At 41.1% G+C, this 243,079-nt stretch overlaps 2 long non-coding RNA genes and 1 pseudogene across 2 annotated transcripts; 1 reads left to right on the forward strand and 2 right to left on the reverse strand.

The window, feature by feature from the left end:
* Positions 1-21,452: 21,452 nt before the first annotated feature.
* LOC110342061 lies at positions 21,453-62,331 on the reverse strand. The gene is made up of 3 exons (XR_002384052.2): positions 62,264-62,331; positions 22,239-22,337; positions 21,453-21,952 (listed from the first exon to the last, which is right to left on the reverse strand). It is a non-coding gene; the product is annotated as an uncharacterized LOC110342061 (long non-coding RNA).
* Positions 61,730-143,155, forward strand: LOC121140712. Its single transcript, XR_005877633.1, has 3 exons — positions 61,730-61,864; positions 70,859-70,960; positions 143,062-143,155. It is a non-coding gene; the product is annotated as an uncharacterized LOC121140712 (long non-coding RNA).
* A 21,700-nt stretch (positions 143,156-164,855) lies between these two features.
* On the reverse strand, positions 164,856-166,251 carry LOC101824968 (annotated as a pseudogene).
* Positions 166,252-243,079: the final 76,828 nt, after the last annotated feature.

A 243,079-nucleotide genomic window follows, 5' to 3' on the forward strand; every position in this document is an offset into this window, starting at 1 on the left:
GGTCCCACCCCTCACTGACTGAAGCACTCAGGAGACAGAGTCCTGACCTCACCTGGGCAGCATAACAGCTGACCCTGTTCACAGAGGCGTGGGTGAGCTGGCCCCAGGTCCCACTCCTCTCATCTACCATGTGATGGCATGGATGAGGGAAAGATGCCCTCCTCCCCTCGCCCTTCCCTACCTGCAGCAGGTGGGGACCTAACTCAGCCCCACACCAGCTGCAGCACTCTAGAGAACAGGCTCTGTGCCTCACCTGGGAAGCACAGCGGGGCTCACCCTGTTGATGGGGACACAGCAGAGAGTGCTGAGAATGTAAGCATGAGAGATATGGCCCTACCTCTTGTCTGTCATATGGCGGCATGGGCACCGGACAGGTTACCCCCCACACACACACACACGTGCACCTCTGCACCCTGCTATGCCTGAGGCAGGCTGGAGAGCTGGTTCTGAGGTCATGAAAGCAGGAGAGCTGATCCTGTCCCTCACCAGCTGCATCACTCCAGAGAGTGCACTTTGCCTGGGCAGCACAATAGAACTGGCCCTGTCCCTTGCTCATAGTTGCAAGAGGTGAACGATCCAGGACAATGCAGGAGAGTTTACCCTGGTGATGAGGACAGGGGAAAGCTGGCAGCTGACCAACCCTATGACTAACCCAGGCCTGGACCAAGGTAATGAGTTGGCCCACCCCAACATCCACCCTGTCTGTGATCTGCTGGAACACATGAAGGGACCAGTCTTGCAGACCCAGAACTGCAAGATCTCCATGACAACAACAGGATATCCAAGAGGAGTCCCAGTGAGGGCCCAGCATTGATAGTGTAGAAGAAACCAGAGGCCTTGAACCAGACCAGTGACTGCAATGAAGACTTGCAAGTAAAGATACATGGATAAAAGGGTTTACTGCATGACTCATTGTGTCACAATATAGTTTCCAAGTTGAGATTGATTCTTCCTATTTTTTCTCTTAAATTTTATTTTATTTTGGGGGGTCAAAAGGGCAGAGCGTGGATACGAAGAGACAGGGAAATGAATGGGATTGATGAGATGCATGCTATGAAAGACACAAAGAATAAATAAAAAGAAAGTTTAAAAATACACCCTTGGACACATGGTCTGCCCCCAAGGAATCAGCTGGCCCTAGGAAAGACAGTGCCTTCAGTGTCAGTAAGAGATAAGAGATCGGTGAGTCAGAACGTAGGCATAACCAGCTCAAGGAATGCCTTTTACTTAGTCCTTTCTAGCCCATGACAGCACTGTATCAAATCTTGGTGCTAAGGATAAAAAAGTTACTTTGTATTGAAGAGTATAATGAAAGGAGGGAATAATGGAAAAAGGAAATTAAATATGTATATAATCATACATATTTTAATTACATTAATTTTTAATTTAGATGTATGTGGATACATATCCCATGACACATCTGAAGACTGGAGGATAAATTATTGGAGTTGGTTATTTCTGCTACATAGGGACCGGGCATTGTACTAAGGTCATCAGGCTTGGTGACAAGTGCTTTTACCCACAGAGCAATCTCACAGGCCTGGACTTTTACAAAAAGTAAAAGGGCAGATGAATAAAAGGAACCTAAAACACTGTAAATTCTCAGGATATATTTCATGAATAGTGAATGAACAAATAAAAGACTGGATATCAGTCTCTCTGCCATGTTTATCTCTCATTATACTATAACATTCATGTGTGCAAGCAAATCCCTGTGTTAGAGCTTACAGGGATAGTGACAAGTTAAGACTTAACTTTACTAATGTCATGAATGCCTTTGTGTACTGTCAGCCTTGGCTATCACTATCACTAATAGCAGATGGCCTGGTGTCTCATCCCCAAATCTAACCACAGAGCCGGTGAGACTGCCTAGGTAGTCCACTCAGAGGCTGGTTTGTGCAAGCCCAAGGAACTGAATGTTCAGTCTAAGGTATTTTGGATCACTCTAACTGAAGTCCTCATGGGAAACTTGGTTAAGGAAGGTATTATGGTTTCTGTATTCATCAGCATGTATGTTCAGGATATACTCATTAAAATCACACAATCAAACAAAAAATGAACAAAAAAAGTCCTAAATATTTCCAAAGCAGGTGAATGATCTAAGCAAGGATTTGCAGCTGTATTATCTCAGAACAAAACACTTTAAATAACTGGAAGTATTTGTTTATAAATTCTCATAAATAAGCTTGCCAAAGTAATTTGGGAGTGAAGGGTGCGAGATCAACAGAGTTATGTATCCTGCCAATGTCAATTAGAAATGATGAGGACAAAAAATACCAGGTCCCTGGGGGAATCAGGACCAGTTACAGTGATGTGATCTGTGTAGTTTTGCAGATTGCCACTGCAGAGTGCAGGAGATGATTAAACCGGAGCCTGAATTCAAAGATCTGAAACTCACTTTTCTCAGTCAGCAGAGGGGACATAAATAATTCTCATGATGGCAACCCACTATGTCGTAAATCTGCTACAGTATACTGTGGTTGAGGTCAGGAGAGACTGACCCCTGTAAACGGATGGATCGATTGCAAAACTGTCTTTGTTTCTCACATCCCTTCTCTGCCATATTCATAGATGGGTGTTGCATAGACAATGACTGTCCCCGGTTTGCTCTGGATGTGGTAGAAAGAAATGTGTACCAGCTCAAAGCACAGGACTCAAGAACCCTGCTTTAACCTTTTCTCAGGAACCTTTGCTGACTGTGTAAACAAGCCTGGCTGGTCTGGTGTGTGACACAGAGGAATGAGTCCAGCTACTCCAAAGACCTAGGCAACACCCAGTCAGTACACACCATGTTGGTCCTAGGAAACCTAACCTGCTAGAAGAGTAGAAATGCTGGCCACTGTTAGCTGATACAGGCTTGGATCAGCAATGCTTGCTGGATGACCCTGAGCAAAAGTTAATATTGCATGTCACTGGGCCACTTCCATTATCCGCACTTCCTTGATTCCTCCCTTTGCCCTCCCCCTCCATCTTTCTGCCAAGGATTGAACACAGTTCATTCTTTCTTCCTTACTCTTTCTTTCTTTCTCTCTCTCTGTTTCCCTCCCTTTCCTTCTTATTTGTTTATTCTGTGTTTACATTCCAAATCTCACTTTCCTCTCACTCCTCTCCTTCCAGCATACCCCCCCCCTCTGCTGCCCAAATCCACTTTTCTTCTGTTCCTTCTAGGAAAATAGCAGGCCTCCCATGGATATTCATCAGGCAGGGTATAGCAATATACATGCTAGCCAAGTGTTCTCTCAGTGAGGGCTTATGACTTTTATCATGCCACATTATTATAGCAAGAGATGACTGATTTGACATACACACAAGCTTTGTCTGGAAGCAAGAGATAGTAGTGAGCATGATTGCCTTTGCTTTCTTGTTAGTCACCAGGTTTTACTATCCCAGGTCCTAGAAATCTCAGTTCATCCTTCTCTTCCTTCCTCAGCCCATCCTTCACCCTTTGAAATCCTTGGTGCTGCCTGACATAATCACACCTTTCCTTTCACCATTGTTATTTGTCCCAATTTTGAATCCAATTGTGTTTAGAAAGGAGGTGTTGCTTAATATTCATGGTTGTCTACTTTATTCTAGGTACTTGTTAGTAAGGCTAATCACAAACTGTGTCAAAAATCACAAAAAATTGACAAAAATATCTACAGAGTCCATATGAGCCAGACTATGAGTTAATATCAGCTTTATATATTTTATTCTGTTCTTAGAAAAATTTCAATTGTTGAGTGGTATCATCGCAGGTCAAGAGAAGAGCATTTCCAGGTAGTAACTTGTCTGGCATCACATGCTAGGGGCATGGGAGACAGTCTTCATACATATTTGTTCTGTGATCTGTATGACCTGGTTCACACTGGATCATTGCTGTTTAATCTGTGCTCATGGCCTGGTTCACACTGGATCACTGCTGCTTGATCTGTGCTCAGTACAGCAGATCTGGTTGCATTCATGTATTTGTGGATATAGAACCTGGGCTTCTCTTCAAAGAGAAAGTATGTGCATTCGCTGTAGAGATAGACTGGAAAGGAGAAAAAAATGGCTTTATACCAGACACAGAAGGAGAAACAGCTGAATGGGGAAGCCTTTATAGATTATGCAGTTTAAGAAATGTAGGATAATTAAAGCAAAGAGGTAGCAAAACTCCCAAGACAGACATTCTCCATTTTATCAGCAGCTCCCACTTCCCTCTCAGACAAAACAGCTTTGTGTGAGCCTGAACGTCTGGAAAAGCCTATTGTTCTATTGCCACTAGAAGCAGCAGCCATTCCCCATCACGTTCAGATATAAGCTGGCCTCCCTGTGTTCTCTGCTCCTAGTTTTCATTGTCTCTAGTCATTAACCTGGGTATGACAGTCCTAAGAGAATGGGTATTCTTTTCTTAAAGCCAGAAGTAAGAGCCTAAGGAAAATCATTCTTATGGAGGGTCATAGAGGGGTAACATTATAGAGATGACCTTAAACTCTGGGATCCATCACTGATACAGATTTTCTCACATTTCATCAAACTCACCAACAAACTTCCCTGGCTCCAGTAGCCACAGTGTGACTGTTGATCATCTACCTCTTCCACTGCTATGTGCTTCATTTAGTCGGGGTCTGGTTTCTACAGGGTTTGGAGTATCCTTGAGTAACTCCAGAGAATGTTACCACAGTTGTTGGTAACATCCCACTTTCAAGATCCCACTGTCTCTTTGTCTGACACCAGACTACTGTCATGATTATGTGAACCCCACAGAGACAGTGCTATGCTTCTCTCTGCCACCTCTCCCTGTGTAGCATCTGGTCTCACATCACTTGCATATTGGAGGACAAGTCCTTCAGATCCATTACAACTTCTATAAATGCCAACAGAAGGGGCTCTTGCTAATAGCAAATGTAGCTTCAGAAGTGCCACAAAACCCCCATCACCTGCTAAGTGTGACCACATCAACTGATGAAGCAGACTCAAAAGGAGCATCCTACACTGAGTGCTGTGTAAGTGAGACTGAATTGGATAGCCCACTGAGATAGTAGGCTTTCTGACATTGTCACAGTACCTTCTATCCTCTGTCACTAAACACAACAAAGAGGCCACGGGAAAGTGTATTATGGTATCCAGTTGGTAATAAATCCAATTCCCAAGACATATCTTCAGAAGAAATCTTTTTACTACAAATCCCATCACATAAAATTGACGGAGATGCAGCTCAAAGTAGAAGCATAAGAAATGTGAAAAATCAACACACTGTGATTGCCCCAAGTTAATAACCCCTAGCCATAGTCCCAAAGAAACTGGTGCAGGTGAAATCCTTAGTAAATAATTTAAAAGTCTCCATGATATGCAAAAGAATACCGATAAACAGTTAAATGTTATGAGGAAGACAATGCAAGGCATGAATGACAGATTCACCAAGATACAGAGATTTTGAAAAAGAGCCAAATTTATTTTTTTATGTGTACTTGTATCTGTCTTTATTTTTTTTTAATTTTATTTTCCAGTTTAAATTTAGATAAGAAACGAGGTTGCTTCACAAGTCAGTTCCAGGTCCCTCTCCCATTCCCTCCCTTCCTCCAGTGCCCTCCCCCCAACCCCCCCCCATTATCCCCTCATTCCCCCAGGGAGGGTGAGGCCCTCCATGGGGGTGTGCATAGTCTGTCATTTCATATAGGGCAGGGCCTAGACCCTTCCCCAAGAGTTCAGGGTGAGAGTGCACCTCACATTGTTCTATGGGAGTCCAAAGTCCGTGTGTATACTTGGATGGGTACTGATCTGCTGCCCAAGGCTCAATAGATTCCCTAGGCCTAAAAGAGCCAAATTTAAATATTAGAATATAATGCTTAGAATGTGTGACCAAACTATTTAAAAGAAGGGCTTGGAAGATTGTTCCTTAGTTCAAAGATACTTGTCTTGCAAATAACCTGAGTTCTGTTTCCAGCACCCACATATTTTAGGCAGTTCAAAATTACCTATAATTTCAGCTCCAGGGCGGGGGGATACCTCTGTCCTCCTTAGGCACTTGCACTCACATGTGTCACCTCCATGTTTAGTGCCACATGAGGTGGTGTCTTCAGGTATCAGATAGGGAGAGGAACCACCATGGCAAAGAAATAAGAATGAAAACCTGGTACAAATTGACTTTGTCAACCTGAATCAGACTTCAGGGAGTCTACTGCCACATGGTTCATTGTCAGCATATTTATAACACAGTACAATTTGGGAAAAGGTTTCTAGTCTAATAAGTCCAACTCCACGTGCACAATAAAGTTTAAGATGTGCCTACGTAGAAGTTCTTTTATAAAGTATGTGTGGTCATTAGGGTTGGCTCTATAGTTAAAAGGTCTAGAATCTAGTGTGGTCTCTGGCTAAGACAGACAGAGGTTAGCAGACTATAAAATACTTAGGACATCTCCCCTAAGAATTGGTAACAGCCCAGGGAGCTAAATTTGGGTGAGGTCTGCCTCCACAGATTGCAAGAAAGTCACCAGGTTGTTAACAAATCCACTCCCAGCTTTCTGGACGGGAAGCAGGTATTTGATTACTTTTTTATTCCCCATCAAGGAGACATTCTTGTGTGATTAACATTCCTGGTTCTCTTAGTGCTTCTTTGTGAGTACAAGGACCTCTGTACCATCAACAAGAATGGAAATTAGTAAGGCTGCTATAGAAGAAATTTGGAGAGTTCCCAAAAACTAAAATAGATCCAAAAATTAAGTCATATGTGAAGACTTATGTTGACTGCAATACCATGCATGATAACTAGATATGGTACTAGCACAGATGCTAATCCACAGATTAGGAATGTAAGACACCAAGACCCAATGGTGTGTTGCATTCCCATAAACAAAACTGAAATCCTGTCATCTGTAGTGAAGAGGGTGGAACTAGAGGGCATTATATTAAATAAAATAAGACAGATGCAGAGAGGCTAGCCTGCAGACTTTCTCCTAGACAGGGAAGCTAATAAAAACTAACCTAAAAGTCAAAACAGTGACCACTGTAGGTTGGAAAGGGTAAGACTGAGGTATAGGTGGAAGAGGTAAGCTGGATGTGTTGTTGATACATCTTATATATAAAAATACCATATTTAATCTCACAAATATGTACATTTAGTTACATCTATATATTAGTAACCATTTTTGAAATTATACAACTCACTTTTTTGTTAATTCACGCTCATTTTACACAGACTATATGATTCTGAAGGACAGAGGTCATTGCCTTTTGTGTTCATTGGTAATATCTGGTCTGTAGTATGGATTCAGTGAGTTAGTGTTAAAGAAAGCAGATGGACTTTACTTGTTCAGGGCAAACCTTAGGCATAGAATTAAACTACTTTTGTCAAATACCTTGCTTACCACATCCCAGTCTTTGGGCTTTACTTTACTTCTATGAGTTCTTTTATTTTAGTTTCATCTGTGAAGTGGATAAGAAAGTCTGTTACATGGAAAAGATGCCCTGGAGTATTTAGTTTTGTATCTAGAATGCTTGCAATAACTGTTACTGTGGCTATATGAAAATCAACACTCAACTCCAGCTTTTATTTTCTTAGTGATTTCATGACTCCAGGATAAAATGATGTTGGGAAGGTCATTGAGATGGAAGACTGCCTCAATTCACTTAAACCCCAGGGTACCCTATGCTACTGAGATTCTTTCATATTCAAAAGATGAGACCACTCAGTCTTGATGAAGTTGAGTAAGTTGTCCAGGATCATATAAGGGACCAAGCTGGGACGGACATATACTTATATTATTCCACTGGCTTTGCTCTGTAGATCATAACATCTTGCAACCATCTCTTTATCCTAGTAATCAGCACTTAGACTGTAGGCAGTCCCTGGACACCTCAGTCCTTCTCTAGAACTGAATTTGTGCCTGCGCAACTTGGGTCTTCCCTGCTTTCTTGTCAGGTCATATTCAAACATCGCGTCATCTACTTAGCCTCTTTGACAGTCTAAAACTTTAACTCCATTCTCCTTTGTGTGTTAGGTCACTCCATGTTATCTTCCTCATACATAAAACTAGATAAGCTTGAGTGAAGAAACATCTCAACTGTCATTTTTTCACTTCCATAGTACATGTTCCAGAACACTATGCCCTGACTTCCAGAATCTCAATCATGCTAGCCTGAAAGGCCAACATTGAATTTCTCAAATGCATATTTACAAGAAACATGCAGATGGTGTGGAAGACCCTAAATCCTTCAAACCAGTGACCAAAGCCTGAGAATGTTTGATGTGGGGACACCAGACCTTGAGCAGAGACCCACTTCCCCTTCGGCCTGGGAGTAGGCAGCTGTAAGACAATGTTTGCTAAAAACATGTTTACTAAAAACAATACAATGCCCAGGGCAATAAGTTCCTGGAAAAGGCCTGCCCACGGAAACCGCCCTGACCTCAACCTTGTCCAAGGACTAACCACCTCTTCTGACATGCCCAGATCAGTTTTTGGTGTCAGGGCAGAACCAGCCAGGAGGGAGGAGAGAGCAGAAGCTTCTCTGGAGGGAGCCTTTCTTAGGAAGTTTTCTTGAACCTTTTTGGGGCCTGCTTAAAGTTTTCTTTACATCATTGAACGAGTCTCTGTGTTGTCAATCCCCGACACCCTCCGCACATTCTTGGACACAGGCTACGCAGCAGACATGACAGTTTGACCCAGTGATCAGGAAAATAAGGAGAGCCGCCATGTCAATATCCACAAGGAAACAAGGAAAAGCATTCTATTACTAACTCTGAGTAGTACTGTAATATTAGTTAGGAAAGTGACAAACTGATAAAGTGGTACAAAACCAGGAGAAAAAAAATCACTCATGTGAAATTTGATACATGTTGGGTAAATTAAAAGCATTTCAAAGTAGTTTTGGTATATGTAATTTATATCAAAACCTGGAAAAATGGTTACTGAATAAATGCTACCTCATTTCTGAAATTTATTTGAATTGAAATGAATCATTCATGTATAGACATAGAGGAAGTTAAAAAAATCAGAAAAGAAGATTTTTTTTCTGGCCCTTAAGTCATTTCCTATAATTTGATATATTTATAGACATGTATCTCAAATGCTAAAGATAGCACAAATAATGGAAGATGGATTGAAGGGTGACAAATGACTTGATTGGAAAGGAAAATTCATCTTGTTGCTTATTACCTGAAGTACAAATGTATGCAAGACTTTCCAGAAGGCAATTTTCATTTTATCCAGGATAAAGCAGAGCTTCAGCAACCATAGCCTGTCATCTTGAATGTCTCAAACAGCCACTCAAGTGGTTGGTGCAACCTTGCTTAGAATGTTTGTTCTACAATTGTCAGGCTGTCTTGAAGTTGCTAAAGTATTACACAATATAATCTCATTATATCAAGATTTATTGGTGAATGACATTTCATGGGAAATACTTGAGTTACTGAGTTTTAAAGACAACTGTGACTTCTTGTAAGATATACAGTCTTTAGTGGTTCAATCCCAATAAACATCTGCTTGCTTAGGACAGTTTTATCATTATGGATTAATTGTACATTATTTCTATATACTTCAGTTGAATATTTATCTTAACTGATGAGTCAGCAATGACAGAGCACAATCTGGCATTATTAGATGTGGCTCATTCCATTCCATGGTGGTTATTTTTATTAGCTCTCCTATTTTTGTTTCTCTCTGCACCATGGGAGGCAGAGTAGATCTCCATGGACTTTAACACTTAACAGCTTTTACCCATGGCGTCGATATGGGTGTCACTAGGTTTGAGTCCTCGAGAGAGTGTGAAAACTAAAGGACAATTACTTTGGAATCTATTTCTTTGGCTCATGACCAGCCAGGACATGGCCCAGTCGTTCTTTCCTTAGAAAGTCATATTTCTCTCCCATCCTAGTGACGGTGATGGTTAATCTTCATTGTCAACCTGACTGGGTTCATCTGTAAAGATGTTTACATTAAGATTTATCTAAGGAGGAGAAACCCAACCTAAAAGTTTATAGCTGGGGTCCCTGAATGAGTACAAAGGAGAAAGCAAGTGAGATACCACTGTTCACTCCTTGATGCTTCCCAATTGTGGGTATGATATTACCCTCTGACTTTTGTTTCTGTAGTTATGACTTCTTTGTCATGAGTGATGGTATCCACAAACTTTAAGGAAAAGTAAAATCTTCCCCCTTAAAATTGCTCTTTACATAGTTTTATCATTCTATAATGAGAAAAGTTACTTAATTGGTACTTACAATTTAGGCTGTTACTGAGAAGAAACAGACCATGTAGAATATAGGCCTTTGGAACTGGTTTGAAGGAAGAATGTAGAAGAGTATGGCTACCAAATATATAGAGTGCTACAAATAGAACTTAATGAACCATTTTGGTGGGAACTTAGATGACCAGAATGCCAAGATAATTGTGAGAGGTAGAGGTATGGTTCATGAGGCTTCAGGAACAAGGAAGGAACTGAACTAGAGCTCATTTGTGTTATTTTAATGCAGAGATTGTAGAGTCATTCTGCTTATGCTTTTAGTCGTTGAATGAAGCTAAGTTCAAATGTAAATGGACTAATTTCTTTAGTACAGGAAATTTCAAGACAGTGTCGAATTCAGACTATAACATGGTTATTGCTTATGGCTCTTCTTCAGGTCTGGGATGAGAGAAGAAAGATAAGAACACTGTGCGGTTAAGAAAAGGATTGTGAGTAAACTTAGAGGTACAAACAAGGAGGGTGCCAACAAAACAGCTGTGATTGTTAAAGAGATTGGCACATTTAGAGAGAAACCAAATGTTCTGTATTGGGACAACAAAAAAGATGACCAAGGGCAAGACCCCAACCTGGAAAGACATAATTTGAAAATGCAAATGCATTTGAAAGGAAAGAGCCTAAGCCAAGAATGCCACCAGATTTTCTTGGTGGTACACAAAGGGAAGAGTTTCCCCAGCTTCAGTCTTCATGACACATAGAAGTTGCTTCTACTGCCCTGGAAATGGGTACCATTCTTCATGTAAGAGTGGCTTTGTGAGCTTTAACAACTCAAGAGTAATGAGATCATGGAGGCCGGCACCAAGGTATCAAGAAGCCATCAAAGCCAAACAACAAGGGCAGCTTTAGATTCCCTGAAAGCAGGACCTGAAGGGAAAAACCTAGGTTTTAGTGGAGATCCTAGGGTGTTGAAGATGACAGGACCATCGGACATCTGTTGAAGAGAGCTGCAGGCACAGAGGAGAAGGTGGCTCAAGAGAGGATGTGTGTGCTAAAGGTGCCAAAACTGAAGGGGAGGGGCTGCTCAGGGCTGCTGACTATCAGGTGGTTACACCAACAGTCCCAGATACTGGAATAGAGCTGAAGGGTTTGGTGTTAGCCCTGCAGACTTTAGTCTTGCCTTTGTTTGCTATGACTCTAGTGTTCCCTTTTAAAATGGGGCTATTTACTCTATGCCACTGTACAGTAGATTATGGGGTTTGCAGTTAAGAGTTTGTCTTGGATCTCAAAAGAGAATAGGTTTTGAACTATGTTGGAACTCTTAAAGATTATGGGGATGTTTAGAGATGGGCTAAATGAATTTTGGGATATGAGATAAAAATTGTTCACTAGTGAGAAGGGTGAAATATTGGGACTTAATGTCTTTGGGGGTCAACTGACAAGGGGTCATTATTAACTTGATTGGTGTTAGAAATGCCAAGAAAGCAGGTTTCTGACTGTTTCTATTATGGTGTTTTCAGAAAGACTTCATTAAGGAGAGAAGAACATTCTGAAAGTGGGTGACATCATCCCATAGGTGGGGTCCTTGACTGAGTAACCAGGAGAAAGCAGATGTCCTCTATTCTGTCTACATTATTTTTATTTATTCATTTTATTGAGACAGGGTCTCTCCCTGGCTTGTGGTTATCTATTTGGGGTAGGCTGGTTGCCTGGTCGGTTAGCCCCATGGACCCATCTGTTTCTGCCTACCAGCAGCACTGGTTTAAAGACATTAATCTGTATAACTCAGGGTAGTCCCAGACTTGCTATCTTGTTACTTCAGCTTGTCTAGTAGCTTGGATTATCAACCTGACTAGATTCTACATCTTAAAGGTTGCACCATCTTATAATGTCACCACAGTGGGGATCAAGATTCCAGTACAGGGACCCTTGGGGGAACAACAAACTAAAGCAAGTAGGGATTTCTATAATGTTTTGACATTTAGAGACAAAGATCATGCTCATGACATTAACTCTGCTTGTTTAAGAAAAGTTTCAGGAGAATCCCATCTTTAGTGAATAGGAACATGATAGGAGGTACCCAAGGTTTCACAAGGCAGACTGGATATAGCATCTCACAGATGCCAATACAAGGACTCAGGGAATTCAAGATGTCATTCAATAGTTGTATTAAATGAGAAAAAGCAGTTACAATGGTTCAAAGATGTGTGGCTCAGAGTGATTACTATTTTATGCAAGTAATTAATATACACTTATCTGACCTGCAGTAATTTTTCTACTGTGACAAGTACAGGGTTGTTTCCCTGCCAAACAAATTAACAAGAAACAGGACGGAGGTGATAGAAGGAAAGCAGAATACAGAAGTTGGGTGCAGAGGGGACAAGTCCCTTAGTTAGATCCCTGGGAATAGCAGACATACAAACTCAGAAGGAACCTATTACTAGCTAATGGACTACAGTCAACTGCAGGATGCATGAAGGGATGAAAACTCTCCTTTTAATCAGGACTTTATCATAGCTCTAGTGAACTGACCACACACAGGTTTAGTCTCAACAGCAAAGCATATTTTGAAGGACAGAATAAAGCAATCTAATGCTTGAGTCCATGGAGAGTTTCAGAGAAAAGATAATTTCAGTTCCTTCTTTACAGTTCCCTTGAGAATCAGCCTAATCAGGCTAAAGGCTTCAGACATGCTGGTCACTGTGTCCGGCTGCGTCATGTAGGACTCTTAGAGCTGAACCATGCCTCTCTTAATAAAAATGATGAGCACTTAGCAGAAAATAAGAGGAGACTTTCCTTACTCTTGCAAGGCCGTCATCATCACTGGGAATGTTTGCAGAGCCTTTTAGAGAAATGCCAGGTAAACTCTGAACCTATCCATTAGCCACAATTGAAGCTTAGTGGGTCCATGGGGAAGGAGGTAGAGGGCACAGTCAATGCAGGGGTACTACTTCTAATGCGATTGATCTCTCTCTCTCTCTCTCTCTCTCTCTCTGTGTGTGTGTGTGTGTGTGTGTGTGTGTGTGTGCAGGGGTACTACTTCTAATGCGATTGATCTCTCTCTCTCTGTGTGTGTGTGTGTGTTTGTGTGTGCACAGGGGTACTACTTCTAATGCGATTGATCTCTCTCTCTGTGTGTGTGTGTGTGTGTGTGTGTGTGTGTGTGCAGGGGTACTACTTCTAATGCGATTGATCTCTCTCTCTCTCTCTGTGTGTGTGTGTGTGTGTGCAGGGGTACTACTTCTAATGCGATTGATCTCTCTCTCTCTCTCTGTGTGTGTGTGTGTGTGTGTGTGTGTGCAGGGGTACTACTTCTAATGCGATTGATCTCTCTCTCTCTCTCTCTCTCTCTCTGTGTGTGTGTGTGTGTGTGTGTGTGCAGGGGTACTACTTCTAATGCGATTGATCTCTCTCTCTCTGTGTATGTGTGTGTGTGTGCAGGGGTACTACTTCTAATGCGATTGATCTCTTTCTCTGTGTGTATGTGTGTGTGCACATGTGTGTGTGTATACACATACAATTTTTCTAAAGACACTTCTTTTTTCTTTGTGGCTCATAGGTCTCATTGTTGCTGGGGAAATGAGGGTTTCCCTGTATGATATCTGATGTCCCTGTTACACCAGGAGCATAGACAAACATGTTCATGTCTAGATTCTTCTATTTTCATCTTAGTTATTAATATTGGTTCTCATATCACACAGCACACATGAAATATAAATATGTATATGTATTTTCTAGAATAATACAAGTGAAAGAGGCTGTAGCAGAGCTCAAAATGTTTCAAAAATGGGCTGAGTGAGCCTGTACTGACAGAATAACAAAGGAGAATATTTGGAGGGTGCTGTTCCATCAGGGTTTGAGAGTGAAGGTGCTAAGGTCTGCTTTGAGGTGAAAGATCAAACTGGGTCTGGAGCAGGAAATGGAGGGTCAGGACCAGATAGGTAAACAGGTAGACCAGCAGACAGTTGAGTAGGCCATGTCAACAGTGGGTAACTATAACAAGCTGATGTTCTAGTGACAGGGAGTCCTCTGCTTGTTGGTCCTCAATGCACACTACAAGTATCAAATTATAGGTTGGTGTGAGGCCATGCCATCACCGTATTAGGTGTCCATCACTTCGTGGGGTCAAATAGAGAATTGTATTTATTCCTCAGGCTTGTGTGTCTTATAAGTTCATGAAGTTTGTTTCTATTGTATGGTTTTAATACACTTATATGGCTGTACAGTCTCTACTCAGTCTCATAAACTCTTTCTCTGAGGATTACACCATTTATTGGACAGGTGATGACTGACAGATGAAGCATTTTGTGTGTCTACCCAGGACCTGCAGTCATCTATCTTCCTCCTTCAAAGGGAGTCAAAAACTGTAACACAGAATCTCCCAAGGCAAGGAACAACCCAAAGAACCACGGTTACATAATATTGAGTAGCTTAGAACAGGGCACAACCTGTTCTCAACCTCTCATTACAAGAATTTAAAAACAAAACCAGAAGGAAACTCAAGGACAATTTTACTAGGGTTTGAGAAGGCAAAATGAAGAGGTCAGGTGAGCTGTAAATCTTGGCATCTGCTGGAGGAGGAAGAGAAGGTGAAGAGAAAGAGAGAAAGCAATGCCTTAAGTATTTGAAAGCAGCAAGTGGCCATGCCGCAGAAGAGGGGAAGAAGGAATGAACAGTCAAAACTATGAGCCACAAATAGGAGTTCAGAAGACAGGAATTCCATGCTCTTGCATCCCTGGGCAAAGAATGGCTCTGGGGACAGTCAGTTAGAATTAGAAATAGAGACAGCTTACTAAGAAAAGGAAAGCACTCACAAGAGTGGAGTGGCTGGTGAGCTGGGCTCTCTCAAATTCATGATCTCTATTTTTTGCTGTTAACACACACACACACACACACACACACACGAACATGCACACACACAGTTGATGGGAGATATCCTTCTGTATATATGTTTATACACATACATACATACATATATTGGTTGATGAATAAAAGACTGGGCAATGAGGCAATAAGATAGGCGGGACTATGGCAAGGAGAATTCTGGGAAAGGTAAGCAGAGGGAGCCTCCAAAAGAGTCACCATGTAGGCCACCAAAGGAGTAACAGATCCAGATACTTCTCTGGTAGGATAAGACCATATGGACATACATAGATTAATATAAATGGGTTAATAATTAAGACGGAGCTAGCCAATTAGAAGCCCAAGCCATCAGCCAACAGTTTCATAAATAACATAGCACCCATGTGTTCATTTGGTGCTAAAGGGGCTGCGGGACCTGGCAGAACAAAGAAAACCATCTGCAACACACAGGTTAGGATTAGGGTTAAAATTACATAGAGAATTAAAGAGGTGGTTCTCAACTGAGGGTTGGATGACTGTTTCACAGGGATCGCATATCAGATATCCTGCATATCATATTTATATTATGATTCATAACATAGCACAATTATAGTTATGAAGTAGCAATGAAAATAATTTTATGGTTGGGAGTTCACAAACATAAGGAATTGTATTGAAGAGTCACAGCGATAGGAAGGTTGAGAACCACTGCTTTAAAGGATACTTACATAATACCCGCCTCTCCTAAGTTTGTGTATAGACCCTTTTCTGATGGGGGTCTCCTCTGTATATATGTTTCTCTTTCTTATTGGTTGATGAATAAAACACTGATTGTCCATTAGCCAGACAGAGCTAGGAGATGAGGAGAGTTCTGGGGAGAGGACACAGAGAGAGGTCTCAGGTGAGATACCATGTAGCCACTGAAGGAGTAACATGCTGGAGCTTTCTCCAGTAAGATAAGACCACGTGGAAATAGATAGATTAATAGGTATAGGTTAATAATTAAGAGAGAGCTAGCCAGTGAGAAGCCTAAGTCATCTGCCAAACAGTTTTTAAATTAGTTTATATTTAAAATAAGTCTCTGTGTATTTATTTGGGGCAAAGCACCTGTGGGACCAGGCAGGACAGAAACTCCATCTACACTTTACTTACACAAACTCCATTCATTAGAAGAAGCCTAGGTGGGAAATACATATATATATATATATATATATATATATATATATATATATATATATATATGGGGATGATTGCACAATCCCTGTGTGTATATGCCCCATCTGTATGAATGGGCTTCTGAGAAATGATCACAGATTCAGCAGCATGTGTAGCAAGCCTGCTCCTGGGCAAAGGCTTAGGTTTGTTCAGGCCTCTGTGTTCTAAGCTTTGAACTGTGTCTGACATAAAGGAGACTCTCAACAATGACTATTAGATGAGCTATGGAAGAATTACTACATATAACTTTTCATGGATCCATGATCTCAAGAAAGATGTGTCCGAATATTCTATAAATAGAATTTTAATACAATACCTCATGCATCTTGTTGTTTTATATTATTAAAAAATTTTGTATTCTCAGTTTTTAAAAAATTTTGTGATATCATCCTTCATATTTCTTTCTTTTCTTTTCATGGATAACAAGATATCACCCTTAGTTGTTTTTTATGTATTCTCTCTTACTCTTCACCACTAAATAGTAACAGGAAGTACAGAAAATGGTCATAGTGGGAGGGAAGAGATGCTTCAGTGGTTAAAAGCACCTGCTGCTCTCACAGGCAGCCAGAGGTTGGTTCCCATGTGGAACGGCTCACAGCAGCCTGAACCTACAGTTCCAGGGGATCAGATGCCTCTTATGCCAGCTGTGAGCATTCACACACAAGCACACATGTGCATAAATAAAAACAAATATGAGACAGATATAGCACAACTCAGAGAACATAAGGTCAGGAGTGTTGGAACTAATTGTGTGAAGGCTTACCAAATGTCAGCTTATCCGATGATAACTAGAATATGGCATGTCCTCACCTGTACAGACCAAGGCTTTGAACAATCAAATTTCAAAGATTGTTTGCAAGTGCCTATTTCTGTACAGTAAAAACAAATAACATTATTTTATTATCATTATTAATTGTTATTCATTTGTTGTTTTACATAGCCCTGACTGGCCTCAAACTCATTATTTCCCTCCTCTGCCTCAGCTGTTGTACATACCTTCAATACCTGTCTTAAAAACTGCTTTAAAACTAGTTGTAAAAAGGATTTATAGGGACAGATGACACCCTCCCAGACTTTTGGGTCTGTGGGGGGCCACAGTCACCCAGGAGCCTGCCTGGTGCCAGGCAATCAGGTGCCATCATACCAAGTACTGCCTGAGATCTGTAGGCATTGGAGAGAGATGAAGCAATAGCTCCATGCCACCCCTTTTGGCTGGGATGGGCAGTGCTCAACCAAGAGACCTGGCACAGGGCAGTTTGCACCAATGTGGATAGAAACTACAGGGTGGGGAGGGAGAGGAGAGGGAGAGGTACAATGATTTGTGAGCTGGGGAGGGAGGCGGATCTGGAGAAGTGAGGGTGGTGAGGATCAGGCTGATGTGAGCGACTAGCTGGCCACCCAAGTACAGGGAGATGTCTGGGCCTGGGCTATGACCAAGGATCATGTCCTATCCCTGGGCCCTGGGACAACCGAGAGGGCCTGTGTTGATGTCTGTGGCTTCTGTCATTAGTGTGGACTATGTATGGGGTTGTGTAGGGGCCTGTGGTGGAGCCACATTGGTGCCTGAGGGTCATGCTACTTCAGGGGGCATACCAATCTGGGTGACCTGGGGTCATGGTGACAACCTGGGTCTGTGGTTCTGCCAAAACTAGGATCTGTGTTGATATTCCTGCCCATGTTGCCACCAAAGCCACATAGATGCCTGGAGTCTGGATTTCATCCTGTGGCTATGAGGGTGTCCGAGGGCCATGCTGGCACCAGCGAACAGCCTCATCTGAATAACCTGTGCTGTCACCAGGGGCCATGGCATCTTCTGGGGCATGGTTGCTGTAGGGGGCCATGTCTGGGTCTGTTGCTCTACTACAGCTAGGGTCTGAGTTGTTGTTCAGGGCTCCTGTTGTCATGGAGGGCCATGTGGAGAGCCAGAGTCAGTCAATTTGAACCATGTCAGTGTTGGAGAACCATGCCACATATGGAGTCATGCTGATCTGGATGGCTGGTGCTACTATTTTATAAGTAATATGTGTGTGTGTGTGTGTGTGTGTGTGTGTGTAAGTATGTGTGTATGAATGTATATACCAACCAAGCTATCTTATCTATACTGTGTATATGTGTTAGTTTAATTGGAGTTACCATACATGAGAGATAATTCTTCTCCAAGTAGCCATAGGTTACCAAATTGAAAGCCCAGTGCTATGTGTAAAATACCAGCCCTTGAATTTGGTCAGAGCTGTCTTGGATGCTTCCCCAAAAAAGTACATTTTTCTTGGTTGCCAACTAGAAGTTAATGGTGTCACCTATTGCTGAGGACACTATAAACTTTGGTCATAGAAAACAGGGAAATCAAACTGGTGTTGACCAGGAAGCTTCCTCCCTGCTGGCTAACTGTCATACTACTGGAAGGTGCACTGAATGTAGTAATGACTGCTGTGACAAGATATGCCTATGGATGTAAAAACTGGCACAGATGGATTGGGGGTAAGTTTTCTGATCAGATTTAAGGCCAGCACCACAGAAGGAAATGCATGCCTAGTTCTCTAAATCTGGCCAAGAACCCATAATTGAGAAGTTCATAGATCCCAACAGTGAACCCACTGCTAATTATTTTGCTAAGCGACATTTCAATTTGCATCTCTATAACCATAGATTAGTACAGCTCTCAGACCTTATCAGAGAAGTTTCTTTGTGCCCTGGATATTGGTAAAACATAGACAACTTTTCAAAATACAGAGATTTAATATTTTATGGCCATAAAAGAGCAAACACATAACATCCCCTTTACCTAAGGCTTAGAGGTCAAGACAAAAGGTTGTATTGGTTGGGGAGGACAGTAAAACAGCCTTTTGGACCTGACAAGAACACTATAGTCATGAATTCACTGCCTGAGTAAGACCTGAATGATATTAAACCAGTGAACATTCCAGTGTAGAGTGCAGAGGGTGGCCTGAGCCCCCAAACTGGCTAAGGCATTATTGACAGTTGATGGCCTCTAGGGAAGGTAGAGTCAGTTTTCTTTAGTGCTCTGATTCTCAGTAGGTCAACCATATTCCAGAGAAAGACCTATACCCATGAGTATATGGACAGTCACTACGTTATTTGAAAGAGAGAAAAAGGAAGAGGAAATTGGAAAGGGGTTGAGGATGGGGGAATGAATATGTATAGAAGTTAGGGGGAAGAGAGGCAAAAATATTTATACACATATATGAAATTCTTAAAGACTCAATACAAATATGATGCACATGTAATATATATATGCATATGCATAATGTATATATATATATATATGCATGTTAAGAGCCACAGAGATGGCTTTGCTGGTATTGAGCTGCCTGATAATCTTGAACACTGCAGCACCCATATATTGTCAAACAAACAAAAAAAGCCTAGAGTGGCAGCACACTGTGATGACAGAACAGGGAGGTGGAGACAAGAGGGTCCCTAGGGCATATATGACCAGACATTCCAGGTTCAGTGAGAGACCCTGCTCAGAAAATGTAGCACTAATCTCTGGTCTCTTCACAGAAAATTGCACAATGGGTGTACACACATAAAGGACATTAAACTGATTATGTTTTAATTTTTCTTAGTTGCAGTTGCTTCAATTAATTCAGAATCAGTGAAGACTAAACACCACTGGGAGTCTCAGAGTTGTGGAAAGAAATGCTTTTCTTGGAAGAGCCCAAAGTATATGCAAGGAAGAATAAAACACAATGGTGGTTACATTTTCACTTAACAAGGAAGAGAACTAAACAGGGCTATGGGTTCAAATGAGAAAGTTGCTCTTTCTTCTCTTAAGTGAACTGTCAACATGTAGGGCAAATATTTAGCATACACCTTTCTTATAATTTCTTCAAATTTCCATTGGTTACAGAGAACTAAGTTACATGATAATACTTTTTAAGTGACATTTGTTTTGGCAGTTTCTTGCTCTCCCCATTGACACATTGGTTTTTCAGTGAGATGAACAAAAATAGAAAAATAAAGAAATATATGTACTAAACTGGTGAAATTACTCAAGAGTAAATTGTTAACTACATTTGTAAGGAAAATGGCTCACACTTAGAGGGAGGAATTATGGTTAAGAGATGAGAACACTGTGCTTACTTTCTTCCCTAATTAACTAGCCTGAGCTAGAAACCAGATAAGCTGAGTTCCAAGCATTCAGGATGCATGAATATGATCCAGTTTGGTGGCTTGATCCTTCGTATGAAGCCAGACAGTAAAGAAAACAGCATCTCATTTCTTATAAACATCTTTTGTCCTTCTGCATGAGCTTTATCTAAAAGTATACTTGAGTATTATGTTGGGAAAAAAGGAGGAAATGTCTACAGAGTCCATGTTGCTAAGTAACTTTCAATGGCATTTTCAATTCTCTTTTGTCCAATCAGAAACACAGAAACCAAAAAAGCAATTAACTATCCGTTTGTTGAGGATAAAACTTATCTGTGATTTTTGTCTAGTTCTCTCCTTATTTTTGGCATCATTGCAATTTAGTAGTTTTATCCTTGATGTTGAACTAAGCATATGTGCTACGACTGCTGCCTCCCAGACCCTTGTATACTCTGTATTTTCTCTCCCATTTCCGGTCTACACAGTCTTGCACATACATAAACCCAAACAGCTCTGTATAGGACACACAAACTCCTCACTTCAAAGCAAAAGGAAGAAGGGAAGGAAGCTGTCTGAAGCAACAGATTAGTGAGGCCCTTGGAGACCTGGCTGAGTAGCTGTTAGAAAGGCTGACATATACAGCCAATTACTGACAAGTGGGAATGTAACTCAATATTGCTAAACCCTTTCATTTTGCAAAGGAATCATACATTCATGTGTTTTATGAATTAATCGAAAGGAACTGATACTGCCAACTAAACGGAGAAATAAGGAAGCATAGCAATTTCCACCACACCACACTCACATCTGTGGGCTGGTTTGATCATATCCTTATGAAGGTATGGCTTTGGTTTTCACATGGGTAAGACAGAATAAGATTTAGACTTCAAATTCTACTCTATTTATTGACCAGGAAGGACCTGCCAAGTCTGTGTGTAAAAGTGTGATTAACATCAAGACCGAAATTGATTTAAAACTGCCGCATCTAAGACAATGTAGAGAACACTTTGTCCCACCTCCTTATTTTAGAAAAAACAGATGCAGAAATTGAGATGACCTCACTAATTTTCTCAAGGTTCTGGAGAAAAATAATGTCCGAAATGGCTGGACAAACACACTCTGCATTCAGGGATCACACTGATCAGAGACACCGAATGCCCCTAGAATTTAATTCCGTGCTTATGCAAAGAGAACACTTTCCACCTGGTCACATCAGGAGGATTAGTACATGATAATAATTTTTGTCTAGGCCTGCACAAAGTCTATAGAGCCCAGGGGGTGCTTGGGAGTTATTGTTGGCCAGGGCGTGGGGTGAGGGCACAGGTCCCAGGGACCTATCATATATGTGAGATCTGGAATAGGACTGGGAATTGGATATGGGGAGCATGAATAAGGGTCAGCAGGACTCACTGGAGGAAAGATGAACATAGGATGTGATGCATAGGCAAGGCCTGGGGTTGGATGTGGTGAGGGTAACTGGAATGGAGGAGGAACAGAGGAAACGTGCACGCAGCCTATTTGGTCCACACCCTTCACATTGGCTACTTGTTTTAAGGTTTTGTTGTTGCTGCTGCTTGTCTTGTTTTGCTTCATGAAAGGATTCAAGAGCCTTCATAGGGAACTCCATTCATACATTGACCCCTGAGACCTGTGACATACAATGGAAGTGGAGGTCACATATCATCACCACATCATATCAGACAAGGCAACCTACACATTTATAAACGGTAGAGATCTTCACTTATCAGAGATGGTGGTAATCAGAGATTGGGGAGAGTAGGGTGCAGGGGAGAAAGAAACTGAGCAACTGCCAGAATAGTTACGGGAAGTGGAATTTAGACGGTTTTTCTATTGCAGAGTAGGTAACTTCTGCTTAACACAGCATGTGGTGTCTTCCAAAATCACTATACCTTTATACCATATGGAATTCTTACCACACAGAGGCATGTGAAAAAAATGGAATGTAGGTTATCCTGGCTTGCTGATTGTAGACTGAATTCATGCACCAAGTTTCCATAATGTTCTTCCCAAAGCTGTACAAGCAGAGGATGGAGAGATAGTGGATTAATGTTTGCTGTGCAAGCAGAGGATGGAGAGATAGTGGATTAATGTTTGCTGTGCAAGCATGAGGACTTGGGTTCAGTTCCTAGAGCTTATGTAAAGAATGGTTGGATGGTTATAGACCAACCAGAGATGCTGGCCAAAAACCAAAGTAGATTGCTTCTGAAGAATCACAACTGAGTCTGACCTCTGGCCTTCAAACTCATGCACACATACATGTGTGCATGCACACACATGCACTCTCACACTCTTGCACTCTGAGACACATATACACACATGCATACACATAGTCTCACACATGCACACTCACTAACACAACACACATACATGCATGTACACACACACACAAACTTGTACCAAGATTATGTCTCAATAAAATTGAATTGCCACCATATGGAGAGAAAAGCTGTAGGTGAAGGCAAATAGGCTGATTTAATAGAAACCTTAAATCAAAGGAAACAAAGATCATCCCTATCTAAATGAGAATATAATATTTCCTAGACCTGGATTATAATTGCTCCTTAAAAATGGAAGAAATTTAGTTCATTGGATCTCTCAAAGGGACCTGCAGAGAAGAGAATGCCCTGTATACACACAGGAGGCAAAAAAGGCTTGGCACTAAGGATTGTTTACATGATACTCTGCAGAAAATGTAGCTAATTCAAGAATGCCTTTATTGGGGATTGCTAAAGCCTATTTTCCCAGGAAAGTGTATGTTTTTTTATGGGGCATTGACCTAGAATTCAACTCAAGTTGTTTTTATCTCCCCATGAATGGTTGCTGGTCCCAGGTTTAAAGAGTTTGTCTACTTTCGTCTTGTCTGGTTGCTCTTCTGATTAATTTCTCTTTTTTGTGAAAAATTAAAATGTCATATGAATGAGAAGCATGTCAAATCCTTGTAAGTCAGGGATTTGTTTCAAACACTTTTTATAAACTATCAAACAGAATATATAAACCAAGTACATGACAGTACATGAATATGGTAATAACTTATGCCATCAATATTCTGGTTTTGATACAGTTGGGTTGCATTTCCTGCCTATAAAATATTCCTGGTGGCATAAGATTTTCACAACTACTTTTGCATTTTTGTTGTAATTCTCTCATAAAAAGAGAGCTGATTAAGACAGGGGAGGGAAATCTATGAGTCTTTTGAGGATTGCTTGATTCTAATTTCTAGCAAACGGGCAGAAAAAGGTAAGATAGTGACTAGTTGGAAACAAGGGTTTGATCCAGAACCATGGGCAATGCCAAGTACAAGTGCTTTAATTGACAATTCCCGTGTCTACGGACTTCACACTGACGATGGCAGACTCACAGAAAAACTGGTTTTCTTTTTTGTGTGTGTTTGATAATTTCTTGGTGGAGCAAACAGAATGTTCTGTTCATCTGAGAGAAATTCCATGGGACTATTCTGGTCCATTTTTCCTTCAAATGCAATTTTAAGCAAATGTGCCAACTCAGGAAGCAGCTAGGCCTGGGTCTGGGGTTTGCCAATTCTGAGACAAACCTGGTTACCTGAGAAGCATTGTAGCATTTTCTGAAAAAAAAAACTAGTGTAAACTTGGCCCTTGCCACGGACTAGGTGCTTCTCAACAATGCCCATGTATTATTACATATGTTACAAACACATCTGCTTGATTCTGTAAACCAGTCCCTTTAACCAAACTCTTCAGTTACTCACCTGCACATGCTAGTCTAAGAATGGAAGCAAGAATTGATTAGGAAAAATAAAAATCCCTGCATGGTTTCAATTTCATCCTTGCCTCATGGCCACAAGACAGCTTCAGAAGAGAAGGCTGGTGGTCAGAAATGGTCCCAACACTAAGATAATTTCTCAGTGCAAGATTAACTCTGGGGAGGACCTAGGGTTGTTGAAACTCCAACAGTTTCCACACTGTGTTCTCCCTTCTCCGTTTCCCATAACTACATCCCATCTGACTCTGATTCCAGGGCTCTTTATGCAGTTCTCAGCCACAGCTTACTGGTGACTGATACTGAGTAGCCACCAAAGCCTTGGGATTTTCCTGTGTGGTCTCCATTAAGTCTTACTAACTTCTTTCTTACGTAAACAGTATTAATTGTGGACAAGTGTATTGGTTTGTTTTTTTTTTATTAAGAACATCCATCTAAATACTTGTTTTTGTATTCATATCCTTGTGCTGATCTCAGCCTTGGCTGAAGAAGCTTTTGTTTGCAGTGGGTGACAGTTAACACAGAGACTCACAGTGGGTAAAGTGCTAAGGATAAGTGGCTACTGACTGCTCATCTTTAAGTGAGACATCACTCCACGACTCAAGAAACTTCATGGAAGAATGGACAGAAAACAATACAAGAGGCTCCGTGAGATGTCTGGATTTCACGATGAAGACCACATGGTAGAATGAGAGAATTAACTCCTGGAAGGAGTTTTCTTTACTCACACTTACAACATGGTATTCACACATGTGCACATATGTGTACATGAGCATATATGGGCATGCATGCAGGTGCACACACACATACACATACAAAATATATAGAAGTAGGAGAGGGAGAGAATATATAATCAAAGTATATTATATATTCAGTATGAAATTGTGAAAGAATATATCTGCTTTAAAAATGTAGTAAAAATATCAATTTAATTGTCTTTATCTTTGATCTATAGTAAATGTGTGTAGTCCTAAGAATAAGGATGTTTTAGGCACTTTCCAGATTCTGAACAGCAATTATTTATAGAGAATATTGATAACCATCTGCACTATTCAGTTTGACCAGGATTGCTACCCAGTCTGTAATTTTCTTGGTCTGAATCAAAGTTAGAAGCAGACCCAGTGCTCCTATTGCAGAGCCCTAAAGAGCCATGGAGTGTGTTCACAGCTTACTTGCCTGTGGTGGAGATGGGCCATTCACACAGTCCTGCCAAAGACACACAGAGGGACAGAGTAAATGTACTTATTGCAAGATGGAGAGGATGTGGTTCGAAGACTTACGATGAGAGCCTGGCTTTTGGGCTACTTTCATGGGATGGCTGTGACCTCTAGTTCCTGCTCCCTGTGATCCTATGACTTCAGAGTCTGTCTCCTCAGCTTTCATGCATATCTTCACAGAGTCCCTTTTGTGTGTTGATGGCTCGTGCTGGTTTGGGGCTTGCCAATAAGTGCATGGAAAGATGCAGCTTGCTTTTCTTCTCCATTGCTATCACCTTGGAGTGAGACCCAGTTGTCTGGATCTGTAGCCTCTGCCTGCATAACTTCTCTATATCTACCCTTCCTCACATGCCCAGTTCTAGCTAGGCCAGCCTGCTGGGGTCGGGGTACATCAGACCTAGGGCAGCGTCTGAAGGTTGTGTTACTTTTCCTGGGAAGAAGTAAACAAACAAACAAACAAACACAATCTATTCATCCTCGATAGGTACCTACAGAGCAAAGAGAGGGGGATTCTGTGGGGGTCCCTGAAGGTGTCACCGCTCGCCTGGAAATGATCTGCAATAAGGTGAGAATGAAAACTAATTTCAGCCTTATTCAACATGTATCAAACTACAGGAGTCTAATGTCAGGCAGTTTATTGCCGCCATATGTACACACAGACCAATTTAGAAAAAAGCTTCCTGGTACAATATATTCCCTGGTGCTTAAGGAGGCAAAATTGAAACTCAAAGTACATGTGATTTCTTTCACGAAGATGGGTTCTAGAGATAAGCTCCCCATATTAGATTAAGGACCTAGGGAGGATCTGGCCTGGTCTTGGTCATACAGATAGCATAGAGGTCCTTTGGACTGTTAACCGTCTCTGTTCCCAGTTATGGGAGCTTGAGTATTGCCTGGCCCTACAGATAATGCAGATAAGCAGGCTGTTAATCACCTCCAATTCCCAGCCATCTGGATGGAAAAGTAGATTATGCATCGTTTCCTTTAAGAGGAAAATCCTTCGTGCTTAGCATTCCTGGTTTCTTTGGTGGTCTGTAGACATAAAGACCTTTTCGTTCCCAACAGGATTCTGTGCAAGTTAAATTGGTGAACAAAATAGTTTGTTTTGGTTACTTACAAGAATGTGGGTGGCCAGGCGGTGGTGGTGCACGCCTTTAATCCCAGCACTCAGGAGGCAGAGGCAGGCGGATCTCTGTGAGTTTGAGGCCAGGCTGGACCGACAGCCTCCAAAACAATACAGAGAAACCCTGTCTCGTAAAAAAAAAAAAAAAAAAAAAAAAAAAACGTGGGTGACTTGAGCCACTGGAAAATCTCACTCCCATCATCACTGAATCATGAGTAGCTGACTCACTGGAGAGTTCTAACCCCTAATCACTCTTCTGCCATCTTGAAACTGTAGTATTTCACTGATGACCACATACAGCTGTAACAGGAACTGTAACTACTGTGTAGAAAGAAAGACAGACAAACAGAGAGAGAGAGAGAGAAAGAGAGAGAGAGAGAAAATTAGCCAGATAGTGGTGGTGGCCTATGCCTTAATCCCAGCACTTGGGAGGCAGAGGCAGGCAGATTTCTGTGAGTTCCAGACTAGCCTGCTCTACAGAATGAGTTCCAGAATGGTCAGGGTTGTACACAGAGAAACTCAGTCTTGAAAAACCAAGAGAGAGAGGGAGAGCCCTTCTTTCAGTTACCAAACTACTGAAACAACAGACACCCAGGCCTAGTAAAGAGAAAGGCTGAGGCCCTGCCCCTGACAGAAGAAGAACATGCCTTCCAGTTCTGACAACGTAAACAAACACGCATACTTCTGGCTTTAGTTTCATCTTTTATGGCCAAGCCATAACTGAGTCTGTTTTCCTTTACCAATGTACCTCTGAGTCCCTTTGAAGAGACAATAGGTTGATGAATCAGAGGGTGCCCTCCTAAGAGCCTCGGGGAGGAGGTCAGAAGGCAAGCCTGTGGCTAGCCACTCTTTGTAATTAGGATATAGGGTAGGTCTCAGTTTCCGGGACACTTTCTCTGGTCCTCTCATCCTTGGATGTTTGCTGCCTGTGAATGCATACTGGGAAGGGGGTAAAGGAGATGCATTTGGGGATTTTGACCTGACATTATGAATGAAGATTACTGGGCTACTTAACTTTTATGAACCTGAGAGTTCCTCCTAAACTTTTATGTCTTAGATCATAATATAAGAAATATGGCTGAAACGCCCGTCATTTTGAAGACTCAGGCGGGGCATTTGCTGAGTGGTTGTTTTGTTATGTGACAGGAGAGTTCACTTTTATTTTGGCAAAGTATTCAGTTTATTTATTTTTCTATGTAGACTGGGTTGGCATTCAGGGTTAGATATTTGTTTAATCTTCCCCTCCATATTTAAGGAGTAAAAGCTATTTGGATTTACCTGGAACAATTTTGCAGTTGCCAATTGATAGAAGATACAGTATCTCAGTGTTGTGGGGGCTCTAAATAAACACTTAGGAGCTGGGTATGCTAAGGAATAGACAGAAAGTTTCTTGAAAAACTTGTCAGCTTACATTGAATTTGAGTAAATTTTTGAGAGATTGCTATTGTAACTTGTGTGGGAATGAAAAATAGTAAATTTTGATATTTTGGTAACCCCCTACCTCCACAGGGAGAATTCTTGATGACAAGCCCTTTCAGGATCTGAGAGTTCACTCTGAATTAATGTAACTCTTTTTTGTGTGTTATTTTTAGTGCTAATACATTCTTATAATAACTGGCTTGCTAGAGCCTGACCATTTGAATGTTGGAACACTAGAGCTTTTTCTACAAAGCCAGGTAAAGACACATCAGCAACAAAAAGCATAGACAGCTCTCCCTGGTGAATAAATGTGCAAATTTTTCTTTAATTAAAAAAGCATAGCTAGTTAATTGCCTGCTAATAGAGAGAGTGGAGTCTCAAAATTGTGGTAATATTATATGATAATCATAGTTTTTTTCTTTTTTAAAATTAAGACTGCCCAGGAAATTCTGTATACAATCAGTGTGATTTACTGTTCTCATAATTAATTTTATGGTTTCCAGTTTCATGTCAGTTTTGCTGTTGTTTTCCTTTTTATTCTGACAATTTCATGCATGTCTGTGATTTACTGTGATCATATTGACTCACTAATTGTCCTCTTACTGTGCCCTATTCCTCCCTCCCCTCCCACTTTCATGTCCTTCCTGTGCATGCCCTGTGATGTAGTCACAGGTACTGTGCCTTCATGACTGCAATGGCATGTCCTGTCCATACCACAGTTCCTCAAAACATTGTTCTCCTTCTTCCAGCCCTTACAGCATTTTGATAGGTTAATGTGTCTCTACATTCACCATTGTCCATTGCAATGACTCAGACTGAAGTCAGCTAATCTATAGGTACAAACAAATACATAGAAGGCAGTTTGACTGTGTGTCCGTTTAACAGAAAAACACCAATAGGAGATTCTCTCTCCTAAGGCCTGTGATATCCACAGGTATTGACATTTGTACAAGTTCATAGTACTAGGTGTATAATCCATTCCACTAATCAGGCTGAAAATTCAATCAGAAAGCAGTTGTTAATCTCCCCAAACAGTCATGGTAGCAGTAGATACTTCTTACTTGGTTCATCAGTATTATAGTGTACAAGGCCCACACTGGGTAAGAGCATGGATGACTTCTCTTCCCTCACAATCTGTATAACACTTCCAAGAACTATAAATGCTCAGTATCATGGAGGAGGCTTTCAGATCCATTTCAGCTTAATTTCTCTGTGCTTTGTTATTGGATATAGGAAATGCACTTGCACATTAAAAGAATAGCCTGACAGCTGCACATCGTGGTTTATTTGTAGGACTTCTAACAATGGGAGTAGAGGCTGTCCCTAAATCTTTGGCTGGCTCTTGAGAACCTATTGTTCATACTGGATTGCCTTGATCAGACTAAATAAAAGGGGAGGTGGTTTGTCTTACTGAAACTTGATATGTCATGCTTTGTTGATACAGGTAGAAGGCCTACCCATTTCTGAACAGAAAGAGAGGAGGAGTGGATTGAAGGGGAAGCAGGGTGGGGGGAGTAGGAGTAGAGGAGGGAGGACACTATGGATGGGGTGTAGAATAAATAGATTAAATTAGAAAGAAAAATCATTGAATCGTCTACTGTAGTCACAAGCATTGTTATTGAACTTTGTAAAAATTCTAGACTTTAAAGTTCTGCTGTTTGCCATGCTGTTGATCTACTATGCACCAAACCAAGGACTTAAAATTCTGCTTCAAAAGTAAAAGCTGAATTCATATATATGTAGCTTTCTTTTAGGCTCCACATTCCACATGTATATAAAGCTCCAAATATGTACACTTAGTCCTCTAAACTGAATTGTTAGTGAGTGTAGCTTGTCCATGCTCAAGTTCGTATGTTCCTAATTAAGAGTAAAATGGTTAAGCATAGACAATTAGATTGTTTTGTTAATTGTTAAGCTTCTGCAAAATTATAACCAGGACATGGCTACAGAGTCTTTTGTCATCTGTAGTTTGATCGTTCTCTAAAGAATTTGCAGGCAAAATTATGAAAATTTACTCTAGCAAACACTACCATTTTAGTCAAATAAACTGATCAGGTTTGAAAAAATATTTTATTTTACTGTATTTTCATGCTAGGACATTACCCACAGGAACTAAACTTGAGAATAAACACTAGGTGAGCTCATCCTAAGAGCTATTGATTTGCATCAGTTGCTTGCAATGAATAAAAAGGGGTTTTGCTGGCATCAAATCCTTGACATCTGTCACTGACACTCCCCTAGGCCCCTCTGAGGGATCAGATCACACCGTCAGGGCAGATCTAATCCTGGCAATGGGTGATGATGAAAATCAAGCTCTCAGATAGTTAATTAGTGATGTCTTCAGAGACAAGAGAGAGTTGTCAGAATGAAGGAGGACTCTGAATATGAGGCTAACGGTATAGCAGGAAGACAAAAGTCTTCCAAAAGTAAAAGCTGAGGGGTGGCAGAGGAATGTTTCTTATGCATGGCTACCTGACATCAATTGAACATTTTCTAAGCCTCATTCTTAGCTGCTTTCTGTTTATAACATCTGTATCAGACACTGTATCTTCCAGTTGAGTAAAACATATCATCCAAAATCCCTTAAGACTGATGAATAAAAACAAGATGGTGAAATTGTAACTGCCCTAGTGAGAAAATGGATATTCTAAAGACAGTCTCTCTCTCTCTCTCTCTCTCTCTCTCTCTCTCTCTCTCTCTCTCTCTCTCTCTCTCTCTCTCTCTCTCTCTCTCTCTCAGAGTCTTGAAACAATGGTCACCAAAGAATTAAAATTCTCCAGAAATCCTATGCTATGAAAGGAAGCATCTGAAGCCTTGGTGCCACCCAGAGGAGGAAATTGTCTTCCAGGAAAGATCTAGAGACTTTTTATTGAGTCAAATTAACAAAAACACATTCTCTGCACCCCTTTTCCCTATCTCTTTTATCAACTGGTTACACAGCTTCAAGAGAAACAAAGAAAACCAGAAGTCATTTGTCACTGATTTGTTCAAACTCAATAAATCTATTTTCCTTTATCAGTCTACCTCCTAAGATTTTAAGATTTACTTTATTTGTGTGTGTGTGTGTGTGTGTTGCGTGCGTGTTTTGAGCAGAATTATATGTGCATGTGAGTTTGTGAACGTGGAGGCACTGGAGCTGTTGGAGCTTTCGGTCTCAGGCAGTTGTGAGCAGCCTAATGTGGGTGCTGGGAACTGAACTTGCATCCTCTGTAAGAGCAGCGAGCCACCTTAACCTCTGAGCCATCTTTCTAGTCTTCTCAATTTTAAGAACCAGCATGCTATGTAGTTGAGAGGACCTTGTAACATTTGGTGTGTGTGTGTGTATGTGTGTGTGTGTGTATGTGCATGTGTGCGTGTATGTGTGTGTTTCAACTCATAATTCTCCTGATTCAGATTCCTGAATATTGCATATACATTGGATGAAATTAATATCTGATAGTAAGCTAAACAAGAAATCCTAGATTTCACAGATTTCTAAGTATGACCTTTCTTCTTTCTAAGTTTGTAATTGCATGCAGGTCACCTCAGAATATGAAAAAAATAAAACAATCTTAAAAACTAATAGTCATGAATGTCTACACAAATACAATCACAATGAGTCATGTTTCCTGGCACCTAAATGATTTCATTAGGAAGCCAGGTGCAGTTGCTCCTCTCCCTGATGAGAGGAGGATAACAGACTATTTTTCAAATCTAATTTGCTTTGCATTCTCTATCTGAAAGTCAGGGTAAGCACAATAAAGACCTGAATCATGGTTTTCCCTATTTCTGTTTGAACAGCCAACTGGTGTGTAAACAATCTTTAATTGTTCTTGCAATTCCCCAATAGCATCAATGATCCTTGTGTCACCTGCAATATGATAAAAGGGACCTGTGAGTCACACGCCCTTACTGTGTATAGAGATGACTGCCTCTCCCCTTTTTACCATGGAGTCATGAAATGCATCAGCCCATTGGAAAAGCTTGGGACCTCTCTAGGGAATTTTTCTTGTAAATCTGGGGAATGAGCTTGTATTCTACACTGTGTACACAGGTATTTTATTATTAATATTGAAGCAATTCTCCCAAGAAAATGAGATTCTGTTGGAGCTGTTGGCTACAGTCTCCACTGTCCTGAGACTCTCTGCTTGAACTTTTATGAATTGATCTCTGAAGCCTATAGTGTGATGGAATCTTTCAAGAGTTTGGGGAAAGTTAGAGGTAGACGTAAGGTGAGATTCGTGACACCTATCACTATGATAAAATCACAGGCAGAACCAGAAAAAGGGAACAAAAGGACACGGTGTGGGGTGGGCTTAGGTCTCCCTTCTAAAGCAAAGCTCAGTTGCTGTGCCAAGCCTCTCCTACTATCAGTGAAGATACATACTGTTGAGTGGATCTATTTGGATTTCAGAATCAGCACATTCATTATTTGGGTGTGTTACTCTGGCTACATCTGCTTCTGGTTACCAAAGCTTACAGGAGCAGTGGCACTGGACCACTCCCTTCATGGAAAGGACAAAAGGAAACTCAGCCTCTCCCCTGTCGCTTTGGGCTTCTCATGCCCTTGAGTCACCAGGCTATGGAATAAATTACAGTGTTAAAAGGAGTAACTGATGCACAGGGGGGATTTGACCACTACTCCAGAGTGGAAGTAAGGAAGTTCAGAGTGGAGGAGATTCCTTACTATGGTTTTGAGTTTCACCCTGCTCCATGTTAAGGTCACTGGGACACTATAACAAACCAAGCCAGGCAAGATGATAAATGTCCCAGTCCCTTCAGGAATGAAGGTGGGGTATCACTCCTCTGGGTTAAATACCAAATGCTTAAGTTCTTGCTGCAGGCTAATGGGATACAGAATGGGTAGTAGAAGAAGGTTATTATAAATATTATCCAAAACCATGTGACCAGTTACAGAAACAAGATTTATAATTGTCATGAGTATTTGTGTCTGACTTTGTGAAGAACTTATTTGTGCATATACACATATATATGCAGCAGATAGCTGTGTTTTCTTTCTGCTACTATTTCTCTTCATGTGACATAACATTGATTGACTTTATATCATTACCTAAGTCCTGCTAAATCTGTAGCATCATTGTTAGCTTATGAGATTTCAATGAGTAAATGTTCCTCAAGGGACTTCGCCATTCCACTCTGGGAGAAGAATTATTGTACTCCTGTTTGTTACATGTGTAGCTATATAATGTTAGGTAGACTTCTGTTCTTGTTATTGTGTTTACTTGGAAATCAAGTCTGGTATAAAGAGATGTTGCTTGGCATCCAGTTAATAAGGGATGAACTTGTAGTTGTTGATCTTGATAGTCAACATTACTAGACTCAAAATCACCCAAGAATGTGTTTTTTAGAGTATTTCATCATCTTAATCATCATCACCATTTTGTGTGTGTGCATGTATATGTGTGTGTATGGGTGTGTGTGCATGGATGTATACATGTGTTTATGCAGGTGATTGAGTACCACAAAGCATGTGTGGAGGTCATTTTGTTCCTTCTACCATATGTTTCAGGGATTAAATTCAAGTCATCAGGCTTGTGCAGCTTACATGCTAAGCCCTCTAATAGGCTCTAAGTCATTTATGGATAATTTTTTTGCTAAGAAACTTATATGTGAACCTGAGTATATAGGTGAGTTCGAGGCAGCAGAAGCTTAAAGTGTCTGGTCACATCATATGCACAGGAGAGAGAAATAGGCATGTCTGACAGGCAGAGAGAATAAATAGGAGAAGAGAGTAGAGAGAGTACACTAGATATCAGTACCAAGCTATATAACCAACCGTGGAGTAAGAAGCAAAGATAGAAATGGTACAGAGAATAGTACAAGCCCAGAGGATAACGGTAGATGGGATACAAGAAAAGCTGGCTAGAAATAAGCCAAGTTAAGGATGGGCATTCATAAGTAAAATTAAGAATTCCTACATTTATTTGGGAGCTGGGTGGTGGGCCCCCAAGGAGCAAAGAGTTAAAAAAAAGTAACTATATGGCTCCTCTCTCTTGCATGAGCTGTTTTCAAGGAGATTGCCCCTAAAGTAATGTAGGAAAGGATACTGTGTACTTCAGCTTTCTATCCCATCTACTAACGATGGCAGCAGAAATAAGGTCCTCTCAGTGTCAGCTCAATCTGCAGATGTCCCAGAGCTGATTCTCATCATCCTAACTTGGCTCAGGTACCCAACTCCCAAACCAATACTTGTCTCCCTGGTGATGGGCTGTACTTGCTGGCTAGCCCTGTGTCGAGTACCAGGCAGAAGGGGCTAAATAGTGCCTGCTCTTATCAAACATTATTGCTTTCAGCTGGGAAGCAATAATTCACTGGAGAAATTTGTGGCGCTAAATTTTCAATAAAAAGGGAAATATTCTTTCTTTTTCTGAGAATCTCATTTCTTGCTCCTTATGATGCTCCCATTTCTCTGATACTTCAAATAGCTAATAAGTCAGAACACCTGGGAATAGCAGGTCATCACTTTCTTGCATCATAAAAGGACACTGTAAACATGTTAGACTAAGATGAACAAGATGTAGACTTTCAACATCAACCAGTCAAACACAGGTTTGAAGTTCTATTTTCTTTTCAAAGCAACAAAAAGAAAGCAGTTGAAAGGCCCATATTCGAAAGAACTATACATACTATGTCACTTAAGTCATCACTTTCATTTTTCTAAGGTTCATACTCTCTGAAAAAGTTCCATAGCCTCAAGGAACAAAGGGGGCTTCCTACATTGCACTCTAAATTTGGTTTCTATATATGAAGTAAGACTGATATCCCAGTCCAAAATCTCTGAGTCCTTCCTAGTGCATGCCAATAGTCCACAGTGCAATGTGCTTTATAGTAATTTAGAAAATAGTCTGGTCCTCTCCATCAAAATCACCTTCCAAATGTGGAGATCTTGTGTCCTTTTTAAAAAGTAACTCATTGAGTCAATACACATAACTCATATGCTGTAGGTGTGTGTCCTTCACTGGGGCATGGGAAATCTGCAAATATTCAACACCTCAAAGAGAAGTGACTCCCTCAAACTGCCACCAATTTTCAATAGCTCCTCAGCTAGGGGTGGGTACCCTGAGAACCACCACACATCATGGGATTTTTTATTTGTTTGATCTTCTGCAGATCTTGTATAGGTAGCCATAGCTGCTGTGAGATGATATGGGCCACAGCCATGTCATTTGCGGATGATAGCAATTTACAGCACCCCTTCCCATATTCTGGCTCGGACATTATTTTATTTGTTTAATTTATCTTATTTTATGTGCATGGGTGTCTTAACTGCATGCATTTCAATGTGTCATTTGCATGTCTGATGCCTGTGAAAGACAGACAAGGGCATCACATCCTTTCAAACTTGAGGGGTGGTGCATTCAGAATTAGAATATGGGTGCTAGGAATCAAATTTGTGTTTTCTGGAATAGCAGAAGTAGTTTTAACCACTGAGTTATCTCTAAAGACAATCTCTTGCATTCCTTCTGCCACTTTTCCCACCACATTCTCTAAGCCCTGTGGATGGAGGCTGATATAGATGTCACTTCTATCACTGAATATACACAATCACTTTCTCTCATTATTTTGAACAGTAAAAGTCTCTGCATTAACCACTAATTTACTGCATTTGGTTTCTCTGCCTGAGGCTAAAAACAACACCTATCTAGGGATAAACATAAATGTTTAGAAGGCAGTTTGACAATATAATCACTTATCAAAACAGTATCAGTAGTTTTCCCCTTGGGCCTATGACTACCCTCATCATGATTTTGACCTTTTTTTCAGTGTCAAGAATAAATCTCTCCTGTGGAGTGTAGCAAACTTTCTTTTAGGCCACCAACCAGCTCACAAACAATGACAAGGAGATTTCTTGTTAGTTATGAATGTTTGGCCCTAGCTCAAGCTTATCCATCTAGCTCTGATAAATTAACACAGCTGTTTCTCTTCATCTGTTTGCCTTTAACATAGTAAGATTATATACAATAAGAACAGTTATTCAGTAAGAATTACACATGGATGGAACAAGAAGAAACAATTCTGAGTGTGGTAACTCAGTCACAAAAATACTGACATGGCATGTACTCACTCATATATGGATTTTAAACATAGAGCAAAGGAGTACCACCCTACAATCCACACCACCAGAGAAGCTAGGAAACAAGGAAGACCTTAAGTGAGACAAACATGGTCCCCTGGAGAAGGGGAAAGGGACAAGATGTCCTGAAGTAATTGGGAGCATGGGGGCAGGGGAGAGGGAGTTAGGAGAAAGAGAAAGGGAGAAAAGGAGGGGAAAGGTGGACATGAGAGAACAGGAAGATCGAGTCAGGGGAAGAATAGAAGAGAGCAAGAAAAGAGATTCCATAATAGAGGGAGCTGTTATAGGTTTAAAGAGAAATCTGGCACTAGGGAAATGTCCAGAGATCCACAAGGATGAACCCAACTAAGAATCTAAGCAATAATGCCCTTCCACTATAATGAAATTGATGACTGCCTTATATGCCATCCTAGAGCCTTCATCCAGTGGCTGCTGAAAACAGAAGCAGACACCCAGAGCTAAACACTGAGCTGAACTCTGGAATTCTGTTGCACAGGAGGAATGATGAGTAAAGGGGTCAAGACCAGGCTGGAGAAACCCACAGAAACAGCTGACCTGAACAAGGGGGAGCTCTTAGACCCCAGATTGACAGCTAGGAAACCAGCATAGGACTGTTCCAGACCCCCTCAATCAGGATGTCAGTTTGGAGGTCTGGTCTATCTATGGGGCCTCTGGTAGTGGATCAGTTTTTATTCCTAGTACACGAATGGACTTTAGGAGACCACTCCACATAGAGGGATACTATCTCAGACTAGACACATGGGGGAGGTTCTAGACCCTGCTCCAAAGGATATGACAGACATTGAAGATCTCCAATGGAAGGCCCCACCCTCCCTGGGAAGCAGTAAGGGAATGGGATAGGGGGTTGGCAGGGGGCAGAGGAGGAGGGGAGGGAGAGGAAATTGGGATCAACAAGCTTGTTTCTAATTTAAATTTTAAAAAAGGAAAAAAGAATTATATTTACTATATCCAGTTTATTTGTATTTGACAAATTCAGGAAAAAATACTCCACTATTAAAACTATCTTGATGAGCCCAAATATTTTTCCTAATTTACTTTCTATCATAATTATAACTATAACTTTATAGTCTTCATTTCCATCAAAGACCTAAGAAAGATATAATATTATCTGAGTAAACAGAAAGTGCAGTGCAAGCCATTTCCACTTCCAAAACTATAGAAATGGCAGAGACATCTGGCCTCTTCGACAGTCACCCACATTTCTTTTGCAATGTTGGGGCGTTCATCTTAAGCCTACAGGCCTAGAATATCTAGCAGGCTTTTATATGAAGCAGAAAATTTTGAAGTTCTATCCCTCCTTGTGTTGGCAAAGTTCAGCAACTTTTTCTTTTGTTCCCTCCTTGTCAAGATTTTACAGCATAGTGTAAGCAGACAAGGCAAGAAAACTCCATATGGAGGAATACCCATCAACTTTTCTGAAGTAAATTGCTGCTGCCAGGAGCAGACTGCCATGAAAAACCCTGTGTTAACAAAATATTTTAATGTGTTTTATTTGTTATTTTTCAAGTTTCTGAGTGTAGCTTTGGCTGTCCTGGAACCAGCTCTGTATTCCAGGCTGACCTCAAACTTAGAGCTCCACCTGCCTCTGCTTCTAGAGATCTACCACTGCCTGTCTAACAAAACATTTTAAATGCCATATTTCTTAGGTCTCAGAAATGTTTGAGGATCATATATCTATCTAAAATATATTTGTTTAGCCTTGAAAACATACTTAATATGACTACTAACTGCCAACCTGCATGTCTTAATTATACATTACATTTTCAAATGAACTCCATAAGCACAATACCCCAATCAAGAATAGAAACACACATTGAGTATAACAAAATAACTTAATTTGCTCCAATATTCCACATAGGGCATGAGATAGCTGAAAAAAAGCCAGTGTATGAAAATTTGGGCCACCAACCAGCTTCCAAATTTTGACATAGACTTACTAGTTATGAATAATAGGCTTTATTTTATGCTTGTCCCACTAGATCTTATAACTTAACCTGTTTTTATTTATCTACATTTTGCCTCAAGTATTTTCACCTTTGTTTCCTGCTGATATCTTATCTTCACCACCTCTCATGTCTGTCTGTCTAGCAGCTGCCTGGCTTCTCGTTTTGGGTTCTCTTCTCCCTTGTTCTCTTCTTTCTCTTTTTTTCTTCCACCAACCCTACCTATCCATCTCCTACCTATCCATCTCCTGCCTTGCTACTGGACATTCAGCTTTTTATTAGACCAATCAGGTGTCTTAGTCAGGCAAGGTAAAACAAATACAATACTTCTTTACATAATCAAGCAAATGAGGCATGAACAAATGCAACTCATCTTTGCCTAGTTAAAATAATATTCCACAACAATGGAGTATTCCTCAAATCCAGTCAGAAGAGGGCATGGCTGCCCTATAACCAGTCTTGCCACTATCACACTGGTGGGCACATCTTGCCTGGAAGGGCTGTATTATTGCAGACAGGCTCTATTCTTATACAGAGAATATATATGAAATTATTCAAAAGAGAATGCTAAATTTCCCCAGAGATGAATGTGCAGCTGGTGCATCTCTCAGTGCAAACTTTGCATGCTATGTGTTTTCTTATGACAACATTGAAGCCACAGAGACTAGGACTCACTCAAACCAGAAATTTAACTTGCCCAAGGTCTGCATTGAGCTAGTTCTCAAATTCATGCTTTTATGTTCCACCAACTTACATCCCTCCATCCTTCATCTCTCTTCCCTTCTTTCATTTATTTCCTTACTTTCTTCCTTCTTTACTCTCTGTCTTATTCCTATTCTCCTTTTCTTTCTTTATGCATTGTTAACTTCACAAGAATCTTCAAAATGCCAGAGTTTTTTTCATTTCTGAGACAAAAAAACAATGTAAGGAAATCAATTCCATATGTAGGTGACCTGCTAATCTGGAAAAGAATTTTCTAGTTCAGTGGTTCTCAACCTTCTTTGTGCTGTGACTCTTTAGTACAGTCCTTTGTGTTGTAGTGACCCCCAGCCATAAAATTATTTGTGTTGCTACTTCATAACTGTAATTTTGTTACTGTAAATCACTGATATGCAGGATATCTGATATGTAATCCTGTGATAGTGTCATTCATCCCCTGAAAGGATTGTGACCTACAGTTGATAACCACATTAAGTTTACCCTGGAGCTCTGAGTGAGATCTTATTAGACTTCAGATCTTGAACCATCTCCTTAGTGTCCATTTTAAGTGATAGCAATTATAATTCTTTGGTTTCTTTGGAAGTTTTAACACAGTTTTATACTAGGGAATGTGATATTATTATAAGCTTTCATAGTGTAAGAAAAAGATAAATAGGACATGATGGAAACATTGAACAGTCCAAACAGAAAAGATCAATACCATTATTGCTTAAAAACATAGGACTGACTCATGGTCTCACAGTGTGGCCTCAACTTATTGAAATATTCGAATAGTCTTGACAAAAAGAGAAAGACAAGTAGTTGGGAAGGAGGTGACACAGGGTGGGCATTAAAATAATACGGAAATCAAAGCCATACTGCATCAGTAAGTCTGCCTCAGAGTAAGTTTACTTGGATGGAAATCTACCACTTCCAAATATACACTATAGGCACCTTGTCAGATTTAAAATGATACCAGTCTAGAAGACACTAATTTTTCATTAAATATGCTGTCTACATACTAAAGGTCTTGTGGCCATGAATGGGTTAGGACCCTGTGAGGCAGACACCAAGGATTCCACCCTTACTACAGAGCTTCTCAAGCTGTTGGTTTGGGCTATGTGCCTTTTTTACATCTTACACAGGTCTTGACCTTATTTTTTGTTGCTGTTGTTTGATTTTTGAAAAGGTGTCTGACGGCATAACCCTGGAATTATGTAAGTAGGCCAGGCTTCCCTTGAACTTATACAGATCTTCCTGTTTTTGTCTTCCTAGGGCTGGCATTAAAGGTGTATGCCACCACAAAGTCACATTGCTCTTAGAAGCATAGTCTCTCATGGTAAAGATCATGTGTAGATTGTTTAAAATCCATTTGTCCACTAGGGTCTCTCCATGATAAACAGGGGACTTTCATCTGCAAATTGAAGAACTCTTGGGGCAGTGATTTGCAAGAGTGTTACTTTGACTGGCAAACCACCCTCCACTAGAAATATTGGCACATTAGCTTCTTAATGGCTAATTAAGCTTCTACTGAGATCAATTGCATGTAAGAGGCAACAGAGAACAACTTAAAAATCTGAAAATAGTTTCACCTTTGCATTGGACTCTGCTCCTAAAGAAAGGAAAATCTAGAAAGATTTCTAGATAAGAAGAAATAAAATAAGCACCGTGAATAATAAAGGGGATCGTGGGGAGAGTGACAGCAACCACCTCTAGAAATAGCTTCCTCACCACGGATTCTGGAAACACCCTCAGGATTGCTTCTTTAGAACACATGTGTAGGCACCCCCGAGGCACACCAGCCGCTGTGTCAGTTAAACATTTCTTATGTAATTTGACACTATATCTTTTTCAGACATCTCAGACTCTCACTGGCAGCATTTGAACGGCCACAGAATCATCAGACTTACATTAAGGCCTTCCATTTTGCTTCTTCCTTCTCCCTTTGTTGGGATTTTGATGGGCAAGTCAGGATGCTCTAGTTTTCACTTTTCAAGCTTTCCATCAAACTCACAATCTGTGCTTTTCTGAGTAAATGTCTTTGAGTAGTGTTTTTTGTTTGTTTGTTTGTTTGTTTTGTTGTTGTTTTTTCGAGACAGGGTGAGCCTGTCCTGGAACTCACTCTGTAGACCAAGCTGGACTCGAACTCACAGAGATCCACCTGCCTCTGCCTCCCGAGTGCTGGGATTAAAGGTGTGCATCACCAACACCTGGCTGGGCAGTGTGTTTTGACCCTCTTTAACCCTTTATGGTTTGCTTTGGTCTCCTGAGAGCAGGTCAGATGTGCGCAAAACAGACAGTATTCACAGTGCAGGCTGGTAGGATAGGTGGGGGACAGCCACACATCTGTCTATTTCCCACAGTAACTCTGCATCTTAGCTGTTTTCTGTGTAGATAAGCATATTTTCCCTTTTGATCCTCATAACTCCAGGTTAAAACATATGCCTAAAGAGGCATTATACAGAAGCCCTCCACCCCTAGTATTCACAGGTGGGACATCAACAGTCAGGTGGTCAGTCCACAGGCTTTTATACAAGCAGGTTTCTTGGTTTTACTCAACAGACAGGAAAACTAGTATGAATCTAACTAAACCCTGTACTTTCACTTGCTTTGGATATCACACAGCTCAGCACTATATGACTAATTCCTCAGTAGCTTTACTGTTGGTGACTCTTCTGATATGTGGGTTATGACAATAGCAGTTGTCCAGATAATTCTTCAAGGGCTCAAGGCCATTTTTATAGAGGTCACTGACTCATCATGTGTGTGTGCCTGTACATGTGTATAAAGAACCCATCTTGAAAGACTCCAAGATGAGAATAAGTGAGGCATTCTCAGGTTTCAAAAGGACATCAGGACCTTAAGATCACATGTACACCAACTATGAGATTTCTAGTGTCCTATTGCAGACCACCAGAGTATTATATCACAGTCTCTAACCTTTGTTCTTTTCTAAGTGAGGTCTCCCTTAACTTAATTTCTCCCTGGCCTAAGAATGACCAACTTGAAACTTCCCTGACTTGAGAGGGTCCTTTCTGTGTACTGGCTCTCCATTTTCTTTGTTTTGCTAGTGTACTGGTTAGTTTTTTGTCAACTTGACACAAGCTGGGGCCATCTGGGAAGAATAACCTCAGTTGAGGAATCACTCCCATCAAATTGACCTATAGGCAAGGTCATGAGTAATTGTATTGAGGGCCTAATGCAATGTGGGCTGTACCTGGGCAATGACTCCAAGTTTTGTAAGAGAGAAGGCTGAGCAAACTGCAGAGAGAAAGCCAGTAAGGAGTATTCCCCCATGGCTGCTGCTTCAGTTTCTTCTTTCAGGTTCTTCTTGCCTTGACTTCTCTCCCTGACTTCATGATGAATTATAAGCTGCAAGCACAAATAAACGCTGTCCTCCTTCATGTAGTTTATCACAGCAATAGAAATCTATAAGGACAGCTGGATTAACAAATGGAATACTTTAAAACGTTTTTAATATTTTAGTGTGTGTGCGTGTGTGTGTGTGTGTGTGTGTGTGTGCGTGTATGTGTACATGTGTACTGCACTTGCATGCCATGGTGTATGCTGAGAGGTCAGGGGATGACTTTCAGGAGTTTCTTCTCTCTTTCCACCATGTAGGTTTCTGGAGCATTGAACTCAGATTGTAATATACAGCAGCAAGTACTTCTACCTACTGAGCCATCTCCAATCCCCCAGTACATCTTTTTGTGCTCTATTTTTTTCCCTCCAACAACATATCATTTGTTCACTAGACTCTTTTATGATTGGTGATTACAATGATATGGGTTCAATAACAAAACCAGCCCTGCACATTTTGTTTTAGGCTGAAGAAAATATAGTAGAGGTTCATCAGGTGGAACTTACGGATGGTTTGTAACTGTCCCAAGCACGGAGGCTTCAAGGCAGCCCCAGACACCATGAATTAGTTCATATCATTTCTAGTGCAGAGAAACCCAGGCTCAACTCCTGCTTTTCTGCTTCTCAGGATCCAAACTACTGGAGTCAAAAGGAAATCCTAGCTGTCTGGATTTAGACAATATAACTGCCACCTTCAGCCCAACTCAGCTGGCCAGAGAGAGACTCTCCTTTTTAAGGACTCATGAAGTTTTCTTCTTAAAGAAAAGCAAGTCTTAAAGGTTCATGCTTTTGTCTTCAATTTAGTGTTCTTGCCAACAGCATTCTTAACCATTTATTTTGCTCAGCCAATTCCTTGCAGACATTGAATTGAGGAAGTGTGCCCTCAATGCCAAGGGATTAAAGGCTGCTGGTTAATCCGCCTGATTGACAATTCACTTATTGATCTACAAAGTGAAATTAGTTTTCTCCAGAAAGCCACCAAAGATAAAATCACTTTCTAAAAAATTAGAAATACTAAAGTTACTAAATTTCTCAGTTTTAAAAAGTTTTTTCAACTTTTTTAAATAAAAAATGGAGAATGGCAAGGGAAAATTTATTCTACTGACTTCTCATAGTACGTGATAAAATAGAGTTTGGAAACCAGAGAGAGGGGGAAGAGAGAGAGAGAGAGAGAGAGAGAGAGAGAGAGAGAGAGAGAGAGAGAGAGAGAGGATTATACTCCTATAATATGACATAACAAGTCTCCCTAATACCACTCATGGTTTGTAGCTATCACAAGATGTGCCTCACATCTTCACGCAACATTTCTGTTCAGCAGATAGTGAGCTATGCTGAGCTAAATCCAACTGGAAGCTGGTCTACAAGAAAACACTTGCTTTTCTCCAAAGAAGAACCTGTCGGGGATCAAGCATATTATTCCATTTGCTTGCTGCATACAAGGCAAGATCTCATTAAAGTAAACATCTTAGCATCTATTCCCTCCAATTCCTCTCTGTCAGCTGGAGACTTCATTACTTACATGTAATTTGTGGGAATATCAGTGCCTACTTTTTAAAGTAACTGATTATCACTGTTTTAATAAGTAATTATGCTTAACATCAACACAGTCATGAAGTGTATATACTGTTTGATTTCCTATTTACTTACAGAATGAAATGGCAAAATGCTATGCATTGCTCATGAGTTTACCATAATTCATTGTCCTGTTTTGTTTTTTCATCCTGAAGGTTGAAATTGGCAGTAATTTAGCTGGGTCTCTCTCTCTCTCTCTCTCTCTCTCTCTCTCTCTCTCTCTCTCTCTCTCTCTCTCTCTCTGTGTGTGTGTGTGTGTGTGTGTGTGTGAGCGCACACGCACACACGCACATGCGTGCATGTGTGCATGTAGACCAGAGACAACTGTGGGCCTCATTCCTTAGGGGCTATTCACCTTGATTTAGACTTTGAAGAACGGTCTCTCCGTGGCCTGAACATTACCACATAGGCTAGTCTAGTTGCCCAGAGGACCCAAGGAGGCTCTCTCTGCCTCCTCAGTACTGAGATTTCATGCTGGAACTACCAGGCCTTGACTGTTTTTAAGTGTGGGTTTTGGGAATTGAACTCAGTTCCTCATCTGTGTAAAGCAAGCACTTTACTGACCGTGACATTTTCCCAGTCCCACATCCACTATTGAGTGAGTTCTGAAGAGACTGTCATAGGAAGATGGTAACAGCTACTGGCTGAGGAGTTGCCCACCTCTAATCCTCCCATCTCCTTGGCTGAGAATTGTGTGGCACGTGTCATGGCGGCATTTCCAGTAAAAGACCTCATTATACCACAGCCTATCAAAACTTCAGACCTGTGAGTCCTGCTGCTTCCTGACTTTTTAGTACATTCCAAAAGCTATGGATCATAAAACAAAATGTGTCTGTCTTGGAAGTAGGAGGATGTTTTTATTAAGAAATGATAAAATAAGTGTCATAATATAACTCAAACATCAAGTCATCAACAAAATAGCATATGCATTTGACATATCTATTAGGAATGAGATTGATAGAAACCATTAGACCTGCAGTTCTAAGGAAGAAATTCAAAGGATGAGGCTCTCAGTCACCTGTCCTCTTCTGGATCCAGGACAGATGGCTCTGGGGCTCCTTTGTTCATTCATAGCATCTTAAGGTCTTTCATGGCTTCCCCTGTTCTAAGCCTCTCCATTTCTCTTACTCTGTTTCTCTTGTTTTCTCTCTTCTTCTGCCACTTCTCCTCAGACATAGATTCATTTTCTAATTTCTATGAAACTAGAATCTAGCGCCAGTTAAATATCCTCTGGCTGCCTAGAGCTCTTTGGAAAAGAGATGTTACAGAAACAAAATGAATAAATAAAAGACTGCCACACACCCTCAGGCCCTTACATTGCTGATGAAGTTAGCCATTTTCTAGGATTTGAATAAGTACACTACTGAACACTTGAGTAGAGCAAACTTCATTAGAGGAGGAGAGCTCACTTTAGGGGTAGTCCACTACAGTAAGGTTATAACCACATCTCTTATATTTAACTATTATTTTGTTTTTGCTAAGATCTATGCATCCAATTTTGGGTCCAATGCTTTTCTCTGTAATGCATTCAAATGACTTTTATAAGAGTTTCTCTTCCTGTACCGCAGTGAAAATGTATCTTTGAGTTAGCATAATGCATGCATACTTAGGAAGCCTCTGTGCTTATATAATTATATTTGAGTTAATGGTGAAACTCTTTAGAGACATTTGAATGACTTAAAACAAATAGAATATTGTTGCATACTTCTGGGAAGTGGGAGAAGGAAACACAGTGTACTGCTGAGCACAGACCACGGTCTTATCATGGGGGAACAGTGCGGCACCTCAGCTTTCTGAATCCTTGTCACCAATTCCACTTCAACACATACCAAACACAGAAAGATAAGGAAGAAATCATATCCTCTGCAGTCACACACAGTGTATTTATTACCCAACAAAGGACAGTAACCTCTTGGGAAACTATTTCATGGTAGCTTCTCTCTACTAATGGGAGAGCCACAGGGGAAATAGCATAAATTGTACTTGGTGCAATGCTGAGACAGACAAAGTTATTTTCAGAGGAGAGAGCATCCTCACATCAGGCTCTTCCTACATGGATAATGGCATTGTGTGGCAACAGCTCACTGACATGGAGGTAACAGCATGAAAAACAGCATGAAAGGAAGTACAGGCACTTCCATTTGGACAGATTATTAGTATTTCTTGGAATGAGTCAGGCTCAATCTCCCATGCTATATGGACAATGAATTTCATTGGTTTCATTGTCATTCTGATGAGGTTTCCAGATATGTGTCTTTAAAAAAAATATATATATATATATATATAGGCCAATACAGCATTGAGAGGTTACTTCGAACAAGTAATATACCTTTGAATGGGCTTACCTTGATAGCTTTGCATTTATCTCTGAAAGTGATTACAAAGTATATAATCTATGTGCAGGCAATCTGAGCACAACTTCACATCAGACTGCAAACAAAAGTTCATCAAGCAATGGCCTATGACCTAACAGTGTTGAAATAGAAAATAGTCAGCTTAATTATCTCTTTATCAGGAGCTTGAACTAAGAAACAGAAAGGTGGGCAGTTAGTAGGAACATGACTATGTCTAATACAGGAGCCCTACCAGGTTAGACTATGATAAGTTATGCTTGGGAGGGAGAATTGCCAGCCTAAAACTACAAGGTGAGCAAATAGTTGAAGAAGGAATGTAGCTCTTCTTCCTTCCCTCCTTCCTTCCTTCCTCCCTCCCTCCCTTCCTTCCTTCCCTCTTTCCTTCTGTCCTTCCTTCCTCATTTCCCTTTCCATCTCAGGATGAAGATGATAATTATGATTATTGTATTGTTACTGTATGCCAAGTGACAGACTTACAGTGGTGTACAAGACAGGGTTGTGGATACTATGTTTAGTTATATCACTCAAATCCAAATGATTGACTTATATCAGGCCTTCTTCTAATATTGGTCTCCTGAGTTATGGAATAATAAATAAAGGCATTGCTCAAGTGTTATGATTTGAGGGTACTCCACACAAAATATCATGCAGAAATAATTTGAACATCAGTTAGAAAGCTCTGAGAAACTGTAAACCTACATCTTCCTCAAACCCAATCTGAGAAATCCCAGCTCACTTTTCATGAAAGATTGAAAGCTTGTGATTTTTCAGAATGGAGAATACTACCATCATGCTTCCCTGTGCCCTGACAGATCATAACTTGACCTATACTGTACCAAGGAGGCATACCATCCAGGTCCACACTCAAAAACATTAGAAAAAGAATCTACATTAGGTTTATATGCTAAGTTATCGTAAATATGCTTAAGTATCTGAAAGAGTGCGGCTTTAAAGTGGACTGCACTGCTCTGAAGTATTTGCTGAATTCACAGATGAATAATGAAGTCAGCAAGGTGAGCAAAGGCTATACCAGACAGCCTCTGGCAATCTGGTCATTGCAGTATGGCTCTATATTGTTTTAGGTTCTCATATCAAGAAACCTGTTATATTAACCACCATTCCATGAGGACTGAGTGAACCTGAAATTACAGGCTAGAAGGTAAAAGGGTATTGAATGAATTCATCATCTGTCGGCTTCAATTATCATTAAGTTAGCAATTGAACATTTATCTAGACAATGTGGTCAAGAAAGAGACCCTCTTCATGTTTTGTTTACCAGAACTACTACCACAATCACCCTCTGGTAAGCAAAAAGTGTCTTTCGTCAACTCTGGAGTACAGAAGTTCAGAGACAAGGTGTTACAGGATGTTCCCTCCAAAGGCTCCAGGCCTGCCTTTCCACTATTCCAGAAACATTTGTATCAGCATTACTAATCTCTAAGCTTGTTTTTCTCAGCCTTCTCTGTGTGATTCTCGCCTTAGAAGGGCAGTCACTTGACTTATGGTACACCTGAAGTATGGTGTAGTTTTTCTATTGAGAACAGTGACTGATTATGTCTAATGAGACATGATTTCCACATGAGTCCATAATCAAGGTTAGACCTTGAACCTCTCTGGGTGAAAAGCACAGTCTAATCCACTACAGGGAGATACACAGCGCCCAGACCCTGAATTGAAACTTGGGGTCAAAACCCTCTTCTACCACTTCCCAGATATGTGACTTTGAGTGATATACTAAAATATTTTTATTTAGAATTATCCAGAGGAGTAAATAAGACTATAATGAGACTACATATATATATATGTATATATATATGTAGTATGTGTGTGTGTACCTATATACTATATATGCCAATATATGTGGCATTTTGTCATGTGACTATTACACAGTCACTATCCAACAAAGGTCATACTCATTTTGATGTTTGTTCTCTTTAATAAAGTATCTTTTATTTGTTGTTATTTTACCCACCACCACCCAACAATAACCTAAGCATGATTAAAAACCTCAGAGAGTTATCAGAAGATGTAGTGAAGTGTATCCATATTTCTGGTCCAAACCAGAGCATAGCAGAAATGCAGTTTCACAGCCAGATCTTACAAGATAAAATCACTCACCAAAGGCACCAAGGTGATTTAAGGAACCAAGCTCTAGATAACTACTCACCACGTTTTGTTGTCTGTGTGGCCAGAGTCTAAGACCATCTAGCCTGAATGACATCTGAGATGTTTGAGCATCATAGTAGAAACAGCAGAAGTGGGTTAGGGATCACAACAGATGAGTTGAAAAGGCAGTTAGGAACCTCTCTTAATTCTGGCATCTGTATAAAGCACTCCCACAAAGTTCAGTCAGTGTTAACCTTTTTCACTTACATCTGACATTTGATATTTGTTCTTTAGGTGGCATGTCAGCCCTGATATTCCCCATCGTTGTGTTTACCTATGACATACCCTCCTCTTCTGTCTTAGTTAGGATTTCTATTGCTGTTGGGAGGCATCATGGCCATGGCAACTCTTACAAATAAAACATTTAGTTGAGGAGATTGCTTACAGGGATCATGGTGGCATGCAGGTATGAATGATTCCGGAGAGACAGCCAACTATCCTACATCTTGCCAGCAACAGGAATCGACTGACTATCAAACTAAGGTAAGCTTGAGAAAAAGACCTCAAAGCCCGCCCCCACAGTAACCAACAGAAGGTGTGACCCAGAGGGAAAGAGTGCTTTCCAGCCTCAAATCTGGATAAAGGTGTGTGTAGAGAGAAGCCTTTTCCTTGCCAGCTGCTTTGGTTTTTCCCCACCAGTCGCCTGGGCTCTGCCACGTTGTAGTCCCCAAAATTAATACAAGACGCTGTATTAATTATGAAGCTATTGTCTGTGCTTGTTTCTTACTGGCTATCTTTGACTTAAGTATTTAACCCATCTAAGTATTTCTCTTACCAGAGAAAGGAGTCCGGACATCTTACTTCTCTGGCGGGCTACATAGTGACTACCTGTGTTTCTCCTACCCAGAGTCCTCCTTGACTCCTAGTCCCACCTATCTTGCTTCCCTATTGGCCAACAGTGCTTTATTGACATATACACAGGACTTCCCCATCAGGTGTGTGTCATTCAGCTGCCTTAAACAAGACCACACCTACTAATAGTGCCACTCCTTTGAGTTTATGGGGCCCAAATACATTGAAACTACCACATTTTCCTTACTCTAAACTTATTTGTATGTCAGAATATCATTTTAAATCTTAGCGGGAATGCCAATTTTCCTGTAACCCCTGAAATCCATAAATGTTCATTCCCTAACATGGACCTGTCTCCTTCCTGATGCTGACACTAGCAGAGGCTTACTTTCAGGAAAAATCTGGACTGCTACCAGGTATGACTGTGGATCAGTACATGGAAATGGGGCAGGCATGAAGGCTTACATTTTTTCCTATGTAGGTTTATTAACACAGTATTAAAATTAGGTTTTGACCACATCAAAATTCAATAGATGAGAATAGAGTTCAGTAGACAAAGCTCTTGAAATCTAGGAAAAACCCTAGATGTTTCTAATTCTATCCAGTAATTACCGATTGCTAAACTGGGCTGTATGCATGGAGAAACAAAAATGAATAAGCTTGAGTGGAACTGAACATAGGAGGCAAGATCCAGAATCCTTTGTGTTGTGTGGTCATCTGTTCACTCAGAGAGGACTAGAAATGTGATGAGAAGTTGGAAGGAAGCATGGAAGAAACTGCTTCAGCAGGACTCAAGTGAGAAAACTTGGAAGTAACACACTATGGTACTGAGAATGGCCCAGAATGGGTTATCTTGGTTCATTCATCAAACAGGAATCTCAGCTGCTAAGTAGAGAATAAATGGCTTCAGAATTCTGGAAAGAGAATAGTGACCAGATGAGGATACAGTTTTGCAGATAGTTGGTTGGAAATGGGGAATATATGACAGGTCAGAGTCATGTAAGGATTACTGCCAGGTTTTTGCCTTGAGAAAACTGAGTTGTTAACTGAACACACACTAACCTCATTCATCTTGATCTAAATGGTGTCAATTTCAGATGTGTGAGACTGTGAGGTCTGGAGGTGATCTGGTTTTGCTGAATAGCTCTGCCAAAGATTTGTCCTATGTGAAACTTTCCAAGCTTTCTGATTATCAGGGGTGACTATAGCAAGGTTGCCTACAGAAACATTAGAGAGGGTTCTTCACAAGAACATGAGGATAATAAAGTTAGGGTCAAAATGTAGGCCTTACTCATACTACAGTGATTTTATCTTGTAAGATCTGGCTGTGAAACTGCATTTCAACTGTCAAGGTTGACCTCGAATTCATCTACAATGACTTGAATTTCTGAACTTACTATCTCCACCTCCAGAGTACAAGGATTACAGGCATTCACTACCATGCCCAGCTAAATTTTGCAAACTTTCTGTGATTCGGCATGGTTTGTGTTTGTGATTGATATCATACTTTTTGGTCTTTCCTTAAAAACGTATCCCATCTCTTTGGACTGCCCGGGGCCATCATGCCTTGTCTCTGGTTTCTTGGCTTTGTGCTTCATCTAAGCCCCTGTCCCTCAGTTACCCCCTGTCAAGGTATGCTTGTTCTATGCCAAGCTGTTGGTGCTGGTCTTCATCAGTTCCATTTGTACAGTGCTAGAAGAGGCTAATAGGAGAGAAGTGTTAACAATGTTGGGATCAAACACCTAATTCAGCAATGTAGAAAGCAAGGGCTTGTGATTCTGATGATCCAGAAATTTGAAACAACTTCTGGTTTTGGAAGGTAGACCTTTCAAGAATCAAGAAGACATTTTCTTAGGGTGAAGGAAGGACTGCCATTTCCCAGTTTCACCTCTCCCAGAAATGGATCAGCAATGCAGTTGTGAATCCCCTTGTGACCATTGTGTCCCTCAGAACTAGAGCTTAATGGGAAGCACTGTGCATTGTAGGGGTGAGTCCACAACACTGTTTATGTCCCTTTGGGGTGTGGACAGGGGTATGTGGGACAGGAGGGCTATAAAAGGAAAGCAAAAGCAAAAGCTCTCTGTCTTGGAAGCTAGCCTGTCTTCCTGTAAGTAACTTTCAATATTCAATAAATATCTTAGACCTCATTTTCAGATAGCATTATTTCCTCTTCAGTGCACAGCAGGCCCTTAACAAATACCTCAAGAATTAGTTTGAAGTAAATATTTATGAAAATCATAATACCTCTTTGCACAGCAAGTGAAGGAAGGACTGAGCTATTTGAACAAGAGAAGATGCATCATTGGCACTATGAGGGCAAACTTTATCCTCTTTTCTGTAATTATAATTTTCATAAAGCCTTAAACCAACATTATTTAATGTTATAGACTCAGATTCCCCATGATGGATTGTTCATCTGAATAATGTATACTAATTTGACTCTCAGGAAGAACAAATGGTAATTAAGCAAGGTTTCATCATTCTTTATCCCTTTGCAATCTGGTCAGTATGAGTGACAGTTGATTGTATTACTGTAGCTAAGGCTCTGCTTACTGGAATTTTGCCTGAGTTCTCACAATGGTTAACTTATTGTACCTTGTCTAAGACAACTAGACCATTTCCTGGAAGACAAGTGGGGGTTGGGACAAGATTGGAAACTGAAAGCGTTGGGTTCAAAATGCAAATGACTTTCTTATGATGCTACCAAGAGTGAGGAATGACAGGCAAGAGCCTTGCCTAATTAGGAGAATCTTTTATTGCTACAAAGACTATAGAGTTAAAATTAGACTGCTTGTCAGCCTATGGGGATTGGTTGAGTCATGTGGAATCTGAACACAATGGAATCGGGATCTTGCCTCCTATGTTTAGCTCCACTCAAACTCATTCTTTTTTATTTCTCCATGCACACAGCCAAGTTTAACAAGCAGCAATTACTCGGTAGAATTAGACACATCTAGGATTTTTCCTAGATTTCAAGAGCTTTGTCTACTGAACTCTATTCTCAGCTAATGAATTTTGGTATGGTCAAAGCATGATTTTGACACTGAATTATTGATAAGTCTAAGCAGGAAAAAATATGCCTTCATGCCTGTCCACCCCCTCTTTATATTGATCCACAATCACACTTGTATAAGTCCCAGACTTTTTCTGAAGTGCTAAGTTATTCATAAAACCTTTTGAGAGAATAAGAGATTATTCTGCAGCCAAATGTGGGTGGCCATGACCCAGTATCACAAATTCAGGTTTCCCTAATTCCATATTCTAATGTAGTAAAACTGTCAGGAAGTTTTTGAAGTAACATAATGAAGAAGATCATGAGTCAAACATATCTGAAATCCATGGGTAAGGACTTCAGGGAGATGTGTACCACAAAGCAGGGAAACCTCCGCTATAGCTTTGAGGTTAGTGGAAGCTAGTTCTCTACATATATTCTTATTTTTATCAAGGGATTTTACCTGATAGTCACAAGAATGTGAGGTCATTCACAGAAATATGCAATAAATGGATACTTATTGTATAATAGTAAGTGCCACACGAAACTTCACAAATCCTTGATGGGTGTTTCATACTTTCCCTCAGAAAAACAATCCCACATGTCATAATTAACACAACTATTGAAAGATTACTCAAAGTTAAACATTTATTTATTAAAATGAAGAAAATATTCTAGTCAGACATGAACATGGGTATAACTCCAGTACTCTGGAAACTGAGGCTGGAGTACTAACCTAGTCCATGTAGTTAAGACTGACACAGCAATTTAAAAAGATTTTTGTGATCTATAGTAAAAAGAAAAAGTCCCATTCCATGTGTCTTCTGCAATGTTCTCCAAAACTCAAGGAATGAGAGGGTATGAGGTGTGGGGAAGGCAGGATTTGATACAGCACTACAGTCACTGTCTTAATTTGTCTTCTATTGCTATGATAAAACACAACAAAAAGCAATTAGGAGAGAAAACAGTGTATTTGACTTATATATCCCAGATCATATCCACTGGAAAGCCAAGGCAGGAACCTGGAGTAAGAATTGAAGAAGAGGCCATGGGGCAATGCTATTTTATGGCCTCCTCAGTTTGCTTTCTTATACATCTCAGACCCACCTGCTCAGAGACTGAAACACTTAAAATAGGTTAGGGCTTCCCACACCTGCTATTAATCTAGAAAATGTCCCAGAGGCCAGTCTTATGGAGACATTTTCTCAATTTAGGTTCCTTCTTCTCAGATGACTCTAGCCCATGTCAAGTTACAAAAAACCTAACCTATATAGTCACCTATTCTCAACACTTTAACCAGTTGACTATTGCATACTCATAAAAAAACTGCTCTGAGCAAGGCTGAGAGCAGCCCATGTCTATGGGTAGAGGCATAAATATTTAGAAGGTGATTTGACAACATGCCTATTTATCAAAATAGCAATCACAGACTCTATCCCAGGGCTTATGACCTCCATAGTCACCGGCTTTTGACCTGGGTTGCGTACCAGGAAAGAAATCCAGTCTGGTGGAGTAGGTCTCAAAACCAGTCACAAGGTCTCCAGTTTAATCCCTAGAACCCACTTGTAAAATATATGAATGGTGTAGCACAGTTTGCTGTTATGTTCCCAGTACTGGGAAAGCAGAGGCATTCAGATCCTCTGAACTTGTAAATCAAAGAGCCCCATTTTCTTGGTGAGTCAGGGTCAAGGAGAGACCATGACTCAAAATATGATGATGGGGATAACACCTGAGGAAGGATGCTGAAAGCTGTCCTCAGCCTCCCCCATATGTGTACACTCATCCATAAGCCACTTAAAGACACACACTCTCTCTGCCCCCCCCACACACACCAGTGTGCATGTACATGCACACATGCATACACATTCACACACACACTCATAGCTGTTTTTATGTACTTTAGAAGGGCTATGTGTCACCCCCCACACTCTGCCCTCTGCTTGAGGTGAGTGTGGACTTTGCTCAGGGACCCACTCCCACCATCCCTCCCCTCTTTGGATCTTCCTGGGCTTGCTCACTGCATAGAGTGGACTTGCACCCTGCACTGGCAGGATGGACAACCCTGAGTTCGGCCACACCTCAGTCTTGGCCCCCCCCTTCTCTCTTTGCCCTCCCCCCTCCACTTGAGTCTTGGCTACCCTAAGCCCTCCGATTGAGTGAGGAGAACACCAGGAGAGTCTGGACCATCCAGAGTTGCAGACACTGAAGTCTTGGCCCACATACACCACCAGGAGACTAGAGGAGAGGGAGAAACCCCACTTGCACTCACTTGAAGAAGGGATAGGAAGATTACAGTATAAGAACACACTCAACAACAGAAAGACCAATATGACAACACCAGAGACTATAGACTCTACACCAGCAAGACCTAAACAATCTAACACAGATGAAGCAGAAAAGAAGGACCTGAAAAACAAGTTTATGAAGATATTAGAAACCCTCAAAGAGGAAACAAGAAATCACTTAAATAAATGGAAGAAAAAGCAAACAAAAAATACAGGAAATGGAGGAAAGGACAAACCAAAACAAACAAACAAACAAACAAATTCAAGAAATAAACATCCCTTAAAGAATGCAAAGAAAGCCTAGAAAAAACAACCAAACAAGTGAAGGAATCAATTCAAAGAGTTCAAGCCTTGAAAGCTGAAAAAGAAACAATAAAGAAAACACAAAATGAGGGAATGCTACAAATAGAAAAACTGGGTAACCAATCCAGAACTACAGATGTAAGTATAAGCAATAGAATACAAGAGATGGAAGAGAGAATCTCAGCTGTTGAAGACTCACTAGATGAAATACAGTCATCGACCAAAGAAAATCTCAAGTCCAACAAAACCCTAACACAAAATATCTAGGAAATATGGGAAATCTAAGAATAATAGGTATAGAAGAAGGTGAAGAAATACAGCCCAAGGGTACAGAAAACATATTCAACAAAATTGTAGAAACTTCTCCAACTTGAGAAGGATATACTTATGAAACTACAAGAAGCTTTCAGAACATCAAATAGATTGGACCACAAAAAGAAGTCCCCTTATCACATAATAATCAAAACACCAAACTTACAGAATAAAGAAAACATATTAAAGGTAGCAAAGGAAAAATGCCAAGTAACATATAACGCCAGACCTATCAGAATTAAAACCAACTTCTAAATGGAAACTCTGAAAGCCAGAAGGTCCTGGATAGATGCTCTAAAAATGCTAAAGGAACATTGATGCCAGCCCAGATTACTATACTCAGCAAAGTTTCAATCACTATAAATAGAGAAAACAAGATATTCCATGACAAAACCAGATTAAACAATACATATCCACTAATCCAGACCTACAGAAAGTACTTGAAGGATAACTCCAACCCAAGGAAGATAACTACACTCACAAAATATAGACAATAGATAATCCCACATTACCAAACACCAAAAGAAAAAAGGGGGAAATCCACACACAAACCCAAAACAAACAAGAATTAACAATCAATGGTCAGTAATATCCCTCAATGCCAATGGTATTAACTCGCCTATAAAAAGACACAGGATAACAGAATGAATAGGAAGACAGACTCCATCCTTCTGTTGCATACAAGAAACATGTCTCATTGTCAAAGACAGACTTTACCTCAGAGGAAATGGTTGAGAAAAGATTTTCCAATCAAATGGACTCAAGAAACAAGCTACTGTAGCAGTCCTAATATCTAACAAATTAGACTTCAAACTAAAATCAATCAAAAGAGATGAAGAAGGTCATTTCATACTCATCACAGGAAAAATCCATCAGGATGAAGTCTCTATTCTGAACATCTATGCCCCAAAGACAAAGGTACCCACATTAGTAAAAGAAACATTACTAAAGTTCATATCCTACATAAAACCTCACACACTTAGAGTGGGAGACTTCAACACAATACTCTCACCACTAGACAGGACCACCAGACAGAAACTTAACAAAGAAGCAAAAGAACTAACAGAAGTTATGACCCAATTGGGATTAAAAGACATCTATGGAACATTCCATCCAAACACAAAAGAATATACCTTTTTCTCATACCACATGGAACCTTCTCTAAAATCAACCGCATACTTGGCAACATAGCAAACCTCAACAGATACAAAAATTTGGAATAACCACCTGTGTCCTATCGGATCACCATGTTTTAAAGTTAGAATTCAACAACATAAATTGCAGAAACCCTTCAAACTCATGGAAATTGAACAATGAGCAATTGCACAATTCCTGGGTCAAGAAAGGAATTAAATAAATAAAATTAAAGACACTATAATTCACCGAGAATGAAGACACAACATACCCAAACTTCTGGGACACTTTGAAAGCAGTGCTCAGAGGAAAATTCATAGCACTAAGTGCCCACATGAAGAAACTGGAGAATAGTCACACTACAGAATTAACAGCACAACTGAAAGCTCCAGAACAAAAAGAAGCAAACTCACCAGGTTGGAGAAGATGCCAGGAAATAATCAAGCTGAGGGCAGAAATCAATGAAGTAGAAACCAAAAAAAAAAACACAATACAAATAATCAATGAAACAAAGAATCGATTCTTTGAGAAAATTAACACGAGAGAGAAACCTTAATCCAAACTAACCAAAAGGCAGAGAGAGAACATGTTAATTAACAAAATCAGAAATGAAAAGGGGAATATGACAATAGACATCCAGAGAAACATCAGGTCATACTTTGAAAACCTGTACTCCACAAAAATCGAAAATTTAAAGGAAATGGGCAATTTTCTGGATAGACATCACTTGCCAAAATTAAATCAAGAACAGATAAGCAATTTAAATAGAGCTATAACCCCTATGGAAATAGAAGCAGTCATCAGTCTCCCAACCAAAACAAACAAACAAACAAACAAAAAGCCCAGGGCCAGACGGTTTCAGTGCAGAATTCTATCAGAAATTCAAAGAAGAGCTAATACCAGTACTCTTCAAGCTGTTCCACACAATAGAAGCAGAAGGGTCATTGCCAAACTCTTTTTCCAAAGCTACAATAACCATAGTACCCAAGCCACCCAAAAACACACTAACAAAGAGAACTACAGACCAATCTCTGTCATGAACATTGATGTAAAAATACTCAACAAAATACTGGCAAATCAAATCCAAGAACACATCAGAAAAGTGATGTATCATCATCAAGTAGGCTTCATCCCAGGCATGCAGGGATGGTTCAACATATGAAAATCCATCAATATAATTCACAATATAAACAATATAAAAAGAAAAACCACATGATCATCTCATTAAATGCTGAAAAAGCATTTGACAAAATCCAATACCCCTTCACAATGAAGGTCTTGGAGAGATCAGGAATAACAGGAGCATACCTAAATATAATTATGCAATATACAGGGAACCAAGAGCCAATATCAAACTAAATGGAGAGAAACTCAACGTGATTCCTCTAAAATCAGGAACAAGACTAGGCTGTCCACTCTCTCCATATCTCTTCAATATTGTACTCAACGTTCTAGCTAGAGAAATAAGACAACAAAAGGAGATCAAGGGGATACAAATTGGAAAGGAAGAAGTTAAAGTTTCGTGACCTGAAAAACTCTACCAGGGAACTCCTACAGCTGATAAATACCTTCAGCAAAGTAGCAGGATACAAGTTTAACTCAAAATATCAGTAGCTGTACTATACACAGATGATAAATGGGCTGAAAAATAAATCAGAGAAACATCACCCTTTACAATAGCCACAAACTGCATAAAATATCTTGAGGTAATGCTAAGCAAACAAGTGAAAGACCTGTATATCAAGAACTTTGTGTTTTTAAAGAACGAAATTAAAGAAGACACCACAAAATGGAATTATCTCCCATGTTCTTGGATAGGTGGTATCAACACAGTAAAAATGGCAATCTTGTCAAAAGCAATCATCAGATTCAATGCAATCCCCATCAAAATCCCAACACAATTCTTCACAGACCTTGGAAGAACAATACTCAACTTTATATGGAAAAACAAGAAACCCAGGCTAGCCAAAACATCCCTGTACAATAAAGGAACTGCTGGAGGCATGGCCGTCCCTGACTTCAAACTCTATCATATAGGTATAGTCTTGAACACAGCTTGGTATTGACACAAAAATAGACAGGTAGACCAAAGTAATTGAATTGAAAACCCTGATATTAACCCACAGACCTACTCTGATTTTTGGCAAAGAAGCTAAAATTATACAATGGAAAAAAGAAAGCATCTTCAACAAATGGTGCTGGAATACCTGGATACTGACATGTAGAAGACTGCAGATAGATCCATGTCTATCACCATGCACAAAACTTAAGTCCAAATGGATCAAAGACCTCAACATCCAGCCACACTAAATCTCTTAGAAGAGAAAGCAGGAGGTACCCTTGAATGAACTGGTACAGGGGACTGCTTCCTGAACATTTCAGCAGTAGCACAGACACTGAGGTAGACAATTAATAAATGGGATCTCCTGTAACTGAGACACTTCTGTGAGGCAAAGGACACAGTGAATAAGCCCACAGAACAGGAAAAGATCTTCACCAATCCCACTTCTGACAGAGGGTTGATTTCCAAAATATACAATGAACTTAACAAATAAGCCACCAAAATACCCAACAACCCAATATAAAATGTAGTACAGTACTAAATAGAGAATTCTCAATAGAAGAATCTAAAATGGCTGAAAGACACTTAAGAAAGTGACCAACATCCTTAGCTATCAGGGAAATAAACTCAAAGCAACTTTGAAATTTCATCTTACACTGACCAAATGACTAAAATAAAAAACACCAGTGACAGTCTATGATGGAGAGGATGTGGAGAAAGAGGAGCAATCCTCCATTGCTGGTGGGAGTGCAATCTTGAATGACCACTTTGGTAATCAGTATGGTGCTTTCTGGGGAAAATGGGAATCAGTATACCTCAAGATCCAGCAATTCCACTCTTGGGCATATACCCAAAGAATGCACATTCATACAACAAAGACATCTGTTCCACTATGTTCATAGCAGCGTTGTTTGTAATAGCCAGAACCTGGAAGCAACCTAGATGCCCCTCTATGGAAGAATAGATGGAGAAAATGTGGTACATTTACACATTGGAGTATTATTCAACAGAAAAACAATGAAATCTTGAAATTCGCAGGCAAATGAATAGAACTGGAAGAAAACATCCTGAGTGAGAACACTCAATTACAGAAAGACAAATGCGGCATGTAGCCACTCATATTTAGATATTAGACATAGAGCAATGGACAACCAGCTTACAATCCACACCACCAGAGAAACTAGAGAACAAGGAGGAATCCGAGAGAAGAACATATGATCCCCTGAAGAAGAGGAGGGGGACAAGAACCCTTGAGCAAACTGGGAGCATGGGCGGGGGAGAGGAGGGATGGTGAGGGGTGGAGAAGGGGAAAGGGTGGAGAACAGGAAGGATCAGGAGGACTGAGATAGGGGAAGAATATAGGAGGGCAAGAAAGGAGATGTCTTGGTAGAGGGAGCCAATATAGGTTTGGAGTGAGGTCTGGTACTAGGGCAATGTTCAGGGATCCACAGGGATGACCCCAACTAAGAATCTAGGCAGTGAAGGAGAAGCTGCCTTTAATGCCCCTCCCCTATAATGAGATTGATGACTACCTTGGTTGCCATTCTGAGAGCCTTCATCCAGTAGCTGATTGAAGCAGAATCAGGCACCCACAGCTAAAAACTGAGCCATACTCCTGGAATTCAGTTGTGGAGAGGCAGGAAGGATGAGTAAAGGAGCCAAGACCGTGGTGGAGAAACCCACATAAACAGTTGACCTAACCTAGTGAGAGCATGGAGACCCTAGTCGTAAAGCTGGGGAACGAGCATTGGACCTAACCAAGCCCTCTGAATGGGGGTGCCAGCTGGGAGGCCTCGGCAGTCTATGAGTCCTCTAACAGTGGAGCCAGTGTTTATCTCTAGAAAACAAATGGACTTTGGGAGTCCATTCCCTATTGCGGCCCAGATACATGAAGAGGGCCTAGGCCCTCCCCCAAATGATGTGACACTTTGATGGCTGCCTGTGGAGGGCCTCACTATCTTTGGGGAGGAGGTGGGGGTGGGTTGTGAGGGTCAGTGGGAAGCATGGGAGCATGGGAGGGTGAGGAAATGGGAGGATTGATATGTAAAATAAGATTGCTTCTAAAATAAAAAATATATATAAAAAAGAAGGACTATGTGATGTAGATATGCTAACAAAAAGATGCTTCTTGAAGAATCTGATCACTGAATGAAACAGAAATAAATTTGTGATGAGGTATTTCTAAGTCTCAGGATCTTGGGAATCTTCTTTATAATGTAGTGCAAGAATGTAATATCATGGTTATCTGTTCATGAGCCAAGTTGGTGGGAATGAGCTTGAGTATTAAAGTCCCCGAAGTCACCTCACTGAAGTCTAATTATAATCTGCCAAAAGGGACTGAGGCTTGGTCACTACTGTCCAAAAGGCAAGAAGTATGTTTCAGATATCAGTGTAGCCTGAGTGGTTCTTTCAGTCTTAATCTGCATTAGTCATCCTCTCAATTAATGTCCTTCAATGAAGTACAAATAAAATTTTATAAATCTACCTCTTTACATGATTGAACCTGGCCTTGTGTGTGTGTGTGTGTGTGTGTGTGTGTGTGTGTGTGTGTGTGTGTATGGTCAGTGAGCCTGAGGGATCCTCCCATCTCTGCCTTCCCAGCCTTAGGATTAGCAGCACACAGCACCATACTATATTTTCTATGGATGCTGGGGGCACGAACTCAGGTCTTCAAGCTGGTAGAGAAAGCTCTTTTCTGAGGTACCCTATCCCAAGTCCTGTGCCCTGGATTTTTCTCTTTCAGTCAAACCATAAGCTCATTTTCTGCTCTCCTTTTCAGCCCTTACCTGTGCTAATGTCCCCGCCTTATACATTCTTGACCCCAACTTACCCAGTTAAATTTGAGGGAATCATAGGTTAGAAGACAGATCAGGCACCAGAGTGACCTCGAGTGATCTAAAGGGATAACACCAATTGGCAAGCTAAGCAATAGTGGAGAGACCACCTCGAATGCCCATTCCTGATAATGAACTTGATGTCTATAACCATCTGGGAGCCTTCATCCTGTGACTGATGGAAGCAGAGGCAAACACACAATTAATCACTGAACTGAACCCAAGGAACCCAGTGACAGAGAGAGAGGAGTGATGAGCAAATCGGCAAAGAATGGGCTGGCAAAACCAGCAGAGACAGCTGATCTGAACAGGGGAGAGCTCTTGGACCCCAGACTGACAGCAGGGAGGCCTTGGGACTGATCTGGACTCCCCAAATGTGAGTGTCAGCGAGAAGGCCTGGGCAACCTATGGGGCCCTGAGCTGTAGATCAGTGTCTATCCCTGGAATACAAACAGTCATCATGTGCCCATAGCATAAAGAGGGATGCTCTCTCAGCCTGGACTCTTAGGGAAGTGCCTGGACCCTACCCAGAGTGAAATGACAGACTCTAGATATCCCCTGTGTGGAAGGATTTGGCAATAGGGTGGGAGGGTGGGGGGGAAAGGGGAGTGCGGGAGGAGGGGAGGGAGAGGGAACTGGGATTGACATGTAAAACAAGCTATTTAAAATTAAAATAAAAATGATAAGAAAAAATTTGCTCTTGGTAAAGGCTTCTTGCCCTTTGATATGCTTAGGCCTTTGTTTATTTGTGCTCTCTGGACCTGGTAGATGCTCTCCATAGCTGTCAGCGCTGCACATCAGTCAGTGTCCCTACTGATTGGTGATTATTTTCTTCCAAGTTGGTCTGATAAAGGCTCTTGCTCTCTGTATTCAAGGAATATTTATCAAATACACAAGTGGGTGGAAATATCTTGTGCATTCTCTTTTTGGAAAAAAAAATGTTGAAGCTGAGTGTGCTTGCTGTTCTGTCCTCTGAATGTGCGTATTTCCTCCTAGCAATGGTAGAATTTCAGACAAGACAAATACACCCAGCCTCCCAAAGTCTTCCCAAACCGAAATATAGATGGAAGCAAAGGTGGTATTTTCTTCCTCAGAACGCAAGCAGCTGTGAGCTGAAACAAAGTAAGATGATGAGAGAGAAGGTAAGCATTATGATTAAATTATGGGGATTTCTAAGAATCTGTCAGTCAGACGGGTTGAGGAGGAATGGAACAAAAGGAAGGAGGACATAATAGAACCGTGTGTTCTGCCGAGAAAAGGGAGAGGGAAAGCGTCAGTGCGCCACTGCTGTGGGTGTTCTGGAGTCGGACCAAATATGTCACAGCTGTTTCATTTTAGAAGAGCGCCTTTCTGGATTTGCTCATTGCTTTTGCACTGATGGAAGCAGCGTCAGGAATTTGTAAGGCACAACAAATGCATGTGAGATTCGGAGCTTGATGCATATGGACCCCGGGTCACCATTTCCTTGTTCTTTGAATCTCAGACAAGTTACTTAAGTCTGTTGTAGTCTTCCATAAAATAGGAATAATGAAAACACTTACCTCATTGTATTATTGCAGAAAGCCAGTGAGATGATTCCGGAAAGGGTTGGCTCACTACCCAACCCAGCAATGGCTGGATGACTATCCGCTGGCATTATGGTTAGTAGTGATTGGTAGTTATCTCTCTAACCTGGGTGCTTTGCTCGCAGATAACTCAATCTATGTAGGTGCTAGAGCAGCTGCTAGGAATCTTGTGCGTTGATATATTATCCTAACGGTACTAATTCTCTGAGGGGGATTTAAAGACCATGCTTCCAGAGAATAAACCATTATCTGGACACTATCAGCCTTTTCTTTTCCTTCTTCCGTCTGTCTAAGCTGGTCTCCTCCTCCTAGTCTGTTGAGAAAGAGACTGAAAGAGGTGTATTGAAAGAGCATCATAGACTACTGACCGTGGTATACTGAGGCTTACCTGAACATTCCCAGGTATGTTTGCAAGGGAATATTCAGACAAAGGGTATTGACATTATCTAGCACACATAAGACTAAAAGCAATACTCAAGCAACAGGAGTCTACTGGAAGTGTTCCAACCAATATATATTCCAAGCCAACGCAAACCTATCAAATGTGATCTTCCAACAAGTAGGAGCAGCCCAAGTGAAGGGCAAGCCCCTCCTGGAATGGTGATAATTGTTGAGAGATCAAAGTTACTGGTATGAAACACAGCTGGCAACTCCATAAAGGGAATAGGTCCATAAAGGGAATGTGCTCTTTTGCCTAAAGCAGTGCAGCTAACTAGTCAGAGGTGCAACTGGCTGCTAACACACCTGGTATAGTAGAAGTTCGACAGCTGTCTCTCCTATGATGTATTTCCTCAACTCAACTAATAGATGTTTTCTATTTTTGTGTGTTTTTGGTGTGTGTGTGTGTGTTTGTGCGTGTGGGGTGGGGGGTGTGTTTGTGTTGTATACATTGCTTGGAATGGAACCCAGGGCCTCAGGCTTATCAGATAGAGTGGAACTAACCCCCAGCCCTTCTGCCTGGCCTTGTCAGTCTCCCATTACTGACAATCAATGGGCACTCCTTTAAGGTAAAGTCAACCATCATTTGCTCCTAGCACAGACACTAGAATATCCTGTAAATATATTATTTTGTCTTTAATTTAGGAAAGGTAAAGATCCACACAATATTTTGTTGCAATTGTGAGTCTAAAATGAGAAACAAAACAAAAAGGCGAAATACCACTTTTGCCTGGTTACTTGGATATCAGGCAATTATCACATGATTACTCAGACTGGTAATGAAATTAAGATAAAGTTTCATCAAAATAGCATATGTAATTTTGCAGTCGAAGCAGAACTGGTATAAATATGAGCAGATGTGTCTGCCTCTCTTTGATTTATAAATACAGAAACATTGTTCCCATTTGGGGAGAAAAATCATTCTTTACTCTGAATGTTAGAAGAGTGTAGCTCAGAATCCTGGAAGTTAACAGCGACGGTGGGATGTCACAGCCAGGGGGATTCTGTATTTCCTGTAACTTCCAGGCAGATGATCTTAATCTGGGGGACCCACTGTGTTTCTACAGCAGCTGTATGCACTGGAAGGTTGAGATAAGATGGTAAAATACATGTCAAGACGAACACACAAACTTGCTTAGGCAGGCATCATGCTGGTTTTTCTTTCCTAGGAAATAAAGGAAAGCATTCTGGCCGAAGGGCTGCATCAGTGGTAAGCGCAGTGCAAGTGTGGGTACCTAAGTGTGAAATCCCAGAAGCCATGCACAGCAGGCACAGCCGACATCTGTAATCACAGCCATCCAACAATGAGATGGAGGCAAAAAAGAAAACCCCAGGACGTATGCTGACCAGATAGCAAGGTGCACACAGCGCTGACAACAAGTTATTCTGTCTCAAACAAGCTGGAAAATGAGGACAGACACCTGTTGTCAAGTGCCTTCTACATGTGCAAGCATATACACACACATCACAAACACATACACACACACCACATACACACATACAGACCACACACACCATATACATACAGCACACACATACACACACATGCACCACATATACATGTACACACACCATACACAGTAAAAAAAAATTATTTAACTGAAGAAAACACCATTCTATGTTTTGAGTGTAACATCCTAGCTGGCTCCTGCCTCCAACTTTGTTGCACATAAACACAACTTTGTACAGGATGAATAACACATCCAGCACCATGTTCTGCCATTTCCTCGCCATAACAGTGTTTTCACTTAGGAGTGTTAACTGGCTTCTGCTATAAACCTCTTTCTTCACCAGAGTCTCAGGAGAAAGCCAGGCAAAGAAAGGCTGTAAGATCTTCCAGAGCAGTCAGGCAGAACCTGCCACTCTGAAAAGTGAACCTGGAGCATCCTGTCGTTGTCAAGAGCCCCTGGTGGCAATTCCCTTCTCTACTGCAGGATGTGGGTGTTATGATGGGGCTGGTTGATACAGATGGAAGCTCAGAGCAGAGGACCCACTACTGGAGGCTCACCTTCACCCACCCCCATCCCCACTGAGCCTCCTTCAGTTCCCTCTTGAACATGAATTTGGCAGGAGACCAGAGCAGTTGAGTCATCCTTGGGGAGTTTTTCTCACCACATCCACGAGTGGAAAAATACCCAGGACTCCAAGCAGTCCCAAACACCTCAGTGGAGGACTAGAGTGAGGGGGTGGCAGGGACTGCTTCCGTGTCTCCATACTTCAAATAAACGAGTGTCCTTTCCTTGGCTGTGAGTGAAGTTAAGGGGACATAAGTCATGGTAGTTTGACATTAGGCTGCAGCGAATTAGCATAGGAGCCTGGAATTCATCTTCATCTTGCTGAGGAACCATTCTTCATTACCCAGGTCACCCATCCCTGTGCCTGCTCTTTCTTACTTCTTTGCAATCAGAGTGATCCTTCAACACATACACAGACAATGCTACTCTGTCACAACCTTCCTTTCTCATTTAGCACAGGAGCCAGAGTCTTCACACAATCCTGCTGAGCCCTCACAGTGTACCTGTAGACCTTCCTAGCACCCCCCTCACAGTGTGCTCTTGGCATTCTGTGGTCTTTTTCTGTCCCCATCTCTGTCCCTTTCCCTCGACCGCATAGATGTCCTTGCTCTTCCTTAGCCAACATCACAGCTTGGTTTCTTACCCAGGGCCTTTGCACTAACTACTGCCTAAGCCTAGAACACTCCTTATCTCTTCAGTTTTTCATATCTTTGTTTAAATGTCACATTCTCACGAGAGTATTTCCTGGCCACCCTATGTTAAATTCAACTCAATGTCCACCAGTTCTCTTTCTGTAATTCCAGATCCATTGCAATCTGACTACCTATCCATCAGCGTATCATCTGTCTTTGCTTCCTAGTTCTAGAAACAATTAGACTCAAAAGAATTCAAATCAAATAAATATTCATTATACCACTCTGTGATTGATCTTCAAAGACATGGGGAATAGAGTGTCAGGGTTACGAGAGAAACAATTGCTATTCCATGTTCTAATGTATTGCCAGCATGCCTTTCTGGTGATATGTCTTTATCTGTGGATTCATGGATAGGGAGTTATAACATATTTATTTATGTTAGGAGTGCTCCTAAGTGAGAAACTGTATAGTGAGTCCAGGCAACAGCTATAAGTCAACTATGTTTGTTTTAGATATTTTAGCTGAATGACAGTAAGAATATAGGCAGGTATGTGAATATAGGCAAGATATTTAATATTACTTTGTGAAACCTTTCATACATAATGGAAAACCAAGGCTGGGACATTGAAAATCACTTACTGCAATACATTTGGCAAGTAGAGACCAACCAGAACTCAGACTAAAGCACACCAACACTAACACTGTGTTCCTCCTACTCTTCTGCCCAGTGTCCTGAAGGACAGAAACCTTTTCGAGCTGAAAATTAACATACAATACTCCTCTGGGTCCCTGTTTCCTTGACCATATAATCAATGTGTGTTCCATCCCAATTAAGGACATCTGTTCTTGAAGCGTTACTGAAACTCCTCCCTTTTATCTTATGAGATGTACTATGGAGGGAGACCTGCTAAAAGAAATGCACCATACCTTTTTTTCCTATTAAGTATAGTCTTCTGCAATATTGCTTTTAAATTCTTCATTTTCTTAATTAGTTTTGGATGCTATGCTGTCTTACTGTCAGAAGAGTAGTGGTGTACAATAGACAATAGAGAGGTTTCCTGGAACACTATGGCAAGCCAAGTCCTTTCATTGCTTCCTTTGGTGCAGTAATTAAGGACTTGGGCTCCAGCGAGTTATATCTTTTAATATTCTTTATGACTTGATGACTTTGGAGTTCTTGTGTGAAACTAAGAATCAAGAAAGCATATTTGCTACACTGGAAGGGGATTCTGGCACAGAATTTGTATAAGCAGTATGTGTATATCATTTTGTAACTATTGGGCCAATCTTTGACTAAAGGGTATGTAGATTATTTTATTCCTTCTCTAGTTACCATCTATAGCTATCACATTAACATTTCAAGAATAACTCTGAAGAGAGAATCCTGGGGTCCTTGGACAAACATTTCCCAAGGATGTGAAAAACAGGAGAGTTTCACCTTAATTAGCCTCCCTACTCTCCTCTGTACACAAGTATCCTTTAGTTAAACTTTTTCAGAAAATGAACTAGCTATAATTTATAACTATTCTTGGGTATTTGGTTTCATCTTCTTAATAAACATTATAAGTATTCAGACAAACCAATCTACACTTACACAAAGATAACAGTCATAGCGCAGACTCTGCCTTCTTGGGCCTCTAACAGTAACCCTCTTTGTGCCCCTGTGGCTGGTAAGTACATGGACTAACATACTGTTGTTAGTCTCTTCTGTCAAGGATCAAGATGCTTGACCACCCTCCAACCCTGAAACTGTGGATCTCTTCCTTATCACAGTGAAGAGGAAATCCTCAAAGTGAGCACATTCCATAACAAAATAACTGGGCTTATGAAGTATGATCTTTGAGGGCAAGGGAGAGTGGTAGAGCTTGCATCAAGTGTGAGACTCTCTGAAGGCCATGTACTCAGTTAGGAAACAAATACTGGGGCTTGGGATATCTGTTCTCCAGAACGTGCACACAAAGCTGTGTGTGTTTGCTTATTTCAATGAAAGCAGGATGAAATGCAGAGACAAGTAGTTCCCTGGGAGCTTGCTAACCAGCTATCTAGCCTGTGGGAGAAGTTTAAAACAAATGAGAGACTCCATCTCAAGTAAAATGTTGTAAGGTACCTGATAAGTAACACCCAAGGTTGTCCTCTGACCTCTGTGTGCATATGAGGCATACCTGCACACAAATACCTACATATACATAATTCCCTGTGGTTCTTAGTTTATAATTTTGAAATGGTATTTCGGAGCCAAATATACTCAGACTCTATGCCATTTAACAGACATTTTGATAACTTTAGTTACTTCAGGAATAAAAGAAGCAGAGCTCAGCGTTTCAGTCAATAGCTTTGGCAAACACAATAAACCTAGGAGTCAGGAATCAATTGTGCAAAGTTAATTGATTCTCATTTGACTGTAACACACCTCTGTTTAAATATATTTGTTCAAATTACACCTTCTGTAACTGTGCCAAATAAGTGAGTCACTGTTCTGAAAGTTACTTGGAAATCACAGGCAGTAAATTTTTTTAGGAAAATGGATGTAACTGGAGACAAATTAAGTGAGTAACACCAGTCTCAGAAAGACAAATATTATAAGTTTGCTCTTATTTGTTGTTTGTAGATTGTATATATTATAATCATAATATGTATTATTATCTATATTATGGTGTGCATGCTTAAAAATAAACATAATGTTCACTATTGGCAGTGCTCCTTGACAGTAAAGTCAAGTCAATTTTCTTTCCTATTCATTACAAACTTCTGGTCTTAATGTTTAGCTATACTAGTAATATAATGCTGGTCATCAGGTGTGGCATCTCTACCTAGTCTTGGTACTTGGGAAGTGGAATTAGGAGGATCAGGAGTTCAAGGGTAGCCTTGATTGAAGAGTAAGTTTTAGGTGAGCCTGGGTGAGCCTATCTTAAAACAAGAAGTCAAAATTAAATAAATACACTCCTGTTAATACATGGATCTTACCCAAATAGCATCTTAAGACACACACACACACACACACACACACACACACACACACACACATTATAAGAGTGTATATGTCTTTTACTACCACATCCTTAGTCAGTTCTATGTCTATGGGCCTCTGCTACCATGCTGATCTGTGCCGAAGAGATGAGCTGGAAGACAAGGCTGTCAAAAAGAAACAAAGGGAAGCAGAAGGACGCTGAGCTGCTATAAGCAAAGGCCACGGGAAAGTTCCTTTGGTTGTAGGTGGAACTAGGAAACCTGGGAAATCTCCTGGCCTCTTTTGGATGTCTAGACTGAAACACACATGTCTGAGATATAAAACTAACATCCACAAATGAGAGAAAGCTGATGTTTGTGTTTCTAGGTTTGGGTTGCCTCACTTAGAATGATTTTTTTATACTATTCATTGACTTCGAATTTTATGGTTTTGCTTTTCATGAGAGCTACATTATAGTGCGATTTGGACAAAGACTGAAGTCTTGACTGGTCCAGAAAGTGATGGCTAATTCTAGTTCATCAGTATTGAAAAACCTTTCAACTCTTATGCTTTCACAGGTAGCATGAATTGTGTACTGGCCACATTGAGAGGCAATGCTTTGTTGGTCTTATACTTCAAGTTAAAACCTAAAAACTTCTCCAGCTTTGAAAGCAACATAAATAGACTTTGAAATGACTGCCCTCATCTGTTAAGTCCCATGCCTGAAGAAGCTGATGTCCTCTCATCGTGTAATACTAAATTTGTACAATAAAGTATAAATCTGGAATAAAAGAGTGAAATTAGATTCCATTGTATAAGTATGCCATATTTTCATTATCTACTCATCAACTGATGGACACATAGGCTGTTTGTGTTACCTGGCTATTGTGAATAGAGAAGTTGAATGCATCTCTCAAACCTCAGCAGAGAAGCTTCTATTTGTGGTAACTAACACAGAGACCCACAATTGGCCAGCGTGCAGAGAAAGAGACTGCAGCAATGCACATTCCTAAATGAGAAATCACTGTCAGAACCCATCCTTCTCCTGCATTCTTTCTCCATTGCAGAAGGGGGAGTAGAAAGACTTTAAGTCAGAATCAGCCAATGAATCCAAGAAAACAGTGTCCTATAGACACAATAGGGAGCTATACAAATGAGTTCACAGAAGTTGCAATGACATGCAGAAGACCAGTGCAAGCTCAGTCCAGACCTAACTCCAACATAGAAAGGAGGTGACCATGAAGTACACCCATAGCTGAGGTGCTATCCACAATTGTTAGTACTGGGAAAGGGAAAATCAGTTTTCTCTAACCATATTGCTCCTGATAACTTGACATTACCACATATCTAAGAATATATAGGCAGTACAAATTAGAATTGATGGATAGAAAAGCAAAAACAAAACAAACAAACAAAAACAAAGTTGAATGGGTAGGAAAAGGATGTGGATCTTGGAGGGAGTTAGGGGAAGGGATTAGTAAAACCAAAATTAACTGTATGCAATTCTCAAATAATTAATTAAAAATTAAGAAGAAAGTCTGTTGAAAAGCAAGCTGTTCCTTGTGTCTGAGATGGTGGTGAATTTTTCCATTCCTATTTAAACATCTGTTATTTCCTATCATAGCATCTTTAGCCACCTATAGCTTGAATGAATGTTGTCTTAAAGCAAACTATAGCAAGCATCTATAAAGATATGTGTGTACATGTATGATACATGTGTGTGATATATATGTATACATGTATAGACATCCCAGTTTCTATAGGTCAAGAATATGGACATGATCTTGCCAGCCACCCTTGGCTGAGGGTAGCTGCAGACTAGAGTCCAGCCATGTCTCTGAGCTGCAGTCATCACAGAGCTGAACTGAAGCTGATAGAGCCACACTCAAGCTCATTCATAGGGTTAATGGGATGGTGGTGATGGTGGCTCATATATTTACAGTGTGTGAACATCCACCACTTACCAGGAGCTATCTCCTACTGCTCATAGGACAGCCAGCTTTTATGACAGAAATGTAATCCTAGAAAAGACATCCAATTTCTCTGCCACACTCTATCCTAAGAAGTTCATTTGGTTCAGCCTGCACTTGAAGGCAGAGTATTATACAGATGGGAACACGGGGTATGGTCGAGATTGGGTCACCAGGGGACACTTTACTACAGTATATATGTAGACATACCTTGTGTGCACTGCTCCATTGTAGCTGAACCAAACCCTTGCAACCCTGAGGGTTTTCTGCAACCAAAGCAGTGAGACAGGCTCACAGAGAGGACACACAGGCTTAAGAGCAGCTCAGTGAGTGGAGGTTGGGAGAAGGATCTGCAGCGCCTCCTAGTATCACTGGGAAATGTGCTGTGGCTGCCCACATGGCTGCCTGATTGTGGATGACAGCCATGTTGGCTGTCTCCATGGCTGTATCTCACTCTGGCTCTTCTTTGCTGCTTACTGAGTTCAGATCACTATATTCAATGCTAATCTTTGTCTCAGAACTGCCTATAAAAGGGCTAAAAGCTAAACACTTCTCATTTATTCCAGCAGCACCAGTAGCAACTTCACACCTGAAGGACTTGACAGGACTTAACACTGCACACCAACATGTTAAAGAGTCAGTTTCTGCCTTTCATTGGCTGCTTTAAGGTAAGGAAAGAATGGGGAGAAATAAGATTTTTGTTTACATTTATTTTTTGCTGGTTTATGAGTGTTTTTACCTGTGCACCATGTATGTTCACCAAATGCATGACTTGTGCCCTGAGAGGTCAGAAGAGGGTACTGGATCCCATGGAACTACAGGCACAAATAGTTTTGAGCTGACACATTTGTGCTAGAGACCAATCCTCTGCAAAAGCAACCAGTACTCCTTTGCAGCCAAGTCATCACTCCAGCCCAAGAATGGAAACTTTAAATTATTGTCACTCCTCTTGTTGACTGTAGGCTTAGGAGAAAAGCCTGGAGACTTATGTTTTACATTAGCTTGTAGTTCTAACTTCGTGGACTAGCTAACTACTGATCCACAGACTGTCTCGAGCATGCATGTTTCTGTGTTCATAAGTGTCTTTATATTTCATAACATGTCTTTTGAGAGTGTGAAAGAAATATATGTAGTATGAGCCAAAAAGAAAAAAAGACACTAGACCCAAAGAAGGCAAAATATCTATACAAAAGAATTCAAATAAAATAAAAAATTGACGTTTGTAGTTGTTATCTTTTAGATTTTTGTACTGTGTGTCGAATTTTGATATCGAACTTGCTATGTAGCCCACACTGACCTAGAATTCACAATCCTCTCAGGTGCTGAGATTATATGCAGTTGCCACCATAGCTCTGAAATTTTCTGTTTTGCTTAAGGAATAATTTAATAACCCAAGTTTCTATGTGTAGACTCAGCTGGGGCCAATTCTTTCCCCACTGAATGATACTGGGAAGAAAGTGATCAAGGCTACCATTAGGACAGCCCTGTCCAGCCCTTCTGCTGACTCTACTAAGTGAGAACTGGGACATGATACTTTCTGGAATATTCCTCAGTTCTGGGAGGAAGAAACTGAGCTTCAGATCTCACACCCATGCTGAGGATATCCACAAGAAGTGGTCTCACTTGGATGCTCACAATAAGAGCAATTTTTGAGATCTCTCAGGATTTGTAGTTGTCTCTTAGAAACTAGATTCATGACAGACAGCCCTAGAGTAGGAGTTCCTCTAATCTGTAAAATTGTCCAAGATTATCCCCAAATGCCTAGAAGCATTGGGTTTATAGACTAAAATAAAAATAAATGACTATAAAGTCTCTCAACAACTGCAGTACTGCAACCTCCTTCCGGCAGAGTACAAGAGGGGATTTCCACAGAGAAAAAAGGCGATCATATGGGTTCATTGTGGAACAGCCTGAGTCTGCTTTCATATACTTGCTGACTCAAAATGGCTGAAAGAGTTTCCCCTTGAGTGGAGAAGGAGTGAGACATTTGTTTGAAGAGAGCAGCTGTTGGATGTGGCAAGCCTCAGCTATTATGAAATTGCTTTTCAGCCTGTACTCAGTGTTGTTACAAAAGGCTCATGCATCTGTAGAGCCTGTCCGAGTCATTCAGGACTGTTCCACCTTCTCCACAAAGCATTTCAAACATTGAAAAAGCAGCAAAAGAAAAAAAGAGGAAGTTACTCAGAGCTCCTCCGAGAAAGGTGACAGCCCCATTATAGGAACAGCATGGTCTTTGAAACTAGAAAAATGTGGCTTAGAAACACAACTGGGCTACACTCATACCCCTAGAGATTTCATATTCGATGCAATTTTCTGAGTCTGTTTCCTTGTCTGTGAAATGAAGAGGTCTAGTTCTTAGGATTGATGATTCATTAATAACGTGCATAGAAGCTGTCTCTCTGGGTCTTACTATATCATCAATGACTCTAAATGCCATACTGTGTGGGGCCAGTCATACCTTACAGATAGACCTGTCACTTGACTGGCTGTATTGAAAATGAATTAAAATGCAGGGTGGCTTATGGAAGAAGTGGCCCCACCTTCAAAAATATCTGATGTCTTTTTTTAAATCTTGTCGTGTGGTTATGCTTGGTGTGTGTGTGTGTGTGTGTGTGTGTGTGTGTGTGTGTGTGTGTGTGTGCAATTACACAGGTACCACAGTGTGTGGAGGTTAGAGGTGCTATGCAGGTTCTTACCTTCCACTTTGTCAGAGACAGGGTGTTTTTAGCTGCTCAGTGCAGCGTGCCTCAGGCTACCCGGCCAGTGAGGGAATTCTGTCTCCATCTCGAAGCATACTGAGGAGCACTGGGAATGTAGACAAGCACTGCCATGCCCAGCTTCAATGTAAGTTCTGGGGAACTGAACTCAGGTCCAGGTCCTCACACTTACACAGTGAGCACCTTACTCATTGAGCTATCTCCTCAGCCCAAATGTCTGACTTTTACATAATGGACATTAGCAAACATGGATGTGCTTCACATAATAAGTCGGTATTAAATCCTGGGGGCTTAGAGTTACTCCTTTGTCATTCCTCTTGGTTCTAATGAAGTTAGCTGAGGATAATTCTGAGGAATCATACTACTTTTCTTCTCAGACCATAGGGACCCAAAGGTTTGTGCTCTATTTTTCTGAGTTGGGATAAGGTTAAGGCCTAAGCTTAGCAAGAGCCACAGGCACTAGTAGTGAAATGGGAAGGTGAGATTCTCTATATGATATACCCAATTGTTCTGAACAGCTGGAAAAGGGAAATTCTCATTCCATGGGAAAATTGTCGGTAATTGGGTTCTGATTCTGGGTCAGCTAGATTATGTGTGCCCTCAATTTTCATTTTATTATTTTATTTTATATCTTTTTTTATTACACATATTTATACTGGGCATCTTTTGCTTATAACCCTAAGATTGATGACCAACACTAGGATGAAAATAAAGATGCTACATAATATTTATCAAGCACTTAGCATATATTAGATATTAACCAACTACCTAAGAACTAGGAACTGAGGTCAATTTTATTTTGTAGATAAAAAATGAGGCAAAAATGTTTGAGAGAAGAGTGGCTGTGTGCAGATCTAACAAGTGGCAGGGCCAGAATTTGAACTCATTTCTGCCTGACTTTAGGGTTTGTGCACATGACCTCCATGTTAGCACTACTGAAATGGAATGAATACCTGTACAAAATGTTTAGGAATGATCTGGAATCCCACATATTTATTCAGGATGTCTTCATCCTTTGTCATGATGCCTAACTCTGGTTTTCTTTACCTGGAGTGGTGTTCAGAGGAGCCCTGAACTAACAGATTTATAGTGTTGATGACTGTGAGATTCTGTGCCCACAGAAGAGGGGAAGCAGTCTGGTCAAAGGCTACCTTAGGGCTCCCATCTGTGAATAAGGAAAAACCAGGTGGGAGGAAGGAGGCAGAATTTTTATTGGAGTATGTGGGCACCTCATTGAATTTTAGTGGTTTTAAGAGCACTTGCTTTGCATTATTTGGATTAATTGAAAAAAATGGTTGAGGCTCCTTGGAGTTGACTCATCCCCGCAATCCTAATATAGATGAATTGAGTTCCGTTTGGTTGACTGTCTGTACCAAGTTTCTCAGTGTTGGCTGACAGCCTCAGGAAGATCTGTTCATTTTTACAACGTTTTGGTGAGTCATTCACACACACTCTGGGCATTGGCTTCCGGAAAGGAAGGGAGGAGGAATGAAGTTCTCCAGGGAGAGTGAAGAAAGTAGAAGTTCACTGGTCAACTGGAGCCTTTAGAGAATTTTATCTACAGCGATCTGGGGCTCAGGTTCTTGCTTTCAGTCCTGAGCTCTATGTTGGTTAACAGAGGAATAATACTAATAGCACAGTGCCCAGGAATCAAAGAAAATGGTGCTTGGTTTGTTTAAAGCGAACCCAGGCACAAAGTCTTGGAAAGTCACTTGTTGGTCCCCAAAGCAGAATCAACTTCTATGGCTATAAATTCTAGTTCTGTCTTACATTTTCAGGCTTTGGAACCCTTGTCTTCTCATAGGACATTTCCTCTTCTTTAAATGTGCCTTTCCTGTGCCTTAGTACAAGTTAGATATCATGTGTTCAATGTGTCTAGTGCATGGCAGTCACTCAACTGGGCACTGAGTGTGGCTCTCAGGCTGAGAGACATGATACTGGTTATGGTATGCCTGCCATTCACAGGTTGATGGAATTGGGTAAGCTAGACTGTTCCACTCCCTGTTGTTCTGTCTGTGAAATGGAAGGACAATACTCTATAACATTATTATGAGATTAAGGGCTGCAGTATTAGTTATGGTGATTGCTGTAAGCAATTATTGACATTTTTAATTTAGCTAGGCACTTCTTCATACACACATAACATATTTAGTGTCGTTAGGGTTAGGGTTAGGGTTAGGGTTACGGTTAGGGTTAGGGTTAGGGTTAGGGTAGATGTGACCCAGTGTCAGGTGCCAGCAGCTCACTATCCCCAGCAGGCCACTGAAGCCTGTGACCCAGTGCCAGGTGACAGCATCTCACTGTCCCCAGCAGGCCACTGAAGCCTGTGACCCAGTGTCAGGTGCCAGCAGCTCACTGTCCCCAGCAGGCCACTGCAGCCTGTGACCCAGCGTCAGGTGACAACATATCACTGTCCCCAGCAGGCCACTGAAGCCTGTGACCCAGTGCCAGGTGCCAGCAGCTCACTTGATCCCAGCAGGCCACTGTAGCTGTGACCCAGTGTCAGGTGCCAGCAGCTCACTGTCCCCAGCAGGCCACTGTAGCTGTGACTCAGTGCCAGGTGACAGCAGCTCACTTGATCCCAGCAGGCCACTGTAGCTGTGACCCAGTGTCAGGTGCCAGCAGCTCACTTGTTCGAATTCAGGGTGTGTCTTTCCATCTTAGTTAACAGAGGGCCTAGAGCCTTGTCTCCCAAGCTATACTGTATCCTACTAAGTTGGACACAAATTTTAACCATCACAGACACTTTTTGCTTTCTTAACAAGGTGTCTGGGCTGTGGATTTTCATAAGCATCTTCTAAGGGTATATATCCCACCTCCCTTGTGTAAGACAGAAATGCTTTCTTTAAGAGACCATTTTCCCAGAAGTCATTTCAGATTTTCCCCTGGCTCTCACTGGTCAGATCTTGGTCACATGACTATTTGTAGACAATGGCCAAGGATAATGGGATTGCCACTATTTGTTTTCACCAACCTGGAATTAGTCCTTAAAACAATGGGCCCTGAAGAGTCAGGGTTCTGCTCGGGGGTTAGGGGAGACAGGTGAGTTAGCTGTGTCTACCATGTGTTTGTGTTTGTGCTGTTCACTGCTCCACGCTCCTCCACTGTCCATCTTTTTATTCAACCACTTTATCTCATTTGTTTCACACGAATGGCCCTGATAGGTTTTTCCAACTTTTATCACTTCCCTGGTTCTCATCTATTTCTAACAAAATAAACTGGGGTGAGTGTAGGCTAAACGGACGCTGTAACGATACGCGACACACAATTACTGACAGTAAAGCTAAGTATTTAATGTAGAAAATTACTCACAAGATACCAAACCCAGAGGAGCCAAACAGTTCTCAGCTAGCGGCCGGACCGGAAGCCGAACTCCAGGAAAAAGAGACCGAGACTTCCTGTGTGCTGTCTTTTATGCCTTCCCCCGTAACGCCCCTAGCCAGGCCCAAAAGTGGGCCTGGCTAGTGACGTAGTTCCGCCTACGTACGTATACGTCTTTACGTCCAGCCGTATACGTCTTTAGTCCTGCCTAAAGTGGGTGTGGTTAGCGGTGTGGTAAACTGCCCTTTTATTACCTTATCTGTATGCGCCTCTAATAAGTCACATGTTTAATGACTGCATCAGACTTCCTCCTACAATTCCCCTTTTAGTCTAAAAAAGGACAACTAACTTGTGTCCATGAACAAAATGTATCAAACTTCTATCTAAACCTAAACTTATCTGAAAGAAACACCCAAATATGAACACCTCCTTCCAATCCCAACTCTAAAATAATTGAAAACTAACACTAACAGGTGTAAACTATCTTATAATATCAATAGTAGGGAGAGGGGGCGTGGAATTCTCAAAACTACTTCCTGCTGAGATGAGACGATGATAATCTCATGGGGACCTGTGAAAAGAAAATGTTAGTATAACAAAATCTCAGTAGATCAGACAGTCTCAGTATGGCAGGAGATGCTTGATTGAAGTTCCTGACTAGGGTTCTAGTGTTGATTGAAGCTCTTATCTTGAAGCTCTGGTCAGATTGTAGAAGATGTGCTGTTTCAGTTTCTTGGTCCGGAGATGTGTAGAGTGATGTAGTTTCAAGCCAGTTTCAGGATAGTGCTTGTCAGGTGGAGTCAATGATGTGGGGCAATTCAGAAGCCTCCAGTCGAATCAGGTGAAGTCAAGGAAGTGGATCCTCATTCTCTTTCGGAAGCAGTTGAAGATTGCTGTCAGGAAATCCCTTGTTCTCTGGAAAACTCAAACATTAATGTTAACAAAGAAATATTTTAACTTTCATATGTATGCATACAAAAGAGGTGACAATAGGGAAGATGGAAAACCTGGAGGAAATTAGACTGTTCAGAAAAAGAAATCCATAGATAACAGTCCCTCATTTTATTTCTTCTGTCTTATATCAATGGCTCTTTGATATAATACAGAAATTCTGAATCGTATTTAAATAATATGCTTGAGTTTAGAGTAGGAGAGCCAATCCAACTCCAAAGCCAGCATCAGTTAAATGAATGGGGACTGAGGTATGTGAAGAAATAAAGATAAAAGGGTACTATGAAAAAACAATATAGAGAGATTTAGACTTTGATACCACACAGTGAGTTACTGTTTGTTTGATGGTCCCCAGGGTAGCTATTCATTCTTCTACAGGAATCCATAAGTCCAGTATTCCTTGCTGAGTTTACCTGTGAAGACAAAAACAAAACACTTCTCTTTCCTTTTAGGAGGTCACTTTACCCATGGTGGACTATGAATTTGTAGAAGGGCTGTTATCTTCCTCCTCCTGAGATGCTTTCTGTTCTGATCGAATTTTAATTAATTTTGATGGAACCCGAACCTTTTCTTCTCCTGTGGAAACAAAAGCATAACTCCTTCCCCAACGTAACACATATCCTGGTTTCCAGACTGAGGTCATAACATCCTTAAAATACATCGGTTGGTTCAGTTCAGAAGTCTTCTCTGTAGTCCAGTGTCTTTCTGCTGCAGTTTGTCCTTTTTCATCAGCATTAAGAAAATTCAACGTTAGTAAAGCATTGTGTAACCTGTGTTTAGGTGTCTTTGTTTTCCCTGGCTGTTTATGAAGCATCTCTTTTAAGGTTCAGTTAGATCTTTCAATTATTGCTTGTCCTGTGGGATTGTAAGGTATACCAGTTACATGTTTTATATTATAATATTTGAAGAATTGTTCCAATTTACTGGAGACATATGCTGGACCATTGTCAGTTTTTATTGTTTTAGGTATACCCATAACAGCCATTACCTCTAAGAGGTGTGTAATAACAGAGTCAGCTTTTTCAGAGCTGAGGGCAGTAGCCCATTGGAAGCCTGAGTACGTGTCTATAGTATGGTGTACCTATTTCAAACTGCCAAATTCTGGGAAGTGAAATACATCCATTTGCAAAAGTTCATTTCTGTGAACACCTTTAGGATTACAACCTGCTGGTAATGGAGTTTGATTGTACAATGAGCAACTGGGACAATTTCTTACTATTTCTTTGGCTTGTTGCCAGGTGATAGAAAAATCCTTCTTTAAACCTTTGCTGTTAACATGGTGTTTCTTATGAAATTCTGAAGCTTCCAACACATTACCTACTAATAAACGATCAATTTCATCATTGCCTTGTGCCAGAGGACCTGGCAGACCTGTATGGGATCTGATGTGTGTTATATATATAGGATGAGTCCTGTTTCTGATGATTTCCTGCAATTGTAAAAACAATGAGGTTAATTCTGTATTATCAGGAACAAATTCTGCAGTCTCAATGTGCAAGACAACTCTTTCTGCATACTGAGAATCTGTGACTATATTGAGAGGCTCTGTAAAGTCTTTAAGTACCATGAGAATGGCATATATCTCTGCCTTTTGTACGGAGTTGTAAGGGCTTTGAACTACTTTACTTATTTTTCCTGATTTATACCCTGCTTTACCTGATTTGTTTGCATCCGTGTAGAAGGTAAGAACTCCAGAAATAGGTGTTTGCCTCACGATACGTGGAAGAATCCAAATTGTTTTCTTTATGAATTTGATTCTCTCTGTTTTGGGATAGTTATTACTAATACGTCCCAAAAAGTCACTGCAAGCTATTTGCCAATACTCATTATCCGTCCATATGGAGGAAATTTCCTCATTCATTAAAGGTACAATAATTTCAGCTGGGTCTTTCCCAGTCAGTTGACGAAGCCTTAATTTACCTTTTAATATCAAATCTGAGACCTTTTCTATATAGGTTTTCAATTTTTTATTTTGTTTATGTGGCAGAAATACCCATTCTAGAATGATGTCTTCCCTCTGCATTAATATTCCTGAGGGGTATTCTCTAGATGGTAAAATAACTGGAAGACAGTCCAGATTTGGATCCACACGATCCACATGTGCTTCTAATATTCTCTTTTCTACCCATTCTAATTCTTTTTCAGCCTCAGCTGATAGTACTCGTGGGCTGTTTAGGTCTTTATCTCCTTTTAAAGCCATTTTCAGGTGTTTTAAATCATGCCCTTCTACACCAATAATCGTCTGTAATTGAGAGATTTCTCCTAATAGTTTTTGAAGATCATTAAGAGTCCGGTAATGATCTCTTCTGATCTGTACTTTCTGTGGTCTAATTTTCTGAGCATCTATTTTATAACCTAAATAGTTAATAGAATCTCCTCTTTGTATTTTTTCTGGGGCAATTTGTAATCCCCAGAGAGGCAAAATTTCCTTTACTGCCTCAAACATCTTTTCCAAAGTATCCTTATTTGAATCAGAGAATAATATGTCATCCATATAATGATATATTAACGAATGTGGAAATTTTTTACGAATTATTTCTAGAGGTTTATTCACAAAATATTGACACAAAGTTGGACTGTTTAACATACCTTGAGGTAGTACCTTCCACTGGAATCTCTGTACTGGACGGGAATTATTATAGGTAGGTACCGTGAAGGTGAAATTTTCTCTGTCGTTTTCTTGTAACGGTATGGTGAAGAAACAATCTTTTAAGTCTATAACTATAATTGGCCAATCCTTAGGAATTAGAGAAGGTAACGGCATCCCAGGTTGTAGAGACCCCATAGGTTGAATTACCTTGTTGATGGCTCTAAGATCCGTAACCATTCTCCACTTACCAGACTTCTTCTTGACAACAAAAACAGGTGAATTCCATGCACTAGTTGATTCCTCAATATGTCCAGCATCTAACTGTTCCTGAACTAACTTCTCCAAAGCCTCTAACTTCTCAGATGTCATAGGCCATTGAACCACTCAGACGGGTTCATCTGTCAGCCATTTTAATGGTAGAGCTTTCGGTTGGTCTGTAGGTTTGGCACTAGCATCTTGCTTCTGTACAGCCTGTACATTTGGCATCTGTTTTCTGTACTGTCTTACTATATTCTTACTACCACTAAGAGCTTGTCTATAATTCCTAGCTGATACAGGAGGAATTTTAATCTGCGTATTCCATTGCTGGAGTAGATCACGACCCCAGAGGTTTATAGCAATATCTGCAACGTATGGCTTTAACCTTCCTCTCTGTCCTTCTGGCCCAATAAAGTCAATCCATCTAACGCTCTGTTTAACTTCAGATAGGGTTCCAATCCCTAAGAATTGAACATTAACCTCTTTTAAAGCCCAGTTGTGTGGCCAGGACTGCTGATTAAGGATAGTGACGTCATTTCCGGTGTCCAGTAATCCATAAATCACCCTATTATTTACCTTAACTGGAAGTTTGGGTCTATGATATTGTATAGAAGTTTGCCAAAATATATGTTTTGTATCTCCTCCTGATGTAATTGGAGCTAATGTATTATCCAGTGCCGTATTATTTACAATGAGCAGTGGATCTTCTAATTGTCCTGGGAGAGGCTGTCCTCCACTGTCACTGGGAATGACCGGATAATCTTCCTTTTCGGGGCTCCATTGAGCCCCGGAACCCCGTTTCCCTGCTGTAAAGATCTACTTTGTCTATTGTGGAAAAGCATTCATCAGTCCAATGGCGCCCCTTCCCACACCTCCTGCATAGACCAGGAGGCTTAGGCCTTCTGTTTGATGCATTCCTGGTAAAAGCATTATTTCTAGGAATGCGTTGTCTACAGTTCCTACTAAGATGTCCTATTCTACCACAGTTAAAGCATGTTGCATCTTTACGCCTATTTAAATTCTTTGAGATTGCCTTCCCTACCCATGCCTCTATATCATCACAGGTAGGGTATTTGGCATCATGGTGCCTCCTCAAGCCTGTAGAAATAGCTTCACCTACCCAAGCTCCTGTATCCTGACTTTTACATTCCAGGTTCGCTGTATGTAGGACCCATTCCTCCAATGGCGCTGATCTTATTTTTAATGGCCAAATTACCTGCCTGCATTGAGGATTCGCGTTCTCATATGCCAAAGAGATTCTATAAGGAGACGCCTGGATTCTGGAATCGCTACCTGTACTTCTACTGCTCTGGATAATCTCTCTAAAAATTCAGTGAACCTTTCCCTTGGGCCCTGTAATACCTTGGTGTAGGGTTGCATTATCTCTCCTGTTTCACAAACCTTATCCAAGGCATTTAAAGCAGCTGTACAGCACAAAGACAACATGTGCTCGTCATATGCAGATTGAACCTGCGTGTCAGCATAAGTACCCTCCCCAAGAATCTTGTCTTGGGATACTTCATGACCATTCTGTAATTCCTGATTTTCTATAGCTTTTGCTTCTTGCCTCCATAAAGCTCTCTATTGAATTTGACAAGAATTTTCGAGCACTGCAGAGGCTAATTGGGCCCAGTCTTTTGGGGTTACTTTATTTACAGTAGCCCATGAGGTTAGGAGCTCTCTGACAAAGGGAGAATGAAGACCATACATGACAATGGCCTCCTTAATATTTTTTAGATCCTTCATCTGTATAGGCTCCCAGTGATAAGCAATGGGACCATTTGATTGTTTTTTCGTTGCTGGTTTTTCTGTTACAGATACTGGAAAAACCATAGGGGAACGCATATCAACCTTAGGGAAATCATTCCGGCATTTGAGAAGCTTTGGGAAACTCCTGTCCTGACCTGTTGCCTGTATTTCTGTTTCTGAAGTATCAGATTGAGTGTCTTCTAAATCCTGCAGTCTATTCATCATTGTTTCTCTGAGCTCTTGAAGTTCTTGGGACAAATAATTTTCTAAGGACGTCATGGAATCTTTCATTTTTTTACATTCATTATTTACATGTGATTCCAAATTTCTAATATTCTTACCCTTAGCAAGTACCTCAATAGCATGTAAACTGCCTTCTACAAATGATATTCTATCAGTTAGTTTATCATTGCTCTCAGACATGGAACAATTCTTTTCTGCTAGCATTTCAATTTTATGTTCCAGTCTTTGTAATTTGCTAGTGAAATCATCAAACATGGAACCGTGTTTTTCGTTAAATGTTTCCACATTATGTTCCAATTTTTCAATTCTATCTGTGGAACACATTTTTCCTGATAGTAATTCAATTTTGTGTTCCGTCTCTTTAAACCTGTTCGTCAGACCTACATTATCATTTTTAATATCCTGAATATTATCTACCAACCCTTTCTTACTCTCCTGCAATGAATTTTGCACTTCCTGAATCCTTTGTATTAAGATTTGAAAACTATCCTGCGATGACTATATGACCTGTATAAGTTTATTCCTATTTTTGAGCCATTTCATTAACAAAATTATATTGATTATGAAGCTAATAATCACCATCGTGGGTAGGAAGTACCTTTCAGGTAGGTCCTCAACCCTTTCTAAAATCCCATCCATACAAAAAACAAGAAAATTCTTAACATCCTGCATCATAGTGTTAGCTGTTGACATTGTATAAAGTAGTTACATTTGTTACCAATGGAGTAATTCAGGCCGAAATCAACAGGCTGCCAGCGAAAGAGCACGTGGCCGGAGTCAGCAGGCCGCCAGTAAAACAGCACGTGGCCGCGAGAGAAATCTTGGAATACCGCCTAACCTTACCGGCTTTACAATGACTGTTCTCAGTAATAACTGCTCATGTCAATGGTAAATTATTAGCTTTGAAAGAAAAAGGGTTAAAATCCTTGTAAGTAACAAGGGTATAAGAAAATATTCTAAGGTATATAAATGTCTGAGAAAATGACAGTCTATAGAAATTCCGAGCATCTAAGTGTCCTAAAGATAAAGATCTGGATTTGTGAAAGCTCAAGTAAGCTCTGATAGGCTAAGGATATGGTTTAAGTTGTATAAATGCAAGTTGCAAATGTATAAGTAATTTAAGGTACATAAAAATTGGAAATGTTTCAGATTTCTTTCCCCCTTCAATGAAGCTAATAGAGTACTGACTATTTACTGTTCAGTCATAAGCTCAAGATTTTACAATTCCTTTGGTGTCTTCTAAACATGCACTTATACATACTTCACAATGGACTAAAGACATCTCTGTCCAATACATAGCTGTCTCTCTGTCTCATGTATTTTAACCCAGATCTGCAGCTTTTTGCTAGGACTCAAAGGCATGAGTCTCCTCCATCTGTTTACAGACACCTGCTACCTGCTCTTTCTCCAATGTAGATTTCAGTATAGATTGGTAATGCTAACATATCTAAAACATTTATGTCTTTTTATGAACCAAAATAAATTCATGTATGCTTAAGAGAGTCTAGAGACTCATAAGACTTGGATCCACCTTTCACACGTCAAAAGGTCTCCAGATAACTATAGCCCAAGCTTCCCCACCTGTCTTTTCCTGAGTATGGGATCTCTCTCTCCTGGCCTTGGGTCTCCTCTCTTCCCTCAACTACTACGGCCATGGGTCTTAAAGTTCCAAATGTAAGATTTTCCTTCAAGTTTATAAATTTTAACTTCTGTTCCTAGTCTATAACTTTCTTAGCAGATTTCCACTTGGATGACAGACATGTCCAAACATCAGCTGCTGATTACAACCTGCTCCAAATGACTAAGAGCCCTGGACTTGCAGAAAGCTGATGTGGGCCAGTCCAGCCAACTTGATTGTTTCCTGTCTCTTCAGCTGGGTCAGTGAACCACATACTTCCAATGAATCCCTCATTCCCTGAATTCTCTCCTTGCCTTTGACTGGTATTCTGACCTTCCTGGGCCCTGACAACAATGTCCTGGTTTAATCAGAAGAGAGCATGTCACTCTTTGTCCCCCAACAGTCTGGAATGTTAGATCAATAGGACACTCCTTGGCATAGAAAACAAAATAGCTACTATAGTGCCTATTGGAATACATGGAACGGTATTCCTTAAAACAAATAGACATAGATCTATCAATAGGTAGACCTAGTGGCTGAACTAGTTCCACAATATGATAGGGCACTAAATCTGCTCTATATAAAACAGAGAGGTTATTATTTAAGGAAAAATGTTTCTATATAAACCACTCAGGAGTGACTAGAAATAATCTGGCTATATTAAAAAAATTTAAAAAGGGAACCTGAGATGAAGTAAATAACTGGTCTCCATTTTCACTCCCAGGTTCCTTCTAGATAGTAACTCTAATGTCAGCCACTACAGGGCCTTTGGCCCTTCTGCTTCTGCTAACTGCTCTTGGCTGTTACATCATCAATGCTGCAACTAAATGATAATTCCTGTCTGGGTACCATTAAACTGATGGTTATTAGATCCCAGTATAAACAGGTACCCATCACAGATTCAAGGATTTGACTCAGGATACAATTCAAGGGTGGGGGGGGGTGAGAGTCAAAGTTACATTTTAAGTTTTAGTTACTATGCCTAGCAGATCCATGAAACGAAAACACCTCTGTTCTACAAGCCCTTTGGCCAAGGACAGATAGTTCATGAAATGCTGTAGGCTATTGCTTGTGGAAGAAAATAAGCCACATGTTTTCACTCCCCTAAACAACTTTATTTTACCCATCTGCACCACATGTGCTTGAACATATGAAGGTGGGAGATATATGGGCAGGAAATATGTCAAGACATAATCCTTGCCCCTGATTCAAGCCCCTGAAAATGTGACTCTGGGCTATTTTGGGGAGAGTCCATCAAACCTGACCAGTATTTAATTAAAACTTGCTTCAAATTTGATTTATTTGGTCTTATTCTCGACTGATGGGATTAACACTGGCTCCTGTCTTACTTTATTTTCTGTTGCTATAAGAGAATTTCTGAGCCTGGATGATTTATAAAGAATAAAGATTTATTGTATTTTGGCTTCATAGCTGTGAAGACCTGGAAAGCTAAGAGGATGGTGTTGACAAGGGTCTGCTTCTACTTCAGTTAGGACAAGAAGCAAGAGGTATCACACAGCAGGAGAGGAGCCAAGGGAAAGTCTGGGAGCCAAACAAACTCTCTCAGCAATACACTTTAGCAGCATCATCCTGTCTCCTGAGAGCCAGAACTGACTCATGGGCACGGCAGCAGTACCTTCCTGGGGGTTTTGTCTCCAGGACCCAAACACTGCCTACTGGTCCTTTATTGCAAAATGGTTTCATTGAGGAATTGGGAATCCTGAAACATGAACCCTTCAGTGCACAGACTCACACCATGCTGTCTGATTGGTCAGATCCCCAGAATTTGACTCTATGTCCCTGTGAACATTGCCAGTCATGTGACCAAGGACCTCACATTGTCCAAGACTTCCTTGCATGCGAAGCAGAGTCCTTCTGTCAGGTGATGCTAAAATTATCAGTGTTTATTTTCATTTATAGTGTCTAATAGTTGTTCATAAATATTCCTTTTAACAGTTAAAAACATCACAAATTCTTCATTTGAAAAGAATGCCTTCTTTGTATACTCTTTCTGGAATCTGTTTAATAATTTTTTTTTGTTGGGAAAGGGAAGAGGAAGAGGGAGGGAAGGAGAGAGGATGGGCTGCATTTTTATTTTGTGTTTAAAACAAGCTCAGGACACAAAAGATAATTTAGAATATCATAGTTGTTGGTAAGAAAGATGATAGAATAGAAAAATTTTCTGTTTCAAATGAATTTATTTGCTCTGATAATGAAGCTAAGCTTTTGAGATTTTACTTGGTGGTAATCCTTTATTTAACATAAATGGTTATAGGTTGTCTCCTTCAGATATACTAATTCTATTTTGCATTGAACTGCATTTGTTATTTTTTCCATTTTTTATTTAAATTAGAAACAAGTCTCTTTTACATGTCAATCCCAGTTCCCTCTCCTCCTCCCCTGACCCCCAATGATCCCCTATCCCCATCTCCTTCCTGATCCCCAGGTAGGGTAAGGCCTTTTATGGGGGATCTTCAAAGTCTGTCAAATCATTTGGAGCAGGGCCTAGGCCCTCCCCGATGTGTCTAGGCTGAGAGAGTATTCCTCTATGTGGAGTGGGCTCCCAAAGTCCATTCGTGTACTAGGGATAAATACTGATCCACTACCAGAGGCCCCATAGATTAATCAGACCTCCAAACTGACATCCTCTTTCAGGGGGTTGGGAACAGTCCTATGCTGGTTTCCCAGCTATCAGCCTGGAGTCCATGATCAACCCATTGTTCAGGTCAGCTGTTTCTGTGGGTTTCTCCAGCCTGGTCTTGACCCCTTTGCTAGTCACTCCTTCTCTACAACTGGATTCCAGAGTTCAACTCAGTGTTTAACTGTGGCTGTTTTCTTCTGCTTCCATCAGCTACTAGATGAAGGCTCTAGGATGGCATATAAATTAGTCATCAATCTCATTATTGGAGAAGGGCATTTAAGGTAGCCTCTCGACTACTGCTTAGATTATTAGTTGGGATTAACTTTGTAGATCTCTGGACATTTCCCTAGTGCCAGATTTCTCTTTAAGCCTGTAATGGTGCTGGGATAACAGGATGTTGGCATGTAGAAGACTGCTGATAGATCCAAATGGATCAAAGACTTCAACATAAATCCAGCCACACTGAACCTCTTAGAGGAGAAGGTAGGTGGTACTCTTGAAAGAATTGGTATAGGAGACCACTTCCTGAACTTAACACCAGTAGCACAGGCACTGAGAGCAATAATTAATAAATGGGACCTGCTGAAACTGAGAAGCTTTTGTAAGGTAAAGGGCACAGTCAACAAAACAAACAGCAGCAGAATGGGAAAAGATATTCATGAACCCCGTATCTGACAGAGGGCTAATTTCCAAAATATACAAAGAACTCAAGAAGCTAGTCACCAAAACACCAAATAGCCCAATTAAAAAGTGGGGTACAGAACTAAATAGAGAATTCTCAATAGAGGAATCTAAAATGTCTGAGAGACACATAAGAAAGTGCTCAGCTTCCTTAGTCATCAGGGAAATGCAAATCAAAACAACTCTGAGATACCATCTTACTCCTGTCAGAATGGCTAAAATCAAAAACACCAATGCACCAATGACAGTTTATGCTGGAGAGGATGTGGAGAAAGGGGAACACTCCTCCTTTGCTGGTGGGAGTGCCAACTCGTACAGCCACTTTGGAGATCAGTATGGTGGTTTCTCAGGAAAATGGGAGTCAGTTTACCACGAGAGCCAGTAATCCCACTCTTAGGCATGTACCCAAAACATGAACATTCATACAACAAGATCATCTGTTCAACCATGTTCATAGCAGCATTATTTATAATAGTCAGAACCTGGGAGCAACCCTAGATGCCCCTCAACTGAAGAATGAATGGAGAAAATGTGGTACATTTACAAAATGGAGTACTACTCAGCCGGGGAGGGGGGGGGACGGTACAGTATTTGTTCTTCTTTAAGGAAAAAATTTAGAGAGTAGGTTTTTCCATTTGAAATTTTAAGAAATATATCCATGTGGTAAAGCATTGTAATAATAAGTACTTTCTATTATATAAGTACAGTGGTATAAAGCAGACTCTAGGAGTATATGTGATAAACTATTAATAAGTAATTAAACATATATACACAATCTTATGCCAAGATATGCTCTTTTGTATTTGTTGAAATAGGAACTTACTTCACAGCCCACTGGCCTGGAACCTACAATGCTCCTGCCTTAGCTACTTGAAGCTGGAGTGACAGGCCTGCACCATAACACCTGGCATAGAGTTATTAACATAAGACAACTGAACTTAGGACAAGAGTGGATCAGAAAAGCAGCACTGCCCCTTCCACACTGACTTGACACAGCATTAGCAACACACTACAGCACAGTGGGAAAAAGCAGGACGCACTGAGGTTCAGTCCCATCTGACCCTTCTCAACTGTGACTTAAGAGCAGTCACTAAACAGTTGTGAGAGGATGACACTCATCCCTTAAACCACTTATGGATTTAAATAAATCATCAGTGTTAAGACTTTAGTTCAGTTCTTTACATAGGGTAGGTGACTCAACACAAAGTGAGCTATTGGCATTTGTGTACTAGCTTTGGTTCAATTTTTAACTTTAGTTTTCAATGCTCTGAACAGTAAGTTGGCCATCAATCTAGTGGCATGCAATGAGAAAGCTTTTCTTTATTTCTGTCATGGAGCCAATGTTAACTAGAATGGCCATGTACCAGGGTGCACAATGGCTGGTCATTTCAGGTTACACGTCTATGTCCTTGGACCAGAGCCTCCCCCTGAATGTTCTTTAATAGCAGTAAATACAGACAGAAAGCAAATTCAACCTTGCAAACATAGGAGAGGCTGCCTCTCACTTCAGGGCCATATTATCAGATGAGTCACGTGGCTACTCAGTAGGGTGGGGAATGGATGGTTATCATCAAGAAAACAAACAGCAAGCCCTGGCAATTTTACACTGTACATGACTTCTCAAACTGGTATAACCACTGTGGAAGTCAGGGTGATAGTTCCTCAAAACACTAAAACGGAATTATCATATGATCCGCTATGCCATTCCTGAGCAGATATCCAAAGGACTAAGTGAGCACACACGGAGATACCTGAATACCCATGTTCATTGCTGCACTATCTAGAGTATGCAAGATACGGGAGCAGTCTAGATGTAAGTCAGTGGGTGAATCTATAAGACGCTTGTCCTCATTATGCACAAGAGGATTTCGCTGGACTATAAAGAAGAACACAATTATTGTATTTGTAGGAAAATGGATGAACTGGAGATTACTGTGTTAAGCAAAATAAGCCAACATTCAGAAAGGCGCATGTGGAACCTAGATTTAAATAGTTATATCCATATATATATATATATATATATATATATATATATATATGGATGGGTTTGGGTAGGGGAGAGAGAGAGAGAGCAGATGAGAGAGGAGAGGAAGACATCTCAGGGGAAAGGGAGGTGGAACCAGAGTGGGTAACTAACAGAATGTTTGAACTGAAATTGGAAGGAAGGGTGATTGGAGGGGAGGGAAGTCAAGGGGGTGAGTGAACTGAAGTATTATGCACGTGTGTGTGAAAATTTCACTGCTAAATGCAGCACTCTGCATACTAGCTCAAAATAATACTAACAAGAAAAACAGAGTAAGAGAAGGGAAATGACTGCTTGCTGACGATAAGCCCCTCTTTGAAATCACAGTTGAAAACTTGGCATCCAAGTGGATGAGAGTTTTCTCCGTGCCTATTGAATAAACTCAGCTTTGGTTTCACTTTGGTTCTTGGCATCAATCCCTACTCCAGACAAATGCTTATTTGTATAGATGTATATTTCTGCATTGTTTCCCTTTGGTGGCTTTTGGTTGCCTGAAGTAAGGGACATAAAAGTGGCAGTAAGGAAGTTCTGCCTCCTCCCAGTATCTGTGTCTTACAGCGTGTCCTCAAAGGCTCTGTGCTAAAGGAAGCCAGTGTGGCCCATACCCTGACAGGGCAGTGTCTAGTAGCAAGGACTCTTAATCTTCACTCTAATTAGTGACACCTGAGGTGGTTAAACAAACTCAGTCCTGGACTAAGGGAAGTGTAGAGTTGCCGACAAAGTCTAGTAATTTTCCTTTCAGCAATATCTCCTGGGTCTCTTCGACTGAGCAGAGTCCTTGAGAGAGAAACATTTATTTGACATCTTTCAGTTCCTGGTTTAAGTGAAGTCACAAATCTTCCTAGGGGCCTCTATAAACAATGTTGCATTTCTAGTAATCACAAACTCCATTGCAGGAAAGCTCAGGTTGGAGCTAGTTCTTACCACTTACCGTTTTAAACTTGGAGGAACGTTTTCCATGGAAATTCTTGCCTGGAAATATTTGTCATCAGTTAGCTTTTACCATGGCACTGATTTAGTAGTAGTTACACAGAATTCACTACGAATGATTTCCTATGGCATTTTAAAGCCAATAAGGGCAGACCACTACCGGTTTCTTATTTACTTTTCAGAGATGCCCTCAATTTCAGCAACTTCACTGTATTTCCTGGGATAGCTGCTTCAGCCATTGTAACTATCTTAATCGTCTTGAGAATTAATACCCTGAGCTTCTAATCAGTGGCTTCATGAACTGCAGTTTCCTGGACAGCACCTTGTGGCTGTAATGTTTGAATTGCTTTGTTACAGACTTTAAAACACATTTTCCTCTCTGTCACAGAACAAGGTGGTTCTTCAGGGCCTTTCCTTCTAGAAGTTTGTTGTTGATAAATCATAAATATTTATTTGTCTACATTCTTTTTTAAGATTTATTTTACATCCCAATTGCTGTTTCCCCTCCCTCCTCTCCTCCCAGTTTGTCCCTTCCATCTCCCCTGTGTCCCTCCCCTACCAGTCTCCTATGGGTTTGACAAAACATGAAATATAAAGTTGTAGTAAGACTAAGCACCTTGCTTTGTATTAGGACTGGGAAAGGCAATCCAGTATGAGGAATATGGTCCCAAAAGCCGGCAAATGAGTTAGAGACATCCCTGCTTCCACTGTTGGAAGTCCCATAAGAAGACCAAGCTACACAACTGTCACATACATGTAAAGGGCCTAGGTCAGTCCCATATAGGCATCCTGGTTGTTGGTTCAGTCTCTATGAATTCCTATGATCCCAGGTTAGGCGATTGTCTAGGAATCGGAGGCTGGATGGCCAAGAGACCTAGAATAGAACCAAACACAACTTGAAGGGAAAATGTCAATGTAAAAATACCTAATGATATTCTGCTACACTCATAGATTGGTGCCTATCCCGATTGTCATCAGAGAGGCTCATCCAGCAAGTGATGGAAACAGATACAGAGGCCCATAGCCAAACGTTAGGCAGAGTTTGGGGGAATCCTCATGAAGAGAGAGAGGAAGGATTGTAGGAGCCATCGGGGTCAAGGGCACCACAAGAAAACCCCCAGAATCACCTTCTAGACATTTATTCTTTTGCTGCTGACTTAATCTGTCAATTCTGAAGTAGATGATTGGTGCATATGCATGTATTATTTCAATTATATGTATTATTTCAATTATATGTGGCCACAGAGCTAAAAGAAGGCTCACAACAGAAGGACTTTTTAGATTTTGTTAAGTCATGACTATGAATTGAGGGAACAAGTTACTTACCTAATGTGTAGGACTTAAGAATTTCAGTATTCATATTTCAAGGTGTTTTGTTCCTCATCTCTGATGACGCTTCCAGTATCTATGTTTGCATTTTGATATTACAAAGAAAGTCACACCTAGAGTTGGCAACATAGCTCAGGGACATCAATCCACAGTGCCACCGAAAGTCCTCAGTAGCTAACAGGAGCTGGGTGTTTATAAAATATCAGATACCTTGCTAAGTGTTTATAGCAAACCATTACCTGGAACTGCTGTCTTATTCTGCTTTACAAGGAGGAGAACAGGACTTGTATGAACACAGTCATGCCAGGTTTCACAAGGAATCCAAACACTGGTCCAGGATGGAATCAAGCCAAGACATTCCTCAACCCACCCTGCTTCAGTGATTGTAAAGAGCATTACAAAATTGTGATTGCAAAACACATTCTTGTATTGGAGACCTGTAGATGAGAGCGCAGTGTTCAGCAATGAATCAGATTTCTGTTCCCTGTAACATGAAAACAAACTAAAAAACAAATAAATATATAAAGTTTTAGTGAATGCTTAAGCTAGTAGCTATCCTAATGGCTTTACTTTCATATTTATAGAATCATTAAAGACTAAGGGGTAATTTATAGTTTTTTGATCATACTTTATTGTATTTTGTGAGAAAAATATAATTAGAAGTGATATGTTTCAGTGTTTGATTATTGTTAAAGGCAATGGAACAGAGCCCTACTGGGCTCCTAAGGGGTGTTGCATTGCTTTTATTTTATTTTATTTCATTATGTTTCTTTCATATTCCTTGGTTCATTTGTCTATAGGTTAATAAAGATATAAAACACCTACCACTGAGTACACACTGTCTCATTCCTGGCTTATAGTACATATTCCTACACAACTTTGAAAGTCACAATTTTAGAAAAAGACTTAAGTATTTTATGTATAATATGAAGACTGATAGGGTTGATCCTTTGTCTAGAATTTGGAGAGACAACCAAGAAAGGACAGCAGGTCTTCACAGTTTGGGAAGAAAGTTGGCTAGAGAGAGGGTCCAAGTAGTAGTGATGAAGAGGAGGGAGAGAATAGTGCCTTTCTAAAAAAATAATTAATGTTGGTGTGATGATTATTATAGCTTTAACAAAAGTAGCTTAGAAAATACATCCAATGGTAAAACCCTGGTGAGTACTCTTGTATTGATGCTCTTTTGACAACAGTTATGATGTATTTCTCAAGACCTCCAGGCCAGTACTCAGTCTGTGCTATTCACCTATATTTTCTTCATGGGGATTATTTCTTCCCTGCTGAATTCTACCTCTGGATACCCTGTTGATCCTGTCTAAGAGTTCAAGATGGTCCAACATAGCTCAGTATACAGTCTCAGCATTTCTGATCTTGGATGGAATGACATGAAGGCAGCAGAACCCATTCATTCCTATAATAGTACTTTACAAATCTGACAGTTTGTTTCTGCATCCAGACCTACAGAGCATCAGGACGTCCTAGTAACCTTTCTACAGTCTAATTCTACAGCCATTCCTTTAATTTCAGCAGTTAACAAATTACTTTGTACTAAATTTTCTGCTGCTTTCAAACTCAGAAACCTAATCAAGTAGTTTGTCCTGTTTTCTTCTAAACATTTTTATGTTATTCTTTAAATTTCACATATGTATACAATGCATTTTGATCAACTCTATCTATCACTCCTTCCCTCTAACTCCCTGTAGTGCCCTTACCCTGTTTCCCTCCACACTTCAAGTCCTTTTTATAAAACTGTTATTAGTAACTTCCTAAATCTAATTAGGAGATATCCAGTGGGACATGGATCATCCACCAGAGATGATAAATTTCATGATACAATCTCAAAAGTTTTCAGTGGGTAGTTTCAGGGAGGCAGCAATCTGTCTGCTCTTTCACTAAACAATACACAACCAGGGGGGGCTGGAAAGACAGGTCGGAGGTCAAGAGCACTAGTTGCTCTTGCAGAGGACCTGGGTTCAGTTCCCAACACTCACATTGTGCCTTGCGACCACCCATAGCTTCAGTTCCATGGGATCTAATCCTTCTGAATCCCGTGGGGAGCAAGCACACATGTGGTACATATACCCTTAGGTAAAATATTCATACACTTAAATAAAATAAATCTAAATAAAAATACACAGAAAGATTGCTTTCAGGAGTTATCCCACAGTGTATTTTTTTTTTTACAATGTGGTGAGGTCCCAACTGTAATTTCTTCCTGGAAGTCCCAGAAGCAATAGAGAAAAGCCCCCAAATGCCTCTGTAGATGAATCTTTCCTATTGGTCCAGCTCCCTCCCTCCCTCACTCATCCATGTCATCCCCAGTATATCTTTGCATACTGCTTTTATTTCTATTCATTTTAATCAAAATTTTGTTATAAAGAACTTGGGAAATAAATGTATCCATTCAACATGTTTTTATGTTCTCTGCTCATGTAGGGAGCAAAATATTGTAGTTCCTGATTACTCTCTGAGCTCTTCTGAAAACCTATTAATCAGGATGGAAGGTGAACAATAGCATCCAAATAGGGTGGTCTACACCCCATCAGATCACCACAAATATACACACACTGCAATTATCATTAGAAGGATTTGTTACCATCTGACAGTAGATGAAAAAGGGAGGAGCTGAGAATCAAAATTAAATTTCCTCCAGTAGCTTCTCCTTGTTCTCTGGTGGAGTATATCTTCAGGTCTGACTGGGTTTTGCTGGGCTTTTTCCACTCCTGTCTTGTTCCTAAGAATAGAAGTTCTCATCTTGCTGGGATGTGTTCTGCATAATAAACATTCCTTGCACTCTCCATGACTATTTTAGTACAATACCATTTTAATATCAGTCTGTTCCTTTCCTGAAGCCTTCTTCAGAATAACTGCTCAGCATAATTTGGGTTTGTGAAGCTTTCAGAATGAATGGTGAAGATAATATAGTAATAATGTCTTCAACTCCTGATTGACAGGCAAGAGCACTTGGTCAACTCTATATGTTACAGATACAGAGGAATCTTTAGTTAATACTGTAAACACTTATTTGAGGCCTCCCTGTTTGTAATATATCTGAAGGCGATGCTAGCACTCATTTTAAGACAATGTTAAACATGGTGATATGTGACCAGTTCAAACAAACATATAAGAGGACTCACTTTGGACTTTCTAAAAAGAAGACAGGGATTAACATGTTATCATTTATATGGAAAAATTATAAGAAAACTCTAGTAAAAGAATGGAATGTAAGACAGGATAGGTAAAACAGCCAATGAGATGCACCTTCAAAAACATATGGTCATTCTGGACAGGCAGAGCTCTGTCTCTTTGGGTGGAGGCAAAGCAGAACAGGATGAGTGGGGCCTCATGATAAGGAAAGAAGTTGAGACTGGTGCTTACCAAAGGCTGTCTGACACTGGATGAAGGCTGCACTGAGAGCATCCATCTTCATCCTTCCTTCTAGACCTACAAGATGTTTTCCCACAGCTAGACAAAACATGTTCAGAAAGGCAAAAGTATTCACAGTAGCAGTCTTCATTGAGATGAGAATTTTACCAAATATGGTATAATGTATCATGTGACCATGTAGAAAACAGGAGTGTGTTATGAAAAGGCCATATTGGTACCTGTTGAACAGTGAATTTTGAAGGGCAGGTCATGCTTGCTCCAAGATCTTTCTCTTTCCAAAGAGATCCAGTGATTTTGGAAATGTAGACATTTCACAGTAATTACCTCAGATTCAATCAGTGACCAAATCAGCAAAATAAACATCAGATTCCTGGGTTTGCTTTATACCTGCAGAGGCAGTGCACTGGGACACAGGAGACAGAAAATGCCTTTAGTTTTATGAGCTCCTTGACTATGAAAATACTTGAGTGTTTCTCTTCTCTCTGTGACCTTATCTTTCCTATAACATGGAATGACTTATTTTTGTTAGATTACTATATCTTCTAACCAATATAAGATGTGGTTGTTTTATTTTTGCACTGTCTGCAGTACTTATCTGGCATAAAGCCCTTCACATGGTGAATTTTCAATAGATATCAGTCAAATAAGAAAATGCTCATTATAGAAGCTAGAATGCACAGATTCCTAGTGATTGAGTGACTCACACTTTAGTATGAATAAATTTGTCATCTCTTTTCCTCTGAGGAAGAAGGAACAGATGTAATCATAGAACACTGAGGGCCAAGGGGAAGGAATGCATAAAAATGGAACAAAGATGTGTTCTTGCCAGCTACAAGATTTTACATCTGCAAAATGAGGACACACTCAGCCCCTGATGTTTCTGCCTATGTGATCTCCTTTATGTTTCCACTGTATGCTTCACCTTGAGATGCTCATAAGAAACTAAGAACCATCACCTGTTACATTGTACAACCCAAATTGCCTTTAAAGGTTTCACTTAGCCATCACCTGATTTCATCTCCCTGCTGGTACATGATTTGTGGGAATCGAATGAGCAAGGCCACAAATGACAACACTTACACATAGGTCCAGACAAAGGAAGAAACGAGTATGTGTGCATTGTAGAGAAAAGAAACGGAATGCTACTGACTTCGCCTGGTGGTTAGGCACATGAGGGCAGCTGGTGGTACCTATCTGTTTTCTCATGGGGGGCATCTACTTAGCAATGAGCAGAGAGGAACAGAGGAGGCCCGGAGGGAGGAAAAAGGCACACTACAGCTCTTGCTGGCACTGGTGGATCCACCTGGGGCTGAAGTTCCTACAACTAACATACCTACCCCTTTATCAGATAACTTCAGATTATTTTTTACTTGAAACAAAGAAACTTTGCTGGTAAAATGATTTTCATACTAAGTCATCACTGGGCATTGGTAGCACGCACCCTTAATCTCAGCACTTGGGAGGCAGAGGCCGGTGAATCTCTGTGAGTTTGAAGCCAGCCTGGTCTACAAAGCAAGTTCCAGGACAGACTCCAAGGCACTACAGAGAAACCCTGTCTCAAAAATAAACAACAACAAAAAATGGACAAAACAAACCAACAATAACAAAGAAAACTAAGTCATCTCCAAGGAAAATCAAAGCTTTGGTTGTCTGAAAGAATTGGACCCAAGTTCTTGCTCCATTAATTCCTGTCTAGATGAAGCATGTCCTGTCTTACAGTGTATATCCTCTGTCTTATTATTGTCCCAGAGAGCAGAGTGACATTTTTTTGAATGATCTTTGAAGTCTGAATAAATACTAAGAGTTATGTAAGTAGCTATTCAATTAAAAGACACATATTTTTGGTTGTGAGCCTAGCCTTTAATAGTTTAACCATCTCTTTGTTGGGTAGTGGTGGTGGCAGCTTGCCTACACTTTTAATCCCAGCACTCGGGAGGCAGAGACAGGTGGATATCTGTGAGTTCTAGACCAGCCTAGTCTACAGAGGGATTTCCAGGACAGGAGGACAGGCTCCAAACCTACACAGAGAAACCCTGTCTCAAAAAACACAAACAAAAATTCTCACTGTAAGAGTGCCTTGACTTTCACCTAACAAGGAACTACTGGAAAGTTCTGAAACCTCCCTTCAGAGAATCAGCCTTAAAGGTACACTGCCCAAGTGGACTGAACACTGGGGATGCTGAAGTCATCTCATATGGGGATGCTCAAGTGCACTGCAACTGTGGATGCTGAAGTCATCACATACTGGGGATACTCAAGTGCACTGCATACTGGAGATGCTCAGCACAGCATATTGGGGATGCTCAAGACTTCCTTGGTAACCTCTAATTTTTTCATTGTCACAGTATTTGAGGCTAGCAGAGAAGCCTTTGTCTTCTTCTACAGTGTTCAATATTTAATATGTTGAGATATGTGCAATGTAATACAGAAATCAAGGAACTGAAGGTTATAACACCTGTGTTTCCTGAAAATTGGAGCTGTTACCTGTCTCACCTACAAATCTGCTATCACCATGGCCATGTCTACTAAATTTAGAAGTAGTCTAATTTTGTCCCCTGAGCTTGGGAATTTCTCAGTTTCCCACTGGTGTCACAGAGTATCAAGAAAACAATTTCACATGACTTCAAAGGCTGAGAACATGAGCTCTCCAGATGTCTTCATACAGAACAACATCTTTCAGAACCTAGCTACCAGGCTATAAGAAGCCTGTGTCACAAGAAGATCACTGTGTAAATGCAAGTGAGTGAGATTCTGCCTCATATTCCTGCCCTAAAGCATCATAGTCATCCCTCAGCCACAATATCCTCAGTGTTCCCAGGCTGCTGCTGGCAGAGAAGAGGTGGACCATCTATGCTGTTTTGGAAATCTTGATGCCAAGGATGTGCTATTGTCTTATACCAGTAAATGCTGGGGTGGCTATTGACTGACAGTAGGTGACAGAAATTATCCAGATGAAAGCAAGGGCATTGAGAAACATTCTGGAGAGTTAAACCCATGATATTAGTGATGGCAAAATTCTGTCAAAGGATGATTTACACAGAGGCAAAATAAGCCAATAAACAAGAAAGTTATACTACCAGGAAGGAATTCAGAATCTTACATTACCTTAAAACTTAATTTGGGAATCTTCAACTCAAACTGTCACCACACAAAAGAAAATGCCTATGGAGCTGGTGTCCTGATGAAAAAAATTCAAAGTCTGCATTTAAGACTTCTAAGTGCCTACTTAATGTATGAAAACCTCAACAGCTAGATCCTTAAGGCTACCAGACCTGGGCTCAAGTCCTTACTCCAAATGAGTGACCTAAAAAAAAAGCCTTTTTGCTCTTCTGTTTTCCATTTTTAAAATGGAGATTCTAGCATCTCCTTTGTAGATTTATTTTTGATATTAAATGAAACAAAGCAACACATAATGCATTGTGTAATATGTAGTAAGCCTTATATGTTTTAAGTGTCTAATAAGATAATTGTGTTTGTTAATATTTTTTTAAAAAGTCATATTGTGGATTCTGGAGTACAAGGTAACTTTCAATAAAGAGACAGTGTTCTAGAGTGCTCTTTTGCTGTGACCCCTGTCCTGTTTTTCAGGAATTGCCTCCCTCAGTTATCACAGCTTTATGAGCTAGGTACCGTCATCATTCCACATGTGAGGAAGAATACTAAGTACTCAGAGTGTAGGTGCCACACTCAAGGTCACACAGAAGTTAAATGGTAATCTCAGTTCCCCACATCACTGTTCATAATCATTCTGTCACATGGTGATTCTTCATTGGCTCTGAGGCAGGTGCTGATTCTGGGCCTGGTCTGCACCGTACTACACTAAATGAATGGTTCTTGGTGACTCTGCAGAAGCAAGAGGTCTCTCAGTGTCACCATACTGAGGAACAGAGCAAGTCATTCTCCAGATCTGTGCAATTGAATGGAGAAAGGATTAGAAATAGAATTGAATGTGGAATAACGACAGATGCATCTTGGTTCCTTGAGGATGAGTCAGCATCTTCAAGATAAATTTAATATGGAAAATGTTGCCAGTCTCTGTTCATTAGAGACCTGGTGTTGAGGTCAAAACCACTTAAGTGACTCAGGAAAATCTTTGCTTCTCCTTTTGCCTGGTTGTGGCTTGTAAGGATGGAGAATTCTTTCTCTGTGATCTGTGGCCCAGACTGGCTCAGCTGCCCTTTGAAAGATCCTCAACTTTCTGCCTACTTCCTGCCCTAGCATTGAATGCTTTTGTCATTCAGCCACCAAATATCCCAGACCTCCCACAGAGCAAGTTGTTGTCCATGAACCAACATCAGCATCTTGTCCAGGATGTTCTTAGACATGAGGAATCTCAAGGCCTTAATCTAACCTACTGACTCAGAATTTATAATTTAACAAGATCTTTAGGTGTCTCTTTGTGGTGGTTTGAATGAAAATTGCCTTCATAGGCCCAAAGGGAGTAGCATTATTAGATGTCACCTTGTTGAAGTAGGTGTGGCCTTGTTAAGGAGTGTGTCACTGGGGTGAACTTTGAGGTTTCAGAAACTCAAGCTAGGCCCAGTGTCTCTCTCTTCTCTCTCTTCATGCTACCTGTCAACCCAGATATTGAACTCTTGGATCCTTCTCCAGCACCATGTTAGCCTGAGTGCCACCATGCTTCCCAACCATAATGATAAAGGACTAAACCTCTGTACCTATAAGCCAGTCCCAATGAAATGTTTTCCTTTACAAAAGTTACTACGGTCATGGTGTCTCTTCACAGAAATAGGAACCCTAAATAAGATGCTCATATGCATATTAATGTTAGAAAAGCACTGTTCTAGACAAATATTTATTGCAAATCCATGTCTCATACACTTCTTTAGGTCTTAAAAAGAAAGAGGAGAAGCTTGCTAGACATGGGGGAGGATGCACCAAAGTCAAGTGAGAGCAGAATTCCAGGATTTAATAAGTGTTCTAGAAAATGGGAGCAAGTAGCTATGGTTGGGAAACATTAACCACTGGGAGTGGAGCAGGAAGGGCTACTCTAAACAAGTATCATTTAACTTGAGACTGAAGGAAAGGAAGAGGAAGATGGTGTGTGAGAGAATGCTTCAGTCATGGGCCAGAGGGAAGCACTGGGTCCAGCATACCAGACCAAGCCTGGAATGTGCTGGCAACTGGAGAAAGGGCAGGGAGTAAGTGACAGCATAAGTGATAGACAGAAACCCCAGCCGATCAAGAATGGCTGAACAGAAGCGTGATAGGCTCTTTCCTAGGTGCTGGAGATGCTAAAGATGCTGAGTCTGAACCCAGCCTGGGAAGCAAGGTCCTTGTCTGAGAAACAAAGGAAGAAGCAAATAAACAGAACACAGGCTGAGCCCAGTGGGTCCTTTGATCTGGGCTGATGATACAGAGTTTTATTTAAATATTAGAGAATCTCAAATGATGGTTTTGATGTATTGCTAGCAGTACGTGGGTTTCTCCACTACAATATACAGTCAAGTTTTGGCAATTTTCATCTCAGAAAGACACCTGGTAGTGAGTGCTGGAGTAGGTTTTCTTTGATATTAGCTTTATCTAGATGACGTGGAGATTGGGCCAGAGTAATAATTAAAAGACACTGAATGCAGTGGAGACATCCCCTAGCCTCCGTTGTATTTTATAATTGCATTATGATTAAGAGAGCTTTGTGCAATTCCTTAAGGGTGATTGATTCAGAACAATTCCTTGAAGGGCATGTGGTAATTTGGCCCCAATGCCTGTCTACAGAGGAACAAAGCGGCCTTATTTTTAGCTTAATGCCATGGTTACTTTTGCATGTCTTGGCTGCATGTATTTGTTCATCCATTCAACAAATATTTATTGCGTGCCTATTAGGGCTGAAGTCCTGTATTTGGCAAAGTAGATGAAAGTCCGACCTTAGAAAGGCCTTATAAGTGTTGCCAGAAAATTGGAAGACCACAGCTGTAAGAGATGAATTGCCAGGCATCTATCACATTCTAAGGGATGAAAGAAATGTAGATTCTAAGAAGGGATTAGAGGTTTTGTATTTCAGTTAAGTAAGGAGGTGGAAAAGAGGTACAACAGAAACCTTTCCAATCCTGAATGGTGTGGATACTTCAATAAAGCCAGGAGTATTAGAATGGGGGTCCCACAGCAAGGCACCTGGCTGGATTTGTCTAGAGTACACATACACTTCCAGGTACTGGTAATGCACTGACTATAATATTTCCATTAGTATTATCGTCCCAATCAGAATGGTGAGGCAAAGACAGAGAACTCAACTCACTATTTTAACTCACTCGGCTTGGCAGTGGAACCAGGATTGGAAGTGAGAGTGTTTGGTTCCTAAACTGATCTGGTCTGGGTCTTGTTAAAAGAAGGCTTAGCTCCTGTCTTGGAGGAGGGTAACTGAAATATCACATAGCTACTGTGCGAAGCTGATGTACAGAAGAAAGCTATACTCCTTTACACACATAACAGGGAATGAATTTTGGTCTGTTGTGGCAAGCTTAACACTGTTTGGCAAAGGGAACATAATTGTGAAATTGGTGTCTGATTGACTCCTTCTCTGGCTGAGGATTAGAAGACTCTTCAGTTAGCGTTCTCCAAAAGTGGCAGCCTATAGGTGACTGGAGGTTGAACTAAGGTTATTATCAACCAAGATTATGCATAAAAGTGAGTGGGGACACGATAATAAATGCAAGAAAGAAATGTAAGAAGCTGATGAGTAATGGTGCTGGCTTAAACATGCTGAGTTGCTAATTCATTGACAGTCTTGTGCTAAATGCACAGAGTACATTGCACACAGCAGTCATGAGTTGTTACTATAGTACCTGTGCTATAGACAAAGAACCATGAAGCAGAAGTAATGGCCATGTAACTCACAGGTGATAGAACTGGGGTTCACCCTCACCTCTGAATACAAGCCAAGTTTCTGTAGGCAAGCTCTCTGCGATGTATCCTGAGAACAATCCAACCACTGACATGACCCCAGTGGAAGCCAACTGACCTGCAGATCACTGGCAAGTGGGTCCTGACAGCATTTAAACCACTGACTTACACCAGCTGGAGACAGCCCACTTGCAGTTCACTGGCTAGCAGGGCATGGAGACTCAGATGGGGAGAGCTAACCTCTTCAACGTGCTTCTTGTGATTGGTAGTTCCCTGGGTGCCTGAAGTGGGAAGCTGAGCCACTCTGACATTTGTGTTAGTGACCCCGGAAATGAGTCAGCTGAAACTATACTCCAGAGGAGGCAGTACCTACTGCAACTCCAGATTGCAGAGATATAAATAGGAAAACACAGCTTGATTAATTCTGGCTGTACCATTTTTGTTGGTGATGAGTTATATGAGAGACCATAGAGAGATGGGGGGTGGATCTCTCACAGCTTTGAAATAATTAAGCCTCTATAAAATCCATGTCTATGCCCTCCACTTTAGAGGTTTTATGCTCTGGATGCACTGATGGATTTTGGAATTAGCAATGGTTGGTGGAATGTTTATTCTGATCACTGACACAATATAGTCCTCCAAGTGGGGACCCCAGACATCCAGTGTGGCGTAACTTGACTTCGACTATATATATGTGTGTCTGTGTGTGTGTACATGTGTGTGTGTGTGTGGATACACATGTACTTACATATGTTATATGTATTTTTAAGTAAATGTATTCCCATATGGCTTTTTTCAAATATCCTTTTATCTTTCCAAGCATTCATTTATCCCTCTTCCTTCTCCTTGAGTAGATCCCTCCCTCCCCTTTCCCATAGAAAGTCTCCCCATATTTTCCCCATTTTCTTGCCCATAAACTTTGTATCCTATTATATACTCTCTAGAGTTCATTTCTCCCTCCTCACTTTTTACTTTGCTGATTTCTGAAATTACTCCAGGTTTATTTTATACTCATATCTAAAGGTTTGGAGTTAGAATCGCAAATAAGAATCTACAAATGCTTGTCTTTCTGTGCAGCATTTTCTAGGTCCATCCATTTCCCAGGAAATCTCACAGTTTTATTTTTCTTTACAGCTGAATAATATTCCATAATGTATTATGTACCCCATCCTTATCCATTCAACCACTGAAAGACATGTAGGCTGTTTCTACTCCTCGCTGTTGTAAACAGAGTGACAGTGAACATGACTATGCAAGTATCTGTGGAGTAGGATGTAGATTCCTTTGATTACAGGCAGAAGAGAAGTGTGACTGGGACAGAAGGTAGATCTATTCTGATTTTTCGATAGTGGCTGTACCAATTTTCAATTCCACCAATAGCGGATAACAGTTCCCCTTCCCCATTTCCTGACTAGCATTTTTTTTTGTCATTGGTTTCCTTGATCGTAGCCATTCTGACAGGTATAAGAGGAAGTCTCAAGGAGTTTTAAACTGTGTTTCTCTAAGCATGTCATCACTGTCAAAGATATTTCTTAACCATTTTTATTTCTTCTTTGGGGAACACTCAGTTCGGGTCTGTATTCTATTTTTAAATTGGGTCATGTGTTTACTTGACTCTTGTTCTTACTTCTTTGTATATACTGTCTATTAATGTTCTATCAGATATGTAGCTAGCAAAAATCCTTTGCCAGTTTATGGGCTTCCTCTATACTCAACTGATTATTTACTGTGCTGAACACAATGCTTTTCATAAATATAATTTTAGTCAGGACAAGGATTATCATCAACAGCATATAACAGCTTCCAAACTCCCTTCATGTGTGGACTCTCAAAATCAGAAAGCCACTTGAAAATCCAACAAGGTCTTCATTTGGTACTTTGACCAGGGAAGCCTAGAGTAAGGGCTTCCGGTTTGCAAGGGTGATGCCCTTTAAGGACTTCTTAGAAGCCAAGCCTGAATTTCAGGAAATGAAGTAAAAATAGCAGAGTTATCAGGCTGAAGAATTGTTTCCAAAATGAACAACTTCTCTTTTAAATAATGCTGTCTTGTTGATGTCACTGTGAGGACCAGCTCACCTGACACCAAGCAAAGCCAGTTTTAGAGGTGATTCCTTACAGGTCTCTGTTTTTAAGAAAACAAAATGTATGCTAATGATGGAGATGGAAAAGAGGACCTGCACCACAGGTAGTGTCAAAGTACTTGCATGAGTCTGGATCAGGGGTTCCTTCCTCCTGACAGCAGAGAGGAAGTCTACCTTAATCGCCAGGAGGGGCCGTCATCCACCACAATTCATCTTGGGAGACATCTCTTCAGTGACACATGCTCCTTCCCCACCCACCCAAGCAATGAAGTGTTATTCTGTTACTATGGGTACCTGAAGGGAAAAACTCTTGAGAGGTCTGAATAACCTGCAGTGGGACAGTCTCAAGCAGATTAGATTGAAGAAGTCTCCACTTCCAGGTTCAAGTTTTCAAGGGCAGCTCTGGACATCTGCAATAAGCAATCTATTGTTCACAGAAGCTCAGGGTCACATTGTATAGCAATTAACGGCTGGTCCAGAGACCAATCTGACCCAAGATAATTTTAGCATTTAAAGTAGTTTTAGGAATACTTTCATAAGATGGCATAACTGTAGTTCAGTAGCCCACTACACGGTGTGCTAGCAACATAGCTCAAAAAACCAGTAAAGCAAAATTCTGTGTTTTTTTTTATCAAATCCGGTAAAATAGCCTTTGAAACCTTACCAAAAGTGTAGTTTTAAAATGCTCACATTTCCCTTGGTCCCTCAGCAGCTCTGTTTTCTGTGCCGAGGCTTTTCAGAGCCTCAACGTTCTGCAGGGCTACTCCTATCCTTGCCAGCAGCAGCTGGACTCTCTTTCCCTTGGAGGACCTACTCTGGCTTCCCATTGTTTCTCCTTCCTCCTTCCTTTGCTGCCTGCAGCCATTGCATGTGGAGCCCAGCAGCAGGTGAGGCTTTTCTCAGTCCAGAGGTCTTAACTAATTCTTGCTTCTTCACACTGCCACCGAGCATCTCCCATGTGCCAAGTCCTGTGCCAAGTTCTGGAGACACATTGGTGAGTGTTACAAATAATCAGTCATGAGAACTGGTCGGTTTCAAAATGCCACAACTCTGTCATGTTTTGTAATCTGGATGCTGAGTTATTGTGAAAGGGTTAGAGAAGGACTCCCTGGAACGTGACATTTAGTCTGGGATCTGAAGGGTGAGTTACAGTCGCTGCACAAATCCGTGGTGTCTTTCTTCTGGAGACACTGTAAGTGTTTTTATCCAGGCAGCTTATCCATGCTAAAGGACAGGAGGAGGCCGGGTAGGGAGAGTGTGTCCCAGAGCAAAGCCACTGTGACTTAAGGCCTTTTTGCTATTTGAGCCTTTAGATTTTCTGGTTACAGCACTCAGAGGGAACATGAACAAAAGGCAGAATTTAGGCCAAGGTTAGTGCATTTTCTGTTTGTTTGTGAAAGCACATCCTGACATAATGGCCATGGAGGATAATCAATGGCCCTGTTCTTAAGAGACAGACGGTACCGTGAAAAATAAAGATGATTTGTGCTGACTTATATGTCAGATTGTGGCTTGGTTATCAGAAATGCCTGAGGACAAAGATAGGAGCAAGGAAACCTGCTCTGGGAATCTAGTGTTGGTTCTGCAGAGATATCCCTTTATTTATTTCAGGGTAAGAGTGTTGATAGAGCCAGAGAAAATAATAAGGACAGAATAAAGCCCGTCTTTCAGAATACAAAAGGCAGGCTAGGGGAAAGGATTATAGCAATTCATGTTCTGAGTGCGTATGTGGTATTGACGGACCATAGCTTGGGAATGGAATGGTCCTTATGTTGGGTATTATTAAATAAACATATTATATTACCTGAGGTCAGTAACTCAACTCTTCATTGCATACTTCATTATGGCTAGTGTAAAATAGGAGTACCATTCTTGGTTACTGATATCACTGTGTAAGAATTTGCTCATGCCCTTACTGTAGTTATTCAGTAAGGTCATAGGGACATTTGCACTTGCCATTAGTGTTAAGTTTGTAATTATAATGCAAACCTATGACTACCACAGTATAGGCAGGTTAGTATCATTGTTAGGATGTGGGCTTAGGCTAACCGACAAGAAAACATCATTCTCTAAAGCTGATAGCTTGTCTCTCTCCATTCCTTTGTACCAAGAAAAGTGTGAGGTGCCCTTGGAGGCAGAAGGGGAAGGCATGTGAATGGAATTATGGATGAGGATGGAGGAAAGAAGTCTGATCTGAGATCCACAGTGGCAATTCTCAATTCCGGTTAGTGCTAGAACCATTGCACTCTATTTGTTATGCAAATTTGAATACAACACACACACACACACAGAGACAGAGACAGAGACAGAGAGAGAGAGAGAGAGAGAGAGAGAGAGAGAGAGAGAGAGAGAGAGAGAGGAGAGAGAGAAAGCCAGATGGGAAAGATAGACAGACACACAGAGGACAGAGAGGAGAGAGACAGACAGACAGACAGACAGACAGACATATATATACAGAGAAAGAAAGACAGAGACAGAGAATGAGAAAATGCACAGAGGGGAGAGACAGAGACTCACATGGGGGCAGAAATGGGGAGAGAGAGACAGACACACACAGAGAGAGTACAGAGGAGAAAGAGACACAGACACAGACACAGACACAGAGAGAATCATTAGCATAGTTTTATGGACATACCTCAATAAGCAAAGGGGAATGGACATCCTAGAGTTCCTCCTGTGTCTTTACTCACAGTCAAAAATTGCCACTCCCTGAACTATCAACCCTGTGGATGAATCTTGATTATTTTCACAATTCATTTGCATGGGAAGATCAGAGCATATTCTCAAGTGTTTGGCTTCTCTCACCAAACTCTCACCACTCTCCTTGAGATTTGTCCATACTGTTGTATGTAGTATTGGAACCGACATTCACACTCTTCTTATGTTTTGATGTATGAATACAAAGTCATCCATTCGAGGACGGTTGGTGCAAACAACCTATTCCTTATTCATTTTTAATGGACTCAGCAGTACTACTGGGAACATCTTTGAAATGCTGTTCGATGTACCTAGGAAACGGCTTCTTTGGCTATAATGCTTGTATTGTACAACTTCATCAATTATTGCCAAATCCAACGTGGCTGCACCACTGCGTGCACTCATTTCCTGAGTAAGAATTCCAGTTGTTCCCCCATGATGTCATATGTCCTTGCCATTTCCCCCAATTTGCAGACATGTGGTAGTACTGCTTTGCAATTTTAAGGTGCATGGCCCTGGTGATGAAAAAAGTTGATTACTTTTTCTTAATTCACATAATAATCCAAATCACTATTCCAAGTTAACACTTTTGGTCTTTTGCTTAATTTATTAAACTTTCTGCCTTTTATTTTATTTCTTGATTTATAGAAGATCTTGATACATTCTAGATATTATCTCTTATTTAATATATGGATTAAAATACTTCCTTTCACTCTAGAGTTTACTTTTTCACTTACTGCTGTTTCAAGATCATATGGTATTAATTATTTATATTGCCTAATTGGTCACATTTTTCTGTTCTGGTAATTCTTTGAGTGTCCGTTCACATGTTTTCCTTTGCTAAGCTCATGAGTCTATAATCTTCCTTTTTTTAAAAAAAAAGCCTCATTCATTTTTCCTTTGTCATAGATATATAAGGAGTTTGGCATTGCTAGTTAGATATGGTGTGAAATTGTTGTCCACTTTTGCTTTCCATTGGATATCCACTTGACCCAGCCTCAGTTATCTTTGCCAACTGTATTACACTAGTCCTTGATCATTCATGTGCTTGTCCATTGGTGTACTCTGTCCTGCTCTAGTTGTGCAGCCTTGTACAGATACTAGATCCAGTTGCTAGGTTCATGTTACATAAGGTAAGCCCTAAAGGTCTGTTCTATTTTAAGATTGTCTTAGTTTCTTTTCTTTTTTGTACTTTCACATTTCATTATAATTTTAGAACCAGCCTGTCAGTTTATACTAAAAATAGCACACTGGGATTTTGATGTGCATTGCATTGAACATGTAGCTTAGTTTAGGAGAGGTAACAACTATACCACATTGAGTCTTCCTCTTAATATACATGATATATTTACTTAGGTTTTCTTTTATAACATTTTATAGTAGTTAGTGTTGAGTTGTCTTGTGCAGCTATTATTATTTGCTGTAGGTGCTATGGTTATTGTTGTTATTATTTTATTTATTTAATGCATTTTGTGGCATGGAAAATAGTACCTTGGTAACTTTTTTAATAAAAATGCAGTGCACAGGCACATTTTATAGATATTCTGATGTTAGTAGTTTGTAGTGAGGCCACAGCTCCACAATTACAAAATTTGAACAGCTTTCTTTTGATCTCCTTGCCTTCATTCAGCAAATCTGCATTTTATTATGTGCAGATACTTAATTTGAATGTCTACTTCACTAGTTCAAGATTACCCTGTGCTTCAAATCTGGTGCTAAATGTAAAATTCAGAAGCAAAACAATGTAACCTAGATTATCTCACGATTATTTATTTTGGTGTTTTTTGGCAGAGTGTTTGCTATGAAGCCAAGGATGCCCTTGAAGTGCTGCTCTGCCCCCTTAGCACTCTAAGTGCTAGAATTATAAGTGCATGCCACCACATGCACTTATAATTTCATGTTTTTTAAAGGGGAGATGGCTACCCTAGTGCATTTATTTTGCTATAATTAAATGCCACAGGGAGGGAAATTTTAAAAGTAAAGATTGATTTAGTCTATAGGTTTGGAGATTGAAGATTCCATGAACAAGGCACTAGTATCCGACCTGCTGCTGGTTAGGGCCTTCTGGCTGTACCATAACACAGTGGAGAACATCAAATGGTAAGACAGGATAGCTTCCTGACCCAAGTCTGTGTTCCATTTCTTATAAAACTACTAATGTTTTCAAAGAACCCACTCTCGTGACTTCATCTTGTCTCAGTCTTCTCTCAGAGGCCTAACCCCTAGACACCATTATCATGTGAATTGGTTGATGGAGTTCCTAACATGTGAACACTTGAGTAGAGAACACTCAAGACACAGCAATGACAAAAGTTGTTTACAAACTATGGTACAGTCACAGAGACCTAAAGGTGGTTTGTGCATGCTAGCCTCGACCTGATAACTAAAGACTAAAAGCAGAAGCCACATGACTTACTGACACACAAACCCTCTACCATCCCATTTAGAACCTGCTTATGATTATGTTCAAAAGAATTTCAGCAATCATCTTTATATGAATTTGCATATCTGAACAAAAGCCTAGAAGAACAGAATAGAAGGCAAGGCCACCAAGGACGAACCATAGGCATTAGACAATAATGACTGTAGAATCAACAGCAGAGAGAAGAGTAACCTGGGGCTACTTAGCATAAGTGACAGATGGGGCAGTTAACACTGCAGAGTGTTAGTTTATGATGCAGAGTTCCACAATTAACTATCATTAGCTAAGCCCCCAAAGAACCACAAAAATGTTCTGTGCTGCTTTTGAAGATGGTAGCAAATTGGCCAACATATTTTGAAAAATTTCCAAAAACAATAAGATAAAATGTTGGTTTTTCTGTTGTCTGGAAATTCACATGAATGGTACTGCTCATCTATCAGAAACATTTTCAATCACCAAGCAAGCCCAAGCAAGCCTGTCTCTCCTTCACATTATGAGAAAATGGTATTAAATATCATCCTGCCTGGCTCTGTTAGTGGCAATGGGGGCCTGTGAAACCAGCCCTTGAAGAGTAAGTGCCCTGGATTTAACACTTTTCTTTATAACTTAATTTGTGGTTTGGATGGTTGAGAACTAATGGTTACAGTCTTGACTGAGTCATCCATTTGGTTTGCCTATGTTATCTTCAGGAGCCAATTTAGAAGCAGAACAATTCCATGGGAGACTGAGTTATTTTTCCCCTGGAGCTTCATTTCTCCAATTCCTGCCTCCAATACCTTTGTATCAAGCCTTAAAATAGAATGATCAATACTGATTTTAATCTGTGAAATTAGAGTCTATGGAGGCGGAGAATGTTGTCTTGCCCGAAGACAGACTGACCCCAGAAAAGTGTTATCTAAGCTAGGGTTTCTATTGTTGTGATAAAACACTATGACCAAAACTAGGTTGGGGAGGAAAGGGTTTATTTCAGTTTATAATTGAGGTCAGGAATTCAAGGCAGGAACCTGGATGCAGGAACTGAAAAGAGAAGCCGTGGAGGAGTGCTGCTTACTAGATTGCTCATCATAGCTTGTTCAACCTGCTTCCTTGTACAACCCAGGGTTGGCATCATCCACAACAGACTGGGGCCTCCTATAGGAACATGCCCCACAAAGTTGCTCACAGGGCACTATGAAGGATCATTTCTCAAGTAAGAGTCCGTCTTCTCAGATATGTCTAGATTTGTGCCAACTTGACAAAAAAAAAAGAACAGCAAAAAAAATATAGACAAATGTCCTTCAAAACACATCAGATTGGAATGGCAGGCATTGCTTTCTGCCAGTAACAACAACAATAAATCTGCAGAAGCCAAGATTTGAACATTGTTTTCCTTGGAACCAACAACCATGTCAGTCAACACTTACTCAGCCTACTGCTGGGGATATCTGACCAACCAAATCACGGCACTGACATACTGGGGTCCACCAACTTAAGTGAAATTTTCTGGGTGTTATTATTACATGGATGTTTCCTCAATATTAGAATTATTCTATGTTCTCATAGAAAGAAACCTAATATTAGAATTGAGATACTGTTTCTCAGATTTCCTTGTATACAGTTTGAGCCAACAACCTCCTTCTGAAAGATTACCAATTTTAGCTATAAAAATAGTTTTAAAAGCTTAACATCTTTGTTCAGGTCTAGTTCTACCACCTACAAGAAGTGTGCTTATAGACACACTAACATCCTTTGGGCTGCTTTAATTTATACCTCTGTTGATACCATTCTTATGTCCTGTATGCATGAACCCCTGTATTCAAGCCACAACACCCGATTATCTGGGTATGGTGACACATACATGTTATCCTAGCACTTTCTTGGGGTTGGGAGTAGGGGTAGAAGAATCAGAACTTCGAGGTCATGCTTACATAGGTATATTGTGGCCAGGCTGGAATACACATGACTCTACCTCAGAACAAGCAAACAAATAGGCATATAAACAAAACTTCTCAAAAGTCTTTGGTAGTTCTCAGAATTGTTTGAATGTTTTGTCTATATCATGTGGATACCTACCATTAATACTTTTCTTACAGTTTGTTACAACAGCTAGTGACTTGTTATATAAAGCATTCTGGCAAAAGTCTCATTCCTAATAAGTTGTTGTGTGTGGAAGCATTGGGGTGAGAGAGGCTGTGAAAATGGGGTATGCCTCGGGGGTGGAAGAAGTTATCTGGTTGGTTAAAAAACTATTTAGAATTTCTGTCCCTTGGTAATAATAATCTTAAAAACAAGGCAGATGTTGGTGTGGTTTGTCACTATGTTCAAAATTTCCACAAGGATTACTCTACCACCACCCTTCATGTGTACAGTTCTTATACATAAACACCTACTAACCCTTTCACTGACACTGGGAACTCTCATATCACTTCTACTTTCAGGGAGATATTTTCCATCTGTTTCTTTAAAACCCTTTGGCAATTCAAAGTGCAGCTGGAAAACTAGTGCTGTTGACCATGGCATGTCCATCTTGGTTCTGCTGACATCTGGAAATAGAAAAATTATTTGCTGTGGGGAAACCTGCACTGAAGACATTTAGCAGTGCCTATGCCTCTGTCTACAAGATGCCATGTTTTCACTGGCTACCAGTTAGGTAAATGAAAAATATCTAGGGATATTACCCTGTATTCTTTGAGGCAAGATGAGTGGGAAACTAAACCCCATTGCATAACTGTCCCATCATTTTTCAGTAAGAAAGTGGCAGAATTAGGATTATATTTGTTTGCTTGTTTTTAAAGATTTATTTTCTCTGTCTTTAAATATGTGTATGTGTGTGTTGGTTCCCCTAGAGTTGGGGTTACAGATGATTGTTAGACACCCAACATGAGAACTGAGCTCAGGTCCTCTGTAAGAACAATGTGCACTCTAAACTGATAAGCCATCTCTCTAGTCCCTGTTTATTGATTTTGTTTATTTTTTTGAAACAAGGTCTTACGTAGTCCAGATGTCCTGGAACTTGCTAAAATCAAGGATGACCTTGAACTCTTGGTCCTCCTGTCTCCACCTCCCAAGAGCTGGGATGACAGGCATGAACTGTCATATTGGGTTTATGCAAAGCTGGAGATAAAACCCAGTGCATTTTTTATGCTTGCCAAGCATTCCACACCAACTGAGCTACCTCCTCAGCTTTTGAATGAGGATTTTAATCTAGAGCAATTTAACCAGTAGAGTAAAAATCACGTAGTAACTTCTGTTTTTTTCCTCAATATATGTTTTTATTTAAATTAGAAACGTGAATGTTTCACATGTCAGTCCCAGCTCCCACTCCCACCCCTCCTCCCTTGTCCGTCTACCAACCCCCCAGGCCCCCACCCAATCGCCACATCATTCCCCAGGGAGGGCAAGGGATCTCTGAAGTCTGTCATTATCCAGGGCAGGACCTAGGCCCTTCCCCATGTGTCCAGGCTGAGAGAGCATCCCTCTATTTGGAATGGGCTCCCAAAGATCATTCATACACCATGGTAAACACTGACCCAAGGCCCCGATGACTTCTGTGGCCTCCTCCCTGACACTACATTCATGGAGTCTGGATCAGTCCCCTGTTGGCCTCTCAGCCATCAGTCTGGGATTCAAGAGCTCCCCCTTATCCAGTCAGCTGTCTTTGTGGGTTTCATCATCATGGTCTTGACCCCTTTGCTCATCACTCCTCCATTTCTGTCACTAGGTTCCAGGAGTTCAGCTCAGTGTTTAGCTGTGGGTATCTGTCTCTGCTTCCATCAGACTCTGGTTGAAGGTTCTAGGATGGCATATAGGGTAGTCATCAACCCTATCGTCAAAGAGGGGTTATTAGTGTATTCTCTCCACTATTGTTTAGTTTGCCAGTTGGTGTTATCCTTGTAGATCTCTGGAAATCTTACTAGTGTTAGTTCTCTCCTCAAGCCTATAATGACATGATCTACTATGGTATCTCTCATCCTGCTCTCCTCTATTTTTACCTCGACTCAACCTTCCTGCTCCCCCATGCCTTCTTCTCCCCTCCTCTTATCCCACTCTCTTTTTCTTGGTTCCTTCTCCCCTCCCCCGATGTTCCCAATCTGCTCAGGAGATCTTGCCTCATTCCACTTCTCTGGGGGTATCATGCATCTCTCTTGGGAACCTCCTTGTTTCCCAGACTCACTGGCACTGGGATTGTAGGCTGACCCTGCCCTGATCCATATCTAAAATCCATATATGAGTGAGTGCATACTATGTTTGTCTTTTTGTGTCTGGGTTACCTCACTCAGGATGGTTTCCTCTACTGCCATCCATTTGCCTGAAAATTTCAAGATACCATTTTTTCCGCCAAGTAATACTCCATTGTGTAAATGTACCACATTTTCTCTATCCACACTTCAGTTGTGGATAGAGAAATTCAGCATCCAGGTTACTTCCAGGTTCTAGCTATTACATATAATGCTGCTATGAACACAGTGGAACAGACATCCTTGTTGTGTGAATGGGAATCTTTTGGGTATATGCCTAAGAGTGGAATTGCTGGGTCTTGTGGTAGACTCAGACCCATTTTCCTGAGGAATCTCTAATCTGATTTCCATAGTGGCTGTACTAGTTGGCTCTCCCACCAGCAGTGGAGGAGGGTTTCCCTCTCTCTACATCCTCTCCAGCACAAACTGCCATTGGTGTTTTTAATTTTCGCCATTCTGACAGGAGTAAGATGATATCTCAGAGTTGTTTTGATTTGCATTTCCCTAATGGCTAGTGATGTTGAGCACTTTCTCAAGTGTCTCTCAGCCATTTTATACTCCTCTATTGAGAATTCTCTATTTAGTTCAGTTCCCCACTTTTTAGTTGGAACCTTTGGTGTTTTGGAGACTTGCTTCTTGAGTTCTTTGTAAATTTTGGTGATGAGTCCTCTGTCAGATATGGGGTTAATGATTATCTTTTCCCAATCTGTGGGGTGCCTTTTTGTCTTGCTGACTGTGTCCTTTGCCTTACAGAAGTTTCTCAGTTTCAGGGGGTCCCATTTATTAATTGTCGATTTCAGTGTCTGTGCCACTGGTGTTATGTTCAGGAAGCAGTCTCCTGTAACAATTCATTCAAGGGTACCTCCCACTTTCTCATCTAACAGTTTCAGTGTGGCTGGATTTATGCTGAGGTCTTTGATCCATTTAGACTTAAGTTTTGTATATGGCGATAGACATGGATCTATCTGCAGTCTTCTACATGCCAATATCCAGTTATGCCAGCACCATTTGTTGACTATGCTATCTTTTTTCCATTGTGTAATTTTATCTTCTTTGTCGAAAATCAGCTGTTCATAGGTTTGTGGATTAATCTCAGGGTTTCAATTGGATTCCATTGGTTGACCTGTCTATTTTTGAGCCAATACCAAGCTGTTTTCAGGACTATAGCTCTATAATAGAGCTTGAAGTCAGGGATGGTGATTCTTCCAGACATTGCTTTGTTGAGCAGTGTTGTCTTGGCTATCCTGGGTTTTTTGTTTTTCCATATAAAGTTGAGAATTGTTCTTTCAAGGTCTGTGAAGAATTTTACTGAGATTTTGATGGAGATTGCATTGAATCTGTAGTTTGCTCTTGGCAGGATTGCCATTTTTACTACATTGATCCTACCTATCCAACAGCGTGGGAGATCTTTCCATTTCCTCGTGTCTTGGTTAATTTCTTTCTTTAAAGACTCAAAGTTCTTGCAATACAGACCTTTCACTTGTTTAGTTAGCATTACCCCCAGGAATTTTATGCTGTTTGTGGCAATTGTAAAAGGTGATGTTTCTCTGATTTCTTTCTCAGCCCTTTTATCATCTGTATATAGTAGAGCTACTGATTTTCTTGAGGTGATATTATATTCTGCCACGTTGCTGAAAGGTGTTTATCAGCTACAAGAGTTCCCTCATAGAGTTTTTTGGGTAACTTATGTAAACTATCATATCATCTGCAAATAGTGAAAGTTTGACCTCTTCCTTTCTAATTTGTATCCCCTTGATCTCCTTTTGTTGTCTTATTGCTCTAGCTAGAACTTCCAATACAATATTGGAGAGATATGCCTTGTTCCTGATCTTAGAGAAATTGCCTTGAGTTTCTCTCCATTTAGTTTGATGTTGGCTGTTGGTTTTCTGTATATAGCTTTTATGATGTTTAGGTATGTACCTGTTATCCCAGATCTCTCCAAGACCTTTATCATGAAGGGGTGCTAGATTTTATCAAAGGCCTTTTCTGCATCTAGTGAGATGATCTTGTGATTTTTGTTCCTCGGTTTGTTTATATGGTGGATCACATTGATGGATTTTCGTATGTTGCACCATCCCTCCATCGCTGGAATGAAGCCTGCTTGATCATGGTGGATAAGAGTAACTTACTGTTAATGTAAATTCTTTGACTGTACTTAAACTACTTGGATGAATTACTTACCTTTGTTGTATCTTGACATATTCTTCTGTAATTGGGAAGGAATTGGTGTTGGAAAAAAAGAGTGTGTGATTGGAGGAAAGAAAATTCTCATCAAGAATGCACAAGTAAGGTGGGTCTTCTCCTCTAGACTTGGTATTCTGCAAGAAGCTGGTTTGCAAAACAGGTGTGGCCTGGGGCTTTTATCTCTGCCTGCATCAGTTCAATGCAGCAGCCATTACAGTTGTCATGGAATCACACAAGAGACTCACAGGTGACTTAAAGACAAACTCTCTTCTAATCACTAATATTAATTTCATATGATTCTAATTATCATGGAAACAAATCTGGCATATATCTTTCAACTATAGTTTAAAGACCTACCCTAAACATTCATGGTACCTTTTCATGGGCTGGGGTCCAAAACTTAATAAAAAGGAGAAAGTGAGCCACCTAAAGGATTCATCTATCTGCCTCTGGACTACAGATGCAATGTGTCTCTTGCTCTTGCCTCTAAGACCTCTTAAAGTCATCTTGGAAGAGGAAGCCTCAGCTGAAGAATTGCATGCATTGGATTGGTCTGTGGGCATGGGGTGCTTGTCTTTCTTGACTGCAGATTGTTATGGGATGATCCCTCCTAGTGAAGGTGGGACCACCCAGGGGTAGTGGGCCTGGTCATATAAGAAAGGTAACTGAGCAAGCCTGAGACTAAGAGAGTAAACAGTATTTCTCCATGGTCTCTGTTTCAGCTCTTGCCTCCCCCACCCTTTGAGGGGCTCTCATAGACTCAAGCACAGCTAATATGGCTCTGGAAATTCTTGCCTTTCCCCCCTCCCTCCTCCATGCTAAACCACAGATTATATTCCTAATGCTGACCACCAAGGCCTAGTCCCTTATTTGGCTACTTCCTCCTCCTGAGGCTGACCACTAAGATACGGGCATCAAAGTAATGAAGTCCAGCAATTGAAAGTCCCCTTTTGCCCCAACCCAATTAAAATGCCCAATCAAAACAATCCAACCCATCCTAACCCAGAGTTTTCCCCTTTCCTTTTATAAACTGTCATTTGCCTATGGACTGGACCACATCTGTCTCCTCTTTATCCAGAGACAGTCCTTTGTCCCTCCTGGACAAATATCCCTTCTACCACTCCCTTGTTTCTTTTCCCTTCTTCCTCATCCGTCTCCTGTCTCTGTCTCTTATTCCCTGTCCTTTGTTCCTCTGAGGCAAATAAATCCCCTTTGTGCTGAGAACTTAATCTTGGTGTGTCCTGTGCTAATGCCAGTCTTTCACAAAAACCTCGAAGCCAGGAGGAAAAATAAACTCTTCCATCCTTAAGTTGGGTGTGTCACTTATTTTGTCATAGCAATAAGACAAGTAAGTAGCATACATCCAGATATCTTCTCTGTCAGTCTGTCTTGACCTAGGCTGCTCCATTCTGGACCAAGTGCAGCTAGAAAGGAAGGCATTCTTCTAAATGACCTCAAGTGTCTGTTTGTTATCATTGGTCTGCTGCCCTGGAATCTTTATTTCTATGATGTCCCTGAGAAACTGGGCTCTCCTGATGCAATGCACAAGTAAAGGAATGAAAACTGCCATAATCTTTATGCTTTTGAGATAGAGTTGAGAGAAATAAAAGAACATTGGAGAAAGAGACAACCTAGGAGGGTTCATGCTGGCTTATTAATTTTTCCTTTCAAAAGAAGAACCTAAGCCAATACACTATGCCATTAAAGGAAATGTATTTCCAACAATGGACTAATAAAAAAAGTTCCAGTATCCAGGCATGAGAATGTCCAGGGAACACAAAAAAGATGTAAATGCCATGCTGGTTGTCTAGTCAGGGTTTTTATTGCTCTGAAGAGATACCATGACCACAACAATGTTATAAAGAAACATCTAATTGGGGTGGCACTTTACAGTATCAGAGGTTCATTCAGTCCATTATCATCACGGTGGGGAGCATGGAAGCATGAAGGCAGATGTGGCACTGGAGCTGAGAGTCCTGCATCTTGCAGGCACCAGGAAGTCAACTGACTGTCACAGTTCTGGAAGCTTCAGCAAAAGAGATGTCAAAGCCTGCCTCCACACTAACACACTTCCTCCAACAAGGCCATACCTACTCCAACAAGGCCACACCTTCTAATAGTGCCACTCCCTTTAGAGGCCATTTTCTTTCAAACCTTCATACCAATCTTCCTCAGAAATTCAGTTTTAGCCTTAACCTGAACATTTAGGAGACCTGAGTTTAGAAGCATGTCTTTAGAACTACTTCTCTGTGGAAATTTTACCATTACACTTTGTGTGTGTGCATGTGGGTTGTGTATGTACTTAGGTTGGAGGATAGCCTTGGCTATTGCTCTTTATGAGCTGTCCACATTGTTGATGTTGTTGCTGCTGCTGTTGTTGTGGTTGAATCATGCTCTTTCTTTAGCTAGCATGTAGGCTGACTGGCCAGTGAAGCTGTCTCCATTTCCCTATTGCTAGGATTACAAACATATCACATGTCCAGCTTTTGGCCATGAGTTCTTAGAATTAAATTCCTCTCCTCAAATTTGCAAGATGAATACTTGACTGGGCCACCTCCCCAGTCTAAGCTGCATTGTTTTATTGCATCGATGCTGCCTATAACCAAAAATTTTATCTGCACAACTCTATAAACAGCTTCCTTTTTCCGTGCCTTGCTTTCCCCCTGCAAGGAGAAATACAGAAACTGGTATAAGATAGCTGCAAATGTTTGGGCCCTTAGCTACTAACAAGGAAAATTAGATTGAAGTGTTACTGTACACTAGACCCTCAGGACATGTTTGGTGAATGGATGGATGAGTCCTTGTATGAATAAATCTAAAATGATGCATTGACAGAACCTTAGAGGACTTTCTTCTTCCCTTAGTTTACATATATTTTCAAAAACATTCAAATCGTAATAAGGCTGCTAGCCCACATGGTTACTAGTCCATTCTTCTAGAAATGTCCGACAGAGTGAATTTAGATCAACACTATCATTTTTTTTTACTTATTTGCCCCTGACTTAAAGGAACTTTTCTTATGATATGTGGTCTATATTGCATGTTAACAGGAATAAAAACTGAGTTCGAATCTTGAGAACATGAAGTTATTCTCTGTTCACAGAGTTCCTACATAATCAATGATGCATTATTTTTTATTTCAAAATGTGTGGCTTGAAAAGCTACAGTGTTTGGAAATCATGCTCATATGTACATATAATATTAGTCAGCAATACAAAACAGCTAACTACGAATGCACAAAAGAACATGCATGATATCAGAAAGGAATTAGAGTTATGGATGCATACACACAGACATACACACACACTTAATATACAGAGTAATGGATTTCATTGCATACATATATGTCATAACTTATTTTTTCTGTTTTTCTTTTATTGAAAATACATTGTTTTCACACAATATATTCTGATTATAGTTGCTTCTTCCCCAGCTCACCTGAGTTCCCTGCTACCTTCACTCCCATTGGGATTCTCAACTTTTTATAACAAGCAGGCATCTAAAAGAATAATAATAAAATAAAATAAATCAGAATAGGACTAAACAAACCAAAAGAAGGAAAGAGCCAAAGAAAATACACACACACACACAAAGAAAACCCAGATATGGATGCAGAGGCACACACATGTACACACAGGAATCCCATACAAGCACAAACCTAGATATCATAATATATATGCAAAGGGCCTGTAAGGTTTAAAAAATCCATGACAAAATATTATGAGATGAAGAACCTCCAAAGATGCCATTGAGTTTAGTTGTCTACTGCTGGGCATTCAGCCTATCCTAAGACTGGACTGATTATAACTTGATCCTATTATCCTTACTCTACTGCCCTCTCTCATCTCCTGTGATGTCTCCTTTCTTCCACCAAATTGTCCTCCCTTTTCAAGTCACATTGTAAAACATTCTTGAAAGGATCATGATATGGCAGTCTTTGCAGTGGTTAGGAACAGGAGAAGAGGAGGATGTGAAAGATTGATATGAAGATTTTTTTCCTTCATGGCAGATTTTGCAGTAGTTACATAAGCCAACAGATAGTGTACACTTCACCTGCATAGAAGTGTATGTACATCAAAGGAAACCTAGTGAAATCTGAATTAAGGCTATAGGTTCACAACATCAACTTTTGCCTAAATAATCACATAAAATACTGCCAGTGGCAGATATTTAGAGAAGAGTAAATGTACTTACTCTCTCTCTATGTTATACACAATTGAATGTGAAGTGTTTTGAAATTCTGCCAAATAAAAGAAAATCAAAACCATTTGTTCATATATATATTAGCATGCATATATGAGTGTATGCATACAGCCATCTTGAGAAAGCTGAGAACCATCATGTCTCCTGTGGCTCTGTCCCTCTCCCTAATACCAGTCCCCTACCTTATCTCCAAAAAGAACCACTATTCAGAGTCTAGGTTTCATCATTCTCTGGCATACGTGTATGCACAAGAAAAATCACACCCAATACTATCTATAGTAACAAAACATTGGGCACAGTTTAGTTTTTATCAAAATGAAATACTGAATTGCAATAAATTCATAGAAAGGGAAACTAGATGTGGGTAAAATTAGCAATAGTTATATGGTTTAATGAAGATGGTCCTAAAAAACAAAACAGAATTCTGGATTAAAACAAAAAGAAGTAACGGAAGAAAGACCAAAACAAACAAGCAAAAAAGCGATCATGATCCCATTGATATAGAGTACAGACTCTTTGTGCAGCTCTGCAGCACTGTCTGGGATGCCTATTTCAATCTGCAAGGGACTTCTCCAGACGTGGAGGCTTTGGAAGGGGGCAACATTCGGCTAGCTGTCTCCAGCATCATCACAACACTGCCTTTAGATTTTTACCTCTGATGACCCTGGCTTCCTTTTTAAAATTGGCTTGACTAGAGAAGGATTTGAAGTGGAAATGATACATTTCCCCCACTTAGGATAAATCATTTGAAGTTGGATGTCATTTGAAATTTTCTTTATGCTTTGCAGAACTCTAACAGCTCCTCCAAAGCTTTCCAATGGCTAGCTTAGAGAAAGGAGCCAAGAACCTGTGCAACACATCCCAGATTTACATAAATATTAAATTATAGTCACTATCACATTAGTAAGAGTATAGACATTGATGGCAGCTGGAAGGGTTTCATCACATCATTTGGTTTCTCTTTTCAGTGTGAGCATATTCCATTTCTGTGAGGATACGTACTCCTGGGGCTATGGCTGACCTGATATTTAATGACCTAACAGCAATACTAACTCAACGGATCATTCAGATTTGCCAGGCTTGAGTCTGAGGACTTAGATTAACTGACTCACTTGATTCTTACAACAATCCATGGATAAGCTGACCTTAGAGGAGAGGTGCAGGGAGGGTTAGAATTTAGCTAAAATCACACAGTCAGCTGAGAGCAGAGGTAGGGTTCAGTCCCATATCTCTGTATCAGTTAACTGAGATTCTCTAGAGATACACTTGAGTTGCCAGAATCAGTCATCTAAGCTATGCATTATACATGCAGAACGGAGGCTCCTGGGTCACAAACCATCATAGACAAACACATTTGAGAATGGTTCTTTATAAGAATTGCATCTTCTAATGGGGAGTTGTGGTGAATCCAAGACTCTACCTGCATGCAAAGTTTCTAATACAGATATTTTCCTTGTTGTAGATGACTCTAGCTGTCATTACTGGGAAATATTAAGCATGTTTCACAGTACCAGTGACTATTCTGGGTGCTTGCGATATAACAGGAAGCAACCAGGTAGCTCTTCTCATAAGCATCTATCCCACTGGTGTATAGGGAACCAGACATAAGGTACAACGTAAATGTCCTAATACTAGATTCTGTTAAGTCCTAAAATGAAATAATTTTTAAAACAGCAGGAGGAGATGGTGTACTGAATTCAGGTTCACACTAGCTTGTAAGGGATTATAGTTAAGTTTTCAGGGCTTTGGCATGCTGATTGTTAAACACAGTCATCATTAAAATTTAAATGATGTAAGCTTGCAATTAAATAAATTGCATTAATAATGGTTTCAAAGGAGTTTCATCATTCTTTTGTCAGATTTCTCTCCTGTACTATTGCTCCTTTTTGATGAACAACCACATAATAATTGGCTAATTTGAATCTCTTCAGTGCCACCATGAAGATGGCACACATTGATTCAAATAGGGAATTTTAGGAATATTGTACCATAGAAATTTACCAGTCATGCCTGGTGGTGGTAGTGAATGCCTTTAGTCACAGCATTCAGGAGACAGAGACAGGCGGATCTCTATGAGTTGGAGGCCAGCCTAATCTACAGAGCGAGTGCCAGGACAGGCTCAAAAGTCAAACAGAGAAACCCTGCTTTAAAAAAACCAAAAATAAATAAATAAATAAAAATAAAGAGAAAGAAATTTACCAATCAGGCTTGAGTTCCTGTTTTTTCTTTCTGTACTTAAGATCATTAGAGAATAGACAAGCAAGATGACTCAGTGGGTCAGAGTACTTATTGCCAAGTCTGATCGTATGAGTCCAACCCTTCCATGTGGTAGCATAGATGAACTCATGCTCACACGTTGTCCTCTGACCTTCCCAGGTCTCCTGCGGCACCTATGCACCACTCTGCAAATAGATAAATTAAATGCAATAACAATTTAAAAGAAAATACTAAAATGCTAATTAAGCATGAAGATGTGTCACACTGCTAGATTTTACAGCTATTAGCACAAAAATTTGAAAAAAAAATATATCCTGTCAAATTTGAAAATTGTTATCAGTGCTATATGTTTAATCGACTAATATTTTCTTCCACAACCTCAAACCACAAGTCCTCTTTCAAGTTTAGAACGTTGTGTGCTACTTTGAAACAGAAGCAAAACATCTGGTGTGAAGTCCTGACCAGCCAGTGATTGGCCTCCTTCCCACGATGCTCTACTATATGACTCTGCTAAATGTCCAGGGCTGCTGCATAGGCTGGCTGTGGCAGAGCTGGGCTGAACATCATCAGTAGTCACCTGGGTTGGTTTGATTCCTGCTGTCAGTCAAGTCACTTTCAGATTGGAGATACTACCAATCAGATGAAGAGCCTTCTGGGGACAGGCTTTTATTGGAAAAGCCTTAAACATATCCCATTAAATGCTATGAGTTCCAACTACCTTGGGTGGCTGTCACACGGCCTACACCCACATCCTATTCTCATATTTTCCCACTTGTTCTTTTGTCATATCTTTCAGTGATGTTTATATTTTCTTTACTGAGACTGTGTTATAAATCAGGAAGTATCTGAGGATGTGGAAACCTGGCTGTCTGTTATTTGGGTCATTAAGACTGAATTGCTGAGATGTGTTGTGTTTGGGCACAGGTTCAAGATAGTTTGAATGGCAGGACTTAACTGAATCTGTTAGAAGTGTGGTTCAGAAAACAACGTCATCATGCACTAAGTCAAGTCTAGAATAAACAAGAATTTGCCACCGTTAACAGGCTGCGGTGGGGAGCAACAAGCGTCCAGACAGGCAATAAAGGCATCACAAGACATCTCTCCAGACATGTACAGGAAAGAAAGGTGGGACCCTGCTCTTTCCTCCTTTTCCTTAGCTTTTCATCCTGTTCTTATTTCTAACTTGTTTTCCTGCTTCCTGCGAGTACTGCAGTGGGTTTTGTTGATTGAATTTATAATTTGGAAGGAGTGGAAAGAAAATGGATTTCTGACCATGTCATCTCACTTCTCTGGCAAAGCCCTTACAGTTTCTAGCACAGCCACTTCTATGTCTGGCTTGTGTGTCCTTGTGCCACCTTACCTTGAGGCACTTCAGTTTATCTGTAGAAAGGAAATACTACTTTTCCCCAGTAGCTTTGGGAGGAGCTGTTTCACTTCATGTCAGACTGCTCATCAGTCTGTGCTTGGAAGCTGCCAGGAATTTCAGGTTTTCTGTGGTGTCCTGCTCTTAACTTATGTTTATCTGCAAATTTATCTTAGAGCACTTAGTTCTCTCTGATTGGCTTTGTTCTGCTCAGTCTTATGTATCTTTTTTTTGTCAGTGAATCTTTCATAGATAAGGAAGATAGTCTTTCAGAAGAGCATTAAATATTCTTTTTTTCACTCTTTTATTTAATTTTAGAAACAATCTTATTTTACGTATGAATTCCCACATTCCCTGTCCCTCCTATCCTCCCATGACCACCGCCAATCCTCCCAAACCACCGCCACCCACTCCCCAAGGATAGTGAGGCCTTCCGTGGGGGATCATCAAAGTCTGTCACATCATTTAGGGGATGGCCTAGGCCCTCTTCTGTGTATCTGGGCTGCAATACTATCCCTCCATAGGGAATAGACTCCCAAAGTCCATTTGTGCACTAGGAATAAACACTGACTCCACTGTTAAAGATCCCAGAGATGCCCAGGCCTCCTAGCTGGCACCCACATTCAGAGGGTTTGGTTCAGTCCAATGCTGGTTCCTCAGCTTTACTACTGGGGTTTCTGTGCTCTCACTAGGTCAGGTCAACTGTTTCTATGAGTTTCTCCACCATGGTCTTGGCTCCTTTGCTCATCCCTCCTCCCTTTCTATAACTGGATTCTGGGAGTATGCCTCAGTGTTTAGCTGTGGGTGTCTGCTTCTGCTTCAATCAGCTCCTGGATGAAGGCTCTAGGATGACAACCAAGGTAGTCATCAGTCGCATTATAGGGGAAGGACATCAAAGGCAGTCTCTCCACTACTGCCTAGATTCTTAGTTGGGGTCATCCTTGTAGATCTCTGAACATTTCTCTAGTGTCTGATTTCTCATTAGACCTATACTGACTCCCTCTATTAAGGTATCTCTTTTGTTGCTCTCCTCTATTCCTCCCCTGTCTCAGTCTTCCTGATGCCTCTTGTTCTCCTCCCCCTTCTTCTCCCCTTCTCTTTTTCCTACTTCCCTCCTCTCTCCCCCAGTGCTTCCAATTTTTTCAGGGGTTCTTGTCCCTTTCTCCTTCATCGGGGGAACGCTTGTTTCTCTCTTAGGGTCCTCCTTGCTTCCTAGTTTCTCTGATGGTGTGGATTGCAGGCTGATAGTCCTTTGCTCTAAGCACTGAACCATCTGTTCATCCTAATCCACTATGCTTTTTATTGGGTTGTGAGATAATGTATCTCCATATGACTTTCCAATCCACCTTTCTTTAGGTTAACCCTTTGTGTACCTCCCTTTGTTTCCCCATCTCCCCATGCCCTCTTTGGTTAAGCCTTTCTGCCCTAGGTATTCCTCTCCTCTACCTCCATTTTACCTGTGATCTCCTCCACCCTCCTTTAATGAAGTCCACAAACACTGTTACCTTTGTAGTTCCCTGTTTTCCACTAGTTCTCCAAATTAAAACAAACCAAACTTTTGAAACTAGGATATGCATATGAGAATAAAGACACAGCATCATTTCTCTTTCTGCGTCCAAATTACCACACTCAGTATACTTTTCCCAGTTCTACTCATTTATTTCAAAATATCACAATATATTATTACATAGAAAAACAGAACCGTACCCAGACTAATGGATATTAGCTATTAAGTTGCTATCATTATTATTGTATACTGTTGTTTTTCCAGATATCCTGGGATTTACCTAAAATTACTTATTTGTTTTTTGCTTATATTTTAATTAATCATATCTCTATATATCTTGGTTTTTAATTTTGTTTTGGTGGTAAGGTTGAAAACCCTCCAGCATACTAGGGCAGCTGGGCTGTATCCTCCTTCCTTTTCAGAATTTTATCTTGAGCCGGAGAGATTGTTCAGTGATTAGGGAAGAGTGCTACATTTGTAAAAGACTTGAGTACAGTTCCAAACACTTGTACCCAGTGGTTCACAGCCTCTTATAATGCCAGCTCCAGGAGATCTTATACCCTATTCTAGCTTCCACCTACATTAAACTCTTGCATATTCCCACTCTCTCCCATATATACACACAATAAAAAAAAACATGTTTAAGATAACATTAAAGCTTAGCTTCAGACAGTGAAATGGGGTCTTTTGAAGATACCCAGACAAGCTGTGAAGTTACTATGTAATGTAGAATATCTTTGAACTCACTATGCAACCCTACCAGGCCTTGCACTTATCCTATAGCCCCAGGTTCCCAAACAGCTGAATTTGAGGCCTGTGCCATCAGACCTGGCTCATAATCTCATGATGTTCCTTTTAATTTAAATGTGTTTTGTTCTAAACCATCAATGATCTGTCCATCCTTTATGGTATATGTTGCATAAGTGGCCTTAGTGTTTTGTTTGTCTGTCAAGCCTCCAGCTATATGAGGTCTGCTCATCCTTTGACATTATAGTATACTTTTGGGCATTTAACTATTATTGTGGTGATTTGAATGAAAACGGCTCCCATAGGGAGTGGTACTACTAGAAGGTGTGGCTTTATTGAAGTAGGTGTTGCCTTATTGAAGGAAGTATGTCACTGTGGATGGTCTATGTAACTTCTGATGCTCAAGCCACATCCAGTGTCACTCTCTTCCTTCTGCCTACTAATCCAGATGTAGATCTTTAGGCTACCACTCAAGCACCATGTCTATCTGCATGCTAGCATGTTTCCCACCATGCTGAAAATGGACTAAACCTCTGAAACTGTAACCAGCCCCAGTTAAATTTTCTTTCTTTTATAAGAGTTGTTGTGGTGATGGTATTTTTTCACAGCAATAGAAATCCTAAGACAAAGCCAATACTAGGGACTAGTATTGATGTGATAGGGCTGATCATGTTTTTGCCATTTTTTTTGCCTGAGCCAAATTAAAGAATTATGGATTAATATTGTTTGCATTAGACATTTCCAAACAACCTAGTCTTGACTGTGCTGCATGGCTATTAGTGGCTGATCTTGTGCAGATCCATAATGAAAAGGACAAACTGAGAAAAAATAGAGTTTGAGGAGAAAAGGGGGAAGTGTAAATAGTATAAAAGAAAACCCTCATGCTAAATGGAATAAAGGGAGTTGTGACCTCAGAGCAAGGTCTCACCCAGCTAAGTTTTCAGCTTTTGAAAAGGGAATTAAAGATAAGTAAAAAGGAATTAGGACCAGGTGTGGTATGCACACATTTAATCCCAGCACTGTGGAGGCAGAGGCTGGCAGATCTCTGAGTTCAAACCCAGCTTGGTCTACAGAGCAAGTCTCTAAACATGCAAGGTTAGACAGTGAAGGAAACAATCAAAACCAGAAAGCTAGTAAAGATGTAATTCAACAAAAGGGCCATATTCCAGCACTAGCAAGAAAAATAACTTGGCAATTTCAGCCACATAGTTCTAGCTTTAGAGTCAAGGATAGAAGAAAGGGGTTATGGAAGTCCACTAAGGTCAGAGGGGCCTAGAGAGGCCATTGCATGAAGCTGTGAAGGTGAAGCCTGGATTACCTGAGATACCCCAAAATATTGGAGATGCCAGAACCATGGGATACCTGCCAAGGGGAGATGCTAACAGGGAGTGAAACTAGTTCAAGAGAGAGAAGAGTTTTGCAGTCAACAAAGCTGAAACGAGTTGCAGATCTGAAGGACACTTTGACATCAGACATGGAAATACAGAGTTTGCAATTTGTCAAGCTGCATCTTGGTCTAGCTTTAGTGCAGTATTTCCTTATTATGCTTCCCTTTCTCTATTTTTAAATGGCAGTGTGTATCCTGTGCCTTTATATATTGGAAGTATGTGATTTGTTTTTTGTTTTTTACATGGGATTATAGTTAAGAGGTTGCATGAATCTCAGAAGTGACTTTGAACTTGGGATTTTTAAAACATTGTTGAAAATGTGATAGACTATGGGGACTTTTGAAATTGAATTGAATGCACTTCTGCATTAGGATAAGGCTATAATCCTATGGAGTCTTGGGAGTAGAATGTGGTAGTTTGAGTTAAAATTGCCCTCATAGACCCATAGGTAGTTGCACTATTAGGATGTAATGCTTTGTTGAAGTAGGTATGACCTTGTTGGAGGAAGTTTGGCTTTGTTGGAGGAAGTGTGTCATTGGGGTAGGCTTTGGGGTTTCAGATGCTCAAGCCAGGCCCATTGTCACTCTCTCCTGATGCCTGCTGATCCAGATGTAGAACTCTCAGCTACCTCTCCAACCCCATGTCTGCCTGCATGTCTCCATGCTTCCTGCCATGATTATAATGGACTAAACTTCTGAACTGTAAGCCAGCCCCACTTAAATGTTTTCCCCTTTAAGAGTTTCATGGCCATAGTGTCCCTTCATAGCAACAGAAACCCTAATTAAGACAATTACATTTATTTTATGCATGAGTGTGTTGCCTGTGTGTATATATGTGCACAGTATGATGCAGTATTTGTGAAGGCCAAAAGATGGTGCTGGATCCAAGGATCTGGAATCAAGGGCAGCTATAAGTCACTATGTTCTCTACAAGAACACGAAGTACTCTTAACCTCTGAGCCATCTCCAACCTGTACAGGACATCTCTTCTTGAAGTATAATCATTTTAATCATCGTAAGTGTTAAAGGTGTTTCTTGCAACTGAGCAGTATCTTTTCCACAGCTGTATCCCCTATTCAGCCTTGATAACAACAGAGCCCCTGTATTGTTAAATAAACAAGTGTTAAATGAACGTAGGCAGATGCTAATAAGGTATGGCTATTTTAAGCATCCATAGCCAGAGCCTGGTGTGTCTTACAAGGAAGCCACAAAAAGCAATTTGTAATCCCTCCATCACAGTATCTTGCCTTTATGTAGCCTCAACAAAGTTATATTTAACAATTTTGCTTGAGGTGGCCTTGTGGAGACACATCTACCTCAGGAGGTAAATGTATGTATGCTTCAGTAGTTTCTCTAAGAACTCATAAATCAGAACACCCTCTTGCTTTTTATTAGCCATGGGGCCTTTGCATGGGATGAATAATTATCAGAAATGGTTTTCCACACAGCAGTAAAAAATAAAAAGCTGCTCTTGATAGGAATGATCATCCAAACATTGCCTAGACGCATTGCTTATAATGTGATTTCATAGATATTATTGTACACTTCTGAATGCCAGAGAAGTGTACTGGAAGCATGATTTACAAAGTTAGAGTAACAAAGTTTTTCATTTCTTTTGATGTCAGATAATACTCAGTGTTCTTACTGAGTACTCAATGAATTTGCTCTCCATCCACCAAGATTAGAAGATTTCAGAGCCCAGCGACATCCTGAAATGACTATGCTGTTCCAGACTGAGGCATTTGTCTGGAGCTTAGATCTTTGCTCATCTCTCATTCCCTCACTGAGACAAGAGCTTACAGCATAACCAAGTGTTGTCAGACGACTTCAATATCTAATGACTTACATTCAGTCCAAAAGCTGGAATGGAAGGAGGATCAAGACTAATCCAGCCCTAGACACTACTTTGTCAAGTTAATCTTCAAAGCTAAGGTCATTTTTGTCATAGTAGCTGGCACACTGGGCTTTCTGAAGTGTCTAAAAGTGACTTAGCAATTGATGGATGGCAACTCAGATGTAGTCAGCCTCTAAGATCTAAGTCTGTCTATTTATGTTTTCCTGGTTTTATTTATTCCTTGTGGGTTCTGCCTTAGAAGAGGGGCTGCCAGGGATGCCAGCACTTGAGACTGTAGGATCCTAGGCTTCAGGGCCCACAGTGGAGTGGAGGAGATGTAAACAAGAAGATTCACTCTGTGACCCAGGAAGCTTCTAGTCTGTCTGCTTACACATTGTGGTATCTTTGGATTATGTGATTATAAAGGAAGGAATGAGAGACCTACTACAATGTACCGTTTGTTTCTCCAAACTTAGACAAACTATAAGAAAATATAAGAAGCCTGTGTTGGCGGGGCTGTAAGATTTTGTTTAATGTTAAGGATGAATGTACATTTCCCTCTGTGTTTTAATTTACCTTGGGCTATGTCTAAAGTATTGTACAACAGACTTTTTAAGGAATAAAAAAGAAAGGTTCATGGCTTTACTTCTGTAGCTATCAGATAGATGAGTGATGCTGTAGTAACTCCTTATGTGTAGGTTGCGTTTCTGGCAAGGGGAACATGGCATGGAACATGAACAGGTAGGGGAAGAGAAGACAGGACTAGGAGGTATCATTATATTTGAGTTTCCTGTTCATGAAGGCCCTACATTTGGTCACCTAAGACTATGTATTAATGAAATTGTCATATTGTGAAAATTCAGAGACAAACATGAAAATCTCATTTTCAAGCTTGGACAGGTGTCCCTTCCATATGGTATGTTGCCTAAAGTTCATTGAACTGTATTATTACCACACATACACACACACACACACACACACACACACACACACACACACACGCACATACACACACACATATATATATTATTAAGAATTACATATGCATATATCAACATATTATACAAATTTATATATATATATATAAACTTCCCAATATACATAGTGAACAATTTACTTGTAGCAGTGGATAAAGGTGGGTCATCTGTATGTGTTATAATTTTCTTCAATGCATGTGGTTGCTTGAATTAAAATGGCACCCATAGGCTCATAGCTAGCTGCATTATTTAAAAAGACTAGGACATGTGGCCTTGTTGAAGGAAATATGTCACTGGGAGTGGGGGTGGAGGTTTCAGAAGCTCAAGCCATATTCAGTGGTTTTTCCCTCTCTCTTCTGACTGTCTGTTGGTCCAGATGTAGAACTCTCAGCTCCTTCTCCAGCACCATGTCTGCTCTCATGATTCCTGCCATGATGATAATGGACCTCTGAACCTGAAAGAAAGCACCTTGTGTATACTCAGCAGTGCATAGATCTGTCTAAAGAAATGATTTATTTCTTGTTGGGGAGGTTTCTGATCTCCAATGTTATCTACCCCCTGTCACTTTAGAAAACATATCCATAATGATAGGAAACCAATGAATGGAAAACCAATGAAATGTTTTCCTTTATAAGAGCTGCTGTGGTCATGGTACCTCTTCACAGCAATAGAAAGCCTAAGACAGTACAACTAACTGAATTTTCCATTAAAGCTTATTTTTTAAAAAATTGGCTCCACCCCAAGCACATTGAATTCCTAGATTAAGATTAGTCCACAGGAATCTACCTCACCTCTCTCTGTGTGGTTCTCTTCCTCAATGGACTCTTTGACTTGTGTGACAACAAACTAAGAAGCCCAGTATTGTACTTAGTTTCAAGTTCAAACGCAGAAGCTATATTTCTTGTATTTCCAAAATTATGTACTGGGGCTAGACTTAATTGAGAATACCGGCTTGCACCTATTTCTCGGACAATCACTGATGTAAAGAGAACAAGGTGTTATATTTTAGGTTCATTCCTTACTCCCTTGAAAATAAGTTCATGTCAACATTGAAGAGAACTGGCTTCCTACCATTGTGGATATGTTATCTAAAAATGAAGGTAGCTAATGTTGTGAACCAAAACGCAAAAACAAAACAAAACAAAAAACAGAACCAGAATACATCATTTCTTTAGACAGCTAGGTGGTCTGCCTTACAGAGAGGAATATATGATCTTCCAAAAAGGGAGATTTGCCAGCTATCTGACTGATGGGTGTGTTGATTTCTAGAATGTTCTGAGCTCTGCTTTAACTGCTGTTTCAAAAAATCCCCTCTTACATAACAATTATTGCTGACACACTTACTTGAGAGCTTGAGTGAGAATCTTCTTCACTTTTTACTTTAAGATACAATTGTTTCTGCCAGACAGTGTCATCTAAAGTGTCACATGTCACTTTTGACTCTCAGGGCAGAGAACTGAGCACAAGGAGAATGCTCAGCTCTGATAATGGCTTTAATTCTTCCATGAAAGAGCCAGAAAACTTAAACGTTCGTATTTGGAGGATCCCCATGGAAATATGGGCAAGGTAAAGACTGAATTATTCAGATGTGTATTACAAAAGCAGATACCTGAGACACTCAATTCTTAAATGTTATTTATTTATTCTTCACTTGTATAATACATCCTTACAATCTTTCCTTCCTCTCTTCCTTGAAGTATCCAGAGCTCCTACTATCACTTGTCTGTGGGTCTCTGCATCTGCTCCCATCAGCTTCTGGATGAAACCTCTCCGATGATGACTATGCTAGGCTCTGGTATGTGAGTACAGAAGAATATCATTACAAATCTTTTTCTTTTCTTTTCTTTTGTCAGTCATGTTGATTCTGTCTTAGGCCTCTGGGCCATCAGCCTCGGCTTCTGTCTCTCCAGGCAGTGTCAGGGGTGGACTCCCTCTCAGGGCATGTGTCTCAAGTTTGACTGGTCAATGGTTGGCCACTTTCACAAGTTCTGAACCACCTTTACCCCAGAGTATCTTCTAGACAGGATAAAGTGCAGGTCAAAGGTTTTGTGGTTGGATTTGTGTTACAGTCCCTCTCCTGGAAGCTTTACCTGGTTATAGAAGATGACTGGTTCAGGTTCCATACCCTCCATTGCTAGGAATCTTCACTGGGGTCACACTTGTAAACTCTAGGGAGTTTCCATTGTACTAGGTTTCTGCCTCACCCTGAGATTCCCCACCCTAATTCTAGTCATCTCTCCCAGTACTCTCCTTCCATCCTACCCTCCTCCACCTACTGCTCCCATCCCCACCAACCCCCAGTCTACTCATGAAATCTGTTTCCCTTTCCCAGAGAGATCCATGTGTACTCCTTGAGCCCGCCTTGTTACTTAGCCTCTCTAGGTCTGTGGATTGTATCATGATTGTCCTTTATAAATATTTCCAGATAATATGCACTTATAATTGAGTACATACCCTGTTTGTCTTTCTGGGTCTGGGTTACTCCACTCAGGAAGATTTTTTTTCTAGTTCCATCCATTTGCCTTTAAATTTTCCTGTTGTCATTGATTTTAACAGCCGAATAATACTTCATTGTCTAAATGTACCACATTTTCTTTTTCCATTCTTTGGTTGAGGGGAATCGAGGTGGTTTCCAGTTTCTTGCTCTTATGAATAAAGCTGCTATGACCATAGTGTCCTTGTGGTAGGATGGAGTGTCCTTTGGTATATGCCCAGGGGTGGTATATCTGGGTCTTGAGGTAGACTAATGTCCAATTATCTGAGAAACTATCATATTGATTTCCAAAATGGCTGTACAAGTTTGCACTCCTACCAGCAATGGAGGAGTGTTACTCTTGCATCACATCCTCACCAGCATGAGCTATAACTTGCGTTTTTGTTCTTAGACATTCTCACAGGTGTAAGATGGAATCTCAAAGTCATTTTGATTTGCATTTCCTTGATGGGTAGGGATGTTGAACATTTCTTTAAGTGTTTCTTAGCCATTTGTGAGTCCTCAGTTGAGAATTTTCTTTTTAGATCTATACCCCATTTTTTAATCAGATTATTTGCTTGGTTGATGTCTAGTTTCTTGACTTTTAAAAAATATATTTTAGATGTTAGCCCTCTGTCAGATGTGGAGTTGGTGAAAGTCTTTTCTCATTCTGTAGGCTACTTTTTTGTCTTATTGACAGTGTCCTTTGCTTTAGAGAAGCTTTTCAGGTTCATGAGGTCCCATTTACTAATTGACAATCATAGTGCCTAAGCTATTGAGGAAGTTGTTCCTGTACCAATACTTTCAAGGCTGTTCCATAGTATCTCTTCTGCCAGGTTCACTGTGTCTGGTTTTATGTTGAGGTCTTTGATCCACTTGAAGCTGACTTTTGTGCAGAATGATATATAGAGAGAGCTATTTGAATTCTTCTACATACTGACATCGTTAGACCAGCATCATTTTTTGAAGATGCTTTCTTTCTTCTGTTGTTTACTTCATCAAAAGCTTATTCATCAAAAGCCAGGTGTCCATAGATGTGGAGATTTACATCTGGGTCTTCAGTCAGATTTCATTGATCACCCTGTCTATTTTTATACCAATACCATGCAGCTTTTTTTTGCTAAAGCTTTGTAATAGAGCTTGAAATCAGGGATGGTCATAAACTCCAGAAGTTCCTTTGTTGTACAGGATTGTTTTAGCTATCCTGGCTTTTTTATTTTTACATATGAAGTTTAATATTGTTCTTTCAGGGTCCATAAAGAATTGTGCTGGAATTTTGATGGGGATTGCATTGAATCTGTAGCTTGCTTTTGATAAAAACAGCCATATTTATTCTGTTAGTACTATTGATCCATGAGCATGGGAAGTCTTTCCATCTTCTCATATCTTCTTTAATTTCTTTCTTCAGATACTTGAAGTTATTGTCATGCAAGTTTTTCACTTGCATGGTTAGAGTTATACCAAGATATTTTGTATTATTTGTGGTTATTATGAATGGTATTATTTCCCTTATTTCTTTCTCAACCCATTTGTGGTTTAGGAAAACTACTGGTTTTTCTAAGTTAATCTTGTACCTAGTCACTTTGCTGAAGGTGTTTATCAATTATAAGTGTTCCCTGGTAGAATTTTTGGGATTGACTATGTATACTATCATATCCTCTGCGAATAATGATACTTTGATTTTTTTCTTTTCAATTTGTATCTCCTCTGTCTCCTTTAGTTTGTCTTATTGCTTTAGCTAGAATTTCCAGTACTATATTGAATAGGTATAAAGAGAGTAGACACTAGCTTTGTCTTGTTCCTGATTTTAGTGAGAGTTTTTTTTTATTTTCTTCCATTTAATTTGATGATGACTATGGGCTTTCTGTAAATTGTCTTTACTATCTTTATGTATATTCTTTGTGTCCCTGGTTTCTCCAAAGTTTTTATCATGAAGTGGTGTTGAATTTTGTCAAAAGCTTCTTCTGTATCTAATAAGATGATCATGTGGTTTTTTTCTTTTGGTTGTTTATATGGTGGATTACACTGACAGATTTTTGTGTGTTGAATCATCCCTGAATCTCTTGGGTGAAGCCTACTTGATCATGATAGATGATATTTTTGATGTGTTCTTGGATTTGGTTTACCAGTATTTTATTGAGTACTTTTGCATCAATATTCATGAGATAAATTGGTCTTCAATTCTCATCTTTGTGTGATTTGTGTAACAGAATGGATGTGGCCACATAAAATGAATTTGGCAATGTTCCTTTTGTTTCTATTTTGCAGAACAATTTGGGGAGTATTTGTGTTGGGTCTTCTTTGAAAATCTGGTATAATTCTCCGTTAAAACTATCTTGCCCTGGAATTTTTTTGGTTGAGAGACTTTTAATGACTAATCCTATTTATCTAGAGTTTATAGGTCTATTTAAATTGTTTATCTGACCTTTTTAACATTGATGCATAGTATCTAGAAGAGTATCCATTTCTTTTAGATTTTCCAGTTTTGTGGAGAAGTTTTAAGTATGACCTAGTTATTTTTTGGATTTCCTCAGGGTCTGTTGTATGCCCCCCTTTTTATTTCTGATTTTGTTAATTTATATAGAATTTAGTTAGTTTGGATAAGGGTTTGTATCTTTTGTTGATTATCTCAAGAAACCAATGCTTTGTTTCATTAATTCTTTGTATCATTATCTGTGTTTCCTTTTTTATTGATTTCAGTCCTCAGTTTGATTATTTCCTGTCATCTATTCCTTTGAGGTGTGTTTGCTTCCTTTTGTTCTAGAGATTTCAGGTGTGCTGTTAAATTACTAGCATGAGATTTCTCCAACTTCTTTATGTAGGCATTTAGTACTATGAAATTTCTTCTTATCACCACTTTCATTGTGTCCTGTAATTTTGTGTATTTTCTGCATTTGTTTTTGTCAACTTTTTAGTCAACCTGTGCAGCTCTTGTCTTCTGTGCCTGGGATCTGAGGACCTGAAAGAATGGTGCAGATTACAGTCTTTTGCTGTAGACAACTTGCTTCAATCTTAGTATACTTTTATACTCGAATGTAACAAAGTAACAGTGATCCAAGAAAGGTTCTTGAGTTTAGAAAAACATGATCAGAAAAACATAAATAAACATCAGTATGCACATACTAAATATTAACAGAGCAGTCCTTCCCCAGATCTTTCTCAGGACAAACCAGTCTAAGTACTATTGCCTAGTATGTACTAAAGATTATATCTGAGAAAGTACAAAAGAAAGGCAGAAAGCCAAATCCAGATTCAGGATACACTGACCAGATTAGGTTCTATAGCGATGATCTGACCTCCAACAAGAATAAACATGTCTTATAAATTGATTGTAAATATTTGTCATAGAAAGCATGAAATCACGCCATAAAACAAACCAGGGAACAAAATGCACCTGAGGTAAGACCCTCTGTCTTTTCTCCTGTCTCACAGTTCCCTGAGGCATTGCTCATCATTCTTTGACTGTGTTCTGACAGTCTTTATGACATCCTAGGATGTCTTTAGTTTCTTTCTGTATTTCTGCCTTGACCAAGTAGTCATTCCGTAGAGAGGTGTTCAGTTTCCATGAGTTCATAGACTTTCTGTTTGGGACTGGACTTCCGTTTGCTACTTGGTCCTTGGTCCAGCAAGGGTTATGTGTCCAACTTGGGGAGTGGGACACGGTGATGAGGTGAGGAGTGGGGATTGAGTATAGGGTCAAGGGAATCACTCAAAGAGTGGAGGAGGTCCACAAGTGGAATACCCATCTGGAGTTCTGGTGGCCACTGTGGTCTTTGGTCCAACAAGGAGTCTCCACATGAGTCCACCTATCTGTTTTTCTGACTGGTGTGACCTGCAACTGAGCCTAGCTATCTGCTTGAGGTGGAGGTGGGGTCATAGTCAGAGGGGTGGAGTGGGAAGGGGTGATAGTGGGTTTCAACCTTGGGATCTGAACTGAGGCCATGGGAAGGTTCTAGACGCAGGTGGCCTGTTACCTATTCTTCTGCCTGGAAACATTCGAGGTTTTTTGTTTGTTTGTTTATAAAGAGAGGATTTAAATTTATCTTGGTTCTGGAGATACTAATCCATAGACAGCTGAATGCTTGTTCATTTGGTCCTGTTATAAGAAATGGATCATAGTGGAATATGAGAAGGAATAAACAGGAAGTGAAGAGGATAAGGTCTCACTATCCCCTGGTCTAGCATGCCATCAATGACCTAATCCACTAGTTTCTACCTCTTAGAATTGCTAGCATGTCTCAAAAATGACCAGCTGAGGACCAAAATTCTGACACATGGACTTTTAGGATTTATTTAAGGTTTAAGTAAATGCACCATCTTTCTGCAATTTCATACAATTTATGTACCTCCCTATCATCAGACACCATACGTGGACTTCAAATGACTTGTTTTACATTGCCATGCAAGCTCCAAGAAAGGCAGACAGTAAATCTGTTTGCTGTGTATTTTTAACTAGAATACTGTGGGCATACAGTTAAATATGCAATGGTATACAGCATAAATAAAAACACATTAAATAGTTGAGTGAGTTTATACATATGGAAATATTAAATGAAATTTAGGACTTGTGACTCTGTGTGTGTGTGTGTGTATAAGTAGTTAGTTTCTGTTGTTTTTAATCTGTTACTTGAATGAGAAATTGATCAGGGAATTTGTATAAGTCCCAATAGGAAATCAATATCATGACTGTAATGTAGCATGTTAGCACATTTTTAAAATCACTTAAGTAAGCCATTCGTCTCTCTTAAATATCTTTTCTCTTAAGGATATTTTCAATTACTTTCCATCTTAGTTCATTTTATTAGGTAATTATTGTTTTCAGGACAGTTTTACATTCTCATTTTGATTTTATACCTCACAATAAGAAAGGTTTTTGTCACCAAAGGAGAAATGGAGGCCCAATGGGTGATCTGATTTTCTCATTATCAACTGCAATGGGCTGGAGAGATGGCTCAGCCATTAAAGGCTAGCATCACAACCAAAAAATAATCAAGTGTAACAAGTAGTGACCATAAGCTTCTTCCTGAGCACTTTTGATCTCAAATCTGGTATGTGTCTCCAATGAATAGAGTCTGGGGCACTCACAGAGCCTGTGGAGTCTTGGAGACTCTTCCTCCATCTGCTCAACTCTATGAGTGACATTTACTAAGCTTTGTTGATACCTAGGAAGAGACAGACCTGATATATTTCACAAGTATGATGGATGCTGGTACTTAGTGTGGACTCGTTGCTGGTTTATTACTTACTCTTTATAGACATAAGTTCATGAAATGGGCTGTAGGTCACTATAAAAAATTTCCCCCAAAATCTTGGGCTCTCAGGGTCCTAGGTTTTCTAGACTGAATAAGGTCACTGATACAGCCTTTGATTTTGAGCAGGGCATCATAAATAAGAATAAGATAATAAAATGTTTTAAGAAATCAAGGATCCCACATGTCTATCTCAGTACCTAATATGGCATACTTTCTCCTAATTTGTCAATGCTTGTTTGTCTGATTTTTGATTGAAGTTATTGAGGAAAATATTTTTCTTAAATCAGCATAGTTGTGCAGCATAATTTTCATAAATGTCTTTGACTTTTGGGTTTTAATCATTAACAATAGCCACAATATTGATAGTTCCATGGAGAAGTAACTGCATGAATTCAACTTGTATTTTCCTTTAAATAAGCTCACATAAATAAGTCCTCAGAACTTATACTATTTGTCATGTGCTTCATTCATTTCTCAGGTGAGCAAAATGAGCTACAAAAAATAAGTTAAGTGGGCAATTTAGATCTAGATGCATGACTCCAGGTTCTTAATTTTCTCCTCTCTACTAGGCTTCAGGGTCTCAGCTATACATTTTTTATATAACGAACTGAATCTTCATGGAATCAATTTAAGAAAGTGAGTTAGTAGGCTGTGGTAGGTTTGAAAGTCTGTCCAAGGGTCACATAATGTAGCTTGCCACTAGCTAACCATAGAGGTCTAGAGGTGTGTACAGACAGACAGGAGGTGAGGTAGCTGTGCAGAAACAGGATATAAGCAAGGAGAAACAGGAACTCACTCTCTGGTCTCCTGAGACGCTAAGGAGGTAGGATGTACTGTGGCTTGCTCATTCTCTCTGATCTCTCAGCATTACTCTTTATATTTGACTCTGGCCTTCAGTAAGGAACTAATGATTGCTTGCTCAAGAGCTCAAGCTGCTCAATGCTCTGGATTCAGTCTAAGACCCCAACATCCACTTCCTCTAATCAAGCCATCCAGCTTATATAGCCACAAAGATATTCTTATTTTCCAAAGGTCTGGGCTCCTTAAATTTTTGTCTTCTCTCTCAATATTGGTCTTTTATATCATGGACACTTGAGCTCCCAGAAAGTCTGTTATCTATGGGGGCAAATGTATGACATTAGGTGCATGGTGAGTTTTCAGGAGAATTGATCATTTCCTCAGCTGCTATCAATGGAAATCTCCTGAGTCTCTACTGCATTCATAAAAATCAGATCATGTTTGACAAATGTAGCTGGATATTTTTATACGCTTTCTCTATTGCTTGGTAAGTAGGAGTGAGGGAGGTGGAATTTATCTGAATATTTGTAAAATGTATGACATTGAGCCCGTAGGTGGGATGATTTTTGAAGCCAGCAAAGTTTTCTTTCTCCAGAAAACAGAAGTCAGCAAGTTCAGTGGTTATCAGTATCAGCTTTAGGGTCATATCCAGTTGGATTTGCTTCCTGATTGCCCCATTTATATGGGCAAATTTCTATGCCTCTGTTTTCTCAAGGTAATAAAGCCATCTGGTCTACCTATTTTAATTCTGTGAAGGTTGGTGGTATTTCATGGTATTTTACCCAGTCTCTGATAAAGAAAGGGTTGGTTGTTAGTAAGTGGTAATAATTATAACAGATGGAAATTAGATGGCGTCAAGAGAACTCTAGAAAGCATAGCAACCTTAGCCAAAAATTCCCAGGGACTTTTTCAATAGTATTTGTCTACTCATTTTATCCTAGCCTGGAGTTTTGATTGGAACTTTTCTAATAGTTGACTAGCAGAAAATGAGTTGCTTAAAATTTGTATATTCAACACTGTGAAATGTGATAAGATTGCATAGGAATGTTGTTGCTATTTTATTTAGGTTTTTCAAGGCTCAATCTTGAACAGAATTTGTGCCCCTAGGAGTAAAAAAGGAAGAGAGACATTAAGTTTCAGACTTCCCTGGGTGTTGAGATGAAGTTATTTGAAATTCAAAGTGTTAATATGATAGCTAAGAGGTGAGGGTTTGACAAAAGAACACTGAAGGGGATGTGTCTTTTCTTCTTTTCTTAAGCTAGTCATGTCAATATTTCTACTTAGGTCAGGAGTCCTTACACTAAGATGAAGCAGCGAACAAGAGCTCCGTTAATCTCCTTTCCTTATATCTTTCTTTCTTATTACTGGGGGAAGTGGCTCATAAAGTATGTGGAGGATCTGGAAAGCTGGTCTATTGGTTAAGAGCACACACTGCTTTTGTAGAGGACCCAAGTTCTTGTCCCAGAACTCATACTGGCTGCCTCATGAGTGCCTGTAACACCAGATCTCAGGATCTGATAACTGTAATCTCCATACACAGGGGCATTGGCACTCAGGTACAGGTACCCACATACATGCACATAATTAAAAATAATAAAAATAAATCCTTTTTAAACTGTAGAGACTATTGTTTGTTTGTCCTGATCATGAGACCTGCCCTGCAGTGGTTGATATCCCCAGTGTCATTCTATTGGAAAAAAAAAACTATTTTCAATCTTTGAGAAGGTATAAATGACAGTTCAGTTGTTAATATTTACCCTAATGGGTAAGTTTTTGTGCATCCAGTAATTCATTTATTTTTAAAATATAGTAAAATAAAATAAAGATTTAAAAAAAACTACCACATCAAAGTTGGGCAAGAAAAACCAATGGAGGGAAAGGAACCTAAGAAGAGGAACAAGAGTCAGAGACCCACTCACTCAACACACCCAGGAGTCCCATAAAAACACTAAACTGGAAGCTGTAACATATACAAGGACCCTGGCCTTGCTGCTTCAGTTTCTGTGAGTTCATGTAAGCTTTGTTCATGTTGATCTAGAGGACCTTGTATACTATTGGCACCCTGAATCCCCTCTGGCTCTTGCATTCTTTAGTCTCCTGAGAGGTTCTCTGAGCTCTGAGGGGAGGAATTAGAAGGAGACAACTCATTTAGAGATTAGTGTTCCAAGGTCTCCCATTGTCTATGTAATATCTGGCTGTTGGTGTCTCTCTGTATTTGTTCCCAGAACCCATAGTGGCTACCTCACTAGATCTCAAGCACTAGATCTCAAGGAACTAATATCTCCAGCCTCCACAGTCAGGTATGCTGAAACTTAGGTACACGTACCCACATATATGCACATAATTAATAATAATAAAATAAATTGATTTTTAAAATGCACACACACACACAAATGTGTTGCTTGATATGAGCCAAGATTTCTGGGGCAAACAGAGTTCGTTCTCTGCTTCTCTGAACACCAAAATCTCAGCACCTCCAGGTGAAAATAGAACTGCCTTGCTTACATCATGGGGCCTACATCACAGGAATTAAACCATAGGACTACATCCCAGGGATTACACCACAGGGACTACAACATAGGACCTGCATCACATGGCTCCTGAAAGTTAAGAGAAGGGATGCAAAACACATTGTTCAGCAAGGTTTAATCCTTCCTGTTAACTCAGAAAGGAAAGCAGAAGTTCACATACTTTCCTTAGCCTGGAGATTCTTGAAGGAATAGCTGTGGTATGAGGTAACACTGGGCTGTAAACTCAGTTTACAGTAGGGCTCGATCCGCTGTACTACAGACCCACAGTGGCTTTCTTTCGTGGTCTTCTGAAAAGTAAAAAGGGCTAATGAGAAAGCAGGCAAGGAAAGGCCATGTCTTACTGCCTCTGTTTCCTGAATTCAGGCCAAACACATATCTGCATGTAAGAGCTTCAAATCTTAAGAATCTGAGGAGTGTCAGTGCCAAGAGTTAAAAAGTACCAAGCTACCCCCAACCAAAAGGAGTTCAGTGCCTTGAGATGTACCTGCGAGCTACTCTGGGATAAGTGGCTGGCTGGGTGTAGAAGCAACCAGCCAGCTCAAGCGCTCCTGTCCTTCCATCAGGAAGGCCAGGACGATTGCTAGGGACCATTGCAGCAAGAGTCCACAGTCAAGGGCCTGCCCTTTCACAGTTCTGCAGTATTTATGTCCAAATTCCTTATTTAGTATAGAAGGTTTACAGATACTTATTACGTTACCCTAATTGCCTAAAAAAACTAGATGTTCAGAACACAGTAGAATCAATTCTATGCTTCATTTACCTTTGTAGTCTACTGGTTTTAACACTAAACTTAAAATAATAATACCTTTTCAAAATTTCATTTGCCATCCCATTCACATGTTCCTCATTATTCATGTGAAGAGGTTGTTTGATATGATGAACTATGTCCATTACATTCTCTGGGCCCCTGTCCATGCTTGATAGTTTAGAGTCATTTTTTTTTGTTTGTTTGTTTGTTGTTTATTTGTTTGTATTGTTATGAAGAGCTATCCACTGTAAAAGCTGTGATGGTTAACGCCAACTGTCAACTTGATTAAACTGAGTGATATCTAAGAAATCAATAAAGCCTACTTTTAAATTGCCAAGGAGGGTGTTTCTGGAAATACGTTATGATGCCCTGGGCTTTATCAGAGGCTTAATTCATGGGAGAATTAAACTGAGTAGACCATTGGACTATGGTGGAGACTTAGAAGGTTCTAGCCAGCTTAGGGGAAACAGGTAGCCTGGGACTATGTCTTGCTCTACCTCTGTCCTGTTACTTCTCTCTCTGCATACTGGCCTCAATGAGATGTTCCTCTGAAAGCTCTAGTTACCATCATGTTTATCCCTCACTACAAGTCCACAGCACCCAAGTAAGCCAGAGAAGGACTCAAACCCCTAAAACCATGATCCCAAATGCACAATTCCTCCCTTGAAGTTGTTTATATGAGGTTATCATACTATTGATACAAGTAGCTGACAACATGGCAAACAAAACAACAGGCAGTTAAACAGTCTGATAAATAAGGAAGTTGCTGGAGTTCTCATATTACTGAGAAGAGCTGAAGATGTAAATTCTGGAAAAGACACGCTTTCTCAGTGAGGATGGTGACAGGAACTTGAGGACTCTTCTGTAGTGTCTTTCAGCCTCAGCTACTTCATCGTGACTGCTCAAGGTCCAGATTCCCAGTGGAAAATCTGATTGTCAGCAAGTCAAATTCCAATCTGATCTTCATAAGCTCTGGTCAGGACCGTAGGTCCCTCTACTGTCATCTGTCTACGATTGTGGAAAGGTCAGGGTCTGTTTCCCAAAGCATCCTGAACACAGAAAGAGGACAACTTACATAAAACAAGTATTTATTGTATGTTTAAAACAAGGCAATACTCTTCCAAGAAGAAATGGTATTTAACTTTGAAGTTTGTCACTTTTAACTTTCTAGAAAGTTCAGAAATAGAACATTCTTGATGTCAACTGACTTCTGTAGTGCAATGTCAGCTCGATGGATGATGATCAAGGTGCCAGCATCTACTTTAGAATTTTCCTCCTGAGCCATAGCCTTGACAGCTTAGAAAATAAAGAAACTTGTGGTTATAAACTTTAATTATCTCTAGATAATGACTCAGACATGATGACCATGACTCTCTTTTCCAATCACTTGGAAAGTTTGATTTGCACAATTTAAAAAGTTTTAATCATGTCTTGGACAAAACAAACATAACTGTAAGGTAAAACTATGACCTGGGGAGAAGCCCAGTAGTTCAAGAATAAGAAAGGCAGAGTTTGGCTTCCTATATCTTTCCTGGTCTACATAAGGCTGTGTTACTATAGTGGATATGATGTGAATCTTGAGCTAGAAAGATTCTATTGACATGCAAATGTGAATATGAATAAATGTTGTAAAACTAGACTCTGCTTGGCAGATGTGCAAGGGTGTATTCAAACACATAATGCAAAGATCATACAAAATTCTACTGATTATCTGAAATTTGTCTTTGTTCTCACTCCAAAGCAATGACAGTGGCTATTAAGACTTCTGAAACTATGTTATTTGGAATTCCTGAACATTCTTAGATGGCCTTTCTTCTCATGACTGTTTTCCACAGCCGTGAATTGCAAGGACAAACTGGAGGGCAGAGAAGGACAAGTGACCCCAAAACTAGCTTCTGGTATTGTTCGTTTCTCAAGACCTGGAACTATTCTCCGGTAAGAGAAATACTTAGATTAACAATTATGTGGTAATTACTTAAGTCAGAGCTAGCCAGTAAGAAACAAGCAAGGCCAACAGCTTCATAATTAATATAGCCTCCTGTGTGTTTATTTGGGACTGATACGGCTCTAGAACCAGGTTGGCAGGAAAGCTCCTCTCAAGGAAAAAGCTTCTCTTTACAGAATGGTGTCAGAGTGGGATTGAATTTCCACACAAAACAACAAAAGCTTTAAAGGAATTTTAGAAACAGAAGAACAGAGAGAAGCACAGATTTTGGTAGCAGCATTTTTCTCAGGTGTGGTCTGTTTTGCTAGCAACAAGCCGAGATTCACGTGGCTTGCTTACCAGAATCTTCCTGACTGGGCATAAAAAGAAAAAAAAAAACCAGCCAGCAAGGTTGTTTTAAGAGACTCTGCTAACGATTAAAAGGGGTGTATGAACAGCTGGAAGTAGCAGCTTTTGCTGGATTTCAGCATGGACTGAGGCGGTAAGCTAGAATCACGCTTTTGCCCGCCTTCTTGAAAACGGCAGTTTAAAACAGCCGCGATTTTACAGATAAGACATGTGGCCAGAAAGACGTAAAGATTTACAGTAAAGTCAGACTTGGATGAACAATATCTCTAAAGGGTTACAGTGTGTTTAAAAATATACGTAAGATTGAGAGAGAAAATAAAGAAGCCCGTTGCGGTGGCTCACACCGGTAGGAATTACTCCAGAGGCAGAGGCAGAGGCAGGTGGATTTCCAAAGAGAAATCCTGTCTCAAAGAAAAATAAATAAAGTAATAATAGATAAATAAATAAGCCACATAAAAATGGAAAATACACAGAGAGTCTGGATACTGTATGCTATTGTGTTTTTCAGTTTTTTCATTGCTAAGGAAGGAACAAATGCTAAAGTACACTTCATTATAAATGCTGCTGAATTAATTCAACTTATATCTTTTGAAAATGCCTTGACTTCAAAATTTAAGTATAAGGATATGTTACTCAGAAAAGGAGTTTTAGTTTATGTTTCCACAGAAAATGAAAAGCTGAGGTTTCCTTCCAGGCTTCTGTGGTTTGACGAACCAAGACCCCCGGTAGCAGTGGACCAGGTGTTCCAACAACTGAAACAGCTAAGACGATGCAGCTTTACAGACCACGAAAATAAGGATTTATACAGGTTTCTGAGTTTTGTCATGATCCCCATGGTATGAACAGCGCCCCCTTCCAGCACGAAGCAGTTTGGAATGAGGGACGTCCCAATTCCCATCTTGTTTATAAATCTCTGTTTTCATTTAAATGGGGTTGTTTCTAATTGGCTAATGATCACAGCCGATCTCTTATTAATGGTAGAAAGGGGAATTATGTTATAGGTATGGTTTTTCATTTATTGATACAAATTCAAGGTCAATTTTGTGATATGTATATTTCTCCTCTTGATTAAGTATTGTGCTTATACTGATCTTTTAAAATGTAATGCGTAATTAAATACAGATTATAGATAGTTACTTATAATAGTCAGAATTTATAGTTAGGTAAGTTAGGTTTTCTAGATATACAGAAATATATTTGAGATAAATAGTCTTCAAACCTTTGAAAGACCTTCAGAAAATGGCATTTAAAATGGCTTAGGGTTTTTCTTGACAATGAGAAATGTCTGCTCTTGGCAGCACCAATTACGTCTGAGATGGGCATCAAAGAAACTCGTTATGGAGTTTGCTTTCAACATGGCAAGATTAGCCATTTGGGCAAGAAACTGCTCTTGCCTAGACTGTTTGACTATTGTTGTATAATCTGGACATGCAGGACCCACAGGAAAGTGACTGCTAAACTCAGTCTTACAGGGTTCCTGCTTCATGGAAGAGTCTACGGGACATTCTGCAGGACACAGAAAAATGACTGACAGACTGCTGATGCAGATGGACAGTTTTGAAATTTCCTGCTTGCCTGAGAAATCTTCTAGATACATTGTGGCCTATGGGCTGAAGATGGATGCCCCAACGTTACAGTGTAACTTCAGGTGACTGTCCAGGCAGTAAGATGTCTCTATCAATCCTAGTGTTTATATATTATCCTTCTGTGGTCTTTGATAGAGTTGAAGACAGATAGCTATAATTATAGTTTTCCTTAGTTATGATAAGAGATAAGCTACATATAGGACTTTGGACTCACAAGAAAGAGATAGATGATATTTTCTTTAAATCTTGCTAAATGTTGTAACTGTGTTCTTACTTGATAACTGTTCTGTTATATATAATTTGACTGTGTTAAAGTTAAGACCTTTCTTTTTGTTTAAACAGAAAAGAGGATATGATGGGGGAAGTCCTGTACATTTGTTAATAAAGCACTGTTGAGCCAATAGGAATCTAGATAGGTGGGACTAGGAGTCCAGGAGGATTCTGGGAAGGAGAAACACAGAGGAATTCGAGATGTAACCGCCATGGGGTAGGAAGCCCGGAACTATTCTCCGGTAAGAGAAATACTTAGATTAACAATTATGGGGTAATTACTTAAGTCAGAGCTAGCCAGTAAGAAACAAGCAAGGCCAACAGCTTCATAATTAATATAGCCTCCTGTGTGTTTACTTGGGACTGATGCGGCTCTAGAACCAGGCTGGCGAGAAGGCTCCTCTCAAGGAAAAAGCTTCTCTTTACAGGAACATTTCATATATATATATGATGGGGGAAATCTTCTGTGCATGTTTCTTTTATTGGTTGATGAATAAAGCACTGTTGGCCAATAGGGAGGCAAGATAGGTAAAACTAGGAGACAAGGAGAATTCTGGAAAATGTAGTAAAAAGAAGTTGCCATGTGATTCAGGCAGGAAATGATGTAACAGGCAGAATCAGAATATAAGCAAGAACAAACAGGAAATCACTCTCTTTTCCCTGAGGTGATGCTGAGTAGATATGATATAGAACCCAATGGAGTAAGAGGCCCAGACCTTTTATCCATTAAGATAAGGCAACATGGAAATACTTAGATTAGTAGTCATGGGTTAATAATTAAGTCAGAGCTAGCCTATGAGAAATCATAGCTATTGGCCATCAGCTTTATAATAATAAACCATCGTCGTGTTTCTTAGGGGCAGAGAAGGGCAGTGGCACCTAGCCAGGCCAAGACAATCTCATGTTACATATATCTTTCATGCGTAAAATGTAAAACTGAAATTCTTTAGTGGAGCCCCTTCTTAACACTGTGACATGGAATGCCAGTGAAGGGTCTCTGTGAGTTATCTAGACTTATTATAAATTACAGTGACAGAGCCTTAGTGTTTTTTCTTAAGGACCCTTGAGTGGTTGGGTGGAGGTGAAGTGCCTTCCATTCATCCCCAAAGCACAAGATTAATGTGTTTTGTGGTTTGATTGTAAATATCCTATATTGTATGATGTGTTTGAACACTTGAACCCAAACTGGTGATGCTGTTTGGTCATAAATTATTTTGAAGATATTTCTTAATCTAAGAGACTGGAACTTTTCCTGGGCCTCACAGCCAAATTTGATAATATACCGTGAAGTCGCTAAAAGACTAATATCCTACTTGTACTCAGCCAATTTGTTTAACCTGCCCTTAAAAGAAGAATGTAACAACCAACATTCCATGCCTTGGATTTCCCATCTAATCAGTGTTTACTACCCTAAGCTAATGAATAGCTGTAATCTTAAGATATGTACTCTTCCATGCCCCTGACCCAGAGAGCAATGTATGTGTAAATGTGTGTGTGCTAACATGGCAATTTATTGAAAACAACAAATCAGTTGAAAGCAACCTTAAAAAAAATGTCCACCATATCCTGGGTATACAAATGGACTTTGGACTCCCATCCAACAATGAGAGATGCACTCTCATCCTGAACTTTTTGGGGGAGGGTATAGGCCCTTCCCTGGATGAAATGACAGACTATGGACACTCCCATGGAGGGCCTCACCCTCCCTGGGGAAATGAGGGGATATTGGGAAGGTTGGTGGGAGGGCACAGGAGGAGGGGGAGAAAAATGGAGAGGGACCTGGAATTGACATATGAAGCAACCTTGTTTCTAATTTAAATTTAAATTTAAAAATAAAAAAATATTAGAAAGTCCACCATAAATATCAGATACAACATAGATATAAATTTGAAGTGTGTTTATAGTGATGTTTATAGTACTGCTCATTATCTTAGTCAGTTCATGTCAGTAGGAGCCAGAGACTTAATCACCTTATAAAACAATGTTACAATTGTCTGATGTATTTCTCCATGGACCAGAGACAAAATGGTGGCCCCTCCCTCCTTCCATGTGGCTCTGCAGAGCATGTAGCCATTGCATTCCACCTACTGTGTGTGTGCTCACTGGTACAGATGACCAGTGCTTCTCTCTTGTACAGATTCTGATAAAAGAAGATGGGAACGTCTTAAATATTGCATGGGGCAGGAGCGTACCAGCTGCCAGGTCTGGGGCAATGGTGGTAATTGGGTTTTTGTCGGATCAGTGCTGAAGCAGCGCTTTGTCCTAGTCAAGGTTTATTTTTGTTACAATTAACATGTTTCCTCACAGAAGCTGAAATATGAAAGATTATAGTGTAAAAACAGGCTTGTTATTTAGAACTCAAGCTTGTTAATACATTGTGACCTCTTCTCTGTGCCCCCCTGTTCTGTCTGTGAGGCCATATGCTCTCTTTTCTCTTTATTTCAGGGCCTCAGCTTCACTCTCCTCTTTGACACTTCTGCAGAATCTCCATCCCTGCACATATGGCAGAAGTTGCCCCAGGCTTTTCTATTCACATGCCCTTGGCATTTACATGTCGGGCCTTGAGCGAAGGCAGAAGGGCCTGGAACTTTCAAAGAAAGACTCCCTCATCAAACGAGTTGAACCTGTTCATCCATGTGGAGTTCATCCAAGAATTTCATGGAAACCTTCATGCCCTCTAAGAAAATAAGAATCTGGTATCAAGTATTTTGATGGGTAATTCATGGACATTAGCCTTGCTGAAAATTCACTGAAACCCTAGAAGATGGATATCATAAACACATTTTATACACAACAAAGAGGACTATCAGAGTAGGTGAATAAACTGCATGGGTTTATACATCTGGAACTAGCAGGAGAATTTGAATATAGACCTTGTTGTTCCCCCAGCCTGTGTTTGTACTACCTACCCTGACCTAAAAGGATTTCAAATTCCAATTAGCATCAGAATTACTCAGATGAAAATGCAAATCACTCCTCCCTAGGCTTGAAAATATTGATTCTGCAAAAGTAAGGGTAAGGCTCCTGAAGCTGCTTCCTGGCAAGGAGGCTCCCTGGGGATCACAGCTCTGAATGACCAACCCAATGGCTCCTTTCTCTGGGTGACCCAGCCTGTTCTTCTAAAAACTGGTAAACATTTGTCTTAACGTGCTTTTCTAACTTAGAGGAACAATCATTACACCATTGCTTTAGTCTCTGAATGTCTACATTTTATTGTACTGTGGTTTTTCTCTTTAGACATAATGTATGGAGTATTTTCTAATGAGGGATGTTGCCTCTCTGGAAATTCCTTCTCAGCTCTGAGATGATCACATGGGTCTGTCATTCTTTCTGTTCAGGGGATGCATCACACTTATGGATTTGAAAGGATAGCGGAAGCAAGTCGTATTTGGAAAACTACAGAAAACACAGAGAGACAATATCATATAAGCTCACTTATGTATGAAACTATACAGCTCAGGAAAGTACAGGGTGAAATTTAGCCTCTAGAGGCTGGGAGTGAGGAGTAAGTGTACAGGGAAAGGGGGTGTTGGTCAGTGGTCACAAGTTAGTTCGGCAGGACATAAACGGAATTTGTGTGTTGCAAAGCTGTTTAGCAAATACTAATGTATTGTCTTAATTAGAATATCTAGGATTTTGTGTGTTCTCAGTGTTAAAAATGATAAATGTTTGAGGTGAAGTCTGATAAAGTGCATACTTCCTGAGGCATCACTTTGTGCCTGTTAACATGCATAGCTGTTTGTCAACAAATAGCTTCTTCATGAATTAAAAAGTCCCTCTGAGTTGTAAATGTACCCTAGAAATAACCAGAAAAAGAAACTTCTAGGGAGTTCATTTATTTGCTGTATCTAATTCCAAAGTTTGCTCATTTTGCTTCCAGCAAATCTTCTAAGAAAACAAGCTTTTTAAAATGTAGAATACTCCATTCTGAGGGACGGAATCTCAGGCCCTGGATATGTGCACATCTCTAGAATCCAGTATGGGAGTCCCGCTGTACTTTTAACCTTTACACACGATTGAAAACATCACTCTGGTGCTCTGTTTGTGTGCGAAAATAAGGCGTGTGTACTATGGCCTGAAAATAAGTTTTGTATAGCTTCTGCTTTGAGCCACTAATTGTCATTGACTGCTATTAATTGTTCAATGGATGCAACTTATTAACTTCAACAACTATCTCACATTCTTACAGCATTTAGATTTGCATGAAATTCTGGAAAGCACTGGTTCACTGGAAGATTCCAAAGATCAGTTTTATGATCTCCAGTGTATCCATGAACATCAGTCTTCTTAGCCAGTATTCTAAAATGCTGCTTTTCTAGAACAAAGAGCATGAACTACTGCAACATAGAGCATTGTAGGTGAGCTTCACACAAAAATTGTTGTAGGAGAAACACTGAACTTGAAGGGATGCACACTCCTGCTCCCATGTATATGAAACTCTAAACCTAACCAATCACTCATTCCTCAGGATGAGAAGCTGGGAAAATGCCAAACACAGGATGGGGCTTGTCTTCTGAAAGTCTGATGTTCTGTTTTGTGGTCCATCTACTGGTCACTAGGGCATGCTCAGAGTATGGTCATGAACTTGCATAACTAATTAAGAATCACTTTGGCTGTTCCCTGCAGTGTAAACACCCAGGATTATTTTCAGTGTATAAAACTGCACTGACAGATTTATCACAAACTTGATAAACTTTGGCACTAAAATAAGAGTGAAAAGAAACCTTCCAACATGGAAGCCTCTGGAGAGTGGAAATGTGGCTGAGTTCATTTTTATATTCTCGTGTTTTATCTAAATTTTATGGTGAGGCATATAAAGCACATATATAAATCATTTCAACCTACTGAGTTATTTAGAAGTCTCTGTTACAGAGCAAATTGACTGTATAAATGTAGAAGTAAATAAAAGATCCCACGCCAACAAATCCAAAAGCAGAAAACTGAGAAAAGCAACTAACACAGATGCCACAACCAAAAGGTGACATGGGGAGTTCAGGGACGTCCACACTGACTTCGGCCCTCGTAAGTGATTTCTCTCTAGCGCCACTTCTAATTGTGTTGCTACACACAAAGCAAGGTTCATGGGATGAGATTTTAGTAAGTGAGGAAATGGCCTGTTCATGAGCTTTCATGACAGAATACAAATGTCCAGGTTCAAGTGATAGAGTAAAAAGTGAGATTTTCGCCAAAGCTGAGATATGGTAGGAGTGCTTGCTAAATCTGTGGTCTTAAGTACCTTTCATGCCATGACAATCATAAAATTGGGGGAAAAAATGCATGTTTGCAATCAGAATTTCTAAAGCCTTCTTTTGTCGTTTCCTCTTGAAGTTCCAGGGCAGTGAGGCCTTTTCAAGGAGTCTACACATTTGATGTCAGGCATCCTAAATCTCTCAACACAAAGAACAACCTGCTCCTGGAACAGGAAACAGGGTGGTGAGCTCATCATAGCCTGGCCTCTAGCTCTAGTCCAGAGTCACTGGTTTTGGCAACACTGAGTACCCCAGAAAAGTTGAGCTGCTAGGGGTGCTACCTTGGCTGCCCAAAGGTGCACCTCTTGCTTGCATTTTGGATTGTCTAACACTTGGATATTTATTGGTATAAGAACAATTCTCGGCTGGGTGTTGGTGGCACACGCCTTTAATCCCAGCACTCTCGAGGCAGAGGCAGGTGGATTTCTGTGAGTTCGAGACCAGCCTAGTCTACAGAGCTAGTTCCAGGACAGTCTCCAAAACAATACAGAGAAACCCTGTCTCGAAAAAAAAAATTCTTCCCTCACACACTCACACACACACACACACACACACACACACACACACACACACACACACCAATGACAGGGCATCCTAGTGATTCTGGAACCAATCCTGGATCCTCCAGTTCCTATGGGTATGATGTTGAGCAGCTATGATGTTGAGAAGCTTTTCCAGCCTGCCTGAATCTCAGCTTGCTCATCTATAAAAGAATAGTGTCCTATTCTTTAATTCTGGGATTATTTAAAAATTATATATGTCCATTTTCTCCTTTACTATGAGACAGTTTTAAACTTTCTTGGCAGGCATCATTAAAAGAGTTCATTTTATCTTTCAGACTTGTAGGCATTGTCTTTTCATGGCCTTGTGTTCTCAGTTTCTGCAGTGTTCAACCTCATAGGTAGATGTGTGTCTTTCTTTTTGTTTTATATGAACCACATGCTGAACTTAGTTTTCATTTCCTGACTTTCAAGAAATTTTTTGGGGCTCAGTTGGTGTGGTGAGCATGAGGACTTTATGAAGGCTCTCTCAATAAAGGTTAGAGATGAGCTGTGGATGCACACACTTGCTCAATTAGTGTTGGTTATGAGACTCCCTCATTTGATTTGGTTGACCTGGGATTATTGCACTGATCACAATAAAAATTAGAAGGAAGTATAGATAAGTGAGGCTTTTACAGATACAATAATTTCTCAGGTCATTTGGGAAGGCCCCCATCGTATGGTCTTTTGTTGTTTTTTTGTTCATCTGGCTTTGAGACAGGCCCTCACTGAATGTCCTGGAATTTACTGTGTAGAACAGTCTGGCCTCAGACTGATAGAGATCCACCTGCCCCTACTTATTCCTTTCCCATGTGCTGGGATTAAATCCCCAAGTGCTGGGATTAAATCTGTCCACTACCATACCCGACTTTAAATTCTGTCGGGTGCTTTTTCCATGGTTTTTGATCTGTATGTGTGCTTTACAATCTTACCACTAAGTAGATTGTGTTTTTGTTTAAATTAGAGAACTTGGCCTTTCAAATGTAGTCCAATAAACTAAATACATAGAGATGATGATGAAGTGTATGTCTGCTAAGCGTGTAGAGTGATAATTACTCATGATGGGACTTTTATGAGCTGAAAATATAAGATTAAATATCTGTATCTTGAGACTACAAAAAAAATATCCTTTGGTCATTTCCCCTAATTTAGGTATCAGGCATCAAAATTCAGGTCAAAACTTCCTGACTGCCTCTATTTCTATGCAATTTTTAGTTTTAACAGACATCCTCCTTCCTTTTCACTGTAAAAGACAGATCATTGTCGCTCCTTATTACATCCAAGAGAAACGTGGGGTCTTTCTTTGCACATACAGATTCTCTTCTTTATGCAGCCAAGAAAGAATTGCTTCTCTGGGTTTTTCCCTTTGTCTTGTCTTCACTAGAGAGGAACAGATGATAGGAATGATAACACACACAAGAACCAACTAGTTATTCCTGGGAGGAGGGTCTTGCTAGCCAGGAAGTGTAAGCTCAGAAGACAGCCTCAAGCTCTAGTTCTTTCAAGGATGCCATCTTGCCTGGGGGCTTTGTACTAAGGTCCTGCACTGTCTGGAGAAGCCTGAATGCAGTGATGGAGAAGGGTAGAGGTACAAAGGACCAGAGTTGTCTCCAGGATGTGAAACACTCTAACAAGTGGGATGCACTTCCAGGCTTCCACATCACTTATCCAGGGGAGGTCCTACATCGTTGACTTTTTCCCTGTCTGACCCACAGCCTCTCCCTTCCTTTTCATAGTATCCATTCCCATTAAAAAATCTGTCACCACTAACTCTTTCTCAGAATCTGCTGCTATGCCGTTTAATCTGCAATAGAAAATTGGGCTCCCCTTGACATAAAAATAAATCAATTTTATTTAATGCATTTTAACATATTTTAGTATATTTAATATATTTTAGTAGCTAATGCACACACACCTGGGCATTCCAGATGTAGTGGGGTGATATCAGTAAAATTATATACATTAGTTTCTTCCCTACGCTGCTCAAATTTTTAATATGGAACAAAAATAAAAAACCAAATGAGAATGGCTAAATAGACCAGCCAGATGTTCTTTATGTTGTAGTTGTAGTTGACTCGTTAATAATTTTTACATCTTCCACAAATTGACGCAAGTAATTTTCCTCTGGATCTTCGATAGAACTTGCTTATAAAACATTGGACAATTGTCACAGGGTTTTCCTTTAGATCAATGAGTCTTCTCTTCTCCTTCTCCTTCCGCATTCTTGATTAAGAAAGTCATTTGGCATTGCTTAGTTTGCCAGTTGGTGTCATACTTGTAGATCTCTGGAAATTTCACTAGTGCCAGATCTCTCCTCAAACCTAGAATGACTCCCTCTATTATGGTATCTCTCATCCTGCTCTCCTCTATTCTTCCCCCAGCTCAACCTTCCTGCTCCCCCATGTCCTCCTTTCCCCTCCTCTTCTCCTCCTCTCTTTCTCCTGGCTCCCTTTCCCCTCCCCCCATGCTCCCAATCTGCTCAGGAGATCTTGTCTTATTCCACCTTCTCTGGGGTACCATGCATTTCTCTCTTAGGGTCCTTCCTGTTTCCCAGAGTCTCTGGCATGGGATTGTAGGCTGGCACTCCCCTGATCAATGTCTAAAATCCATATATGAGTGAGTACACACCATGTTTGTCTTTTTGTGACTGGGTTACCTCATTCAGGATGGTTTCTTCTAGTGCCTTCCATTTGCAGGCAAATTTAAAGATTCCATTGTTTTTCTCCACTGACTAGTATATGCCATCCTAGAACTTCCATCCAGTGACAGACAGAGGCAGAGGCAGACACCCACAGCTAAACACTGAACTGAACTCCTGGAACCCAGTGATAGAGAGGTAGGAGTAATGAGCAAAGGGACCAAGACTGGGTTGGTGAAACCAGAGAAACAGCTGAACTGAAAAAGAGAGAGGTCTTGGACCCCAGACTGATGGCTGAGAGGACAGCATGGAACAGATCCAGACCCCCTGAATGTGGATGTCAGTGAGGAGGCCTAGGCAATCTATGGGCCTTGGGGTAGTAGATCAGCATATATCCCTGGCACACAAACGGACTTTGCATGCCCATCCCACAATGAGGGATTCTCTCTCAAGCCGGACACTTGGGGGAGGGCCTAGGCCCTGCCCTGAATGAAATGATGAACTCTGGAGATTCCCCCATAAAGGGCCTTACTCTCCCTGGGGAATAGAGTAGGGATTGGCTGGGGGGGCTGGGGGGGTTGGTGGGAGGGGCGACAAGGAGGGGAGGGAGAGGGAGCTGGGACTGATATATGAAACAAGCTTGTTTCTAATTTAAATATAAAATAAAAACTAAAATAAAAAACAAAACAAAAAGGAAGTCATTTGGACTACAGCTTTCTCATTTTACATGCCCTCGTGCAATTTGAACACCTATTTTGGAAATGTAATTGAAAACACTGAAGACGCTCAGGAAGAAGCCAAAATCAGTTTAGTCAAGACTTTCAGAATAACACTTTATATTGACAGGAGATGAGGTTTCTTTCCTAGTGATTCAAGCTCTGGCGGGGGTTAGTCAGGGTGATACAGAGATGGTGAAGAGGAAGAGGCTTGGGCCTAGTGAAGGGAAAAAAGAGGTTATCTTGCCAGTAGCTTTCACTCTGCAGTTTTTTTCTTTCCCAAACACTTTTATATTGAGCTAGCTCTTGTCTCTTGGGGATTGGGCAGGCTCTAAAAGAACATATGCAGATTGCTTGTGCATTTTCTCATTAAGTATTATCTTTCTAAGCTCCCTGATGGCAAATTAGCTAGGTCTGAAGAGTTATTATTGCATCCAAGCCACCATGTATGCTTTGGGATGGTGATGTAAGAGAAATATTAACCCCTTACTAAGCATGCCTAGAGTTTAAGAAAGTTCTTAGCTAGACAATGTTTGCAATGAAAATATAATGGTAGCTAACAAATGCTTAGTACTCACAATGAACTAAAGGCTGTGTCACATACTTTGTTATTTAAATTCTCACAAGAACCCCACTAGGCAGGTGTTCTCATCATTTCTATTTTAAAGAAGAGCAAACTGAGGTTTGGGTGGGTTAAATATGCTTTAGAAACGATTCAGCAATGCATTCAAAGTCAATGTTATACATTGCTATACCACTTTATATTCATAATAACATGCCATTCATTTGGAAGCTACCAACTGTTTAATACAATCATCCTACAAATAATAGCTTACAGCATGAATTTATGCATCACTTCCAATACTGCTCCAGTCAGCCTCCGTTTCTATTTCATTTAACTTTCATTTCTAGATGATCCACATGCTGACAAATCATACCAATATCTGGAGGAAGGAAAGGAAAGCAAAGATAAATATCTTGACTGTGATAAAGTCCATCAATTAGAAGATTCCAGTATTTATTCTCTTGGAGTCTGTGTCCCTGATTCTTGCGTCTTCTCTGTGATTAGTAAAAGATAGCCTTAAAAGTGGTAAAGGATACTAATGCCCCAAAGCATTGTGGAACAGAAGTATTCATAGCTCAGTGGGCTATCTGGAGAACTAAGTTTATCTTATGGCTATCAGGAGATGTAGTGTCTCTATCTTATTAGTATCAGTACATAGTGGAAAAAGTCAATCTACTGTGCAATTACCCTGTAAAGAGCATCATTTCATTTGGTGGTTACTTCCAGTCACTGTCCAGTGAGCTCCACCCCTACCGAACAATGTTGTCTACACATGCACAGAAATCGCTAACTCACAAGGCTACCCCTCTCTGATTGCCTATACGTAGATGATGGTTGCCAAAGGATTGAGATCACTTTGTATTATGATATAGACACTACTAAAGCATCATACTCCTCTAAATAATCTTTTGTTTGTGCTCCTGTAGGCAACTCATTGGACTGTACTTATGTGAAAAGACAAAATGACAAGAAAACAGAGGAGGGCTAGTTGGAAACAGGAAGGGAATGAACAGGATGGGAAAAGACAAGAAAGTGTAATGGAAGTGACATTACATACACATATGAAAACTTAATAAGACTCATTATTATTATAATTGATATATGCTGATATAAACATTAAATTTTAAATAAAATACACAAAACCTAAAAAGGAACACATTCATAGAAACTAACAGTACATAGTTGAATACCATACTACAGTTGCTTAATTTTTTGATTAATAATACTCAACCTTGATCAATCAGGTTATTTTAGCTGGGTGGTTCCCCACACTGTACTGGAGGCCTCTTTTTTAGTTGTTACTTTGAATTGGGATCTTAGTAAATTATCCATCCTGGCCTTCAACTTAGATTGTAACTCATGTTGGCCTTGAATTTGTAATGTTCCTGCCAAAACCTAAGTAGCCAGAATTAGTGCTACCAAGTTCAGCTTTATCTGAGATATTTACACACCATAGCTCCGTCCTTGCTTAAGTTTAGAGTCACAAAATTAAGTTACAAAATGAGCACAATTTGTAAGAAAATCTACCTGCATACAGAAAGACAGGCAATACTGAGTCACAATGGGAAGTGGTCCTGAAAAGTGGAGGAAATTAAGATTCATATGCAGTGACCCTGATCTTTGCAAATGTTAAGTTCTCTCTCTGTTGCTATAACTAAGTTACAGAGATACCAGCTAATAGAAAGTTTTATTTTGGCTCACGGCTTGGAGCTGTCACTCTGTGGTCAGCTTTGGGCAAGAAATTGCATCTTGATGCAAGTGTAGCAAGGAAAATCTGTTAATCACATGGGAGGGAAGTGGAGAAGTGCACTGGGGTCTCACTGTATTTTCTTATCCATTTATATTTTATGCTTCATGAATTTCCCTGTTGTGAAGCCTAATATCAACTTAACAGGATATAGGATCACCAAGTCAAGGAGGAGGAGACAGTCCTCATCACCACTGAAACATCTCTCCAGCTGTCTTGTCAGGAGAGATGACAGCAAAAAGAAAAGTAAATAATACATATGTTATCCTCATGCAGAAGCCAAGAAAATCTGTTTTGCCTGATTATGGATATATGTGCTGTGAGAATGAGCACATACTATCCCTTTTAAGGGAGTGTCCACAATCACCCAAAACCTTCCACTAGGTGCCACCACCTTCCAATAGTGCCACACTGACCACCAGACCTTTACCAAGGAACTTCTAGAGAATGCTAAGACAAAAACAAGAATATTCACTGAGTTCTTGAGCAACACATGTCCTGACTATTTAGCTCAATTCATTACATACTGAGCACCTATTCTGCTGCACTCTAGAGACTATGCTATGCACCAGACACAAACGTTACAAGCAAATGCAGGCTGTGCACTGCACGTAGTCATCATCTGTGCTGGGTGTTCCAGGCTGTGCACTGCACGTAGTCATCATCTGTGCTGGGTGTTCCTGATTGTCGACCTGACTATGTCCGGACTTAACTGAACTTAAATGGCCTACCACTTCTATGAGGGATTTTTTCTTAAATCGTGTGAAGTCGGAAGACTCACTTCTAATTCAGATATTTCTGGGTGAAACCCCTCCCTTTTTAGTCTGGATATTTTTGAAGTAGGGAGATCCTCTTTTAATAGGAGTCACACCTCCTGCTGGCAGTCTCTCGAAAGGACATGGAAGAAGGAAGCTTTCTCTCTTCACCTGCTTACTCTGACTCTTGCTGGAGAATTTTTTTAAGTATTCTGACATATAGTGAAGACCAGATAAGACATCCAGCCTTGCAGACTGAACAACTACTGGATTCTTGGACATCCCATTGTAGACAGTGATTGTTGGGCTAGCTGAACCGCAGCCTGTAAGCCATTGTAATAAATCCCTGTGTGTGTGTCTTTGTGTTTATTCCTTAAGTTCTGTTCCTCTTGAGAACTCTGACTAATACACCACCTAAGAAAGCATACCAATCCATTCTAATCACAACACAGTATATAGATAGTATAGAATTTCAGAAGGGACTGAATGCAAATATCTACCCTGGGAAGGGTCACAGAGGCCTCAGGGGAAGAATACCCAAGGAAACATCAGGCACAAGAGCATCTGTCAGGAGGTAAGTGGAATATCCCAGTGTTTGTACTGTACACTTTCAGATGCTGAAGGTGAGTGGGAAGTGTTATGGAGAGTTAGGGCACAATGCATAAAGAGCTTAGCAGACCAGGTAAATCTGAACTCAGGTCCACGTGCTTACAGAGACATTATTCTAGAGTCAGGTCACCGGTGTCTTACTCAAACGCATCTTCTAACTCAACAGATCCAGAGAGAAACAAATGGCTTTCTTTATTTCTACCACTCCATGAATATAGCAATGCTGCAAGTCCACAGGCCATCCCACTTGGGGTAGAAAGGCTTGAAGAAGTCATCATGGAGACTACAAAACAGTGGACAGTGTAGCATTTCAAACAGACTCCTTTGATGGGGCAGTATGACCATGCTAGTCATAAAATAAGGGAAGGATAAAGGCAGGAGATTCATATTGGAAGAATGAAGGCAGAAACTGGGCTTACTGCAGAGCCAGCAAGCAGCAATAAAAGTAGTAAAAGTGGTACAAGAGCTATTGGTTTCTCTTTTAATTTTACAGAATAATGAATAATTTGAGGTTTGTGTTTAAATAACTCAGTGATTGCTGAATATTTGTTTTCTATCTTTGTCCTTTGTCCCTAACTAATTTAAGAATATTTTTATTATAATGTGCAAAATCTCTTGACAAGTGATTCTCAATCATGTGGTAATTTCTAGTAGGATGGATACAATGCTAAAATAGATATGGGATGATCTGAAATAAACACAGTAAAAAGGAAGACATTACCATGTACCTTGGGGAGGCGGTGAGTTCAGGCTCCAGTTGTGACAGAAATGAGAGTACACCCGGGCTTACATAGGAATTTACGCGAGGTGATTATGAGAAATGTAGGCATTTAGCACATCCCTATCTGTGCCTCAAACAATTGATTTCTTCCTTCTTCATCTGCAATTTTAACAGAACCCCTGATGCATATGTAACGCCTAAGAGGACTGAATAATGAGCCTAGCTGATCTTGGCAAAAAATGCCTTGTCTTCTAATGTGAGATGCTATAAGAATATAACCAAGCAAACTAATATTATTAAACACATAAACAAGATGAGAAGTTGCCAGCCTCCTGTGAATTTATAGTCTCAACAAATTAAGTGGCCAGGCCTCGGAACACACACACACACACACACACACACACACACACACACACACACACACACATTTTAAAGTTTATATTTAAATTAGAAACAAAGTTGCTTCACATGTCAATTCCAGGTCCCTCTCCGTTTCCCTCCACTCCTCCTGTGCCCTCCCACCAACCCCCCAATATCCCCTCATTTCCCTAGGGAGGGTGAGGCCCTCCATGGGGGTGTCCATAGTCTGTCATTTCATTCAGGGCAGGGCCTGGACCCTCCCCCAAGAGTTCAGGGTGAGAGTGCATCTCATTGCTGGATGGGAGTCCAAAGTCAATTTGTATACCCGGGATAAATACTGATCTACTACCCAAGGCTCAGTAGATTACCTAGGCCTCCTCACTGACACCCACATTTAGGGGGTCTTGATCAGTCCCATACTGGATTCCCAGGCATCAGCCTGGGATTCAAGAGCTAACCCTTGTCAGGTCAGCTGTTTCTGGGGGTTAAACCAGACCAGTCTTAATGCCTTTGGTCATCAGTCCTCCCTCTCTGTCACTGGATTTCTTGAGTTCAGCTCAATGCTAGCCATGGGAGTCTGCCTCTTCTTCCATCAGCCACTGAATGAAGGTTCTGTTTCCCAGACTCTCTGGCCATGGAACACATCTTTACCCAAGATCATTAGTCCAACTTCATGTTTGTAATGATTTTGTATCTGGCAAGGTACAGAATGCATAATCATCATTAATAACATGAGAGTAATTTCAGCAAGTTTTGTCTCTATGTACAGTTTATGTGTTGCATGTTTGTTGTTCATGTGTGCTTGAAAGTACACAAACACCTGTGTATGAGGGTGTGAAGAGGCCTGAGATTGATGCTAAGTGTCCTGTGTTTTCACTTATACCTTTTGAGACAGGTTTTTCCTGATCCTCTAGACTTGTGGATCAAAGAGCTCTGAGGTTCCATCATCTCTGCCTTCCCAAGCACTAGGGTTTGGATCCCCAGCTTTTATGCTGGGGATTCAAACCTAGGTACATATGCTTGCAGAGCAGGCATTTTACTGGCATTTCCATTCCCCTTCAATGTCTAATATTCATTGTTTCACTTCATTATTAGAAGTGGGTAATAATAACTTGCTTCCTGTGTCTAGACAGAAAACTGACTAGAGCAGGTCTTGCTGGCCCTGGTGTGCTAGGGGCAGAAACACTGATGTACAGGTCTGCAACAACTGTAACAAAGCAAAACTAGGAATATGAATTTCTTTCAAGGTGAGCTTCCCCTCAAGACACGAAAACATTGGAATCTGCCTTGGTGAAATTCAAGTCATACTCCAGACCTGGGTGGGTAAACATCATCAGTACTTTTTCCTCAATGTGCACCCATGTTTAGGAAGTCATGGTAGAAATTTGGTGTCACCAGTTAGGTGTGGTGTCACAAGACTTCATTTTCAGTACTCAGGAGGTAGAGGCAGTTGAATTTGGGGCCAGCATTGTCTACAGGGTAAGTTTCAGGATAAGCAGGCTGTGTGGAGAGACCCTGTCTAAAGGAAAAATGAATAAAGGATGGGGACCATCTTTATTGGTGTCTGTTGCTGTATTAAATACTATGACCAAAAGCAACCTGGGGAGGAAAGGTTTGTTTGACATGTAGATCCAGGGCACAGTCCATTGAGGGAGGAAGCCAAAGCAGAAACTCAAGGGAGGAACCTGGAGGCAGGAACTGAAGCAGAAGTCATGGAGGAGTGCTGCTTACTGGCTTGCTCCTCCTGGCTAGCTCAGGCTGCTTTCTTGGATACCTCAAGAACCCCTGCTCAAGGATATCACCTCCCACAATCAGCTGGGCCTCTCCCTTCAATCACTAACTGAGAAAAAGTCCTCAGTCTTGTACACAGGACAGTCTTAAAAAGGTATTTTCTCAAGTTTCCTCCTCTAGCTTGTGTCAAGTTGACAAAAACAAATAAACAAAATAAACAGTCAAGAGCAAGAGTGTCAGGCCATATTGAAGTTTCAGGAAGGTCTTGGAGAAGTCAGTGTGGCATCCATGAGTGAGGCTACACACTAGCAGATTGCTGTGTCAAGAACAAAATGAGGCTTTGAACACTTTTCTATGCTCAGTCCTTTCTGGAACAGCCAAGGGGAGGAGAGCCATGGGGTGGATGTCGCAGGGGGCTGGCAGTGCTGTACTGGAGGCTGTCAACACTCCACCATCCAGGCAGTGGTTAAGACAGTGGTTCCTCTGAGTGACTCACCTCCATGGTCACCACTCTTTATCTATCTTAATACTCCCAAACCTGCCCTGACAGGTGGCTGAACTGAAAACGGAAGATATTAATTTGACACCAAGATTAGCCTTGAGAATATCTAGCAGCGATTCATGGCCTATTGTAAAGCTTCATTTAAAAAAAATCATGGAAAAACATGGTTGTGATGTGCAAGTGTTTTCTCCAGAGTGAATAAACATTGAGTGAATAAATGCCAGTGAGACTGTGATCAATCTGCCAGCCAGTTGTCTTCAGGGACATGCCATTTAGGAAAGCAGGTGAAATGTGCATGTGTTCACTGAGTTAGTAGTCACCCATATGTGTTGAGCACTGTGAAGTACGCCCTGTTCAAGATACAAGACCCAGTTCATGTTCTCATTGGAGACTAAATTCGAATGAGGAGCAATAGAGCTAAAGCCAGTGCATTCATAAATAAATAAAATTGTCACAGCTTCTAATAAATGTTTAAGGTGGATGCAGAGAGAGTGCCGTGATAAAAATCATAAATTTAAGCTGGGCGGTGGTGGTGCACGCCTTTAATCCCAGCACTCGGGAGGCAGAGGCAGACGAATCTCTGTGAGTTCGAGGCCAGGCTGGACCGACAGCCTCCAAAACAATTCAGAGAAACCCTATCTCGTAAAACCAAAAAAAAATCATAAATTTAATAGTAATGTAGTAGTTGTAATAGTTGGGAATGACTTTATCTAGGGCCTTTACAAAAAGTCTCAATGATGTGGGCAGTGATGTGAGACTTGAATTTGGAGGAATGTGGTAATGTGAGTAGACAGTAAGCATGGCTCAAGGCCTGGTGTGCAGGGACACATGATGGTGGTAGAGAGGCCAGAAGGTTAGGGTACCCTGTAGGCCAGAGCAAGGAGTTCAAAACTTATTTTATTTTATTTTTTTCCTTTAAATTGTGTGTATTTTTTTAGATTTTATTTTCCAATTTAAATTTAGATAAGAATCAAGGTTGCTTCACAAGTCAGTTCCAGGTCCCTCTCCCATTCCCTCCCTTCCTCCCGTGCCCCCCCCCCCCCGTTATCCCCTCATTTCTCCAGGGAGGGTAAGGCCCTCCATGGGGGTGTCCATAGTGTGTCATTTCATATAGGGCAGGGCCTAGACCCTTTCCCAAGAGTTCAGGGTGAGAGTGCACCTCACATTGTTCTATTGGAGTCCAAAGTCCGTGTGTATACTTGGGATGGGTACTGATCTGCTGCCCAAGGCTCAATAGATTCCCTAGGCCTCTTCACTGACACCCAGATTCAGGGGGTCTTGATCAGTCCCATGCTGGCTTCCCAGGCTAATGCCTGGGATTCAAGAGTTAACCTTTGTCTGGTCAGCTGTTTCTGGGGGTTAAACCAGCCCAGAGGAAGCATATTACTGGGGGTGGGCCTTAAATTTCCAGAAGCTCAGGCCAGTCTCCGTGCCTCACCATAGAGATGCCTGCAGATACAGAGAGATCATTTGATAATTTCTCATTGGAAAAACTTGGTTGAAGAGAATAGATCTTTGAAGACCTAAGATGGGTAAAATAAGGATAAAGAGATTTTTATAAGATACCTATCTTGTAGCAAATTTTCCAGGAATATTAACTGTATTACTACTATCTATTCCTGATCTAAAGAAAATATGCAAGAGAAGAGTCAAGGCCACCAGCATGCTGAGTGTTCTGCAAGAAGGCAGGTATTGTGGGATAATCAGAGGCTGACAGTGGGGTCCAGCAGGGACAGCCCTCCTTCCTCTGACTGTTGCTTGATCTTTACAATGCAGATGACTCAGGTCTCACAAGGCCCCTTCACTCTGCCTGTCTTTTCTGACATTGCAAACATTATGTTTAAAAGAATGCCCCACTAAGTGCTCATGCTTAATACGTAATCATTAAATTATCTGTAGCCCCAGCTCTTATGTTTATGGGGTCCATCATCATAAATAGCATCATGCTGTAAGAGGATGGAAAGATTCTACCCAGAGCTGCTATAATTTATTGAGCAGAACTGGGGCATAGGAGTTACACAGACTTCAAACCCCAAGTCTGCTACTTTCTAGCTGTCTGCATTTCTTCATAGAAAGAAGATAGCAATACTTGCTTCCCAGAGTTTTCTTTGGGTTTAAATATGATATGCAGTTGAGGAGTTTGAACAGTACCAGGGAGCCATAGTAGTTGTTATATATTTATTATTGTGCTACTTGAATTTGAAGTCCTAATTGTAATATTGGCTATCTTATAAACTAATTCTGAAGCTATTTTCCCCTTTTGTACAAAGAAGACAATGAAGGTAATAATTTACTGAGCTGGTGCGTCACATGAGACAGTGTTTACATATTTTGAAGCAATGAGGATGAAAATTTTCCTGTTTACACAAAATGACCCAATGGCTCTATTTCTCTCCCCTATCAGCCTGTGTGAGTGGATGGTGCATAAAACAGGGCCTCAAGTGGTCCTGGCTGGTCTTAAATCTACCTAAATATAGCCAAAGATGACCTTGAACTCCTGATTTTCCTGATTCCATCTCCCAAGTTCTGGGATTATAGGTATATCTCACTGTAGCGATTTGAATGAAAATGGCCCCCATAGGCTCACAGAGGGTGGGTAGCACTATTAGGAGGTGTAGGCTTGTTGGAGTAGATGTGTCCTTATTAGAGAAAGTGGGTCACTGGGGGGTGGGCTTTGAGGTTTCAGAAGCTCAAGCCAGGCCCAGTGGTTCACTGTCTCTTCCTGCTACCTGCAGATACATGTTTAGAACTCTCAGATGCCTCTCCAGAAACATGTCTGCCTTTATGCTACCATGCTTCCTTTCATAATGATAATGAACTAAATCTCTGAGAGTGTAAGCCAGCCCCAGTTAAGCATTTTCCTTTATAAGAGCTATTGTGGACATGGTGTCTCTTTATGGCAATAAAACTCTTTTCTTTTGGGAGGGGAGAGGGCTGGAGAGAAGCCAAACTTTATTTCAAATGACTAGTGCTAAACAGTTAAGAAGTGATTCATCCCCATCTAAATATAAAACTTCCAAAACGGAGAGAGACAAAGATCTGTCCCTCCTATCAAATGGAAAGGGAAAACTAAAATGGAAAACAGCTAAGAAGCTATATAACCAGGCTTTTCATGAGCCCAGAAACTTTCTCAGAACTTGGAATTTAGGTCAATTAATTTCCTCTGTTCTTAGGTCACTAGAACATGATGCTTTGTCCCCCCGAAAAAATCCAACACAATGACAAACACGCTTAATTCTCAGAATTTCGTTTGGCACTTGACAGTCCCTGTAAATGGGCATCAGTGCTGTTCCTGAGGTCCCAGCACTTGACCTGTGTGGGCGTGTCCACAGGCAGCTGCATCCATCAGAAGTCCAGAAGAAATCTCCTGACCTGAGCCAGGTCCTTGGGCTGCAGCTAGTCACCCAGCTCTTCCTTACAGGCCTACACATGACAGGCCTTCTTCCCAGCCTGAGGGACATCTCCTGTGTGCAGCAGAGCTTTGAAGAAGAAGACTCTGACCCCAATGTCACTCTCTGTCCGAAATGCCTTGGGGAGTTTGAACTTGTAGTGCCCACAAAGTGCATTCCCTAGGAACATGCCTTCCATGATGTTTTCTGAGAGTGTGGCCAGTATTCGTTCAGCTGTCACTAGAAGGGTCTCCCCGGTCCACCACTCTACTTGCGGGAGCATCCAAAAATCCTGATCCCCACGCTTCTCTCTAAGAGGACAAAGTATAGCTTGTATAGTTTACTATTCAGTGAGGTTCCATCATTTTTTATCAACTTCTGTTACTCGAACTCCAGGTTTGAATTGTAGGAATGCCTGCTCCCATATATCTTCTAAGTCTTGTACAAACTTAATGACCTGCTCATCTTAGTTATCATCATAAAGGTCAGCTTTCTTCTTTGCCAGTCCCTTAGTTTCATCCAGAGCACGAAGCTCATAGTCTGAATACAGATTTCCCTCTGTCTCCACCTTCTGTAGTAGAGTGTCATGTCTTCCTGCAATGGGATGAGCGGCTTGTTGATCAGTAGTGGCCGCTGCAGACACAAGGCGCCCCACAAGCGCCATGGAGACCGGCTGCCTGAGGACTAAGTCTCAAGGGACCTGCCAGGAGAATGCAGGTTACCTACCCAGAGATGCTGCCAGCATCTAGCCAACCCTAAACAGCAATAAAACTCTTAACTAAGAAAACTGACAGCATGGCTTATTTATGCAGTGTTAAACACCAAATCCATAACCTTCTGCATGCTAGGCAAATGCTCTACCAATGGAGTCATATCCCCAGCCCTCCCAAGAAGAAAATGCAAAACTCTGGTGAGGACCCAAAAGGAAGAATGCTAGTGTGAGACGGCGGTTCTGTGTCCTGTGGTAGTTCAGCCAAATAGTTCTGAATGTAGACCAAAAGCGGCCCTTTCCCTATGAACTTAACGTGATTACAGTCCTACCACCAGCTCTATCAAAGGACCTAAGAGAAGCCATGCCTGCCCATGTCCTGGTTACAGAACCACTGGCTAGGGTCTCAACCATGTATCCTGAAGGGATCTGCTCCCTGTGGGAGACTTTTTGAGAGCTATGCCTACCTGTGCCATTGAAAGTGACATCACACCCTGAAGCTGTCTTTTGATGTCACTACACTGATGCTCTGATACTAATTCAGAGTCAGCTATCATATATAGACATTGTAGGAAACATACCTGTCCATGCTGTCAATCTTGGACCTGCTGTCATTGGTCTCGGTTTGCTGGCCCTGAGGCATCCCTGGGACACTTCTTCATTTCTACTCTCTCTCATGGCAAACAAAAACTAGAATAAAATGTCTGCCATCTTGGTAGCAGGTTCACCAATCTGAGTTCCCTGAATTTTTCCCAGCAGTGAACGCTGATATGTGGCCCCACTCTGCCAGGGTCCAAAAGCAAGTTCTGTTATATAAAGAATCTAGCAGAATCATTCCTCCAACAATAGCCTGCTAAATGAAGATCCAGTAGCAGCCATAGGACTTTCCTCCAACCCCACTTAACTGTGGTCCAAAAGACAATACTGTCAGACTGAAGACATGGAAGAACACATTTACTTGTTAAAACAATTCTGTCAGGACAGGAAGACATGCTTACATCTTCTAATGCAAGGCTCCATGGATTGTAAAGAAGGTGAGCATGACATCTCCAAGAAGACTTATATAGCTCCACACATAGATCTTTTTATAAAGCCTAATAAACAATTCCAAATACTTGAGGTCTTTTGTTTGTTTGTTTTTCTGAGACATGGTCTCACCATATATCTCTGGCTGGCCTGGAAATTATTATGTAGACCATGCTGACTTCAAACTTACAGGAATCCACTTGCCTCTCTGCCTCCTAAGTTCTGGAATCAAAAGTGTGCATCACTATTATCTGTTCAAAATGCCTCTTTTTTGAGAAGTTAATCTAGGTATCAGAGAAGAGATAAAAGTTACTCCATAAAAAAATTGTTAGAAGTAATTAGTAAAGTTGAAAGATATAAAATGTTTGAGTAGAACCTCTGCCCCCTTACACAGGCTTAGAAATACCATCTGACCTGCTTACCCCAACCCTCTGAACAAAGGAATGGTACCCAGGTGCTTGCCCAGGGACCTAGCTTTTGACCATACTTGTGCATAATCCCAGCTCCTGGCAAGCAGGTAAGTGCCTGTTACCTAAGGTCTATGAAACCTCCCTGTCATAGCGTGGACACACAATGTCTCCATTATTTGGGATTGGTCAACCCACCAGGGAGCCATGCCCAATAAACCTGCATTTATCTGTTTTTAATCTGGTTTGATCTGGCCATGTGCATCTGTAGGAACATATCATAAAGTTAACGTGCAGAGCTAAGTTTTGTTTTTTATACTAAATTTCAACTACACCCCCAAATATTAAATAAATAAATTTAAAAAGCAATTCCATTTAAAGTGTCACCATGAAAGGGAAGGAAAACTTAGAAATAAATTTAGTCAAGCAGGTAAAATATCTGGACACTAAAAAGGTAGAAAACATTGATGAAAGAAGACATAAATGCAAGGAAAGAAATCAGTCACAGGTTGTTAGTATTATCAAGATGTCCACGTACAAAAGAAGTCTGCAGAGTCAATGCAATCAGCACAAAATTCCATTGTTTCATAGCAATAAAAAATAGTGAAATTTTTGTGGCACTATTTAAGATGCTGAGCAGACTAATAAATTTGAAGAAGCATACAGATGAAGGCCTTATAGTCCTTATATTTTATGAAGTTATAGTAATCAAAACACTATCCACTAGCATGCCAGTTGTTTTTGTTGTTTTTAAGGACACATTAGACCAATGACTAAAATAGGCCAGAAGTGAATCTACACATATGTCTTCAATGTACCCTTGATGAAGCCACCAAAAAAGCATAATATATCATCTCTTCAATGAATAATAGTGGGAAAACTGGATTTCCACATGCAAGCAAATGAGATTAGGCTCATCTTAATTTAGCTGAAAATTGATTGATGACTTAAATGGGAAACTTGAAAATATGAAACTCTGAAAGAAAACACATAAAGAAGTCCTGATATTAATCTTCATCTTGATTTTTAAAAAGAGCAACCAAATTTATAAATAAACTAATGAGATTACATCACACTAAAAACTTACTGTATACGGAACAAAATGGTACCTGTAAACTAGTAACACAGCCTCATAGAGAACTACCTGCATATTCACTCACAGAAGGCAAGGCATGGTCGCAGTCTCCACTAAAGGATGGTAGAAGGACCAAAAAAATGTTATATACACACATAAATGGCAAATCTACGTGGGATTCCACACTCAGTGTGTTGTATGGCAGCTTCCTCAATGAGATTTAGGGGGTAAACAAAATATCACATGCCTGGTAGAACAGAAACTTACAAGTTTCTGGAAGATCCCTAAACAGCAGTATATAAACAGGAGTGAACAACCGCTTGGAGAGGGGACTGACCAGAGGAAGCAGAGAGAAGGTATTTTCTGACGTGGAGTGACCCTCAAGCTGGGCAGCAGGTTCCGAGGCTGCAGTTACGATGAATCATTACCCGTGCGGTATGGGCTTTTCCATGGTGGGTGGGTTTTTCCATAGTACAAACACTTTTGAGTTATCCCTGCACCTGATGAGTAATCCCTCACCCAATTAAATACTCATTAATGACAGGATTCTGATGTCATCCAGGACATTGCCAGATTCAGTCCCTGGCATCACAAAGAATTCGACACCCAGGAAAGACAGAAGTCTGTACTTAGGACAAAGAGCAAGGAACAGCTTTATCCCCTCAGGAGAGGAGAGGCCAAAGGCAAGCAGTCCATTCAACCTAAGTATTCTGTTGGTCTTCTGATTAAGAAAGCAGGCTTCTGTGCCTTCTGGTTTTGCCTCACAGGTTCTTCTGAGAACTAGAGAGGCCCCTTCCACATTCCTTGTCTCCCTGTGTCCCTCCCCTCCAGTTGGACTCTGCAGTTGTCATTACTTCGCTCTATGGGTTCCCTTTCTGGAGTAAGGAGCCATGCATGAGTACCAGAATTTTTTTCAGGAAAAGTCTGTCATGCAGCAGTGTGTGACAGAAAAAAAATCATTTTGTAAACATTAAATATTTACAGTTTTTATTTGTCGATCATTTCCTGATTAAAACTATGGGGAAAACCAGTTGGTTACAAAAATTCTCCAAACCTTTAATGTTAATGGATTTGACTTTCCCTGTAGAGTACTTACTCACAATTTGCCAGCTGTGTTTATCATATTGATGTATTGGGTATTTTTTATTCTTGTCTGTCAGCCTGTCTGCTTTTCCTTGTGAAGCAGATCTATGTAGCATGCTCAGATGTTTCCTAATTATCACTGAAAGCCAGAGAAGATGTTTGTTTCTGCTTGTTTGTTTGTTTTTTCTCTTTTCCAGAAGCTCTTCCTGGTTGTGAGGACTGAAAGGAGTAGAAATAAGTGGGACTTGCTTTCTATAGAGACTTGAGTCACTGGCAGTTTAGACTTCACATATGAGACAATGGTCCTCTATTTCTATGGGAGACAAAGACCTGGTTCTGAACAAGATGAATTGCTCTCTCTCTCTCTCATGAAAATCATTAAAAAATACCCTCAAAGGCTCTGTGTATGAATATGGTTTTGCTCCACTGAATCCTACAAGAAATTGTATGGGTGCATGTTTTCCTTCAAGCATGAGATTTATTATATTCCTGGTACCCAACATCAAGTTAGGGAGCATGTGGAGAATAATAGCAGAGATTCCTACCTTCAACATAATTACAATTTTAAGAATTATCGAGAAATTCTATAAGAGCACAAGGCAAACTAAAATACTTAAATATTCAGGGTTATCTATATTTATAATTAATGTAAACATGTGTCTGTTTATAAGTCAATTGAGTTTATTAAAATCTGTTTTCTGGCCTTCCACTTTAAGGTAATTATGTAAAAGCAACATCCTCCTTTTGACGATCTGAGCATCTCATGGGATACAGAAACTGCAACTCCATTTTGAATCAAGCCATCTTGTATTAAATGAAATATCTACCTCCCAACCCATAGGATATGGAGAAGGCAAAAGAGGCATGGTGAGTGACTAAATATGCCTGTTGTTTCCTCGGGCATAAAACTCTCTGAAAACACTTAGTACTACTGAAGAATTAGATGCATCTGCTTTTGGAGTTGTGGCAGTCAGATGGTGACTGGAACAGGGAAATGTTCTGAAAGTCAGTATAAGTCACCAATGGAGAGGTGCTTTGATAAAGCCTACCTCCAAGATGAAACGGAAATGAAGGGGTCTCTGACTAGATATGCCAGGGAAGGTAGAGAGCTTGAAAGGAAAACAGAGGCCTAAGTAAAAAAGTGTTTCCTACCGCTGTGTGACCCAGAGTTCCACCAGCAGGCTTATATCTGTGTTAGCATTAGTAATGGCACTAGACCCAAGTATCAGACTGGAGGAATCATCACTTGGGGAAAGTGAACTGCCACCAACAAGCATCTGCTTGGATCCTGTAAATGCCTAGCTGTCTAGGCAATCTAAAATTATACTACCAGGAAACAAGTCCCACCCCTGCACACAAACTTCCAATTACTGCTTTAGCACCAATAAAACAAAGGAAGGGTCGCCAAGTATTTGGGGGAAGCTATAAACCTGTGTATGTATAAGACACACACACACACACACGCACACAGAGAGAGAGAGAGAGAGAGAGAGAGAAGAGACAGAGACAGAGAGAAGAGACAGAGAGAGACAGAGAGAGAGAGACAGAGAGAGAATGAAAATATTAGAACAGAGAATGCAAAGAGTAAAAGAAAACTTAAATGAAACGTAAAACTATTTTCAAATGGTAACAGATGCAAGAGGTGTCTACAAAGACATCCTAGAATTTGACTCATTGGAGGCACAGAAGAAATGGAACCAACTGACCATGGCTGATACTTCCAGAACTGCGAACCAATTAAACTCTGTCAAGTTGCTTCTCCTGGTTTTTAGCTGCAGTAATGAAGAGCTGAGTAACAAAGAGAAAATATAATGTCAGGAACTGAGGCTCAATTGGGTTGGGGGAATCTAAGAAATAGCATAATATACATACATACATGCATACATACATACATACACACACACATATATATGTATATATATATATATATATATATATATATATATATATGAGTTATGGAAACAAAGGAAGGTATGAGGGGTGTTCCCTCTGGAATCCGGATTAGGCACAGACCACACTCAAACACTAATTTCAAACATAAGGAGGTCTTTTATTAAGAAAAGCAAAGAGAAAAAGTGGCTGACTCTGAGTGGGACAGAAACAGATTCAAATGACTTTAAAGGAGTAATTTTTTTCCTCTATATATTTTTTAAATTAGAAACATGAATGCTTCAAATGTCAATCCCAGTTCCCTCTCTCACCCCTCCTCCCTTTTCCCTCCATCAGGCCCCCTCCAGCCCCCCCAACCAATCCCCACATCATTCCCCATGGAGGTGGGGATCCCCAGAGTCTGTCATTTCATCCAGGGCAGGACCTAGGCCCTTCCCCATGTGTCCAGGCTGAGAGAGCGTCCCTCCACGTGGAATGGGCTCCCAAAGTTCATTCGTACACCATGGTAAACACTGATCTACTACCCAAGGCCCCAGAGATTTCTGAGGCCTCCTCACTGACACTACGTGCATGGAGTCTGGATCAGTCCCCTGTTGGCCTCTTGGCCATCAGTGGGGGTTCAAGAGCTCCCCCTTATCCGGCCAGCTGTCTTTGTGGGTTTCATCATCATGGTCTTGACCCCTTTGCTCATCATTCCTCCATGTCTGTCACTAGGTTCCAGGAGTTCAGTTCAGTGTTTAGCTGTGGGTATCTGTCTCTGCTTCCATCAGTCACTGGATGAAGGTTCTAGGATGGCATATAAGGTAGTCATCAATCTCATCATCAAGGAACATCTATTAATGTAGTCTCTCCACTGTTGCTTAGTTTCCTAGTGGGTGTTATCCATGTAGATCTCTGGAAATCTCACTAATGTCAGCTCTCTCCTCAAACCTATAATGACTCCATCTATTATGGTATCTCTCATCCCGCTCTCCTCTATTCTTACCTTGACTCAACCTTCCTGCCTTCTTCTCCTCTCCTCTTCTCCCCCTCTCTTTTTCCTGGTTCCCTCTCCCCTCCCCTGATGTTCCCAGTCTGCTCAGGAGATCTTGGCTCATTCCACTTCTCTGGAGTATCATGTTTCTCTCTTGGGAACCTCCCTGTTTCTCAGACTCACTGACACTGGGATTGTAGACTGACACTCACCTGATCCATATCTAAAATCCATATATGAGAGAGTACACACCACGTTTGTCTTTTTGTTACTGGGTTATCTCACTCAGGATGGTTTCCTCTAGTGCCATCCATTTGCCTGTTCAAGATTCCATTGTTTTTTTCTGCTGAGTAGTACTTACAGGAGTAATTTTTAAAGGGGGAAAAAGATGGGGGGGTCACACCAGGATGGGTTAGGATGAGTTGGTTGGTTCTCAATGGTCATCTTAGTTAGAGTAGCCAAATGGAGAATTTTGATTGCTGGACCTTGGTATTTTGATAACTGAAATTTGGTAATCAGCCTCAGGACAGAGTCAGGCATAAGGACAGGGGCAAATACACTAACTGACGTTGGTGGTCAGGTTTAAGAATACGGAAGTGTCTAAACAGGGGAATCTAATGACTTCGCAAGGGAGAGGGAAACGGGGAGGGCAAGGCCTCCCAGTGCTGTGTTTGCCACACTTGGGCCTGCCAGAGCCCTTCAGGGAGAATCTGTGATACTTACTTACTAACTGCTTTTGAGGGTGGTCTCTAGCCGTGTCTAGCTCATTCTCATGAAGGTCATATGTGCCCATGGCTCAGGTAACAATCTCTCAGGCATGCAGTCACAGGAGGAAGCACTCAGTAACTACACAGGCTTCTTGGAGCTGCAATGGCAAATCACCAGGAACTGGTGGCTTAAAGCAACCACAATTTATTTTGTCACAGTTCAGGAGGCCAGAAGTAAAAAATAAAAAAGAATGCTTCATCAAGATGGGCTACATCAGGCAGCAGGCCCCTCAGAGGGAGGAAACAATCTGGATCTTGCCCCTTGCTGTGGTACCGTGGGTAATCCTTGGGCATCCCCAGAGACAGCACTCTTCCTCTGAGTCCACTGACATGTTATTTTCCCCAAGGTCTCTGTGTGCCCTCACAGTTTTTGTTTATAAATATGTTTTTAGTTAAAATAGAATTGCATTGATTTCCTCCTTCTTTTGCCTCCCTCCAACCCCTCCCATGCCTTGCCTCAAATTGATTGCCCTTTTATCTTTGATATTGCTGCATTCCTATATGAATGTGTGTGTATACGCATAAATATATAAATCCAGCCTGCTGAGTCTGATTTGCTGTTTGTGTGTATGGCTTCAGAGCTGACCACGCTATAATGGATGGCCTAATGATGAGGTTCATCCCGAGGAAAGGCTAATTTTTATTTTTCTAACAGTCATTAGTTACCTATGGTTCTCTGTTTAGAAGTAGGGCCCCACAAAGTATTTCCCCTTCCACAATAATATGCCCATAGATATTGTCATTGTCCCAGTCATATTTAGGCAGCCATTTCTAGAAAAGGCTGTTTCACCCAGGCATCCTTGTATTCTGGCTCCTACAATATTCTTGCCCCCTTTTCCACAATGTCCCTTGGACCATAGATGCAGTAGGTATGACGGTGATATATCCCATTGGGACTGGGCTTCTTAAAAGCTGCTGATTTCTGCATTGCATCCAGTTGTGGTTTTCTGTGATGGCCTCCATTTTCTGTAAAGAGATGAATCTTTGATAAAGGATGGTAGCTATATTAATTTGTGTATATAGGATAAGATTTAGAATGTCACAAGGAATTATGCTGGTCTAGAAAATGGCAGTAGTATATTATTTTCTAATGTCTGTGAACTCACTACCAGAGGAAGCTGGCTAGGTTTTCAGTACTAGGAGTGATTTCCCTCCTGTTGGGTAGGCCTCAAGCATGATTAGAAAGCTTCAATATATGAGCCTACAAAAGATTATACTGAGTGAAGTAACCCAGACTGAGAAAGACAAATCCTGCATGTTCTTTCTTATCTGCAATTCCTCGCTTCAAATTCTCAGATGTGGGTATACAACAGGGAGCAACCACAGAAATTAAGAAAGCGTAAATTGAACATAGACACAGAAGAAGGGGCTTGGGCTTGAGAAAAGAATAGCAAGACATAGATAATATGAATTGGGAAACTGAAAAGGGGACAAGGAGCCCCAACAAGGGAGAAGAAAACAAAGTCAAAGCACATAGAGAAGAAGGGATGAGGGACAAATAACACAAGGTTATTTGATAGAGCTTTAAGGAATCATTATTTGATAGTTACTGAAAATTAGACATAATACATATAAGTCTACAGACACACACACACACACACACACATTAAAAGAAGGTAAGCACCTTGAGCTGACATTTCTTTCCATAATAATCATAGACTAACAAAACCCCAGTACCAAGCTGAAGAACCCTCCTGTTGAGTATTCCAAGTGATTCCCTAAATAATACAGACTTTTGATGCATCGCTAGGTTGTCTCTCAGGGATTAAGGGTGGGCCACATTGCTGACGACAACACCACATGCATAGTACACAAGATGGAGTATTCAGGATGTATCTGACCTGTTAGCATCTTTCCTGCATTCTAGCTATCATGGTACCACAAAGTACAAATCAGTCTGTCATGGAGGGGAAGGAATTAAATAGTGCTACCCAGTGTCAACACCCATGAACTACAACAATGACCAGCATGGCAAAATATCTGTAAAGGTACAAGAAGCAGCACTCACATGTTGGTGGTACTTTTTCTTTTTTAAAAATAAGAACACAAGATAGAGAGCTCTCTCTAACCCATTTTTATCCTTAACTGCTTTTATCCAAAAAGACCCCCTTATCAAAAACAATCACATTTTGAGGAAACATCATTTAACACAGTTCAATAGCTCTCTACATGAAAGTAACGCTCAAGTAATAATATCAGTGAAATATCAGCATCTACTCCAAAAATGATCCCAGAACAATATCAGAAAATTGTTTGTCTCAAAAATACATGTCTCCAGAGCTAAAGAACTCACTTCTTTGCTTGCCTCAAGGTACAAGCACATAGATAAAGATAGCTATTCCTCATTCTGCAATGGTAGAAAGTCAGAGATAAAAGAAAGAGCATGGTATTCTCTAAAACGAATGAGGAAACACCACATATATACTCATAAACACATGTGTCACAAATGCAAACACATGCATATACAAAGCACACATATGTGCATGCATACACACACCACACAGAGACATGGGCACATACATGCAACACATATATACGCATGCAACACACACAGACCTATACATACAAAAGACACATATATGCAGAAATGCACATGTGACATTCTTTTTTTTTCAATGGGTAACAATTTTAATCAAGTTTGAAGGCACTTCAATAGTTTATATGCTACCTTTTTACAAACTACTTTCTTTTTTTCCTTAAAGTCCATTTTATTAAGTGAACATATTTTATATAACTCACAGGTTTTCACTCAGTTCTGTACAGGTGTTCATATTTGTAACCTGACACTCATTATTATGCTATTTCTCTATTTTTAGTTTTGGTCATCAAATAATGTCACACACAAACACTCTCTCTCTCTCTCTCTCTCTCTCTCTCTCTCTCTCTCTCTCTTGTTTTTTTGTTTTGTTTTGTTTTTTAATATTGAAATGACAGATTTTTTTAAAACCAAATATACCAGTAGGCACATTGAGTATATAAACAGTCCAGATTTTCCAATTAAGAGACATATACATTTTAAAGTGCTGTACATGATGTTCCATACCTTTAAACCTAGCACTTTGTACTTTAGATGTAAAGTCAGACAGATGTGGTCCAAAATATAAAAAGGCAAGAAACAATCCCATGTTGCCTATAAGCAACAAACTTCAGATGTAGTGACCACAATGAGTGAAAAATTAAACACTAAGAAAATAAAAGGGAGACCTGTCAATAAGTAATTAGAGAATGCCCCAAACATCTTACTGGCCCTGATGACTGTGTTCCTGTCCTTTGTTGTGCTGCAATAGAATAGCACCCTGTAGATTCTCTGAGAATGGCATTTTATTTAAATACTCTCTGTACCTAGCAGATAAAACAGGTTTTCTAGTACTTACTTAATGCGAAACGCATCTACCATTACTTGAATTTATTCTTTTTTTTTTTTTTTTGCCAGTTTAAATTTAGATAAGAAACGAGGTTGCTTCACAAGTCAGTTCCAGGTCCCTCTCCCATTCCCTCACCTCCTCCCGTCCCCGCCCCCCAACCCTCCCCATTATCCCCTCATTCCCCCAGGGAGGGTGAGGCCCTCCATGGGGGTGTCCATAGTCTGTCATTTCATATAGGGCAGGGCCTAGACCCTTCCCCAAGAGTTCAGGGTGAGAGTGCACCTCACATTGTTCTATGGGAGTCCAAAGTCCGTGTGTATACTTGGTATGGGTATTGATCTGCTGCCCAAGGCTCAATAGATTCCCTAGGCCTCCTCACTGACACCCAGATTCAGGGGGTCTTGATCAGTCCCATGCTGGATTCCCAGGCTGATGCCTGGGATTCAAGAGTTAACCTTTGTCAGGTCAGCTGTTTCTGGGGGTTAAACCAGCCCAGTCTTAATCCCTTTGATCATCAGTCCTCCCTCTCTGTTACTGGGTTTCTTGAGTTCAGCTCAGTACTTAACCAAGGGAGTCTGCCTCTTCTTCGATCAGACACTAAATGAAGTTTCTGTTTCCCAGACTCTCTGGCCATAGGATTGTAGGCTGGCACTCCCCAGATCTATGTCTAAAATCCATATATGAGAGAGAACATGCCATGTTTCTCTTTTTGTGACTGGGTTACCTCACTCAGGATGGTTTCTTCTAGGGTCATCCATTTGCCTGCGAATCTCATGATTCCATTATTTTTTTCTGCTGAATAGTACTCCATTGTGTAGATGTACCACATTTTCTCTATCCACTCTTCTGGTGAGGGACATCTAGGTGGCTTCCAAGTTCTGGCTATTACAAATAAAGCTGCTATGAACATAGTGGAACAGACATCTTTGTTGTATGAATGGGCATCTTTTGGATATATGCCTAAGAGTGGAGTTGCTGGGTCTTGTGGTAGGTTTATTCCCATTTTTCTGAGGAATGTCCATACTGATTTCCAAAGTGGCTGAACCAGTTGGCACTCCCACCAGCAATGGAGGAGTGTCCCCCTTTCACCACATCCTCTCCAGCATAAATTGTCATTGGTGTTTTTGATTTTAGCCATTCTGACAGGAGTGAGATGGTATCTCAGAGTTGTTTTGATTTGCATTTCCCGGATGGCTAAGGATGTTGAGCACTTTCTCAAGTGCCTCTCAGCCATTTTAGACTCCTCTATAGAAAACTCTCTATTTAGTTCTGCAGCCCACTTTTAATAGGGTCCTTTGGTGTTTTGGAGACTTGCTTCTTGAGTTCTTTGTAAATTTTGGAGATCAACCCTCTGTCAGATGTGGGATTAGTTAATATTTTTTTCCCATTCTGTGGGCTGCCTTTTTGTCTTGCTGACTGTGTCCTTTGCCTTACAGAAGCTTCTCAGTTTCAGTAGGTCCCATTTATTAATTGTTGATCTCACTGTCTGTGCTACTGGTGTTATGTTCAGGAAGCTGTCTCCTGTACCAATTCGTTCAAGGGTACCCTTTCTCTTCTAAGAGGTTCAGTGTGGCTGGATTTATGTTGAGGTCTTTGATCCATTTGGACTTAAGTTTTGTGCATGGCGATAAACATGGATCGATCGGCATTCTTCTACATGCCAGTCTCCAATTATGCCAGCACCATTTGTTGAAGATGCTTTCTTTATTCCATTGTATATTTTTAGCTTCTTTGTCAAAGATCAGATGTTCGTACGTGTGTGGGTTAATACCCGGGTTTTCAATTCGATTCCATTGGTCTACCTGTCTATTTTTGTGCCAATACCAAGCTGTTTTCAGGACTATAGCTCTATAATAGACCTTGAGGTCAGGGATGGTGATGCCTCCAGACGTTGCCTTGTTGAGCAGGGTTGTTTTGGCTATCCTGGGTCCATACAAAATTGATTATTGTTCTTTCAAGGTCTGTGAAGAATTGTGCTGGGATTTTAATGGGGATTGCATTGAATCTGTAGATTGCTTTTGGCAGGATTGCCATTTTTACTACATTGATCCTACCTATCCAAGAGCATGGGAGATCTTTCCATTTTCTGAGGGCTTCTTTAATATCTTTCTTTAAAGATTCAAAGTTCTTACGATACAGGTCTTTCACTTGTTTGGTTAGTGTTACCCCAAAGTATTTTATGTTGTTTGTGGCAATTGTAAACGGTGATGTTTCTCTGATTTCTCTTTCAGCCCTTTTATCATCTGTATGTAGTAGGGCTATTGATTTTCTTGAGTTGATCTTGTAGCCTGCCACTTTGCTGAAGGTGTTAATCAGCTGTAAGAGTTCCCTGGTAGAGTTCTTTGGGTCATTGATGTAAACTATCATATCGTCTGCAAACAGTGAAAGTTTGACCTCTTCCTTCCTGATTTGTATCCCCTTGATCCCCCTTTGTTGTCGTATGGCAATAGCTAGAACTTCAAATACCATGTTGAAAAGGTATGGAGAGAGTGGACAGCCTTGTTTTATTCCTGATTTTAGAGGAATTGCGTTGAGTTTCTGTCCATTTAGTTTGATGTTGGCTGTTGGTTTACTGTATATAGCTTTATTATGTTTAAATATGTCCCTGTTATCCCAGATCTCTCCAAGACCTTTATCATGAAGGGGTGTTGGATTTTGTCAAAGGCTTTTTCAGCATCTAGTGAGATGATCATGTGATTTTTGTTTTTCAGCTTGTTTATATGGTGGATTACGTTGATGGATTTTCGTATGTTGAACCATCCCTGCATCCCTGGGATGAAACCTACTTGATCGTGGTGAATGATTGTTTTGATGTGTTCTTGGATCTGATTTGCCAGTATTTTATTGAGTATTTTTGCATCAATGTTCATGAGGGATATTGGTCTGAAGTTCTCTTTCTTAGCTGTATCTTTGTGTGGCTTGGGGATCAAGGTTATTGAAGCCTCATAGAAAGAGTTTGGCAAAGACCCTTCTGCTTCTATTGTGTGGAACACTTTAAGAAGAATTGGTATAAGCTGTTCTTTGAATTTCTGGTAGAATTCTGCACTGAGGCCATCTGGACCTGGACTTTTTTTGGTTGGGAGACTTTTGATGACTGCTTCTATTTCCATAGGGGTTATAGGTCTATTTAAATTGCTTATCTGTTCTTGATTTAGTTTTGGCAAGTGATAGCCATCCAGGAAGTCATCCATTTCCTTTAAATTTTTGAATTTTGTGGAGTACAGGTTTTCAAAGTATGACCTAATGATTCTCTGGATTTCCTCAGAGTCTGTTGTTATGTCCCCCTTTTCATTTCTGACTTTGTTAATTTGCATGTTCACTCTCTGCTGTTTGGTAAGTTTGGACAAAGGTTTGTCTATCTTGTTGATTTTCTCAAAGAACCAACTCTTTGTTGCATTGATTCTTTGTATTGTTTTCCTGGTTTCTACTTTATTGATTTCAGCCCTCAATTTGATTATTTCCTGGCGTCTACTCCTCCTGGGGGAGTTTACTTCTTTGTGTTCTAGAGCTTTCAGCTGTGATGTTAATTCTCTGGTATAACTAAGTGTTCTCTTGTTTCTTCATGTGAGCACTTAGTGCTATGAACTTCCCCCGTAGCACTGCTGTCAGTGTCCCATAGGTTTGGGTATGTTGTGTCTTCATTCTCATTGAATTTGAGGAAGTCTTTAATTTCTTTTTTTATTTCCTCTTTGACCCAGGGATGGTGCAGTTGAGCATTATTCAATTTCCATGAGTTTGTAGGTTTTCTGCAATTTGTGTTGTTGTTGAATTCTAATTTTAAAGCATGGTGGTCTGATAAGATGCATGGAGTTATTCCAATTTTTTTGTAGCTGCTGAGGTTTGATGTTGCCAAGTATGTGGTCGATTTTTGAGAAGGTTCCATGTGGTGGTGAGAAGAAGGTATATTCTTTTTTATGTGGATGAAATGTTCTATAGATATCTGTTAATCCCAGTTGGGTCATTACTTCTATTAGACCCTTTGCTTCTTTGTTGAGTTTCTGTCTGGTATTCCTGTCTAGTGGTGAGAGTGGTGTGTTGATATCTCCTGCTATAACTGTGTGGGGCTTTAGATGAGATTTAAGTTCTAATAATGTTTCTTTAACGAATGTGGATGCCTTTGTATTTGGGGCATAGATGTTCAGGATAGACACTTCATCTTGGTGGGTTTCACCTGTGATGAGTATGTAATGACCTCCTTCATCTCTTTTGATTGATTTTATTTTAAAGTCTAGTTTGTTAGATATTAGGATTGCTACCCCTGCTTGTTTCTTGGGTCCATTTGACTGAAAATTTTTTTCCCAACCTTTAACTCTCAGGTAATGTCTGTCTTTGAGGGTGAGGTGTGTTTCTTGTATGCAGCAGAAGGAAGGGTTCTGTCTTCGAATCCATTCTGCTAGTCTGTGTCTTTTTATGGGTGAGTTAAGGCCATTAATATTGAGGGATATTAATGACCATTGATTGCTCATCCTTCTTTGATTTGCGATGGTTGTTGGTGGTGGAATTATGTGTGGAATTTCACCCCTTTGTTGTTTTGGCTGTTGGTAGAGAGGGATTCTCTAATGCTTATGTTTTTCTGGTTGTAGTTAGCTTCCTTGGGTTGGAGTTTTCCTTCCAAAATTTTCTGTAGGGCTGGGTTAGTGGACACATATTGCTTGAATCTAGTTTTGTCATGGAATATCTTGTTTTCTCCGTCTATAGTGATTGAGAGCTTTGCCGGGTATAGTAGTCTGGGCTGGTATGCATGGTCTCTTGATGTAGGTAGAATATCTATCCAGGACCTTCTGGCTTTCAGAGTTTCCATGGAGAAATCAGGTGTAATTCTGATAGGTCTGCCTTTATATGTTACTTGACCTTTTTCCTTAGCTGCTCTTAATATTCTTTCTTTATTCTGTATGTTTGGGGTCTTGATTATTATGTGGTGAGGGGATTTGTTTTTTGTGGTCCACTCTATTTGGTGTTCTGTAGGCTTCTTGTACCTTCATTGGCATGTCTTTCTTAAGGTTGGGAAAGTTTTCTTCTATGATTTTGTTGAATATGCCTTCTGCCCCTTTGAGCTGGATTTCTTCTCCTTCTTCTATACCTATTATTCTTAGGTTTGGTCTTTTCATGGTGTCCCATATTTCCTGGATGTTTTGTCTTAGGGATTTGTTGGATTTAAGGTTTTCTTTGGTTGATAAATCCATTTCTCCTAGTGTATCTTCAACACTTGAGATTCTCTCTTCCATCTCTTCTATTCTGTTGGTAATGCTTGTATTGGTAGTGCCTGACTGTTTGTCCAGCTTTTATGTTTTCTGCCTTTCTTCAGATTGTTTTTTTTAATGTCTCTATTTCAGTTTTCAACCCTTGCAGTGTTTGCATTGCTTCTTACAATTTTCTGTTTATCTTTTCCTCTGTTTGTTGCATTTTATGAATTTTTTGGTTTGTTTTTCTTCCATTTCTTGCATTTTTTGGTTTGCTTTTTGTTCCATTTCTCGCATTTTGTGCTTTGTTTCTTCTTCCATTTCCTGCCTTTTTTGGTTTGTTTCTTCTTCCATTTTTTTCATTTTTTGCTTTGTTTTTTCTACCATTTCTTGCATTTTTTGCTTTGTTTCTTCTTCCATTTCCTGCCTTTTTTGGTATGTTTCTTCTTCCAATTCTTGCATTTTTTGGTTTGTTTTTTCTTCCAATTCTTGCATTTTTTGGTTTGTTTTTTCTTCCATTTCTTTGAGGGATTTTCCTATATCCTCTTTTAGGGCCTCTATCATTTTCATGAAAGTGCTTTTAAGGTCGTTCTCTTCTGCTTCGTTCGCATTGGAATGTTGGGGTCTTGCTGGTGTGGAGTCTCTAGAATCTGGAGGTGTCATATTTGTTTTTCTGTTGCTGACTGTGTTTTTGTATTGTCTCTTTCCCCTCCCTTCTTCTAGTGGGTGCAGAAAGAGCCCCTTACTGGTCTGGGGACCAGAGTTCCCTTTTGGTGGGTGCTAGCAAGTCCAATAATCTGGTGGTTCTTCTACTCCTTGTCCAAATGCTGGTCCCGTGGGTGGAGAAGAAGAACAGGAATCTGGGGCGCTTAGCCTCCTACCTGGTCCCCTGGACCCTATGCTGGGTCCTGTTGTACCTGATCCAGAACAGCTACTCCCCTGGTCTCCCTGCCTCCTCTGGTTTCCTGGTCTCATTGGTGGGAGAGAAGATCTGGAGTCTGGGGTGCTTGGCTCCTGCCAGGATTGGGAGCTCTGTGCAGTTCCCAGGCGATCTGCAGGCACTGGAACACAGGCCGGGAAGCCGGCCTGTTTACCTGATGCTGCCGGAGGAACAGCTCCACATGTGACATTCTGATATACACATACGCATAAAATACACATGTACAAATACATACAAGCAGAGAAAAAAGAGCATGCAAGGAAGGAAGAGAGAGAGAAAGAAAGAAAGAAAGAAAGAAAGAAAGAAAGAAAGAAAGAAAGAAAGAAAGGAAGGAAGGAAGGAAGAAAGAAAGAGAGCACAGATATACAGAGGGTATCGAGATGATAGAAGACATTTTATCAATATTAAAAGCCAAGACAGGATGAAATTATACTTTTGAAACTCCAAGGGAAATAATTTTCAACCTGCAATTTTCTGCCTTCTAAACTACTAGTCAAGTATGAGAATAAGAAAACTTTTCACTTTCATATTTCAAAACGATTGCTTTTAGTGAACCACTTTCTTTGTTCCAATAAGATTGAAGAGTGGACTCCAGTGGAGTAGTGGAGCACAGAAAAGCTCAGTTCCAGGTAAGAGAATTTCCCAAATGGGATTCTCCAAAGTGCCAGATAAGGAAGGGAAAGCTCAGAGCTCCCTGTGCAGAGATGGTCATCCAGGTCAGAGCTGGGCAGTGATTCCAGGAGAATTTTCTGTGGAATACACTTAGGGTTGGTAGATAGCTTAGTTGGCAAAGTGCTTGCCTTGCTGCGAACCAGAGTTCAAAACCTAGAATTCCTTAACAATCCAGCGTGGTGGTGTGGATTTATAATTCCAGAACTGGGAGATGAAAGGGGCAGACCCATGGGGCTCATTGTTTAGTCAGCCTGTTGTAGGGACAGTGGCTCAAAGCAAATAAACAAGACCGACAAACTTGAAGAATGAAGGGTGAGGTTAGGTTGTCTCTGTCCCCTACACACTTGTGTGTCCCCACATCCTCCCACAAGCACATACACAACATTGAAACCAAGAGACCAAAAGTTGAAAATTAAGAAATACCTATGTTGAAAAGCATTTGGGATGTTATCTGGAGATTTAGAAAGGGTTTACTTATTTATGAGCTTGAAATCAGTTGAAACGCCAGGCAAAACCAAAGTGGCATAAAAAATTAAACAGAGTGACAGCACCTCATTTGACTGAGCAGAGAAATATTTACATAGTCATAATAATGAAAGAACTAAGGTGAAGCTAATCAAAAGCTGCAATATAATTACATAGAAGGTGGCAGAGTTAAAAGAAATGTAACACAATCAAACCAAAATCTTCATCTCTGTGAAGAATTTGGCAGATAATATCTAAATCTGGGAAGTTGAGAGAAAGTTCAGCAAATTTTTATTTTATCTTTTCTTGTTCTTTTCTTTTAGAAATGTAAGACAGTATGAAGAATTAAGGAAGTTCTGAGGGAATGAAGTCCTAAGTGAATGTGTGTTATTGACAGGAGCCAGCCATGTTGAGGACCATAGCCTCAGACTTATGGGAAAAGGGCAAAGCCGTCCTCTAGATGTGAGGGTCCGAGGGATGGCAAAGCCTTCCATGGTCCATGTGCTGATGCTGGTAGTGTGTGTAGAAAATGGCCACTATAACTTTCTCCCACAAGATGTTTATACCATAGAAACTGATTTCCTTCAGAGACTGTTCTACTGAGATCGGTCTACCCTACCTCCTTGATCCAGCTGGACATAAAAACAGGGCCTCCTTGATCAGTTGTCTATAATACACATGCTGAACTTCTGGGGTACCCAAACCACCCGATTTCATCTTTTATATGCATGTGTCTATCTATCTGTCTGTCATTTCTTCATTCATTCAACATGCAGATGTGTGAGGACTTGGTAGAGTAAGCTGAAGCTACAGCTAAGTACCTAAAACCACTGTAGCTGAAGGCAGTGAGAACAGTGAGTGAGTATGTCTTAAGATGCTGGGGTAACTTGATGATTTGGGATTTTTGTTTCTATTTCTTGTGTCCCAAATTTCTCCAGTGCTGCTTCACTTTCTTTCCCTGACTAATTACCTTAAGAATATTCTTTTACTGGATGGTGGTGGTCCACATCTTTAATCCCAGCACTTGGGAGGCAGAGGCAGGCAGATCTCAGTGAGTTCAAGTCCAACCTGATCTACAGAGGGAGTTTCAGGGCAGCCAGGACTACACAGAGAAACTCTGTCTCAAAAAACAAAAAATAATATTCCTTTATTTAATATCTTGTATATAGAAGAGTACACAATATCACAATGATAGATGTATGTCCCATCAATTCTGATGACTCACCTATGAGAATCAGTGCTTTATGGCCGATGTACAGTCTCATCACTGTGTGATCCAAGGCCTCATTACAGAAGGAAGTTAGCCATGTCCTGGAGTCCTCCTTAACCACCACCACCTTCCAGCATGTTCCAGTCACAACTAACTGCCTCTAGGTAGTGAAGCCTTCTGTTACACCACCCCTACCCCTGTTCTCATGCTACCCCACCTCATACATTGCCAGTCTGTTGCCTTTCAAATGTGGATAGTCCTCACTCTTTGAGACTCAGCTGTACCTCCCACACCTTCTCTGACTTGGTAGTTCAGCTTGAATGGTATTCAATGCATAGCCCAGCATCAGCACTGGAACTAATTACACCATGACTCTATAGATCTGCTTCTGTATGTTAGAAGGCTGCCTCTTTAAAGACCAGACTGCATGTCACCCACCTTCCTTCAGTGACAGCAACTTGAGGCCCTTAGCTGCTCCTTCTGCTGATTATTCTGCAAATGCTTCAAGCAATCATGAAGTTGCTCAATAGATGTGTGTTGGAGCGATGCAGGGAAGACAAACCTCTTAGTGTCTTGGTTATTGCTTCATTAAAACAACAAAAAACAAACAGCAAAAGCAAACACAAAAATCCCTAAATCACTTAATCTCTTGTGACTCTGAGAACTAAGCATGATAAGCAGGTTCTGCTTGTGGTGCCTTTATGTGGGGCTGGCTGCAGTCACAGTTGTGGTTGCACTGTGTAGACATTTCATTAAAGTCGGGACATCTAAGATGGTCCCATTGCTGTGTCAGGTACATTACTAAGATGTCAGGAAAAATGTGATCTGGTCATGGGACTCTGTCTGTCCAAGAGATCCCTCCTCACCATGCATCAACTGAGTTCCTTTCCATGAAAACTAGAGCCCAAGAGGACAGAAACACAGCCTGCTAATTTTTTAAGACATGTGTTCAGAACATACCACATCACCTGTGTCCTGTTCAACTGAGCAATTAACTAGACTCTACCTCTTGGTGGGATTAGTGACAGGTGCATTCAAAGATTGGAGAAAATTGTTGACATCTGTCTTGTCAAATAAGCTACATTTGATAAATGAATACAGTGAAATAAAATTGTTTTTACTTGATTATCATAGTGAGTCAAGACGGAATTAGGAGATATCTTATTTTGCATTTTGTTTCAAAGATTAAATGATTAGATGAAACAATGTGGACATACGAATAACCACACTGAAGTGTGATGCTTGTGTATGATCTACAAACCAGAAGTTGCTTGTACAGAAAGCTAGTGAATAAAGTCAGGCATGGAAGCTCACACTGTACACCCAGCATTGGGAGGCAGAGGCAAGAATATCTTAAGCTCAAGAGAAGTCTAGGCTACTTAGCAAGACACTGTCTGGAGTCAAAACAACAAAAACAAACAACTAAAGAATATTATGAGAGAAAGAAGACCCAAGGGTGTTTCACTGACATCAGAAACATCACAGGAAGAATCTCTAGGATGGGCTATTTGAGACTACTGTCTGATTTTAACCTAAATAATATCAAGTTGAAACCATCTATTATACATAGCCATTGTGGTTTTAAACGGTCTTTCATATAATCATGTTTAAGAGACTATGGATCAGAATAATAAATAGATATACCTGCATTTTAGATGTGCCCGTTACACTAATTAAAATACATGGCAGCCATGGCTTTTGAATTACTTCCCATCATTGCTGTAATCAGTGAAGTTAGCTTTATTACCAAGTATAATACCTTGCTTACAATAAATCTTCATAAGGCCTGCAAACAGCATCTAACAATGGATGAAATTCCAGCCACTGGCTTTCCTGTCTAGTCTTTGCTTAGAGTGAAATGGAGAAAGGATGCCTTGTTGCTTATTTACCTAAGGCAAACAATGCAAGTACAATCAGTCTAAATAGAACTTATAAAGGCTTTTATGCCTTTATTTGTATATCGTATTCTCATATTCCAAATAATCTCTAAGTCTTGAGGAGTGACAGCCTCTTAGGAGAGTCAAGCATCCATTGAGCCTCAGAAGAGCTAGAGACCTGCGGTAAAGTCCCAGGACCAGTTCTGCTTCTGCCCCTTCAGCTGCTAAGCCTCAGCTAGGTCTCTTGAGTTTCCTCCCAGCACCTTGCCCTTTGCAGTTACACAAAAGAAGCCAGCTCAGCCACTCCCTCTTTCACACATGGGAGAAAGACAACGGAAGCACTACCCGAACTATAAATCTCTAAACAGATGGGAGGAAAGAAATTGATGAAACCATAAATGTGACAGCAGACACCATAAAGAATCAAAGGTAGGTCTAGACATTCATTTATTTAGTCATTTAATATTTATTGAGTATCTTGTGTATATTAGGCACTGTGCTGAGAGCTGGAGATTAGTGGTGAGCAAGACGGATGACCACTATCACCCTGCAGTGAGGAAATAAATACATGAACTACTGATGTTCTGTAAGCATTGTAGAAGGGAAGAGCAAAATGGCATCTATGAGCAAAGCAGGGAGAGTCAAAATAGAGCCCCTTCCTGCTACTTAAGTCTGCAGGGTAAGATTGAATGAGACCAGCAGACAAACGAATAGATATGCAGAAGGTCCTATGCAACAAGAAGAAGATAGTTGTGAAATTTAGATTCTGAGACTTCACATTTTAAAAGACAGGCCTGAAGCCTTTAATCCTTTTGTCTCAGCACTTGGCGGCAGAGACAGGGAGATCTCTTGGAGTTTGGATCTAATGTGGTCTACATGCTGAGTTCCAGAAGAGTCAGGATTATAGGCATGGTAGACTACGCATGTAATCTCAGCCTTGGGGAGGCAGAGCCAGGAGGACGTATGGGGCTCCCTGGCCAGCCAGCCTAGCCTACTGAGGCACAGTCTAAATCAATAAGAGACCTAGTATCAAAACACTGAGGTGGACAACACATTCTGAGTAGCAAAATCTAAGGCTGTCTTCTACGCCTCCATGCACATGACTTCTACACCACAACCACAAACAAGCAAAGCATAGTGAAAAGAGAAAGGGGTGTCGCAATGATACAGGGCAGTGAGGGCAATGGCTCAGAGGAAGAACCAAGAGCAGAAGCAGAGGGGCTTAAACTGAATCCAGGTATCAGTTGGAGGTCGAGACTGCCATTTCCCCACAAAAGAACTACAATCGAGAAAGAGAAGGGAACGCCAACATTTCTTGCTTGAGCGCCTCTAACGGTGACCTCCCTGCTTGCAGAATTGAGGGGCTGAGGTAGGTTTGTAAGGGGAATAAAAATGCACTCCTGTGGAATTCTGCCTTTGATCTTTATTGAGAAGACAGCTAGTTAGAGAATCTAAGTGTGGACCAGAGAAACAGCCAAGCACTGCCTACACAGACTGATGCCAGTGACTGCTGACACACTGCACGAGGGGCATTCACCCATGCTGCTGCTGCTGCACTGCCAGGTCCTGATTGTTGGGAGGTGGGTGACTTCTCAGGTCATGATCAGACCTTTTCAGTTCTCTCCAACATAACCCTAAGTTTCTCGTTTTATATACCAGAGAGAAGGACACGCTTTCCAGAGAAATTGGGGATTACACAGCATATAAAGATGGCAAATAGTATAGCTTTGCCTTCCCTTTATAGGTCAAGAGTAGTCTTTACCAGACAAGCAGCTTGAAGGCAGAGGCAAGAGTACATATGGGTGTCTGATGATTTGAGCTGCTGAGTTACATGTTGGGTAAAGTTATGCATTTCTTTGTTGCTGTTGGTGGTCACCTGCATTCTCCTCTCTAACCTTATTTTATGATTGAATTGAGGACAATCGATCTGAGTTGAAACACTTTCTAGCTTCCTGTAGTTACTTTTGTTCTGCCCTGGGTAACAGTGGGGCTGCCCTTTTCTTAATAAAGCTGGGAACTGAAGGACCATGCTTTGTCCTTGAGAAAGCTGCCATAGGAGCCGCTGACAGTTTGAAATTAAGCTGCAGTACTTACAAGCTCTGTGCCCTTGACCTTTTTCTGTTATATATGCAGGCCTTATTTTCTCATTTGTGAAATGGTGCTAAGTACGCTGTACCAGGGAAGTGAAAACAGTGTCAATGCTGGATACCGTGTTAAGAGTCCGTAGTGGTTATCATTACTATCATTACATACAGCCGAATGCCCTGATTTCATTGGGACAGCACATCCTGGGATGGAAGGAGCTCTAATGAGGGATGCAAAAGCATCATGTTAACAGCCCTCTCTGAATGTGTAAGTGAGTTGTGGTTATGGGAGCAAGGCTGACCTGAGCAAGCACAATCAGTTCATATACAGGTTTTAAATTTTTCTTCGATGATCTGTGCTTGTGAAAATTGTCTACTTCCAAAGAGGCATTGCCATCTTGATAACAATACTTTCTCCTAAGGTCTTAGACATTGTGCTGTCCAACATTGCCAGGTCACCCTGGTGAGCACAGGGTGACCACACATATCAAGAGATAAGGCTGTGGTTACAAAGAGAGGAGGAACCAGTCTTTGTAGGCTGTAGGAAGAAGGGATAACAGGCATTTAGTTCTCTAAAGACTGTTGCATGTTGTATTTAGAGACAGGCAAACAATGCTGTTTAAACTATTTGCATTTAGGGTTGGACTCTCTACCACTGAGCTATATCCTCAGCCCAAATCCTTCAATTTTTAATCGTACCTTATTTTTGTCTAGCGATTTTCCACTCATGTTAATTTGTTCATATGAATTCCTCAATTATTCTAAAAGTATTTAGCATCTGCTCCATTCCTGACCCCACACCTCACCAAGAACCTGTAGTGAGACAGCTAGTGAGAGCAGGCTGGGGAAATGGAGTATCGAAGTTACACCATTTGCTCCAAGGGGCAGGCTTTCTCAGAACCACTGTTCACTGTCAGTATGATCTAGAAACCATTTGGGAATTGAAGAAAAAAAAACTATGCCAAACCCTTATAATGTAAATGCGTTTTGTTTTCACTATTAATGAACAGCTGAAAGTTTCATATTATAGTGACTGTGTATATATTTTAATCTTGCAGAAGCTCAAGATTGCCACAGAGATGCCTCTTGGAGATGTATATACCATGCATCTGACATCAGAACTGTTCACTGGGGCTTCACATGTGTATTGCTATAAGATGTTACCATGTTGCCATGGTAACCAAAATGATATGCCAGCCTGGAACCTCATCTTCATTTTTCAGTAAGAGTTCCTTGGGTTTGCTTTGGATTCAGTACCCTGCCCATCAGATGATGTCTCAGAAGTGGGGGAGGTCTTTTAAAGGCTTAGATACCTTTGGGAAGTGTCTGGGTGTCTCACTCAAGTTCAGTTAGCTTCTCCAAGAAATTTTCATATTAAAATTAGAGTTATATTCACTGAAAATGGTGTAGGAACATGTAAATTATGGGGAAATCCTGAAAATATTCTTCATTCATTCACATGACTGGCAGAGACAGTTGCTAAACTTTTTCCATAATAATATCAATACTAGATAGTTTAGGTTTTGGGGAGAATAGAGACCTTGCCTAAACTGCAAGATTTTTACTGCTAGGATAGTGTCACTTGCACACAGGCTCAGTGTCAGTTTGCCTGTGTTCCAGAGGACTGGGGAAGGCAAGATTTACCTTTGGGTTACAGTTTACGAAACTGCAGGTTTACAGATTCAGAGATACTATGTACCCGCTCTTTGCCAATATTTTCAACTCTTCTTTTTGCTCTAAGCCCTCTGCTTCCTAAGTAAATCTTTTTCTACATAGAACGTCATCATTATCCAATTTACCACCACCAAAGGTATCTTATTGATAGTGACTTTCTTGACTCTTAAGTGAATCAAGCTGAGTGCCTACATGTACCAATGTATCTGGTTTGTGATGTCCATTAGTGTGTGAAAGAATAGGTGAAAGTTTTAAATCAGTTTAGGTTTAATTGCTTTATTCTGTGTGTATGAGTGTTTTTCCTGTGTGTGTGGATGTGTGCCACATGCATACTTGGTGCCCAAGGAAGTCATAAGATGGTATCATATTCCCTGAAACTGGAGTTTCAGATAGTTGTGAGACACTATGTGGGCACTGAGAATTGAACCTGGATCCTCTGCAAGAGCAACAAGTGTTTTGATAAAATCCTCTTTAAGAAAAGTTTCTATAGATTGTTTTTGGTACGATGGCCATTTTTACTATGTGAATCCTACTGATCCATGAGCATGGGCCATGTTTTCATTTTTTTGTTTCTTCCAAATTTCTTTCTTCAAAGACTTACAATTCTTGTCATACAAGTCCTTCACTTGTTTGGTTAATGTTACCCCTAGATATTCTGTGTTATTTATGGCTATTTACCATTTTTATATAGGAGAGCTACTGATCTTTTAGATAATCTTATATCCAGTCAAATTACTGAAGGTGTTTATCAGCTATAGGAGGTACTTGGCAGAACTTGTGGGGTTACATATATATATAATAATCATATCATTTGCAAATATTGAAAATTTGAGTTCTTCCTTTCCAATTTGAATCCCCTTGATTTCCTCTTGATGCCTTATTGCTCTAGCTAGAAACTCAAGTACTATATTGAAGAGATATGGAGAGAGTAGACGGATTTTTCTTATCCCTGACTTTAGTGGAATTGCTTTGAGTTTCTATCCATTTAATTTAATGTTGGCTATTGGCTTGCTGTATATTGCCTTTATTATGTTTAGGTATGTTCCCTATATCCCCATTCTCTCCAGAAACTTTATCATGAAGGAGTGCAATCCCCAACAAAATTCCAACACAATACTTCACAGACCTTAAAAGAACAATACTCAACTTCATATGGAAAAACAAACAAACAAACAAACCCCAGGTTAGCTAAAACAGACCCTACACAATAAAGGAACTTCTGGAGGTATAACCATCCCTGGCTTCAAGCTCTATTATAGAGCTCTAGTAATAAAAACAGCTTGGTGTTGGCATGAAAACAGACACTTGGATGAATGGAATCCAATAGTAGAACACCTTGACATAAACCTACACACTTACGAGCACCCGATTTTTGACAAGGAAGCCAAAGTATACAATGGAAAAAATCTTCAACAAATGTGCTGGTATAACTGGATGATGGCACATAGAAGAAAGCAAATAGATCCATATCTATCCCTATGCACACACTCAAGTCTAAATGGATGAAATACCTCAACATAAATCCAGTTACACCAAAGTTGATAGAAGAGAAAGTGGCAAATAGCCTTGAATGCATTGGTACAAGAGACTACTTCGTGAATGTAACACCAGTAGCACAGACACTAAGATCTACAATTAATAAGCGGGACCTTTTGAAACTGAAAATTTTCTTTAAGGTAAAGGGCACTCACTGTCAGTAAGACAAAATGGCAGCCTACAGAATGAGTAAACATTTTCACCAAACCCACATTTCACAGAGAGCTGATCTGCAAAATATATGGAGAACTCAAGAAGCTAGTCACCAAACCAACAAATAATCAAATTTAAAAATGGGGTACAGATTTAAACAGAGAATTCATAACAGAAGAATCATGAATGGCAGAGATACACTTAAAGAAGTGTTCAACATCCTTATCTATCAGGGAAATGCTAATCAAAATGACTCTGAGATTCTATCTTACATCTGTCAGAATGGTCAAAATCAAAATCTTTGATGAAAGCCTATGTTAGAGAGGATAGAGAGTAAGGGGAACACTCCTACATTGCTGGTGGGAGTATAAACTTGTACAGTCACTTTGGAAATCAGTATGGTGGTTTCTCAGAAAATTGAGAATCAATCTACCTCAAGACCCAGCAGTACCACTCTTGGGCATCTACCCAAAGGATGCTCAACAATACCCCAAGGACACTTGCTCAACTATGTTCATAGCAGCTTTATTAGTAATAGCAAGAAACTGGAAACAACCTAGATATCCCTAACACAAAGAATGGATAAAGAAAATGCAGTACAACTACACAATGGAGTATTACTCAAAGGTAAAAAACAATGACATCTTGAAATCATAGACAAATGGATGGAACTAGAGAAAACATCCTGAGTAAGGTATCCCAGAACCAGAAAAACACATGATATATACTTACTCATAAGTGGATATCAGATAATCAGGCTACAATCATCATCCCCAGAGAAGCTAGGAAAAAGGAGAACTCTAAGAGGAATACACAAGGAGGGTCCCAGAAAAGGGAAATAGTTAAGATCTTCTTAGTAAACTGGAAAGAGAGAAGGGAGGGTATAGGGTATGGAAACACGAGGAAATTGGGATGGCAAAGTTGGGGGAGGGACTGGGAGGAAGAGCAATGAAAGATATAGTGATAGAAGAGCCATTGTGGGGTTAGGGAGAAACCTGGTGCTAGGGAAATTCCGAAGAATCCACAAGGCTGACTCCTGTTTAGAGTCCTATCAATAGTGGAGATGCCTTCCCTTTAATTAGATTGGTGACCATCCTAACTCCCATCTAACTCCCATCATAAACAAACTTCCAGTAACTGGTGGAAGCATATGCAGTGATCCACAGCCAAGCACCGAGCTGAGCTCCTGGAGTTCAGTTGAAGAGAGTGAGGAGAGATTATATAAATAAGGGGAGTGGGTCAATATCATGATGGGGAAAAACACAGACTGCCAACCTGAGCTAGATCACAGACTCTGTACTGATACCCGGGGAACCTGCATGGGACTGTGAGTCTTGGAAACAGGGAGGTTCCCAAGAGAGATTCATGACACCCCAGAGAAGTGGAATGAGGCAATATCTCCTGAGCAGATTGGGAACATTGGGGAAGAGGAGAGGGAACCAGAAAAAAGGAGGGAGATAAGAGGAGGGGAGAAGAAGGCATGGGGGAGCAGGAAGATTGAGTCGAGGTAAGAATAGAGGACAGCAGGATGAGAGATACCATAATAGATCGAGTCATTATAGGCTTGAGGAGAGAGCTGACACTAGTGAGATCTCCAGAGATCCACAAGTTAACACCAACTGGCAAACTAAGCAATAGTGGAGAGACTACATTAATAACCCCTCCTTGATGATGATATTGATGACTAAGTTATATGCCATCCTAGAAACTTCATCCAGTGACTGATGGAAGCAGAGACAGATACCCACAGCTAAACACTGAACTGAACTCCTGGAACCTAGTGACAGAGATGGAGGAGTGATGAGCAAAGGAGTCAAGACCATGGTGAGGAAACCCACAAAGACAGCTGACCGGATAAGGGGAGCTCTTGAATCCCAGACTGATGGCTGAGAGGCTAACAGGGGACTGATCCAGACTCCATAAATGTAGTGTCAATGAGGAGGCTACAGAAATCACTGGGGCCTTGGTTAGTAGATCAGTGTTTACCATGGTGTATGAATGATCTTTGGGAGCCCATTCCAAATAGATGGATGCTCTCTCAGCCTGGACACATGGGGAAGGGCCTAGGTCCTGCCCTGGATGAAATGACAGACTTTGGAGATCCCCCCAAGGAGGCCTTACTCTCCCTGGGGAATGATGGGGGGATTGGGTGGGGGCTGGGAGGCATTCATGTTTCTAATTTAAATAAAAACATATATTAGGAAAAATAAAAGTGATGCATTGTACAGAAAGAAATATGGAAATGATGCTTACTTGTAGTATAGGTTAATCCAAGAAGACTTAAGCTTTACACATTGGAAATCTCTAGCTGTGAGGTCTCTGTCTTCTCACTGGCAGTTAACAGTTAACAATGCTTGTCCTTTCTGTCTCCTACCACTCTAACAGAAAGTTGCTGAGCACCCATTCAGATGAAACCATGTCTTCCCACAACCCGGTTCACCTCACCCCCTAGGTAAACACAGATAATCAAAAATGGTTGGTGCATCAGAGAATGAATGGATCTGTCAAGATTCTCTGATGTTGCTAACCAGAGGGACACAATGACACTAACATCATCTCTAGAAGTGTAAGAACCCATTCTAACTCTGATCAGTGTTGTCCCTGGGACTAGAGGCTGGCCTCCCTCGGAGAATCATATTTAGGAACCACGTGGACCTAAGAGCCCCACAGTGAAATCATTGTTCCAATTCTAAGAATAAAGTCTCAGACGAGTACTGATTAGCTTGAACCCTTCTGTATTTGCAGATTTCTCTTGGGATAGACAGTGCAAGGCTCAGGTTTCAGAGCTTCATCAGGGAATAGTGTTTATATAACCTTCATAGTATTGCTTAGGTTGTGTTTCTTGTTAATTATTAGGGTTTTATTTACAGGCATACAAAATGTCTTTTAAAATTAATATTCCTGAGCTGTAGACATGGCTCAGTGGGTGAAGTGCTTGCCATACCAGCATCAGGATCTGAGTTTGGATTCCCAGATCCTTTGTAAAGCCAGCAATGTGATTCTAGTACTACCTGTGGGAAGATGGGAGGCAGAAGATCCTAGTGGACTAGCTAGTCTGGCATAAACAGCAGAAAAAGAGGAGATTGTCTCTAGCAAGATAGAATGTGAAGTTTGATAGTTGAGGCTAACTTCTGACCTCTATATTCATGCTGTTGGTGTGTGCATGTTTTAGTGAGCGCGCACACACACACACACACACACACACACATGCATGCACACCACACACACACATACATATAAATATACCTGCATCACCCACAAGGTATTTTTAATATGTCAAATTTTAAAAACATTAATTTAAAGGAAAATTGTAGTAAAGCAGCCTCACACTGACTCTCTCTCTCTCTTAAGTAGGTACTATTTTGTTTGACAAATGAGACAGGCCTTCCTTGAAAGACTAATTTACTCCAGTTCATGCCACTAGAAGATAAGAAGGACCATGTTCTGGAAGCCAAATTTCTACTATATGTGAAGCCTGGAAGAGTAGATTTCACCATGATCTGGTCAGATGTTTTCCAAATAATCCACCTGAAGGAAAGTCTACTGAAAATAAACTCCATTCAAACAACACAGATAGTTGATTGAGGTCTTCATAGTTTAGCTCTGTCCATTGCCACTATGTGAGATGCCAAGTATTACACAAACACTGTATTTGACAGATGCAGCAATACCACAAAGTTGGATTGTTTTCCTCCTTGCTTAAAAAGAAACCTGAGATCTATTTGTCCAAAATGCCACAAGGTACAGAACAGAAATCCAAACCAATCTCTAGCCGCTCTCCAACCCTACACCATTTGCCACCTCCCCAGTAGAATACCCTGTGTTACACAAGGCTGCGCTGACTCACTTCAACCCTCACACTTAAAGCCAGACATCAGTTGAATATGCTTTTTCAAGAAATTTCCATCATATTCCAACCAAGTTGCTCAGAACCTTGATTTCCCATAGCCAAATTAACCAGTCTTTGGAATTAAAGTCATACAACAAATGCCAGTGTAGAGTCGAAAATTATAGCTTGGCCAGTCTCGTGGCTGAAGGAATACTGCAAGACACACAGATAATAAACAGCAGGCTTTGGACAGAGTGCCATGACATTAAATAATTGAAGGCAGTGGAAGTAGAACAGGGGGCCAAGTCTGCATGGCTATTTGTGAAACTGAGAAATGGAATATTGATGTTTGGTTCCAGCACAGAGAGCTCTCTGGTTAATTACATTCCTGGGTGAAGTCAGAGAAAAATATGATACTTACATTTTTCAGAGAACACAATCATTTTCAGTCATTTGCTGGGAAATTGGTTAACTCTCTAGCTTACTTTCTTTCTGTAAGACTCAGAAGAACATTTTATTGACTACAAAATTGAGATCTGTAGCTGTTTTATCCTTCCTTTTATTGCAAATTCGTTGAACACTTGCTTTTCCTGGCATGGGTTCTTTTGTAGGTCATAGTGGACAAACAACTTAGAGACAATTAAATCTAGTTGGAGAACTACTAGAATTAATATCCATCCTCTTTCTGACCAACTCGTACTTATTTTTCATCACTTATTTTTGCTTATATGTCAGCTTCTGATACTTGGAATTGTGCCTTAGGCACCAGTGGCAAAGCAATTGAGGCCACAGGGAATGCAAAATTATCTATGATGTGCTGGACTTACCATATTTAGTGACTTGTAAGATACACAGCACATTGCAGGAGTGAGCTAAGGGCATATCAGAGAAAAGAGAAGGTAGGCAGAAGGATGAAGAAAGTGCAAGATATCCTCATGCACAATGAAGCAAGGGAGGGAGAGTATATTGCTTGGCAAGGTAACATGTGTGATGGTACCACCTGATTCCACCTGACTGGGCCACATGCATTTCTCCCTTCCCAACTCATCTTCCAAAGGCCATTTGGCAGCACTCAGTCCTTTAGGCTCAATTGTCTTTCTCCTTTCTGTGCTTAGGGGGAAGAAGATTTATTTCAGTTACCAACACTAATTCATCATGGTGGAGAAAATCTGGTTACATTATGGAGATCAGGAATCAGAAATAGGAGTACAGAAAGGAGCAGAGCAAAACCTCACCCCAAGAGTGAACCCCAGTGGCCCATTCCCATCAGCTTGACCCATCCTCTTCTCACCACCTTCCAATGACATAAACACACGTTAAAAACCCACCAGGGGCTCAACATATGATTAGATCAGAGCTCCTGGGATCTAGATGTTTTTGGGAATGTCTTCACACATACTCAGGTCACATGCTTTATTACTCATTAATGCATTCTAGCTGCATTCCAGAAAACTACCCCATCTAGTCTCTAGTGTGTGAACTAAGTATGTGGCTTCTGTCACCTGTGTACATCAGACCTGATATTATCTTGTCCTACCTATCATATGATTGTAGCAAAAGAATTTTAAGCTGAGAGTCCCTGTCACACATTGTGTAAAATTGCCTTTGATTGAGACTACAGGAACCCAGGACAGAGTTAGCCTGGATGTGGAGAGGCTCCAAGTCTCCGAACATGTTGAAGTCCATGGTATGTCATTTTCCAACTTAGACCCTTGATTATTGTTGGTTTCTAAATACACTGATTTTTTTAATGCCAACTTCTTCCTAGTTTAAATTTTAGCTGTAAATAATAAGAATCAACAACAATACCACAAGTAAGAAAGGGGGGCTGGATATTGGAAGAATGCTATGCCATCTACTGAGCCCCAAATCAATTGTCCTCTCAAACATAATACTCATGCCATTTTCACTTCCTTAGCACCCACATACCTGTCTGAGTTTGTAGCCAGGAACAGACGTGTCTGTTTTTTCTCTTCCTCCTCACCTTGACACTCTGTGGATCCTTGTCTGTTTCTCTCTGCCCTGTTTCTTTTATTGTTGTGGTTTCCTTTTGCCCCATATGCCCCTCCCTCCTCCCTCCCTCCCTCCCTCCTCTGCCACCTTTCAGCTGCCTTTGTTTGTTTATACATGCTCCTGGCATCTAAGAGGCCTGCTCAGATGAATGGCTATGCCCCTCAATCTCTCAGATTTCAAGATCCATAGAAAGGGAAATTTACTGGTTCAGCAATAGGAAATAGAATCATGCCATATTTATATGCCCTAGAGAGCTGGGCCATTATCCCACGGGGAGGAATTGAGCATTTCTCTAAGAATGCACATACCTCTGACCTAAACATGAGCTAAAACATGTCCATTTCCTCCAAGGACAAAGATTAGTCAACACTATAGGAAGAATTAATGTTGCTTACACTGATATTGATTGATCAAGAAAGCCTGACACAGGATACATACCAAGCTTCGTGAATATCAAGACTGAAATTCAGGTCATTTTGTAAGTTTGTGTACTCTAGTCAACAGCTTCCTGACAACACTAGAGGAAACAGACTGTGGCTACCTCCTGCATCTCTCAAGAAAGAACTTCAAACAGCACTTAGACTTCTTAAGCAGGAGCTTTGGACCTCTTCCCAAAGGCTCAGCCTTTGTCTTGGAGGGCATGGACATCATGTAAACCAAAATCCATAGGTAAAATCTAGTGTTGGGATCAAGAGACCACACATCATGATTTTACCTGAATATGACCAAATTCTTTAGGTTGAGTTGTAATTTTGCTTAGATTAGTTTAGTTTGGTGGTAAGTCTATGGAAAAGGAATACAGAAGCCATTAAGATGGTATTTTGTTTCTGTGTTGATGAGGAAAAGTATTATATATTTTAAGGTATTTTTGAACTTTGAATTTTAAGATAATCATAAATGTATGTAGTTGTAAGAAATATCATTATCAAGAGGTTCACTGTAGCCTTTTCCCAGTTTAACTCAGTAGTAGCATCTTGCATATCCACATTTAACACTGTAAGAAATAGAACACTATGGTCCATTTCAGTATGAAGTGTGTTCAGAGCTCATCTATGACTCTCAGATAAGTAGGAGGCACTAAACCCCTGTCTCTCATAGCTGACAGTTGGCATCTGCTGGCCTGGGTGCTTTTTAGTTTATCGGAGGAATGGAAAATGACAGACAACCTACTACAGGACTAAGCATATTTATCAGGAAAGCCTTGAGGAAGATGAGCAATTTGGATTGAGGACTAAACCAAACAAGCTGTAAGACTGCACCTCTCAGCCGATGGGGAATTCAGGGTAAGGAAATTTACTTAGGAATGAATACAAAACCCACTGTTTGAGCCAAATTGGATTGTAGGTATTTTTGCTCTTTTCTTTCTTAGCTGATGCCCAACTTGAAAGGTAGAAAAATAAGCTGCTTTGGTTTCATTTCTCTGAGTTTCCCCTGGGAAGATCGTCCTAAGTTACATAAAAAAGCAGTCTGAGTAAGCCATGAGGAGCAAGCAAGTAATCAGCATTCCTCCATAGCCTTTGTTTAATTTCCTGCCTCCAAAATCTTGAGTCTGTTGCACTGACTTCCCTGAATAATGGAGGCAGAAAAGCCTTTCCTCCTTGAATTGTCCTTGTTCATGGTGTTTATCACAGCAATAGAGAGCAAAATGAGATGCCCACCTTATCTAAGGGAGTTATATCACTAAACCCTATGCTACCACACACATACATATGATGAAATATAATTCATCAGTCAGCCACAATACAATAAGAGGTATAATAAAATGTAGCAAGAATAATAGAAGTTCTAGAATTGCATCTTTTTCTTATAAGATACTTATTTGTCATCTCCCTGTTATCACCAAAGACATTGCTTCACAGATTGTCTGTATTCCATCCAAATTGTCATTAGCACCTCCCTTGAGCTTCAGTAGAACCATTAAGAGAAGCTGGGTTTATTAGAATACAAACATGTATGTAGTGGGAACAGGTCCAGTGACTGAGACAAAGAAGGAACTAAGGGGAAGGCAGCACATTAAGGGTGGGTACTTTGTGTAAGGAATGATCATGTTCAGAAAAACAATATTTTGTCATGCTACTCGGAATGGCCCACAGTTTAAAACTAACAGCTTGTTTGTTACCGGAATCTTTCATTTACTGTTTTGAATCCTTGTGAGATTTCATGAAACAGAAACTTTTGAAAGACTAGCAAGGAATGGTAGTGTGTCTCTCAGGAGGATGAGGCAGGAGGATCAAGAATTTGAAGTTAGACTGGATTACATAGTAAGACACCCAACTCAGGCCCTGAAAAGTGAAACTGAGAATAGGGAGGACTATGATGCCTCTATAGAACACTACATTTCAAAATGTTGTTTGTGTATTTATTCAAATACATTTACCCCAAGGAAGTTTTTAGCAAGAATTTATTGTGACTTCTTACCTATCTTAACAATTGTTAGGTTCCATGAACTGAACATAATAGGTTCTACTCTTCAAAACAATACAACTATTCTTAGATAGGCCATATCTTATGCTTATTTCTTATATTAAGCTATTTCTCTTCATCTACATGTTGCCTCGGAACTTTTTATCTGTCTTTTATTCTGTTTGTCTTACTTTGTGTCTTGCTGACTACCCCCAGGTATCTCCCTTTCTCTCTCCCTTGTTCTCTCCTCTTCTCTCATTCCCTTCTTATTCTCTCTGCCTGCCAGCTCCACCTATCCCTCTACTGCCTAGCTATTGACCATTCTGCATTTTATTAGACCAATCAGGTACCTTAGGCAGGCAAGGTGAAACAGCAACACATCTTTATATTGTTAAGTGAATGCAGCATAAACAAAAGTAACATAACTTTGTCTAGCTAAAGTAATACTCCATAGAGGGTAGCCAGATTCTCTTGTCCTCTTTCTCTGTGGCATCTTTAGAGTCTGATTTCTGTACTAGATGTTCCTTGAGTCTGCACAAGCTGTTATCCTAAAGGCTATGTTTTAGGACATGCCTCAGAGGCCTGTGTGAGAATCATGTACCAACACAGCACTGATCTACAGTCCTGAAGGATAAGTGCATCTTTAGATAGAGGCTCCCAGTAGAATGCAAGAAGCTGCTAGAGAGAGGATCTTGGCTACTGCTCAGCAATGTATCATCTCACCAAGAGAAACAATGAACCCTGTCCTGAAAATTCTCCTACCCTGGAATGTAAGTGTGCGGTGTAACTGTTTCCCCTGGGTTGGAAATGACCATAGCAAAAGCAGTAGTGATGACTCCCATGAGATGCTCTTGAGATCATATCTATTCATATTCCCCCACAGAGGGAGAGATGTATGGGGTTCATGGTATCTCACAAGGCCTTCACAAGATCCTCAAGAAGTCCTGTCCGTAACTGAGATTATATAAGAGGTTGACTTCCCAGTGGTGTAGCTGTCCTTGAGTCATTTGGAGAGCTTCCCAGTGGTAAGGCTGCCTATAAGTTATATCCTATGAGTAACATAGTAACTCACTGGTTCATCAAACTGGTATTCAGTGGAATCACTTTCTGTACTGCGGCTGCCCTCTCTCTGTGGAGTTAATAGGCATTGCTTTTTGTCATTATGCTGTGTTGTGTTTTGAGAGGCTCATGCTATGTAGGACTAGCTAGCCTGGTACTTTCTGTGTAGCCTAGTCTGTACTTGAATTCATGTCATCCCTATTGCCTTAGCCTCTGTGTGCTTAGATTATAGATGAGTTATCATGTAAGGCTAGGGATAGGTATTTCCTTACATCTCTGCATGCAGACCTCTACTGGATAAGAGGTCTGTTTGTCTCTAGAGTTGTGCTTCAGTGAAAATGGACTTCAACTTTAAACTAGTCTGAGTTTAAATCCCTCCTTTACCAGCCATATGACCAGGCAGACTATATGACCTGTTTATGTCTCTGTGGTTTTAGTTAGAATGTAAAATCCATGACTAAAATCACAGCGTTGTAGTGAGAGAAATTTTCATGAACAAAATTGTTTCCTATTTGCTATTCAAGCATGTAATTCCTACCAGTTTTGGATCGTATGTGTTAGCTGGACAGTCTGGCATAAAATACAAACTATTTGGCATATGCAGAATTCACTTCTGAAAGTGCCGAGGAACAACTGGGAGAGAAAAATTCATCTTCCCAAGCACCCTGCACTGCGGGATCTGCACCTGCTGAGTCTGGAGCTAGCCCCTGAAATGATAATATACAAAATGAGAAAACAACCACAACAGCCACCAAACAATGTCTGCGTGGGGGAGGCACCCAGCCTCATCTCCATGGCAGACTTTTCTGATAGTGGCCATTGAACTGACTATATTGCCTCACACACAGACACCTTTGCCGGGCACATTCCTGAATAGGAAGGACAGCAAGGACACGCTTCTGTGACAGAATACACCAAACAGGTCATATGTCTCCTTTTTGTGTCATCACTCAGGAGTGACTTCTAGCATTGCTCTTCCTTTGCACAGAGAGAAGCAGTGCTAGAGATGCCCTTTCTTTAGTCCTTGGGAGAACAGGCAGTACGCTGAGCCCTGCAGGGCAGCCCATTGCCACTCCACCAGCACAGAGCCTGGAAACTCAGTGTCACTGAAACTGGTTGGACAGTGCCTACGTGAGCTGCAGAGCAGCTCTGGGTGCGAAGGGCCAGGCCAGTCATTTAATTTGTGCTAAGTCAAGGGGAGAGTTTATTGAAGAGGCATCTGAGCTGAGTGGTGTCCTGACGGGAGGAGGGAGTCTGTATCGTGATGTGAGGTTTAGAGAGGAGGGCACACGTGCAGGACACATCTGCAGAAGGAGAGCACACCCAGGAACAGCGGGCCAGCTGGGACTCTGGCAGGACCCCTCGGGCCAGCAGGGAAGAGTACAAAACTGATTTTTAGGAACCACAGACCTCAAGGTAGTGGCCCTTTGGCAGATCTGGCCAATGTGCCTTTTATCTGTGCTCCTCTTGATTCTTTCATTCTTAAAACTGAATTCGTGATCAGAACTTAAAATGTGATGTTTGTGTCTGAATATTCCAATTTTCAGCTTTTCTTGAAAAACCCATAATATATGGCCATGCTGATTACCTCTCCAACACGGCATGGCATTTGGGCTGAAACACTGCTGCAGCTTTCGAGTGCTTGCAAGTTCTCCAGAAACAGCTTTGGTTTACATCACCTCTCCATTTCCTGTGGGGGATAAGGGCTGGTGGCACCAGCTGTGGGCAATGTGGAGTAATTTAAGATAACTACTGCACACTTAGTGCCTGTCACTCCACTAGAGGCGAGGAACTTGATTGAGACTATTTTATTTAGAAGACTCATAATCTAGTGTTGTGTCCACTAATAAGGCAGCCCTTTACCATCTGTGGTTATTTAAAATGAAATTAAGCTGACCTGAGGTTTGATTCCTTGTCATGTCAGCCGCATTTCAAGTACTTGATGGCCATTGGCCATCATAGCGGACAGGACAGCTTGAAACCTTTCCTCTTCATGGGCAATTCTGATGGGCAGGCAGACACACCAGAAGCAATAAGGGGAGTATGTAACAAGGAGCTCTGTGATTGACTCATGTGGTACTGGAGGACCAGAAAGGAGGAAAGGAGGGAAAGGAGGAAGGAGGTGGGCCCAGGACCAGCAAGATTCCAGGAGTGGGGAGGGGGAATATGAGAGTCATGATGGAATGACAGTCTAGCCACTAGGAGTGCTATGACTCAAAACTATAGAAACAGTGATAGCATAAACAACTGTTTACATTTCTCAGGCCACAAGAAATCTATCAGCTGAGGGACTCAGTGACATCGGGTCTCTGACATTCCTGTGGCCTTTCCTAGATAGTTGGAAGGTGGGTTTCTGAGGTGGAGCCTCTGTGTCATCAATCAAAGCAAACAAAGGACAGAAGTGCTAAAGTCTTCCACTCATGGCCAGAGGTGTTCATGACCTCTAGCACAGGACAGAAGCAAACCTGCTTGTCAGTTCAGTGAAGCCATCTGCCGTTGTGAGGGAACTGGGGTAATATTTTAGGGCGATGGTAGCTGTTGGCGACCATCATTGCTGCCAACTAAGGGTGGAAAACTTTCAGAAAGTCATAGTATATGAGCTCTCCCACGTATCACCAGCTTATATCTAAGGCCTCTTTATAGGTGTCCTATAACCCATGACTTGTGGAGGCCCGTAAGTTCATCTTCTCACATTACATCCACAAGCCTTTCTTTCATAAATATATTCAGATACAATTATCAATTTATAACTGAAGTTAAATAAGAAAACTGACAGCATTGATACCTTTCCTGGAAGCTTTGTTAACATGTGTGTTTGAAAACACAAATAAACATTACCTCATGGTAAGTCCACATCTGGGGATGAAAACACAAGTATACATTGCCTCATGGTAAGTCCACAGCTGGGAACACAGTGAGCTATTCCCTAGGATGAGAACTCATGGGAGGCTATAGCCCATTCCTCCAGCGCATGGCATTAGTTTGTAGGCTCAGAATCTTTGTCAGCCGCCTCAAGGATGATCTCTGGTTCCCATTATATACTCATCCCTTACTCTTCAACACAAGTGTGCTATTGCTTAGCATTATTGGACATCAAGCATGTGTCAAATGCTAATCATTTCTGACCATAGTTATTTCATCTGCATGAATTCTTTTATCCTATTATGCATTCTACTTTGTAAACATTTAGTGCTACATCATCCAATTTTAGGAAGTATTTTATAGCCAAATAATACTTGCATTTGGCTACAAATAATATATGTAAGTCAAGTTTATGAAGAGCTTTGGCATACATGTACATAGACACATAAGGAATTCCTCTACTAACACAGCAGAGTAGCCCCCACACCTGACCATGGGCCTGACCTTGGCAGCTATGAAGATACTGATTCAAAGACTATAGAGAAAATCTAACAGGTGTGAACCTACAAAGGAAAAAAAAATACCATCAGCAACAAAAACAGAAACATCACCAGGCCCTGTGACATGTGCACAGACTGGATTTATAATCCACAGTATACTCTTGTTTTACCTTATAATAGTACAGCATATGAGTCAAGCAAAGTCAAGACCTTTACTGTCTGGAAAAGTTAGAAGGAGCTAGCGAAAATTCTCTCTTGGAGACATACAATAAAGACTTATTAATACAGTGTTTGGGGTTTGTTATTAAAAGGCACAATGTATAATACAGGTTTTTATTAAATTCTAGTGAAAGAACACCTGACAATGAACTGCAACCATCTAAACAACTGAGAAACACTTTGTGATACAGCACCATAATCCAGGTTTGTGGGTCACTGCAGCTGCCCTCTAAGCCACAAACATAACAAATGTCTTAAAAATATTTCTCTTTGCTCCAGTACCATTTGTCATTAGGACAGTTTCCTAATGACAGATATTAATATTTCAGTTCAGTTACTACATTGACTGCAACAATAATGTCACAAGGTGGGGAATATCCAGAGTGTGTACTGTGGGAAGCTGTTTTCAAAGGTGGCTGTGCATGCACACAAAAGTTCTGCAGACATTACAATTCCGTTGCGACAGCTATTTCATTTCTAGGGACAAAGCGCTGCACAAGCTAGCACAGAGACTCACGAGTGCTTTAATGCGCAGGGGTTCCTAAGGCTGCCAGATTTGCTAGATGCAGGGAAGGCACCTAACAGAGGAACATTGATTCCGTTTTTGTGTGGAGGATAGAGAGGCGTGAAACTAAGAGAAAATGCAAGGGGGCTGAAGAAAACACAGTGAGCAGTGAGGAAGCAGGAAGGCCGGAAGTGGAGTAAAGACTAGCCTGTCACTGGTCACAAGACCACATGCACACCCGGAGGGTCTCAGCCCACAGACCCAACCTTCCCTGCACTTTGAGGCATCTTAACAAAAACAAAACAAAACCAAAAACAAAACAAACAAACAAAAAAAACATCGATGTGGGCTTATCAATCCCAAGCCAATCACAACCTGTAGGAGTGAGAACTCAAATATCAGTTTTGTTTTGTTTTGTTTTGTTTTGTTTTGATTGGGTCTGACCTTTAGTTTTTGTTTTGTTTCCAGCTTCCCAGGTAGCACCACTTTAAAGCCAAGGGTGAGAGTCTTAGTAGGGACAGTCTCTCAATCTTTGCATAGTACAGACTACTAGGTTATAGAGTTGAGGATTTCACTTCCATAATCATCTTGCTCCTGGGCAGATCTGTGACAGGATACCCTGGGCCTTTCAATGAGGAGCTGCTTAAATTTCTGCTAATATTCTGCTCTGGACAACGGAGCCAGGGCCTTCCCACTTTAGAAGGTCCTCACTCTTAACAGATGATAGGTAAGAACCTATGTTTATCCTTTCAATGACTCTGTGCACAAAGACAGCTGGAGACATAAATAGGAGGTTCACAGTTTACCCTGCCAAAGTGGTACAGCATCACTGACCTGGGGCCTCCAAAATCTGTTAACATATTAACCAGAATCAGGTCATGGTTCCAAGGCTGACCCCACGTGCTCACAAATCTTGCAGTTCAACAACAAAACCCCAGGAATAATGTGTCCACTTTGTTATTTGCATTAGTAGGAAAACTGGATCTTAGTTATACAGGAAAAAAAGATATATGGATCAATGCCTCAACAGCAAAATGAATTGACTGGATGAACACAAATAATAATGTTAGAGACTCACTGTCCCGGTGAATTAGGATTTGCAAATTTTCACCCCGAAGTCCCATCAATCTCAAAATTGTAAAGCACATACAACATGGTAAAGATTACAGCAGTGTGATAAACATAACCTATGATGCTACATCAGTACATATGGTGTTAATAAAGAAAATGCTCAGGTGGCTCTTTGAAAGTTTTGTGTGGTCTCAATTCATTCTGTCACATCCTCACTATGGGCTGAAGCCACTAGAAGTATCCTGTGCTTAGTTTAAATCATCATTGCCTATTTGAATAATGACAACTAAGTCTTCTGTTCCTTCATAGGATTAATTCTTGTCCTTCCTAAAGCCTGAACCATTGCTGCAGAACCCAGAATCCACAGCCAAGTTCTCCAGCCATTACAGGGAGGAGCTCAGACAGGAGCTTGGATCAATTGTTAAATTATTGGCCAATGCTGCCAAGCAAGGCTAAGATAAGATGGAGGCAAAGAAACAAACATCCAGCAGTCTGTTTCCTATATGAAGTAGCCACCACCCCCATTTGGAACCTATTTCTTTTGGATAGAGGGCCACAATGGACAGTAATAAAGTCCCTTTATTTAAGTAACAAAGGTGGCAATTGTTACTTTCACTTTGGGGAAGCCATAGAAAGCAATCTTTTTTCCCATCAGTCAGAAGCACCAGAATAAATCTTTATTTTTTTGTCTTCTTTCTGTTCATTAAATAGAGTCCCATTTAAACATGGCTTAGAGAGGTAGCACTGTCTCCCCACTGATCTCAGAGCACCCATCCGTACACGACTCCACACATGGGTGCTGGATGATTGACCCTGCCTCAGCCGAATCCCGTGACCCTGCCTCAGCCGAATCCTGTAAGTACCCAAGCTCTACACCTCAGAGCAATGTCTCCCTAGCCACACAGTAACTACTTCAAACAGGATCTTCCGTGTGTAGAGAGAATAATTCCTCCTGACCAGAGGCTTTTAGAGGAAATGGGATTTGAGATGCACCTGAGAAGACAGACAGAGTCACAACAGGAAGAGAAAGACAAGCTCAGATTATTTTGAGCTTTGGGCAAGGATGTGAGGAAATTGCTCTCTCATTAAAGGGAATCCACTGAAAATAGGAACCAAAGTTCCATTGCAAGTAACGCAGGGGAAAACTGATTGGAAATCATCTCAGAAGTAAAACAGCAACTTTCTAAAATAAGTCTAAATGATATTTCAGTGATAGTCATAGCCACAGCCACATGCTAAGTCTATTTTGTTTGTTTGGGCTTTTATGCTTCATTTTATTCTTAAATTACTGTACAAAGTAGCAGTTTTCTTTAGGTCATTTTCACACATATTTACTTTTGGTTGACCCTCTGCACAGGAAATCAAAGGAGGCAGGTGGTATGTGTCTGTGTGTGTATGTGCCTCTATGTGTATGCGTGTCTGTGTGTGTGTGTCTATGAGTGTGCACGTGGTATCTGTGTGTGTATGCCTGTGTGTCTCTATGTGTGTGTGTCTGTCTGTGTGTCTCTACGTGTGTGTGTCTGTCTGTGTGTGTGTGTCTGTGTGTCTGTGTGTGTGTGTGTGTCTGTGTGTGTGTGTCTGTGTGTGTGTTCATGTCTGTCTGTGTGTGGTGACATAACTTTGAATATGAGGTTTCATGCTGTAATATTTAGAACTCTGGACTCTGAAATGCTTTTAATAGATTTGTAAGGCAACAGATGAACACTACCATTTACACTTGCTCTGCATAGGCTGGCAAACTCACAAAAAGGTTGTGAGTACTTGGTACCATGTTGCCACCTTATTACTCCCGTAACTGTTGTGTCTGCTGCAATGTTGTCATGAGCACTTATAGTCAGTCAAACTTGACTGAGTTTGCCCTCCATTGAGGAAAGTGTGTGACAAGAAATTTACTCAAAGAACAGAGATATTGGTGTAAGCCCTAGTTTTTAAACATTTTCATTGATGATAAATCTTCATATATGGCTTTGACTTCTTTGGAAACACTGTAGTTTTTATTAGTGGTCATATAGAAGACTCATTATCAGAGAGACCTCATAATTATTAGAGAAGATGGATGATAAACTCTAGGAATGGTGGCACCTGTCTGTAATCAAATACTTGGGAGACTGAGTTTAAGCAGGGTTGCACAGAGTGTTAGTGGATGGTTTGAGTTTATAGTGAAACTCTGTATGGAAAATAAAAACAAACAGAATTAGGAATGGGTCTATAAATTTCATGCACAGCATCGTAGGTCTACAACTCCAGCACTCAGGAAGTGGAGGTCATAGGATCAGGAATTCAAGGTCATCATTAGCTGCATGGTAAATTAAAAGCCAGGTTGGTATACATGAAACTATGTCTCAAATATCAATAAGAACAATACTAAATAAATAAAAGAACAGTTCAATTTTCCAGGATATAGAATATATGTTTAGCTTCTGTATCAAATAAGGATGTCCCAAGTTAACCAGTTCTTTAAACTCCAAAGTGAAAAGATAGGGCCTCGATCGTTGCTTAAAGGAAAGTCACCATCGGTGTTGGAGCAGGGGCATATGCTGATTCTGCAGGAATATTATTCTGGGAGGGGAAGGGAGTAGTGCAGTGGAGGCTGCAGGTGTGTATATAACCAAGCAGATGTCAGAACCCATCAACAGTGTTTCCACACACTGTTTGTCTACAGTGAACGGCAGTGTCTCCTCATTTATCAACGTGTTCTCTCCTCCTTTGACTTCCATTGTAATTGATGGCAATGTGCACTTTCATTAATCTTGGTGAGATGAGAGAGGTTTCTCAGAGCCATTTGCATGTTTCAGACAGCCCGCATGGAGGCTAATGTGATTGGCAATTTGGAACATATTGTCTTTATTTAGTTCCAGTATTGTGCCTGAGGGAAGAAGGGTTAAGAAAGAAAATAGATCCCCCTCCTTCCTACCTCTATGAAAATCTACAATTAATTTTTCATCTTGTGATGTTGAGTTTAGAAGTTGTAATAATTGGAAAAAGCTAGACCTGTGTTTTGACTAAAGGCTTAGTAAAGTCCTAAAGATAAAATGATGGCCACCTGAGGTATATTTTAACCATCTTTCAAAAGTGGTTTATGTAATACAACTGTATGTTATTCTTTCAAAGCCTGGAATGACTATAATAAATAGAATATTACAGTAAACTGTGGGGCCATGGCTTTTTAAAAGAATAGTAATACATGTGAGATTCGCCTTGTCAATTATAAACACACACACACACACACACACACACACACACACACACACCAGAGAACATATTCAAGTAAAAACACAGATGCAAGTTCAGTAAGCATAAATTAATGCTATCCAAATAATAATTTCTAAGGTTAGGCTCTCATTTTCTTAGTTGAAGTCATTTCGATTTTGCTGTTAGCCACCCATGGGCAGAAAATGTGCCCTTCTGTGTCAAGAGAAATATTTACAGTGACAAAGAGGGCTGGTAGTCCCTGCCCCCACAGTGGCATACTCCAGTGGTCCTGCTAACAGGTGGAAAGGACCCAAGTCTTTGTTCTTTGGTCTTATTTTTTAACTTTCTAAGATTCAGGAGCTAGAATTTTACAACAGTTTTTACAATTGTCCATTTATTTATCCCCAGAGCCTCTGCCATAGGATCAACCTGAATGTCAGAAAACTGGAGGTATCCCAAACTGAATTTGAAAACCATTTCTGTTTTATCTATCAGGCTCAGTGACTGCTCCTTAATCAACTGATAAAGGCAGAAAACATGTCAGCCATTTCCCATCTGAAAGTGTCATATGCTGAAACCCTAACTTCTGAGGTGATGGGATTGGGAATTCATAGGTCGTAAGGGTGGAGTTCTCCTACCTCATGTTAGTGTCCTTATAAAAGGGGCGTTAGAGACATTTTCCATCTCTTTGTCAATGTTACATATGATGAGAAGAGAAACTTCCGCTATGAACCAGGAAGCAGACCTTGCCAGACCCCAAATCTACTAGTATCCTGATTTTGGACAGCTGTTTAAACCCCGTCAAGTACACAGTGTTTGTTTGTTATGGCAGTCCCAAAGACAAGGCCCTTCTGCTTATCAGGCAGGCAGCCAATGTATTCAGCATCCACTACATGCTGGTCCCTAGTGAATGAAGTGGAGTGAGGCCTGGCCTCAAAACTAAGAAAAACATAATTTCTCAGAAGAAGGAATAAATTAACATAAATGACTGTATTGACTTTTTGGCTGAGTGCAATAAAGACAACGAGGCCAAAGTGCCTGGTGGTGAGTGAACTGTTTCCCTCAGGGCCATTTGGGTGTGGTACAACTCCGTGAGGGGGTGACAGTTGAACAAAACATAATATTTGGACTTAAGATCCTACTCGAACAAAAAGTTAGGTGAGCACATGGATTTAGTTTTAGTTTTGCCAACGCTAAATTTCTATTTATAGAACATGTATTTAAGTTGTTCAGATTCACAGAGACCTTTCCCCTCCACCTTTGTGAAGTGGAATAGAGGAGCCAGTTTGTGGAATGAGAGACACCCTGACACGTTTCACAACCAAGATTAAGTAAATGACCGATTCTGTGCTTTGTTACATCTGTGATTGCAGCTGAGGAAAGGCAGTCTGTGAGTTAACTGCCAAAACTTATCTCTACAACACACAGAGGAACCTTCACGTCTTCGTGCCAGGCTTCTCAAAAGATGGAAGAAATCTCAAACAGTACAGGTGTAGTACGACTGATTGCTACATAACAAGCCACCCTGAAACATAATTCTCGCCTAGTTTTGTGAGCCAGGACCTATGACTCTGTGTCTCTTCAAGAGACTGTAACCATAAAGTCTACTGGGCTGTCATTACATCAAGCTGTGACAGAGGAGGCTGCACTCCATGCTCACTCACAAACTAGAGCAACTTCCAGTTCTCAAGGGCCTGTGGTCACATTATTTGTTACATTTCTCATTGTCATGACCAATGCCTAGCAAGAAGCAACTAAAGGGAGGAAGTTTTCTCTGGGGTCGGGAGGGAAGAGTGGGACCTCCTAGGCAGAGGGGATACAGTGCGTCTCAGTGGGCGCGTATGGAGGCAGGCCTGGGAGGTACGTGATGACAATTCATGTGCAGCCAGGAAGCTGAGAGAGATGAATTGACGATGGTCCTCGACTCCTTCTGACTTGTGCTTGTTCCAGGATCTCATGGAAACCTGCCTCTCACACATAGACTAGATTTCCTACCCTGATCAAGCTAACCTAAATAACTCCTCACAGACATGCCCATAGGTTGTTTTGTGGTGATTATAGATCTCACCAAGCTGACAATCAAGATTGTTCATCACCGTCATATGACATCAAGTCCTTACAGTGTAGTGCTCTCAATAGGGCCACTAGGGGCGTAGCAGCTTACTCCTCCCACAACAAGAAGTCTGAAACGTTGTGAGTGAGTGGGTGTAGAATGTGGAAACTAATCAAAGTGACATCTTACCATTTTGCCATATTCTCTTCATTATGTATGAGTCATGTCCAACCCACACCAAAGAGAATGTGCATACTCACTACAAAGACAGATGACTAAGGTTCATTGGGAACAATGTGTTAGATGCTTCTCACAAATAAAGGGGGGGTTGAAGAAACATAGAAGTCAGAATGAAAAATTTCACCAGACAGTTATGCAAAACTTTATTGTCATGGTTTGGATACATTATTCAATTGAATGACACATCAAAATAAGGACTACAGTTAACTAATATAACATGAGTACAGGATCAAAACAAACTGCTAGAGCAAGTCATTTCCCTGTTGAGTCAGAGAGGTAGTAAGGCCTTGCCTAACATTAAGTACCTTAACTAGGACTATCAACTTCCCAAATAAAAGAGGTAGGATGATCTGTCCTGATGCCAAATAGCAGTTTGCCTTTCACATTCAAGATAGATATGAGCGATAGCCAATAAGACCATCTTTACACATTATTTCTGTTTTCTGTGGTCCACTTTCTCTTTTTTGGCTATAAATATAACCTACCCTTGTAGGTGTCAAGGCACTCTTAATCATTTTTGGTTCAGATTGCTGCCAGGTTGTAAATCAGAAACAAATCCAATTAAGATACGTTGTAATTTTAACATACCCAATATTCCAATACTTCCTGTTTATCCACCTGCCCCTTCCCATCAATCAATGCTTCAGATACCCACTGTTCCTTAAATTAGTGTCTCTGACCCCTCATCTTTCTCCTCCACCTTGTGTTTATAGCCATACCAGCACCAGTTGGATGATGGTTTTAAAAATATCTTCTTGACTGTATGGCTGGAGATGTAGCACAATTGGTGGAGCACTCGCCTAACACACAGGAAGCCCTGGATTTCATGCACCATACTGCCTAAAACTGGCTATGGTGTTTTTTACCTAAACTCCCGTGGTGGGAGGATCAGAAGTCCAAGGTCACCTTTGGCTCCACAGCAACCTTACATAATCCTGATCTATCTCAATACACACCTTAAATCTGTGAGGCCTCCTTTGGCTTTACTTCAGTGTGTGGAGTAGGAAGCTTATGTGCAAGATTATATTTTTACAGATAACATATAAAATAAATTCTTAAGAGTTAATTAAAAAGAAGCTTTTACCTATCATAGTCATAAAGAGGTAAAGACTCAATTTCTTCCTGTCCTGTATAGTGTTTAGAAAACAGTGAACAGGTGGATCTGTATGTGTTTACTATATCCCAGGCCCCATCTGGTGAACACACACACACACACACACACACACACACACACACACACACACACACACACACACACACACTGGCCTAAGGCTCTGGAGAAAGGCAAAGTGGACTATGCCCTGTCTCACCCACCATCCTCTAGGCACTGGGCTATTGGCAGACCTGAAATGAGATTATTTTCTTCACCTTTGGGGACACCTCTGAGTCAATATTCCATATTCATTAACTAATGGACAGCTGGAGAAGGGAAAACCTTTCACAGAAGGCCACTCATAGCTTCCTAAGTAAATGTCCCCACCCCCTACTCCCACCCCACCCCCACCCACCCCTGCTTAATGGCTCTGCTAAGCCCTTGGCTTCCAGAATGCCCTCCCAGGTTGTCTAGTTCTACCATGCAGTCTGTGACTGTGCATGAAGAAACATATAGGAAAGCCTGGTCACTCAGACTAATGAAGGTTCTTTCAAAAGCCAAAAGGAAGTCTCTCTCCCTCCCTCCCTCTCTCTCTCTGTCTCTCTTATTTCCTTCCTTCCTCCCCCTTTCTCTTTCTTCATTCATGCTCTCCCTCCTTTCCTCCTTCCCTCCTTTCCTCCCTTCCTTTCGTCTTTCCTCTTCATGCTCTCCCTCCTTTCCTCCTTCCCTCCTTTCCTCCCTTCCTTTCGTCTTTCCTCTTTCCCTCCTTTCCTCCCTTCCTTTCTTCTTTCCTTCTTGCCTCCTTTCCTCTCTCTCCCTCCCCTCTCTCTTTGTTCCTTCCTGCCTCCCTTCCCCTCCCTTCCTCTCCTTCCCCCTGCAGTGGCACTGTATCCCATTTTCTCTCCTCTCCTCCCCTCCCTCCTCTGCTTTCTCCACCATCCTCATCTATTTTTCCGTCGCCTGTCCTTGTCTTTTCAACCTGTTTCTTTTCTATTTGCTTCACCTGATGACTAGTTCTTTGGCGATCTACCTGTTTATTTCAAAGTTTTCATTGCTGAGAAGACAGTCTGTTTCAATCTAGGGAACAGGCTGAAACGCCTCCAGACAGGTCTAGCTTTGTGGAAGACGAGGGAGAAATCGGAAACACTTTTTTCTCAGGCTTGTGCACATGAGTAAATACTGTTCAGAAAGCTGTGTTTGGTGTAAATTACTCGTTGAAGTAATTTTATCATCTCCCTCTAATCTCCAAGCCATTAAATACAGAAAACTTCTAAGTCATCCTGACAATCAGGTAAAAAGCATGCCGATGGGAAGCAATTTTCATTTTGTCTTTGTTTTGTTCTCAGAGGTTGACTCAGGTAATTCTAAACTTTATCCCTGAGTCACAGGCTTCCCTGGAATAAATTTAGTTCTAAAATGAACCACAATTTCCTTTTCTGTAGTTCAGAGAAAGCTTTCATGACAGGATATAAGAGGTGTGCCAATGTGCCTGTTAACTACTGTTTATACATTCTTAGGGTGCCCCCTTCTGTTTCCTGGTGGTAGTGGTGCAGACCATTTTAGGTTGCAAATTTAAATCCAGTTGTCATTTCTAGCTGGTCAGGGATTCTAAGTGAGCCAATGGTGTCTGGGTGGCCTGACACAGCGGTCCAGAAGCTTAGCAATAGTCACACCACAATAATCTCCTATCAAATATCTTAACCTTGGTCTTGTCTCTACATCGCTAAGAGGGGACATGGCTATTGTGATCCCCTCGTTATAGCCAAGAAATGACTTGTCAATGACATGCGACCCTCCCAAATGGGGTTACATGTCCTCACACCCTTTCAGGTATGGTTTGGTAGGTAGCTTACCTTCCCCCTCCCCTAAGACTCTTTGAAGGTAAACAGCTGAAACCAACTGGACTTAACCTAAGCAAGAGGAGTTCAGTCTTTAGGAGGTACAGGAGCTTCTTGTAGAACTCAAAGACCACAATACCTCAGACACAGCTGAGCCACCAGAACTAATATTCTCATCTCCATGTCTACACTGAGTACCCCTGCCTTAGGGCCTTGCAGTCCTAAGCCAGCTTGCCTGAACCCTCGGGTACTCTCCCATTTGACTCCCAAGTTTGCAGGTGACCCAAATACATTGTCTTTGTGGGAGAGAGATGCCCAGATGGCAGGAGGTGCTGTGATGATCTGCAGAGGCAAAGCTCAGGCCTGTAGGCTGTTCTGGCAAGAGTTTGTGGCAGGTGGCGCAGGAGCAGACACGTGAGTTACCTGCACCGCTGAGGCAGCTTGGACACTTGACCTGAGAAGAAGGGCTTGAGCAGAGAGTCCCATCCTTCTTTACAGGAAATGCTGCAAAAAATGGCACTCTGCTCTTTGGCTAACTGGAGGTGTGGGAAAGGGCAGTGGGGACCAGGTCAGGTACCTGGACTCACCTCCTAGAACTCATACTGGAAGGGGAATAGCAAGCAGGCCGTCTTTATGTCTGGAAAGTTTTCAAAGCACGTATGAAAGTTTCGATTTTCTGTGAGTTCATCATTTTTCTCAGATGGCAACACACCATTATCACTAACGTTAAAACAATGTCATTGCCATTGTCTTGACATCCTGTGGAAAACTAAAGCATGGGCTGAAAACATCTTGACTGACACCCTATCACAGCAGACCACAGACATCCACAAATATTTCCATTAAAATACAGAGTCAGAGGTGAATAATCCATACTAGGTTTGCAATAAAGAAAGATCCTATTCTTTACTTTTCTAACCCAGCTTAGTTGCACATAAATTCTCATGCATCTTAAGGTCATTTTGGGGGGTCTGGGGACAACTTTCTTTACCACCTGATCACCATGTGGATGTTAGCCCCTTGGAGCACCTCCTGTACTTCGAGATGATACTCCTCATTTTCTGTGCCTAGTGTGGGGTCAAGGCTCCCAGGACACTGGACACTGAAGACTTCTCCTAACACCTGTGACCTGTAGCTGATTCAGAGAGGCTCCTAAACACAATCGAGTTGTCCCAAATGCCAAAGAAATGATTTTCGTAAACAGAGCCATCCAGGATTTGCATGTGAGTTCACCACAACCCTGGCTCCCTCAGCCTCATTCACAAAAACTGCTAAAGTCAGCTGTTGAATGCTCCATCTGGCTCTACTCTACTCAGAGTGAATCTCTACAGGCAACCATTAATAATGTGGCATTTTCTGAATGCCATGCAGCATCTAATTCCTTAAATCTCCAGTTCACATTAATTACAGCAAGCATTTTAGAGAGTTCCCACTGCCAAGTTCTTACCATCCTTAGCTTTTATCCTTAAAGAGAAACTGAACTTCACATACATTGCACACCATCCCAACAGAAATAAAAAAATTATTTTCGTTTTTCCCAAAGCCACAGTGAGGGTGTAAAAAAATTACCTTTTAAACAGTATATCCAAGAAGATTGTTCTTTCAATGTGCCAATGATGTAAGAATTGATTCAATGCTTCACACTTTTGCATCAAGTCTTTAAAACACAATGTAAACATTTTTTGGTTTGTCTTTGCTTCAGCTCCTCTTGGTTTGGTTTAGTCACTTCTAAGAATAAACACAGACGTTCGATTGTCCAGCCTTGTATTTACAATAGATAACGGTCTTTGCTTTTGTGTGGACTCTGAAAGAGGTGGCAGAGGCAGACAGGGAAGGGAATGTTTAGAGACTAATACACTGGGGGACAAGAGAACCTCTTTACCTCTGCCTGTGTCTGCAATTTAGCACTGAATCCTAATTAACATGGTTTTCATTCATAGGTCAGGAGGATTCATCTCTGTCATTCACTTGATCTTGAATTTTGGTCTCACATTCTTCCTCTGATTACTCTAGCAGAGTTCCAACAAACAAGCTAATCTGTCCCAATGATGTTTCTGCAATAGGGGTGTGGCTACCTCTGAGGCCCAGTCAGCACTGCTCCCTGGGGCAGCATCTGAAGCCTACCAGGACCTGCCAGTATTCAAGGCAGCTATGGGACATTGATCTATCCTGCCACAAAGTCTCAAGGAAGAAATCGCCCAGGAATCTGGGCAACATCTGAATGTGGTCACTTGCCTGAGGAAGCTAGGGGACCTATGATGACATCCCAGGGTACCAAGCAGGGTCCATTGCAGGAGCTTACAATGAATGGTGGAGTCCCATGGTGTCTCAGAAAGGAATGTTGCTGCTTCTGCCAGTGCTTACTGAACCAAGGCCTCAGTCAGCTACCAGTCTCTGTAATCCAACAAGGTCCCTTTTCATCTGGGTGCTGCCTTGGAAGGGGCTTCTGTCATTTAAAGTGAGTCTGCAGGCTACATTCCTACATAGACTCTTATTAAACCATAGACATTTCTCTTTCACATTCATTGACATTTAAACAACACACAGTAAAAATCATGCTTTGACATATACATTATATTTCTGTGAGTTTTGACCCTTATAATATGTGTACCATAAGGACCTTATGATATATTGATCATAAGGACTGTGTTAGTTTGAATGTCATTGGCTCCCATAATCTCATAGGGAGTGGCACTATTAGGAGGTGTGACTTTAGTAGAGTGGGTATGGCCTTGTTGGAGGAAGTGCGCCACTGTGAGAGTGGGTTTTGAAGTTTCCTATGCTCAGGATACTGCCCAGTGAGTCAGTCAACCTGCTGTTGCCTGCAAGAGGTAGGATTCTTAGCTCCAACACTGTCGCGTCTGCCGCGCAGCCTGTGTCTGAGAACGTGCAGAGGGTGTCGGGGATTGACAACACAGAGACTTGTTCAACGATGTAAAGAAAACTTTAAGCAGGCCCCAAAAAGGTTCAAGAAAACTTCCTAAGAAAAGCTCCCACCAGAGAAGCTTCTGCTCTCTCCTCTACCCTGGCTGGTTCTCTCTGACACCAAAACCTGATCTGGGCGTGTCAGAAGAGGCGGTTAGTCTTTGGACAAGATCGAGGTCAGGGCAGTTTCTGTGGGCAGGCCTTTTCCAGGAACTTATTGCCCCCGGGCATTGTATTGTTTTTAGTAAACATGTTTTTAGTAAACATTGTCTTACAGCTGCCTACTCCCAGGCAGAAGGGGAAGTGGGTCTCTGCTCAAGGTCTGGTGTTCCCACAATTCACCCCTTTTTATTTTTAAATGAGGCACTCCTGGCTTAGGTCAAGTAGGGTCACCCTCCCTTTCCCGTCCTTGGGGGACCTTGAACCCCTGTCTTAGGCGGGAGGGGTCTTCCCCACAGGTTGCCCATCAACAGAGCACCCCAACTTTAAATCATCTGTAACCAACCTTCATGGCTATCGGGATTGCCATGGGCTAAGCTAAGCAATACTTGGTTACGGATCTCTTGCCTCTGGAACAAGGTACGTTTGAGCTCGGCATAAAGCCAGAATGCCTACCGCCACTGCCACCATTTCCAGGACCCCCATTGACATAGCACCTCTCCATCACCGTACCCATCACCAGATCTGGGCCATAACATTCTACCATCCTTCATCTGTTACAAGGGTAACATGCACGTGATTTACATTCTGTTACAAGGGTAACCCACATGTGATTTACATTTACAATTTGATAAAGTTACAATTGTTCCAAGATCTGCTCAGGAAAGCATTTAGAAAGTGCACTTGCACAGATACATTAGGTACAATCATTGATGTTACACATGTAGCATTATGAAAAATATGAACAATAGGCTTGTTGCACTATCCACAGAGCACCAGTTTGTTCCTGTGGTGATGCAGTTTGTTGATTTAACGTCAGCTGATTATGCGACTTGAGTCAAAGTCTCCTTTTTGTCGCATTAGGACAAGTTGCATCTCTCTAGAAAAATACACTGGCCTAGTCGTGATTCCAGAAACAGGAACCATCAAGTCTGATATTTCAAGTGACCATGTCCTATTCAATTACTGAAAAGTGGCTTTTGCCCCTCATCACAGTCCATACCAATGTCCAAATGTTTTAAATGGGTCCTTTTTCCTCTATTGGCTTCACGATGAAAACTCATGGGTCCGGAAGGTTGATGCAGCAGGTCTGTTGAGAAACTGGAAATCTCGAACCGACTGTTTTCTTTCTTTCTTGGGCTCTAGATTCGATGACAGCAAGGGTCAGGAACACTGATTTAGGAGATCTCACTCAAACTGGCTTAGGTAGGCTCCCATGGTCTCAGGTCCAGTTTTTCTCTGCTCCATGCCGAAGCTTTTATTCTTTTCCTACAAGAAAACACAAACATGCCCTCGACCCCAAATTAGGGTCTTCTCCACTGTTTAGTGCATGGATGTCTCCATTTGACCTGAGCAATGGTTGCTCAAGTTCCATCATGCCAGAATCTGTCTGAAGCTCACTGGCATTCACATTATAAAATTTTTAAATGAGGAGTGTATTATTTGATGATTCATATGGGGACTGGGGACATTATTCCCCCTTTTTTATTTTCTAAAAAAAATTTTTTGAACTGTTGAAGCTGGACCATAATAGTAGAAGGATTTGTCTACCCTCCTTGGTTGACTATCTAGGTAAATTGGGATTACTACTTAGATTATTTGTAGATGCCCATTAAAAAGGACATATCCATTAAATATTTCCCAAAAACTTCTGAAAATCACTCAAAGATTGTAAACTATACTGTGTCCAAATAACTTTTGAAAATTATTTGAAGTCTGTGAGCAGTCTTTCCCAATCTAACCTGTAGAGCTCTCACTAGCTGACAAGGCCTCGTTTGCATCTTAAATTTTTCTGTTAAAACATTAACAGACTGGCTGGATGTTCCTTTTGGCTATATTTAAAGCAATCTAGGTAGCTTCTTAACTATTTTTGGAGGGATTTAAGTATCCTTTTAATCATATAAGCAGTTCATACTCACGCATTCACAATCACATTTCATACATACCGGTGTGGCCACACCATATATTCAGAACATACATGCATCTTTCAGTCATCCTTTTTCCCTAGGTCATGATTAGTCTGTTGCAATGAAGCTTCCTTAATTGAAATCTATGTAAAAGAACAACTCCAGCCAATCCTTGAACTAAGAGGTTAAAAAGTCCTGTATGTTCTTTATCATTCCTCCATTTGAGCTACAGTCATGGGGTACAGCCATACCTACTCCTTGTAACTGTAGATGCAAGGTGGAGAGGCCAAGCTTTTGGCCAAAAGTTTTTAGAGATGATTCACAAAATAGAACTTAAATGTAAACAAAAATTTCCATTCTATATACCTTTGTCTTTTTCTTTTTCTTTACTTAATACCAGTACCTCTTTACTGTTACAATTTTTTTTTCACCCATTTTTTTTTATGTCAGGGTTTCTCTGTATTGTTTGAGGCTGTCAGTCCAGCCTGGCCTCGAACTCACAGAGATACGCCTGCCTCTGCCTCCCAAGTGCTGGGATTAAAGGCGTGTGCCACCACCGCCCAGTTTGTTACCAATTTTTTTTCTCTGTATTATTTGGAGGCTGTCTTGGAACTTGCTCTGTAAACCAAGCTGGCCTTGAACTCAAGAGATCTGCCTGCCTGTGTCTACCGAGTACTGGGATTAAAGGCGTGTGCCGCCAACACCCGGCTATTCACCCATTTTCAATCCAACTTTCAACCCAGGATGTTCCCTCATAAAGGCGTGTTGGGATTAAAGGCGTATGCCACTGTGATTAAAGGCGTGTGCCGCTGGCAATCTCTTGGATTCCCCTACTTCCTGACCCTGGTATCAGGCTTAGGAGGGGGAAACTCAGAATGTCTAGTTTCTGACTTTTTAATCTCATTGGCGGCAGCCGCTCCCAATGTATTATTGGTGTTATAAAATTTGATGAACAGGGAGCTGGAATGACTAACTGGCATCAACATGGGGGGAATCCTCACCAACGCCCATATTTCCCTTACCTGAGTGTTCAGCAATGGTTGGATCATCTTTATCATGGTGAGCATTCCTAGTATCCGGAGTAGTATTGGGTTCGACATGCCTGATGCACCGTTCGGGGACCCAAATAGGCTTCTCACTTCCTGGAGGGAAAACACAAACAGCCCCTCGGACCCTAGCTAATAGGGGAGTGGGTGGCTGCCATTTTCCTGTAATCAAGTCCTTCCATCTGACCCATCCCAAGGACTGGGAGGGTTTGTTCCAATGTCTCTCCATAGCAGACAAATTATTACAGTCTATGGTCAAAAAATTTAAAATGTAAAGTATGGTGGATAACTGAATATTGGGGGAGGTAACATACTCCCCCTTTTTTATTTTCTTAAAATACTGTTTGAGAGTGGCATGGGTGTGCTCCACAATAGCCTGTCCCGTGGGGTTGTGAGGAATACCAAAAGAATGGACAATGTGATGTTCCCTGCAAAAGGCAGCAAAGCGATTGCTGGCATAGGCAGGGCCATTGTCCGTTTTTAGGGCATCGGGAACGCCCATGTAGGCAAAGGCCTGCAGGCAATGAGAAATAACATCTTTAATTTTCTCTCCTGAGTGGAGAGAGGCAAAAATCAGTTTAGAATATGTATCCACCGAAACATGCATGTATTTTAATTTCCCTGCCTGCGGCAGGTGAGTGACATCCATTTGCCAGAGATGGTTGGCCCTGAGGCCCCGGGGATTTACCCCCTCATTGGGAAAATTATTATAAGGGGCACAATCAGGGCACTGAGAGGTAATCTGTGTCGCTATGGATAAGGGGCATCCAGTGTGAAATTTAATGGAGCGGGCATTTAGATGATACCCCTCATGGAGCTGGTGGGCAAGCTGCTCCTGAGTAAATAAGACCCTAGGGCGGGTCAAGGAGTCAGCAATTTCATTGCCCTGGGCAAGGGGTCCTGGAAGGTTAGTATGTGCACGAATAAATCCCACATAAGCAGGGTGGATGCGCTGCCAAATAAGATGTTGGAGCTGAACTAATAGGGAACGAACCTGGGAGGTTGGAAGAACATATGGAGAAGTTTCTAAAGGTCTAACAATGTTGGCAACATAAACACTATCAGTATATAAATTAAAGGGCTCTCCCTCAAACATTTGGAAAGCCATCAAGCAAGCAAACAACTCGGCGGCTTGTGCTGACATCCGCCCTATGGGTACCCTCTTCTGCACCTGAGAAGAAACCACCACCGCGAAACCCTTGGAGGAGCCGTCTGTAAAGACTGAGCGAGCTCCAACTAGAGGGTTCTCCTTTAAAATCTTGGGAAAGATCACAGGGTGTTGTTTGAAAAAAGACATCAAGGGGCTGTTGGGATATTGGTTATCAAACTGAGCGCCTGTAGATGTAATAAACAGGGTCCACCCATCATGGAAGATCTGTAGATGATCCACCTCCTCCTTACCATAAGGAAGGATAATTTTATCAGGACTCTTTCCAAAGGTTTGAATGCTAAACTTGTGCGCCTTCCACAACAATTGTAAAATGAGATCATAGTAAGGGGTCACTACCTTCTTAGGGGAGGCTGACAAATGTATCGAATAAATAGGACCAGTCTGCCAAAACACAGCAGTGGGCGAAAAGCTAGATGAAAGTACAACCAGAACAAGGGGCTGCCCATAATCTATACGCCGAAGGTGGGCTTGCTCTATACTTCTTAACAACAATTGTAGGGCTTCCCTGGCCTCTGGGGTAATCTGCCTAGGGGGAAGTTGGAGCAGGATTCCCAGGAAGAATATCATAAAGCGCTTTAAGAGCCCCTGTTTTAATAGAAAGAGAAGGGCAAAACCATTGCACCTCTCCCAAAAATCTCTGCCAATCATGAAGTGTTTTTAAATTTGAACAATCGATCTGGAGTCTTTGTGGCCGGAGGCCAGTTTGTTGAATTTGATGACCCAAATAAGTATAAGGGGGTCTCTTTTGGATCTTTTCAGGAACCAAAATAAATCCTCGGGCCTCCAGAAGCTCCTGTAGCTCTGCAAAGGCTATGTAACATTGTCTTTCTTCGGCCGCGGCCAAAAGAATATCATCCATGTAGTGGATAATGTAAAGGTCAGGGAACTTACGTCTGAGGGGATCTAAACAGGCAGCTACATAAATCTGGCATATAATTGGACTATTAACCATCCCTTGGGGGGAGCACCACCCATTGGAAGCGAAGGGCAGGCTCCCTAAAGTTAATCGAAGGAAGGCTAAACGCAAACCGAGGACTATCTTGAGAATGCAAGGGAATAGAAAAGAAGCAATCCTTCAAGTCAATGACAATCAAATGCCAGTCTTTAGGAATGGCCACAGGTACGGGCAAGCCAGGCTGCAGAGCCCCCATAGGCTGCATGGTCGCATTCACAGCCCTCAAGTCTTGTAGTAACCTCCATTTCCCTGAAGATTTTTTTATTACAAATATAGGGGTATTCCAAGGGGATGTGGAAGGAACCAAATGACCTGCCTCCAATTGTTCTTGAACTAGCTGGTGAGCTGCCCTTAGTTTCTCCGCTGGTAAGGGCCACTGTTCCACCCATACCAGATCATCTGATAGCCATGTGGTGGGTATGGGGGCTGGCGGGGCAACAGTGACCCTCATCAAAAATGACCAAAACCCTTCCTATCCCCTGGGGCCCTGGTCTCCAAAGGGAGGGATGCCACAGGGCAAACCTCTCCCTGTTCTAGTTTACCTAGTTCCCTCCCCAGGCTCCAGCCCCTCCCTTGCGTCATCTGGGGGCCCCTGCTTTTGGACTTGGGTGCCTGGGTGGTGAGGACCACTCCCATTTCTTGCATGAGGTCCCATCCCCAGAGGTTAATAGGGAGGCCAGGCAAAGCATATGGCTGGAAAAGCCCTGTGTGGCCCTCAGAGTCTTGCCACTTTAAGATTCTGAGGCTTTTTTGGGGCACAGCCTGTCCTATTCCCTGGAGGGTCACTGTCCCTTCCTCTTTCGGCCAGGTGGGGGGCCAGAATTTATCTGAGAGGACAGAGAAATCTTCCCCAGAATCTAAGACGCCCCTAAAGGACTTGCTTTCTATCTTTAATGTAAGCTGGGGGCAGTTCTCCATAGTGGCTACCCAAAATGCCGCCGGGCCGGTACTTCCAAAACCTTGGTTGCCCCTTTTCTCTTTAATTTTTCTAGCCTCACAAGGAGCTGTAGGGAGAAGGAGTAACTGAGCAATCCGTTCTCCTGCAGGGATGGCAACAACCCCACTGCCCACTGATGTCATTATTTTAATCTCCCCTCACTATCCTGGTCTATAACACCGGGGTGTACCTGGATGCCTCGAAGAATAGTACTGGACCGTCCCAAGAGTAGTCCGACCGTGCCTGGGGGCAATGGCCCATGCACCCCAGTAGGGAGGGCCTGGATCCCCATTTCCGGTGTTAGGATTGCCCGGGCAGAGGGAGCGAGGTCCAATCCTGCACTCCCCGAGGTGGCTCTAAGGAGGTCTGAGATATGAAGGGGTTGCTCTGGGGGAGAAAATGAGTCCTGCCACTGCCCGGAGCAGGGGTCATTGCCCCGTACACATTGGTTTTGGGGCCCTGGGGCGGGGCCCTCCTCCCGTTTCCCTGATTATTATTAGCAGGAAGGAAATTTCCCTCCCGGTCAGTTTTAGAGTAGCAGTCATTGGCCCAATGATATCCCCTTTGGCAACGGGAGCATAAACCAGGTCTCTTGAGACCCGTAGTACTATTTTGAGGGCACTCTCTACGGAAGTGTCCCTCCCTACCGCAGCTGAAACATGTTTTTCTCCCTCCCAGAGTAGGTCTTTCTTTCCCCACTTGGGGCTGAATAGCAGCAGCTAACACTTGGCCCTGGATGAAGTTCCCATCAATGTCCCTACAGATCCGGATATAGTCATTTAGACTTTTATTGCGATAGGGGTGAAGGGCTTCCTTACAATACTTATTTGCATTTTCAAATGCCATCTGCTTGATGACTGGCATCGCAGGCCCAATGCCCCCAAATATTCTTTCTGCTACCTGACTGAGACGGTCTACGAAGTCTTGAAAAGGTTCGGAGGGTCCTTGAAGGACTTTGGACAGATGATCCCCTCCTTCCTTGGAAGGCAATGCTTTCCAAGCCCCTTGGGCCGCTGCTGCCACTTGGGCATAGACTGCGATGTCATATTGCATTTGTTGCTGAATGGTGGCATATTGACCACTCCCGGTAAGCATCTCCACATTTCTCTGGGGATGTCCGGCCTGTGCATTTCTTTGGGCTGTCTGGCTGCATCTTTCCTGAAACTCACCTCTCCAAATCAAATAATCTCCCCCGACAGAGCTGCTCTGCAAAGCTGCTGCCAATCGCCAGGTGTCAAATTAAGAGACGCAAAAGATTCCATTAAGGAAAGTGTAAAGGGAGCCTGTGCTCCATAATTTAAAGTTGCCTCTTTAAGTTGTTTTATATCCTTAAAATTTAAAGGGTTGTGACGCCGAATGACCTGTCCAGAATTGTTCGGATCTGGAACTTCCATTACTGGGGCCACCACCGGGCAGCATTGGACCCCTCCTCTGGGTCTTCCCTCCAGGTCCGAGAAGGACTGGGTTATCTCATAGGAGGAGTCCCTTTTTTCAGAGTATGGGGAAGGGTTTCTCTCCCTGTCCTGTCTTTCCTTAATTCGAATCTTTTTAGTTCTTTTTAAGGGCCGCGATCTCAGCAAGTAACCGTTCCTTTTCAGACTGTGACGAGTCTGAGTCTGAGCTACTTCCATTTTCTAGGTCTGATAGAGAAGGATATAACCGATTCTGACCGGAGTCCTTCTTTTTGGGTCGTGCCCGGAGATCTCTACCCGTTTTTTTGTTGTTACTAAGAGACTCCTCCTCATCCTCACTAACAATGGAGCTTCTAGTTTCAGCCAGGGTCTCTTCATCCTCACTCTCTGCCCCTGAACTCAAGGAGGCTTGAGTCTCCATCTCTTGTAACTCTAAAAAAGCCTCTTTTGTGTCCTGAACTACCTGGCGGTGACGAACCTTATCTGTCAAAAGTGCTCCCCTCACTAATCTCCATAAGGAGAATGTCATAGGGGGCAAGGACTCAGATCCCTCTTTTCGTAAAAGTCTATGAAGATCACGTCGAACCTCCTCCCAATCTGGAATATTTAAGCTTCCCCCAGTAATGAACGATGGACTGGCTCATTCGATCGATTTTAGAAAGCCTTCTAGGGTTTTAGACTTGACTGCAGTCCCATGTTCTTTAAGTAACTTTTTTAGTTGATACTGCAATGATTCTAGCTTCCTGGAACTATTCCCCATAGTTTCTTAACCCCGTCCACTTACCTCGCTTTCACGATCTCGGTGGGACCTCCAATTGTCGCGTCTGCCGCGCAGCCTGTGTCTGAGAATGTGCGGAGGGTGTCGGGGATTGACAACACAGAGACTTGTTCCACGATGTAAAGAAAACTTTAAGCAGGCCCCAAAAAGGTTCAAGAAAACTTCCTAAGAAAAGCTCCCACCAGAGAAGCTTCTGCTCTCTCCTCTACCCTGGCTGGTTCTCTCTGACACCAAAACCTGATCTGGGCGTGTCAGAAGAGGCGGTTAGTCTTTGGACAAGATCGAGGTCAGGGCAGTTTCTGTGGGCAGGCCTTTTCCAGGAACTTATTGCCCCCGGGCATTGTATTGTTTTTAGTAAACATGTTTTTAGTAAACATTGTCTTACAGCTGCTTACTCCCAGGCAGAAGGGGAAGTGGGTCTCTGCTCAAGGTCTGGTGTTCCCACAATCAACACCACGTCTGCCTGCATGCTACCATGCTCCCCACCATGATGATAATGAACTGAACCTCTGAAACTGTAAGTGAGTCACCCCAATTAAATGTTTTTCTTATAAGAGTTGCCATGGTCATGTTGTCTCTTCACAGCAATAGAAGCCCTAACTAAGGCAAGCATCATACTGTGTGTGTGTGTGTGTGTGTGTGTGTGTGTGTGTCTACCTCTCCCCAAATCCATGTGGACAATCCTAAGTCTCTATTCCTGTACCCTGTAAACACGACTAAGTTTTTGGACCTTACAATTTTTCTTCTTCTAGAAAGTCCTGTGGGTCCTCTGTAGGAATTCAGAGTGTGCAACTTTAGACTCAGGTTGACTTTTATACCTGATGCTTTGGAAAGTCATCCTTGTGGATGTGTGTATTACTAAGTTGTCATGTAGTAATTCAATGTATGTGTATACCCCATTTTGTTTGTTCCTGAAAACCTTCTGGGCTCATTTTCCTCAATTGTGAATACAGCTGCTATACATGTTTGTCTATGAAACCAGGAGACTTACACATAATAGCTAAGTAATATATGTAGAACTGTTTCCATATAAGACTGCTAAAAACAATGCAAAATGCTTAGACTGTTGATCCCTTTGGCTTTATTTCATATTGTACTTAGCTCATTTGTTGAACCCCTTGACCAGCTGAGCCTGAAATGTTCGGTATGTCCAACATGATAATTTAGAGATTTTTGTCACTGCTCTGAGGGGGGCAAAGAAATACCAAGAATCTCCCAAGAAAAGCATCTGGCTTTTTCTCTAGGAATATATATCAGTACTTCTCCCCACTCTGCTTCAGATAATTTCTGAACTGTGCTGAGATTCCACTCCTTAAAAGTGTCTCCTTGCGGGCATTGATGGCACACGCCTTTAATCCCAGCACTCGGGAGGCAGAGGCAGGCGGATCTCTGTGAGTTCCAGGCCAGCCTCCAAAACAATACAGAGAAACCCTGTCTTGAAAAACCATAAAAGAAAAAGAGTGTATCCTTCTGAGAAATAGATGAGATCTTCTGGGTAAACCGGAGGTGGGGGGAGAGAGGGATGATGGGGAGAGGGGAGCGGATGGAGGTGGGAACATGAGTGAATGGGATGGTCCAATTGGGGGAGGGACTGAGAGGAAGAAAAATGAAAGAGATAGCTTGATAGCGGGGACCATTATGAGGTTATAGAGAAACCTGGTGCCAGAGGAATTCCCAGGAATCTATAAGGATGACCTCAGGGAAGACTCCTAGCAATAGTGGAGAGGTTGCCTGAACTGGCCTTCTCATGTAATTAGATTGGCGACTACCCTAATTATCATCACAAAGCCTTCATCTAATAAATGATGGAAACAGATGCTGAGCCAAGCACTGGGCCAAGTTCTGGGAGTCCAGCTGAAGAGCTGGAGTAAGGATTATATGAACAAGGTAGGGCAGGGGAGTGTCAAGACCATGATGGCGAAACCCACAGAGACAGCTGACCCAAAGGGATTCTAGACAGACAGCTAGACAGACAGACTGACCTAGGCCCTTTACATGTAGATGACAGTTGTATAGCTTGGTCTGATTGTGGGGCCCCTAGCAGTGGGACCAGAATCTGTCCTGGTGCATGACCTGGCTTTTTGAATCCTGTTCTCTATGGTGAGATGACTTACTTAGCCTTGATACTTGGGGGGGGGGGGAGCAGCTTGGCCCTGCATCAACTTGATATGCCAGGCTTTGCTGACTCCCATGGGAGGCCTTACCCTTTCTGAGGAGTGGATAGAGAGGTGGAAGGGAGGTGGGAGGAGGCAACGGGAGGAGAGAGTAGAAGCTGTGGTTGGTAAGTAAAATAAATAAAACAAAGAGTGTTTCCTTCCATGCTGTGGCCCCATATCATCCCTGCTGGAGAAGGGAGCCGGGCACTCTCAAATAGCATGTTGTTGTCTGCCAATCACATCCTGTGTGTAAAGAGTGTGCAACTGTGGGTGTCCCGGCAGCTGGAAGCAGCACTTCACATCTGCTTCCTGACTGTTCAATGCAAGGGGAGGAACCCTCTGAGAGGAGCCAACGCCCCTTTTGTTTGTTTGCACTCCACAAGCAGTTTTGCAGTGCTATTATGCATTCTGGAGCATTGCAAGGCTGAAGCCCTGTGCTTAAGAGTGATTCAGACTTGACCTTAAGTGTCTAGAAAAAAACCTTTAAGGAGGAGCAGTAAGACTCAATATCACTGACTAACAGCCTGCTGCATGGCCGTACTGTGCACACTAATGTGTCCCTGGCACTGTTTGCAGCACATGCCAGCAACCCCAAGGACTCCTCCATGATATTCCAGACTCCCGTTATACGGATGAGAAAGGCTAAGCTCACGGGGGCTTAGTGACATGCGTACTGGAGAGCTGGGAAAGGACTACAGTTGTATATGACCACACTCCTGCTGTCAGTCATCACATTTTGTTGCCGCTCATTTCTCTAGTGTCCCCGTAACTCTGATCTGTGGGAGCCAGTGAAATTGTTACTGCTCTGGGCTCTGGGCATAATAATGTCTTATTCGTGTTTTCATCCCCTGATGTGCATTTCGTGTGTGTGTGTGTGTGTGTGTGTGTGTGTGTGTGTGTGTGTGTGTGTGTGTTCCTGATAGTGTCTCTAGGACTGGGGTTCATGAAGATCGATTCAACTCCTACAATCTTATAGATTTGGTGGAATGAAGCCTTCTTGAGTGAACTTCTACACAGAGCTAGAATTTGGTTTCTGAAGGTAGCTGGGTTGAATGTGATGCTCACAGGGAGCCAGTGAAGAGAAGCCAGGCTGAGACTCAGGAGTGCCGTCGCTGGTGATGGCACTCCTGATGTACATGTGAAGAAACCATAGCTACAAAGGTGAAGAAACTCATCCAAGTTCAGGCTGAGAATGAACAGGAGAGTCAGAATACACACCTGGCCTTTCTTCTCAATTCTCCAGGTTTTGTCTATCTGAGTTTTTCCTGAATGAGGACAGTGACTCGCATTTCTACGTGGCACCTTGAGGCTTCTCTCCAAGCATCTGGAAGGATGTATCTGGAGTCTTGGATGAGGAAATACTGAGAAGTGATGTGCTTTTATCTTCGAATAAATGGGATTGTACAAGTAACTAGTCCCCAGGGAAGAAGCAAGATAATCCACCAAGTGCTATGAGAGAAGGCCAGTCTAGGCATGCTTAGGCCACAGAGAGCTGGGCAAATCTATTGAAATTATATTGGGAACAGAATGCTTTGTGTATACATAAGATTCTAAAATTAGCTAGTCAAGAAAATATTGTATAAAATCAAGATTACCCTCAAATATTCCTTAGGAAGGAGACATGGGAACTGAACAATTGCCTGGAGTCTCCAAGCCTATCTGTGTACTACTATTAGTTGTCTTGAATTGAGTGCAAAGTAGAGAGGAAGGCTCGGGTAGTGAAACGCTGCAAGCAAACTGCTCCTTGCAGTTGATGATGTGTACACATCGTGTCTTGGCTCAGACTCTCTCAGGGTAGTCATCATACCATTGCCACCTTTCCTCCTTTGACCTACCATTTTGTTTGAAAGGCTGTCACTTAGGTGCAGCATCAAGCCTCTCTCTCTCTCTCCCTCTCTATGTGTGTGTGTCTGTGTGTGTCCATGTATGTATGTGTGTCTGTGTGTGTGTGTGTGTGTATGTCAACTGTGATAGGACAGGCTGAAATCCTGTTCCACATGAAAGTCATAAAGATCCTAAATAGCCAGAGAGTAGAAGGCAGACATAGAAAAATGTAGTGATGCCTTGCCTTGATGGTGAACCTGTAACAGAGGCCATACCCCTTTGGGCATTGCTTCAGGTGGACAGAAACAGGAAGAGGGAAGCATGAGGCATGGTCTCACTTGTGGTCTCTTTCTCTTGGGTCAGCAGATCTGATAGGAAGGGCAGAGAAGTGCTCCGTGGTTCTTTATTATTATCTGTGTAAGTGTTCCCCAATAAACATCCATTTATCATTTATCTTGGGTCTAGTGAAATCATTACACCCTCACCTTCAGGAAAACCCAACTCTCCTGCTCTAAGTGCAGTGTTGATGCTTGACATAAAGACAAAGAAATGATACAAGAGAAGAGGCAGTGGTGGTAGTTTCCATAGTTTACAGATGTACGCACGCTTGTGCATGCTTGCTTGCGTGCGTCCGTGCATGTGTGCGTGCATGCGTACATGCTTGCTTGCTTGTGTGCATGCGTGTGTGCGTGTGTGTGAACATTTTCATGCAGATGTAGGCACTTGTGATGTGGGTGTGCGTGCCTGTATAAGCCAGAGGCAAACACTGCATGTCTTCCTCAATTGTCTTCTCTCTTCCATCTTGAGACAAGATCTCTCATTGAACTTGGAGCTAGACTGGCTACCAGTAAATCCCAGAGAGCTGCTTGCTGCTACCTTCTCATCACAGGGTTATGTATGATGTTTTATGCAGATTCTGGGCATCCAAGACTGGGTCCTCAGGTGGGCATGGCAAACCCTTTCCCCACTGAGCATCTCCCCAGCCCCAAAGTCACTTTCTTAACTTTTTATTGTTGAAAAAAACCAAGGATATATAAAATCTTCTCTCAAGAACAGAGAACTCAGAATAAACTACAAACAGTTAACAGAAATTTTTGTTGTTGTTGTTAACCTTAAGGAAATTGGTTTTATGGTGTATATATAGCTGGTACACAAAACTCAAATTGCAGACTATTCTTTTTACTGTGCACCAATCATCCCTCCCTGGTTTGTAATTTGAATGGGCTGTTTTCACTCATAAAGACGATGCACTCAATTGAGATGCGTTTTGTGTTTGTTTGGTTGGTTTGGTTTTGATGATCTTCTTTATAGTCACTGTAAATGTGTGGATTTAAATGCTGTGAGAAGTTCAATATGTGTTGGAAAGTCCTTTTAGATATATTTCATAAGAAAGCTTTGCTTGGAGGAAGCAACACTCATTCGGCTCCTGGCTGCACTGCCTGATTTGCACCATGCCATGGTGCCATTTCTTCAGTGACTTGGACACTTGTCCATTTATGATCAAAACCATCATGCTTTGCTAGATGGATCCTGGGTGCTTTTCTGCACAATATAACACTCTCTTGCAGGCCCTGCATGGTCTGATGCATTATACACACCAGCGTGATTTACCACCAGCATTATTGCCTTCATGATCTAGGTGCACAGTACAACAAATTCCTCAGGAGAATTTGTTGACACTTAATTTACTCACAGTTCCAGAGGTCAGATGCCACCTCACCTCAAAACTACTTGCAGCTCTCCAGAATCTTTTAGATGCACCCCTCCCCCAATACGTTTTTTTTTCTATATCTCTACTGGTGTTTTCAAGTATCTAGGTTTATGGAAGCATGATCACAATTGCTCCCTCTGACTTCATGTGGCCTCCTCTCCTTTTTGTGTATGATATATCTGTCTGCTCCTCCTCCTCCTTCTTCTTTTTTCAGAATTTAACCAAGCTTTAATTACAAATTTAAATACAAACCAAGATGGAATCTGGTCAGGACCATCATCTGGAAACTTTCCAGGTAAGTGGCCTCAAGATGCATGTTGGTAGAGCTTATATGGACAAAACCCATAGGCCATTACATTTTCTCATGAGGGTTCTTTGTTGATAGTTTCTGCGAACTCCTGCTGCCAGTATACCAGGAAGTTACCTGGTCCTTGGCAGGTGTTATCTTTCAAGTACTACAGTTCCCAGAATTCCAGGAAGTTGCATGGCCCTTGGGCAGGTAGGCCTTAACTTTGGTGCTAACAGCATGTTTTCACCTTTGAAGAAGCAAAACAATCATCAGAGCAGATACAGACACCGGCAAGAATGACACTGCACAGTTAAAGTCAGAATAACAATTGAGCAAATGTACCAGCTTGAACGAAGAGGTTGCATTACAAATCTGCTAACTGTGCATCAGACCCAGGAAATTAAAATTATTCTATGTTTATATTTCCCAAAGAATAGAGTCTGCTATATGCAGCTTAACTTTTTGATAATTTGCACTTTAAAAAGTTATTAAAATTAAATAGTTTGCAAACTACCTTCTTAGAGTTCTTTTTAGTTTTCCTTTACTTTATTATTTGTGTTTTTCACATCATGTGTCTAGATGCCATTCATTTCCAGCCCCTGTGTATCTGTCCTCTGCCTTTGCAGCCCCTCACAAGATAAAATTTAAAAGAAGAAAAAAAAACAGGGTGGATCTCATGGAATCTGGAGTGTGACACAGTGAATCACGCAGTAAACCCTTTTGTCCATATATATTCACTTGCAAGTGTTCATTGCAGAGTGTCATTGGCTTAGTTAGAGCCGCTGGCATTTTCTACACTACTAATGCTGGTTCCTCAATGGAATACCTCTTTTTTTCTTCTTTTTTTTACTACTTTAATTTTAAATAGCTTGCTTCACATGTCAATCCCAGTTCCCTCTCCCTCCCCTCCTCCCACACCCTCTACCATCCCTCCCAGCCTCCCACCCTGTCCCCACTTCCTTCTACATAGGGGATATCCAGAGTCTGTCATTTGGCTCAAGGCAGGGTCCAGGCACTTCCCTAAAAGTCCAGGCTAAGAGAGCATCCCTCTTTGTGGAACACCTCTTGGTTATCCCTGAGTTGTGGAAATCCTACAACTTTGGATCTGCAGGACTGGTCCCTTCACATGCTCCAGCAGATCACAGATGAGGTAGATACTGGGGTGGGCCAACCCATAACCCTGGTTCTGTGCCTGGATATGTTGGGGCCTATCCCCCACAGGGTCTCTGAGTTGTCAGCTGATAGCCACAGGTGACAACTGTTGTTTATAAATGTTTGTTTGCATTTATACAGGGTTGGTTATTGCTACAAATTTAAGGTCAATTTTGTAAATCATCTCTAAAAACTTTTTATAAGGAGTGGGTATGGCTGCAGCCCCTGAGAAAAATAGCAAAAGCCTATAACATGGCCTGGGAGCCAAAGAAATCTGTATGGAAGATTCTGTAGAATAACAAACAGTTCAAACAAAATTTCAAAAAATTAAAAAGGGGGAGATGTTGGGGCCTAGCCCCCACAGGGTCTCTGAGTTGTTTGTCAGCTGATAGCCACAGGTGAATCCTGTTTTCTAGTCCTGGCTTACTGCTCCCACATTGCCCCACTGACATCAACATCTAGCAGGAGGAAAACATGCTCTCTTCCACCTGGGGTTTTTCTACTGTGTTGTAAGACTATATATAAGACTGCTTCCTCCTACAAGAGTGCGACCTCTTAGCACTTGCAAAATAAAGACACCTCTTAGTACAAACAGCTGGACATCTGGTCTTTCTTTTCCTGATACCTCGGAGTTGCTTGTGGCACAGGTGCCGCAGGATAGTTGCAGGGTTGGTCAGCCCACCAGCTTTCCCTTGTCCTCACCACCAGGGCAAACTCTCCTGCACTGTCTTGGGAGTTCACCCTTTGCAAGGATGAGCAAAAGAAGGGCAAAGTTCTCCTGCTTCCCTGTTTTAAGGGTCAGATACCCCATACCTTGAGGGCCAGCTCTACTATGTTGTCAAGGCATGGCATGGGACCATTCTCTCAAGTGCTGCAGCAGACGAGGGGCAGGGCTAACTCTCCTTCTCTTATGACCTCTGGGCTAGCTCTTCTACCTGCCGTTGATGGGCATCTTCTGCCTGCCCAAGCCACAACATACCAGGTGAGTAAAAGGGGCAGCTCTTTGATGCTCACAGTATTGGGACTGGCTTGTCCCCACCTCTAACAATGGGGTTGGCTCTGTTGTGCTGCCTGTGCGAAGCTCAGGCCTGCTTTCCCAACTGTTGCAGCTGGTGGCAGTCTGGGGCAGCTCTCCTGCCCTTCTGGCCTCAGGGCAAGCTCTCCCTCCTGCCTCAGGAGTAGGAGTTGACTGGGGGGAAGGGAGGGTGAGGATCATTACCCCAGCAGGACCTCACATTTATAGCTCCAGTGACCATATACCAAATTATTCTGAGTTATGAAAACTAGGCCTTCAAAGAACTTCTTTGCAGGTAGGGATTACAGTTCAATTCTGCTCCCTCCTTGTGAAGAGGTATCAACATCTTTAAAAGAAAAAAGCCTCAAAGTTCCTCCCTCATCTGACACTGTCACAGGATCAGCTTCTCCTTCCATTTGCTTCTTTCATTACTAGGTATTCCTATTATCCCTTCCTTGTGTGTTCCTATCCTTTTCTGATCTCTGTGCCTATGTAAAAGGGTCATTTTCCCCTTTGTGTTTAAGTTGTTTGTGTGCATACTCGTTATGTGACAGTCAGAGGTCAACTTTAGGTGTCATTCCTCAGATGCCACCCACCTTTTTTGTTGTTGTTGTTGACCTGAATCCCACCTATTAAGTCTCTTGTTGACTTGAATCCCAAACGCTGGATGGCAAGTGAGTCTCAAGTACCTTCCCATCTCCTCCACCTCCCCAGTGCTGATTACAGACATTACCACCACATTTTGTCTTCTCATGGGTTCTAATGATCAAATTCTGTCTCTCACCCTTGCACAGCAAATCTTCAACTGAAGTGTTACCTCAGTCTTCCCCTGTATACATTTTTAACACCTGTAGTAGATACTCTTTGTTGTAGTTTCAAAGGAAATGTCCCCACATAGACTTATGCCTTATTGTTGTGTGACATTTTGATTGTATTCTGATAAATAATGCTTTCTGGGAGTCAGAGGGCAGAGCTAGCCAGTAGCTGACCATAGAGGTTTGGAGGACTGTAGACAGAGAGAAGACAGGAAGTAGTAAGGCAATGCAGAGAGGGGACCTTTTTGGAAGGAGGAACAGTAGAGGTGGGAAGCAACTGTGGTTGCTCCCCTGCTTCTCTGATCTTTCAGGCCACCATCCTGATATCTGACTCTCAATGTTTTATTCATAAGATTAATTAGATTAATGCTTTACCTTACCTTACCTTGCCTATGGCTGTGGTAAAATACCATGGCCAAAACAACTTAGGGAAGAAAGAGTTTATTTGGCTTAACATTCCAGGGGGTAGAGTTCATAATGGTGGGGGATGGCAAGGCCACAGGAGCAGGAAGCCAAGAGGTTCTGCTTCATCTGTGCATAGGAAGCAGAGTAATGGCAGGATGTGGGGGAGCCTCGAAACCCCCAAAGCCCATCCCCAGTGACATACTCCAGCAAGGCTATAGGGTCTAAAGATTCCAAAATCTTACCAAAGAGGGCCACCAACTGGGGAGGCCAAGCACATGCACCTGTAGTGGGTATTTCTCATCCAAGCACCATTGTATGCCAAAATGTTCTCCAAGAATCCACCGCATTATATTGAGAAAGTAAGTACTGCCTTTATAGTTAGTCGTCTTTACCATTTTTCTTTTTCACACACAGAAGCTTTGTCACATTTTATATTCTACAATTTAGCAGAATTCCCCCAGAAAGCTTAATTAAAACATGTCCTTAATATTTTCACAATAATATTTTGAGTCCACAGGTGAGCCCATGGGTTTAAGAAGCTTTCTAAGAACGTGGTCCAAACACTAGTGTCTTCTGTCTTTCTGTGGCCACAGCTCTGCCTTTTTGAGTAACACTTGGCCTTATGCTTTAAACTGAGGAAACAAAAGCTCCTGATGCAAGGAACATCTCTCCTCACTCACAGGGAGGACTGCCTATGAAAAATCCCAAGTAGCTGTTAAACACGGGTCACTGTTGAAGTTGCCTCTTGCTGGCAGGGTTAGATCATCATAAAGGCCTGTGGCTGAGCAGAGCTCTGCATACTGCTCTTTGTGGAAGGCATGTACTTGTGGAAGGTGCTTAGCAAGTAAATCAACGCCATTCCATTGATCCATGCGGCTAACTGGGTTCTGCCTCTCTAGGAAGTTAGCCTCGTAAGTGGTAGATAGTTAGCTATCCCTATTTGTTATCTGGCTGTCAAAAGAATGTGATGTGTTGTCTATCTCAGTCAAAAAAAACACTATTTTTTTGTTTGAAATAAGAGTTGTTGTGGCACATTAGTGTAACATTCATTTATTCTATGGAATATTTGTTTAATGATGCAAAGATGTGTTGCATTCTTTGATGTTGCATTAGTTTAACTCTGTAAAGATGTGTTTTTGCCTGTCTAAAACACCTGATTGGTCTGATAAAGACCCATAGTGAGGCAGGAGAGAGAGGATAGGTGGGACTGGCAAGCAATAGAGAAGAATGAGAATTGAAAAACCCAGAAGAGGAGGATGCCAGGGGCCAGCCACTCAGCCAGCCATAGAATAAGAAATAAAGAGGGGTATATAGAATTGAAAAAGGTAAAAGCCCAGAGGCAAGAGGTTGTCAGGATAACTTAAGAAAAGTTGGCTGGAAACAAGAGAAACTGAGGCTAAGCTTTCATAAGTAAGAATAAGTCTCTGTGCATTTATTTGGGAGTGGGAGTATTAAAACAAACAAACAAAAACAAAAAACTACAGAGAGTTTTATATCCTTTTATGGTGTTGAGTGGACATTTCTGGTGTGTGTGTGTGTGTGTGTGTGTGTGTGTGTGTGTGTGTGTGTTTACACAAGGGAAGTACCCTCTCAGAAAGACTGGCTCCTGACTTTCCTGACGAAGGTTACATTTTCATGTTTTTTGTCATTTTTATAATGAAGTTCATTGTTAGTAAAAGATTACTTTTCTGGGTAATGAATGAAGCAGGGAGGCTGAAGGATCAGCATTTTCATAGTGGGAAGGAAGGCGTATCAGTGATGTGTCTGGCAGGGATGGAAATAAAAAGGCTCAGGGTTAATCTCCCTGCTTGAGATGAGCTAGTCCAGTCTCTTCTGCCATGCTATCTCATGGTACTAATTCATCTCAAAGTGGCTTTGAAACCAGGACCCAGAGCAGGTGGATTGAGTCTTCAACTTGACTAGCTGTCAAAGACATTGTCCCCAAAGGGAAAATGACTCATAGGAAATGTTTGCCACTAGCATGATTAAACAGTAAGTCTTCCTGAATATCTTTGGTGTGCCAAGATGATTTCTTTCTAGGCATTTATCTGAAATAAATCATCAATTGTGTATTTCCACATAAAATCACAACACAACGCAGCATGAGGCTGTCCAAGCAGAATTCTTGAGAGAAACTGAGAAACTAGGAAGGAAAGACAGGCCAAATTCTTGCTTTGGTTTATCCCAACAGTAGCAAACCTGCCAGCTAATGGCTGACTGTATAGTGTCAGAAAAAGGATGGTAAGAGATTTGTCTTTTCACATGTCAACAGCAAGCCGAGTGAGCTTCCAGTGAAGCGAGCTTCCAGTGAAGCTAAACTATTGTGAGATGCAGCAGTTCCCACTTTCTGCCCCTTCCCTGGCCTTTGCAAACGGCCAGAAGATAAAAGTTTTTATTAGTTTCATATGCATGCACAAGAAGGAGCCAACCACTTTTCAAATGTGTACTTGTTAGCAGAGTTAAGACTTGATCATTTTCACTAGCCTCTCACCTAGGTAGGCATCATTCTTTCAACTAAAATTGTATCAAAATATATGCCACCACAGGACAACTATGGTGTGATTGCTTTGAGGTTGAAATCACTTGGGAAAGGTTAAGGGGTCTGTCTCCAGAGCTGGCCTGGGGAGAAATGTGTGTGTGTGTGTGTGTGTGTGTGTGTGTGTGTGTGTGTGTGTGTGTGTGTGTGTGTGTGGAGTGATGATACCCATGTGCATGTACAAAACCATATGTAGACGCTAGAGGAGAATGTCCAGTGATCTTCTTTATCTTACCGGCTGGAGCTCTGCTGGCAGCTGGTCAGCCCAGTGATCTTCCTATCTCTGCCCCTAACTGGGCCGAGTTCCGGTGGCATGCCACACCCCATTTCTTAGATGGGGGCTAGGTGTTTGAATTCAGAGGCCCATGGTGCATAACAAGCACTCTTACTTACTGAGCCATTTCCTTAGTCAGAGAGACAAGTATGTAGCACTCATTATGACAATGCCCATACTGCTGTCAAGGCCAGCACAGAATGAGTTAGCATTTCTTGCCCGGGTGCATATGCTCTGATGTCACTGTCTCTCCATTTATTTTCAAAGCCTGCCTTACCATATGCCATCTGCTTCATCCTCTAGGAAGCAAGACCTCGTCTGACATTTAGAAAGTATTTCCAGACCACCATGCAAAGTGTTTGGGAGAAGCAGAGTATTGATTGGTCCAGACAGCAGTGGCATTTCTCAAATGTTGTTCCTTGCAGCAAGCACCCTGCTAGGGGAAAAAAATCCTATATTCAAATATGTTTGGGAATGCCTGCAAATATTCCCTCCATCTTGGAAGATCACAATGCGAAATCTATGGACTGTGAGCTTTATGTGGCTGGAGAATATGACTCATTGTCATTCTACAGTAGCCAGCTGAAATACCAGTGGCCCAAGGAAGCTTTCACCTGCTTATTCCCATTTCCCCCGGAGGTCTGGCAACAGAATTCTTTTGTGCATTAGCCCTCAATAGCATCTGCAGGGCACATTCCTGGGACATTTCCCCACTACTAACGGTTTGCTTTTTTTCTTCAATAAAGGAGTGACACCATTAATAAGCTCAGCACTCATTAAATATACAGAGTCTCTGGTGAATCTGAGAGGAGGTGAGGATGAATATGAGCAAGATAGAGTATATAAAATTCTCAAAGATTTGATAAAATATCTTATAATTACAAATATATTTCTAAGGAAAAACATATACCTCTGGTCTTTCTCAGGCAATAGTTCTCAGTTCTCTGATTTGTAGACCACACACAGAATTCCTTACTCTGTTTTCCACTGATGTAATCAAATACTGAACACCATGTAACTGATGAAGAGTTAAGTTTGGTTTGTGATTCTGGAGGTCCAAGGTGGGAGGGACTGATGTGGCTTCTTCCAGATGGAGTTCGGAGGCAGTGCAGAGCCTCACATGACTAGAGACTGGGAAGAGGCACTTGTGTGTGTTCTGTCTGGTTGCTTTCTCCCGTTTTCAAGTCCTCAGTATTCAATTATGGGACCCTATTCACCTTCACAAAGGTCTGTCCCTACACACCAGCCTGATCATATTTCTATCTCTCTGATATTTGTTTGTATGATTTGGTTTTGATTTGGGGAGACATCATAGTTTATCAGAAGCTGGTCTCAAACACACAGAAATCCCCTTGCTTCGGACTCACACCTGTTGGGATTACAAACTAAATTGTCTACTTTCTTGGGATGTCAAATACAGTTTGGATTTCAACAATTACACACTGAGTAAAACATACTCAAATACTATCCAGACAGAAGCATTCATCACATTTTTGTCAAATAGTTAAGTGATTATTTGCTTAATATCTGCCTTCTTTGTCGATGTGGGGTTCCTTGACACATGGGATGATACTGACCTGACCCAATACAGCACGAACTGTCTGTTTGGCAGGTTACTGATAAATGACTGATAAGTTCAGAGTGCATCTTATAATATAAGCAGAATTTAGAAAAAAGTTCATAGACCTCCTACTACCTATCCTTTTGTTTTCCCCAACAGGACATTGGCCTTCCTAAAAGAGAGCAGCAAAATAAATATAACCATGGAAACCATTTGCATATTTCATTAAATTAAGAACATTAATTTTGTTTGAGAAAAATATATTTGATTTACTGTATTTTACACCTTAATGAAAATAATTTGCATTTTACAAACCAGTCAGTATTTCTTGTTAATGTTACTTATTTAACTCAGATTCAGGGTCTACTAAGTACGATAATCATATGAAGGCTCATATTATAGGGCTTTGTTTATTTTTTTCTCCCTCAAAGAGCAACAGAAAGCTACTAGCTGTTTAGCATAAAGCTACCAGCAACCTCATGTGGATTAGGACTGCTCAGGTCCCAGAAGGAGCCCCAGGCAGTCCAACTGCAGCAAACAGTCAACTGCTATAGTTGTTTTTTTATTGCTATAAAGAGACACAATGACCACGGCAACTTACAAAAGGTAGTGTTTAATCGAGGGTTTGCTTACAGTTTCAGAGTGAGGTGATGGCCATCATGGAGGTGAGCATGGCAGCAGCAGGCAGGCCCGCATGGTGCTGGAGCAGTAACTCAGAGCTTACTTACACCATATCCATAAGTGGGAGTCAGAGAGAGAGAGGGAGAGAGAGAGAGAGAAAGAGAGAGAGAGAGAGAGGGAGAGGGAGAGGGAGGGAGGGAAGGAGAGAGAGAGTGGGAACTTCAAAGTCAAACCCTTCCACTCATATGTATCTATTGCTGACAATGCCATCATCATTTTGTGGATTCTCAAGGGCCTGCATATCCGATATATGTTCCTACCACAAGCTAAATATTAGAAATGAATTATCAGCAAACAAATTGAGTTTGTTTATATTTTGTAAGTTACTTTGAAAGTGTTCTGTATTAATATTCCCTTTCTAATACTGAAAGCTTACTTGGGCACTGGGTATCAGGCACCCAAACAGAACGAGAGCTATAGCTCAGTTCTTAGGTCACCAGGAAGTCAACTTCGGTGACTAGAGTCCTCCCCCAAACAGAACCTGCTTCCGGTGAGAATGCCTTGGGGAGGCCTCAGGGCATGGCTTGGCTAGCATCCAAACCCCTTCCGGTTCCACAGATTCCTACTCAAAACCAGAAACGCCTCAGAAACCACTTAATGCTGGGACCACAATTTCAATGTGGGCTGAGGGTGTGTGTGTTGTTCAGGTTCTCTGCCTCCACAATCCTCCCAAGAATTATAAACTTCAACAGGAAACATTGTTAGAACTGTTAATGTAATTGCCTAATGCTTTTAGAGATCACTGTTGATAATTTGCCTTCACATTTGATATCTTCCTGTGTACATGGGTAAATACATTCCTATATCTGCATGTTTCTTTCTCTATCCTCCTCCCTCCCTCCCTCTGTCCCTGTCTCTCTTCTTGTTTGTCTTCTGTCTCCCTATAACCTTTTCTCTTGATCTTCCTCATGTATTTGAGCAAATGCCCTTTGGCCACCTCCTCTGGATTCTGCTGCCTTAATTACATATTTTTAATTGGGCTGGAAATATAGGTACCAAAGTGCCTTTTACTTCAGGTCAAGATGCCACGGCACTAGAGTAGGGAGATTCAAGGTCAGGGCCCTGAGGAAATAGAATTCTCTCTACTGCTCCATGGACTAATCCTGCTGTTATTTTGGTATATGGTTGTTCCCTTTTCCATTTGCCTTGGTAAATGACAAGGAGTTTAGAGACCTCAAGCTGTTTTCAATTTGAGGGAAAAGAAGAAAAATTAGCCTGCCATTTGAGCTTCCCGGGGTCTGTTAGAAGGAACTCTGCTAAGACATCAGACTTCAGAAAGCACTTTGGATCTTTAGTTGAAGATTGCCTGGGACAAATTCCCTTAAATGTGCTGTGGTCTTAGAGGAGCACATAGTTAGGAAGAATTTCATTTCATCTAGGATTCCCCAAGCCCCATTACAAAGCATTTGCTAAATCGCTCAGAACTTGAGCCTGCATCCTGTTTTCTAGGCAGAAGTCTCAGATACTTCAACACCATGTCTCCTTCATTGAAACTAACACTGCCTGCCAGCACTTTGTTTCTCTCTAGTTATTTCCCCTTGGTTGATTATTTTGAATTGATTAGGTTTTCAGTTTCCCAAAGCAAGACCAGGGTGAGAATTTGCTGGAGGGGTAAGAGAATTTTAGAGATGAAAAATAATGAACGATACCTTAGTTGAAAACCCTATCCTCAATAGTTAATACAGCCTCTGACAGGGCAAGGCTCTGAAGACTGTAAGCCATCTCTGCGATGAGATGTAGCAGAGGGGTAGGTGAAGGGCAGGAGCCAGCAGTGCGGAAGGATGCACTCTGCATGGTGCATCAGGCACTCCACCGCCTTATCATTTCATATCTCTCCGCAGTCCTGAGATGGCAGGACTGACTGTTATCTGCATTTCATAGGAGACACTGGGCCTACAATCCAATGACCTTATAACTTTTCTTTTGCCTGTATTCTAGAACGTCTCTTGGGTGTTTTGCCTCTTGATATTTGAGAAAAGGTACAACTAGATTCTAAGTACATTCTGCTTGGAAGTATGATGGGATGGGCCAGGGGATGGGGGGTTTCTCAATTCTATAACTCTCCCACACACACACACATGTTCATAGAACATGCATTTGTATTTGAATTAGTTTAGGATTTTGGTTTTATCAGACAGAGGCTCACTATGTAGCCTAGGCTGGTCTCTTAAATTGTAGCTCAATGACTTTGAATTAGGGATCCTCCTGTCTTAGCTCCTCCCCGCTGCCGAGTGCTGGAATGATAGACATGTACCATAATGCCTGACAGAAAGTGAGTATCTTTAAGAGGACTGGAAATTGTATGTTAAAGGATGATTCTGTGGCTAGGTAAGTTTAGGTGTTGCTGGGGTAAGCAACAGTGAACTCACTCCTTGGAGCCTTTACAATAACTGATTTATCCATTCTGCAAATATCTACACACACAAAGCACTGTGTTGAGTGTGGGAATGTAGTCAGGATCCTGGCTTTATAGGGCTTCCTTTCACCTGGGGAAACAATTGAACATGC

This window comes from Mesocricetus auratus, unplaced genomic scaffold (assembly GCF_017639785.1).
Source record: "Mesocricetus auratus isolate SY011 unplaced genomic scaffold, BCM_Maur_2.0 Super-Scaffold_100006, whole genome shotgun sequence".
Taxonomy (NCBI): Eukaryota; Metazoa; Chordata; class Mammalia; order Rodentia; family Cricetidae; genus Mesocricetus; species Mesocricetus auratus.